We start from the raw sequence: 243,793 nt of genomic DNA, 5'->3' as shown, positions 1-243,793 counted from the left end.
ACGACATTATATATATATATATATATATATATATATATATATATATATATATATAGAGAGAGAGAGAGAGAGAGAGAGAGAGAGAGACGTAAATTAAAGGAAACCGAGTCTATATATGGGTCACTGTTTTATTCGCGACAATGTCGCAGCTTGTGAAAGAAGTTACTCAGTTCTCCTGATCGGCCAGTTCTGTCAACGACACAATACTGGCGGACTCCTTTTATACTGTCGTGCCTGCCTCTCGTGGCATCTAATGGTCAGGTCTGCATTACAGCTAGGGTACGTACTAGAAATCGTGTGAACGACGAGCGATGTCGGTGACCCTTTGGGTGTATGCTTGCCCAGTAAGCTGATTTACGAGTCCTGATGGCGCGTTGGCCACGGCCATAGGCGCCGCTGCCGCTGCCTACAGATGGTCCATCCCGTCCGCCCTTGGACAGCCACTTAGCGGCGCGGTCCGTGCGGAGGCTGGGCTACGCGCCAGTCTCATCCCGGCGCTCGTCACACACTCTGCTCTGTGCGTCTGGCCGCCATGAGGGCGCACGACGTCGCCTGCTCGCCGCAAAGGTACGCGCCGCGCCACTTGTCCTATCGTCATAAGCGTCTGTTCGGTTGAAACATTGCAATCTGGTTGTTCTGAACATGGCACCTTATACAGACTCAAAACGTTCACTTTTGTCCTAATTCACGTGAACCGATTAAAGTCGTTTTATATCCAATAGCGTTCAGTACTCTTGAAATGAAGTTCTCGAGGCTGCTGGGTGCTTTCGTCAGAATGGTGCGACGTTTCGTTATCAATCCCAGTATTTTATGGTGAAATGAAATCCGTGAATTTCATATTACTTCAACTCCTCGGAGAATACAAAATAATATAGTGAGACATGGGTTGTCCTGAAATATAATTGACGTCTCACTGAAATTATTTTGGCAAAATGCAATCGTTACAGCTTCCAATCCGAAATTTTAATCTTAAGATCACAGTGCACCTTTGACACAATTTCCTCCTCATTTTATTTTTGACAGAAGTGAGACGTGGTAATGGTTTTCTAGAGTGGTGGTGTCATAGAATAGGGAATAGTATCACTATTGCTTTGACAGTACTAATGACGAACCTTTTATTTTATATGTATTTCATTGTAAGCTCACACATATGGTATTAGTACCGATTTCAACTTACAACTTTAAACATAGCTGTGTGCAGCAACCATGTTTTTTTTTTGTTTTTATAGTAAAGACAGCCCTCTGGTTGCAATGGATTTTATAGTCGAATTGACCATGGTTTCTACTCCTAAACTAATGAAATCTTAGTTTAGGAGTCGAAACCATGGTCAATTCGACTATAAAATCCATTGCAAGCAGTAGGCTGTCTTTACTACAAAAACAAAAAAATAGATTTCGGCTTATTACCAAGTCATCATCAAATGATCTATTTATAAAGGAAGAAGACGGTTAAATACTATTAACTAAACTACAAATGAAATTAAGTTATGTACAGAACATACATACGTGCTTATAAATTAATTTGATTTAGAATTTAGTTTCCTGTATTCTAGTATCCTCCTGTTTTTTTATTTTTTTAACAGATCATCTGATAACGACTTGGTAATAAGTCCAATCGGTATGATTCCACTTGTGTAAACTGAGGCTGATATATATATATAACAAAAAATATTTCAAGACGGTCACTGTGTGTGTGTGTGTGTGTGTGTGTGTGTGTGTGTGTGACGTGTAAGGCAGTATGCCTCGTCTATGTAGTGATGAAATAAAACAACTGGTCGCGTTTCCTAGAGAAGAGATCATTTCTTGTAGCTCCTCCTGCGAGGTTACGAATACGAGTCTTTCACCAATATTACAGGATCATCCAGAGACCAAAAGGCCGCCAAACTGTAAATACATTCGTCTCCATTGTCAAGAATAGAATCTGCAGCACAAAGTATAGAAGTTGTGCTCTTCTTTAATTGTGAACCATGTAGATAACTGTTCCGTTTTATCAATAAAGGTTGCTTGAAATCACAATTTTAGTAGCAGTTTTGTCTTGTGCTATAAAATTGTACGTAGCTCTCTCGTCTAGTTCCATTTGAAAGAAGTATGGTTTCTATGTGTTTCAGGTAAGTGTCACGTCGGTTCCGACGAATACTCCGCTTGGTTTTCGAATTTTCAAACGCTTCCACCGACACACAGAGGTCATTCGCTTGTTTGCTCGTATAATCAACAGCATAGTGCGTATTTACAAGTGTTAGAAAATAAATATATATATATATATATATATGAAGCAATTGTAATACTTGTCTTCTTGTAACGTCGCATTTCTGACTGAAGTTTAGATGCCTAAAGCGTTCGTTGTGCAATGGATGGAGGCAGCAGCACTTAGCAGGAAGGTCCGCTAGTTTTAATAAGGTTAAAGGTTATTTTCTTATGATCTTGACGTAGAATGATGAATAGTGCTGCGTTTTTCTTTTATCTTTTCTCAGACGCTATGCTAGTTAGCAGGGTATGGCGCTTTCCCTGACTTCATGACACTATACTAAAGTAATGTGGGTAAATGTGTTACTTGTGTACTGTAAGCTTTCGATATTTTTGTGATAGCTTTTCTGAAGCAAACTTGAGGATTCAAAGATTCGTAATAAGCACAGTAGGTAGTGGACTAAAATCATTTCCACACTGGCTCAAAGACTGGAAATTCGGCTCAAGGACTTGATCCAGGTGTGGGTCACATCCATATCCCGCCAGCTTCGTCTACGCTCCATGGTGATTTCGATGTATGAGCATGCTATCCGGCAAATTCAAGTTTGAGCAGTCCAGCTTCCTAATCTGTGCTCCTCGACGATGTGCCCCTATAAGCGAAAATATGCAACAGAAACAAAACAATTACCAGTAGACACAAAGCACTACTTCTGGTGGAAGTTCTGTTTTGCGATACTATTACAGACATCACGCATTTCACGTTTGTCATCACATACTCAGGCATACCGATATTGCTTCTTACGTGAGGATTGCAAGCTGGCAGTGGAGCTTGGTTTCCCTTCCTTCAGCAAACACGAAGACTGTCAGAAAAATCATGGCTGGATGGCCAGTGATCTCACTGGAAGGCCTACACAAAAATGAATTTCAGAAACGGATTCCCTCTAGCGCCACTGCACTAAGGTTTAAGTTTCGTGAAGTCGTAGAGATGTTAAATCTCATTATTATCGAATAACGTGTTGTACTTCTGATGAAATTAACGTAACATGATGTCTGTTTTGTTGCAAATCATGTCGGTAATGACATACAAAGTTTTACTAGAGTGTAATACAGTTTCACTGAATTTGATGGTGATCATACCAACTGCACCATCTCCATACAGCTATACCATACTGTTTCGCTATGGGCAGTGCACATCGCATAGATAGAGCTCCAAAGAACATAATCATTTTTTATTACAGCCAAACATTCTACCAGGAACGGAGATTAACAAGAAAAAAGTAACGATGTTTAAACCGATTCAGTGTTCGCCTTATACGGTTAACTGAAAATGCAAAAAACTTCACCATATATCCGTACAGTGATTTCAAACGCACTCTTGCTGTTCACATACCGACTAGCAATGGAAATCTTTTCAAAGTTCTAGGTTTCCTTTTATCTGGTTATTCTCTCATGTTCTCTGAAAGTACGCAACGATTAGACGATACAATTATTGGCCGTTTAGAGTTTTTAAAAATAGTGAATAGTTCGTTCTCTACGGTCGATGAACTGAATATGTATTAAAACAAAATAATGGCTAATGTATCTGATTTAAAAGTAACAACAGTTAGAATATTTGATTATAAAAGTATAAAAACAACTACTCGATTCCGTTATGAACTGCTTATTGTCAAGTGACTCCACATGTAACATTCTTCCATCGACAACTACTATGAGTTTACTCCTTTCCTTGTTTGGTGATCCGCGCTTTTTCTCTTTTCCTTGTTTGGTGAGCCGTGCTGGTCATAAAATGTGCATTTATGCTCCAAGGATTCCAACTGGTCATTTACGGACATACAGTTTATGTGAGAACCAAACACTATTTATTGCGCTACATCAATTCTCACTCGTACAGAAAGTTAAAAATACATATTTCAAACAAACACTTTTTGCCGCAAAGTAACTCTGTAAAAATGCGAAACGGTCTAGCGTCCAAACTTGTCAGTGACTCTCCGATGTCTCTCGGGCCCTGCCCCTTGTTCACTGAGCCTGCTACTAAGTGCTGCTAGCGTCAGAGAGTGTGTTACAATCAAAACATCCAAGAGAACTCTGTCCTTACACGCTCAACCAACTGAACACTAACTGTAAAAGCCACTCAAACTACAACATCTGAACCTGAAATATTGAAAAGTACGACTATTACAAGTAATTATGAACCATATCAGCATTGCGTCATCTGCACTGGCTCTGAAATGTTCTGTATGAATACTTTCTCATACATTCGGTTCATGAGCGCGTATCAATGGTGCTAGAGTAGTTAAGATGCCATTTAATTGCATCAGCGCAGAATAATAAGCCAGTTCATAAGATACGCAGGTTTAAGGCGTGGATTGGCCTCCCTATTCGCCAGACATGAACCCCTGTGACTTCTTTCTGTGGGGACACTTAAAAGACCAGGTGTACCGCCAGAATCCAGAAACAATTGAACAGCTGAAGCAGTACATCTCATCTGCATGTGAAGCCATTCCGCCAGACACGTTGTCAAAGGTTTCGGGTAATTTAAATTCAGAGACTACGCCATATTATTGCTACGCATGGTGGATATGTGGAAAATATCATACTATAGTGTTTCCCAGACCGCAGCGCCATCTGTTGTAGACAATTGTAACTACTGTAATTTCGAAAGTTTGTCTGCCTGAAAATGTACTGTTGTCCCAAGCATATTGCAACAAACGGTGTAATTCTATCGCTGCTCGTTTAGTTTGTATTGCCGTTTCAAATATACCGGTCATTTTTGAAACACCCTGTATGAACGACAATGCTGGTAAACTTTTACGTTATTTTATTTTCAAACAACTGAGCGAACCTGAACGTACTCAGACAGTCCCCTTTTTAATTGTTCTGGTCGTCACTAAAGTGTCACATAATATTTTCAGCGCAACGCAGTCTGACTTACAACAATACCCACAAAAAATGGCCGTGACAAACAATAACCTATACCTTTCATGAATCACATCTCAACGATCTTCGTTACTCGAACTACTGTAATACAGCGAGTGCCAATACTGCCAGCTAAATAAAATATTCTAACTACTGAAGGCACTATTATATATATGACATCCATCTTTACAACTTTCCTTTTTCTGGCGGACACACGTCCAGATCGTCCGCTTGTAGTAACCACTCAAAACTCTGACATTTCCCTCTCCACATCCACCACTGCTGGCAGTTCACCTCCAATTGCACAACGCTACGCGCTGTTCCCCTCCAACTGCACAACACAACGCCAGCGAATATTCCAACAATGAGTCTAACCAGCCACAGACTGCACACAGCACAGTCAGTGATATTCATACAGAGCGCTACGTGGCGTTACCAACATAAAAATGTAAACATCCTATTTAGACACTGACGGTACCAGTCGAACTGCGCACGTCAATGGTGTGGTGTGAGTGGAAGATGGGCTAGAGGTGAGACTGCCCGTAGGCTCACCTCTAGTAACCGGTTCTCCCATTTTAACAGCCTGCATCAAACAGTAAAATAATTACAAAACGTAAATCGCATAAGGATTTATGTTTTAAAAACTGTCGTTTCGTATTTTCCCATTTCCTATTAGCAATATTTTATTCGTACATACTATTCCAGTTAAAACAATTGCTTCTCATCTGTACAATCAACACAAGCGTGTAATTACTATGAATCGTTATTTCAAAACACTACTCCACGGAATTCTTCTTACATATTGTACACTATTGGCCATTAAAATTCCTACACTACGAACATGACGTGCTACATACGCGAAATTCACCCGACAGGAAGAAGATGCTGTGATATGCAAATGATTAGCTTTTCAGAGCATTCACACATGGTTGGCGCCGGTGGCGACACCTACAACGTGCTGACATGAGGAAAGTTTCCAACCGCTTTCTCATACACAAACAGCAGTTGACCGGCGTTGTCTGGTGAAACGTTGTAGTGATGCCTCGTCTAAAGAGGAGAAATGCGTTTCATCACGTTTCCGACTTTGATAAAAGTCGGATTGTAGCCCATCGCGATTGCGGTTTATCGTATCACGACATTGCTGCTCTCGTTGGTCGAGATCCAATGACTGTTGGCAGAATATCAAATCGGTGGGTTCAAGAGGGTAATACGAAACGCCGTGCTGGATCAGAACGGCCTCGTATCACTAGCAGTAGAGATGACGGGCATCTTATCCACGTGGCACGCAGCCACGTCTCGATCCCTGAGTCAACAGATGGGGATGTTTGCAAGACAACAACCATCTGCACGAACAGTTTGACACGTTTGCAGCAGCATGGACTATCAGCTCGGAGACCATGGCTGCCATTACCCTTGACGCTGCACCACAGACAGAAGCGCCTGCGATGCCGTACTCAACGACGAAGCTGGGTGCACGAGTAGCAAAACATCATTTTTTCGGATCAATTCAGGTTCTGTTTACAGTATCATTATGGTTTCATCCGTGTTTGGCGACATCGCGGTGAACGCACATTGGAAAGCTTGTATTCGTCATCGCCATACTGGCGTATCACCCGGCGTGATGGTATGGGGTGCCACTGGTTACACGTCTCGGTCATCTCTTGTTCGCATTGGCTGCACTTGGAACAGTGGACGTTACATTTCAGATGTGTTAACGACCCGTGCCTCTACCCTTCATTCGATCCCTGCGAAACCCTACATTTCAGCAGGATAATGGACGACCGCATGTTGCAGGTTCTGTACGGGCCTTTCTGGATACAGAAAATGTTCGACTGCTGCCCTGTCCAGCACATTCTCCAGATCTGCCACCAATTGTAAACGTCTGGTCAATGGTGGCCGAGCAACGGGCTCGTCACAATACGCCAGTCACTACTCTTGATGAACTGTGGTATCGTGTTGAAGCTGCATGGGCAGCTGTACCTGTTCTCGCCATCCAAGCTCTGTTTGACTCAATGCCCAGGCGTATCTAGGCCGTTATTAAGGCCAGAGGTGGTATTTCTGGGTACTGATTTGTCAGGATGTATGCACCCAAACTGCGTGAAAATGTAATCACATGTCAGTTCTAGTATAATGTATTTGTCGAATGAATACCCGTTTATCATCTGCATTTCTTGTTGGTGCAGCAATTTAATGGCCAGTGGTGTAAATACAATCATTTCGCCTACTCCATATATGATGTGGCAACAATAAATATTGAATCAGCTGGAGACCATATAATGGTGTTCTAATTTTCCCGGTAGTATATTTTTGCTAGATGGGTGGTAAATTACTCTTAATTCGGGCTACCCTGTTCTACCCTAGGCCGACTACCTGGTTTTAGGCCACGCTGAAGTCATTTTTCTTCCCGTGCAGGTGGCTAATGATTTTTGCACGTTATTGTATTCGATTTAATACATTCAGAGTATCAATTTCAACATCTCCTACGTCGATATTTTGTATTAGTCTTCGCCGAGAACGTCAGATGTAGAATGGTACTGCTGGTGAAATGTTTTCTTCATTGAGAATTACTCTGTAAGATTTAATGTTTAGTTGTGTCTCTTTCTATTTCTTAACGTAAAGTACTACAACAACTAAGTCGCGGATATTGCATTTGACTGGCAACTGCGAAGTCAACCTGAAACGGTTGTTGAGTAACATTCCTCGCATTGAAGCCTTTCGCCTTCACCTCCGCCAATACTTATGGAGCCACTACCTAAGACATTCCTGGAAATGTGCAGCTGCCCCCTGATGACTTTTGATCGGCGAAAACGTTTATGATTTGGACATCTGACATTATCCTCTCCAGGAGAGCCAACTTACGACAGTCACAAATGGTCCAAACGGCTCTGAGCACTATGGGACTTAACATCTGAGGTCATCAGTCCCCTAGATCTTAGAACTACTTAAACCTAACTAACCTAAGGACATCACACACATCCATGCCCGTGGCAGGATTCGAGCCTGAGGCCGCAGCGGTCGCGCGGTTCCAGACTGAAGCGCCTAGGACCGCTCGGCCACTCCGGCCGGCTATGACAATGAAGTTAACACTCCATTTGGCACGTGTACTTCTAAATACTTTCAAAACACAGATTAAGAAGAGTCAGTAATAATGCTAAGGAATGTTAGCGATCAAAAATTGGCTGCAGTAGTCCTCGAAAATAAAGTGAGGTACAGCAGAATAGAGCATTCATCTCAAAATAGTTCCTGGAGGGTAGAAATGTACAATGGGTACTTTTTCGTCGATTTTCCGCAGAGACTTGTTACCTACCTAAACGTTTGGAGGTTTATATTATGAGTAAAGCCATATCATAATTGAGACCATTAGGTTTCCTATATCAGCAGTTACTGTAATAGTTAATACAGGATGTGCTTAATACTACGCCCAGGAAGTATTTCATACACCCTAACATAGGAAACCCAAACTACCTCATCTGCATAAGGTGCACATGATGCTAACTGGGTTGCCTCGCTTTCGTACAAACAGACCTGCGAAGGACAACGGTGGCGACCGACTGCCGCATCATCCTCAACCGAAACCATCACTGGATGCAGATATGGAGGGATAAGTGGTGGACACACCGTTCTCACGGTCTTGTCAGTTTTCGTGACAGGAGCCACTTCTCAACCAAGATGCTCCTTAATTGGCCTGAAAGCACTTCGCCTAAGAAAAGCGCTTTGCAGACACAGACTGTTAACTCTCTAAGTACTAGCCGAACCCAGCAGTGTTCAACTTCGGTGATCTGACTGAAACCGGTGTAACCACTGTGGTAAGGCTGTTGGCTTGCATCTCCCGAGATGCTTGAAATATTTTCTGGGCGTGTTATTTTTCCCACGCTGAGAAACTTCCATAGTTGTGAGGAAAACTAATGTAACGATGTTGCTGGATGATGATGGAATGATGAAAGAAGACGTTCTGTAATGAATCAATGAGGAAAAAATGCCTAACGCATGTGAATGATTCTAAGACACGGAATGGTTAGGCGCATAATATGGCATGCACTGTTCTTTAAACTTACGTGGAGGATAGGGGAAGGAATGAATCGCATAGTCAGGTTCAGACATGAATGAGTAAGGCAGCTAGACGATTATGTGGACTGTTGCAGAAGTACATTTGGTATTAAGATTTTTTGAAATTTTCGAAAGAATTAGCTGAGGAATGACGAGAAATATTGTAACTCGTTCTATGGTATACTTTTTGAACTGCGATAAAATGAGAGACACTTAGGTGACATAACTCATGGGATAGCGCTATGAACATACACTGCTAGCAATAGTATCGCATACACAAGGTACAGTATCAAAGAGAAGTGTGTTGGCTGAGCTTTTATCTGTACTCAATGATTCACGAGGAAAAGTTTCCAGCGTGATTGCGGTCGCACTACGGGAATTAATGGACTTTGAACGCGGAATGGTAGCTGGAGCTAGACGCATGGGACATTCCATTTCGGAGATCGTTAAGGAATTCAATATTCCGAGATCCGTAGTGTCAAGAGTGTGCCGAGAGTACATAACATTTGTGGCATTACCTCTCACCACGGGCAACGCAGTGGCAGACAACCTTCACTTAATGAACGACAGCAGGGGCGTTTGCCTAGAGTTATCAGTACTAACAGCAGGCTACAGTGTGTGACATGATTGCAGAAATCAATGTGAGACGTACGATAAACGTATCCGTTAGGACAGTACGGCGAAATACCGACGCGAGTGCCTTTACTGGCAGAAACAGCGGATCTCCTGGGGTCGTGACGGTATCAGCTGGACCCTAGACGACAGAAAAACGTTGGCCTGGCCTGGTGAGTCCCAAGTTTAGTTGGTGAGAGCTGATTACCATCATTCGAGTATGGCGCAGACCCCACGAAGTCATGGACCCAATTTGTCAGAGAGGTACTGTGAAAGCTGGTGGTCGCTTCATAGTGGTGTGGGCAGCGTTTACATGAAAGGGACTGCTCCTGTGGTCCATTGACAAGAAATGCTTTTGTTATGCTACTTGGAAATCATTTGCAGCCATTCATGGACTTCATGTTCCCAAACAATGTTACTATTGTTGTGAACGGCAATGCACTATGTCACCGGGCCACAATTCTTCCGAATTGGTTTGAAAAACATTCAGGACAATTGAAGCGAATGATTTGGCTACCAGATCGTCCAACATAAATCCCATCGAACGTTTGTGGGACACACTCGAAAGGTCAGACGTGCACAAAATACTGCGCCGACGATTTCTTGAGTCCATGTTTTGAGGACTTGCTGCACTGTGTTGGGAAAAAGGAGGTCTGACGCGATATTAGGAGATATCCCATGATTTTTCTCATGTTAGTGTTAATGGGTAAATATATCTTCGTTCTCGACACCTCGATCTTGAGTGCTAGCAAGTAATTTGTGTTGTGGAACCTATGGCTTGCTTGATAGTGAAATTATCCTCGAACAGGCTCAGAAATCAATTAGTCTGTTAGTGTGTCTAATGTGTCAGACAGCTCAGTCTCCAAGGAATTTACGTCAGAATTGTCTGTGTCTACCAGTTAAATGTATTAATGAAACTGTATCGCTTCGACATATGGAGCAAAGTTTGAATCAAGGGTTCTCTGCTCTCACGTGATCATAGATTTGACGGAATACAGTGGGTGAGCGACAGTAAACTGTGAAATGGAAAGTATTCTTTGAACATTGAGAGTGTCATCTCCGCTTGCATGTGAATAATCGGCTGCATCGTGTGTCTTCGCCGAGAGTGACTCAAACTAAAACACCCATATTTTCAAATGTGTTATTTATTGTCCGCACATGATACGACGTTATATGACTATCCTACATACAAACTCTCTCACTCTCAATATAAGCTTTACAGGCATAACAATGTAGAGAAAGCCTTTGATAATGTTAAATGGGATAAGATGTTTGAGGTACTCAAAAAAGTATGAATAGACCATAAAGATAGAAAAATGATATGGAACCTGTACAAAAACGAGACAGCCGTTATCCGTGGGTGGACAAAACAAGAAGAGGTGCAGATACGGAAAGGTGTCCGACAAGGTTGCGCACTATCCCCTGTTATCTATACATTGAAGAGGCTCTGAAAAAAGTAAGGGAAAACTCACAGGCAGGTGTAGTCATTCATGGCCAACGAATAGATATGATAAGATATGCCGATGATATAGCTGTCCTGGCTGAAAGTGAAGAAGATCTTGTAGTCCTACTGAATATAATGGATAAAGTTATGGGGGAAGAATATATTATGAGAATTAATAAAGCAAAAACAAAAGTAATGGCATGCTACAAAAAAGATCAAGTGAAAGTCCAAGTTCATGTAGGCACAGAACTGCTTGAACAAGTTGATAAAGTTACTTATCTGGGCAGTAATATTACCAGGGATGGAAGGAGCAAGGCAGGAGTGAGAAGTAGAATTGCTCAAGCAAAGGCTGCTTTTAACAAGAAGAAAAACATCTTAACATCTAAGAGCATCAGCCTTGAAATCAGGAAAAGATTTTTGAAATCATATGTGTGGAGTGTGGCATGGTATGGGTGTGAAACATGGACTCTCGGGACAGAGAAAGACTAGAAGCTAAATTCTTTTGAAATGTGGTGCTGTAGACGCATGCTCAAAATAAAATGTATCGACAAGGTCACAAACGAAGTGGTTCTGGCAATAGCAGGAGAGAAGAGAAGCTTCTGGAGTTTCATTGTTAAAAGAAGAGTGCAATTTACAGACCATCTATTAAGAAATAAAGGACTCCTGAAGACAATCATAGAGGGATGTGTCGAGGGAAAAAGACCCAGAGGAAGACCACGACTGAGGTACATGACTCAAATCGTGAAAGATGTGGGATGTGACAGCTATAAAGAAATGAAGAGAAAAACTGAAAGACACACAGAATGGAGACAAGCTGCCATTGTAGCTGTAGCAATCCTTGGACTGACCACTACAGAAGAAGAAGGCATAACAATGTGCCCGGATTCCCGTAGAAAAGAATCCTTTTGGGAGTCAGCGCCGCTCTTCGTGTATGGCGGGAGGTACCTCTTCATCAGAACTGACCTGCTAGCCGTTCTGTGTTTTGTGATAAAGACTGTGGGACCAAACTGCTGTGATCATCGGTCCATAGGCTTACGTACTACTTAATCTAACTTAAACTTACGTTAAGGATAACAGACACACCCATGCCCCAGTGAGGACTCGAACCTCCGACGGCGCGAACCGTGACAAGACACCTCAGACAGTACGGTTACCCCGTGCGGCTTCTATGTTTTATTGAGTGATCCAAATACGTCGTCCAGTCATATGAATGTGACCACCTTTTGCATTGCGTACCGCTGTGAAACGTGCAGGACGAGAATAAATGAGTTTATGGAAGATACTGACAGGAACGTGGTGCTACGCCGACTCCATTGCCGTGGTCAGCTGCACTACGTTTCTCGGCTAAGGATCCATGGCGCGAAGGGCGCGATCGAGATGGTCCCGCAGAGTCTCGATTACGCTGAAATCCGGAGCGTCTGGTGGCCAGGGGAGTACGGAAACTGGCCGCTGTGGCCGAGCGCTTCTAGGCACTACAGTCTGGAGCCGAGCGACCGCCACGGTCGCAGGTTCGAATCCTGCCTCGGGTATGGATGTGTGTGGTGTCTTTAGGTTAGTTAGGTTTAATTAGTTCTAAGTTCCAGGCGACTGATGACCTCAGAAGTTAAGTCGCATAGTGCTCAGAGCCATTTGAACCATTAGAACCAGTACGGAAACTGCTGTTCGAGCCACACATATACATCGCGATCTGTGTGACACGTTGAACTGCCCTACTAGTAGATGCAATGTGCCGAGGAAAAACAAACTACCTCTACGGTTCGACATGGTCCCCGACGATGGATGTATAATTGTGGTGATCCACTGCGATTTCCCGAATAACCAGCTTACCCACGGAATGCCTCGAAAGCTTATCTAGACCATAACGCTCCCTCCCGTTTGCAGGGTGTATGTTTTCAGACGTTTCACACCGTATACGCCAAATGGCAATTGCTCGATAAAGCATGAAACCTGATTTAGCTCAAATGTCGCCACTCAGTGGACATCTGGTTATGGTAATGACGTGAAAATTCCAGCGTTAGTAGCTTAAGAACAGCATTCAGTATGGGTTCATGAACCAGGCACCTGATGTGGGGGCCCATACACACCAACATTCGATGAATGGACTTCTAAGATTATTTGGAAATTTGTGGTAAGTTCCTATGGGACCAAAATGCTGAGGTCATCGGTCTCTAGGCTTACGCACTACTTAATCTAACTTAAACTTACGCTAAGGACAACACACACACTCATTCCCGAAGGAGGATCCGAACCTCCGACGGGGATAGCCGCGCAAACCTTAAAAATGCGCCCTAGGCGTCACCTAGGCGTTCGGAGGTTGTTTGATACTCATTTTTTGTAGTTTTTTTGGAGGGGGGGGGGGGGAAGAATTAATTAGAATTTAATCAAATTTTGACATCATTTCAATCATATGACGAACAATTTTTGTAATTTTTTGGAATAATTTCAACCAAAAATAACAAAGCTACTCTGTGATGTCTGCTGAAGGTTGCGAGCGTAGTCCTCCGATTGCGTGCAATTTAGCCATTCTGATTTTCATCTGAAATCAAAAAGATATTAATCCTACATTACTAAATTAGTTTCTAAGAATATGAACCTCAATGCACGTGAAAATAATGAAAATTAAGAATTTTGCACCCCTTGGAACAATTTACTTCCATTTTCATGAGTTTTTTCTCTAATTATGCAAAGAAAAATACACTTAAAATCATGATATCATCTCACAATTTGATTCATATAATTCGTAATTTTATAAAGAATCATACTGTCAGGTTTCATAATGATCGGTTCAATTCTTTTTGAGTTAGACTGCACGCAAACGTGAAGAAAGTCATTTCGAGATAAACGAGTTTCAAAAATAAATTCTCGGAAACTAGAAATTCAAAGACGTTAGCAATGATGTAACATGCTTACCGATTAATCTGCGATTCCAGGACGATGTAGTAATCCTTCTTCTTCCTCATAGGCTTCGTTTTGCGCTTGTAGCAGTGCTTTCCGAGCTTTCCGACCTTCCTTCGATTCCAATGAACTACTTAGATTCTGCTGGCTGGTTATCCATTTGTTCGGCTTCATTGAAGCTTTGCGTGCCTGCTACAATTCCTGCCACGTTCATGGCCATCAGAAAGGATGAATCTCCTTCATTGAATAAGCCCGCTGCTAAGTACGATGCCAGTTCAACAACTTTTAGTCCGGAGTGAAAGTGTTCAGTAGCTAATCACCAAATAGAAGAATTAAAACATTCATTCGCTTTTTGTGTGTGGCCACCTATACATCTCTCCAGTAACTCATCCCTTGATAAATCTTCATATATTGGAAGAATTTCGTTCTGTACGTCAGGGTGCAATGGAATAGTATGCGATTCATGTTCCATTCCAATGGCTGTTCGTTTCTGCTACTGGCACCAGGTTCCTTCCCCCTCTGGGCAATATCCGTATCGAGGATTTTCATTCGTTGAAATCATACGGTACCATGTTGTCATAGCCGGCCGGGGTGGCGTAGCGTTTGTAGGCGCTACAGTCTGGAACCGCGCGACCGCTACGGTCGCAGGTTCGAATCCTGCCTCGGGCATGGATGTGTGTGATGTCCTTAGGTTAGTTAGGTTTAAGTAGTTCTAAGTTCTAGGGGACTGATGACCTCAGATGTTATGTCCCATAGTGCTCAGAGCCATTTGAACCATTTGAACCAGATGTTGTCATAATGGCTTTTTTCATGTTTTGCACACTATCTATATGTCTTCAAATCGTTAGTCCATAGTAAGTGCTGAGCTTTTTCACTAATGACTCTGTGAGTTTGCCTTTTCCATCAAGCTTTTTAGTTCTTCGAATGTTTCGGACTCCAAGTTGAACCGGTCAAGCATACCTGAGATAGTGAGTTCTCTGCCCTATATGCACTTGAGCGTGTAACCTATGTGCACTCTGTTCTCTACTCATAAAACCTAAACGAACGCGAATTTCCCTTTCAAATTTTGACAGCGTAATATTGGAAAGTTACGCAAACGATTTATGCAATAAAATAATTGGATTTTTTGAACCTCCTAAGGTGGTATACCCTTAAGACAAAACGTTGGTAGCTCTTTTTCTCATCTGCGCTGTCAATTGCACAACAATTGCACGTCTATTCAGCTTACACTGTACACATCCCCGCACCCATGATGCGCCCCTGTCCTCTGTGGCCCATGGTGTACAACAGTTGCCTCCACGCCGTTTTTGGATAGCGCCATTCTGCCGTGCACGGTAATCCTTAAGCAATGCGGCACGCGAGCATTTACAGACTTAGCCGTTTCGGAAATGTTTCCACCCTGGTTCCGAAATCCAATGATTATGCCCTTTCGAACATCAGCTAAATCGCTCCGTTTCCGCAATACTATAACGGCTGCACTGTTTTCCGCGTCCCCCCGACACATTTTATTTAACTTCACTGTCAGTGCTGCCACCTACCGTCTGTGAGTGTTTACTCCACGTTGACGTTGGAAATAGTCTGTGGTCATTTTAATGTGACTGGAACGTCTATGTTGGTTTGTCTCAGAGAAGTATGGTAGACGCGAAACCAATTACGCAATCATTGCACGGGTCATATGAGACCCTCTGTTATCAGGTTGTAACAGAACACCTGCAGAAAATAGTCCAAGTCATCTAAATTTTATTATAGGTCAAGGACGACGTCTGTGTGCACTAGTCATAGCTATCTTTCGCGACGAATAGAGCTACAAGTTGGACCTGTTTCATCTAAAACGTATCTCAGTATAATTTCCCTTTCTGTCGCTGTATTCTGCGTTCTATTTTCGTCAAGGTAAGAAAATTGCTTCGTTTCGTTACTCACATTCTTCATTTATGGTTCATGATAGGTTAATTTATCAGCCACTTTTCTTGCAAGGAAGTCTTCACCATTTTGTTGACACACATCAACACATAGCTGTTTCAATACAGATATTAGCTACCCACTAGCAGGCATTTTGTGAAATTGGATCACATCTTGCACAGCTTACTATGCTGAACAGCGATTAATGTTTACAGTAGTTGTAACGCAACTTAGAGATTTTCGGTCTTTTCGGCTTCAAAGGCTGTAATAATTTCTGGAGACAATGCGATATGCATAACCCGGCGGAAAGAAGAGCATTGGCCAAGGACGTAAAATTGTCTGCAGAGACTGAATTTCGTTCCTAGACTCGCTTCTGGGACAGTCATGTTTAATCATAATGTGATGAAATTTCAGCAAGTGGTCACTGAGCGGAAACCGGAGAACAGAACGTTGTTTGTCCCTGAGGCATACGACTAGTTGGGAAGTCATCTTATTTATTGTTGTTGTACCGGTGTTTATGCCGCTGCCCGATATTACCTCCTCATGAACATCTGGCACACTGTTAGAAATATGCTAGCCAAGTTACAAGTTACTGGAGCCACTTTTCGATTTTTGTTACACATTTACGGTTGTCTATAAACTAACCCTTTAAGAGCTTTCTGAACTCAAAGCGTTCAGTGATTGCCAACAAGTGTAACAGTATTTTTAAGCGACGTATCAAGCATGAGGAATTTTATTTTTTCCTGACCTCCCTTTTCTTTCAGAGACCATCACATTTTACGACACATTCATAACCGGTTGACGGCCTACTACATTAGATGCTATTGGTCATGGGCGGCATTTGATGATCGAAACGTTCATGACATATGTTGGCATGAATCTAAGATGACCATTTGAACCTGATTCCTCTCCTTCCACAGGAAGGGCGCAACCAGTTGTGTCACTTAAAAAATTATTTGTCTTTATTTTATTTTATTTTATTTCTTTAATGGCCTCCATTCTCCCCTTTCAGCTCTCTCCTCTATCCAGATTTGCATCCCTCAGCTACATTTCCTTCACTATTTATTACTTACATCTTATTCCCTCTTTCTTTCTGTTCTCCTCAACAGCTTCTTGGCTCTGTCTCTGGGGTAATGAAACTCATTTAGGCCTCACCGATACTTCACAACAGGTTATCTGCTCTCACAAAGTACTGCATGAATAATTCAATAGTTAAATGAACCAAATTATAAAACAACATAACGAAAGATTTTCTGCTTCGCTGGGATCAGAAACCTGCTTTTCTCCACGTAGATATATTATAAACTAGCTATATACCCTTGCTTCGCAACGAAGGTTACAGAACGGTCTTTGCATACCGTCATTCAGTAAAAACGGAAACCGTATAAAATGGTTTTTCCTAGCCAAATGTCAAATGTAAAAGAAACTGGTAATAAGAACTAAGTACTTTCGTTAAATTTCTAATACAAAAAATTAAATCAGTAAATAGGTATCTCCTAGCTAAGTAAATTCAGTGTTAGTTTGTATTCGTGTATTCTGTCACTAACATAAACTTCTGGGAATACTTGTCACCGAGTAAAAAGACTTGCAGCACCATCTACTGATTCTTTGGTGAACTAACAAACCGAGAGCGGAGAGTACCTCGTACCACAACTAGCATCCTCTCCTCCTGTTCCAATCCCAAACAGAACGAGGGGAAAAATGATCTGCCTATATGCCTCTGTACGAGCCCTAATCTGTCTTATCTTATATTTGTGGTCTTTCCGCGAAATATAAGTTGGCGGCAGTAAAATTGTACTGCAGTCAGCCTCAAATGCTGGTTTCCCAAATTTCCTTAGTAGCGATTCACGAAAAGAACCCATCCTTTCCTCTAGAGACTCCCACCCGAGTTCCAGAATTATTTCCGTAACACTCTCGTGATGATCAAACCTACCAGTAACAAATCTAGCAGCCCGCCTCTGAACTGCTTCTATGTCCTCCCTCAATCCGACCTGATAGGGATCCCAAACCTTCGAGCAGTACTTAAGAATAGGTCGTATTAGTGTTTTATAAGCGGTCTCCTTAACAAATGAACCACATCTTCCCAAAATTCTACATGAACCGAAGACGACTATCCGCCTTCCCCATAACTGTCATTACATGCTTGTCCCACTTCATATCACTCTGAAATGTTACGCCCAAATATTTAATCGACGTGACTGTGTCAAGCGCTACACTACTAATGGAGTATTCAAACATTACGGGATTCTTTTTCCTATTCATCTGCATTAATTTACATTTATCTACAGTTAGAGTTAGCTGCCATTCTTTACACCAATCACAAATCCTGTCCAAGTCATCTTGTATCCTCCTACAGTCACCCAACGACTACACCTTCCCGTACACCACAGCATCATCAGCAAACAGCCGCACATTCCTATGCACCCTATCCAAAAGATCATTTATGTAGATAGAAAACAACAGCGGACCTACCACACTTCCATAGGGCACTCCAGATGATACCCTCACCTCCGATGAACACTCATCATAGAGGACAACGTACTGGGTTCTATTACTTAAGAAGTCTTCGAGTCACTCACATATTTGAGAAGCAATCCCATATGCTCGAACCTTAGTTAGGAGTCTGCAGTGGGGCACGGATTCAAACGCTTTTCGGATGTCAAGGAATATGGCATCCGTCTGATACCCTTCATTCATGGTTCGCAAGATATCATGTGAAAAAAGGACGAGTTGCGTTTCGCAGGAGCGATGCTTTCTAAAGCCGGCTGATGCATGGACAGTAACTTCTCTGTCTCAAGGAAATTCATTACATTCGAACTGAGAATATGTTCGAGAATCCTGCAACAAACCGATGTTAGGGATATTGGTCTGTAATTTTGAGGATCCGTCCTTCTACCCTTCTTATATACAGGCGTCTCCTGCGCTTTTTTCCAGTCGCTCGGGACTTTACGTTGGGCAAGAGATTCGCGATAAATGCAAGCTAAGTAAGGAGCCAATGCAGTAGAGTACTTAGAACTATTATTTGGTGTACTACGCCGTCACTAAGGTAAACATTCGTGCTACTAAACTCAGCAGACTCCTATAGCTTTAAATAACGACGTTTTTTTTCTATGATCTGATTTTGACGAATGAAGCCTATGTGTTGCCAATTACCCGTGAAAATCCCGTAAAAATTCATCTAGTGGTTTTGAAGATTAGTCTGTTCAAACAGACGAACAGACAGACATGACGTTTTTAGATAAAAGTCTAAACCACAATATCTTTTTCTCCGTGATCCGATTTTGATGGAGTAAAGCTTATACGCTGCCCCAACCAACGTTCAAGTTACCTCCGAAAATCGCCTGTAAATCTGTGTAGTAATTTTGGAGATCAACAGTTCGTGAGGTACTGCGAGCTTTTTCCGATGGTTCAATTCCTTTTCTCTACATTTTACTCTATTATCTCACTTTATTATTCAGCTTCTGTGTAGTATTTCAATATGTTTCTTTGTGGCTGGCGTATCTTTCAATTTTAGGATAGTTATTCGGTAACCATATAAATAAAATGGCTCTGAGCACTATGGTACTTAACACCCGAGATCATCAGTCCCCTAGAACTTAGAACTACTTAAACCTAACTAACCTAAGGACATCACACACATCCATGCCCGAGGCAGGATTCGAACCTGCGCCGTAGCGCCTAGAACCGCCCATATAGATAAGAAAATCGTTTCAGTCTTTGTTTATTAACAATACAGAGCACAAATTCCCTCTGACTACCTTGTAAGAAGGCTACTACATCGATTATTCAGTATTTCTATACATTTGGAATACGCTGATTAAAATTATATCGACATTCCAACGTATCTGCAGTATTTTATGTAAGCAAAAACAAACAAAAATCCTACATATGGAGACTGGTACGAAAACATGATGGATAGTACGTGTGTCAACTTTACAGGAACTTTTCATGTGAATATCGCAATAGTTTCCGCTTGGAAGACGTGCAGGAGCAGCTCATCGTCATTTTTCGGACTTTGAGAAAGTCGGATCATTGGCACGAGAGACAGGGGAGTGTCATACCGACAGCTCGCACAGGGAGTTGCTGTAGTACAATGACTTTAGAATGATTAGTGACGAGATGGAGTCAGGACAACAGTGTGGAAAGATCAGGCACAGGCAATTTCAAAAGACTGCATCACGAGACTCTTGACTCAATAGATAACATCTGCGTAGAGGTTACATATAACGTTCCACTGCGAAATGTCGGAGACAGCTAGCTGAAAGTTTGTGTTATACCTCGTTTACCACTGACACCATTTCGCACCGAACACAGACTCGCATAGCATAGAGTCAGGTGAGACACTGGGTGGAATTCCTTGGTGTTCAGCGACGAGTCTCCGCTTCTATTCGTGAGGTCAAATACTCGAATGTGTCCATCGACGACCTCGGGAAAGATGACAGGAAGCTTCGTTTCACGAGAGCCATACCTCTCCAACTCTGGAAACATGCAACGAGGAGCTATTGGATATGTCAACAGGGCTAATTCGGTAACAGCTGAAGGGTGGCTCATCCTCGAAATGTGTCAAAAACGACAAAACCTCTTGTCATCATCAGGCATGTTCCAACAAGATATCGCAATGACCTACGCACAAGTTCACACCACAAATTGATTGAGGAATGAATCGATGGACATTTGACTCACCTGCCCGGTCTCCTGGTTTGTCACCCGAGGGAACTTGTCTGGAATGCGATGGGAAGGCGTATTCTATCTTACAAGCATTCAGCCAGCAATTTTCATGAACTGGCGCTCCATAAGTTACTTGGAATGGCATTTTGATCATGTTTGCTTCGATACCAGAAGTGATATAAAGTGTATTTGTTGCTGCGCGCCACGTGTCACACTGCTGGTGATGATGGAAGTTCCATTATTTAACACTGGTTGTGTGAGAAACATCTCCTTAAAATTTGATAAATATCAGGATAATGATTCATGCTGAGCTGAGATACGATCAACTATAGAAGCAGTGTATGCTCTCATATGGCTGGAAAGTGACATTACGAATCAGCAGTATTTGCATCAACTGAACTGAAAATCTAATTGGAGGAAAGACATTCAGTTAATTGATTTTTTCAGAACCTGAACCCTATCAAGAGCGCGCCCCAATAAAGATGATATCACCGTAGGATGTAGATTCATCAGTTATCCGGGTCCCAGGCGGAGAGTTGGTGCGGTGGTGTGGGGCGAGGTGGCCGTCACGTAGGTAAGGGGGTCACCGTGGGCCGTCCATTAGGCAACGCGGGCCAATTGGGCGGCTAGGAAAGGCGCGCAGCGCGGCACAGGATAGAGACAATTGAACGGCGGCCAAGTAGCGAACCCACGCCGGCCGTGGGGCGCGGGGGCGCCGGTAAACACGGCCTCCCACCCGTCCTAATGGCCGAGCTGCGGGATCGCTCATTGCAGCTCTGTCACCGACCACGTGATTCAAGGCGTCTCTTCTTAAAAATTAGCAGCTGTGTCATTTTACTGCCGACATGAATCACAGCACTGAAGCGCTGTATACACGGTCTGATCAGACACCTCTACATAATGAGGAATTAATCATTATATATCACAACAGGTGGACTCGGCAGTATAAAAGGAGGCGGGGAGTGTTGTGTTGTCAGTGACGTGACCTTGCATTCGATGTCACATGAGTAACTTATCCATGAGGGACATTTCACCCTTTCTAAAGCTGCCCAAGACTACTGTTGGTGATGCAAGTTAGTTAGTTAGTTCCATTGATCAATCGCACGGTATCTAACATTCTGCGTGGTTTCTGATTGTTCTGAGTCGTGTCTCCATACCACTTTCGCGCAATGACGCTCTGAGCGTGTTTTTTAGGGAATTGACTAGTTTGAACCTGGAACCTGTTGCCAGTAAGGAGACGCCAGACCACACATGACATGTAGAGTTCAGAAGAGTTCAGTGAGACTAGCGATGATATAATCAAATAGTCAATGATTTCAGCGCCAGCTCCACTGCACTCCCTGTAAAAGAATCTTAATACTAACTAAATTTAGTGGACCGGATTCAAGGCTTTCCTATTTTTAGTTAGCTGGTAAAATAACGTCGAAAAAGTGGTTAATTTTACCACTGGAAATTTTATTATTCTCACAAAACATTGTTTATAAGTTGCAGTATTGATAAAAGGAAATATTTTAATACAGTATGATAAAAACCAACTACGTTCAACAAAAATGTGAACCAATATTCCCTGAATGGGTTTCCAAGTTCTCTAATGGATTGAAGGATGACCTATCCCATATTACATCTATAATCTAGGTTTAAAATAAGTTTCATAAAAGAGAAAACTATCAAAAATAGTCTGCAGTGACCATCAGTTATCTTTAATTACTTATTTAACTTGTCGTAAATTACAGTGGCTGATGTGGCTTCTCAATAATTAAATAACAGAAAAATCATCTTGTTTCAGATTTTAACTTCAAGTAGCAGATGTGAATACCATGGGCTTTAATTGACAATCGACACTAGTACTACGCAAAAAGGGGGTGTGACAGATGAGACTTCTGCAGTTCTGAGTGAAGCCTTATGCACTCTTATGCGGCATCACGTGCATTCATTACCTTGTCGATGGTTAGTCAGCGTCAGGGGGCGGCGGGCGGCGCAGCTCCACACACCTCGCCGTCTCCGAAGCAACTCTCTCTCTAGCTTCCCTTTACCTCAGTTTACCGAAGCTGGTTTAAGAAAAGCTATCTGGCTGTGTTTTCATCTGACCAATCAGGCTCTCAATGTTAACCTTAAGCTCCGCCTACAAAAATTCAGTCGATCCAATGAGAAACGTTATACTTTTGGTGGTGCAGCAATGTTTCTAATGTTTGTTGTGTAACAGAGACGTGTATAGTCTCACGCTAAAACTTGCAGCTGGTGTGGCCCTTTTAGTGTTATCGTAAGATCTGTACTGTTGGAGGGCTCTATCTTTCAGCATGGGCTGGCGGGTGGTCTTGGCGGTTGGTGGGCGATGTGAGTGTCAATTATCGTAGGGCCTTCTACCTTACACGACTCTGCTCTCTTCTTCTGTTCTCGTTTCTCCCCTCGGAATTGTGTCTGTTTCACGGTGGGAAGGTATGACATGTATTTAGGCGTTCTTGTGTTAGTCTGTGGTATTCCATTTGCTCACTCGTTGATCGTATTACTTTGATTAATATAATGACAGGATTTATTCGGAGCTATGTGACATACTGCCGGATTTGCTATCATGTCAGGGCTTTCATAGAAGGTGTTGTATTTGCCTAACACCTTAAGGTACGGTAGCCATTATGATGTGGAATGTGTCAAGTGCACAATAAATGCACATATGAAACAAGATTTTTAAATATATATATTACAATACAGAGTTAAAGATTAATATTTCTATTATTTATCCCATTCCCTCAAATGGCACAGAGTGCATGTACTATATTTATAGATTTATTTATTCCTATTCAAGAATTCATCTATGGTAGAGAAGGAGTTGTCAAGGAGATATGATTTCAATTTTATTTTGAAGGTATTGCTGCTGACTGTCAGACATTTTATTTCATCTGGTAATTTGACGAAAATTGTTATAGTAGCTTATTTTACCCCTTTATGTGACAAAGATAGGTTGAGTAAAGGATAGTGTAAGTCTTTCTTTTCTTTGGTATTATAATCATGTATGTCACTGTAGTTTTTCAACTGGTCTATGTTGTTGAGAACAAACTTCATTTGTGAGTAAATGTACTGCGAGGCTGTTGTAAGAATTCCCAATCTTTTAAAAAGATGTCTACAAGATGTGTGACTATGAACCCCACACATTATTCTAACCACTTTCTTTTGAGCAATGAATACCTTTTGTTTAAATGTTGAGTTACCCCAAAATTTTATTCCGTATGACATGAGAGAGTGAAAGTATGATAAGAATGTTAGCCTACTAATTTTTATATTCCAAAATTGGTAGTTAGTCTTATTGCCAAAGTTGCTGTTCCTAGTCGCTTTAGAAGATCCATAATATGAATTTTCCAATTAACGTTCTCATGTATATGTACACCCAAAAACATAGTATGCTCTACCCTGTCTACTGATTTCTGTTGATGTGTTACATTTATTGAAGGAACTGTACTTTTTGCAGCAGAAAGCCGGCCGGAGTGGCCGAGCGGTTCTAGGCGCTACTGTCTGGAACCGCGCAACTGCAACGGTCGCAGGTTCGAATCCTGCCTCGGGCATGGATGTATATGATGTTCTTAGGTTAGTTAGGTTTAAGTATTTCTAAGTTCTAGGGGAGTGATGACCTCAGAAGTTAAGTCCCATAGTGCTGAGAGCAATTTTTGGCAGCCGAAAATTGGATGTACTGTGTTTTTTAAAGTTTAGAGCAAGCTCATTTGTAGAAAACCGATTAATGTCTTTTCCAAAGACCTTATTTGTATCATTTTCAATTGAAGTTCCTTTTACTGGATTAATTAATGATGCTTGCATCATCAGCAGACAGTGTTAGTCAACTTCCCGTTTCAGAGCAAGCTCATTTGTAGATCATCAGCAGACAGTGTTAGTCAACTTCCCGTTTCAGAGCAAGCTCATTTGTAGAAAACCGATTAATGTCTTTTCCAAAGACCTTATTTGTATCATTTTCAATTGAAGTTCCTTTTACTGGATTAATTAATGATGCTTACATCATCAGCAGACAATGTTAGTCAACTTCCTGTTTCAGACAGGAAGGGAGGACGAACACGTATATCAAGAACGGAAGGGGACACATGATTGAACCCTGTGGAACACCTAATGCAAATTCATTCCAACGAGATGAAGTGTCACACTTATTTAAATCACTTGACCCGTATAAGGGAACTTTTTGCTTCCTGTTTTGTAGGTATGACTTAAACTACTCATATGCTATTCCATTTATACCATAGAACTGTAATTTCTGTTACATGATGTCATGGTTCAAACAATCAAATTCTTTGGACAAGCCGCAGAAAATTCCTATTGGTGACTTTTTACTATTTAAAGTCTCTATTATGTCGATAGTGAAACTGCATATTGTTGTCTCAGTGGAACAGCATTTTTGAAATCTGAACTGTTATTTACTAAGGATCCCATTACTGTTGAGATGGCTAGCCACTCATGAGTACGTTACGTTATCGAAGATCTTTGAAGATGCAGTAAGCAAGGATACTGGCCGATAATTATTGACACCTGTGGTGTCCCTCTTTTAGTAGAGACGCCTGGCAATGGCGCATTTTAACCTGTCTGGGAAAATACTTTGAGTTTATGATACATTACATATGTGACTCAGAACATCAGCTGTAATTGCTCCACATTGTTTTAATATCTTATTAGAGATGTCATCTACTCCAACAGAACATTTATTTTTCAAAGCCTTATTAATTTTACTTATTTGACAAGAGGTTATTAGGTGGAACGCAATCTGACTAAACTTTTTTTCAAAATAGACTTTTCCATGTACTGTCCAGCTTCTTCTTTTGAACTGTTCTCACCAATTGTTTCTCCTACACTTATGTAATGGTTATTAAACACATTAGCTACTTGTGTACTGTTGGTTAGGATGGTCTCGTTCTCTTTAATAGTAGTACTACCCACTTTAGTGGTTACTTTCCTTGTCTCCCTTCTAACAACATTCCGTATTGATTTGATTTTATTGCCAGAGTTGTTAATTTCTTCTCTAACATACATATTTCTTGATTTTCTTAAAACTTTTCTCAGTATGGTACACTCATTTTTATAGTATAAAACTACTTTTGGATTTTTACTAGTTCTTGCTGACACTATTAATGCCCACAGTTACATGGTGTGCAAACCCGAAGGACAATCACAGCTAAACTAAGAACAGGGGGACTCTATTTACTTACGTACAGGGACCGACGAACATTACGAAGGAGGTTGTGAAAAACGCTTGAAATCAACGGAAAGAATCAATCGCGAGTTCTAATGTGATCCTGGCATCCCAGACAGCCCGATGACTGTGTGCAGGAAATTTAAAAGTAAATGGGATACAGTGGTAAACCGCTCCTCATGAGCAACATGTTACCGCGGTCAGAGCTACGTTGCATTTGAGATGATGTAACGAGCGAATCCAATGGACAGTTGATGACCGGAAACGAATGATTTGGCCTTGCTGAACCACAAATTACCATACCTTGCGGTAATATCAGGGAACGGTTTGGGTTTCGTGAACACATGGAGAACGTATCAAGACATTATACAGCATTGTGTATTGCGTACAGTAGAGGAACAGTCTGGAATCGATGATTCTCTCAGGATGACAGTTCACTGTGTCATAAAGCAGTATCTTTACAGCAATTTGTGTGGAGAGCAACAGTCCTAAAATGTGCTAGCCTGCACAGAGTTCCCAACTCAACTTACTAGAACACGTTTTGGATTAGTCAGAACGTCAATTTCACTCCAGACCCGGGTGTTTAACGTCGCAACCTTCTTTGGTTTCGGTTCCTGAGGTGGAATAGGTTACCATTCAGCCACAGACATTGAGACATCTAATTGAAGGTGTCTACAGCAAAATTCAGTCAGTCTGATGGTGAGGAATAGTGTATGTAGCATTTGGCTTCATGGAATCAGTGCAGTAAGACAGCTCAACGTGAAGTTGTGATAGTATGGAAGGAAGGAAGTATCTTGTTTGTTTGTGCTCATTAAAATACCACGACAGACGTTACCTGACTTGTTAGTGTATCAACGGGAGCTGTTCAACGTATCTACAGTGAATGCTGTACAGCTTCCAGTCGTGTAATGTGCGGTAAGAACACTCCTCGTAAAAACATCCTAACCGACAGGAGCTGTAGACGAGGTGTCATGGCTTGTCAATGACAATTGGTTCCAAACCATTGAGAAACTGCTGCTGCGTTGAATGCAGGTCCGTCTCAAGCAGTTTTCGAGCAAACGATGTGAAGGGAACTGCACGCAATGGGGATTTCCAGTCAGATACGTTGTGTAAGGTTCTGTCTCACACAGGCATATAAAGCTTGAAAGGGTGTCACTTTCCCTTTTCACTTTCATTCCCTGAAGATAGAGCAGCAGATTGTGATTTGTGCTCATAATGTCATTGTATTCAGAGCAGTGGTACTAGATAGCTATAGAGAAGCGATAGACAGTGTTACTTTATTTTTCAATCCACATCCCTCGCTAATACTCAAGTATCCTCATTAACGCAATCATTATACTCCACTGACGATTGAAATTGCTACATGACGAAGATGATGTGCTACAGACGCGAAATTTAACCGACAGAAGAAGATGCTGTGACATGCAAATGATTAGCTTTTCAGAGCATTCACACAAGGTTGGCGCCGGTAGCGTCAACTACAACGTGCAGACATAAGGAATGTTTCCAACCAATTTCTCATACACAAACAGCAGTTGACCGCCGTTGCCTGGTGAAACGTTGTTCTGATGCCTCGTGTAAGGAGGAGAAATGCGTACCATCACGTTTCCGACTTCGATAAAGGTCGGATTGTAGCCTATCGCGATTGCGGTTTGTCATATCGCGACACTGGTGCTCGGTTAGTCGAGATCCAATAACTGTTAGCAGAATATGGAATTGGTTGGTTCAGAGGGGTAATACGGAACGCCGTGCCGGATCCCAACGGCCTCGTGTCACTAGGAGTCGAGATGACAGGTTATCGTATGCGCATGGCTGTAACGGATCGTGCAGCCACGTCTCGATCCCTGAGTCAACAGATGGGGATGTTTCAAAGACAACAACCATCTGCACGAACAACTCGACGACGTTTGCAGCAGCATGGACTATCAGCTCGGAGACCAAGGCTGCGGTTACCCTTGACGCTGCATCACAGACAGGAGCGCCTGCGATGGTGTACTCAATGACGAACCTGGTGCACGAATGGCAAAACGTTATTTTTTCGGATGAATCCAGGATCTGTTTACAGCATCATGGTGGTCGCATCCGTGTTTGGCGTCATCGCGGTTGGAAGCGTGTATTCCTCATTGCCATACTGGGGTATAACCCGGCGTAATGGTATGGGTTGCCATTGGTTACACGTCTCGGTTACCTCTTGTTCGCATTGACGGCACTTTGAACAGTGGACGTTACATTTTTTCGATCCCTGCGAAACCTTATATTTCAGTAACATAATGCACGACCGCATGTTGCATGTCCTATACGGGCCTTTCTAGATACACAAAATGTTCAACCGCGGCCGTGGCCAGCACTTTCTCCGATCTCTCACCAACTGAAAACGTCTGGTCAATGGTGACCGATCAGCTGGCTCGTCACGATGCGTAAGTCACTACTCTTGATGAACTGTGGTATCGTGTTGAAGCTGCATGGGCAGCTGTACCTGTACACGCCATCCAAGCTCTGTTTGACTCAATGCCCAGGCGTATGAAGGCCGTTATTATGGCCACAGGTGGTTGTTCCGGGTACTGATTTCTCAGGATCTATGCACCCAAATTGCGTGAAAATGTAATCACATGTCAGATCTAGTATAATATATTTGTCCAATGAATACCCGTTTATCATCTGTATTTCTTCCTGGTGTAGGAATTTTAATGGCCAATGGTGTATTTATTCATTTTTGTTTCCTTCTGGGGACTGGTTTGAGTGTTGAGTGGCATGAAATGCGTCGTCTGTTTAAATGTTAGAGGAAGCTTTCATAAATGCTGCCTGTGCAGCACTATTCTGTTGCTAACGTGGATTTTCTTCCAAGGATAGCGAAGCAGAAATGAGGGACCAAAGATGTGTACGGTTCTGCAGGGGTGGCAGACATAGTTGATGGAAAGGCCATCGATCCGTCACTTACTGGATGCGGGAATACTCTCTAGTGCCGCCGCGGTAGACACTCGCTCGCTGACGCTGGAGATGGACAGTTGACTTCAGATGTGCTCCGCTGATTTTGAAGCCGACAAAGATATTGCATGTGGAATATTTAGGTTGAATTGCACACTAATCCTTTCCTCTTTAGGAAATCAAGCTAATAAATAAAAGAGTGATTAGTTGCTTAGGAAAGTTGAGTAGCAACGACTTAAAACCCTCATACTTTGTCTCATACAAAGACTAAACACCTTTTTCCAAAGCTGTTTCACAGAGGAAGACCGCACCGCAGTTTCTTCTCTAAATCCTCAAACGAACGAAAAAATGGCTGACATCGAAATAAGTGTCCAAGAAACAGAAAAGCAACTGAAATCCCTGAACAGAGGTAAGTCCACTGGACCTGACGGGATACCAACTCCATTCTAAACAAAGTCCGCGAATGAACTTGCCCCCTTTCTAACAGCCGTGTACCGCAAGTCTCTAGAGGAACGGAAGGTTCCAAATGATTGGGAAAGAGTACAGGTAGTTGCAGTTTCCAAGAAGGGTCGTCGAGCAGATGCGCAAAACTATAGGTCCTATCTCTGACATCGATCTGTTGTAGAATTTTAGAACATGTTTTTTACTAGCGTATCATGTCATTTCGGGAAACCCAGAATCTATTCTGTAGGAATCAACATGGGTTCCGGAAACAGCGATCGTGTGAGACCCAATTCGCTTTATTTGTTCGTGAGACATAGAAAATATTAGATACAGGCTCCCAAGTAGATGCCATTTTTCTCGACTTCCGGAAGGCGTTCGATACAGTTCCGGACTGTCCCCTGACAAAGTGAGAGCCTACGGAATGTCAGACTAGCTGTGTGGCTGGATTAAAGAGTTTTTAGCAAACACAACACAGCATGTTGTTCTCAACGGAGAGACGTCTACAAACGTTAAAATAACGTCTGGCGTGCCACAGGGGTATGTTATGGGACCATTGCTTTTCACAATATATATAAATGACCAAGAACATAGTGTCGGAAGTTCCTTGCGGGTTTTCGCGGATGCTGCTATAGTATACAGAGAAGTTGCAGCATTAGAAAATTGTAGCGTAATGAAGGACGATCTGCAGCGGATAGGCACTTGATGCAAGGAGTGGCAACTGACCCTTAACATAGACAAACGTAATGTATTGCTAATACATAGAAAGAAGGATCCTTTATTGTATGATTATATGATAGTAGAACAAACACTGGTAGCAGTTACTTTTGTAAAATATCTGGGAGCATGCCTACGGAACGATTCGAAATGGAATGATCATATAAAATTAATTTTTGGTAAGGCGGGTGCCAGGTTGAGATTCATTGGGAGAGTCCCTAGAAAATGTAGTCCATCAACAAAGGAGGTGGCTTACAAAACACTCGTCCGACCTATACTCGGGTATTGCTCTTCAGTGTGGAATCCGTACCAGGTCGGGGTAAAAGAGGAGATAGAGAAGATCCAAAGAAGAGCGGCGCGTATCGTCACAGGATTATTTGGTAAGCGTGATAGCGTTACGGAGATGTTTAGCAAACTCAAGTGGCAGACCCTGCAAGAGAGGCGCTCTGCATCGCGGTGTAGCTTGCTCGCCAGGTATCGAGAGGGTGCGTTTCTGGATGAGGTATCGAATATATTGCTTCCCCCCACTTATACCTGCCGAGGAAATGACGAATATAAAATTAGAGAAATTCGAGCGCGCACGGAGGCTTTCCGGCAGTCGTTCTTCCCGCTAACCATACGCGACTGGAACAGGAGAGGGAGGTGATGACAGTGGCACGTAAAGTCCTCTTCGCTACACACCGTTGGGTGGTTTGCGGAGTGTAAACGTAGGTTTAGATGAACGTGCTTTCCAACGACCCCTGTTAATGATTTCTACGAGTGTTAGTTGGGATTACACGTGAGTAAAGCCTAGTATTAGGATTAATTGCGAGTGATTTGTTTTAAACGAACGAGCACGAATATATGGTGATCACTTTGTAATTCCTTATTTTCAGTACACCTCGTGGTTGCTGGCTGAACAGACAGTAAGGAGGGGGCGTGCCTGAGCCGAATTCACATGAGGGCGGAGTATTTAGGTTAAAGTTGAGATTATTTGCGTAAGATTTCTTTTGCATGGTCAAGCACAAAGTATTTGGTGAGTACTGAGAAACTCCATTGCCTCCGTTGGACCTTGTAGTCGCTGGCTGCTAGGCCAATGCGGACGGAGCGTGTTTCATCCAAATTTAGAGAAGGCTTGCGTGTGTAGCACTAAACGGAGTTTATTTGCGTGTGAAGTGTAGAACGAAGTTGAGACTACTCGCGTGTCAAATCTTTGGTACAGACAAGAACGCACACATGGTGAGCACAGTGAATTCTCATTGTCTCCGGTGGGCCTCGCGGCCGCTGGCTGCACAGACAGTAATTAAGGAGAGAGACTCCTTGATAGGAACTAAGTTGAGGTCTGCGCCTGTAATCATAACTAGTCTCCGTGTGACTGGATTACCTGGTCTGTAAATTATTACTTTGGGGGGGAAATATTTTACGGAACTGTTTACTTATTTTATTTAGAGTAGAGCTGGGTGTGCGCCTCGATAGCTGAGTGATCAGAGCGTCGGAATACCTTTCAAAGGGTCCTGTGTTCGATTCCCGGCTGGGCCGGAGATTTTCTCCGCTCAGGGACAGGGTGTTGTGTTGTCTTCATCATCTCATCCTACGGGGTGGCATCAGGAAGGGCACCCAAAAAATGGTTCAAATGGCTCTGAGCACTATGGGACTCAACTGCTGTGGTTATCAGTCCCCTAGAACTTAGAACTACTTAAACCTAACTAACCTAAGGACATCACACACACCCATGCCCGAGGCAGGATTCGAACCTGCGACCGTAGCAGCCGCACGGTTCCGGACTGCGCGCCTAGAACCGCGAGACCACCGCGGCCGGCGAAGGGCACCCAGCCACCCCTTTATTTATCCATACCAAATCCGACCATAACCACGCCGACCCAACGAAAATGATGGACAAAGGCGCAAGAAAAAGAAAAATGATTTAGACTAGAACTGGGTAAGTGCATATGAAATAAATTGCCCTTGTAGCGACAGTGTGAAAGTGATAGTATTTTTCACGAATATAGTTGTGACCTAAGTAAATTGCCGAATTTGGGAATATGCAGTGTCTCCACCTTCCAGCTCTACCAATCCTTTCTGCTTCAAACTCTTGGGGATTTAGAGGATATTATGAAGCTAGTATTTGTCTAGTGCGAACCTATAATTGCCCTTTGAAATGGTTCAAATGGCTCTGAGCACTATGGGACTTAACATCTGAGGTCATCAGTTCCCTAGAACTTAGAACTACTTAAACCTAACTAACTCAAGAACATCACACACATCGATGCCCGAGGCAGGATTCGAAAATGCCACCGTAGTGGTCGTACGGTTCCAGACTGAAGCCTAGAACCTCTCGGCCACCACCACCACTGGCAATTGCCCTTCCCTAGTGCAGGTAAACATAGCGTAAGAGATCTGTTGTTGGATGGAGAAAGTAAAGTAATCTTTTCCCTCCCGCCAAAAGCGGGAATTGGTAAAATAATTGCCAATAGTTTACGATATTTATGGTCCGTGAGACGAGTGATTGGTACTGACAGTTCCGGCAGGCAGACGGCGCTGTTGCTCACAGCACGCGGCGTCCTGCCTGCTACACGCATTCTCTAGCAGCAGAAATAAAAGCGAGACAAAATACAAGTCGTATTGGTACGTGTGAATTTATTTAAAGTTGATGCTTCAAATATATTAACTCGAAAACTGATAAGAGCTATTTAGTACAAGTATCTAAGATGCTGAAACATAATAAAGTTATTTGTTAAACTTCACAACTGAAATGAAAACTATTTTTGCAAATTGTTGAACATTAGCAGTTTTGGTTTCCATTGTTAAGTATTAGCATTATTAATTTGTTCTACTACAAGCTACAGAATAATTGGTCAGTGTATTAAGAGTTATAATCTGAAGAAAGTACTGACAATATGATGATCTGGTTGTAGATTGATAGCAAACTCCCTCCTTACATTCCTGAATACGTTGTAGTTACTGTAATGGAAAAACACCACTAACATCACTGTCAGAATCTGATTTGACATTGTCTTCCTCAGCACTACTCGAACTATCACTGCTCTCTCCTAGATGTATAATTAAATTTTCGATGCATTCTTCCACAACACTTTCGGTTTGGGCCGCCTCTCTGACGGCACTTGCAGTGCTGTTTACAATTTTAGCCCGCGTCTCGCTGTCACTTTATTGATAGCTGCTGGAAGGAGAGTTTCCACTTGGGAGATGGTGAATTTTTTATTGTTTGCAGCAATGTAATTTTTTATCTGCCCCCACACTCCTTCAATTGCATTGAAGTGACAGTGGTATGGAGGAAGCCGAACGATTTCATGCCCATACCTTTTAGCTATCTCGTCAATTACATATGTTGGAAATTGGGGGTTTCTTTTGTGCCACAATTTCGAGCAGTTCCGCCTTCCTTAAATCTTCTCTGAAATCTACTTTTCGCCGTTTCAACCACTGAATGATATCGTCTTTTTTTTTGTTGCCAAGGTTGGTGCCTTATTGTGAACAACGGAATGATAAGGCGCATTGTCCATAACAATCACTGATGGACTTGTCAGATTCGTCATAAGCGATGTCTCGAACCATTCTTGAAATATTACACTGTTCATTTCTTCACGGTAATCTCACGTCTTTTTTGACCGAAACATTATCAAGCAGTTTGGCACAAAACCTTTCGATGTTCCTGCATGTAAGACATTAATACGCCCTCCTTTGCCAACAGGTACTGCCATTGTCCCATTGGGCGTTCCATCATTCCAGCCTCTGCGTAAAGAATGGCTGGCATTGTCCCAAGTTTCATCTAACCACACTATACTTTCGAATTCCACACCCATGATCCTGCGCAGAAATCTGCACCGCCATGCAACTACATCTGTCCTTTCCATTAATATTTTGCGTCCGTTAAACAGTGAATAGCTGAAGCCTATGTCTTTCAACACTGTATGCAATGAAAATTTGCTCCCTTTAAAAAGATCGTCTTTCTGAAGCGACACCAGTAATTTAGATAGAGTGGGATGTTCCCTTCTCTTGTAAGAGCTATATATGACGACGAATAGCGTCTTTCTGAAAATCGTCCAAAGCTATCACCTGCTTATTTCTCAGTCGCTTCTTTCGTGGCGTGTGCAGCTTTGTTGTGGCACTCTCGTCACAATCTACACTATACTTTTCTTTCCCTATCTTTACAACAGAGTTCTTACTTATTTTCAATGCTGCTGCAGTTCTCTTCACAACCTGAACAACAGGAATTAATGGCCCACCTTTGTCCTTTTCTTTCTCAAAGTAATCCCTCACAGAGCACACGAATTCACGGGCCTGGGTGTGTAGCACACTTAACTTCTTCCGTTTCACTTCTTGTGTTGGGCTGGTACTACCAGCCGCACTAGACATTGTTTACAACGAAACATAAACAAAGAAACACTAAAAACAACAAAAACGAAATAAACTGCGAATTCAACTTCAGACAAATGACGAACGACCGCACCGCCTGCACGCGAGACATTGGTAAGTTTCATAAGCGCGCGCGACCGGGTTTCAGAGCGGCAACGTGGCCCTTGCTGCCCGTTCAACGTCAGGCCGTCATTGGCTGCCTGCCTGCGGTCGCTAGGCAACGGAAAGACGCTACCGAGCTGTCAATACCAAAGACTCGCCTCCCAGACTATATAGGATACCGGAAGTTTTAGTAGATGAAAATGAGAAAGTTATCTGTGCCACGCCAGCAGTGGACTCTATGAGAAAATAAATATTGATGTTGTACAAAGAACATGGAGGGGCGCCCATTTTAATTTGCAAACGGTACCTTGCATCCAGTCCCTCCGTTTTGTACTACAAGGTTTTCAAAAACTCTCCGCAGTGCTGTATGACTGTTAGCCACGCGTGCCGTATGCCGCAGTGAATATACCGAAATTAAACTCAGTGAAATACAAGTTATTAGTTCATTGAATATTCATTTTTATTTACAAATTTTCACATTAAATGTTGAAAGTGTCCTCCCTGTAGTTGAATACACAATTTAATTCGTCTAATCATGTTTCCAAACACAAGCTGTAACATTTCTTCTGTAACAGATGCAGTGACAGTGGTATTGCAGTTTTCAATTCATCGGGGGTTTTTGGACTGTTTTTGTAGACAGTTGCTTTCGCTGCACCACAGAAAAAAATTCATGTGGTGTTACGTCAGGCGATCGTGGAGGCCAAAGTCCCTGTGAAATTATGCGATCACCAAAAACATCAGCAGGCAGTGACATTGAAACGCAAGCTGTATGTGCGGTTGCACCATCTTGTGGAAAATAACGGTTCAGTATTTCACTTAACACAGGTTCTCCTATGAATGGCTACAGAATATCACTGCAGTATCGTTGTGCGTTTATTGTTTCGTTGAACAATATGGGACTCACAATCCGACGTCTAGAAAGTGCATCCCAAACTCCTATTTTCACAGAATGAAGTGGTTCCTCATCAATACACACAGGATATGCAGTGCTCCACATACAAGAATTTTGCGAGTTCACGTACCCGGCTAAATGAAACCACAGCTCATCCGTGAAGAACGTTTTATTAAGAATATCCTTTCCATTTTGTTTAACGAAATTAAACGAACAAAGTGACTAAACTTAATTGTTCACGTCAACAAGTAACGACACACACCAACGATAGTACTGACGCTGGCTGGGATAAACGATACAGTGGAATGTTTGGAGAGTCCACTTGAAGGGAAGGAACCCAGGCAGGCGAACAATCGTACGGCACTGCGGAGAGACTTTTGACCACCCCGTATAATGCCCGCCATTATCAACACGCCAAGCCCAGTACACACAATGAGTGTGGAATAAGAGAGACATGAAGAATCAAATAATACACTAACTGGTGCACTTTGCGAAATTTTCGTTGATGTAAATTCACTTACGCACTATCCGCTGTGGGTATGTGGTTAGAACCGGCATTCGGCAATCGACTGTGTTACAAAAAGGTACGGCCAAACTTTCAGGAAACATTTCTCACACATGAAGAAAGCAAATATGTTATGTGGACATGTGTCCGGAAACGCTTAATTTCTATGTCAGAGCTCATTTTAGTTTCGTCAGTATGTACTGTACTTCCACAATTCATCGCCAGTTAGCCCAATTGAAGGAACGTAATGTTTACTTCGGTGCTTGTGTTGACATGCGACTCAATGCTTTACACTACTAGCATCAAGCACATCAGTACGTTGCATCAACAGGTTAGTGTTCATCACGAACGTGGTTTTGCAGTCAGTGCAATGTTTACAAATGCGGAGTTGGCAGATGCCCATTTGATGTATGGATTAGCACGGGGCAATAGCCGTGGAGCGGTACGTTCGTATCGAGACAGATTTCCAGAGCGAAGGTGTCCCGATAGGACGACGTTAGAAGCAATTGATAGGCGTCTTAGGGAGCACGGAACATTCCAGCCTATGACTCGCGACTGGGGAAGACCTACAACGACGATGACACCTGGACGAGGCAATTCTTCGTGCACTTGACGATAACCCTAATGTCAGCGTCAGAGAAGTTGCTGCTGTACAAGGTAACGTAGACCACGTCACTGTATGGAGAGTGCTACGGGAGAACCAGTTGTTTCCGTACCATGTACAGCGTGTGCAGGCACTATCAGCAGCTGATTGGCCTCCTCGGGTACACTTCTGCGAATAGTTCATCCAACAATGTGTCAATCCTCATTTCAGTGCAAAAGTTCTCTTTACGGATGAGGCTTCATTCCAACGTGATCAAATTGTAAATTTTCACAATCAACATGTGTGGGCTGACGAGAATGCGCACGCAATTGTGCTGTCACGTCATCAACACAGATTTTCTGCGAACGTTTGGGCAGGCATTGTTGGTTATGTCTTGATTTGGCCCCATGTTCTTACCTAAGCTCAATGGAGCACGTTACCATGATTTCATACGGGATACTCTACCTGTGCTGCTAGAACATGTGCCTTTACAAGTACGACACAACATGTGGTTCATGCACGATGGAGCTCCTGCGCATTTCATTTGAAGTGTTCGTACGCTTCTCAACAACAGATTCGGTGACCGATGGATTGGTAGAGGCGGACCAATTCCATGGTCTCCACGCTCTCCTGCCCTCAACCCTCTTGATTTTCATTTATGGGGACATTTGAAAGCTCTTGTCCACGCAACCCTTGTACCAAATGTAAAGACTCTTCGTGCTCCTATTGGGGACGGCTGTGATACAATACGCCATTCTCCAGGGCTGCATCAGCGCATAGCGCATCAGGGATTCCATGCGACGGAGGGTGGATGCATGTATCCTTGCTAACGGAGGATATTTTGAACCTTTCCTGTAACAAAGTGTTTGAAGTCACGCTGGTACGTTCTGTTCCTGTGTGTTTCCATTCCATGATTAATGTGATTTGAAGAGAAGTAATAAAATGAGCTCTAACATGGAAAGTAAGCGTTTCCGTTACACATGTCCACATAACATATTTGCTTTCTTCATGTGTGAGAAATGTTTCCTGAAAGTTTGGGTGTACCTTTTTGTAACACCATATATATATATTTGGAGTCACTTAAAGTAGTAAAGGAGTTTTGCTATTTAGGAAGTAAAATAACTGATGATGGTCGAAGTAGAGAGGATATAAAATGTAGACTGGCAATGGCAAGGAAAACGTTTCTGAAGAAGAGAAATTTGTTAACATCGAATATAGATTTATGTACCAGGAAGTCGTTTCTGAAAGTATTTGTTTGGAGTGTAGCCATGTATGGAAGTGAAACATGGTCGATAACTAGTTTGGACAAGAAGAGAATAGAAGCTTTCGAAATGTGGTGCTACAGAAGAATACTGAAGATAAGGTGGATAGATCACGTAACTAATGAGGAGGTATTGAATAGGATTGGGGTAGCACAACTTGACTAGAAGAAGGGATTGGTTGGTAGGACATGTTTTGAGGCATCAAGGGATCACAAATTTAGCATTGGAGGGCAGCGTGGAGGGTAAAAATCGTAGAGGGAGACCGAGAGATGAGTACACTAAGCAGATTCAGAATGATGTAGGTTGCAGTAGGTACAGGGAGATGAAGCAGTTTGCACAGGATAGAGTAGAATGGAGAGCTGCATCAAACCAGTCTCAGGACTGAAGACAACAACAACATTATATATATATATATATATATATATATATATATATATAACAACAACATTATATATATATATATATATATATATATATATATATATATATATATATATATATATATATATATATATATATATGGTAGCAAATTTTCCCTGGCTAAAAAAGATCACATAAATAATATAAGACAACCTTTCTCTTCACTGAGTCAAATAACTTAGAATATGGGTAGGAACTGACTGGAAGCTTGAAGTGTGGTCCAAGAATTCGAAATTTTGCCTTTGTTCAAATGATCCAATGCGTCGAGAACACCGGCGGTCCAACGAGGCGTTTAACCAGGATTGTGTGTAGCGTGTAATTCAAGTGACAGTCAGTTCTGTGTGGTCGTTCTCGTACCACGATTTGGACCGACATGCTCAGGGTGCCGTGAAAATTAATCGGTATGTTTATTTCGACGTTTTCGGTGATCAGATGTTGCATCCTCCTTCACATCTTTATCGACACTCCTGTCCTCCAACACGACTCGGCTGTGTTCATAGCTTCCTGGTATGACGTAGAGCTGTTATGCGATTATGATGAGTCCACTAAATCAACCAATCCGAAGTCCGAAGTCCAAAGAATATGTTTGAGACTATTTGAAGTTGCGGGTGAAAAGTAGCAATCTACATTCCTTCAATTTGGTAGATCTAGGGGGTGACTTATTTTCTGTCCCCTGTCATTTTAATCAGTTATTCATTCAACTATATACACCGTCAATCCATCGTATATGTCAAGTAATCGCTACCTATCCTCTATTAATAGTCATTTGTCAAAAGCACAGATATCACATTTTTTTATGACGTTCACTTTTTCGCTGATTATGAAACCACAAAGGCAGGCCTATCATTCCTTGTTAAAGAGGTAGCAGTATTTTAATTGCAAGTAATCTTAAAATGCTGCTGTTCTCTTCGTATTTTGTTAAAATGTGAAATCTCCTGGATATCTGCCTTTTTAACAAAATACCTCATGCTATCTTAACTTGGAAGGAACACACAGAAAATGTTGTGGGGAAGGTTAACCAAAAATTGCGTTTTATTCGCAGGACACTTAGAAAATGTTACAGATCTGCTGAAGTGACTGCCAACACTGTGCTTGTCTGTCCTTTTCCAGAATACTGTTGCGCAGTGTGAAATCACTACCGGATAGGATTGACGGAGTACAACAAGAAAGTTGAAAGAAAAGCAACAGGTTTTGTATTATCTCGCAATTGGGGAGAAGGTGTCACTAAAATGGTACAGGATTTGGGGTGGACATAATTAAAACAAAGGCGGAATCTTCTCGCAAAAGTTCAATCACCAACTATCTTCTCTGAATGCGGAAATATTTTGTTGAGCCGACCTACTTAGGCACAAAAAATCACCATAGTAAAATAAGGGAAACCAGAGCTCGTACGCAGAGATATAGGTGTTTTTTTAGGCGCGCTATACGAGATTGGAATATCATAGAATTGTTAAGGTAGTTCAATGATCCCTCTGCTAGGCACGTAAATGTGATTTGCAGAGTATCCATGTAGATATAGACCTAGATGTAGATGTAGGTGTTATTGAAGGTATTGTGTTTTGGTGCCTGTTAGTGGAGCGCACAACAATGGATTATACCTCGTAGTTGACAATAGTTGCCCCCTTTGGTTCAGATCACTACAGTGCATTATAAAATCAGCATTGTTGTGCATAAATTTTACTGTTTGAAAGCACATTCAGCACTATCTAGACGAAAATGAATGTGTTCTCTGAGCGAAAAAGAAATCAAGCCCACAAAGCTATAAGAGGAATATAATAAAGCAAGCTACACTGAGAGGAGTATCCTATAACAAAAACTCTGGGAATAATATAGATACCAAAGTAATTGGCACAGAATTCAGGTAATTTCACTTAGTTAGTATTTTTGTCGCTCCATTTAAATCAGCTCGACAACAGGACAGCTGCGTCCCTAGAATAGTCATTCAGACAGAGGAATGAGAGAATTCATTTTAGCCTAAGTTCACTAGATCATTTCATTTATGATTCTAACAACACCGGCTACATTGTGCGATTGCGATGCATCAGTGATCTGATCAAACATGCCTTTACTGTTGGTCTAAGCTAGCATGTTAAACTACCTAGAAATGTATGCTATCCTATTGGTGAGATACCCAGTAAAGAGCAAAAGATGGGGAACCTTCTCAAAATCATTCGTGGTGTGGAAAAAGGCTGCATGTAAATTTTTGTGAACGCTTTGATGGATGAAAATACCGAATTAAAAGACTTATATGAACTTGTACCACGGTTTTCCTGTTTAATTTCATTTCCAAGTATAGTAAAAAGGGGGATCATGTACAAGTATTAAAAAGCCTATAAAATAGTTAATTTCTTTAATTTACCATATATGTTTGTAAGTTGTTCAAAATTTATTGAAAGAGCACAATTACAGCTTTTTTGAAGTGTAATAACATTATCATTCTTCTTAGTGTAAGAGATTTCAGATCATCCATCCTCATTAAGATGGTATAACTGTGCTCTAGAATGAAAAATTCGGAGAAACCTCATGGTATTTGATAATAAATACTGTAAGTCCCTTTCTCGTATCCGAAAATTTATTATAATGAACATCTTCCTTTTTAACGAATAAGTATTCACAAATGTTCCATACGTACAGTTCATTTCTAAAGGCTTGCCGTAATGTCCATCTACAGTAGGCATACCTTCTTCAGAGTACAAAAATATTTTACAGCCAGAAATTCCTTCAAGTGTTGATACAAATGGAAGTCATTGGATGCCAAATCTGGAGAACAGGGCGAATTCTACCCCGTACAAGCTTCATACGATTGTCATGAGTAGCAACGTTTCTTGAACCCAGCTATAGACAAAAGGTTCAAGATGGTCCTATTTGGTACTCTGGGAGCCGGACGGTGTGGCCGAGCGGTTCTAGGCTCTTCAGTCTGGAACCGCACGACCGCTACGGTCTCAAGGTTCGAATCCTGCCTCGGGCATGGATGTGTGTGATGTCCTTAGGTTAATTAGGTTTAAGTATTTCTATGTTCTAGGGGACTAATGACCTCAGATGTTAAGTCTTATAGTGCCCAGAGCCATTTGAACCATTAGCAACATTTGTCTTAATTTGTGCTGCACTCGCCGTGCTATTAGCAACGGACGCTCATGACGACGAACGTGTACGCCTTCCTGGGATCACCGGCACTACAGTAAGTACACAGATGATTTCACTTTCCGTCTCTTAAGATGTCTTCAGGAGGGCTTTACAGCTCTGTGTGGGTCCACAGTTCGACCCACTGTAGTTCAGATAATTCCACGAATTGTGGTAGTCGATGCCGTATCATCATGTTTACCATTTTTACTTCTCCCATTCAATACACGAAGCTAGATTGCTACTGGCTCAGCGATTTCATGTTCAGTACGTAATACCTATTCTTTTCACTGCACAGTGGTATGAATCTTTATCTTTCTGTCCTGTGCCCTTTTCACACGTCAGTAATGTGTTGTTACATCTCGTATTTGCATCATATGTCGTTTTCCATTCGTACATTTCAGTCGCCGGCCGCTGTGCACGAGTGGCTCTACACGCTTCAGTCCGGAACCGCGCTGCTGCTACGGTCGCATGTTCGAATCTCGCCTCGGTCATGGATGTGTGTGGTGTCTCCTTAGGTTAGTTAGGTTTAAGTAGTTTCTAAGTCTAGGGGACTAATGACCTCAGATGTTATGTCCCAAAGCTCTAAAGCCATTTTAACCATTATAGCATTTCAGTCCTCTAGGTGATCAGTTTAAACCGCTGCCCCCCCCCCCCCTCCCGATCTCCTGCCCTCTACCTTTGGAAATGCTTCTTGGTAACTGTAGAGCGGAGGCAAAGAAGTTAAGATTATTATGGCATTTATGTTACATTATTGCCGGCTGCGGTGGTCTCGCGGTTCTAGGCGCGCAGTCCGGAACCGTGCGACTGCTACGGTCGCAGGTTCGAATCCTGCCTCGGGCATGGATGTGTGTGATGTCCTTAGGTTAGCTAGGTTTAAGTAGTTCTAAGTTCTAGGGGACTGATGACCACAGCAGTTGAGTCCCATAGTGCTCAGAGCCATTTGAACCATTTTTGTCACATTATTGCAATGGCGATAATCTATTTCTCTACGTTTCTGCCGCGTTTACTGAATATTAAGTTTCGTGAAATTTGTTATATCCTCCTCTTCACGTCTGCTTCGTCGACACAGAATATATTAACTCCTCTCCCCACTTCGTGAAGTCGAGCTACTACGTCTACTACCGCATGCGTACACGTATTTAGCACTTTACGTCACTACGTACCTTGTCGCTAATTGACAGTCCCCCCCTCCCACTGCTCCATCCCAGAAGGACAATGACTGGTACATCGGTCGTCATGAACGGTAGCAGTATGTTCTAATACGTCGCACGCGGAAATAAAGCTTTCCAGGCCGTCATATCTATAGATCAAAGATAAGGGGTCAAGTGTTTTCGATAGCTATTGACCTAGCGACCATTCGCATACTTATCGGAAGAACGGGACTATTGTAGCTATCCCACAGCACAGGGTCAAAATTTAAACTTTACACGCTTCCTTCACCACAGGAAAATTGAGCAAATCGGTTGGTTCTCCTGCATTAGGCAGCTTATAAAAGCCCCATTTATTCCTCGAAGATTTCTGAGAAAACTTGAAAAACCACGATTTTTTAGATACCAAAAGTACCAGTTGTGGGAATGGCCTCTTCTATGATTTCTATTTGTAACAAATCGTTGAAATTTTGTCATATGTTGTAAAGATGATGTTATCGGAGAAACATCGGAACTTTGTCCGATACCATAGTCAGTTCCGAAGATCCAGGGGTTTAAAGTTACTGTAATTAAGCAGAGAACAGCAAAAAAGAGTTTTTAGTTGTTTTTGTGTCGTGGCCCATAATTACTTAAAAACTAACCACAGCATATGGCTCAAATTTTAACTGTACGTTCCTTACACATTTATCTATAAACGCCGTTTTTCCGATTTCCGAAAATCTTTATCCGCTATCGATCAAGATACATCTGAAAGACGATTATTTTTGGCTACCAAAACTACCAATTGTGGGAATGGCCACTTCTATAATTTCAGTTCAAGGCAAATAATCGATATTTTTACCATATGTTCTTAAGTTAATGTTCTCGGGGAAGCCTGAACTTTTTTTGACTGCCATCATCCGTTGCCGAAATCCAGAGATTCGAAGTTAGAGTTCGCATGTACTTAAAAAATGCACTTAATATTCGGTGTAAGGGGTAAATGTAGTTTTAGCTAACGCAGTGAACATATGACAAGGGTTCCAGGATGACAGCAAGGGGTATGAAACCACCAAACTATGTTTTAATCGAAATTTTTCACCAGTAAAATTTTATGACGAGCTGTCTCTGTATAAAGGGCATTTCATGCCTATACATGCTATCTTGACCTGTAAGTTATTCCATGATGCCACCTAGTGGCGTAAGGACCTTAGAAAAAATTATTTTGTAATACTAAATCTCTGGTCTTGCAAATCAAATACCTCATTTTTTGGTACGTTGCGGGAGTAGCCTAAAAATGTTGTGCATTTTTGTATGAAGCAGGGTAAAATGATTGCGTTGGATGGGAGACGATTTTGTGTTAACCTTATATTATGCGTACTTACTTGTTATCTATGTGTGTGTCAAGTGAGTAAATGTGTCGAGGTATATAAATAAACTACCAAAACTTCACTGACACTTCTTATAAGCTGTACAGCCTTTTGTAACGGTGAAAAGAAGAAGCATAACTAAAAAAGGCTCCTGTCGAGATACAGAAAAGGCGAATATGCTTCTCTTTAAAAGACGCTGACTGGCAAGCAGGGTACCAGCTGTCTCAATCATCATTCCTCGTTGCTCAGCAAAAATATTCATGTGAGAAAATACACGCGCTGTCTTGTACTGAAAGAGAGTCGCAGACAGATCACTACCAATGGAAGAGAGAGGAGACAGTGTGGGTGGGAGAAAAAGAGAGAGAGGTGATGGTGGGCAAGTGAAAGCGCCAGCAAACGAGAAAGAGGGATGGACAAAGAAAATAGCAGTTGGAGCCAAAAAGATTGACGCAGTGACGGTAAGTGAGAGATAGTGGCAGTAAAAGAGAAGGAAATTGGATGGAGGTAGTGCCAGTGAGTTCAAATGGTTCAAATGGCTCTGAGCATTATGGGACTTAACATCTGTGGTCATCAGTCCCCTAGAACTTAGAACTACTTAAACCTAACTAACCTAAGGGCATCACACACATCCATGCCCGATGCAGGATTCGAACCTGCGACCGCAGCAGTCGCGTGGTTCCGGGCTGAAGTGCCTAGAACCGCTCGACCACCGCGGCCGGCTAACAGTGGGAGCGAAAGAGAAACAGTGGAAATGAGAGATAAGTGAAGACCATATGTTGTCTGTAGAGGTATATCGATCACCACCCCAACTCCCCTACACACCAAATATTTGCATCTTCCCCAGTATAGGAGTCAAAACCCCAAGCGAACCACCACCGAGGTAATGTGTGGAGAGCAGACAGTGGTGGTTGAAAAGGAGAATAGTAGACGGGATAGACAGGAGAAATTGCCAGTAGGGCAAGAAGGAGACAGTGGGAGAGAGACATACAGTGATGAAAGAAAAAAAAATACCAACACCAACAAGGAGTTGCGCGACATTAAAGAAAGTTGGTAGGGGTGTTTCTACATCTGAAAGATGATGTCTCTTCAAATTTCGCGCTATGAGGATGTAAAACAGTTTTGCTTTAAATAGACTCTGTAACAGTCCCGAGCGTTTGTTACTTTTGAGATTGCAAGTATTGAGTTGATGTTACTCAAGAATGCCTTCAGGGCGAAAAAGGTGCCATTATCAACATCTCACTGAGTTTGAACGAGGAAGTGTAATAGAGGTACGAGAAGCTGGATGTTCATTCTGCGATATTTCAGAAAGACTTGAAAGGGCTGTAGCCAATGTACATGATGCTTGCAGCGGTGGTCACGAGAATGAACGGTCGCAAGAAATCCGCGATCTACACGGCCTGGTGGCTCTACCGAGAGGGATGACTGTCAGGTTCGGTGTATGGCTGTGGGGCATCGTGCTGCATCTACAGCGGGAATTTTAGCAGAAACTGACGCCACAGGTACACGACGAACTGTTGCAAATCGGTTACTGCAAGGGCAGTTCCGAGCCAGTCGCCCCGTAGCGCGTATTCCACTGACCCCAAACCATCTCCATTTGCGACTTCAATGGCGTCAAGGGAGAGCTCATGAGAGGGCATAGCGGAGGTCTGTTGTGTTTTCTGACGAAAGCTGCATCGATGTCAGTGATGATCTTGTGTTGGTTGGAAAGAGGTCAGTTGAGACCCTGCAATCAATCTGTCTACGTGCTAGACACACTGGACCTACTGCTGGAGCTGGAGCTATGGTCTGGAGTGACATCAGGAGCCCTCTAGTGGTCATCCCACGCACCCTGACTGCAAATCTGTACGTCAGTCTGGTGATCCGACGTGTTGTCTTGTCATTCGTGACTGCTTATCGTCAGATTTGGGTACAGTCGAGTACGTATGGGACACCACTCACAAACAGCGTTAACCGTCTCAGTATTGACCGACCAAATGCAGCAGGCGTGGAACTCCAGCCCTCGAACTGACATCCGGCATCTGTACAACAGGATGCATGCATATTTGTATTCTTGCATTCAGCATTCTGGCGGTTATGCCGGTTATTAATTTCTGGTATATCCCATTTGCAGTTCCTTATCTCGTGCTTACATTAACGTGTGATCCTGCAGTCTTAATGACTTAAATAAGTTACCTAGAGAAACGTATTTCCGTAAATTCATTGTTCTAAATTAATTACTTTTTGATGCTGCAATTTATTTCCATCAGTTTATATTGACAGTGGCAGAGAGTGGGGGATCCTCAGGACGAAGGCTCAAACTGGCTCTGAGCACAGTGAGACATAACATCTGGGGTCATCAGTTCCCTACAACTTAGAACTACATAAACCTAACTAATATGAGGACAACACATATATCCAAGCCCCGAGGCAGGATTTGTACCTGTGACCGAAGTAGTCGCGCGGCTCCGGACTTAAGCGCCTAGAACCGCTTCGCCACCGCGGCCTGCTGCAGTACGAAGGCTTCGCTACAATGGGTAAAACGATTTAAAGTGGTTCAAATGGCTCTGAGCACTATGGGACGTAACATCTGAGGTCATCAGTCCCTTAGAACTACTTAAACCTAACTAAACTAACTACAACACATATATCCAAGCCGAGGTAGGATTTGTACCTGCGACTGTAGCGGTAGCGCGGATCCAGACTGAATCGCCTAGAACTGCTCGGCCACCAGTGCCCGGCGATTTAGGATGATCTGTGTTGAAATAGCGTGAATGTGTTCGCATGACAAACTTTTCGGTGAGGAAGGCGAAAGAACTGAGGTAGAGGCTTCGCACTTTTCTATCATTCCTTTTTAAGAGGTGCCATTTCTGTGCTCCGACAGGAGACTTTTTTTCAGCTGGTATGAGGACATAAATGTAAAAGTAAACGATTCTAGTGAAGAACTCTGTTTGTATAAAAACTAAATAAATCTCCATGTTGATTTTATTTGTGGAAAAACTGTATCTACATCTGTAATGTGTACGTTACTATACACTCAATAGCACGAGCAACCTGCACCCCGTATATTTTGCGTTGTCTGCCCATTATATCCATGGTCAGATGTATGACGGCTTATTTTTCCTTTGTGTATGTTGTCATTACACTAATTTGATCTTCGTATTGTGAAGGAGACTGAACTTTAGTTATAAATTCTACCTTGAGAATTGTATCTCGATTCTAAGGGTTATGAGTACATAGTTACACACTGCCAGCTCACTATGCGCTTAAACGTGGTATTGAAGTATGTAATATCAATGACGTCACAATCCAATGCGACATCCAAATAACTGGTATACAAAACAATTCGCCTGCGAGAACGCAATCCGTTTTCAGTGAAATTTACAAATGTTATCTGACTGCAAGACAATTAACTCAGATTAAAATTTTCGCTCTGAATATCGCTGATCTTTATCTTTAGTCTTGCAAACAATTACTGTATCAGAACAGTTATTGTAATTATAAATCATGACAGCTTCCACCCTTTTCAAACCAAGTACGTACCCACACTGCGCATTACTGCCCCTCTGCCTCTCTGCCCAAAGTATATAATGTTACAGTGGTTGAATATCTATACCATATTCGCAACTTCAGTCACATTTATGCTCAGAGCTTCCTTAAAATCGTCATGGTAGATAGTACAGCCCCCATTCACAACCACTTTGCAGCTTAAACAATCTTAAACACGTGACATTACAAACCACGCCCCCTCTTATCAATGACTGCTTCATCCCTCTCATTGAATTCATAGTCGCCAACATCACGAACCACGTCCCTTTTTCTATGCGTCACGTTGGAGGGAAATTCAAAGAATACTGGCGAAACTGCAATCGGTACACGATGGAGGTTTGAAATGTCCTGGGAACGGAATAGAAAAAGTACTTATATCACTGAAACTTTTTTTTTAAGTTTTCAATGTAGTCTCCTTGTAGATTAATGCACTTGGTGCAACTATGTTCCAGTGTCTTGATCCCATCTCGAAAATGAGTTTCCTCGAGGCCTGCAAAATAGTTGTCAACTTGGGCTACCAATCTTTGTTTAAACTGAATCTTTATCCACCAAGAAAAATTTACAGCTCTGGGAAGAGATGGAAGTCTGACGGAGACATATTAGGTGAATAAGGCTGGTGTGACAACAATTCATACCATAGTTCGTGTAATTTTGCCGTGGCGAGCGCGCATTGTCTTGATGGAAGATGACTATCTTCCTTGCTAAATATGGTCTTTTTTCGCGTATCTTTTGTTGCAAATTGTCCAGGAGGTTAGCATAGTATTATCCAATAATTGTTTTCCCAGTGGAGAGATAATCTATAAACAGAATCCTCTCCGCATCCCAGAACACTGACGTCATGACCTTCCCCGCTTAAAAATTGTCTTTGCTTTCTTTGGTAGCCGAGAATCAGCATGTTTCCACTGCTCTGACTGTTGTTTTGTCTCTGGAGTATAGCGGTGCAGCCAATTTTCATCTGTGGTTACAAACCAGCGCAAAAAATCTTGTTCGTTTCTCCTAAAACGGACCAAACGTTGTTCCGATAACTCCATTCTCATGCCTTTTTGATCCAGCGTCAAGAGTTGCGGCACACATCTTGGAGATAATTTTTTTCATTTCTAATTCTTCAGTTGAAATGTGATATACCCTTTCATATGACAGTTGGGAAGCATGAGCAGTTTCACGTACTTTCAATTGGCGATCCTCGATGACCATTTGGTGCACTTTAGTAATGATTTCTGGCGTGGTGACACATCCTGGCCGACCACTGCGCGCATCGTCATCTAAGCTCTCTCGACCAAATTTAACTTCATTTGTCCACTTGGCAACAGTTGAATATAAAGGAGCAGAGTCCCCCAGTGTATTCTGGAAATCGGCATGAATGTCCTATGCTTTCATACCATTCCTTACGTTTTCCATCTTCGCAAACCAATAAGCGGGAACAACAACAGAGCCACGTCACCGGCCCGGCTCTCTTCCAAGAGCACGTATTTACAGGCAAAAGTCAATGAATATCACGAGAACAACTCGATGCGCTGGCGCTGACCGCTCGTGGTGATTCCGAGAACTTTTCAAACCACTCTCGTATATCTGCCGTATATCTGCCGAACAGTTAGCATTTGTTTCTATAAAATATGTAACCTTCACACGTGAATTATATAAAACCGTACCACGTTAAAAGAATGTTACGAATACTACAGTATTTCAATTTAAAAATATGCAAGCTTCACCTGAATTACTTAAATTCTAGCGCGAATTTGGGTATATATATATATATATATATATATATATATATATATATATATATATATATATATCAATTTTTTATCTTCGATACTGTGAAACAAATTTCTACTGCAAGCTCTCTGCTTTCCTTATTTTGGAAAGTATGGACCAAAACAAGAAAACAAATGTCCAGTGAACATGCGGTCTAAAATGCATACCCTAAAAGTTATGAGCACTTGTTCATTAGAAGAGTTGTGTTTCAAACCAGCAAAGATGAACAAGTGCTCATAACTCTTAAGGTATGCAATTTAGAGCTCATCTTTACTGGGAATTTTTTCTTGTTTCGGTTCATACTACCACTTTCTAAAATATGGAAAGCATAGAGCATGAAGTAGAAGAGATCAGTTTCACAATATAAGAGATCAAGAATTGCCGATAGCTCTTAAGGGATGCGTTTCAGAGACCATGTTTGCTTGTCTTTTTTGTTTCGAATCATAATTCCTGTCATACCCTTAATATTGACTATCACTTCTGAAACACCCACTGCAATACACTTAAATGCAGTTGAAATACTGGAAAGAGAGGGAGAAGTAGCTCTTGTGCAAGACTTTGGTTACTGTGAAAATCCTCTTCAACACGACGGTGGAGATTTTGGTTTCGTGGCCTAGCTGCTGGCTGCGCGTCATAAGTCGTATCTCTCACTGGAGAGATTTCTGCACCCTTGCAGAGAGAGAAATCAGCAAAATAGTGTTGAAAAATGCATTCTGCTGGCTTTTCTCCAGTTATTCGTGTCCACAAAGTAAAAATATCCATACAGCTAAAATTCTATGCTCTTGTAGTTCAGAGTTTTAAGAAATTCATTGTTATTTAAAACTAAATTGAGGTCCAACATACGATTAACGTTACGAACTCCATATTTTGTATGAATGTTAAATTATACTTTATATTCATGGAGTTAGTGTAACAATGTATACTTTTTGACTTTTTTGTGCTAATAATCTTTAACTTTGAATTACATCCTGTTGAGGTTTTAAATAATTTTGATACAGCTTGATTGTTAGTGTTGGACGTTTGAGTACCGCCACCACATTAAAATTTCAACCTTTCTTCACCATCTTCGTTTATAAATAAGCCGACCGGAGTGGCCGAGCGGTTCTAGGCGCTATAGTCTGGAACCGCGAGATCGCTACGGTTGCACGTTGGAATCCTGTCTCGGGCTGGATGAGTGTGATGTCCTTAGGTTTGTTAGGTTTAAGTAGTTCTAAGTTCTAGGGGACTGATGACCTCTGAGTTAAGTCCCATAGTGCTCAGAGCCATTTGAAGCATTTTTGTTTGGTTTATAAATACAAAAATGTATGCATTTTCACTCCATGTTCGCTTACGCGTTTTAGGAACACATTGAAAGTCATTTCAGGGTTAACATGGTCGCCGAATACATATCTCAGCCCACTTTCGTATAGTTTGAGAAAATAATTATATAGATAAAAGCTGCTTGTATCATAATTACTGCCGTCACTGCAGGAACAGATGAACATAGTGTATTGGTACCGTTCTCCCTCTTCATTCAGTGAACCCATGCACAAGATATATATCGATTATCTCTTCATTAGTAACCCTGTCCATGTTGCTTTGTATCACTGTTAACGTAAGTGTAACACGTCGGGAAGAAAACCAAACTTAAAGATGAAGAGTAAAGTATACATTACTGTTGTTAACAGAAAGACACAGCACATACCTTCGTCATTTGCAGATATTTTCACTGTAAGAAATCAAACGAAATGTAACAGGCTACCGGAATGCATCGTTTTCGTACAAAAACACATGAAATAACACAAAAAGTTGGTCCGTCTCTTAGATGTAGAGAAATTATAATGGCTACACGAAAAAATAGAAACTTTCAACTAGTTTTCCACATCAATAAAAACAGCATGGTCTTCAAGAGGCGAATTAGACGTTTTATTGTAGGTCCGTCTTTATTTTATTATTAAATGTTTCCTTGAAATGATGTACATCAACCAAACGAAACATTGTGCGATATTCCAGGGTGCGCACTGAAAATGACTTAAAAATATAAAGAGCGTCTGGATGCACAAATAAAATAAAATAAATTATGTGCAGCATGCAAAACGTCATTTTCTTTCAAGCTACTTCAATTTGCAAATGTTTTGTTCTGTTGACATTTTAATTTCAAACCAGTTCTCCTGAGAGCTTCGATTAATTGTGATATGATAGTTGTAATTTTTAGAACCACGTCATCGAAAGAGATCACCTTGGCAACTGACCATCGTTACCCCAAGACTAAAGGCTGTCACCCTGCAAACTGACCATCACTGCCACATCCCAGTGGTGTCCGGTGGTAATGGTTGGTCACCCTATGAGCTGACTATTATTGCCTCAAGGATTATGGTGGTCATCCTATTAACATTAACATTGCCCCACCATACAATATCTAGGATAATGGAATGGAACAGACAGTAGCGTCATAAAATTCCACGACGTTTTTCAAATAGTGGAATTCACAAGCAGATCATTAAAACGGAACGGAACAGAATTGATAGGAACGGTTTGTTGCACTCACACGTGCCGTAGTAAAGCATTTTGTGGTTCCTTTGTTATTTTTACACATTCCAAACCATCCGCGAGGACTAGCATGTGTCATCTCCTCACCTTTAGGGTGCATGGTTTTTTCTTCAACAAAAGAGCTCAAGTGTCCAAATGTGAAAAATGGATTAAGTCTTACAGTATCTGGACAAAGAAGAGGCTGCAAATAAGAAGATAAAACGATAGAAAATTTATTTCCATTGGACGAAAAAATACTGTTGTTTTTGACGTTATTTGGTACTTAGAATGAAAGTAACTCAATGGATAAGGGAAAACTGACAGTTCTGTTATTCTTTTCCTCTCGACCGGTATTTATGGTTTTACAGAAACAGAATACTTTATTCCTTGTCAAAATATCCACCTTTAAAAGTTTTTTGCGAGCATTAGCACAAGCTCTACAAACTTCTTTAACTTTTTATCTGAAGTCACAGCCATTTTCATAATATGAAACTGAGTGCACACAACGCCAGTCCACTGAAAGCAATGAGCGCTCTTCTGTTGGAAGCAGGTGACTGGACCAGTGGCCGACGAATGGCATGTGATACCAGTTTCTTGTCAGAGTTTGTAAGACCTGGTTATCACCTGTGTTGTCATACGCTACCAGGAGGCAATTTTCACTGCAACGTGTTGTTATACACCAATCAATGTAACCATGCACCCTAGAGGTGAGGAGATGACACATGCTTTTGATGTTGCATTACCACAGGGGTAAGAACTATTCGAAACTTTCTAAATCAACAGGAAAATAGGTTAGAAAAGCAAGGTTGCCATCTGAAGAAATAAAGCCAGGTACTGATTTTGTGCCACCATAACCGTCAATTTCTTCCAACAATTCTTTTCAGACATACGTGCAACAAAAAATGTAAGTATACATACCTTACTAGTAACAGTCTTACATCTTTCACATACCAAATACGTCCTGTTACTCAGGTATCCTTCTTTCTCATTCAGTGGTGCAGTATCTGCGAACAAGTGAAAAGGGAGAGAAACAGCTGTCGTCTCACGGAAAAATATCCCCATCGTAACGAAGATCGGTACAGTGGGACATGTGGGCACATAATAAAAAAAAAGTATGTTTGACACACATAGTTCAATGAACAGTCTTACATCTTTCGCTTACTCATTCCTCTTCCTCCGTCACCTCCTCCTCCATTTCGTCTTGTTCTTATACTCCCGGAAACGTCTCCGCTTAAGCAGGCCATTTACAAAGCCTTTTCCAAATCATTTTTTTCTCGCACAATTTATCATTCAGCATACGCTCTCATTGAAGTCCTGTTTGATTCACATAATTCCGTCACCCGGTCTCTCCATTTTGTTCATGGTGTTCCAATTGGTTTTCTTCCATATTTCGTCCATTCCAGAGCTGTTCTTGGTAGACTTCGTTTTCACATTCTCTTAATGAGTTTCAGTCCATTTCTCTCCATAATTTCTTTTAGCGGACTGATCTAAAGTGAATTTCATATTGTTTTATTTATTATCCTGTCCCATTCTGATTCTTTCTCATCTACTTTAAAACAGTTCAGGCATTTGTTAGACATGTTTCTCGCTCTAAGCTAGATCTTTTAGACAGTTCCAGTCTGTTCACACCTTGCCATTTCTCTCACATTCTTGCTGTATATTAAGCCACTTTTATACTCTTTGAATGCAATTGCTATATCTTTCCCAAATTAACCTACTGATTACTTGACGTAAACCAAGGATTGTTTTCATGTACCGTTGCAGAATCAGTAAGAAGCTAGGAGTGGTGAAAGAGACCAGCAGATGTCATCTAGTACCTAATTGGAGCAGCAGTTGAAGGACTGCAGCGGCTATCATCTAACATCCGCTTTGAGCAGCTGTCGAAGACAGAATACCAAGGAATAAGTCTCGGTAGGCTCAGCATCGTGGACATCGTCAACTTTCAGACTCATACAGCTATATTATCATAAGAGTGAACTGTCAAGTTCTCAATAATGGGAAAATTAAGAGGGCTTTTCGGAAAGTAAGATCCGATCGGTCGAGAAATGAAAATCACATTGAAAAGAAAAGTCTTTCATCCTCAACAGTAAGCCACACCTCTCAACAGTCGCCAGTGCGACTCAGACATTTGTCGTGGCGTACAAACTTTCGCAACAGAAAGCAGTCGCCTGTGTTTTCCGCCAATTCTCTATGATGGTTTGCCTTTCTTTGTTTGCGCCAAAATGTTGTCTTTGTAGCCAGCAGTTCATGAGAGCAGAGATGATCAACGGAGCGCACGAATTAAGGGCTGTGTTGTGGGTGATCAGGAGTGTCTTCATTGCCCTTGCATAGTGCGGCTGAAAATTGTCTCGAAGAAAGAAACACATTTATATTATGTGGGCTACATAGCTTCAGGCGAAATCTCTCACCCGATCCTCATACTTGGCGGGAGACACTCTTGTTTCAGATATTTCTACGTGATCACTTTGCGCTCTGAAGTGAAAAGAGAGACGCGCAGCGAACAGTAGGTACACTAAAGACACTGCCTAGCACATATGTGCAATGTTCCATGCGATTTCCACAGTGGTTTCTATTCCGCACTTAATCGGACTTACTTACTTACATCAAGCCAGTAATCCTGAAACAGTGGTTGCTGAATGTGCATTTATAGGTCGAAAATGTATGTGTGTGACAGCTCACTGGACTGGGAGTAAGCAGCCTCGACACTTCTCGTATGCCTATTTTTAAGTCTTTAAGAGAAATGTGTGTCAAGTTAACCAACAACTTAACCTCAGTTTTTCATTAGTTGCAACTTTTTCTTGCGCAAGTCAGGTGAAATAAACCAAATGAATGCAAACGCTAGGAATTTGACTTAACTACCATCCGAAATTAGTGATTAGTTTACTCACCTAATATTGTTAATCATGTTGTTGTTGTTGTTGTCTTCAGTCCTGAGACTGGTTTGATGCAGCTCTCCATGCTACTCTTTCCTGTGCAAGCTGCTTCATCTCCCAGTACCTACTGCAACCTACATCCTTCTGAATCTGCTTAGTGTACTCATCTCTCGGTCTCCCTCTACGATTTTTACCCTCCACGCTGTCCTCCAATGCTAAATTTGTGATCCCTTGATGCCTCAAAACATGTCCTACCTACCGATCCCTTCTTCTAGTCAAGTTGTGCCACAAACTTCTCTTCTCCCCAATCCTATTCAATACCTCCTCATTAGTTACGTGATCTATCCACCTTATCTTCAGTATTCTTCTGTAGCACCACAATTCGAAAGCTTCTATTCTCTTCTTGTCCAAACTAGTTATCGTCCATGTTTCACTTCCATACATGGCTACACTCCAAACAAATACTTTCAGAAACGACTTCCTGATACATAAATCTATATTCGATGTTAACAAATTTCTCTTCTTCAGAAACGCTTTCCTTGCCATTGCCAGTCTACATTTTATATCCTCTCTACTTCGACCATCATCAGTTATTTTACTTCCTAAATAGCAAAACTCCTTTACTACTTTAAGTGTCTCATTTCCTAATCTAATTCCCTCAGCATCACCCGATTTAATTTGACTACATTCCATTATCCTCGTTTTGCTTTTGTTGATGTTCATCTTATATCCTCCTTTCAAGACACTGTCCATTCCGTTCAACTGCTCTTCCAAGTCCTTTGCCGTCTCTGACAGAATTACAATGTCATCGGCGAACCTCAAAGTTTTTACTTCGTCTCCATGAATTTTAATACCTACTCCAAATTTTTCTTTTGTTTCCTTTACTGCTTGCTCAATATACAGATTGAATAACATCGGGGAGAGGCTACAACCCTGTCTCACTCCTTTCCCAACCACTGCTTCCCTTTCATGCCCCTCGACTCTTATGACTGCCATCTGGTTTCTGTACAAATTGTAAATAGCCTTTCGCTCCCTGTGTTTTACCCCTGCCACCTTTAGAATTTGAAAAAGAGTATTCCAGTCAACATTGTCAAAAGCTTTCTCTAAGTCTACAAATGCTAGAAACGTAGGTTTGTCCTTCCTTAATCTAGCTTCTAAGATAAGTCGTAGGGTCAGTATTGCCTCACGTGTTCCAACATTTCTACGGAACCCAAACTGATCTTCCCCGAGGTCGGCTTCTACTAGTTTTTCCATTCGTCTGTAAAGAACTCGCGTTAGTATTTTGCAGATGTGACTTATTAAACTTATAGTTCGGTAATTTTCACATCTGTCAACACCTGCTTTCTTTGGGATTGGAATTATTATATTCTTCTTGAAGTCTGAGGGTATTTCGCCTGTCTCATACATCTTGCTCACCAGCTGGTAGAGTTTTGCCATGACTGGCTCTCCCAAGGCCGTCAGTAGTTCTAATGGAATGTTGTCCACTCCGGGGGCCTTGTTTCGATTCAGGTCTTTCAGTGCTCTGTCAAACTCTTCACGCAGTATCGTATCTCCCATTTCGTCTTCATTTACATCCTCTTCCATTTCCATAATATTGTCCTCAAGTACATCGCCCTTGTATAAACCTTCTATATACTCCTTCCACCTTTCTGCCTTCCCTTCTTTGCTTAGAACTGGGTTGCCATCTGAGCTCTTGATATTCATACACGTGGTTCTCTTCTCTCCAAAGGTCTCTTTAATTTTCCTGTAGGCAGTATCTATCTTACCCCTAGTGAGATAAGCTTCTACATCCTTACATTTGTCCTCTAGCCATCCCTGTTTAGCCATTTTGCACTTCCTGTCGATCTCATTTTTGAGACGTTTGTATTCCATTTTGCTTGCTTCATTTACTGCATTTTTATATTTTCTCCTTTCATCAATTAAATTCAATATTTCTTCTGTTACCCAAGGATTTCTAGCAGCCATCGTCTTTTTACCTACTTTATCCTCTGCTGCCTTCACTACTTCATCCCTCAGAGCTACCCATTCTTCTTCTACTGTATTTCTTTCCCCTATTCCTGTCAATTGCTCCCTTATGCTCTCCCTGAAACTCTGTACAACCTCTGGTTCTTTCATTTTATCCAGGTCCCATCTCCTTAATTTCCCACATTTTTGCAGTTTCTTCAGTTTTAATCTACAGGTCATAACCAATAGATTGTGGTCCGAGTCCACATCTGTCCCTGGAAATGTCTTACAACTTAAAACGTGGTTCCTAAATCTTTGTCTTACCATTATATAACTTATCTGATACCTTTTAGTATCTCCAGGGTTCTTCCACATATACAACCTTCTTTCGTGATTCTTAAACCAAGTGTTAGCTATGATTAAGTTGTGCTCTGTGCAAAATTCTACTAGGCGGCTTCCTCTTTAATTTCTTAGCCCCAATCCATATTCACCTACTATGTTTCCTTCTCTCTCTTTTCCTACACTCGAATTCCAGTCACCCATTACTATTAAATTTTCGTCTCCCTTCACTATCTGAATAATTTCTTTTATTTCATCGTACATTTCTTCAATTTCTTCGTCATCGGCAGAGCTAGTTGGCATATAAACTTGTACTACTGTAGTAGGTGTGGGCTTCGTATCTATCTTGGCCACAATAATGCGTTCACTATGCTGTTTGTAGTAGCTTACCCGCATTCCTATTTTCCTATTCATTATTAGACCTACTCCTGCATTACCCCTATTTGATTTTGTGTTTATAACCGTGTAGTCACCTGACCAGAAGTCTTGTTCCTCCTGCCACCGAACTTCAGTAATTCCCACTATATCTAACTTTAACCTATCCATTTCTCTTTTTAAATTTTCTAACCTACCTGCCCGATTAAGGGATCTGACATTCCACGCTCCGATCCGTAGAACACCAGTTTTCTTTTTCCTGATAACGACATCCTCCTGAGCAGTCCCCGCCCGGAGATCCGAATGGGGGACTATTTTACCTCCGGAATATTTTACCCAAGAGGATGCCATCATCATTTAATCATACAGTAAAGCTGCATGTCCTCGGGAAAAATTACGGCTGTAGTTTCCCCTTGCTTTCAGCCGTTCGCAGTACCAGCACAGCAAGGCCGTTTTGGTTAATGTTGCAAGGCCAGATCAGTCAATCATCCAGACTGTTGCCCCTGCAGCTACTGAAAAGGCTGCTACCCCTCTTCAGGAACCACACGTTTGTCTGGCCTCTCAACAGATACCCCTCCGTTGTGGTTGCACCTACGGTACGGCCATCTGCATCGCTGAGGCACGCAAGCCTCCCCACCAACGGCAAGGTCCATGGTTCATGGAGGGGGATTGTTAATCATACGTTAAAGAAATGTGAGACTTTTAGAGAGACAGATTTCGGATGGGCTATGGAAGAAATAGTGGTACTACGTTAATGACACTGAAAATGAACGGTATTGTGCAGGCTCTGTTACGTACCATCAGGTGGCTTGTGGGGTATAGGCCCAGACACATGTAGATGTAAACTCACAAAACTGCTGAAAGTGATAGCAAATGAACATGCAGTTATAAAGGTTCACTTACAGGGTAATGCCCATTGTTAGTGGTCAATTCTGGGATGTAAATATCCTCAACAAAACGAGGGCTGTGTATCTAAACATAAACATCTACATCTATTTACACACTTTGCAGGCCACTATATGGTAAATGGCCGGAGGCTTCTTGTTTCACTAGTAGATATTTCTTTACCTCTTCCACACGGAGACAGAGCGAGTAAAAGCTATTGCCTATATAACTCCCTACGACCCCTTAATTCTATTACCTTCGTGGTAATAAGCTTCAAATGTCGGTTCTCTAAATTTTCGCAATAGTGTCTTCCCTCCAGGGATTCCCATTAGAGCTAACGAAGCGTTTCTGCAGTACCTGCGTGTTGGCCGAGCTACCGGTAACAAATCTACCACCCCGCCTCTGAACTGCTTCGGTATCTTCCTTTAATGGAACCTGATGGGGACTCCAAACACTTGATCAGTACTCAAGAATCAGTCGCACTAGTGATCAGCACATGGTCTCCTCTGTATATGAGCTACGCTTTTAGTCAAAGTCTCCCAGTAAACCAAAGACGCCCACTCACTTTCCCTACAACCATCCTCACGTGCTCTTTGTCTTTCATGTCCCTTTGAAACGTTACACCTAGACATTTAATCGATGTGACTGTTAGGCGGCACACTACTAATGCTGTATTTGAACATTACAGGTTTGTCTTTCATGCTCATCTGCCTTAAGTTTTCTTCGTTTAAAACATTTATCACACCAAGGAAAAATTTTGTCTAAATCCCCTTGTATCCTTCTACAATCACTCAACAATGGTACCTTCCCACACACCAGAGCATCAACAGTAAACAGCCTCAGATTTCTGCTCGCTCTAATTGTCAGGTTATTTCTTTATATATGGAATAAGAGCAGTCCTATCACACTACCATGATGCACTTCCGGCGATACCCTTGTCTCTGATGACATCGTGTCATCTAGGACACCGTACTTGATTCTAAAGACGTCTTCGAGCCACTCACATGTCTTGGAACCTATACCAATGCTCGTGCTAACGGAGCACTCTGCAGAGGGTCACCGGGCTAATCACTTTCTGGAAAGCTAGGAATGTAGATTCTGCCTGTTGTCCTTTATCCATGATTTTTAATATATCAGTTGACAAAAGTGCAAACTGAGCTCCGCAGTAGCAATGTTTTCTAAATCCGTGTCGATTTGTGAACAGAAGCTTTTCCGCCTCAGGACACGTATTATACTAGAACTGAAAATATGTTCATCAGTTCTGTAGCAAACTTATGTTATGAATACTGGTCTGCAATTTTGAAGCGTTTTATCCTTGCTGTATACAGGAGTCAGAGGCTTTCTTCAAGTCACTTGAGGCTTTCCGCTAGGCAAGAGAGTAAAGTGACAAAAAATCGAATTGTGATTCCTTTCAGGCCTGACGACTTGCTTGTTTTCAAATATTTCAGTTGCTTTCTGCACTACGGATACCTGTTTCTGTGTCCTCCGTATTAGAGTCTCGGGAATGGTCAAATGACGGTGTGTTTGTAATACCCTCCTCTGTGAATGATTTCTTAAACGCGAAATTTAAAACTTTAGCTTTCGTTTTGGTTCTTCCATCATCACAGTGGGTGAGTACACAGAAGCCTTCAAGTTGCTTCGCAATTTTACGTAGGACCATAACTTTCTTGGATTCTTGGCAAGATCGTTCGCTAAGGTATGACCGTGGAAGTTGTTGTGTGCTTTGCTCATCAGTATTATTACTGACGCACAAATTTCTATCAACTTTTACATGTCGCCAATGGTACCTTCTTCTTTGAGTCATGGGTGCAACAATCTCTTTTTCCTCAGCATTTTCCAAATTTCCCTAAATCACTTTCTCGGCACATTTTTCTTCAGAACATAATTTACTATGTTTAAAGTTCTCCTACAACTTCTCGACGCCCATCACGTTGGTACTAAATGATGTCCCTTCATCAGGTACTTATCTGCTCTTTCTAGTAAAAATAATCTCCTAGCCTCCTTGATGTATTTGTTATCTTTAGTAACGATACTCGCTGTGATGACATCATGATCACTAAAACGTGTCCCTAGACTGACAGTGTCGGTAAGATCATTCCTGTTTGCAACTACAAAGTCTAAAATATTTCCATTATCGAACTAACTGGTCAAGAAAAGTTTCGTAAAACGTGTCCAAAACTATTTCACAAGATTTTCTGTTCAACCAATTGCAATAGATCCATCGCAATCCCAGTGTATACCTGGTATGCCAAATTCGTCACCATCTAATATTGCATGAGTTGGGTATTTCTGCGCCTCTGAGCGTAGAGGTTAGGCGGGAATCGGATGGCTGATAAAAACATCCTGTAATTAATTTGACTGCACCTACACTTGTTACACGCGTCCATATAACTTCACAGTCAAACTCAATTTCGACCTTGATAGACACAATATCTCCAAGTATTCCATATGAAATCGAAATCTTTGAGAATATTCCATTTACGAGCTAGGAGAAGCATTTTCAAATGCTTCAAAAGCAGAACAAGCATCTCTGTTGACACCTACGGCAATCAGTATTCTGATTATGAGTGGATGACCGCAGAAGATAGGCAGATGATGAAAAATGTTGTACCATTATGTATTACGAAGCACCGGGGTAAGAAACATGTAAATCTGTTAACGCTGCAGGTTGCTAATGCACATACATGCCATTTCTGTTACATAAAAATCTTATGATACTGGTATATAATAGCACTAGCGAAAAATGTTTCCCATCGGATAGCAAAAATGTCGAATATACACCTCTTTAATAAAAGATCTGACTAGAAAGTGGGGTACCAGCTGTCTAATTCTACTTTCCTTCTCACCTTTTAAAAGTACTCCAAAAACTTTCACATATAAACTTCTTTACGCTGTTCTTATCGTGCAACTTACCTCTCACTCCTACAAGGTATCCTAAATGTAACTCGCTCACACCCACTAGTCCATCGCTGTAAGTCGCTCACACCTATCCACTCCCACTTACCCATTCTCAATTTCATTCAGCTATGCTCATTCCCACTATTTTCCTCGTTGTTACATACTGTCTTCTCTTGTTATTACTGGCTCTCGTCAACTTCCACTTTCTCCTTCTCTTTATTCCTCTCCCACTGGCACTCTTTTCCTAGCACTGTTGACTATGTTCTGCTGCCACAGTACCCCTCCGTTCCTCTCAAATTGCTATTGTCTCCTTGGCTCTTTCTATACCACAACCACTGTTTACTGTCTTCCAGTATTTATTACCTTTCCGTGTCTTCCCTGCAGCCACTGTCTCCTCTCTCAGCATAAAAAAGCGCCAATATATCCGCGTGCCAAAAGTTTTTAAAGGTGCTGAGGGAGAAACATATTCACCTTTTTTGTGCTCCGATAGGAGCATTTTTCTGCTGGTTCCCTTTTTTTCTCTCCACGGCAGGGTACGCCACTCATATGAAAAGGACTTTATGGTCAGTAAAATTTTGATGGTTTAGTTTTCTGAAACTGAAATAACGCAAAACTAATTTTAAACCTCAGACAGGATCTTAAGTGCACAAACACTTTGCTTGTGTACAGTACCTCGAAATGCAGTTCCCAGAACACTTCTGATGATAATGTAGACACTTTACAGCATATTTCTTTGTGCTACGTCACGTTACAAAATACATATTCGCCTTACACTCTGCTTTACCTGCTTATTTTACATTTACAAATATGGTCTCTTCGAACCACTGCATTTCAAAAACGGGTAAATATATCAAGAAAATTTTCAAAGTTTTTTGAGATGGTAAGCTTAGGCTCTGGCACTGAGCATTATGGGACTCAACTTCTGAGGTCATTGGTCCCCTAGAACGTAGAAATAGTTAAACCTAACGTACCTAAGGACATTACACACATCCATGCCTTTGGCAGGATTCGAACCTGCGACCGTTGCGGTCTCGCGGTTCCAGACTGCAGCGCCTAGAACCGCATGGCCACTTCGGGAAGCTTAGGAATATATGGTAAAATTTTCAGCCATTTTCTGTGCATGGCCGTTTCGGAATCTGCGACTCGGTTTTGGTACCCAGAAACCATATTTTTTTGTGTTTGTCGACAACGAACAAAACATTTTTAGAACCGGGAAGGTGGCACTTCTGGGTAAAGGCGTTGAGTGTACACCGTTAAAATGTGAGCAATTTTCTGCTATTGGTTACATTGGTATGCGCCGCTGACGGAGAAAAAAAAAAAAACAAGAAAAACGCTTTTTTTTCAGTTTTCTCAGGAACCGTCCATTATGTATATAGTGTCTCCCTACACCACTTAAGGCGCACCTTAGACCACATCTAATGAAAAGGGAACCAACCGATTTGCTCCATTTGACTAAGCTGACCTTTATTGTTGGTAGTTGCAGTAAAATGATTGTTCTGTTGGGTACACAAATGATTCGCACTGCATCCCAAGGGCCCTATCTTTCTGTCACCAATGGAACCAGAGGTACGACCCCTGAAAAAACTCGATTTTATATACTGTTTGGAACATACTGGACCCCTCCTTATTGTTATTTTATGGTATGTGAACGTTGTTTATGTACTTTTCATTCCAAATTAATATTAGATGCTCAGCTGGTTGACTGCACACAGTTTAAGCCAAACGGCAGTGCCATGCCTAATGGCAAGAATGAGCATGTGAAATTAACCATGTTTACATTAACTGCAAAACGAAATTTTCAAAGCAGTCTCAATCAGGTATCTCCTCAGCTGGCATCACAAGGCTGAATTCAGCCCAGTATAGTCATTGCACCAAGGAAACATCGAGGCAGTACTGCGAATCGAACACGGGTCCCCCAACTGTGTGTCTGCCATGTTGCCCACTAACCTACGTAGGCGGCCATTGATTTTAGCCAATGTGTTAAAACGCAAAAACATTAAATGTGATTTGTAATGTAGTGCTAGTGTTTGTTTTGAATACAGTCCAGAGACAGGTAGTGCTATTTTCCTTGTTTTCTGCAAGAAGTGGTTAGCAATCACAGTTTAGTCAATAATCAACCGCCTTTAGTGAATTAACAGTCTATTTAAAAGTTTATTAACACTCTATAGTAAATTGATTTCTTAGGATGGATAGGATGTGTGGCTGCTGTGTACGGACGCAGGAGGAGCTGGCCACTCTTCGCGAACAGCTGAGCGTGTTGATGGCCGCGGTCAGCCGTCTTCAGGCTGCTGCCTCGGAGTGTAGCGGCAGTGGGGAGTCTGGTGCGTCGCAAGGTACACCCCAGGTGTTACATGCTTCACCCACTGTCCCTGCTGGCGAGACATCTTCGCGTGTACCGGGCGCGGTTGGGCCACCCTCTCCCCAAGGGGAGTGGCGGGTTCAGAGGCGTTCGCGGCGCACGAGGCGGAGGGTCAATGTGGAGGCTGGCCGTGTGGCATCGCCCGCTCTGTCTGTGAGTGGACATGTGGCTGCTCCTTCAGCAAGGTCCGAGCAGGCACACGGGGGGAGGGGTTTATTAGTTATTGGGAGCTCCAACGTTAGGCGGGTGATGGAGCCCCTTAGGGAAACAGCGGAAAGGTCGGGGAAGAAGGCCAGTGTTCACTCTGTCTGCTTGCCGGGGGGTCTCATCCGAGATGTGGAGGAGGCCCTACCGGTGGCGATAGAGAGCACTGGGTGCACCCGACTGCAAATTGTTGCTCATGTCGGCACCAATGACTCCTGCCGTCTGGGTTCAGAGGTCATCCTCAGTTCGTACAGGCGGTTGGCGGAGTTGGTGAAGGCGGAAAGCCTCGCTCGCGGAGTGGAATCAGAGCTAACTATTTGTAGTATCGTTCCCAGAACCGATCGCGGTCCTCTGGTTTGGAGCCGAGTGGAAGGCTTAAACCAGAAGTTCAGACGATTCTGCGGAGAGCTGGGGTGCAAATTTCTCGACCTCCGCTATCGGGTGGAGAAATGTAGGGTCCCCCTGAATAGGTCAGGCGTGCACTACACGCCGGAAGCGGCTACGAGGGTAGCGGAGTACGTGTGGAGTGCACATGGGGTTTTTTTAGGTTAGAGAATTCCCTCCCTACGCCCGACAAGACGCCTCCTGAGACGCGGCAAGGCAGGAGTAGGCAAAATGCAACAAGGAATAACAATATTAATGTGCTTATAGTAAACTGCAGGAGCGTCTATAGAAAGGTCCCAGAACTGCTCTCATTAATAAACGGTCACAACGCCCATATAGTACTAGGAACAGAAAGTTGGCTGAAACCAGACGTAAACAGTAATGAAATCCTAAACTCGGGTTGGAATGTATACCGCAGAGATAGGCTGGACAGTGAAGGAGGAGGCGTGTTTATAGCGATAAGAAGTGCAATAGTATCGAAGGAAATTGACGGAGATTCGAATTGTGAAATGATTTAGGTGAAGGTCACGGTTAAAGCAGGCTCAGACATGGTAATTGGATGTCTCTATAGGCCTCCGGGCTCAGCGGCTGTTGTGGGTCAGCACCTGAAGAATAATTTGGAAAATATTTCGAGTAGATTTCCCCACCATGTTATAGTTCTGGGTGGAGATTTTAATTTGCCGGATATAGACTGGGAGACTCAAACGTTCATAACGGGTGGCAGGGACAAAGAATCCTGTGAAATATTTTTAAGTGCTTTATCTGAAAACTACCTTGAGCAGTTAAACAGAAAACCGACTCGTAGCGACAACACATTAGACCTTCTGGTGACAAACAGACCCGAACTATTTGAATCAGTTAATGAAGAACAGGGAATCAGCGATCATAAAGCGGTTACTGCATCGATGATTTCAGCCGTAAATAGAAATATTAAAAAAGGTAGGAAGATTTTTCTGTTTAGCAAAAGTGACAAAAAGCAGATTTCAGAGTACTTGGTGGCTCAACACAAAAGTTTTGTCTCAAGTACAGACAGTGTTGAGGATCAGTGGACAAAGTTCAAAACCATGGTACAATATGCGTTAGATGAGTATGTGCCAAGCAAGATCGTAAGAGATGGGAAAGAGCCACCGTGGTACAACAACCGAGTTAGAAAACTGCTGCGGAAGCAAAGGGAACTTCACAGCAAACATAAACATAGCCAAAGCCTTGCAGACAAACAAAAATTACGCGAAGCGAAATGCAGTGTGAGGAGGGCTATGCGAGAGGCTTTCAATGAATTCGAAAGTAAAGTTCTATATACTGACTTGGCAGAAAATCCTAAGAAATTTTGGTCCTATGTCAAAGCGGTAGGTGGATCAAAACAAAATGTCCACTCTGTGACCAAAATGGTACTGAAACAGAGGATGACAGACTAAAGGCCGAATTACTAAATGTCTTCTTCCAAAGCTGTTTCACAGAGGAAGACTGCACTGTGCTTCCTTCTCTAGATTGTCGCACAGTTGACAAAATGGTAGATATCGAAGTAGACGACAGAGGGATAGAGAAACAATCGCTCAAAAGAGGAAAGGCCGCTGGTCCTGATGGAATACCAGTTCGATTTTACACAGAGTACGTGAAGGAACTTGCCCCCCTTCTTGCAGCGGTGTACCGTAGGTCTCTAGAAGAGCGAAGCGTTCCAAAGGATTGGAAAAGGGCACAGGTCATCCCCGTTTTCAAGAAGGGACGTCGAACAGATGTGCAGAACTATAGACCTATATCTCTAACGTCGATCAGTTGTAGAATTTTGGAACACGTATTATGTTCGAGTATAATGTCTTTTCTGGAGACTAGAAATCTACTCTGTAGGAATCAGCATGGGTTTCGAAAAAGACGGTCGTGTGAAACCCAGCTCGCGCTATTCGTCCACGAGACTCAGAGGGCCTTAGACACGGGTTCACAGGTAGATGCCGTGTTTCTTGACTTCCGCAAGGCGTTTGACACAGTTCCCCACAGTCGTTTAATGAACAAAGTAAGAGCATACGGACTATCAGATCAATTGTGTGATTGGATTGAGGAGTTCCTAGATAACAGAACGCAGCATGTCATTCTCAATGGAGAGAAGTCTTCCGAAGTAAGAGTGATTTCAGGTGTGCCGCAGGGGAGTGTCATAGGACCGTTGCTATTCACAATATACATAAATGACCTGGTGGATGACATCGGAAGTTCACTGAGGCTTTTTGCAGATGATGCTGTGGTGTATCGAGAGGTTGCAACAATGGAAAATTGTACTGAAATGCAGGAGGATTTGCAGCGAATTGACGCATGGTGACGGAATGGCAATTGAATCTCAATGTAGACAAGTGTAATGTGATGCGAATACATAGAAAGATAGGTCCCTTATCATTTAGCTACAAAATAGCAGGTCAGCAACTGGAAGCAGTTAATTCCATAAATTATCTGGGAGTACTCATTAGGAGTGATTTAAAATGGAATGATCATATAAAGTTGATCGTCGGTAAAGCAGATGCCAGACTGAGATTGACTGGAAGAATCCTAAGGAAATGCAATCCGACAACAAAGGAAGTAGGTTACAGTACGCTTGTTCGCCCAATGCTTGAATACTGCTCAGCAGTGTGGGATCCGCACCAGGTAGGGTTGATAGAAGAGATAGAGAAGATCCAACGAAGAGCAGCGCGCTTCGTTACAGGGTCATTTAGTAATTGCGAAAGCGTTACGGAGATGATAGATAAACTCCAGTGGAAGACTCTGCAGGAGAGACGCTCAGTAGCTCGGTACGGGCTTTTGTTAAAGTTTCGAGAACATACCTTCACCGAAGAGTCAAGCAGTATATTGCTCCCTCCTACGTATATCTCGCGAAGAGACCATGAGGATAAAATCAGAGAGATTAGAGCCCACACAGAAGCATACCGACAATCCTTCTTTCCACGTACAATACGAGACTGGAATAGAAGGGAGAACCGACAGAGGTACTCAGGGTACCCTCCGCCACACACCGTCAGGTGGCTTGCGGAGTATGGATGTAGATGTAGATGTAGATGTAGATTGTAGTGCATGTGTAAACTACGATTTGTAACTGATGTTAGTAACTTAGCTAGGAAATCACTGCTGCCTGAAATTTTTAAAAACACTAAATGTGATTTGTACACTGATTTGAGTTGTAACTGATGTCACCACAACCAGAAAATATAAATCATTTAATGTAATTTACAATTGATATGAATACCCTGCCTTAAATTGCTAATGCCTGAAAATATGTAATTGGTTTTAATGTTAATGTGTAAAAGTGTAAAAACATTAAACTTAGTTTATAACTGATTTTAGCGTATGTGTGAAAATGTAACTGTTGTGAATTATAACTCATGTAAATAAGCTTGAGGTCACTACTGTCAGAAAATCGTGAAAATCTTTTATATGATTCGTAGCTGGCTTAACTGAGCTTGTGTGACCAATTGTACAGAATGTGGAACAGGATGGGTGAAAGTTGTAAAGAGATGGCGAAATAAAAGTGTTAAATAAAGAAAACCTGGTCTATGTTCTTTGTGCTCGTAATACAGAAAGGGCTCATCCTGGGGCCAGAGTTAACCGCTGACTGCCAGTCTGGGAGTCTGTACAGAGAGATGAATGGAATGTGTGTCAGCGGAGGTGGTGGTTCACATTCCCATGGGTGATGGCTCGTTCTGGTTAGCAAGCGCCAGGACACACGGGGCGTGCCATCCACTTCGACTGCAGTAGGGATCACAAAGAGAGAGACGCCGCTGTGCACAGCATCTCAAGATTTCCCAGCAACCACACACGTCACTCAATTCCCGCATTCCCTATTGCTTAACACGGCTGTGTGGGTAAACAATTTTTTTCAGCACAGGCTAAACGCATCTTCTCTCAGTAGGGTTTCTGGAATAAACTGCTTCTGTCCTGAAGGACAGGATTAACAGGCATGCAGGCACTGCAAGAACTCACACTGCGGGAAAAATTTCAAAATAAAATTTTGTTATGAGCTATGAGATAGTACTTAAATGGCTGGTCGTAGTGTACATCCTTCCCACTTCCGAAAAAAGTAGAGGCTCACAATGTGATTTCGTAGACTTTCCCGGCGTAATAACTTCTGATATTCTTCACGGGTTTGCAGCCGGATCATGTCGTCATCCTGACCAGCTGGCCGCCATCTTCGGATGAGTTAATGCTAGAGCACTGCCTCGCCGGAACTGAATTCCAGCCCTTGTTTTTCTTTATTGTTATTTTTATCACCGTACACAAGGAGGGCTGTCAGCAGCAGAGTACGCCGCTCTTCAGCATTGAGTTTGACAAAAAGTAGTACATATAGGAGGCACAGAGAAAAACAATCAAAACGGCGGGCAAAAAATAGTAGGCATTAAAAAACAAAAAACATGAAGCCGTTCACGCTGGACGAGAAATATCACTATCACTAGTTGACACGGCGCACATAACATGGACGTCGGCGACGGCACACGTGAACAGTGGTGGCGTCACGGCGAAGAACACAAAACACAAACGAAGGCACACACACGAGACACTGATGGCAATTATCTCCGGCACGAGAATGTTCACTAACCGTGTACGAGTCCGGGGACCTGCCAAGAGAGGAGGAGGGGGGGATGGGTGGAAGAGGGGGAGAAGGAGAGGGGAGGAACGATGCCATGGGCAGGGGAGAGGAGAAGGGGGGAAGCCCGGGGGAAGAGGGGTGGAGGAAGGGGACGGGGGAAAAGGAAAGAGAAGGGAGGGAGGGTGCCAAGAGGAGATGGACACAGGAAGTGGGGGCGGGAGGATCAAAGTGGATAGGAGGGGTAGATGGAGGGGAGGAGGACATCATCAGGGAGGGGGAGCTGGCGGAAGCCACCTTGGGAGAGGGTAAGGAGGGTGGAGAGATGGAGACCGGGCGGGACATGGGAATACAGGCGTGGCAGCGGGCAGGGGTGGGAGAGGATGGGCGAGAAGCAGGTGGGGAGGGTCGAGTTTGCAGGAGGTGTACAGGATCCGTATCCTTTCAAGGAAAAGGAGGAGGTGGGGGAAAGGAATGAGATCGTACAGGATCCACGTGGGGGAGGGAAGACGGATGCGATAGGCGAGGCGGAGAGCATCGCGTTCAAGGATTTGAAGGGATTTATAAAAGGTAGGGGGGTGGAGATCCAGGCCGGATGGGTATAGCAAAGGATAGGGGGGATGAGGGATTGATAGGTGTGGAGGATTGTAGAGGGGTCCAGACCCCACGTACAGCCCAAAAGGAGCTTGAGGAGACGGGAGTGTGCCTTGGCTTGGATTGTCCGGAAATGGGGGGGGGGGGTTCAGGAGAGACGACAGTCGAGGGTGACGCCAAGGTACTTGAGGGTGGAAGTGAGGGCGATAGGACGGCCATAGATGGTGAGATAGAAAATTCCAGCCCCAACGACAGAAACAGTTACACACCACGGACAGAGCACCGCGTGTGCGTGACATGATGGGCAGCGCCTTCTGGCGGCAAGTGACACGCAGTGCACCGGTGGGAGAAGACAGCAGAAACGATAAATCGCAGCAGCACTAGTTAGAAGAATCCAGTGACGGAAAAGAAGACCGTTGTTGTTTAGTGTCGGACAAAATCGAATTCCTTATCTTACATAGAGGAAAACCTTTAGCCCTGGTAATAATGTTACTGGATAATCTAATGTCAATGGATTATTTATGAACACATTCCCAATAGTGAGAAGCAGGAGAGATCAATTGTGTCTTGTCATACATCATCCTGTGTCCTTCGTTAAGGCAATTTTCCACTACTGCCGACTTGTCAGGCTGTAACAATCGAGTGTGCCGATGATGTTCCACGCACCGGTCCTGAATGGTTCGAATAGTTTGACCAACATACTTCTTTCCACAGCGACATGGAATTTCATAAACCTCGGTTCTCCTCAAGCCCAAATTATCTTTAACTGAGCCAAGAAGGGCTCTAGCTTGGCCACAGGCGTAGAAACACATTTAAAATTATATTTTCTTAAAATTCTTGAAATTTTGGATGATATACTTCCCGCAAACGGTAAATAAGCAACAGCTTCAAAAGTATATTGGCTCGCGTGACGGACCAACTTGAGGAGAACCAGGGTTTATGAAATTCCGTGTCAAACCATTCGAACCATTCAGGACCGGTGCATGGAACATCATTGGCACACTCGGTTGTTCCAGCCTGAGTAGTCGGCAGTGGTGGAAAATTGCCTTAGCGAAGGACAGAGGATGATGTATGACAAGACACAATTGATCTCTCCTGCTTCTCACTATTGGGAATGTGTTCATAAAGAATAATTGAAATTAGATTATCCAGTAATATTATTAACAGGGGTAAAAGTTTTCCTCTAAGTAAGATATGGAATCCGATTTTGTCCGACATTAAACAACAACGGTCTTCTTTTCGGTCACTGGATTCTTCCAACTAGTGCTGCTGCGATTTATCGTTTCTGCCGTCTTCTCCCACCGGTGCGTTGCGTGTCTACTTGCCGCCAGGAGGCGCTAGCCATCATGTCACGCACGCGCGGTCCTCTGTCCATGGTGTATAACGGTTTCCGTCGTTGGGGCTGGAATTCAGTTTCGGCGAGGCAGTGGACTAGCATTAACTCACCCGAAGACGGCGGCCAGCTGGTCCGCCAAAATTTTGTGTCTGGACGACAACATGATCCGGCTGCAAACCCGTGAAAAATACCAGTGGCTCACAATGTTAACGAAAGGGCGTCAGAGATACCCTCGGAAAGACGTGTCTCCCAGAAAGAAGCCTAGAGACCCATTTTCACATTTTTAATTGGTATCCTGATAGTACCCAGTCATAATAACGGCAAATTCTTTCACAGATATCACAATATTCTACCAACATTCATTGGTCTCTGAGGTAACAACAGAAAGAAATCATCTTTATAATATTCACTGTAAGAGCACTTAGCTCTAGTTATTAATCATGTTCATCATTAATCATTCTACCTCCCACTAAATCACTTAATAAATTGCAGCCATATACACCAGGACCTGTTTTCCTTACGGGTGTTAATCAGTTTTATACAGACAGCTACCTCTTGTGAAGAAAAGGCGTAGATACAAAACAAAGTACTCCAGACTAGAAATTGGAAGGGGAGAATGTCATCCTTTAATCCCCACACGGCATCCTAGAGGTTTCAGCGCCAGCGGAAGCTAATGGTATTTAACGACTGTATAGGGACTTGGTGGCGCAAAGTCACCTATTCCCGCTAGCAATCTGAGAAACACAACCCAGATTGGGATCCGTGGCCCATGTTACTTATCTGTGGAAGTAGAACGAGTGGCTTCTTCCAAAACAGGAGAATTTGGACATCAAGGACAAAGTCGTTTACCAACAGGATGGAGCGTCCGCTCATTTCACACTTGCTGTTCATGAACGCCTACATGAAATGTTCCCTCGCCGGTGGACACTACGTGAGTCTCCAAATTTACCAGACCTTTATTTTTGCCCATCTCGACTTGCGGACTTTACAACAATGTCTTGCGGAGAATAGTCGTGTCGTATCTGAGGAGAAAGCGCTATGTTTACAATGCCGTTCTGTGAGCAGGTGCTCATGAAGCCTTCCAGAATGTGTCGCTGCAGCTACCAAACTGGATGATTAAGAGGACGTGAAGATCTATCAAGCTCTACAGGGATAGCGGCGACGCTCATAAGGATGTTTTGGACGAAGAACTGTGTTATTTCAGTTGCGATGAAGTGTTTGCACATATAAAGGGACTTTCTGGCCGCCCTGTAACATACTGCATAGTGAGAAGGTTACTGGTCACCAATTTTCTATTGGTCTTGCGAGAGATTTGGGTAGAACAGCATTGCTGCGGGAGTGAGGAGGTAAAACCGTGGTAGCACAAGGTGCTGAAGCAGGAATTAGTCCAAACAACATGTAGATCGGTAGAACAACCAGAAACTAGAAACAAGACAAATACATCGTCGGTCGTGTCCGTAGTACCAAGAGACTATTCAGAATGCGTAGCCCAAGATAAACAGGCCAGGTCCTCGCACAACTTCAGTGGCTTCACGAACAGACGATAAGTGACGGTTTGCCGAGCTGCACAGTAGGATACTATACAAGGTGGTCCATTGATCGTGACCGGGCCAAATATCTCACGAAATAAGCGTCAAACGAAACAACTACAAAGAACGAAACTTGTCTAGCTATGGTTGGCATGCTAGATGGCGCTGCCATAGGTCAAACGGATATCTACTGCGTATTTTTAAATAGGAACCCGCATTTTTATTACATATTCGTGTAGTACGTAAATAAATATGAATGTTTGAGTTGGTCCACGTTTTTCGCTTTGTGATAGATGGCGCTGTAATAGTCACAAACATATGGCTCGCCATTTTAGATGAACAGTTAGTAACAGGTCGGTTTTTTAAATTAAAATGCAGAACGTAGGTACGTTTGAACATTTTATTTCGGTTCTCCCAATGTGATACATGTACCTTCGTGAACTTATCATTTCTGAGAACGCATGCTGTTACAGCCTGATTACCTGTAAATACCACATGAATGCAATAAATGCACAAAATGATGTCCGTCAACCTTCATGCATTTGGCAATACGTGTAACGACATTCCACTCAACAGCGAGTAGTTCTCCTTCCGTAATGTTCGCACATGCATTGACAACGCGCTGACATGTTGTCAGGCGTTGTCGGTGAATCACGATAGCAAATGTCCTTCAACTTTCCCCACAGAAAGAAATCCGGGGACGTCAGATCCGGTGAACGTGCGGGCCATGGTATGGTGCTTCGACGACCAATCCACCTCTCATGAAATATGCTACTCAATGCCGCTTCAACTGCACGAGAGTAATGTGCCGAACGTCCGCCATGTTGGAAGTACATTGCCATTCTGTCAAGCAATCAAACATCTTGTAGTAACATCGGTAGAACATTAGATAGGAAATCAGCATACATTGCACCATTTAGATTGCCATCGATAAAATGGGGGCCAATTACCCTTCCTCCCATAATGCCGCACCATACATTAACTCGCCAAGGTCGCTGATGTACCACTTGTCGCAGCCAACGTGGATTTTCCGTTGCCCAATAGTGCATTTTATACCGGTTTACGTTACCGCTGTTAGTGAATGACGCTTCGTCGCTAAATAGAACGCGTGCAAAAAATCTGTCATCGTCCCGTAATTTTTCTTGTGCCCAGTGGCACTGTCTGCAAAAGGAGCCCAGTGTGTAAGTTGCGAAAATTATTTACTAAGTGTAAGTTTCAAAAAAATGGTTCAAATGACTCTGAGCACTATTGGACTTAACTGCAGAAGTCATCAGTCCCCTAGATCTTAGAACTACTGGAACTTAACTAACCTTGGACATCACACACACCTTGCCCGGGGCAGCGTTCGAACCTGCGACCGTAGCGGTAGCGCGGTTCCAGACTGAAGCGCCTAGAACCGCTCGGCCACTCCGGCCGGCAGTGTAAGTTTCTTGTTAATGAACTACAGCTCGCTCCTGGTGGTGGATAGCGTCACTTGAAAGTTTCTTTTGTGGTAAATACATATGGTTTCCTCCTAAACAGTGTTGGATGTATAAGGTCACGTTCCGTAATTTTTTTTTCCTTGAGGTTATTCAATCATACTGCTAACAGCTTGGTATAATGAAACATATGCAAGAAAAATCACGGTATACAGAATTTGAAAAACTATTTGCGATTACTTGACAGTATCCACTAGGAACAGTACTTATAACCACAGAATCTTCAGATGACGGTAACTATAGACAAAACAGAACATAAAAATTCAGCAGTGAATGGGGAGCATACACCTGAAGATCAAAGTGTTTATGTAACAAAAAATTGTTTCATGAGCATCAGTGGTTAATATATGGATTCACCGGAATAAAAATAAATAAATAAAAGTCACAGATCCATCACAATATTACGAAGGGCTGTCTTTTAATTAATATAACTGTTTTTTCAACTGTTAATTAGGAAACGTATGTTGTCGTTACCGTATATATTTTCGAAGGGGTGGACCATTAAACAAACGACGTTTACGTCGCACGCTTCTAGAAAATTCGGAGCTTTCGTCATTTTTAAAGGCGTTTTTTGTTCCTTCAGGTGGCCCAGGCTAGAACACGACGGTTCCAGAACTTGAAAGACTGTGATAACCTTAGCGAGATAACCACTGCAATTAATCTTAACCATAGTTGTCCCACGAAGACCAAAATCTTCTGCTACAATTATTAGTACAATTTTCGACTCAATGAACGAGAATTCCTTTTAGGGCACTTGTGTGTCCTGTATTCGAGGATTAAATCAATTGATGGCTATCGGAACAAGTTTCTTGTGACGCGTTACCCTCTTTTTGCCGCAGTCCTTCAAAACATTGGGCATCAGATATTCTTCTAGGGGTTAATTTCATTATTCTGCTTACGTGACAATTGGAAACTAATTGTACTGTATGATAGGGATTTTCATACATAGTGTGCAGATCGGAAATCCATTTGCAGAAAATTATGGAGGTGGAGCAGTAATGATGATCAGTAACGTTTAATTGCCTTGTACCTGTGTTGACAATAGAAATTATGTTTTATAAGTGTGGAGAATTCACTCTTAACCCTTTCGTGGGCAAAATTATTGAGCAGTTCTTTTAATGAATGGAGGGCAGATAGTAGTTAACACATAGGTATATTTATCATACAGAATATCAAATTTGCTCCAACTTTGAAAGTGAGGTCACACGACAAGGTGGGAAGTATTCCTCTCACTGCCCTTCCTTGGAGTTAAATAACAAAAACAATTTTTTCAATATATGTCATATTTATTTGATAAATTTATTTCTCTTCTTACAATGATTGTTCACAATTACTTGCCATGAAATTTTCTGAATAATGGGTGTATGCAAAATGGTATCTGACAATATGTACAAACACAGCGAGTGCTCTTTACCGCAGCTTTGGTACTACAATGGCGGCAAGTCCAGTATGTTTCTCCAAAAATGGGTTGATCCTCCCCTACAGCCACATGACGAAAATCTTCATGTACTTTACCCATTTTTGCCAGAAAGACAGGTTTTTATCCACGCCTTTTTTGGGATGAGAAGCCAGCGGACAATTGTCTGGCTAGATGGATCCTGTATGTGAGCTGATCGTACTGTCCACTTTCTCTTTTACTTATTTTCCACAGGATAAAACTGTTCACTGCAGCAACGTCCACCAGGAAATAAAACATTCTGTGCCACCATTTTATAGAACGTCTGCCAATAGCATACCTTTCTCGTAATAGATCAAACTTATCGACACCACCCATTATTTTGTTGTATTCTGTCACAACTTCAGGACAAGAAATCTCTGTACTAGTACCATCCTTGTTTTTCCTTTCCACTGTGGCTGTTTCTCGTGGGTCATGAATTGAGGACTGGAAAGTGACTGGACAGGTACCATCCACTTTACTGCAGAAATTGCTCGTTTTGTTTCAAACTGGAATTCTCCTCGTTCCAATTTCACGTTTTCCTTCATAAATAATCAAAAGTATTTACCATATACTATAGCTTTGAGGAAAAAATCACAAAATGTTATTCAAACAGCACTGAAAGGCTCCTCTACAGAGCAATACTCTGCTATACAATGCCTCTGCGCGAAGGTACAGCAAAATCCGGGGGACCTTCCGATTGGAAGTAGTACCCTATACTGTTCACTAGGTGGCAGCACCGTACAGAGGTGGGAACTGTGAAACCCACGGGACTAGGAGCGAGTTCATTGTAGTGGGAAGCACGTTTCCCACGGCTCACGAAAGGGTTAAATCATAACTTAATCTTCCCCTAAAGTATGCTGTTTGACAATTTATACACCTGGCTGGTTGGTTAAGCGGATTATGTCACACTTTCCTCGCTATGTCTATGCTTTGGAAAGACCCCGTCCACCACGCAAATATCGTATTTTTCTGTTTCATAAAAATACATCAAATCATCTCAAAATAAAAAAGTGCAATATCTCAAAATGTCATATGCTGCAGTGCGTGACAAGTGAATTCTATTCACACCATTGAGTCCAGAGAACATATGAATGAGAGAAGATGAGTACAGTGGCGAAGACGTAGAAGACAGAGCAGAATAATATACTCCTGCAGACCTAATATTTTAAGACACTCACTGTCCAGAGAGACATATAACCACGATTTTTGGGGAAAAGTTCCATGGTATGAATGAAATACTGCCTAAGCACAATAATTAAGATTACTAACTGAAACACAAGATAAAGAAAGCAAGGGAGTGAGGTCATTTATATAAAATATGTTTTAGACTCATTTCAGGAACTGTAGTACATCTTAAAAGATTATGATAAATGTTTACGACTTTTTCAGAAATAGAAGTTGAGGGGTGCATAGTAGAATTTCAGAAAAATACTTGTACTAAAAGATATATGTTGACAACGCAGATATATGTAGATTTTTAACTATTTTATATTCACTCAAGCGCGGTCTGTGATTATTTTGCTTCAGTTTATCGTCTCGTTAATCATATTGAAATATATAGTATGAATTATCCAGAAAACAGCTAGCCATTACCTTACTACTCCTTAATTCCTATTCCATTACATAGTCACACGGTGAACTCATCCTTGGTTAACGACGTCAGCAAAAGAAACAAACTGTCATACAGGTTCATGTTTTTTAACGTTACTTTTCACTTTCATATTCGAAATTATCAACTCGTCGATGCTTGTTCTTTCTGGAAACTGCTGTTAATATACAGTGTGATATTAATTAAACTTTCGCCACTTGAGAGCGCGCCCTTGAAATAAACAACGGACAATGAAACTTTGTGCAAACATTGGTAAGGACATGCGGAAGAGAAATAACGAATAAACTACAGAAAGAAACATATCTTAATTTCCACAAGAGATTGTAACATTTCTTAACAACATTCCATGTTTACGTTTCAGATTACAAACGGTGCTCAATGTGACGACAGTCTCTATCCAGGACAACCTGGAATCGTATTAGAGATACAATTTCGTAGCACTCTCGTACCGTGAACCATGTAATGTTCAGCTATCGTGATACACATCGTGCACTGCTTGAAGATAGCGCATTGCATCCAGCGTTTCCAGCCCCGGCAACAGTAACTTCGTTAACAATTTGTGGCGCCATTGGCCGTCGGCCACTTTGAGGAGTATTTCCCAAATCGCCAGTGAATTCGAACTTCCGAAACATGTTCCTCAACCCTGGTGTGGAAGGAGGACCTATCCGTATTCCTTTAATACGTTGTTACGAAGAGCAGCAGCATCACTGCTGCGATTAAAGCCCTGCTCACCTTGTCCAGACCCACGCTCAGTACCTGCAGTTGTAATGCACACTGGTGCCTGTGTTTCGACCCTACGTCGCTGCTGGCCCCTGACGACAAGTTATGACACTAACGCTACTAAAAACACAAATACTGCAGCGCACAGTCTGAACATCATTCCTATGACGACTGGTACCCATACAGTAAATACTTTTGCGTTTACACTGATCCAAGTACCAAATGTTTAATTACAACTAATGTGTATCTCAGTTACGGCGGCGGTGGTGGCCGACCGGTTCTAGGCGCTTTAGTCCGGAACCCGATCGAATCGGTTCAAATGGTTCTAAGCACTATGGGACGCAACTTCTGAGGTCATCAGTCTCCTAGAACTTAGAACTACTTAAACCTAACTAACCTAACGACATCACACACATCCATGCCCGAGGCAGGATTCGAACCTGCGAGCGTAGCAGTCGCGCGGTTCCAGACTGTAGCGCCTAGAACCGCTCGGCCACCTCGGCCGGCCACAGAACGAATCCTCTCGGCGGATTAACGACGACGGCCAGAGTGCCGGCCACACTGGGGGTGGTTTTTATGCGCCTTTCCACATCCCACTAGGTGAATACCGGACTGGTCTCCACGTCCCGTCTCAGATTCACGACTAGCAGACATTTGAAACACGTTCGAACTATTTAATGGTTTACACTAGCTGCTTTACGGCTGCTGTACACTGATTCCGTCCCGGCGGGGTACAGGGTGGCGACAGGAAGGGCATCTGACAACTCCTTCAATTAACCACGCCAGATCCGACCGTAGCCATGCCGACCCTGCGAAACTGTGGGACAAAGACGCAAGCAAAAGAAGAAAATGAAGAAAAAGTCTGAGTCTGTAACCTCGAGCGGAGTGCGATGTGGTATATCTTTACTATTTAAAATTTGTTTAAACTATGATGTAAATATATGGCCTCACAAAAAAGTGAATCACCTAGAAGACGTGATCAGATATCGATGTAACTTCGTACTCGTACACACCATCGGCGGGCATGTAAATGGTGAGACCTGCAATTGTCTGTGATGGGTAGAATGGCCACTAGAGTGTGTTCGTGTTATTTGTGTTTAGTGTTGCTGCCAGGGATTGCAGGAAATCTATGGGGCGCGAACAGCGTCCGACGTTGAGTGACCACTGTGAGGGATACGAAAATGCCGCATACTCGTGTGAGACAGCGTTATTAGCACTTGACAGAACTTGGAAGGTGTCACATTGTGGGCTTCCATTGTGTCCTCTGGATGAATCGCGCAATATCCACTTTTGTGGAGCATTCGCATATGACTGTGGTCCGATGTTGGACTGCGTAGAAACGTGGTCGACCACGTGTGGCCAGATTAAGGGTGGATCGCCATACTGCGTACCACGCAACCCCATCACACCTGCGACTCCCATCCGAGAACTATCAATGCAGTCCCTGCACCAGTCTGTGTCATCCTGCCGCACTGCCGGGGACCAGCTGCGGTCTGACCAGAGCTTTAGCATCCCATGCGTATGTTGGCTTTGGCACCTCAACATTAACGGCTGCGTTTGGAGTTGATGCCGTGACTGAGAAACATGGACTGCTGGCGAATGGCTTTGTATTGTGCTGAAAAATGTTTTGGAGAGCCACAGCGGTGCTAGTACGGCTAGTGTCATGTTGTGCGGAGCCATTAAGTGTGATTTCAGATTAGAGCTGGTAGTGATTGAGAGAAGTCTGTTGTCCACAACGGTACGTCATAGTCATCCTGTGCCCTTGTGTGTTACCTCTCATGCGAAAGTATCGTTGTGCCATTTTCAACAGGACAATGCTCCTGCACAGATTTCACGTGTCTCAACGCACCGTCTGCGTTTGAGGTTCTCCTGTGGCCAGTCCAGTTGTGTCCCACGGTTCCCATGGGTCCAGCTCAGACATCAGCTCGGTTCCATTGGCCCTATCCAGGCTATCCACAACCACCTACAACAGTTGTGAACCAGGTTATCTCAGGAGAAATTACAACAGCCTTATGACCCCATTCTCAACGGAATCAGTGTATGCATCCAGGCCAGTGGAGTGTGACGTCATTGTGATACGTGGTTCTATACTGACAAGTTCTTGGTTAACGTGACTCAGTTTTGAGATCATCGCAGTGCCATCACATGCCCTCTCAACCTGTGAATTATGATTTCATTTGCTCCTCCCCTTGTGAGTGCCTCTCTTTTTTTGTCAGGCAGTGAAGATGCGATTTTGCTTTCAGCTTTTAGCAACTTTGATATGTTGGCGGTAGTTCTCACACAGAAATGTGTGACCAAAAGTACAGCAGGTGTGAATTAGCCACGACTACATTTTTCCATGCAACCTGTACGAATGAACTACGTACATTGGAAACATTGTATTAACTTTGAACAATAATTAAAAGACAGCTATTCCACTGTTAACTAGCGAAATGAGGCTCCAAGATGTGGAATTAACGTTTTTTTTCTAAACAGTCAGCTTCCTCAAAAGGCGGTATTGCGCAAAACGCGGACTACAGCAATTATGCGCAGCGCTGCAGGCAACAAACCACCGCCGCGCCATCGCCCGACGTACAACCGCGTCAGTGCGCCATGCCCCCTAAAGCCCTGTTACCCGATCGGCTCTCTTGTCACAAAGTAATACTTATGACAGGTGAGTCTACTGCACCCTCCTGCCGTTTTAATCCTGTATTGAATCTCGTCTGTCTTGCGTGGTCGTTTTCGTTTACATGTCAGTGTCACTATGCGTTGTGAGAGCTGTGTGCAAATGTAGAAACGCACTGTAGGAACAAGTAGTAATAATAGTGCATGTTAATGACAAAAGCAAAATTGCTGGTTGACGTCCTTGACGAAGGTCATATAGTAAATTCTTCACACATCTGAGTACTGAAGGGAGAGGAAAAGGGCTGTTTTTATTTTGTCCTTTATAATTTAAAAATGCAGCAAATGAAGCAGGCGACAGGGATTAGAAACGTTTAAAAGGTGAGATTAACCGGAAGTTCAGAACTGCTAAACAGGAATGTCTAGGGGTCAAATGTAAGGATTTAGAAGCATATTTCACTAGGGGAAAAAGAGATAGCGTCCTTTCGCGAAACGAAAAGCAGCTGTATGAATATGAAGAACCCAGATGACAAACCATTCCTAAGCAAAGAAGAGAAAACCTAAAGGTATAAGGTGTATGTAGAATCTTGAAAGCAATATTATAGAAGGGGAAGTGGACGTAGCTGAAGATTAGATGGGAGATATACTACTGCGTGAAGGATCTGACAGAGCACATGAAGATCTAACTCGAAATAAGGCCCCACGGGTACACGATATTCTGTCAGAACTACTGATAGCCTTGGGAGAGACAGCCATGACAAAAATCTTCCATCCGGCGTGCAAGATGTATGTGACAGCTAAAATACCCTCAGACTTCAAGAAGAATATAGTAATTCCAATCCCAGGGAAATCACTTGCTGACAGGTGCGAAAATTACACAACTATAAGGTCTAACGAGTAATGGTTGCAAAATACTAACACGAATTATTTACAGAAGAATGGAAAAACTGGTAGAAGCCGGCCTCGGGGAAGATCAGTTTGGATTCCGGAACAATGTAGGAACAAACGATGCAGTACTGATCCTAGGACTAATCATAGAAGATATGTTAAGGAAGGCCAACCTAAATATGTAGCACTTGTTAACTTAGAGAAAGTGTTTTCCAGTGTTGACTGGAATACACTCTGAAATTTTCAAGGCACCAGAGGTGAAATACAGGTGGCGAAGGGCTATTTACAACTTGTTCAGACACCAGATGGCAGTTATAATAGTCGAGGGGCATGAAAAGGAAGCTGTGGCAGAGAAGGTAGTAAGGCAGGGTTGTAGCCTATCTCCGATGTTATTCAATATGTACACTGAACAAACAGTAAAGGAAAACAAGGAAAACTTTGGAATAGGAATTAAAGTTCAGGGAGAAGAAATAAAAACGCCGAGGTTTGCCGATGGCATTGTAATCCTGTCAGAGACAGCAAAGGATTCAGAAGAGCAGTTTAACGGACTGGATACTGTCTTGAAAGGAGTATATAAGATGAACATGAAAAAACCAAAACAAGGATAATGGAATGTAGCAGAACTGAAGCCGTCAATGTTGAAGGAATCAGATTAGTAAACGAGGCACTTTAACTAGTGGATGAGTTTTGCTATTGATGATAGCCGAAGCAAAGAGGATATAAAATGTAAAGTTGCAATGACAAGAAAAGGGTTTACGAAGAAGAAAAACTGGTTAACATCAAATAGAGATTTAAGTATTAGGAAGTCTTTCCTGGAGGCATTTGTCTGGAATGTAGCAACGTATGGAAGTGAGACATGGACGACAAACGGTTTCGATAAAAAGAGAATAGAAGCATTCGAAATGTGGTGCTACGGAAGAATGCAAAAGATTAGGTGGGTCGATCACGTAAGTAGTGAGAAGGTTACTGAATAGAATTGGGAAGAAAAAAAAATTGTGACACAATTTCTCATTCTGGAAACATCCCCCAGGCTGTGGCTAAGCTATGTCTCCGCAACATCCTTTCTTTCAGGAGTGCTAGTTCTACAGGATTCGCAGGAGAGCTTCTGTAAAGTCTGGAATGTCGGAGACGAGGTACTGGCAGAAGTAAAGCTGTGAGGGGGCGTGAGTCGTGCTTGGGTAGCTCAGGTGGTAGAGCACTTGCCCGTGAAAGGTAAAGGTCCCAAGTTCGAGTCTCGGACCGGCACACAGTTTTAATTTGCCAGGAAGTTTCATATCAGAGCACACTCCGCTGCAGAGTGAAAATCTCGTTCTGGAAACATCCCCCAGGCTGTGGGTAAGCCATGTCTCCACAATATCCTTTCTTTCAGGAGTGCTAGTTCTGCAAGCTTCGCTAGGAAGCTTCTGTAAATTTTGGAAGGTAGGTGACGAGGTACAGGCAGAAGTAAAGCTTTGAGGACGGGTCTTGAGTGGTGCTGGGGTAGCTCAGATGGTAGAGCACTTGCCGGTGAAAGGCAAAGGTCCAGAGTTCGAGTTTCGGTCCGGCACACAGTTTTAATCTCCCAGGAAGTTTCATATCAGGGCACACTCCGCTGCAGAGTGAAAATCTCATTCTGGAAACATAGATAATGGTTTTTCTTGTTAAGTAGGTGTGAGTTTTCCTGTTGAAATTATTTTCTCTAAAGAAGATATATCCATTTACGTTCTCCTTTATTCGTTATGTAGACTATTTCTTTGTCCAGTTGTTATAAAACGTAAATAACTTTTTACTTGCAATTGTTTTGGCTCTAGTAGGAAAAATACCAGGCCCTCATGCAACCTTTTCAATATGCCATGCGAACAACAAAATGAAGATATGCATCACCATAATACGAGTGAGTTCCTGGAGAATTCGTTGTCTTTCGATGTTAGCAGACAACGCCACAGTCTGTAGCTTACTCAGGATTTTAGAACAACACACTCGTAACCACTGACGTCACTGTTCCACTCGCGACGTGGTCGCCGGATGATTTACTTGCAAGCAAATGTTACGCACCTATATCAAGTAGCCGATTTTCGCCACATACTTGTTCATGTAGAACAGGCTCAAGACTCCATGTGTCACAAGAATCAGGTCCCAATTTAAACGTGGCAACGCTGTTTCTGCCACGTCAGCGTCGGGAACGCCGAGTGCGAATGTTCCTTCCCGCTCCGACTATTTCCTTCGGCCCCCTGCCGAAGAAACCGTCGGTCGGTATTCTCGAAGAGTGCTGCTCGGTTAGCAGCGACCCAGCCGAAGGCTACGGCACTGCGAAGACGTGCTGCTGTTCGACTGTGGCGCCAATTGCCGTGTGTTAGCGGCCTCCGGCTAAGCGCTCTAATGAATGAGGCGGGCACGAGTGGCCACGCCATTGTCACCGCAAGCCCGTGCAAATAGCGTGCGCAAACTGCAGGGCGGGGGGCCTGCTCCTGGGTGGACGGATGAAGCGACTGACTGTGTGAGATACACTGAAGAGCCAAAGAAACTGGTACACTTGCCTAATGTTGTGTAGGGCCCCCACGAGCACACAGAAGTGCCGCAACAAGATGTGACATGGACTCCACTAACGTCTGAAGCATTGCTTGAGGGAACTGGCACCATGAATCCTGCAGGGCTGTCCATAAATCGGTAAACGTACGAGAGGGTGGCGATCCCTTCTGAAAAGTACGTTGCAAGGCATCCCAGATATGCTCAGTAATGCTCATGTGTGGAGTGTTTGATGGCCAGCGAACGTGTTTAAACTCAGAAGAGAGTTCCTGGAGTCACTCCGTAGCAATTCTGGAAGTGTGGGGTGTCGCATTGTCCTGCTGGAATTACCCAAGTCCGTCGGAATGCACAATGGGCAAGAATGGATGCAGGTGATCAGACAGGATGCTTACGTACGTGTCACGTATCAGAGTCGTATCTAGACGTATCAGGGGTCCCATATCATTCCAACTGCACACGGTTCACACTATTACAGAGCTTCCACCAGCTTGAACATTCCACTGCTGACATGCAGGTACCATGTATTCATGAGGTTGTCTCCATACCCGCACACGTCCAACCGCTCGATTCAATTTGAAATGAGACTCTCCCGACAACGTAACATATTTCCAATAGTCAACAGTCCAATGTCGGTGTTGACGGGCTCAGGTGAGGCGTGCTTTCGTACGATGATGGTCCGTTCCATAGTCCTTGAGCTGACACATGTTGATGGCCTAGCAGTGAAATCTGCAACAATTTGGGGAAAGTTTCCACTTTTGTCACGTTGAACGATTCTCCTCAGTCATCGTTGGTCCGTTCTTGCAGGATCTTTCTCCGGCCGCAGCGGAGACATGATGTTTTACCGGATTCACGGTACACTTGTGAAATGGTCATACGGAAAAATCCCCACTTCATCGCTGCCTCGGAGATGCTGTGTCCCACCGCCCGTGTGCCCACTATAACACCACGTTCAAACTCATATCTTGATAACATGCCATTATAGCAGCAGTACCCGATCTGACAACTGCGCCAGACATTTGTTGTATTATATAGGCGCTGCCGACCTCAGCACCATACTCTGAAGTGTTGTATATGTACGTACTTGAATACGCGCGCCTATACCAGTTTCTTTGGCGCTTCAGTGTAAGACGATCCAAGCCTTCAACTAAGACGCTGAAAGATTTATGTTTTTCAATAGAACTTGATGAAAACGTTGGTGAACACCCAAGAAATAATTTACACAACAGTAGATCTTTTGAGATACAAGTCCCGTGTACCGCAGGGCAGCGATACCGATATTACCAAAAGCGTAACCATGGCCTAACCCGGAAACGGTACATGTGGGCAGCAGCCCCACCGTCTCTCACATGACTCCATTGCCTCTTTCTACCCACCACAAAGCACCACCGCCTCATACATATAATGTGAATATTATATCAATGAAACCGGCAAACTGTAGGGACGGATTCCTGACTGGAAATGAACAGAAAGCGTCCTATGAACATGCATCCGCAAATGGATGGTGTGCATGCGACGACAATAAGTCCTCATGGTACACTAAAGAGGCGAGTTGCTGCTTGTTTCTGACAGCTTAATTTAATAATTATGCCCACCTTCTTAATCCACATTGTATGGTGAATGAAAAACACAAATTTACATTAAAACTAAATAATTCAAGAAAACTTTTTCCACCTTAGCAGCTCTCATCTGAACACTGTATCCCTTTTTAGATCAAACACGATATCGCTAACTCGCCACGCAGGTTTGCTAATAGAATGATGAGTGCGATAAGAGACAGCGCGAACATGTGACACTATGAATGAATAAGTAAGAGCATTCGTCATAGATTGAAGATGGCTGTTTGTAAAAATTATGCCAAACCTGTCGGGGAAAACGTGGAAGTTGAAAGACGTCGACTGTCTTTGGCGACGTCTCACAAGTGCGCAATTGCGTCGCTCCCCAACTCTTGGTTTTTGCAAAAATATAGCTTTTACAAAATTCTGCACTCCCCGTCTGCTGCCGCATTTATCTCGGTGTAGATGCGCACTGATACGTCTCGCAGAGCTCAAGGACTTGGACTTGCAAGAGCCAATCAGAGGCTTGGCGCGAATTTAATTTAGCGAGAGCACGGTGCGGTGGAACTGACATCACTCTGGGCTACGTTGTGATACGGTACAGTCGCCGACCTGCCGTTTCATCATGCTGCAGCACATCAACGGGTGAGATCACTTTATGCTCTTGGCTAAAGCACGTTTCCACACTTGTCTCGCTTACCGTTTCCAGCTACGCGTGTCATTTTAGATTCGTGTTTCTCGTGTTGTAATTTCTCTCACAGCATGTTTACTTAATATGTTATGTAACACAGTATTCCTTCGTGTTAGGTTCTGAAATATTGGTGCAAGTGGATAAACATATACAGTTACGCTTCTTTCATATGTGATCCCTCGTGCAGAGGACTCCCTCCCTCTCATTTGTCAGCAGGCAGATTCTGTAGATCATCTTATTTATTTAATTGTGTAGTTAAATTAGGAACTTAATGGCTTTTGTGTAGAATTCGAGATGGAGTGCAGTCATTCGTTTAGGGCTGCCTCATGCGTAACCAAATTATTTGAATATTATATGGTCGTTGCAAAAAGTATCAGCATTTGTCTACGCACTATGTTAGAATTTCTCCTTGCGTGAGCATGAAACCACGTGACTTCGATAATTCACGACTAGTCCCATTTAAGGGCTCTCATGCTACAAGTAATGTACTTCCTTAGTAGAGTTACGCAGTATGCTTCATCTTACGTAACGTTTCAGCTCAGCAGTATGAACTGTTGTTGCGGTTTCACACTGAATACAGTCCCGCCACCAACAACTCACATCTGTACTTTACATAATTTCGTCGATAATTTTTAGGGTTGAATATTTCATTTTCTTGTACATTTAGATACAGATAGTACACGCTGCAAAGACATTTGCACTGCACGAATTCATTACACGAAGGAGCCATTAGCCTTGTAGATTTCCATGCTATGTCTAATTAATCAGTTTCCTCCAGAAACACATCTATGAAACCTCTATTGTGCTTTAGGAAAATTTAACTTTCTGTGCCGGCTTGTGTGTCCGAGCGGTTCTAGGCGCTTCAGTCTGGAATCGAGCGACCGCACATTCGAATCCTGCCTCGGGCATGGATGTGTGTGTGCTCGTGCTACGACCTTCTGTGTTTGACCAGCCTCCAGTCGCCCTAGTATTTTACTCCTCATAACGTCATCAATATGTGTTCTTTGAGCCATTTTCAACACACAGTCACCATTAGCACGTCTGTAAACGTCTGCACACTTACTCTCTGCACCGTACTCTAACATGCACCAACACACCTCTGAATATGTGGACCGCTACCAGCGCCACCGTGCGACGACCGCAGGTCAAATGCACCGCATGGTCATACCCCGAGGTGATTTAAACCCGGAAACCGCCCACCAGAGCGTTGTTTCACTATGTATCAGCATTGTCCTTCATTTATGAGTATGAGTGTATATTACGATGCCATGCAGGAAGAATATAATTAATTATTTGATACAGAAAGAGCAAAATATTACTACAATCGACAGACGGGATTCCTTTTTCAGTAGATCAAGAATTTGTAGGCATGCAGAATATGGAGAAACTGGTGGTATGAATAGTTCTGAAGTCTCACAAATAATTCCACTGTCAGTTGTAATTGTTTTCGATGGAGTGGAACGAAGAGTATGGAGGCTTTATATATAACGGCAAAGTACTTTAGTTTAGTCAAGCAGCATGTCTGGAACGATTTTTCTATTTAATATTCGCTTATGTTGAAGTTGTGGAGGAAAATTAGAATATCGAGAATTGACTGCACACTACCCACATTGCAGGGTGAGAAAAAAAATTCTTTCTGATTTGATGTATTGTAGGAGGGACTCACTTTGAAAAACACAGTACATTTCCCAAGCTGACTGCCATTAAAGATAATGCGACATTTGAAGAATTCATTGTGGCCATAAAAGAATTATCAGGAGAGTTTTGAGGTCACTGTCAATCTTTCATCTGTTTTCGAGCATTTTTCGAGATCATTTTACATTTCAACTGAAGGAGCACCTGTGCATGTGCGGATGTAATTGACTGACCTACGAGCGATTTCCCGTTTTAATAACCAATCCCTCTACGTTAAAACTGTTTTCCTCAGATACACTTTTCATGGCTACATAATGAAATTGAAGAAGTGCTATAATATTTCGATCGACATTTTTGAGTCATCAGTCTTTTGTCTGGTTTGATGCGACCCACCACCAATTCCTTTCCTGTGCCAACCTCTTCATCTCAGAGTAGCACTTGCAACCTACGTCCTCAATTATTTGCTGGATGTATTCCAATCTCTGACCTCTTCTAAAAGTTTTTGCCCTCTGCAGCTCCCTCTAGTACCATGGAAGTCATTCTCTTACGTCTTAAAAGGTGTCCTGTCACCCTGTCTCTTCTCCTTATATTTTCCTTATATTCCTTTCCTCCCCGATTATGCACAGAACCTCATCATTCCTTACCTTATCAATCCTCCTAATTTTCAACATTTATGAAACCAAACAAGTCATGGTTACGTCGCAAATCTGTGAAACTGTCGGCATCTCTCTGTGTGCAGACAGTTTGTACCGATAATAGTTATACAGTGTGTATCAAAAAGAATCATCCGATTTAGAAAAATTGTAAGTTTATGTTATTTGAGATATGTGCCTGAAAAGACTACTGCTGGGAAGTGTTTTACATGGTCTCCGCTAGGTAGCAGGAGTGTGCACCCACTTCAGTTCTACTAAAAATGGTGTCGGGACATCAGAGAGCGTTTTGCGTTTTGCGCAGTTCGGGTCAGTAATAACTGTTCAACGTGACTTTCGTACTAGGTATCGTGTGTATCCTCCTAAAGCACAGAGCATTAGACGATGGCATGAAAAATTCCGAGAAACAGGTTGTTCGTGTAAAGACATAACGCCGGGCCGTCCGCAACTGTCCGACACAGACGTCGAACGCACCAGCCATAGTTTCAAAAGGAGTTCGCAGAAATCCGTTCGCCGTGCAGCTCGATAGCTCAACATGCCCCCGATGCCAAACTGGCGTGTGTTGCGTCGACATTTACACATAAAAGCATACAAAATTCAGCTACTGCAAGCTCTTCGTGAAGATGACAAACAACAACGTATGGAGTTCTGTAATTTCGTTCTTGGAAGGTGGAGAATTCCTGTTCTCTTCCCAGCTTAGTGTTTAGTGACGAGGCGAAATTCCATTTAAATGAAAAGGTGAATCATCATAATGTGAGAATATGGAGCACGGAACGACCACATTAAGTTGTACAACATGAGAGGGACTCATGAAAATTTAATTTTTTTCTTGCAATTTCACTTTTACAGGAAACACATATCTCGATATGCTTGAGAACTTTCTATTCCCACAGTGGGAGACTGCTTTGAACGACTTCATTTACCAACAGGACGGGGCACCGCCACACTGACATCTGGAAATGCGGGAGTTTTTAAATCGAAGGATTTCCGAACGATGGACCGGTCGCACTGGACCAAATGTTTCAGCCTTACATTACTGGCCTCCATGATAACCGGACCTGACTATGCGATTATTTAGTGTGGGAGTTTATAAAAGACTCTCTTTATATTCCTCCGTTACCATCAAAAATGAATGAACGGAGACATCACGTAGCAGCAACTGTGGAAGCTGTAACTCAAGAGCTGGACGCTGTGGTCTAGCCGTTCTACGCGATTCAGTCCAGAACCACGCGGCTGCTACTGTCGCAGGTTCGAATCCTGCCTCGGGCACGGATGTGTGTGATGTCCTTATGTTAGTTAGGTTTAAGTAGTTCTAAGTCTAGGGTACTGATGACCTCAGATGTTAAGTCCCATAGTGCTTAGAGCCATTTGAGCCATTTAAACACGGTACGTTTGCAACTTCCTCCTCTCCCACCCTCTCACGCTCATATAGCGTGGCGTGCCCGTAGCGGAAATGTATCTGTGAGGTTGAGCGCAATGGCACTCGTGCCAGCGAGCGGTCCCTGAGCTGAAATTATGGTCGCCCCTGCTCTAAATCATTCTTTTAGTGCCTGCAAGTCCCCTACGCTGTTGCAGCAAGTGCTGTACACATTCTGCTAGATGCGCCATGTCGTATGTTTATTTCCAGGGAATGTCTAATGGCCTTCCTCACATGACCTGTTTGCCGCGACCATTGGGCCTGCGACTGCCGAAAGCGAATCTAACAGTCCTACAAAAAAATATCTGCCAAAGTGGCATAAATCCAGAGAGTAATTTTGCTATTCTTTGTCACTATTGTAGTAGCTGCTAAGATGTAACATAAGCTGGTCTAGCTGACTACCTTATCTGGCATTTTTGAGAAATCAGGGTTCTAGATTTTAAGAATGTGTTGAATATCATGAGAGACCATCTGTCATTAACGAGAGGAATTAGTGTAACCATTTAAGATGGTACTTTAGAAGTTTGCACTTACTACAGCAGAATTATGTTTCTCTTTATTTCCTTTTTTTATCTTCCACCAAACGCTTGTATAGCTACAACGATTCATGTATCTAGGGAAAGAAGCAACAATCGTTGAGATACATTCGTGCTGAGGAAAAATGAGGTACAATAAGGTATCTTTATGAAATAAAGCTTTATTTATCAATAAATTCATGCACGTATCACAAGTTTGGAAATCTGTGGTATGTTCTTATGAGACCAAACTTCTGAGGTCGTCGGTTCCTTTGCTTACGCACTATTTAATCTAAGTTAAACTAAATTACGCTAAGGACAACACACACAACCCTGCCCAAGGGAGGAGTCGAACCTCCGACGGCGTATCACGGTAAAGACATCGGAGGACGTAACTGCTTCAAATAACATTCACTTATTTGTGATATACACAGTAGTCTGTCAATAAATAAATGCTCATTTGATAGCGATTCCTTGTTACATTTTGAGTATACTTCGGCACGAATGTACAACAATTATTATTGCTCCTTTCCCAAGAGACACAATTAGTTGTTGTAGGGGTAGAAGCACTTGGTGGAAGATTAGTGAACAAAGAAGAGGCATGATACAGGTGCATTATGTAAGCATGAATCGAGTGGGGAGTTTTAGTCTGCCAATTACAGCACGCGATCATCTTGTGTTTTGGAGTGGCTTCTGAGCATTCGTGTTGCTGAGTTTTTGGTACTAAGTTTGGCCTTTTTTCGTTATGAGTAAGACTTTGATGTTTTTAATGTGGTTTTCGATTTTATTTGTAATCTAATGGTAGGATCAGACTTTAGTTCCTCAACATTATTTTTATACTAGGTCGATTTATTTATGCATTCCTATGTATTCATGAGTACTACAGATTTACTTTTGTCTTATTTTGTAGCTATTACCCCTTTTCATGTGATTTTACTTACTTCTTAGTCCTTCTTTGTTATCTTCCTGTTTTATTTACAAAGGTTTCTTATGTCTGGGGAAGATTTAATTATTTTACTATCAATTCCATGATTAGTCCTGTATTAATATCAACATTTGGTTTCTCCCCTCTTCTACTACTAGATGTTTTTTGTTACAATATCCCTGGTGCCTGTACTTTCGAATTAGTTCTTGAGAATTTTATACCTAAGATATTTCTTTCTGTAACAATTATGTTGCACATCATCGAATTCATATGCGGGGGGTGGATAGTTGGGTGGATGATGGAGTGGTGTGTGTGTGTGTGTGTGTGTGTGTGTGTGTGTGTGTGTGTGTGTGAGCGCGCATGTGTGAATTCTGCTGCAGTTTTTTTTCTCATAAGCACATTTAGTTTTTCTTTTCTATTCTCTGCTGTTCTGTTGATATTTTCTTAGCCATCTGTTCTGGTTCATCTATCACGTGCAGTAAGATTGTAGGATTGTTCAGGGAAGTCGCTATCTGGATTTGCAAACTGTATCTTTTACTTGTTGGTTCAAGCTTTTTCCCATGCTGTTGCCTAATTTCATTTAACCAAGACCTCTGCGCTTCCAGTTTAGTGTTACCTGCTACTTGAGAATCACTGTTTTACATAAATAAATTTAAAGTCAGCCAATGATAATTACACTTTTTGTTGAATTTCAAATTGTTCCTTGATCTGTGCAGTTGGTTGAGGATCATATTTTATGCATCGTGAGTCTACGATGCAAATGCTTGACAGTAAGTTACAATATTGTTAATACCGGCAGCCATTCTTCCTTAATTGCCGCTCCATTACGTTCGTCAACTGCACTTCCTCGTCCCCTCCCACCGCCACAGCGCACCTTATCTCAACTAGACCTAAAATCAGAATCGAAAATAATAAAAAGTTACATTAGCCAGCCAATAACGTCAATTATATTCTCCTAGTAGAGAGCATTATGCGTATTATCTCCTGGTCTAAACTGGTGTTTGGTGAAGTGACCAAATTCCTAAAAACATTCTAAAAACCTTAGGTGATGATACTTCATTCTCTGTACCGTTCCTTGAACATTATTGACAATAACAGATGTTGCCCCAAATAGCAGAAAACACTATCGTCAAACTTTAATTCGTTTTACTTGAAATACTGCAAAACTACAGTGTACAGTAAGTAAACAAACGGTTTCACATTTTACTCACAAACACCAAGACTGTCTTTCAAATATAGTAAAACAAAAGAAAGTTAATGATTTCGCTGTGGAAATGGCAGTAACTTCAAACCTATTTGCGAAATATTAAAACACGAAATGAAGGCACCTAGGGGATTATGCTCTTGTCTGTTTGCGACACCCACTAGTTCAACAAACATATGGTGAGGTACATATTACTCACAATAGCTACATCTAAAACGCAAACTCTAGCAAAATCGAGTAATAATACGTTTTCAAATTGCTCATAGTATGATGTTGCACCATTTTAGATCCCTGAGTTACGGTAAACAAACTGACATTAGCAATGGCAAACAGCACTTGACGAGAGTGATTTTATGGCACCCTCTCCTTGGCGTATGAAAATTTCTAAGGGGCGGTCTTCAAGAAAGGGGCTTGGCTTAAGAATGAGTTGAGAAATCCGAGTGAACAGTACATTACAAAAGTTGGTAGAGAGCTAATTATGTGTATTCAGTTAGAAGTTCTTTGATAGGCCTGTTTCTAAAAAAGGAGCATGGCTTACAAAACGGGAGGGAGGAAGAGGGAGGGAGGAAGAGAAATATTAGGCTTAGAAAAGGGGTAGGAAGGGCATGAGGGAGTGTGGATCCTGGCTTTGGAAGGGGACATCGCTGGGAAAGGAGGAAGATGATGATATGTGATTTCCCCTGCACCTGCATCTAGACAACCCTACGTTCAAAGTTAAAATTTGTTCAAGAATGTCCATTTCAGTCTTACTACTAATATTAGATATTTCCTTCAGTAATTTCAATATATGCAACTCTGCTTTAAGAAACACTGTATGTGATAAAATGGCTCTGAGCACTATGGGACTTAACATCTGAGGTCATCAGTTCCCTAGAACTTAGAACTACTTAAACCTAAGGAACCTAAGGACATCACACACATTCTTGCCCGAAGCAGGATTCGCACTTGCGACTGTAGCGCTCGCGCGGTTCCAGACTGAAGCACCTAGAACCGCTCGGTCACACTGGCCGGCTCACTATATATGATATTGGACTTAAACATCTATTATAAGTTTTCTTCCTTTTCGTCATTTTTTGTTGCCATTCTATTTAAAATCATCTAGTTAACGAATAAAGTAACTCGTTAAAGATCACAGTAAGATTTTTTTTATATACAACAGTGTACCAAATGAGCTCAGGGTCTCTGTAACTATTTTCATTTTCGCAAAAGGAAAGCGTATTTTAATCTACATAACAAAACACACGTCGTGTGTGAAGATCATTATACTCAAGGAAGTTACGGATATTGAAAAGCGTTCGTTTTAGCATAAACTGAATTGAACAAGTATAAAGAAACTATGTCGTAGAAGGACTAACAGTTTTTACTGCCTTTCTCGTAAATCCTTTGGAAGGACCATGGTAGTGTACTGAGCCACATGGATTCTCAATTCAACTGAACGATGAATTCTCTGACATGTATTGTACATTATCTTGATAAGTATTTGAATTGCTGTTGGAGAATTTATAGGATAGTAGTAATGGGCCATGTTATTCAAAAGGAATATTTCTCGTATCAGGCTGCGGGTTAATAGTTTTCATTGACCTGCTTCTGCGCTTCAGCGTCATTTTTGTCTTCTGAGATAGAGAGATAAACTAGAGTAAGATGGAGTCCACGTGCTCGACTCTCCATCAGTGATCCCTCTGAACAACAAATTTGAATAGCTTACAATTGTACCACTTTGGTTCCTGTGACTTTCCTTTTAGAGCTGAGAGTACAATTCGGGGGGGGGGGGGGGACACCTGTTTTTCTCTCATTATTTCCACTCATATTACGTATTACAATGACTGATTTATTCTGATGGCCAATAATACAAGCAACTGGCAGTGCAAACCGGACATTCAAGCACGATTAGCCGCTGTCGTTTCCTCCATTATGAAGAAAAGGGACACAGTGCTCCTGTTGGGAACTCAGCAGAATAGTACGCAAGATCCATACTCCGTACAAGCATCAATATACGAGGGTTATTTGTTTATCAAGCTCCGACCGGTCGCGAAATGGAAAACAGAGTGAAAATCAATTTTATTTTTTGTTTGGAACACTTGGATACACCTTTAAACTACTTCTCTACATAGCCACAGCTCCGACTTACACATTTGTCACCGGCCGTGACGGCCGAGCGGTTCTAGGCGCTTCAGTCTGGAAACGCACGACCGCCACGGTCGCAGGTCCGAATCCTGCCTCGGGCGTGGATGTGTGTGATGTCCTTAGGTTCGTTAGGTTTAAGTAGTTCTAAGTTCTAGGGAACTGATGACCTCAGATGTTAAGTCCCATAGTTCTCAGAGCCATTTGAACCATTTTACACATTTGTCAAACCTACGTACCAGCTCGTCATAGAAGGCAGCGGCCAATTCTTACCGACAACTCACTACTGGAGGTTGTAGCTCGTTGACTGTGCCGGATTATTGTTTTCATGTGAGCGGAGATAAAACTCAGAGGGAGTCAATTCATGGCTGTACGGTGGGTGTACACTTTCCATCAGAAACGCTCCGGCAGTCTACATTGGCCCTGCAGTGTGCGGCCAAGAATTGTCATGAAGAAAGAAATGCATGATAATTACGCTGTGTGGGCTGCACGAATTCGCCATAAATCTATCACCAGGCACTCGTAGTTGGTGTGAGATATTACTTTGCAGTCATTTTTTACGTGTACGCTGTGCGTCAGGACTGACAAGAGCGACGTCACGCGACCGTTGGACATACTTGTGATACTGCTCAACACATTTGTGCAAAGCTTCATCGTATTTTCATTGTGGTTTCCACATCGCGAACAATCGAAACTTACTCTCCGAACAGCCCTCTCACAAACAGGCATGTCCAGCGACAAACATACCTCTAGATGCCTATACATGAGGTAAAGACAACTCAGGAAGGCAGTTTAGACTTGATATGATTTTCTGTGATTTTCCTATATTCACCAAACCGTATGGTATCTTCCTCCGCCGAAGAAAAGGAGTGAAACAAATAGTTACAATACGAAAACTCACTAAACAACGTTCAGACGACTCACAGCCGTAACTCACAAACTACGTTTTTCTCTGAATATAAGAACGTGAATCACGTAAGAAAACATAATTACAACCAAAAATAATTTTAAAAATCGTAGTTTGGCGATCGTAGGTGCTTAAATCACAATACGGCCGGGGAAAGTGCTGAATACACTATCGCAAAGATTTCTGTTGTTCACAGTGTGTTTCACGTAACAGTCCTTCATTGTGTTTCACTTATAGTGTTTTCTGAATTACTGTTTCAGTAACCTGAGTATTCTGTAATAAATAGAATCATCTCCAAGATGTACCTTCTTTGTTTGTCAACTTAAACTTAAGCACCTCTCAATATAAACATTATTAAACTGTCTTAACCTACTGGGCGACGTTTCTATGGCACTGAACTAGCATTCGAAAGCAACATATTCAATTCCCCATCTGTCTATCAAGATTTCCTTTCCGAACATTGTGCTGCATCTACAGGGTGTTTCAAAAATGACCGGTATATTTGAAACGGCAATATAAACTAAACGAGCAGCGATAGAAATACATCGTTTGTTGCAATATGCTTGGGACAACAGTACATTTTCAGGCAGACAAACTTTCGAAATTACAGTAGTTACAATTGTCAACAACAGATGGCGCTGCGGTCTGGGAAACTCTATAGTACGATATTTTCCACATATCCACCATGCGTAGCAATAATATGGCGTAGTCTCTGAATGAAATTACCCGAAACCTTTGACAACGTGTCCGGCGGAATGGCTTCACATGCAGATGAGATGTACTGCTTCAGCTGTCCAATTGTTTCTGGGTTCTGGCGGTACACCTGGTCTTTCAAGTGTCCCCACAGAAAGAAGTCACAGGGGTTCATGTCTGGCGAATAGGGAGGCCAATCCACGCCGCCTCCTGTATGTTTTGGATAGCAGAGACGATGGGACTGCAACATGGAGCTTTTCGGTTCCCCATGTGCGCCAGTTCTGTTTATTGACGAAGGCGTCCAGGTAAAAATAAGCTTCGTCAGTAAACCAAATGCTGCCCACATGCATATCGCCGTCATCAATCCTGTGCACTATATCGTTAGCGAATGTCTCTCGTGCTGCAATGGTAGCGGCGCTGAGGGGTTGCCGCGTTTGAATTTTGTATGGATAGGGGTGTAAACTCTGGCACATGAGACGATACGTGGACGTTGGCGTCATTTGGACCGCAGCTGGAACACGGCGAACGGAAACCCGAGGCCGCTGTTGGATCACCTGCTGCACTAGCTGCTCGTTGCCCTCTGTGGTTGCCGTACGCGGTCGCCCTACCTTTCCAGCACGTTCATCCGTCACGTTCCCAGTCCGTTGAAATTTTTCAAACAGATCCTTTATTGTATCGCTTTTCGGTCCTTTGGTTACATTAAACCTCCCTTGAAAACTTCGTCTTGTTGCAACAACACTGTGTTCTAGGCAGTGGAATTCCAACACCAGAAAAATCCTCTGTTCTAAGAAATAAACCATGTTGTCCACAGCACACTTGCACGTTGTGAACAGCACACGCTTACAGCAGGAAGACGACGTACAGAATGGCGCACCGACAGACTGCGTTGTCTTCTATATCTTTCACATCACTTGCAGCGCCATCTGTTGTTGAAAATTGTAACTACTGTAATTTCGAAAGTTTGTCCGCCTGAAAATGTACTATTTTCCCAAGCATATTGTAACAAACGGTGTATTTCTATCGCTGCTCGTTTGGTTTTTATTGCCGTTGCAAATATACCGGTCATTTTTGAAACACTCTGTAGTTACATACATTGACTTTATTTAAATCGGACTACACGTAACACAACCTGTCAAGTTTATCAGAAACGAGCTGTAAACAGAGAAAAATCTTTTTCCGCCTCCAAGTTGATGAAATCTCATCAGCGGGTGTAAAGGCTCAAAATAATTAATAGCGAGGTACTCAGGCAGTCAGCCCTTTTAAAAGGCCAAAGGTTATCTCCTTAGTAAATAGCTAGTAATTTATCCCACAGCAACAAATAACAAACCTTATTAACAACATTATATTTAAAATAATTAAAAAATTACTCTCAAAGTAATAATAATGCACTTAAGCAGTGGAGTTCAAACAATTGATAATTTTACCCGATAGAATAACGACGACGAAAGCTTAGGCAAATCAGCTTTTAAATAGCAAAAACAAAAAACAAGGGAAAAACAACAAAACTATCCCAGAACAATAATAATAACTAAGCTGAAATTAAGCAGCAGGGCTCAAATGAGAAATAATCTTACCCCGCACAATAATGACAAAAGATTATGCAAATGAGATCTTAAATAAATACTGAAACAGTAAACCAGGCGATCGTGGTATATTAGAACACGTGAATGTAAATACAGCCTACAGTGTCGCCGTCGCCTCGAGACGGGATGCAGTGCCACTAAACAAGATACTGACCGGAAATCCCAATAGAACCACATCAGCGGAACACGCTGGCCGCTGCCCAGGAAACACTCGGACAGGGCGCATCGGGCGTCCACGGAACGGCCCAAGCGACTCGACCGAGCTAGCCCCCCCCCCCCCCCCCCACTCTGGCTCTAGTTGTCCCCGCAGCCAACCCACGCTGTTCACGTCCGTTCCTCACCCATTGCGAACTGGATCCACTCCTCTCAGCTGCGTAAAACGGCCAACAGTCAGCGCTACAACCCTAGCCACATGCGCAGCAGAAAGATAGCGCAAAGTACCCACATCGAGATATCGCAAACGGTGCACACGGCTGATCCTCCTCCACAGAAAACAGAGAGGTCATCCATTCCCCCTTTTTTCTCCCAGCAAGAAGGAAACTTGTCTCCCCCCCTTGCTTGAAATGAAATACATGGGATCTACAGGTTTCTCTCAACTGCGCGGCCATCAGCGCCCGTACGAAGTCCTAATTTTTACACAGTCATATCTAGCCACTGTCACGTATGCTGATTAAACAATGAGGGCAACACAAATACCCAGAGTAGAGAAAATCTCCAACCCGGCCGGGAATCGAACCCGGGAGCCCGTGATCCAGAGGCAGCATCGCTAGCCACTAGACCAAGAGCTAGAGGTTTCTGATTCCATATATTCTGAACCAACGGAATGATCGGATGTGGGCACGTTTCCAATTTTTCTTTATGACCTGGAACGTTAGCTTATCAGGAAGAAATTAATACATGCAAATTATCCAGTTAAGGGGCTATCTCAACATCAAATAATAGTCTTACTGGCCTCACGGTGAGCGGAATTGAAAAGTTTAACTAAGGGAGTGAAGTGCCCCATTTTCTCTGAGAATACTAATGACACACAATGAGAGCGGACTTGAGGTTGCGAGTAACCTTTTCTGCAAATAATTATAGGGTATGGTGGTAGAAAAACATCTTCAAACAGAACCTACTAACTTGCCGCGACACGAACGCCTGAGTATTGGCAATACCACTACCCAGTTCCCTCGTAGGACCCAAGATGGCCGCGCCTCTAACCAGAGGCGCCAAGTTACGGGTTGCGCGGTGACTGCCAACGGAGGTTTGAGTCCTCCCTCGGTCAGGGGTGTGTGTTCTTCTTAGCATAAGTTAGTTTCCGTAGTTTTTTATATATACCGAAGATGGCATATATGTCAGTGTCCGCCCCGATAACTGAGTGGTCAGCGTGACGGATTGCCGTCCATAAGACCTGCACCATGGCTGCCGGACCTGCACCATAAGAGGCTTCCCGGCCAATGACGACAAACGCTCATTACCATTTCCATATACGTCATTTAGGCATCACATAGTTAAAACAACCGCGTGACCCTGCTACTTGGAACAAGCCACATGACACGCAAGAAGTCATCCACAATAACCAAGATGTAACGGTTTCCATACGGCATCCTAGCTGGCAGACCAATGTAAGTGATGAATTTGTCCATTCGACCATTTTCCGTTGTGGATTGAAACAACCCTTTTCAAGAGTAAGGATTAGGGTTGGCTGTCTTACAGCCGTGGCATTCATCCCCTGCCTTCCGAACGTCCTTGTAGAAGGTAGTCTGGATGAGGTTCTCTCTAAGCTGAGAAATAATTGTAGCGTCTCTCAAATGACCGCCTACTACAAAATTGTGAAAGTAATGCAAAATATCCGAAATTAGCTCATTTGGAGCGCGAGCGCTGAAGTTGTTAACGCTATTAGTTTCGTAGTACATGATGACAATTATTGAGCTATATGAAATAAAGGAAATTAGTTACAAACTACGGCGTGACACACTTTATTCAATATGTAAACGTCACTACATATATTCGGATTTATGTTCGATGTACCTGACAGCATCGACAATGATGTGGCGCAGACGAATAGCGAAATTCTGCGTGACTCGCTGAAGTGGCGGAACATCAGTGTTGTCGATGACCTCCTGAATTGCTGTTTTCAGCTCAGCAGTGGTTATGGGATTATTGCTGCACACCTTGTCTTTGATACAGCCCCACACAAAGGAGTCATGTGGGTTCAGATCCAGCCAATCGAGGCCCATACCAGTGGCTTCTGGGTATCCTAAAACCAGAATGTGGTGCCCAACGTGCTCCTCCAGAACATAAAACGCTCTCCTGAATCGATGGGGCCGAGCTCCGTCTTGCCGAAATCGGAGTCACTTTGGATAATGGGAATTAAATTATCATCCGAAACCTTCATGTAGCGTTCGGTACTCACCGATTGTTCCGTGACTGGACATTGCACAACCACAGTCACCTGTCGAGGCTGAAGAGACGTCTCGATCGCGAAATGCGGATTTTGTCCCACAAACGAGTCAATTTTGCTTATTGACGAACCCATCAAAATGAAAGTGGGTTTCGTCGCTAAACCAGACTATACTAATTCCCATCATTCCCCGTGCCAATCATGCAGGTTATACGTCCTAAAGCAAACCGAAGTTTTTTATTTCACACAGTTCAATACTTGTCACCCTGTAAATAATGCCTTTCTTCAGACAATCACCCAGCACCTGTTGATCGTCCAGAAGCTGCTGCTTAATCTCCTTCAAGGAGTGGTCCCGGTTCTGTCGTTCGCTCAAATTACTAAGCAGCTCAGGTATCTCCCAGAGAACCCTCATTACCCAGATTAAATTCTCTGTGTGGCAGCTGTCCTGACCATTCTGCTTACCCTCGTTAAGCATCTGACTTAAAGCATCAGCTACCCAAATACCGGTGCCCCATATGTGTTTCAAGGTGAAATGTGGACTGTCCTATGGGCAATATGTGTGGTCTCCCTGAGCCAGACCAGGACCCAACGGAAAACTTGGTTTTCGGTTTCCAGAGCAAAATGCTGGTGCTCAAGATAAGAAGTATCATGCTGCTGCTTCAAAACCAAAGTGATGTCTTCTTAAGAATTGGTTTATTGAATGTCGAATTAAACATGTTGCAAGGAAAATTGTTCCAATGGTTTCATGAAGTCCATGGAATCCCGTTGCAACAAAGAATTTTCATCCAGGAATCACTCCAGCACGAGCATCATGGCCAAGGCCTCCCAATCATACATGGAATGTTTTAATTCAACTGGAGAGAGTGTTCCAGACGCGTAAGCTATAGGACGCCGCTCACCTTCATCTTCTTGAAGCAACATGGCAGCCATGCCCGAACTAGAAGCATTTGTCTGCACAATAAAAGTTTTTGAAAATGAGGGACATCCAGAACCAGTGGGTTACCAAAGTCGTTTGAATGACACCAAAGGCCGACAGTTGAGATTTTTTCAATGTAGCCACCAGTTGCGCGAAATGGGGTACGAATTTCCAAAAAAATTGATCATAGCAATGAATTAAGTGACTCAGTTCTTGTTGCTATGTGGGGTAAACTTATGTAAATCTTTTGTGCTTTCTTTACCACATCTGCCGACACTAAATGGCCCAGAAAGGAAAATTCCTTGTCTGCCAGACTTTTGATTGGCTTAACAGTGAGTCCTGCACCACAAAAACGGAGAAACTCTTGATTAAGATTCTGAACGCGTTCTTCAAACAAGGCGCTATAAACTACCATACCGTCAAGGTGACTATAAATCGATTTATATTTCAGATCGCCCTATCCATTATCCAGCAATCACGAAACAACGGCTGCTTCCCTGGACAGGACAAATGGAACTCAGTTAAATTCATATAGATTCCTATCGATGCAGAAAGCATTCACTAGCTTGGAATCTTCAGTGAGGGGTGTTCGATAATGGACCTGGTTAAGATCGTGGACCGTGAAATTTTAGCCACCAACAAACCAGCTAAAACAACGATGTAATTCCTGAAATGGAACAGATTCCAAAATCATCTTCTGGTTTTACTGGCTGTAGTCCACGACCAGGCGAAATCTCAATTCCCCTTTAAGGATTATAATCATGGAAGGGGGCATAGTCTCCTGATGACTCCGTCCTTCAGCATATTGTCCACTATTCCTTATAACACTTCCATCTTGGGTGGTTAAAGCTAATAGGAGAGTGCTAGGCACCATCAGTAAACCATATTTTGTAATGAATTCTAATGATAGCACCTTATTTATTAGTCAAAACAGCTGGAAACCGATAAAGAACTCTCAACAGAGTCTCCGGCTCCTGACTGGATAAATTACTCTCACCAAGGCAGATATGTGGTTTGTGAGCTTACCAAAAGATTCTGCAATGAGGTGACTTACTACAGACCTCCCTTCCAAGAGGACTGAGTCATTCACCTGTTCTGGTGCTAAAATGCCTCCACCTACTACACCACTTTCCACTTGGCACCCTGCTACATTAAGACCTATTCGCAAATTCATCGCTTGCTGAAGCAACTTTCAATGGTCGTATTTTGGTCGGAAGAGTCCTATATATGCCATAAATAACGCAGTCTACAAACCCAGTGGTTATGGTGAGTTTGAGCTCAACGGATTTGGATATGGGAGGGATTACTATTGCGAATAAATTCAGGCGCCAGAAAGAGACACACCACACAAAGCTAGTGCAGCACCTACTGCATCCAGTGCATTTGCGGCAATGGGAAACAGTGGCCAGTGCAAGACACCCGGCAAGTGCTTACTAACCTCCATCACGTTATCAGCAGTTACCGCCCCTCTAACATTTAGTATTTAATTCTCCTAATGTAGTTCGAGCCAAGACACCCCCTGGGTTTGAAAACACTGGTTCTATCCTTTTGTATCATAAGTGAGCAAAGCGTGTCATTACAAAAAATTAATAAACCTTAAACTAGATAAACTAAACTGTTAATGTTGCTACAACTAACATTGGAAGCCAGAACAAAACCACGCTCTGCTACCAGAAAGAAGCGTCTCTTTGGGTTAAAACGACGCAAGGTTCAGCACAAACCGCTGTGAAGTGGAAGGCTGAACCTGAAAAACATGCAACGGCAGCAGCTTTCATAGTTCCATACACTGACTTTATTAAAATCATATTACAATTAGCAAACTACCTTTCCAGTTGATTAGAAGGGAGCTGTAAACAGTGAAGTGTCTTTTTCATCTCCAAGACAAATTTCGACTGCAGGTATACAACCTCAAAATAATTAATAACTAGGTATCTAGAATGAGATTTTCACTCTGCAGCGGAGTGTGCGCTGATATAAAACTTCCTGGCAGATTAAAACTGTGTAAATCTCATTTTGTTCGTTTTCGTTCGTTGCATCTGCTCTTGGTGGACGTCGCAAGATACCCGTTTCAGTTCATCGTTGATTCATTAACTCAGTTTTTTTTTATTTACAGAGAGCAAGCAGCCCTTAGACCGAACATGCTGAGCTACCGTGCCGGCATCATCTGAGCTACTCAAGCACGACTAACCCCCGTCCTCACAGCTTTACTTCTGCCAATATCTCGTCTCCTACCTTCCAAACTTTACAGAAGCTCTCCTGCGAACGTTGCAGAATAACTAGGTACTCAGGCAATCAGCCCTTTTAAACAGCCAAAGGTTATCTCCACACTAAGCAATTAGTAATTCTGTCCCACAACATAAATGACAGTCATTTTGCAGAACATTAAATTTTAAATTGATAAAAAAAGTTCATCTCAGAACAACAAAGCTGCATTTAAGCAGCAGGAGCTCAAATACTTAATAATTTTACACACAGTAATAATGACAAAAGCTTATACAGATCTGTTCTTAAATAGTTAAGAAATGAAACAGCAAACCAGTTAATCGCGGTATATTACAACTGGTGCATGTAAATACAAGCTGTGGCCCTGCCAAAAGGCACACCAAGGCCTGCACTTCTACACGACATACAGGTCACAGCGGAGGTAAGCAATCCACTGGCCGAAAATCCCAATGGAACGACATCAGCAGATCACACTAGCCACTGCCCAGGCAACACTCGGATGGTTCATGCTGCATGTCCATTGCACATCCCAAGCAACTCAGCTACGCAGCAGGCTCACTCCGGCTCTAGTGGTCCCCGTAGCCATCTCATGCAGAATAAACACCTGGCGGCGTCTGGAAGAAGGAAGCGTCCGATGCCCACCGGTGTCCGTTCCTCACTTCTTGCGACCCAGAGCCACTCCTCCCAGCTCAACAAAAGGAAGATGGTGCTGCAGCTCAAGCCAAGCGCGCAACGGAAAGATAACACGAAGTGCCTGCATCGAAATATCGCACGGAAGCGACACGTCTGAATTATTTGCTCCTTAGAAAAATTATGAATGACTGTACTAGTTAACTTTTACGTTATTTGATATAAAGACAGCATAGTAAAACTGAACGTACTCAGACAGTTCTCTCTTTATTTATTCTGATCATCACCAAACTGACACACAATATTCTTTCTGCGCAACGCAATCTGACTTTCAATAATCCCTACAAAAAATGGCCCTGACTAACAATAATCTATACCTTTCATGAATCACTTACCTCCCAAAAATCTTCGTTACTCGAACTACTGCAATATAGCGAGCGCCAATACTGCCAGCTAAATAAAAGATTCTAACTACTGAAGGCACTAACTACGGATAGGCATAGTTAGGAAATGAAACATTTTGATAGAGAACAAACAATATATTTACCTTAATAGTGTTCAAAAGTCATCATATATATATCTATCAAGTCATGACATCCATTTCTAAAAAAATTTCCTTTTTCTGTCGTCCGCCTATAGCAACCTCTCAAACTATGGCATCTCTCTCCCCAAATCCACCACTGCTGGCGGCTCACCTCCAACTGCGAACCGCTAAGCGCTGTTCCCATCCAACTGTCCAACACTACACAAGCGAATATTCCAACAATGAATCCAACCAGTCACAGACTGCACACAGCACAGTCAGTGATATTCATACAGAGCGCTACGTGGCGTTACCAACAAAAAACCTAAACAGCCTACTTACAGTGATACTGAAAAAAATAACTGTTACCGTCCAGATTTATATTTCATTCTAGGCAACTTTGTTTCCGTAGAAAGAATTCAATAAGAAATAGTAAATATAAATCCTCTTACGAGATATATTCTGTTGCTGAATTCCGTAACCAAACTAATTAGTACCATCACACTGTTTCCTGATTTGTCATGGCAAAGTAGTAGGCATTAGAAACATATACGGGAGACATGGTGTTCCAGTTCGGTTAAACCAACGAGAACTTTGTTATTCGTTATTTCCCTAAATCTCCCATTCCAAGCTTGAGCACCCTCTGTAGCGACGTAAGTGTCAAAAAAGTTCAAATGTGTGTGAAATCTTTTGGGACTGAACTGCTAAGGTCATCGGTCCCTCAGCTCACACACTACTTAAACTAAATCATCCTAAGGACAAACACACACACCCATGCCCGAGGGAGGACTCGAACCTCCACCAGGCCCGCGTCGATGTCGATGAGGCTACAAATTCTACAATTATGTAATTTCTAGTTAGTGTCGCTAAATATACATATGAATGCATACGTGTAACAGCTGAGAGGAACTGCGATTGTCTGTTCCATGACAATAGATGCAGTACATCAAACCTACAGACATTTTCGTATAGCCAGGATGTAGTAGCCTGTTTGAGAAACCATATCCGGTGCCTCAACGATTTCGACGAGTTTCAGCAGACTAGAATCGTAAGAATACTTGAAAATATTGAAAGTTTATTTACGTGTGGTGTCTGAAAGCTAATAATTTTGGAGGAATACAAGTATCACTGATTTAAAGCCTGTAATTAGTCACAATTGTTGCTCTTGTCATGGGTATGTGTAAACTATGTTCTCTTCTGCACTGTTTATGTCATATTCATTTCTACGAGGGTAATCGCAAAACAAGGTCTCCTATTTTTTATAAGTACATAGACTTGTTCACTTCTACAGTGGTTTACATCAGTTTACAGCTTGAACATTTAGCTAGTTTTCGACATAATCACCACTTCTGTCGATCCATTTTTGTAGACGCTGTGGCAGTTTTTGTATGCCCATGTCACACCAGCTCGCTGACATGCTGTTCAGAAAGCTATGAACCTCTTCTTCCACCTCGTTGTCGGAGCTGAATCGCTTTCCGGCCAAATGTTCTTTTAATCTAGGGAACAGGTGATAGTCACTGGGCGCTAACTCAGGACTATAGTGTGGGTGGGTGATTATGTTCCATTGAAACTGTTGATGGAGATCAACGGTTTGCCGAGCAATGTGTGGGCGAGCGTTGTCATGGAGAATGTGTACGCCCTTGCTCAACATTCCTCTTCTCCGGTTCTGAATTGCCCGTTTGAGTTTTTTCAGAATTTCACAGTACCTGTCAGCGCTAATTGTGCTCCCAGCGATTCAGCTTCGACGACGAGGTGAATGAAGAGGTTCATAACTTTCTGAGCAGCATGGAGGCGAGCTGGTATGACATGGGCATACAAAAACTGCCACAGCGTCTATAAAAATGCATCGCCAAAAATAGTGATTATCTCAAAAAATAGCTAAATGTTCAAGCTGTAAACTGATGTAAACCATTGTAGAAGTAAACAGGTCTATGTACTTATGAAAAGTAGGAGACCTTACTTTTGGTATCACCCTCGTAAATATTGGATTCTACATGAAGATGTAAGTTATATATAATGTACTTGAAATGAATTTTGAAATAGACTGATGTGCAGAACTTAGGACGAAAGTAACATTCGCATGATGTGTCATTGACAAGTAAATTAGCTAAATGAAACTTGGAGCCTACTGAGAAAGCTCTTTTCTACTACTGCACAGAAGGTAACTGAAAGAATACGCAATGACATGAAATGAAATGACACTTTTATTCTGAGACATAATTACATTGAAGTCAGAATGACTCACAGTGGGCCCCTGGACATTACAAACAGCGTGAAATGTTTCTTAATGGAGTGTGTTCACCACGTACGGTAATACATGCTGTGAAACTTTCTCCCGTGCTGCCCACAAGGTCGATATGTTCCTGTACTAGGGCATTTCATTCCTGCAGCTGTAGTTTGACAACTTCTGGATGACTTTTAGTACATAATGACATACTAAAACAACTTTCCCCACCGCATCCCATAGGTGTTCAATGGGATTTAATTTGGGGGAATGAGTAGGCCAGTCCATTTGCCGAATATACTCTCGTTCCAAGAGCTTGTCCATCTGCGTTCTCAATGCTGTCAACCATTGTCACCCATAAAAAAAGGTAAGGGTGAAGGCAACCCTGAAAAGACGATGTCACAATAACGTTGACGAATACTTGGACGTCAGTACGCGAATGCATCATTATGCCTCCCTAAATCATAATACCTGGACGTTCGAAACGATCATCCTTATATGGCGAGAGTGGGAACTCGTAATGCATCCAGGAACGTTGCCCAACACGATCGGTATGGTGGTTTAGGTGTTATGGTGTGAGAAAGCATAATATTGCACTAGGGTACTGACCTCCAAATCTTTGAGCGACGTTCTCAGCGGTCAAAGCTATTGCGACACGTACTCCTCCGAGTGTGCTTCTTTTCAGGGGTGCGTTCGACTGTTATTTTACCGTTTACCCGACTTAAATCTCACTGAGAACGTGTGGTATGCGTTTTGGAGATGTACAGGAGCACGTCCACATGTTCCAAAGGCCACCCGCGAGCTGTCACAGGCATTGGTGGAGGAATGGTTCGCCCTACCACGAGACATACGAATGGTGCGGTCTCCATGGGATCATGTTGCAGAGCGTGCGATGTCATCCGTGGTTATCACACTTACTATTAATAACCATTCCCGCCTTTGTTATCTTCATGGGACGTGCGGTGACTTCAATATAATTATTATGTTTCAATAAAAATGTAATTTCTATTCGTCTCATTGCGTATTTCTTTGAGTTACCTTCTAGACTGTATTGTAGCTGTCCTTTCTATGTAAGGACCAAGTTTCATCGACCTGTGATATATGGGAGTGACATATGAGGTGAAAGTTAGTTTTTTCGTTACATTTTGCACACCAGTGTAGAATGACTGGTGAGATGTAATACAGTCTTATGCCAGGTCATGTAAATCAATAAGTACAGGGTGATTATAATTTCACTTTCCCTATTTAGCAAGTTACAACAGGGAAACTAATCGCAGTACGAGTACCAAACGTGGTAGCATTAATGTCAAGAACACGGGAAAGAGAAATAATGCAGAATCAATTCCATTGAAACACTTTTAATGTGATAATGCGGTATATCATAACATTATTGCTAAAAAGGACCATCAGTGTCCAGAAGTATCTGAAAGCGCAGGATTACATTCTGCATAGCACAACGAAGCATGTCCGCAGGTATTCTGGAAACCTCTCTTGATATGCTGCACTTCAAATCAGCACATGCGTGGATGTTCCCATGTTAAATCCTATCCTTCAACTAGTCGTATCGGCCAAGCGTTTGGAAACGATCGACTGATCATTCGATCGTTTCCAAATGTATTTCGGAGAAGTAGGTGAACTTCAAGAGCGATGTGCGCCTAGAATCCATCTTGCATGAAAACTGTTGGGTTCAATACGTCTCTCTCACGTAGGGTTGGTATGACATATTGGCGAATGACATCGCAATAACACTGGCCAGTCACACTGCGCGTCTTTGGTCCTTGAGCACCAATCTGTTCAAGAAAGAATAGGCCAATGGTGAACGTAGCCGTGAAGTCAAGCCATACGGTGACACATTCACCATACAGAGGAACTTCATACACAATGACCGGAGGTGAAGATCCTCACACTCGGCAGTTCTGTGTGTTCAACAAACCCGACAGAGAAAAATGAGCTTCGTCTCTCCATAGGATGGTCCAGGGCCAGCCCTCGTCAATTTTTTGGAAAAAGTGTAGAGAGAAGTCAACACGCAGTGGTGTGTCCCGTGGTTCAAGCTGCTGTACAATACCATTCCAGAATGGTTCGAAAAAATTGGCCGAGAATGATGATCCTTCCGTAACCCTTTCAGCCAGCGATATCCTGGAAACGATCGACTGATAATTCGATCTTTTCCAAATGTATTTCGGAGAAATAGGTGACCTTCACGAGCGATGTGCGCCTAGAATCCATCTTGCATGAAAACTGTTGGGTTCAATGCGTCTCCCTCGCGTAGGTTTGGTATGACACGACTGAGACTATATGACACTTCCTGGTTGAGTAAAACTGTGTGCCGGACCGAGACTCGAACTCGGGACCTTTGCTTTTCGCGGGCAAGTGCTCTGACATCTCAGCTACCCAAGCACGACTGATGACCCGTTCTCACAGCTCTACTTCTGCCTGTACCTCCTCTCCTACCTTCCAAACTTCACAGAAGCTCTTCTGCGAACATTGCACAACTAGCACTCCTGAAAGAAAGGATATTGCGGAGACATGGCTTCGCCACAGCCTAGGGGAAGTTTCCAGAATGAGAGTTTCGCTCTGCAGCGGAGTGTGCGCTGATATGAAACGACGAGGTACTGGCAGAAGTAAAGCTGTGAGGAGGAGTCGTGCGTCGTGCTTGGGTAGCTTAGATGGTAGAGCATTTGCCCGCGAAAGGCAAAGGTCCCGAGTTCGAGTCTCGGTCCGGCACACAGTTTTAATCTGCCAGGAAGTTTCATATCAGCGCACACTGCGCTGCAGAGTGAAAATTTCATTCTGGAAGTGCACTGTGACTGGCCAGATGTGCGAGACTATGAATCACGATGGCTGATCACGGCACTTGTTGGCCGTAGTTGGAACTGTATGTTGGCGGTGTTCAAAAATATTGAAATGTGTGTGAAATCTTATGGGACTTAACTGCTAAGGTCATCAGTCCGTAAGCTTACACATTACTTAACCTAAATCATCCTAAGGACAAACACACACACCCATGCCCGAGGGAAGACTCGAACCTCCGCCGGAACGAGCCGTACAGTCAAGTGACTGCAACGCCTGAGACCGCTCGGCTAATCCCGCGCGGCTGTTGGCGCTGTGATGCATGGAAATCATACATCTCATACTCTGGACATTACTGCTACCAAGTTTGGTACTCTTAATTAGTTTCCGTGTTATAACATCTTATAAAGTCAAAGTTTAATTGGTAAATGATAAACTAAATGCTTCAACAGGATTTTACATAGCTCCAGTCCCTACTTTCACTAAAAATGGTGCTTCTCAGACTCAACTTTCTTAATGACAGAGATCTAAAACTGCGAAAGATGTTGGGCCCGAGATGCAACTTTCTACAAAAGAGCCTAAAGCCGTCTCCACATCCGAACGTTGAGCGTTGAGCGTGCCGAGTTTCTGACGTCATAGCGTGGAATAGCTCGTTCGGGAGTCTTCCCGAATGTGCTGAGCAATATCTGGCATGTCAGATACTCTGAGCGTGCGTTTGAACGTTGACCAATGAGATGGCACAAAGTCACATACGTCACACGCACCCCGCCTCTCTTCAGTACAGAGTTGCGAGGCGCCATATTGGCATTCATTTCAAGTCTATATGTATATATGGCGTTTCCGAGTACCAGCAAATTGAGAATCACTGGAAAACCCTGAAAATTCACACTGGAAAACACGTTGCTAACTATGTGATTCGTTCCAATACAATAATGAGAAACATCATATTGGTGCAAAAGAATTATTGTAACTTGCGCATTATGAGAGTAGGTTATTTGAAGGCAGTGACACACTGAAGATCCATCCAAAACGCATTGTTCTTGGTACAGTTTGTTATAATTATATTGCAATTAGTAACATATCTACGATTAAGGTTTTCAGCAAGGGCTAATATACTATGATTAGTTACAACGGATTTGTTGCTGGTTCGGTGTAATGCATAGCGTCACTGACCTGTCACCTCGAGTGAAAAGTTTACTTTTGCCGGCACGGTAGCTCAGCGTGTTCGGTCAGAGGGTTACGTGCCCTCTGCAATAAAAAAACTTGAGTCAATCGATCAACAACGAACATAAATGGATGTCTTACGACGTCGGCCCCGAGCAGATGCAACGAACAAACAAGAACAAAATGAGATTTTTAAAAAAAAGTGGAGTTATTTGTTGGGGCGGTGGTTCACATCATGACACTTCCGAGTTTTTTTCCCTAACATTCCCGTTTTTATTAGATTCTGATACTCTACTATTAGTTTAATATAAGTATATACTATAATATTTGATGTTATGTAAATATAAGTTCATCTTTTTTTGAGGGGTGACTGTGACTTAATCTACTGGACAGCTTGCGCTACATGTATAAAGATTTTTTTTCTCGTTTTTCTTTTACGTTTCGTAATTCAAATGTTGCAAAGATTCTACTACTGGGAAGGAACTGTGATCAAGTAAGACTGACCTTGGGGTTTTACTAAACGATATCTTATGCAGAGAAGTATTCTAAATTTGTACCGCTCTATTTGTAATGGCACTTTTATAAGCCCGTGTCCTTATTGATTGGACATAGTACTTTCCTTTTCGTGGACGATGGAGGAAATGTGCGTTTTAATAGAGCTAACGTGGGAATCTCCAAGCGCTGCAAAACATTTGCTATCCATGGATCACAGGAGCTACATGGTGAACAAGAAACGTCGACATCCGAACCGCACTGCACTATACAAGAGAAGGTCCATGACAAGGCTCTACGAGTTTTCGACAACATCGATGCCCTTAGGGACGAAGTTCGACAATTAGAATCGGTAGGAACGGTCAACCCTGCAACATGGCACAAGTATCGAGTACCGAAGTCAATAACGTTTCACCGCCCCCTTAGGCAATCTGTCATAACACGAGGAAGCAGTCACACATAACAGCCTTGACACATTTCACCCTCCACAGGAGATAGACCTCACGAAAGCCAGCAGGCTAAAGGACCCATTGAATGCCCAAGCCTAAGTGCATGTGTAATAAATAAAGTGTTTTCCTTTTATCCTTACACCCCATCCCCCATCCTAGAAGAATAAGTCATCAAGGATGATCTCTTCAGACCACACTACACACTAAAAAAAAAAAAAAAAAAAAAACTGCCGCTGGAGTGCGTTGCTTTCGCGTGTACCATGTTGGGGCCCACGTACAGTATGCACAAGTCGCATCGTTCCTGAGCGTTCAGCAGCACGTTGAACTTTGCACGCTCAACGTTAATGTTCGACAGCACGGACCGTGTGCCGACGGCTTAACGCTAAAAATGGCCACGACGCCTTAGCAGCGAAAGGACTGCCTGCTGGCGGTTGATTTATCGGGCGGCGCCGTTTGTTGCAGGCGGTGTCTGAGGCCCGGTTGCCCGATATGCGGCGACCAGCAGCACAGCTTCCGCGAGGAAGAGGAGGAGGAGGAGGAAGAGGAGGAGGAGGAAGAGGAGGAGGAAGGGCTGGAGGCGGCGGCGGCCGCGGAGGCGGCGTCCCGGCTGCGCAGCGCCAGCGGCTCGGCGGGCGGCAGCGGCGTGCGGCTGTCTGAGATGGCGCTCGTCCCGTCCGACAAGCGCCTCACCGCCTCACCGCGCAGCCCGAGTCGTCGCAGGGCACACTTTGCCATAGGACCGCAGTGAGTGGCAACGTGTCCACACTACAGAACACCTCGTCTCCCACTGGCAGCGTCGGATTTCAACCACGAGCAGCTTTCTTCTTCTTCTTCTACTTGCGTTTCACCCTCTTTGGGGTACGCTGGATCAATCATTTCTTTGTGCGTTGTTCTTTTCTTAGGGCCCAGTATCTCTTCATTTTTTTCTGATCTTCTGTTTCTCTCTTCTTCCGGGACGAAGGGTTTGGACTTTTGTGTAGGTTTATCTTGCAACCTTATGTGTTCATCTTTAGTAATTATCTAGCTGTTCGATCGATAGGTGAATTTTCTGAAATCTTTAATTCTACTAGGTCTTTCTCAGTTTCTTCAAACCAGTTACTTTTCGTTTTGAGGTTACGGAAAAAGTCAATTATTTGTTTGGTTAATCCGTTGGAATTCATTCTGAGAAGTTGACCGTAAAAATTTACCCCCCTTTTTCGCATAGTGTCTGAAAGTATATAATCTCATTGCTATATTGTAACAAATAGGCCCTCGGTCACGAATATTAAGTCAAAATTGACCTGGTTTCGACGCTACTATGAGCGTCGTCTTCAGAATTCTTCAAACCCTTGTTCACAGTACGAGCAGCCCTTAGCGGCTCGCCATCTCACAAGTATTCATGACGTCGCCTTTCCGGCTTAGATCTTTTTTTTAATATGTGACTTGTAAGTACTGCATCTTTTCGAGTCACTACAAACTTTAATTTTATTAATGTACTATATACCTAATGTTTTAGTACAGTTAGTCTAATTCTGAAGACGACGCTCATAGTAGCGTCGAAACCAGGTCAATTTTGACTTCATATTTGTGACCGAGGGCTTATTTGTTACAATATAATTCTGACACGGTCACTGAACCTTACCAGCTATGTTCAAAGATTTTTTTTTTTAATCTCATTGCCTTGAAATTAAGGTCGTATGACTTTTCTTAAAAGTTTTCTTCCCTTTAGCTCAATTTTCTCCATTTGGCTTTTGAAATTAATGTTTCGTGGTTCTGCTACATACAGTGCTTCTGGCTTAATCACTGTCTTGTAATGTGTAATTTTCAACCCCCATGAAAAGGACTTTTTGTTGTCTGTATATTTGTTAGTTGGAAGGCCAATTCAAGTTTATTTCTTCCGGATTCCATTGTTTTGCTTTCCCCAGCATTCCAACTAATCCATTCATCAAGATATTTGAATTCTTTTACTATTTCGATCTATTGATCTTGAACTTTGAGGTATTTACATGAGTGGTTGATGTTTCTCAATATCTTACTTTTTTCAAAGGAGATCTGAAAGACCTACTTCAGCTGCTTGTTTCTTTATTTCAAGGATTTGTTCATTTGCTTCACCCATTGTTTCAGCAAACAGGGCCATATCATCTGCAAAAGCAGTGCAATTTACTTTAAGGTTCTTCTTTTTGCAACCCAGTCTTATACCACTCTCAATATTTGTGTACCATTCTCTGACTACTCTCTCAAGAGCACAATTGAACAGCAACGGTGAGAGCCCACCTCCCTGTCACACTCCTGTTTTTATTTCAAAGGGTTCCGATAAATCGGCCATAAATTTAACTTTGGAACAGGTATTTGTAAGAGTAGCTTTTATAATATTAGTTGTTTTCTTATCCAGACCCATTTCTTCCAGGGCTGATAATAGAGATTCTCTATCAATCGAAATATATGCTTTTTTGAAAGGAGATTACGTATGTCTTTGCCCCTGATTTTTGATAGCGTTCAATAAATAATGTAACACAGATTTTCTCTCAGCCAATTTCTCTTGAAAAAATGCGGAAATTGTTGCGTGTCACCGTGGAATATTCGCCCCTCAGCGTCTAAAACCTCCGACTGGTGACGGCGCAATACGTATCCTTCAAAATAGTGTCCGTAAAGCAGCTGCATTCCAACCAAAGAGCTGTTACTGAGTGTCTTTTGGCGGAAAACCATAGCGTGGCAGACTTCCAAACGCGCTTGCCGAGCATCTACAGAGACCTGGATGCGAACAAAAGCACGCTGAACCATTGCGTGAGAAGTATGTCACCATCGCAACGAGGTCTCACAAACCGCGTGCTGGCTGATCTCATACATCTGTGACTCCTGCAATGTTGGAACGTGCGGACAGTCTCATCGAGGTGATCGAAGGATAACGATGGAACACCGCGCTACTCAACTGGAATTTCTCGCCAACATCGGGGAGAGACTAAAAATAATATTTCTTAACCCGTCGGATGATTCATACACGAGCTGTCTGACCATATCCCTTATGCTACGTATCTGTAAAAAATCATAAGACCGATGAATGATAGCTGCGCTTGCGGCATTGTAGGCACATCAGAACACATTGTGGGTCTGCACGCTCTACGAAGATTCAGTGGGTAATGGCTGTCATGCATTAAAGACGCTGGATCCCAAAAAGGAAGTAAGAACCGAATCGCCCTGTCGCATCTTGGACGATACTGAAGCTGCAGAATCCAAGAAGGCCGAAGAAGACTTCACTAGCCATTCAACTGCACATCAGAGTGCTGCCGTCCCGTCTAGACAACATGTTCTGCAGATGGAGAGAAGACAACTGAGATCGGCGACCACGGAATGACACACCTTCTCAAGAATGCGCATTGCGTTCATGCAAGTGATCATGAAAGAGTGGACTAAAAATTGTAACAGTGATTGGTGGAATTGCATCTTATAATGGAAACGTAGCTGACGTGCTGTTAGACGCCCAAGGAATACAGCAGACAATGGCTACTAACTAGCGTAGCATGAGGACGGATCCAGTAACGAGAACAAGCATCTACAGGTTAAAGACAATAAATGAAAAAAAAAAACAGATCAGATTCTACAGTGCTTACAGTAATATTGGTAGTTGGATACCTGGTTAAGGGTTTTATAGGTGCTTCGTAAGAGTGGTAGTAGTAGTAGTAGTAGTAGTAGTAGTAGTAGTAGTAGTTGTTGTTGTTGTTGTATTTAAAAATAAATATCAGGAATAAATAGCTAATGTACAAATTTATTATTATCCAACGAAATGTGGATTATTGAGTGCGGCTCGTACAGCAGGGTGAGGGTGGTCCCAAGTGTTACTGAACACCTAACAGGTAGCGGTGACAACGCAGGATCGGAGTCAAGGCAGCAGGTACGAAGAGCCAGATCCACAACCGCCGTTTGAACGCATTTTGCAGTTTGACCGCAATTTATCCGTTATAAAGTGTAGAGAAAAGCTGAAGAAATTGCAGAAAGATAGGAAATTAACAAATGGGCCCTGACTAAATTGAAAGAGAAAAAGCAGAGGTTGTTCAGAGTCTCATAGACAGCATTAAGCAACAATAGACTGGAACAGGGGAAAGGAATACGACAGAAGAGTAATAGGTATATTTGACATATAGCAGAAAAACAGGTAAAAAGAAAAGACCCTGTAAAAAACTGAGGTAACACACTGTGTATCTTATTTAACTGACGTAAGGAGAAAGTATAGACAAACAGCAAATGAAGCAGGTGAAATGTAATACAGACATATGAAGGATGGTATGGACAGAAAGTGAAAAATGGTTAAGCTTTTAGCCAAGAGGATCATTGAATAGGGCAAAAATCGATGCTCCTTATGGGAAAATCAAAGATATCTTTGCAGGAAAGTGAAGTTGCTGTATTAATATCTAGAAGTCAAATAGCCAGCCAACACAAATCACAGAAGGGAAAGCTGAAAGATGGAAGGAATACATAAGAGGGCTAAATAAGAGAAACCGAACATGAAGTAAATGAAAAATGAGGTGGGAGACATGGCATTCGACTTCGTGTGCATGATACATGTGGTAGATGCAATACCCTGGAACTTGAGGAACAATGTATGAATTTCAATTCCACAGGAGGCAAGTGCTCACAGCTGTAATGTATATTACGGAATCATGGCAAAATACTCACAAAAACTGTAAGACTGAAACCGCCGCGTCAGGCAGAGATTTTTTCGCAAGGTCGTACACGGCCCGTCCTCGAAGTTTGTCGTCTAGCTTTTCTTCTAGCAGAAAACGGTCTCTGAAGCGATGAAACTGTCAATTCAGCGGATTTTGGCGATATGTGGATGACAACTTTGTCATCTGGCCCCGTGGCACTGTGTCACTGGATTCATTTTCATAAAATATATATTCTCTTCGTTCAAGCATAAACGGCGAACTACCGTTCCCGGACGTGAGGGTGCGGGGGAAAGAGTATGGTAGCTTGCGGCACACTGCGTGCCGTAGACCTACACACACGGACTTATACTCGGAGGCCACCAACCGTCACCATCCTGCACAACGGAGTGCATAGGACGTTGGTCCACACAACACGAGCCATATCGGATTCTGACAACTTGTCGGAAGAACTACACCATCTCCGTACCGTATTTTTAGAGACTGAATATTCTATACTAGAGAAAGTGAGGAACTGGAAGAGAGTGAAAAACAAAGAGCAATGGTCGTTTTGCCTTACGTCGGCGGTTTTCTTCGAAAATAGGAAGATTATTGGAGAAACATGTAGTTAAATGCGTCTTTTGTACGCCATCGAAGCTCAGAGCTCTCTATGGTTCGGTGAAGGATGATCTTGGTTTGAGAAGGCCTGGTGTCTATAAGATCCCTACAGCTGTGGGATGTCATACGTTCGACAAACTTGTCACACTGTGGAGGACAGATGTATCGACCATCGACGACACCCAAGTCTGGACCAGCCAGAGAAATCTGCAGAGGCCGAGCATTGTCTCAGTGCTGGACGTTGTCTGGAATACGAGAACACCGTAATTTTGTCGTCGACGTCTTTGTACTGGGACAGCATTATCGACGAAGAAGCAGCGGAAATTCGCAGCTGACAGGATACCAACCCGGCATGGCATGGGCTCCAGCGCTGGCCATTTTAAAATCACAGTGAACACAAAAAACAACTGTTGGTCGTACGAGAGATGACGACATAGATGTTTGATTGACAACAGCGAGAACGGGCGAACGACAGCGAGGTCACGCATTTCGGCAGCCGGCTCCCGGCAGCGGGCGCTGGGGCCGCCGAAGGCAGCGCACTCTTTCAGCGTCCGACAGGAGGCGTAGCTGACTCTATCGCCACCGATGTGAGAAAATGCGCTATTGGTCACCGATATTTGGCGCCTTCACACGTGCGCAGTTTCTTCTCTGATTGTCATAAATAGGAGGCTTCGGTCACAGTGTAAACCTTCCTCTTGAACGAAACCTTTCTCCAGCCCCACCAGTCTATCGGCACCTCTCCCTATATCCGCTACCGCACTGACGCTCCTGGCCCTCGTGCGCAGGGTGGACTCGCGATTGGCCACCTTTAGCATATCCCCATCCAGCCACAACCTCTCCTCAATGACCCCACAGAACACCTTATCCACAGCGTTTTCTTCCCCTCCCTCACCACTACCTGTGCCACCACCTATGTCGACTCCACTGCTCCTCTTCCTTATGACTTCATCTCCCACATTGATCACACCTTCTCCACCTATGTGATTGCACCCGACCTCAACATCCATAGCCGCTCCCCTGCAGCCCTTGGCGGTGGCTTCACTTCCTCTCCATGATCCAAGGTGACCTTGTTCCCCTTCCCTACCAAGCCCGTCCCGAAAGTGGCACCACCCCTGATGTTGTCATTGCCTCTTCGAACCTTCTTGGGCGTATCGCCGTCGCCAACCTTGACCCAACAGGTAGTTATCACCTCCCCATCCTTCCCACTATAACGTCTCCTCACCATCCCCTCCGGCTCCCCACCATGCATCCCCTACCAAGGTCGTCCATGACTACCGCCGTACCAACTGGAATGCCTACCAGGAGTCCATCGCCACCCAGGTCGAAAGCCACCCTTTTACCTATCACCATCCTGACGACATCAACCATGCCTCGTCCTTCCTTCAGAAGTAATCACTGACGCCATGGAGGCCCATGTTCCTACTAAAACTATACACCCTCACCATCCCACTCCGTGGGCTGTCCCCCTCCTCCGCGAATCCCGTCGCCTCTATCGCCCCTTCCTGCGCACTCATGACAAGGATACACTCCAACGCCACCGGCAAATACAGCAACACATAAGCTCCGTCTTCAGTAAGGTTTTAGAATACATCCTTCCAGCACCTTAACACCACCTCCTTCCCCTTACCCAGTGTGGCTTCTGACCCTCCTTCTCCGCTGAAGATCAACTCCTTAACCTCCTTCTCTCCCTTCAGCTTAACTCCCATCGCTCTGACATTTTTGTTTCCCTTGTCCTCCAAAATGCCTATGACTGTGAATGGCATCCCGGTCTCCTCTTTGAACTCCAAACCTACGCCCTACCTACCAATTTTTTCCGTCTCATCACTTCCTCCTCTTGCGCCATCCTTCCTATGTCACCCTCCACAACATGAACTCTCGTATCTTTTATCCCACTGCTGACGGCCCCAGGGCTCTGCCCTCTCCTTTTATCTCTTGTATATGACTGATATGCCTAAGCCACCCCCTCCTGTCCACCTTCTCTAGTATGCTGATGACACTGCCTTCCTGGCTCTCTATCCTGCCCTTCATGGTTCCAACACACTCTCCAAACTCGCCTTGACCAGTTCACCGCTTGGTATAACCAGTGGTTCCTTCCTCTGAACCCCTCCGAAACCCAGGCAGTCACCATAGGCAGGACCACCTGCTCCTTCCGTCTCCACGATTTCTACCTCGCCCTTTATGGTTGACCCATCCAGCTCACCCCCACCCTGAGATACCTTAGCCTCACCCTCAACTGTCGCCTCACCTGGAACCCTCACCTCCTGACCATCCAGCGGAAACCTCATTCCCACCTCCACCTCCTGAAATTCCTCTCTGGCCGGACATGCATCCTTCCTCCATCCTCCACACCTACAAATCCCTCATCCGTCCTATCCTCTATTATGCCAGCGTTGCCTGGATCTCCACACTCACCCACTGTTACAAGGCCCTCCAAATCCTTGAATGCCATGCGCTCTGCCTTGCCTTCTGTATCTTCCTTCCTTCCCCCGGACAGCTCCTGTATGAACTCATCCCCCTCCCTCACATCCTTCTTTTCCTCCAACATCCCCACATCCTGTACACTGTCCGCAGGCTTGATGCCCTCCAACCCCTGGTTTTCTCCTTCTCCACCCCCCGCCCTTTGCTGGGCCTCTATCGCTGAATCCCTCCCTCTCTGCACCTCTACACCCTCCATCTCCTTCATCAGGGTAATTTCCAGCCACTCCCCCTCCCCGATGATGAACTTCGCCGTGACGTATACGCTTCCTTCCAAATATAACCTGGCCTTGTTCCCCCCTCTCCCCGAGGCCCCTTTTTCCCTCACCCCGCCTTCTCCCAGAGCAGATCTTCCTCCTTTCGAGCCCTACTTTGGCTCTACTTTGGCACGTCCCACACCTCATTTCCCTTTCTGTCCCCTTCTCCTCGCCTCCTTCCCTTTCTTCTCATTTCACTTGTCCCCCCCCCCTCCTACGCAGATCCTCCCAGTTTTTTATTCGGTATCAGTGTGCTTTGTTAGTGTTGTGTTTCGGTGGTGTTCTACAGTGTCATCTGGTGATGTGGGTTTTAATTCAGTGCTTGACCTGTTTATTGTCTGTGACAATTCCTTGCTATGCCGCCCGTGATGTGGCTGTTTTACTTGTTCTATGGACTTTTATGGTCCAGCCGTGCTTTGCCTGATGCCTCGTAATGTAGAGAGTAGTTCTTCTCTTTTTTTCTTTTTGTGTAACACACTTTTTTTATATTTTTACCTCCGGTTTAGAGTCGCCTCTTTGGATGTTTTATTTGCTTTCGTTCCGTCTTTTTTGTTTCTATATTCCGTTATGTTATCTCCTTTATAATATTTTTAAATGTCTTCCTGTCTATTTATGTCTCTTGGCTGAAGAGCAGCGCTTATTCTGCTGCCAGCCCACCCTGATTGGCAATGGAAATGACAATAAAGGAAAAAAATACACAGCCTAAGCCCTTCTCCTGAGTGGCTTTTCCTTCTTACGCCCCCTCCCTTACTTGTGCTCCCCTTCAGCGTCTCTTCACTCCATCCTGCCTTGTCTTCCCTTTTCATCTCCTGCTCCACCTGTCTCCTACTTCATGGTGCACACCCTGATGCCCCTACTCTTTTTATCATGCCCCCTTCCCTGCTGCACCTTGATCTCCCCTCCTATCCTCTCAGGCTTCTCCCTCTGCAGGCCCCTCCTGGCAGTTTTATTCTTCATCGTGTGTGCTTCATCCCTCCAAGTGGGTTTAAAGTGTCTTTTTCTGGTGTGTTTTTTAATACTGTGACCAACTTTTTAACCTGTGTGTGTGACTTCGGTGTCTCTTTTGTGCTCTATGAATCGCCAACTGCGTTTTTTTTTTTAAATTTATGTTGACTTTTTTAATTGTCCCCTCTTGAACGTCTTCCTGTCAGTCTATTTTTACCTCCTTTATCTCCCGTTACTGCGTTTTTATGCGCCCCATTTTTAATGCCTTTCTATGTATCATTTTCTTCTTGTATTAGCTGGCATGTCACTCGGCTGAAGACCAGTGGATTGTGCAGCTGAAAGCCCTCCCCTGCCCATATGGGACAGGGGAATGAAATCACAATACAGAAAAAACACAGCCTAAGCAGTGTGTTCGCCACACCGAGAACCATAATTACTGAGTTTAAATTTTGTCTACCTGGTATGGGAGTGGCCAACATAACTGGGCAGCTCACAGAGAACAGACTGTCATTCCGCTCTCCAGTCAAGCCTTTCACGACACCAGGGTTGCCATGCGGGGGTTTCAGTGTTAGCATACGTGATCTTAATCATTTTGCAAGCAGACGGTTCCCTACGGTCCCTGATGACAGAACAGGTGCCTGGACCTCGTCCTTGGATGATGTTCGGTCGGCCAGCTCTGCCAGCAGTTTGCGTCAATGTTGACGTGCGTCTATATTATGCATACGTCAAGAACTTCATCTACAAATCTGGGAATGCCCCACAGTTGAAAGGAGTGAGACACCACTGATACATTCAGCCAAAGATGTGCAGCAATCCCGTCGATACGTCAATCCAGCGTCCCTCAGGCCCACAGCGCGACCCCTTTCAAATGACTGAAGCTGTTCAACAATTGTGTGTATTTATCGGTGGGCAAGGTTGTACCCCAAACTGAATATTGCGAACACTGTTCACCTGAAACTCAGCACAGTTACAGCCTGCAGATCAAAAACAGAGGATGTGCAGACAAGCCTCGTGTGTGCCAATGACCATACCATATGAATCATTAACAGTGTAAACATTCAGTATGCACTGTACACCCTAGTTCCACCGAAGAAAAACCTGAAATTGATCAAATTTCTCTGTTGTAACCTCATTGACGTGGTTGAAATCGATTGAAAAATTTCACACAAACAAGACTAAGATGCAGAAAATGATTATTTAAATAGAAATGAATTTTAAATACCTCTCGTTTTTAATTGTGGTTAAAGAGTATAAAAGACGTTATCCTAGTCTCAAACAGATTTCTGAACTCCTAGTCATAAAAATCTGTGATTGTGAATTACAAATAGCTATGAAAATACTTGTAAGACTTAAAAACAAAGTCGTTGTGTGCATGCAGTACATAGTAGACGAATATATAGGTCACCTCCTAACTACCAGACTACTTAATAACTAATGCATTAGAAAGTTAAAAGTATTTTTTTTAAATCACAATTTATGACTATCGGTATGGAATTAGAAAGCTGAATAAGGCTAGGACAAATTGTTTAATGGTTTTTAGGCCGATTTAAAAACGGGGATTGTTAAAAATTTATTTTTACTTAAATAATTATTATTTCATTCATTGATTATTCGTTGTTTGCGACTAGTTGTGGCGTACAGCCTCAGTTTCAACAAATCATTCTAGCTCTATATACCTGGGATTCACAGTCATGTAGAACTTTATAAAAGACATCATATTTATGCCAGTCACTGTAACACTTTCTTTATTTCACGATAGCAATTTCGGCCTTAAGCCATTACCAAGTGAAGATGTTATGGCTATTAGACCACGTCAACCCAAAATGAGCTGACACATTTATATGTAGTTGTCGTTACTACAATGACATATAAATGTGTCAGCTCATTTTATTCTGACGTGGCTTAATAGCCATAACATCTTCGCTTGATAATGGTCTAATGTCGAAATTGCAATCATGAAATAAGGAAAGTGTTACAATCACTGGTGTAAATATGATATCTTTTAATCATTCTAACCATCGACCAGGCTATGAGGCTAGCATCACGCTGGTCACACTTAGAGTTTCGGAGTGACCAGCGCTAATGACGGAATCTAGCCTGATGACTTGGCCAATGGTGGGAATGATTGCTCGAGAATGGGGCTGCTACCCCAGAACTAGTCGTAAAGAATAAAAGATCAATAAATAAAGTAAAGAAGAGTGGATCTCTTTAACGTCTATTTCCAAAACAAAGAGCATCTGTTTTCGCTATAACTGTTACTAATTTCTTAGATATATTTCTAGTGTTACGTTCATTCTTGTGTGGTACACGAACTGTATGACGTTTAGGTACGCACTTTTGGGCGGCCGTGTTGCAGGCGCTCCGGGTCGACGTCGTCGCTGGTGAAGGCGGCCCTCTACCAGTCCATGCACGGACGGTCACAGTCTCTGCCCTTCATACAGAGGCCCGCCCAGCGCGCCGCCAACAAGGAGATCAACCGTCTGCGAGTGTGAGTACTGCGCCTAGCCTCTGCAAGCGTCACCGCCAGATAGAGATCAGAAACGGAGCGAGCGCGAGTCTAGTGTCGCGTGTTGCATACTTCACAAATCAAGGCGCGCCTTTACATCAGTGCTAACTGGATTCCTTCGTTCCCGATGTAGTTCCGCGAGTATTAAAAGTTTGATAACTGTGGCGCTGCGGTCGCGTAATACTCGTCGATTCTTTATCTCTCGCTGAAGCGTGCAGCAATTCAAAGCTAGTCGTGACTTAGTACGGAAAATCAGTACACGATCTTGCTGCTGTAAAGTAACACTTTACAAGGCGAAATGTCCGATTATCGGGATCAGGTAGTCTTAAGGCGATGCTGTGTTTTGTGGGACTCTGGAATGTGTGAGACATACAGTAATTGGGACCGGGTACAGAACTGCAAACGTTTTCCTTTAGACGAGGAGTGATATCTGGGTTAACTTCCGTGCTGTAGTCTGCTCTTCAGATGAATAACATATACATTTCATCCAATCCAAAGAAAAAACCGGTTGCGTTCTTATTTATTTCATCTCCACCATCAAAGAACATACGTGCTGCGTCAAACAAAACTGGGTACTGCGATGAAAAAGCTTTTTGGGCTAAGAGTGAGTTGCGTAGCTTATCATTAATTTCTGTAATTTATTTTACTAATCTCATTTAGAGATTACACTTCATCCTCATCTCATCTATTTTGGCACTGTCGTTACAGACTCGATAACCCCTCCTAAGTGTATAAATGTCAACGTAGTTGTTGGATATTCTCTGAATATGTATGAAGTATCAAAATAAATTTACAGCAGTCTTCGAAAAACTTTTTCTACTATAAATACATGTATAAACAGAACAATATCCACTGTTAACCAATCAGTCTCTGTATTGGTATACAATTTGCTTCTGTCATTTAGGCAGGTTGAACATTTTGTGACATTCAGATTACACATCAGAGCACCCATAAAGCGAAATCATGATTGCGTGAAATAAATGAGTAGGAATTTACAGCGTAATGGGGCAAATTTCTCTCAAAACGGGAATGCGCGAATCCCCATTTACGTTTGCGAAACCGTATACTCGCTCTCATTTCTGGCCGCAAACAGATTCAAGTGACGAGTGGGCTGCTCAGTTGACTCACGGGTCGGGTCTGCAGGCAGAGGGTGACGGCCAGCTCCCAGATGACGTCATAGGACTCTCTGGCGAGGCCCACAAGAAAGACAGGCCGCGGGGCGTACGTAACGAAGGTAAGCCTGAACTCGCCCGCTCGCTCAGCTCAGCAGTCAAACTACGTTTCCACGCCTGTTAACTCGCATCTCGTCGTGTGCGTACTAACGAGAATTGCATCGTACACTGGAATCTGCATATTAACAGTACAACAACAAAATATAAGGTCAATGCCCGATATAAATGATATGACCCCCTGTTTATAGCATTTACTCTGTTTTGCTTAACAGTCGTCATTTCGTACAAGAAGTTGTGCCTTATGCAACTGATTTTGTCATGATTTTAATTTTATTGTACCCCAGTGCAACCGTAACAAGTAAGCCCATGGACTTCCGATCATTGTAGGACAGATAGCAGTAGGAGTCCATTATAGCGGTTTCCAGTAGAAGATGCAATTCTCGTTTGTACGTACACACGTAGCTACAGGTTGACAAGTGAAGAAACGTAGTTTGCTGAGTTGAGCGAGCGAGGGAGCGAGCGCAGGCCTATCTTTGGGATGTACGATTCGCGGCCTGTCTTCCTAGTAAGTAAATTTCGACTCTTTGGCGTGTCTCGGTGGTCTCGCGGTTCTAGGCGCGCAGTCGGGAACCGTGCGACTGCTACGGTCGCAGGTTTGAATCCCGCCTCGGGCATGGATATGTGTGATGTCCTTAGGTTAGTTAGGTTTAAGTAGTTCTAGGGGACTGATGACCAGTGCAGTTGAGTCCCATAGTGCTCAAAGCCATTTGAAACATTTCAAGCAGTTTTTCCTTGGCGTGTCAAAAGCGAGAATACGGAGCTCAGTTCAGATATCCTCAATGTGGTCACAGACTGCTGCCTACATGGGCCCAAGCTATGGCGTACCCACGAATTGAGCTGTCTTCCTACACTGCTTTCCCTCAAAATTATGATCGTGCGGCCCCTCACGCCGGAGGTTCGAGTCCTCCCTCGGGCATCGGTGTGAGTGTTGTCTTTACAGTTAAGTTAGTTTAAGTAGTGTGTAAGTCTAGGGACCGATGACCTCAGCCGTTTGGGCCCTTAGGTATTCACACACATTTGAACATTTTTTCAAAATTGTTCTTCAAACCTAACTTCAGTCGATGAACAGTTTACGGTCCTGACGTGATATAGGGATTGCGGTACCATTAGAAATGAGTGAACATTAATAATAGAAAACGGCACACACATTTTTTTCCAAATTTTTATGACACATAGCAGGTACTGTTTCTTCCAGTCTTTATAGTCCCTTCACAGACGACGTTACAAAATAAATGGTCCTCTCTGCTCTTAAATGAAAAATAAAACACACACAGAACCTTTATACACATATAACTTACGTTGAACTTTACCAACTATGTAACATTAGCTACCACCAAGACAAACTTTAAGCTCAATGACATTAATACACTTGTTTTACAACTGCACAAAACGTAAGGACGGAGGTAGCTCTCGTAACATGTGTAACTGACAAGTAATATAAAAAAACAAACTCCTTCCGAATAGGGCTTGGAGGCCCAACGTTACCGAACGACCGCCGTGTCATCCTCAGCCCTTAGGCGTCGCCGGATGCAGATACGGAGTGGCATGTGATCAGCACACCGCTCTTCTGGCCGTTGTCAGTTTTAGTGACCGGTGCCGCTACTTCTCAGTCAAGTAGTTCCTCAACTGGTCTGACAGGGGCTGAGTGCACACCACTTGCCAGGAGCACCCGACAGACCTAGGCGGTGACCTACCCAAGTGTTAGCCAGTCACGGCAGATCTTAACTTCCATGAGCTGGAGGGCAACGGCTTTACCGTTGCGGCAAGGCCGTTGGCCTGCCAAGTAATATAGCTCGATGAAACTTGGACCATATACAGAAAAAACTGCTGTATCATACTACAAAAGATAAGTGAAAGAAATAGGAAATAATAAAAAAAAGAAAGGAAACTTTTATTCAAAGATAATAATTACATGGAAGAATCTGAGATTTATAATGGTCCCTGGACATAATAAATGACTGGACGATGTTCTTAATAGAGAGTGCGGGGACAACAGACGGCAACGCATGTCTGCAACGTGCGTCCAAGCTTCTCTCAATGTTGGTAAGGAGTTCTTGCGGTAGGGCGTTCCATTCTTCCACCATCTCAGGTGACAATTGCTGGATGGTAAGTAGTCCATGTGAACATGCTGCAATGCGTCAACTCATCACAACCCACATGTGCGCCACAGCATTTAAAGCGGAGCAAAGGGTAGGCTAGCCTTTTTTGTCCTTTCATTCCGATAGCTCCTCCACTTGCTCCACTTGTGCTGTGTGATGTTCTGACGCTTTGTCATCATATTTGAACCATTAAATCGATCATGCTCGATAGTGCTGTTCGTATCCTCATATGACGAGACGTCTGAACACGTAATGCACCCAGAGACAAACAAGATAGTGTTTGTGGTATAGATGTTATAGTCTGAGAGGCCATAATATAGTATGGACATACTTACCTCCGTTCCTTTGAATACATAATGCTCACAGGTCAACGTTGTTGTGACATTATATTCCTTCGCCGTGCACTGCTTCTCGGGGATACATTCGGTGCTAGCTTCATTTTTAGTAATGCTAATACGTGACCACATCGAAAAGCAGAGATGGAGAAGTTCTTGGAATGAGAGTAAATTCGGATTGGCCTGCCTATCCCCCTGACTTAACACATCGAGAACGAGTAAAATACAGCACGTTGATATTCACCAACGACCGTCCAACAGTTCTTAACTGCTCTGGGGGAGGAATGCAACGCCCCATCACAGGAACTCACTTGCCATCCGCGTGGCCACCATGGGAGCACGTTGCTGAGCGTGCACTGCTGTTGGTAGTGCTCACACAGTCTATTAAATTATATTGTTCTGCCTTTTGTAGCCTCCAGGTGAACATCATAACTCGCTACTACTACTACTACTACTACTACTACTACTACCTGATCAGGCCCTGTGCACCGCACGCTTTTACAAGTTTCCTCCGCCACTGTATTCTGTCCATGGTTGCTATCCGCCATCCGTCCACATCTATTGACACTAGGTTTAAATCTTCATGGAGGCCATCCCTTCCAACGCTTCTTGGATCTCCCTGGGGGGTCTCTTTCCTGTAGGTGTGAAATCCAGGAGCTTCCGAGGTCATCTGTAATCCTCCATCCGGCCACATGGCAGGCCCACTGCATTCGTTTGACATTTTCTGCTATGTTGGGCTGCTGGAATAGTTCCTCAAGCTGTTGGTTGTATCTGATCCTCCATTCCCCTGTATCTGCATCCAGAACCGGACCGAAGATTTTCCGAAACAATTTTCTCTCAAAAACGAGGAGCTTAGGGAAGTCCTGTTTCCGGATACTCCATGTCTCACAGCAATGTTGAACAACAGGCAGGATCAGGATTTTGTACAGTCGAATCTTGAACTGTCTGGACAGATATCTGGACCGAAGCAATTGTGCTAGGCTGTGGTAAGATAGGTTTTCTGCTTGTGTTCTGGCATTGATCTCTGCTTCACATGACGAGTTCTCAGTGAAAAGTGCCCCTAGGTATTTGAATTCAGGCACCCTCTTGTAGGACTGGTCCCCAACCCGCAGTGATTGTAGATGACCAGCAGTCTGACAATGACCACTCTCGGTGGATAAAATTGTCACTTCCGTTCGTTTCATTGTGCATTTCTTTCAGTTACCTTCTGGACTATGGAGTAGCAGTTCTTCCCACGTATGATCCAAGTCTCTTCAATCTATGTTACTTGGCAGTAAAACACCATCAGAAAGTTATTCACCCTTAATTTTTGTACACCAGTCTACTTAAGCAAAACTATACTTCATTTTAATTTTTATGACTATTAATGCCGTATCCCCTAAGGATAGAGCAGGATATTCGAGTAATGACCCCCTTAAAAATTCAGGTACTTTTCTGCAAACAATCAGGGGAGCTAGTATTGGGGCAGAGGGAATCGCAGTTGCGAACAGTTGGGACTGTGTTCCAGGTTTTTCTTGCATCCAAGGAAAGCCACCAGAAAACTTTCGTCAGTAGTAGAGGACAGAAACCATTTTTAATTTATTTCTGGGACGATATGTCACAGTTAATAACTACAAGGGCAAGCGTATGTGAAAGAATCTTTGTTCGTACCAATAGTAAGTAAAGTCCATGAACTATATGTAAAGTGTACCTGAGATGAGGGGAGGCGATAGTTTCAAGGAACAGTATGCACAGCGTGTCCCAGTTCCGTTAGGACTGCTGGTGTGAGTCCCAATTTGCAATGCTATCTCATGCCTGAATGCGGGGCTACGACCCTTCAAATTTCAACAACAGCCCCACAGAAGGTCAAAGTTCTAACATCGCTGCAGCAGGCGTCCTGGCCGCGAATGTAACAGAATGTGTCCGTCGCTCGTAGGGAAATGGCGGTGAAGCAGCGAGGCAACATCACGTTTTTTGAGTCCTCTATCGTTTGAAACGAGAATACGTCGAATTGGAGCCGCACACCAAAAAACAGTTTCCTACTCGCTCCTTCTCGACAACGCCCCAGTCCTCAGAGCAAAGATCACGCCCAAGCTTTGGGCCAGCAAACGGATCACAGTCCTGGACCAGCTGCCATATTCGCTGGAGTCTGCCGACTTCTGGTTGTTCCCCAAATTGACGTTGGCAATAAAAGAAGCAGTTACGACGAAATTAAGGACTTAGGAGACGACTGTACCGCAGTACTAAATAAAATTGTACAAAAGGACTACATAGAGTGTCTCAAATCACTTTGAAAACGATTTCACTCTGTATTGACTCTGTAGGTGTCTATTTTGAATAACTACAGTGATTTTGTGAAAGCCTAACACTATGCTGTCTGTGATAATGTTACACTCCTGGAAATTGAAATAAGAACACCGTGAATTCATTGTCCCAGGAAGGGGAAACTTTATTCACACATTCCTGGGGTCAGATAAATCACATGATCACACTGACAGAACCACAGGCACATAGACACAGGCAACAGAGCATGCACAATGTCGGCACTAGTACAGTGTATATCCACCTTTCGCAGCAATGCAGGCTGCTATTCTCCCATGGAGATGATCGTAGAGATGCTGGATGTAGTCCTGTGGAACGGCTTGCCATGCCATTTCCACCTGGCGCCTCAGTTGGACCAGCGTTCGTGCTGGACGTGCAGACCGCGTGAGACGACGCTTCATCCAGTCCCAAACGTGCTCAATGGGGGACAGATCCGGAGATCTTGCTGGCCAGGGTAGTTGACTTACACCTCCTAGAGCACGTTGGGTGGCACGGGATACATGCGGACGTGCATTGTCCTGTTGGAACAGCAAGTTCCCTTGCCGGTCTAGGAATGGTAGAACGATGGGTTCGATGACGGTTTGGATGTACCGTGCACTATTCAGTGTCCCCTCGACTATCACCAGAGGTGTACGGCCAGTGTAGGAGATCGCTCCCCACACCATGATGCCGGGTGTTGGCCCTGTGTGCCTCGGTCGTATGCAGTCCTGATTGTGGCGCTCACCTGCACGGCGCCAAACACGCATACGACCATCATTGGCACCAAGGCAGAAGCGACTCTCATCGCTGAAGACGACACGTCTCCATTCGTCCCTCCATTCACGCCTGTCGCGACACCATTGGAGGCGGGCTGCACGATGTTGCGGCGTGAGCGGAAGACGGCCTAAAGGTGTGGGGGACCGTAGCCCAGCTTCATGGAGACGGTTGCGAATGGTCCTCGCCGATACCCCAGGAGCAACAGTGTCCCTAATGTGCTGGGAAGTGGCGGTGCGGTCCCCTATGGCACTGCGTAGGATCCTACGGTCTTGGCGTGCATCCGTGCGTCGCTGCGGTCCGGTCCCAGGTCGACTGGCACGTGCACCTTCCGCCGACCACTGGCGACAACATCGATGTACTGTGGAGACCTCACGCCCCACGTGTTGAGCAATTCGGCGGTACGTCCACCCGGCCTCCCGCATGCCCACTATACGCCCTCGCTCAAAGTCCGTCAACTGCACATACGGTTCACGTCCACGCTGTCGCGGCATGCTACCAGTGTTAAAGACTGCGATGGAGCTCCGTATGCCACGGCAAACTGGCTGACACTGACGGCGGTGGTGCACAAATGCTGCGCAGCTAGCGCCATTCGACGGCCAACACCGCGGTTTCTGGTGTGTCCGCTGTGCCGTGCGTGTGATCATTGCTTGTACAGCCCTCTCGCAGTGTCCGGAGCAAGTATGGTGGGTCTGACACACCGGTGTCAATGTGTTCTTTTTTCCATTTCCAGGAGTGTATTTTATTTTGCTACGTTCAACAGATAAACAGAGTTTCACATTTTAAATATCTGGGGGAAGTTTTGGAACCCACTGGACTATAAAAAAAAATCTCAAGAAACTCGAGAAAAGAAATTAAAGGGAGCCAACTGTAGAACGCACCAACTTTACAACAAATAGTGCATGTCCATGCATGCAAACATCAGGCACCAGAGCACTGTCATTAAACCAGGGGTGCTATACGCAGCAGAAAACTTGATGCTACTACAAAATCTGCAGAAAGAAGAACGACAGATCATTAGGATAATCCTTGGACCACTAAAAGCTGAAGCTGGATATAGACTGCAAACGAACGAAACTACAGAGGAAATTTCAAATATTGCTGCTGATATTAGAAAAAAGGCGCCTTAAATTCTATGGACACATACACAGACTCCGTGAGTGTAGGCTCACACGCCAGATACAGCCACTGAAAACCTTAAAGGTATGACATGGGCCAAACAAGTACGAAGCGACATTACTGATGCTCAACTCACCAGTCAGGACACCGAGACCGTAACATCTACAGAAGCAAAAAGATAAGTGGGAATTCCAGCTAGAGGCAAATATTTTATATTCTTACGTTCGTCGATGTTGCTTATATGGTGCTTTATATTTTACTTTGTTGATATTTTTATGTAACCTTAGTCGAGTTTAGAACTATTAATACTTCAATTTTATAATCTGATTATCACATGATTTGACGGCATGTTCTTTGGATTCGGCCAAGACTGTGATCTTTGACTTTGAAGTCCCTTCACATGTATTGCTGTACATCACTTGCGATTCTTGTTTCAACGTGAGGCGCCAGAGAAACTGCTATTAAAATACAGGGATATGTAAACAAGCAGAATACGTCGCTGCGCCCAGCAACGCCTATATAAGACAACAAGTGTCTGGCGCAGTTGTCGGATCGGTTATTGCTGCTACAGTGGCAGGTTATCAAGATTTAAGTGAGTTTGAACGTGGTGTAATAGTCGGCGCACGAGCGATGAGACACAGCATCTCCGAGGTGGCAACGAAGTCGGGATTTTCCCGTACGACTACTTCACAAGTGCACCGTGAATATTAGGAATCCGGTAAAACATCAAATCTCCGACATCGCTGTGGCCGGGAAAACATCCTGCTAGAATGGAACCAACGACGACTGAAGAGAATGATTCAACGTGACAGAAGTGCAACCCTTCCTCAAATTGCTGCATATTTCGATGCTGCACCACCAACAATTGTCAGTGTGCGAACCATTCAACAAAACACCATCATCGATAAGGGCTTTCGGAGCCGAAGTCCCCGTCGTGTACCCTTGATGAGTGCACGACACAAAGCTTTACGCTTCGCCTGGGCTCGTCAACACCGACATTGAACTGTTGATGACTGGAAACATTTTGCCTGGTCGGCCGAGTCTCGTTTCAAATTATATGAATTATATTGAACGGAGGAACGTGAACGGGTATGCAGACATCCTCATGAATCTTTGGATCCTGCATGTCAGCAGTGGATTGTTCAAGCTGGTGGAGGCTCTGTAATGGTGTGGGGCGTGTGCAGTTGGAGTGATACGGCTAGATCCAACTGTGACAGGTAATATTTACGAGTACTTAAGTAACCTGTCTGATCACATGCATTCATTCATGTCCATTGTGCTTCCGACAGACTTGGACAATTCCAGCAGGACAATGCGACACCCCACACGCCACGAATTGCTAGAGAGTGTTTCCAGGAACACTCTACTGACTTTAAACACTTTAAACACTTTAAACACACCCCAGACATGAAAATTATCGAGCATATCTTGGATGCCTCGCAATTTGCTGTTCAGAAGAGATCTCTTCTGAACAGCACATTGCAAGGCATCCAAGATATGCTCGATAATTTTCATTTCTTGGGAATTTAGTGGCCAGCAGAAGTGTTTAAAGTCAGTATGGGTCATGGTGTCAGTTCACGGTGTTGGAGTACTTCTGCGCGCTTGCGGGGGCCCTATACGATATTAGGCACGTCGACCAGTTTCTTTGGCTATTCAGCATGGTCTTCACAGTCATAGTCCTAACGGAACTTGGACACATGTGTACTTTTCGTCCCGACCGTCATAGCTGACGTCGCTTATGGACGCCCTTGGGTGTTGGGCCGGCCGGAGTGGCCTTGCGGTTTTAGGCGCTACAGTCTGGAACCAAGCGACCGCTACGGTTGCAGGTTCGAATCCTGCCTTGGGCATGGATGTGTGTGATGTTCTTAGGTTAGTTAGGTTTAAGTAGTTCTAAGTTCTAGGCGACTGATAACCTCAGAAGTTAAGTCGGATAGTGCTCAGAGCCATTTGAACCATTTGGGTGGTGGTCGACTCTGAGGTAAGCCTGTTCGAATCTCGGTGGTGGTAATGTTTCACCACAATTAACTGGATGACAAGACTGGAAGAGGTTGTGGCATAAAGTTCCTAATCCCCAGTGTTTGCGCTAACGCTCTGGATTAAATTCCAAACTCCTTCATAGTGTCTTATCAAAGTTAGAGCGTGAAACAGCGTTGATGGTGATCCAACCGGGTGATGGGGACGTTACCTGTGGCAGCCCATAGTCGTTTTCGCGGTGCCGATCTCCACTCTCCTTCCCCTTCTTCTATAACAACAAAAAAATGGCTCTGAGCACTATGAGACTTAACAGCTGAGGTCATCAGTCCCCTAGAACTCAGAACTACTTAAACCTAACTAACCTAGAACATCACACACATCCATGCCCGAGGCAGGATTCGAACCTGCGACCGTAGCGGTCGCTCGGTTCCAGACTGAAGCGCCTAGAACCACTCGGTCTATAACAACAGAAACGTAAGACTACAGACTACACTGTATACACACATCACAGTCATCCACACGTAACACATAGACATTTGACAAATCGCTACAAACCGGAGGAAGATAGCAGAAAAGCATCTCCACTAGGCCATTGACTACAAAGCCGAGGTGGGATGATCGCCTGCGTTCGTTTTCTGAGTATGGAAATACTTTGATTGGAGAGGAGACACAATTCACGTACATGAGTGTAATAACAAATGCTAAGGAAGGAGAGAGAGAGAGAGAGAGAGAGAGAGAGAGAGAGAGAGAGAGAGAGAGATGTACAATGAGGTTAAAGAAGACAGGATACCCGGTAATACGTTTCGGATCGTACCTCATTTTGCCTGACGTAGTGCAGCAACTCGATGTGGATTGGACTCATTAAGTCGTTCAAAGTCTCCTTCAGAAATATCCAGCCATGCTGCCTCTATAGCTGCCAATAATTGCGAATGTGTTGCTCATGGAGGACTTTGTGAACGAACTGACCTTTCGAATATGTCCCATAGATCATCGTTGGGATTCGTGTCGGGTGATCTGCGTGGTAAAATACTTCATTGGAACTGTCCAGATATTCTTCAAACCAATCGCGAACAATAGTGTGGCGGTGACAATTCCCTCTTTGTTTTGGAACGTGAAGTCCAAGAATGGCTGAAAATGATCTCTAAGTAGCTGAACATAACCATCTACAGTCGATGGTCGATTCAGTTTGACCAGAAAACCCATCCCATTCCATGTAAACACAGCCAACGCAATTATGGAGCGACAACCTGCTTGCGCAGAGCCATATTGACAACTTGGGTTCAAGGCTTCGTGAGGTCGGCGCCACACGCGAACCCTACCATCAGCTTTTATCAACTAAAATCTGGACTCATCCACCAGGCTACGGTTTTACAGTAGTGTGGGATCCAACCGATACAGTCACGAGCCTAGCAGAGGCACTGCAGACTATGTCGTGCTGTTAGCAAAGGCAGTCTCGTCGCTCGTCTGCTGCCATAGCCTATTAATGCTAAATTGCGCAGCTCTGTCCTAACGAAGACGTTCATCGTACTCCCACATTGATTTCTGCCGTTACTTCACGCATTGTTACTTGTCTGTTAGCACTGACAACTCTACGCAAACGCTGCTGCTCTCTGTCGTTAAGTAAAAGCTGTCGGCACTGCGTTTTCCATTGTGAGATGTAATGTTTGAAATTTCGTATTCTCAGCACATTCTTAACACGTTGGATTTCGGAATTTTCAAACTTTTACGAAGTGGAAGCTCCCATGGGTCTTGTTCCAACCACCTCCATCTGTATGTATACATATCGCTATCCCATTAATTTTGACACCGCACTGCATTTTATCGGGCCTGTACATCAAATGTCATAGATTAACTTACTTCCTAACATAAAATCGCATTCTCCTGTTTGTCTAATGGATAAGAGAAACTGGTCCATCACACATGCAGAGTAACAGATGCTATCATTCCCATTATCACAAACTTGCTTCACCATTTGATTAAGCTTATAGCAATCAGGTGGCAAAGGTGCAGCGAAGCTTACACGGTAATAATAATGTGCAATTTCGTTATATTTGCATGGTACAGTATTTCAGTGCCTTGCGTGTGTAACTGTAACATGACTATGACAATAGGATGTTATTTTTCAGGGACGCGTTGACGACCATTCTGTCCGGACTGTACGCCAAGCTGCTCGTGGTGCTGGGCGTCGCATTTCCTATGGCCGAGACTATATCCGCACATGTTCCTGCTTCCTTCTACGAGGTAAGGTGCGGTTGCCATGGATAAACAATGTATGCCTCTGGTAATAGGAGTACTACTTAATTTTTTTTTCCATTTTCACTCATTTTTATTTAGACCGCAACTTAGATTCCAAAAGTAAGTACTACACTCATTGAACTTACAGTCACGGTTAATCTGAAGTAGCGCTTACCAGCTTGTCATTGTATATACCTAGAGCAGGGAAGTTGCTGACAGAATGTTCTGGAAATATGAAAGTGACCCTCGACTTTATTTGAAATGTTTTCATGTGTCTTGCCTTCTTCCCCACACACACACACACACTAACACACACACACACACACACACCCACACACACACACACAAATACCAACGTTTTTATTTACCGTTCGCAAAAATACTGTAAATAGTGCAAAGTAGATGTAGGCTAAATTTAATACAAGCCTTTTCATCTACCAATCTTAAAACATAATTTTGCCTGCTTACTGAACCTGATCTCCTTTAATATTGTTCCGTTTCCTATAATGAACGAAAGAGAAGAATGTGTTTTATTTACAGAATTACAAAAGACCCGAAGGGAATAAATCAGTAACAAAATTGTTAGTGACGACGTTCTTGTACGCGCTTGTGAGAATTTCAGTCTTGTATGAGGGTGTAAATGTTGTACTAAGGTAGTGATGACGACTACAGCCTGAAGAAATGACAGTTACAGTGAGTGAAAATTACATAAATCCTGATAGACAGTACAGGGGGCTAGAAAGGTACTGAATGGTTGCATACATTTATAATACTACATTAATAATTTTATGTGTTAGTGTAGAGTCCAGGAATAGACAACAAATCAATAAAATCTTACCTTCAGTTAAGGTTCAAATGGCTCTAAGCACTATGGGAGTTCCCTAGACCTGAAACTACTTAAACCTAACAGTTTAACACACAGCCATGCCCGAGGCAGAATTTGGCCCTGCGACCGTAGCAGCGGCACTGTTGCGGACTGAAGAGCCTAAAACCGCTCGGCCTTAGCGGCCGGCTTCAGTTACGTAAATCTAGTGACAGGTGATGGCCAGTGTGCCATAAAAAATGTTGACGAAAATCCGAACAAGTGTACATTGTCGCTGCAGTGTTTTATACGATGGCCTGTCGAACATACGTGTTGCTTCCCTTTGGTAGCGGCTACTCGTACCTGCCCTCAGGCGAAATACACTCCTGAAAATGGAAAAAAGAACACATTGACACCGGTGTGTCAGACCCACCATACTTGCTCCGGACACTGCGAGAGGGCTGTACAAGCACTGATCACACGCACGGCACAGCGGACACACCAGGAACCGCGGTGTTGGCCGTCGAATGGCGCTAGCTGCTCAGCATTTGTGCTCCGCCGCCGTCAGTGCCAGCCAGTTTGCCGTGGCATACGGAGCTCCATCGCAGTCTTTAAAACTGGTAGCATGCCGCGACAGCGTGGACGTGAACCGTATGTGCAGTTGACGGACTTTGAGCGAGGGCGTATAGTGGGCATGCGGGAGGCCGGGTGGACGTACCGCCGAACTGCTCAACACGTGGGGCGTGAGGTCTCCACAGTACATCGATGTTGTCGCCAGTGGTCGGCGGAAGGTGCACGTGCCCGTCGACCTGGGACCGGACCGCAGCGACGCACGGATGCACGCCAAGACCGTAGGATCCTACGCAGTGCCGTAGGGGACCGCACCGCCACTTCCCAGCAAATTAGGGACACTGTTGCTCCTGGGGTATCGGCGAGGACCTTTCGCAACCGTCTCCATGAAGCTGGGCTACGGTCCCGCACACCGTTAGGCCGTCTTCCGCTCACGCCGCAACATCGTGCAGCCCGCCTTCAGTGGTGTCGCGACAGGCGTGAATGGAGGGACGAATGGAGACGTGTCGTCTTCAGCGATAAGAGTCGCTTCTGCCTTGGTACCAATGATGGTCATATGCGTGTTTGGCGCCGTGCAGGTGAGCGCCACAATCAGGACTGCATACGACCGAGGCACACAGGGCCAACACCCGGCATCATGGTGTGGGGAGCGATCCCTACACGGGCCGTACACCTCTGGTGACCCTCGATGGGACACTGAATAGTGCACGGTACATCCAAACCGTCATCGAACCCATCGTTCTACCATTCCTAGACCGGCAAGGGAACTTGCTGTTCCAACAGGACAATGTACGTCCGCATGTATCCCGTGCCACCCAACGTGCTCTAGAAGGTGTAAGTCAACTACCCTGGCCAGCAAGATCTCCGGATCTGTCCCCCATTGAGGTTGTTTGGAACTGGATGAAGCGTCGTCTCACGCGGTCTGCACGTCCAGCACGAACGCTGGTCCAACTGAGGCGCCAGGTGGAAATGGCATGGCAAGCCGTTCCACAGGACTACATCCAGCATCTCTACGATCGTCTCCATGGGAGAATAGCAGCCTGCATTGCTGCGAAAGGTGGATATACACTGTACTAGTGCCGACATTGTGCAAGCTCTGTTGCCTGTGTCTATGTGCCTGTGGTTCTGTCAGTGTGAGCATGTGATGTATCTGACCCCAGGAATGAGTCAATAAAGTTTCCCCTTCCTGGGACAATGAATTCACGGTGTTCTTATTTCAATTTCCAGGAGTGTATTTACATGTTGATCGTCTCATCCAAACATTCACCCATAGTGGCCGTGGTAGCGCAAGAGTAAAACAGAGGCATATCTGAATCTTTATTTCTTATTTCAGTTTATGCACCAGCTCGCTGTTCCTGTTCACCTTTAATTCATTTTAGTTGATTGTTACAGTTGTGTAACTCACTTTTACGGACGTCAACTTGAATTTCAACATTTTCTGTGACAGCATTCCTCCTGCTGCTCTTTTTCGTTCACGTATACACTTAACGTAACACCCTAGTTGTGTCTCTTATTATACACACACCAAGAAAAGTCTTCATCACCTCGGTTCAGAGAGTTCTATAACCTATACAGAAAATTGTAATATAGATTAACATAAACATCATTTCCGCTCTTTTTATTGCTCATGAAAACCACACATTGCATGTTATACCACCATACAGCGAGAGCTTCAGAGGTGGTGGTCCAGACTGCTGTACGCACCGGAACCTCAAATACTCAGTAGCACGTCCTCTTGCATTGGTACATTCCTGTATTTGCCGTGGCATACTATCCACAAGTTCATGAAGCCACTGTCGGTACAGATTGTCCCACTCCTTAACTGCAATTCGGAGTAGATCCCTCAGAGTGGCTGGTGAGTCACGTCGCCCATAAACAGCCATTTCAATCTATCCCAGGTATGTCCGATAGGGTTCATGTCTGGAGAACATGCTGGCCACTCTAGCCGAGCGATGTCGTTATCCCGCAGGAAGTCATTCACAAGATGTGCACGATGGGGGCGCGAATTGTCGTCCGTGAAGACGAATGCCTCGCCAATATGCTGCCGATATGGTTGCATAATCGGTCGGTGAATGGCATTCACGTATCGTACAGCCGTTACGGCTGTGTATTTCGGCCCCACTTAATGCCACCCCAAAACAGCAGGGAACCTCCACCTTGATGCACTCGCTGGACAGTGTGTCTAGGGCGTTCAGCCTGACCCCGTTGCCTCCAAGCACGTCTTTGACGATTGTCTGGTTGAAGGCATATGCGATACTCATCGGTGAAGAGAACGTGATTGCAACCCTGAGCGGTCCATTCGGCATGTTGTTGGGCCCATCTGTACCGCAGTGCATGGTGCCGTGGTTGCAAAGATGGATCTCGCCATGGATGTCCGGAGGGAACTTGCGCATCATGCAGCCTACTGCGCACAGTTTGAGTGTAACACGACGTCCTGCGGCTGCAATTTAAACATAGTGGTGCTTCTGTCAGGGTTCCTCCGACTGAGTCTTTTTTTATGAAAGACAAAAATTGAAACTTCGGCAAATACTTCATGCAAATAAACATGTTTTTTCTTCATTATACTGTCTCTCAAACGTCATACAAATTAAACAATATGCCCAGTGTGAAAAAAAGGGTAAAAATTTAGTTTGCACAGTAGTTTTTTTTTTCGCACTCAAAACCGGATCTCCTGCTTATTTGGCAGACCCGGGACTGAACCATTTTTTAAGACAATAAATTAAAAATAATACAAAAGTAGTATCTCGACAAAAACAAAAGGGTTACATCAGAAAAACGGGTATGAAGGAATACGGCGTTAATTTTAACGTGCCCCTACCTTTCTTTCCTCCGTCACTTCTACATCGTGTAACATTTAAATCCATACAAGAGTGTCCACAAAAAACGGGGGGTGGGGAGATTTCAACTCATCCTACACCATCGATGAAAAACAAGATACCGCATATTAGAAAAAAGCTCTCGATAACGTGGCATCCTGAGCTACGTCGAATGGGCTGTGTCCATCTATTGGGAAAAGGCACTGGTATCTGCGTCATATCCACTCACCGTCACGTAGTGGACATAATTTTCAACAAGCAACATGATGCCATTGTTCTTCGATCGGGGAAAGAAGGCGAACTTAATCGCACGAAAATAGCGAGATAGCCGCCTCCGACGTCCTGAGAACAAAAGCCAGTTGTCGGCGAAGCCATCTCCAATGGCCATGACCACAGGAGATCAACCGATGATATAATGTATCAGTTTCGTGGCAACGATTGCAGTGGTCCGTCACACTGAGGGCAATACGAAAAAGTCACACGTTGTTAGGTACAATATCATGAACAACTTGGTACCACGAGGACGCTACTTCCATCAGGAAAATCGGGAGGCTGGCGTTAGACCAAACAATCCTCCAGTTCTTTTCTGGCGACAGGGCTTCAAAAGAGGGAATACTATGAGAAACTGACCAGCGACTTAACAGCATCCTTAGAGAGAGATTGGCTTGGCAAAGGATATTTACACCCAAATATCTGACTTCAAGAAAAAAAGTCCTTGGTGTGCCGTAGTTTATAACTAATACTACCAATATCTGAAGGAGTTGTTCAACTTGCCGATCAGATATAGTCTTGAAGGCGAGCTGTAAGTCACCGGGGGGCGCGTTGACATATTAAAACGGTGCAACAGATGAATAAGGCAGAAGCCTTAACCCGAATGTCAGGGAGGCCCAAACCTCCCAGCAGACGGGGGCGCGCAATGACCCCATAACGCACGCGAAATATAGAGTTAAACGAAATAAAGCTGCCAGTTAAACTTCGAAAATTGCGGTACATCGTCGCAGGACGTGTAAATATCTGTGCAATAAAATGAGCCTTACTGAAAACATACGTTTCCATCGTCCGGACCTTATGAAGAAGTGAGAGGGAGCGACGCTCGTCTTCAATGACTGCTCCCTGAGTCTTATCCGTGACAGACTTCCAGTTTTTTTTTTGTCATCAGTCTACTGACTGGTTTGATGCGGCCCGCCTCTACAGTTTTTGCCCTCTACAGCTCCCTCTAGTACCATGGAAGTCATTCCCTCATGTCTTAGCAGATGTCCTATCATCTTGTCCCTTCTCCTTATCAGTGTTTTCCACATATTCCTTTCCTCTCCGAGTCTGCGTAGAACCTCCTCATTCCTTACCTTATCAGTACACCTAATTTTCAACATTCGTCTATAGCACCACATCTCAAATGCTTCGATTCTCTTCTGTTCCGGTTTTCCCACAGTCCATGTTTCACTACCATACAATGCTGTACTCCAGACGTACATCCTCAGAAATTTCTTCCTCAAATTAAGGCCGGTATTTGATATTAGTAGACTTCTCTTGGCCAGAAATGCCTTTTTTGCCATAGCAAGTCTGCTTTTGATGTCCTCCTTGCTCCGTTCGTCATTGGTTATTTTACTGTCTAGGTAGCAGAATTCCTTAACTTCATTGACTTCGTGACCATCAATCCTGATGTTAAGTTTCTCGCTCTTCTCATTTCTACTACTTCTCATTACCTTCGTCTTTCTCCGATTTACTCTCAAACCATACTGTGTACTCATTAGACTGTTCATTCCGTTCAGCAGATCATTTAATTCTTCTTCACTTTCACTCAGGATAGCAATGTCATCAGCGAATCGTATCATTGATATCCTTTCACCTTGTTTTTTAATTCCACCCCTGAACCATTCTTTTATTTCCATCATTGCTTCCTCGATGTACAGATTGAAGAGTAGGGGCGAAAGGCTACAGCCTTGTCTTACTCCCTTCTTAATACGAGCACTTCGTTCTTGATTGTCCACTCTTATTATTCCCTCTTGGTTGTTGTACATATGATATATGACCCGTCTCACCCTATAGCTTACCCCTACTTTTTTCAGAATCTCGAACAGCTTGCACTATTTTATATTGTCGAACGCTTTTTCCAGGTCGACAAATCCTATGAACGTGTCTTGATTTTTCTTTAGCCTTGCTTCCATCATTAGCCGTAACGTCAGAATTGCCTGTCTCCTGCCTTTACTTTTCCTAAAGGCAAACTGATCTTCACCTAGCGCATTCTCAATTTTCTTTTCCATTCTTCTGTATATTATTCTTGAAAGCAGCTTCGATGCATGAGCTGTTAAGCTGATTGTGCGATAATTCTCGCACTTGTCAGCTCTTGCCGTCTTCGGAATTGTGTGGATGATGCTTTTCCGAAAGTCAGATGGTATGTCGCCAGACTCATATATTCTACACACCAACGTGAATAGTCGTTTTGTTGCCACTTCCCCTAATGATTTCAGAAATTCTGATGGAATGTTATCCATCCCTTGTGCCTTATTTGACCGTAAGTCCTCCAAGGCTCTTTTAAGTTCCGATTCTAATACTGGATCCCCTATCTCTTCTAAATCGACTCCTGTTTCTTCTTCTATCACATCAGACAAATCTTCACCCTCATAGAGGCTTTCAATGTATTCTCTCCTCTGCATTTAACAGTGGAATTCCCGTTGCACTCTTAATGTTACCACCGTTGCTTTTAATGTCACCAAAGGTTGTTTTGACTTTCCTGTATGCTGAGTCTGTCCTTCCGACAATCATATCTTTTTCGATGTCTTCACATTTTTCCTGCAGCCATTTCGTCTTAGCTTCCCTGCAGTTCCTATTTATTTCATTCCTCAGCGACTTGTATTTCTGTATTCCTGATTTTCCCGGAACATATTTGTACTTCCTCCTTTCATCCATCAACTGAAGTATTTCTTCTGTTACCTATGTTTTCTTCGCAGCTACCTTCTTTGTACCTATGTTTTTCTTCCCAACTTCTGTGATGGGCCTTTTTAGAGACGTCCATTCCTCTTCAACTGTGTTGCCTACTGCCCTATTCCTTATTGCTGCATCTATAGCGTTAGAGAACTTCAAACGAATCTTGTCATTCCTTAGAACTTCCGTATCCCACTTCTTAGCGTATTATTCTTCCTGACTAATGTCTTGAGCTTCAGCCTACTCTTCATCACTACTATGTTGTGATCTGAGTCTATATCTGCTCCTGGGTACGCCTTACAATCCAGTATCTGATTTCGGAATCTCTGTCTGACCATGATGTAATCCAATTGAAATCTTCCCGTATCTCCCGGCCTTTTCCAAGTATACCTCCTCCTCTTGTGATTCTTGAACAGGGTATTCGCTATTACTAGCTGAAACTTGTTACAGAACTCAATTTGTCTTTCTCCTCTTTCATTCCTTGTCCCAAGCCCATATTCTCCTGTAACCTTTTCTTCTACTCCTTCCCCTACAACTGCATTCCAGTCGCCCATGACTATTAGATTTTCGTCCCCCTTCACATACTGCATTACCCTTTCAATATCCTCATACACTTTATCTGTTCATCTTCAGCTTGCGACGTCGGGATGTATACCTCAACTATCGTTGTCGGTGTTGGTCTGCTGTCGATTCTGATTAGAACAACCCGGTCACTGAACTGTTCACAGTAACACACCCTCTGCCCTACCTTCCTATTCATAACGAATCCTACACCTGTTATAACATTTTCTGCTGCTGCTGTTATTATCCGATACTCATCAGACCAGAAATCCTTGTCTTCCTTCCACTTCACTGCACTGACCCCTACTATATCTAGACTGAGACTTTGCATTTCCCTTTTCAGATTTTCTAGTTTCCCTACCACGTTTAAGCTTCTGACATTCCACGCCCCGACTCCTAGAACATTATCCTTTCGTTCATTATTCAATCTTTTTCTCATGGTAACCTCCCCCTTGGCAGTCCCCTCCCGGAGATCTGAATGGGGGACTATTCCGGAATCTTTTGCCAATGGAGAGATCGTCATGACACATCCACATGTCCTGTGGATACACGTTACGTGTCTTTAATGCAGTGGTTTCCATTGCCTTCTGCATCCTCATGTCGTTGATCATTGCTGATTCTTCCGCCTTTAGGGGCAATTTCCCACCCCTAGGACAAGAGAGTGCCCGGAACCTCTATCCGCTCCTCCGCCCTCTTTGACAAGGCCGTTGGCAGAATGGGGCTGATTTCTTATGCCGGAAGTCTTCGGCCGCCAATGCTGATTATTTATCAAAATTTAGGCAGTGGCAGGGATCTAACCCGGGACCGAAGACGTTTTGATTATGAACCAAAGACGCTACCCCTAGACCACGGGTGCAGTTTAGCCAGGTGTAACGGACAACAGTCAATTATAACACCTAACGATCGATACCGGGTGACCTTCAGAGCCCACAGAATTTCAACAGCGTCAAACCCTCGCACACTGAGTAGGCGACATTTCTGGTAATTAACACGCGCTCCCGTGAGACGACAAAAGGCTTCCAAACCTTCTTTCAGCAGTGGTGTATCATCATGGGTACAGAGGAGAACAGTAACGTCATCAGCATATGCACGAACGGTATTCTCACAACAGTGACCAGACACCCAAACGAGCAACTATAGATCGCAATAAAGGTTCCAGAAACAGCACGTAGAGCGACATAGATAATAGATTCCCTTGAACAACACCGTGACACACCGCGATGGGGGAAGTAAGCCGTTGTGCAGCACCGTTAAAACCAACAATTGTCAATTCTCGCATAAGCAACCCATGATTAACGCGATCGAACGCTTGGTGAAAATCAATGAAAAGCAAAGCGCTTCGCACGGGAATGGTGGAAGCAATCGAAATTAATTAATTAGAAACGAGATTCAGGGAGAGTACGACCCGGAAGACAACTTTGATGGCTCGTGATGATGGTAGCCAACAATACCGATAGTCGGCTACTTACCAGCATGCGCCACTATTTTATAATCGTAGTTGAAGAGGGGTATCGGACGGACCTGAGACACACGCAAACGTCCCGGCTTTTTGGGAATCAGAGCTATTTTAGCAACCTTAAAGTTGGGTGGCAGAATGCCTCAATGGAATACTTCATTCACCATGGAAGTAATGTATCTCCTATCAGGGGTCAAAATCGAATATAAAATTCTTTGGGAAGGCCAATGGGGCCAGGCGATTTGTGGGAGGGAGAAGGGGCCGCAATATCAAGTACATCATCGAGATGCAATACAGAGAAAAACTTTTCTTGGAGAGCTGGCATAACAACACTGTCAAGGTGTGAGGTAAAATCAACATACGGTGGACCGTCTGACTCCACTTCAGTATAAAGTTTGGATAAGTACTGGTAACGTTCACGCATATCAGATTTGGAGGACCACTCACGCCCATCTAGAGAACGAATGGTACACTAATGGCCATTAAAATTGCTACACCACGAAGATGACGTACTACAGACGCGAAGTTTAACCGACAAGAAGAAGATGCTGTGATATGCAAATTATAAGCTTTTCAGAGCATTCACACAAGGTTGGCGCCGTTGGCGACACCTGCAACGTGCAGACATGAGGAAAGTTTCCAACCAATTTGTCATACACAAACAGCAGTTGACCGGCGTTGCCTGGTGAAACGTTGTTGTGATGCCTCCTGTAAGGAGGAGAAATGCGTACCATCACCTTTCTGACTTTGATAAAGGTCGGATTGTATCCTATCGCGATTGCAGTTTATCGTATCGTGACATTGTTGCTCGGGTTGGTCGAGATCGAATGACTGTTAGCAGAATATGGAATCGATGGGTTCAGAAGGTTAATACGGAACGCCGTGCTGGATCCCAACGGCCTCGTATCACTAGCAGTCGAAATGACAGGCATTTTATCCGCACGGCTGTAACGGATCGTGCAGCCACGTCTCGATCCCTGAGTCAGCAGATGGGGACGTTTGCAAGACAACAACCATCTACATGTACAGTTCGACGACGATTACAGCAGCATGGACTATCAGCTCAGAGACCATGTCTGCGGTTACCCTTGACGCTGCATAACAGACAGAAACGCATGCGATGGTGTACTCAACGACGAACATGGGTGCACGAATGGTAAAATGTCATTTTTTCGGATTAATCCAGGTTCTGTTTACAGCATCACGGAGGTCGCATCCGTGTTTGGCGACATCGCAGTGAACGCACATTGGAAGCGTGTATTCGTCATCGCCATATTGACGTACCACCCGGCGTCATGGTATGGGGTGCCATTGGTTATTCGTCTAGGTCACCTCTTGTTCGCATTGACGGCACTTTGAACAGTGGACGTTACATTTTAGATGTGTTACGAGCCGTGGCTCTACCCTTCATTCCATCCCTGTGAAACCCTACATTTCAGCGGATAATGCTCGACTGCATGTTGCAGGTCCTGTACGGGCCTTTCAGGATACAGAAAATGTTCGACTGCTGCCCTGGCCAGCACATTCTCCAGATCTCTCGCCAATTGAAAACTTATGGTCAATGGTGGCCGAGCAACTGGCTCGCCACAATACGACTGTCACTACTCTTGATGAACTGTGGTATCGTGTTGAAGCTGCATGGGCACCTGTACCTGTACACGCAATGCAAGCTCTGTTTGACTCAATGCCCAGGCGTATCAAGGCCGTTATTACGACCAGAGGTGGTTGTTCTGGGTACTGATTTGTCAGGGTCTATGCACCCAAACTGAGTGAAAATGCAATCACATTTCAGTTCTGGTATAATATATTTGTCCAATGAATACCCGTTTATCATCTGCATTTCTTCTTGGTGTAGCAATTTTAATGGCCAGTAGTGTAGAAAGATACGTTTTGAGATCACTTGTGAAGCCGAAGAAGATGATATAGAGAGGGCAACTCATCCTGTACGATTGAACTAGGCTGGGAACCCTATCGGTCACCATCCATTTCGCTTTCATACGGTGGACGTCTACGACTCTCAAGGAGGCATCACGAGCATTATCGAAAAGATCGCGTAGGGCAGCGTAGTAAAATTCCCTTATTCGCCTTACTTCAGCGCTAAATTGCTTGAGTGTAGTTCGAATCTCGTATTTAGCAAAATGCATCTCACCGTTCTAGAAGTGAGGAATAACGCGCCTGGGAATGCGTTGTCTGCCACCATACGTCTGTGATGATGCCTTGCAGAGAGGGGTTCGTGAGATGGAGAGTGTTTGACCTCCATAAAGGGCAAGAAAAAAGGACCCGCTGCGGGACATGGTTAAAAGTTATTGAAACAGCACAGTGATCAGTGAAACTGGCAGGAATTACATCAATCTATAGAAGCTGACTACATGTGGGGGCAGATAAATAAAAGCTGTCCAATCGGCTACTTTAAGTAGCTGTAAAAGATGTAAACCGCACCAATGTAGGATATCTGCAAACCCAAGCATCTTGGAGATGTAAGGACGTCACCATAACATTAAGTTCACGACAAAATGTATAATTTGGGGTCTGATCTACAGGACGTAAGACGTAGTTAAAATCGCCCCCCAAGAAAACCTTGCGCGGATTCCGTCGGAATGAATAAACAACTTCTTCCTCATAAAACCGCTCGATGAGATGAACGACCTGATCCAGACGGAGCGTAAAGAAAAATTAAGGTGAGGTCATAAAAGCTACAGCCTATACCGTGACCATCATCTAGCGTTTCGAAGTCTGCCAGCGGGATTCCATCTCGACAAAGCAAAGGCATACCGGTAGAATTTTCAGGCAAGACATTGAAAAACAGAGTATCCAGGAAGACAAAACACATCAAATAATACCTCTTGTAAACACTCGATATCAGCTTGGGAATCGTAAATAAACTGGCCTGCATCTGTTAGCAAAAGTAAGGTCAATAAAACTACACTAAGGAAAAAGCACTCATGACGTCCGTCTCTCCTCGACGACCGGAGGCGGGGGAAAGAAGGTATAATTCTAATACTCTCCTCCGGAAGCCGAGGAACACTCGTTTTTCTTTTGACGACGTGCCGCTGCACGTGGAGGTTGAAAACGCTGTTTCACACCACTCCGTGAAAACATACACTCTTGATGTGGAGCGAATAGGGGTACGTCAAGCTCCGATTTGATAGAGGAGCCATCGCCACTGCACTTATCGGGGAGCACAACTCAGAACGACGAACTGCAACATCAGGTACAGAAGAGACAGGTAATGTAGTGCCGGTGTCGCATGGCATCTCCTGATTATCATTAAGAGAACCCATAGAATCCTGTTGCTCCACCGTCTCAGCGTGGAGGTTTTCACCGGAACACTGTATAGACTGACCAGCAGGCAACGTCTCTGCAGGAATATCTGAACTCACGGGAACCCTCACGTCTACGGGTGTGAAGTGGGGGACGCAGATTCAACACATATTTCTACATCAACAGAAGCAGCTACATCATCTCGGGTAATACTAGAATCACAATTAACGTTAGTAGACAACTCATTACCGCCAGAATGTGCACCCTCTGTCAACGCCGTATCAGAAGAACGAGACTGGAATGGGGCGACCTAGATGTCTGTACCGTCCTCAGCCCGCCGGCCTTTGACTTTCGATGCAGGGCCGCCGTCCGTCATGGACAGAGGGCGCACTGAGAAAGCCGGTAACAGTGCTAAGGTCAAAGAAAGACGTTTTTGATAAGACGACGTCAGAACAGTAGTACGGCACGGACAATCAGATCTGAGATGACAGCTTTCGTTACAGAGAAAACATGTTCCTTCTTGCCCTGCGTACGTAATACGGATTCGGTAACCACAAACAGTTAAGTGGGAAGGAATATTTTTTTTAACGCACGTGTCCACAGTCTGGATACCATTATAACACTGGAAGCGATGTTGTGCTGACCAGCGTTCCCATCGGACTTGCCGTATTACTCCAAACGGAAGCAACGGTGTTTTAAGAAATGAATCGTCCACTTCAGGAGGAAGGTTACAAACTCCAATAGGAGTATACTCGAGTGCAGCATTTTCAAGGAGGACTTGACTAACGGATCCATCTAAATGTGTAAATAACACTTTACAACCAACCCGAGAAGGAAGCATACAAATCAGAATCTAAGTAAGCAGTATCTACCTGATCAGATGTAACACGGAAAACCTCAGCCAACCAATCGTGAATTTGTTAAGAGCCAGGTTGAACACGACGCGTAATCTCGTCAAAACTGAAACGAACAGTAGCTCGACAAGGAACACACTTAAGGGACTTTACAGACACCAGGGCGCGGAGAGAAAACACCGAGGCCAAGAGGAAAACGACAGCAAACTCCGCTGCTCCATTACGATGGACTCCGGCCGATACACCAACAAGACTGAGTAGCTTCTACACAAGCGGCGCTGCAGCATAGGCGGAAGTTAACTACGACCTGCGCGGTCGACGCGCAAGGTGACACTGAGATCCACCGAGGACACAGAGGATAGTGCGACTGCAGGCACTTACCTCTTGCCCACATTTCCTACTTACTGTCCACACAGTGCACTTATAGTACCCCTGCCCACTACACTTACTACTCGCGGCAGTCAATATAACAATTCCCGTGAGAGTTCGGGTAATGTAAGTGCATCAGCACTCAAGAAGATCATTGGGATGTGAGCCTTCTCTGTATCAAGATGGTAGGTATATGTTCTTTGATATTATCCTCTGTGTCCTTAGACGGAAAGAGCGTCTGCCATAGAAGCAAGAGAGTCCGAATTCAAATCTCGGTCGGGGCACACATTTTTAACTTTCCTCATTGATATGTATCAACATGTCTGAAAGAACAGATACCATCTTCATACACTATCTAGAATGTGCTGTGCTGGACGAAAAAACATTCTTTGGCATTGTGGTGGATTTTTATATTTTCGTCTAGAAGAGACCAAGTGGATGCTGCAACGAATAAAAATATGATATCACTTTAATTATGGCTTAAAGAAGATGAAATACTTAACTTTGAAACAAGCCATGTCAACAGCACTGTCTATGTATATTTGTTGCTGTCCGTGAACACTGACTTGAAACAGCACAGATTAGCAGTTTCTTCTTTCAATGTACAAATGACTATACTCTGAAGTGACAGAGATTATGGGATAACGTTATACAAGTATGCAGATAGCTGTAGTATCGCGTATAGGAGGTATAAAGGGACTACATTGGCGAAGCTATCATTTGTGCTCATATGATTCATGTGGAAATGTGAAAATGGTCGCACGACGAGAACTAAGAGACTTTGAATGGGGATTGGTAGTTGAAGCAAGACGCTAGGGCATTCCATTTCGGAAGTTGTTACGGAATTTCATATTCCGATATGCACAGTGTTAAGTGTGTGCCGATATAACCACAGTTCCCCACAGTTCCCCACAGTCGTTAAATGAACAAAGTAAGAGCATACGGACTATCAGATCAATTGTGTGATTGGATTGAGGAGTTCCTAGATAACAGAACGCAGCACGTCATTCTCAATGGAGAGAAGTCTTCCGAAGTAAGAGTGATTTCAGGTGTGCCGCAGGGGAGTGTCATAGGACCGTTGCTATTCACAATATACATAAATGACCTGGTGGATGACATCGAAAGTTCACTGAGGCTTTTTGCAGATGATGCTGTGGTGTATCGAGAGGTTGGAACAATGGAAAATTGTACTGAAATGCAGGAGGATCTGCAGCGAATTGACGCATGGTGCAGGGAATGGCAATTGAATCTCAATGTAGCGAAGTGTAATGTGATGCGAATACATAGAAAGATAGGTCCCTTATCATTTAGCTACAAAATAGCAGGTCAGCAACTGGAAGCAGTTAATTCCATAAATTATCTGGGAGTACGCATTAGGAGTGATTTAAAATGGAATGATCATATGAAGTTGATCGTCGTTAAAGCAGATGCCAGACTGAGATTCATTGGAAGAATCCTAAGGAAATGCAATCCGACAACAAGGGAAGTAGGTTACAGTACGCTTGTTCGCCCAATGCTTGAATACTGCTCAGCAGTGTGGGATCCGCACCAGGTAGGGTTGATAGAAGAGATAGAGAAGATCCAACGGAGAGCAGCGCGCTTCGTTACAGGATCATTTAGTAATTGCGAAAGCGTTACGGAGATGATAGATAAACTCCAGTGGAAGACTCTGCAGGAGAGACGCTCAGTAGCTCGGTACGGGCTTTTGTTAAAGTTTCGAGAACATACCTTAACCGAAGAGTCAAGCAGTATATTGCTCCCTCCTACGTATATCTCGCGAAGAGACCATGAGGATAAAATCAGAGAGATTAGAGCCCACACAGAAGCATACCGACAATCCTTCTTTCCACGTACAATACGAGACTGGAATAGAAGGGAGAACCGATAGAGGTACTCAGGGTACCCTCCGCCACACACCGTCAGGTGGCTTGCGGAGTACGGATGTAGATGTAGATGTAGATGTAGAAATTTCAGTTAATTTATACCTCAACACGGACAATGCAGTCGCCGACGGACTTCACTTAACCACCTCCAGCAGCGGCGTTTGCGTAGAGTAGTCGGTGCTAGCAGAAAAGCAACGATGCATGAAATAACCACAGAAATCAATTTGGGAACTCGACGAACGTATCCGCTAAGACAGTGAGGCGTAATTTGTCGTTAATGGGCTATGATTTTGATAACGGAACGACATCGCCTCTTCTGGGTTGGTAACTGCATCGGTTGGATCTTAGACGCCTGGAAAACCGTGGCCTGCTCCGATGACGTCCGATTTCAGTTGTTAAGAGCTGACGGTAGGGCTCGAGTGTGGCGCAGGCCCCACGAATCGATGACCAAGTTGTCAACAAGGCAGTGTGCAAGCTGGTGGTGTCTCCACAGTGGTGTGGTCTATGTCTGGTCCAACTGGACCGATCATTGGCACTTCAGCAATTATGTACGGCTATAGAGGGAGCCTTCCAAAGACTCGATGAGCCCATGGCACATAGAGTTGCTGCACTATTAGCGGCACGGGTAAAGGAGGCCCGACACTATATTAGGAGGTGTTCCACGACTTTTGTCACCTCGATGTTAGCTCTGTAGTGAGACGATGCTGTCGTCTTCTGCGATGATTACAGAGAGCTGAGTGGCACTCCGCTCTGACATAAGTTAAGTCTCCAGAAGCGGCGGCGTATCGAAACCCTCCAGGGTGTCTACTCCAACGTCTGTCGTTCATCACTACGTGTGGCAGCGACTTGTGGTTTCTCTCGTGAGGCATCAGCTTCGTCACCTTTGGTCGATATCAAACGATGTTGACCTGATTGCCTTAATTCCATCACATAGCATTTTCAAATGGTATGGGAATTAACATAGAACTACTTAAACCTAACTAGTCTAAGGACATCACACACATCCACACCCGAGGCAGGATTCGAACCTGCGACCGTAGCAGCCGCGTGGTTTCGGACTGAAGCGCCTAGAACCGCTCGAGCCTAGCAACCGACCCATAGCATTTTAATCCGTCCGCAACAATGGCTGCGAGAGACTGATAGGTAGGCAACTAGGAGTGTTAACTGTGATGCTCCACTGTTGCGCACCGCGGTTTATCGACATCTGTATGAAATCACGCGTCGCAGATCCACCTTGTACAACGATCAGCAGGGTCCCCACGTGGAGCAGCTCCTGTAGAGAGCGAACCGTGAAGCTGGAAATTTGAGGGTGACCCGATCTTCAACCTTATTTTACATCCAAACGGAACATCTCCGGACAGGGATTCCTTACCAAAACTCTACCCACTACCTTCTCAATAAACCCCACCGAAGCCTGTACATGATTTATGAAACAGTTCATAGCGTATTATTTATCGCTCAGCAGAAAAGCAATAGGACATTTTTGTGTGTAAAAGTAATATATATTAGCAGAAAAAGCTATTCTTCCCACAGGAAAACGAGTCACCTGGCCCATCTAGCTATTCCGTTACAACAGTGCCGACAGATGAAGTAGTTTGTCTCCATACGTGTCACACGAACAGGGGAGAAATTCATGCTGTTGGCGTGCCAGTCTTATCGCCGTATCAACCATCTGTCAGTTCCTTCACTTTTGACAAGTACTGGTTATCAACAACTGAGACGTGCAGCAACATCAGTATTTTAGATAGATGTACCTAACTAAATTCTTCACAGATAAGAATGCTCCACTTAGCCATTGCTGTACGTTATCTAACGCTGTCAGCATGAAAAGAGCTGCCACGTCAGCGCATGTTGCGTGATGTTCACTACTTAACCGCACACAAAATGCTGACATTCATGATTATCGTTAACACGAAGCACTTCACGAGTATGAATATCTAAAAGTTTATCTACCTGTCTGGTTAGGCTGCGGAAAAGCTGCATCATGAAGTATTGTTTCCGTTACTCTCTTGTAAGCAACTGTGGTGCAAAAAAATGTATACACAACTTACTAGAGAATGCCTACACAATGTGACTATTCGAAATATACCGAAAATCAAACGACAAGCAGATAACAGCGAATGGATTAGAAAAGTTATGTACCACTTTTCACAGAAATCAGTATTTACGGAGCTGCTACAGTTTTTCTGTAGCTCACACATGACAAGCCGGAAGAATATAAAAAGAACTAATTCATACACGAAACGATCATATTACGACATCAGACTGGTGTCAAATAGAAAAAGCACTCTGTCTTCAGGTCACAAGTGGCCCATCGGGACCATCCGACCGCCGTGTTATCCTCAGAGAAGGATGCGGATAGGAGGGGCGTGTGGTCAGCACACCGCTCTCCCGGTCGTTACGATGGTATTCTTGACCGAAGCCGCTACTATTTGGTCGAATAGCTCCTCAATTGGCATCACGAGGCTGAGTGCACCCCGAAAAAATGGCAACAGCAGATGGTGGCCTGGATGGTCACCCATCCAAGTGCCGACCATGCCCGACAGCGCTTAACTTCGATGATCTCACGGGAACCGGTGAAGCCACTGCGGCAAGGCCGTTACCGGTCAAATAGAAAGATTTATAGTAAGTGACGGAACAACCCGTGACTGGGTCTCCCGGCCGATAATGATATAAGGTCTCTTCATTTCATGGAGTACATGTGGCATATTTTGACTCATACGTATTGGCAGCGTATTACTAAATGAACCAGAACGTCTGTTGCATGGCTGTTTGTTTCAATATGCATTCGCTGCTGCCCGTTCCGGTGATAGGAGACTACCGAAAATCATTCCTATGAACGGTAATCTCTGACGTAAATTGTTTACTAAAGAAGCGAGAAAAGTGAAACAGGACAGCAGATTATGTGTACTTGCCGCAGCCGACGTTTCCATACGCATGGATAAGTCACCCTGGATAATGTATTTTAAACTGGAAACGCTCTGGAGTAGAATACTTCCAACCCTACAGTGCGGCACAGATACACGTTCGACATCTTTGGCGTGTGGAATCGTAGTAAGGCCTACCTCAAACACCTGAACAACCTTGATCTCAGCATTTAATCTGAAAGGAGAAGAGAGACACCAACAAATCCACGTCCTGGACATGTTATTCACTTTTTGTCTAATCCTCCGGCTTGTTTGATTAAGCCCAGCCCGCCACAAATCCTTTCCATCTTTGAGTAGCACTTACATCACCCTCTATAATTTTTGGATGCATTCCAGCCTATGTCTTCACCTAGCGTTTTCATCCTCCATAACTCTCTCTAGTAGCTAGCAAGTTATTCCCTAATGTCTTAACCCATGTTCTGTCATCTTGTCTGTTCCTCTTGTCACTGTTTACCATGTGTTTCTATTCTTCGCCGATTCTGAAGAGAACCTCTACATTCCCTCTCTCACTAGTGCACCTAATTTTCACCATCCATCTATAGAATCACATGTCAAAAGAACTAGGTCACTACTGAAATATGAGCCGAAACACGGAAAATCAGCCCACGAAGGAAAACTTGGGTAGCAAGAAATACATAAGGAGGAAACAAACAGAAGCGGTTTAATGCATGATGATAATGATGATGATGATGATAATGTCACCCGAGGTAGTGGGTCTGGAGAAATATCCACAGATATGCCAGGATGTTGGCACTGCACGGTGCTCTGCATTCTACAGCATGGTGTGACAGACAGGGCAGATTGCTATTCTTCATTAATGTAACATGTGTTGCTCTCATTTCCTCAGAAGCCAAAACCACTCAGTAACCTTGAGCAACCTGGGCGTAACACGTTTGCCCAACTTGGAATTTTGGCTGCTCCTAAACTTAGGATATTTGGGTGCCACCACCACTGAGTGGTTTGTCAGTGCAGTGCTCTTCAGTCTTATAACTGCCAGCTGATAGCTGGAGACACTCGTCTCAGGAGTGTTCATCCGTCCTTAGAAGGGTAATTTCTGCGAATTACAAGTCGTGCTGTCTGTGTTTGCAACCAGATATTGGATCGACGAGGCTTGCTGAGTACCTTTGGATAAACATGAGGATTATTATGGTGTGTTGGTTTGGACCCATGACATCTCTTTAGAGCCCATAGAGTTTTTATGACAAAAGTGTGGTTAAAAGTAGAGGAATGGTAAAGTCCAACAAGAGCTAAAATATAAGTTCCCTAAAAACTACACACACATACACATACACAAACACACTCTAAACTCACGTTTCCTGTATTAAAATTTTCTACAATAAAAGATCAATTCACTGTAATTGTGTAAAATAATACAGCAGGTAAATGTAGATGGCCAATCCCCAGACTGTAGAAGAATGAACCAGCCCCTATGAAATACACTATAATAAACAAAGAACTTAGTACAAAAGTGATCAGGCTTTCGTGGCCACATCTTAACGTGTTTCGTGTTGTTGCTCGTCTCACTGTTTTCGACTGACAGTCGCTCGTAGTGATTTTGCTAACTTTTCGACAGCGCGAGTGAAAATCATTGGTAATACCAGTCATGGAGGCTGAATACTATTAGTAGTAACCCCAGAAATGGCAGTAACTGACTGTCAATCAAAGATACCAAAAACAGTACTACCTTAAGTTGGAATCTAGACACTGTTCAAAATTGTAAAAGTTATATCTCACTCATTCCATGGTCAGCAAACATAGGTAACATCTACAAACCTAAATGTGGTTCGGACCTCTCACCAAAACATACGAGGCTGAGTCAAATGAAAACCTTAAATTTGTAATAACAAATCGAAATTTCGCGCCGTTATTCTGTAAGTTGGTAAGCGTGCAACAAACAGCGTGCCGAATGGCCTGTAGGTGGCAGCATAGTGCAGATGCACACATACCGACGCAGTATCAGTGTAAAGATGGCCGCTCCACTTGCGACTTGCACTGGGGAAGGACAGCTTTCTGTTACTCGGTTTTTGCGTAGTGAAGGTGTGAAACTTATTGAAATTCATCGATGAATGAAGGTTCAGTACGGTAATGCATGTTTGTCACAGCAGCAAGTCTACGAATGGAGTAGGAAGTTCGCAAATGGTGTGACTTCAGTGGAAGATGCTCCTCGTCCAGGTCAGGCACAACAAGTTGTGACTCCACAGAACACCGCAGCAGTTGAAGCCATAGTGAAGGAAAACCGCCGAGTGACACTGAATGACATTGCAGCATGTTTACAGATGAGTTATGGGTGAGCACACCACATTGTGCACGATGTGCTCCAGTTTCAAAAAAAGTGTCTGCAAGATGGGTGCTACGGCAGCTGATTCCTGAAATGAGAGAACGACATATTGATGCTTGTGAAGAACTTCTTCGGCGCTTTGAACGAGAAGGTGATGGCTTCCTTGCAAGAACCGTTACTGGGGACGAAACCTGGATTCACTTCCACCAACTGGAAACGAAGACAGCGAGCAAGGAATGGCGCCATTTCTCATCACCAAACCCAAAGAAGTTTCGAACAGAACCATCAGCAAGGAAGGTTATGCTGACTCTCTTTTGGGACGAAAAAGGCGTCATTTTGGAGCATTAGATGCCTATAGGGACCACTGTCACCAGTGCATCATACACAGATCGCCTAAAAATCATCTGCGGCGTGCAATGAAATCAAAGCGACGTGGATTGCTATCAGCAGGTGTCCTTTTGCAACATGACAATGCAAGGCCCCACACTGCCCGTACAACAGTTGTAGCAATCACAGACCTGCATTTTGAGTGTCTTCCTCATCCACCATACTGACCAGGACCAGACCTTGCCCCAAGTGATTTCCATATGTTTGGACCACTCAGAGACCCCATGGGAGGAAAGAAGTTCCGTTCTGATGAAGAGGTACGCCACGCGGTGCATGAGTGGTTGCGCGGACTACCAAAAGAATTCTTTTCCAAAGCAATTTACGCACTTTGTAAGTGCTGGAGGACTTGAATTGAACTTGGGGGAGATTATATTAAAAAGGGATACAGCTTTGTACCACTTCTGCACAATAAATAATATTTAAAAAAATATTTAAGGTTTTCATTTGACTTACCCTCGTAAAAATGTGGTGTACAACGATTTGTATGTCACAGGCATCTCATACTTGGATGGGTAGGGCAGCCTACGAAGCGATGCATTAGGTGCAGTGTACAATTTTGAGGCGTGTCAGGGTTACCTTCACCACGGTGAAGTGAACGGTAACTGGCTTCACCAGCAACAGGTTTTCGATCTTCACTGGCAGCCACTCATCTCACAGTTGCGTGCATCTCTAATTCAACAGCGAGATGCCAGAATTGAGAGGACTTTTGCATACAGTTGGTGGGGCAGCTGGTGGTCATATGACGCTCCACTGAAGTTTGGATCAGTATCAGGCGTTACTCCTAGTGACTGCTGGCTGCTGATGTAGCGTGTCGGTGTGTCGGCAGGGCTTCTACGTGTTCCTGTACGCGGGCAGCATGCTGTTCCTGCTGCTGCTGTACTGCTGCCTGCTCAAGGAGCGGGCCCTTGACTCTGTGGTCCAGAGCCACCAGGCCGAGAGCGGCGGCCGCCGCCGCAAGATCTCCGCCACGGCGTCGGCGCCGCGCTCCCGCTACGGCAGCTTCTACCTGCGCATGGGCGCCGTCGGTCAGTAACCTAACCTCTCTGCAGCTCTTACTACCTACCTGCACACTAGCACCGTCAATCAGTATACTAATCTCTCTACGGCTCTTACCGCCTAGCTGCACATGGGCACCATTGGTTAGTAGGCTGGCCTCTCTATGGCTCTTACTGTCTAGCTGCTCGCGGATACCGTGATCAGCAGCCTAACGTCTTACTGCTTAACAGTATAGGCAGCTATAGAGTGTAGAAAAATAGCCGCTACCACTCACAATAAAAGTTTATTTATTTGTCACACGACCGGTTTCGGGCTTGCGCCCGTCCTCAGGTGTTTATACAGTTATGTACATGTTTATACTGTTCGAAATCTCTGTATAAATACCAAAAAAATATTTTCTGGTGACTACACAGATACAAATGGGACAATTATATGTGGCAAGGCAGCATTTGACGAAAATAAGTCTGTACTTACATAAAGATGAAGGACCATTATTACAGTTAGACTGTGGTGACAGTTTCGCCATTCGACAGCATCCACTATGGATAAAAGTCATTTGGCAAAGTCTAAATGCGCTTTCAGAGGAGTTGTGAGAAATCTTGTGGGACTTATCTGCTAAGGTCATCAGTTCCTAAGCTTACACACTACTTAACCTAAATTATCCTAAGGACAAACACACACACCCATGCCCGAGGGAGGACTCGAACTTCCGCCGGGACCAGTCGCACAATCCATGACTGCAGCGCCTGAGACCGCTCGGCTAATCCCGAAAATGCGCTTTCAACCTTATTCGGCAAGGTCTGCGAAGTTGAGCAGAACAAAGAAATGAATTAGTCCTTCAAATCTTGTGTATGATTCTGCACCTTCTAAACATTCATGGTGGTGTCTGTTTGTTCTATATCGTGTCTCCCTACCACTTTCGCGCAATGACACTTTGAGCGTGTTTTTTTAGGGAATTGACTAGTTTGAAGCTGGGACCTGTTGCTGGTAAGGAGACGTCAGACCACACATGACATGTAGAATTCAGAAGAGTTCAGTGAGAATAGCGATGATATAACCAAATACTAAATGATCTCAGCGTCAGCTCCACTGCACTCCCTGTAAAAGAATCTTAATACTAACTAAATTTAGTGGAAGGGGTTCAAGGCTTTCCTATTTTTAGTTAGCTGGTAAAATAACGTCGAAAAAGCAGTTAAGTTTACCATTGGAAATTTTATTCTACTCATAAAACATCGTTTATAATTTGCACTATTGATAAAAGGAAATGTTTTAATACAGGATCGTAAAAACCAACTACGTTCAACAAAAATGTGAACGAATATTCCCTGAATGGGTTTCCAAGTCCTACAATGCATCGAAGGATGACCTATGCCATATCACATCTATAATCTAGGTTTAAATTAAGTTTCACAAAAACTATCAAAATGGTCTACAGTGACCCTCAATTATCTTTAATAACTTATCTAACTTGTCGTAAATTACAGTGGCTGATGTGGCTTCTCAATAACTATATAACAGAAAAATTATCGCGTTTCAGATTTTTACTTCAAGTGGCAAATGTGAACACTATGAGTTTTAATTAACGATCGACACTAGTATTACGCAAAAAGGGGGTGTAACAGATGAGACTTCTGCAGTTCTGAGTGAAGCCTTATGCGCTCAAAAATGCGGCATCGCGTGCGTTCATTACCTTGTCGCGTGTTTAGGCAGCGTCAGCGCTTCGGGCAGCACAGCTCCGCTTACCTCGCCATCTCGGAAGCAACTCTTTCTCCTTACTGCAATTTACCGAAGTTAGTTTGAAAAAAAAACTATCTGGCTGTGTTTTCATCTGACCAATCAGGGTCTCAATATTAACCGTAAGCTCCGCCTACAAAGATTCTGTCTATCCAATGAGAAACGTTATACTTTTCGTGGTGGGGCAATGTTTTTAAGGTTTTGCAACGTAACAGAGACGCGAAAAACTCTCACGCTAAGACCTGCAGCTGGTGTGGTTCTTTTAGCGTTTTTGTAAGATCTATACTGTTCTTCTGGAGGGATCTACCTTTTAACATGGGCTGGCAAGTGGTCCTAATGTAACAGACACGCGAAAAGGCTCACGCTAAAACTTGCGTGTGGTAGTGGCCCTTTTTGTGTTATCGTAAAATCTATACTGTTTTTCTGGAGGGCTCTAGCTTTTAACATGGGCTGGGGGGTGGTCCTTGACGTAACAGAGACACGAAAAAGTCTCACGCTAAAAACGTGCGGGTGGTAGTCTTAGCGGTAGGCTGCCGACGTGGGTGTCCAGTCCGTCCCTTATCGTAGGGCCTTCTAGCTTAACACGGTTCTGCTCTCGGCTTCTGTTCTCTTTTCTCCCCTCTGAACTGCGACGGTCTCTCGGTGGGAAGGTACGACATGCATTTAGATATTCTTGTGTTAGTATGTGGTATTCCATTTGCTCACTCCTTACTCATATTACTTTGGTTAATTTAATGTGACGATTTATTCGGAGCTATGTGACATACTACTAGATTTGTTTATCATGTCAGAGTTTTTGTGGAAGGTGTTGGATTTGCCGGACACCTTACAACCTAGTGCGCAAAAGTACATGTGAATTAAAACCTGTTTCATTGTGATAGCAGCAAATCTGAATGGGTAGCTAATGTTGAAACTGTTCAGTGCAAGTCTACAAGTAGCCTAGTATTTTAGATAACGAAATGTATGAAGAGTTTAGTTGGAAATTAAAATAAATATTGCTTATGTTTGACAAATGTATGTATTTCTTGCTATAGCTGAGAAAAATCTTCAATGGTACGATTAGTAATATAAGTAGTACAATTTAGAACACCTAATTATAAATTGTACCACTTTGTACCCCTCCAAGTATTGTGTTGTATCACTTAAACTGGAGAAAATTTGCCTTCAAAACTTTCGCCACAATTTTGCCAATCGACAACATCCACTATGGATAAAATTGAGATAGGCCTCTCTGTAGTTCTTAGTGCCTGTGCATGGGAGCTGTTGGTCTCTCAAAAGCTCTTAGTCACCACCTGTGCATGGACACCATCTGTCAGTAGTCTACATTCTCTACGGCTCTAGCTGCCTCCCTGTGCATGGTTGTCATTGGGCAGTAACCTAACCTCTCTAAAGGCTCCTGCTACCAACAGATTGGAAATAATTTTGAATAAACCTTCAGACATGTATAGGTGTAGTACAACTTTCGGATCTGAATTATGTAAATGGTAGATGAGCCAACACACAGTATTTTGTAGTGAAGGACTAATTCTTAAAGAGAAATATTTACTTTTTATATGCATGAACAACTTACACCCTTCCATTCTTTGGTTTGTTTTATGGTTCGACAGCAGCCAGGTCTGCATAACAAATTGTATCTTTGGTTCCGTGTGTTTCCGCAAAACAGGGATTCTTCTTAGATTACTTCCCCCACCCCCCACCCCCCGCAAAAAAGGAAAGAAAAACGTTTTCGCAGATTAGTGCCATCATACGTGAGCTATTATTTTGTAAGATGTTTTGTTATCATGCTTATAAATGAAAGTTAGGCTAAAATGTTTTTGACCTACTTTGATCTTACAGCTCCGTTAGTGGAAGATTACTGGTTTCAGAAACCTGAGTAGTTTTTCAGCTGCAAAAACATGATATTTCTTTCTAAAAGTGCTTGTTGAACTTAGGAAAATCATTCTTTCTCCTCTGTGATTTGATTATCCGTTAACATTTCACTACAACGTTTTGCGAGTATTCAGAGAAATTTTAGAACGATGCACTCATTACGTCTCAGATCACAACAAACGAACAGCACACATTTCCCATTTATTTATCGCTTAGCTCACCACTACATCACATTCAGACAAGTTTTGCACTGCTGTCAGAAAGTCAATCAATAATATTTTAAATTCTCTTGTTTACAATAGACGTTCAACCGTTGCGTAACCTCTTTCGGTATGTCATTGGTACATTACATCACTGTAGTAGTAGCAGAAGTAGTATGGTATTTTGCCTTACGGCAGGTCTTGTCGAGGGTTAAGCCTCTTTCACTTTTGTCTGTCCATAGCCAGTCTTTCCATTTCTGAATATTTGTTTCCTTTGGCATTTTCCAGCATTTGATATCTTCTTTTTCCTCTTCCCCTTTTTCCCTCCGCCATTCCTTCTATTCCTTCCTTCAACAAACAGTCCCTCCTCAAACAATGTCCAATCCAGTTCCGTTTTCTCTTTCTGATGACTTCTTCTCCAACTCTTCTTAGTACTTCTTCATTCCATCACTGTATCCCATAAAGTAAAAATGCATTATTAATATGGTGTAATGTATTTTTGGTCCATTTCATCAATTTATTTCTTTATTTTTGTAAATCGCCTCATTAGAATATTAAGATTTAGCTTCTATACAAGATACGTGAGGGAAGTAACAAAATAAAACGAATTAGAGGTGTTAAGTGGTTTGGTGATTTTTACTGAACAGGCCTGTGAACGCCCAACGGTACTGACCGGCCGCCATGTCACCCTCATTTTATAGGGGTAACAGCACGTGGATATGGAAGGATGTGTGGTCACCACACCACTCTCCTGGTCGTTGTCAGTTTTCGTGACCGGAGCCACTACTTCTCAGTCAAATAACTGCTGAATTGGCCTTATAAAAGCTTGCCAACCCGCTTGCGAACAGCTCTCGGCAGACCAGGACGGTCGCTCATCCAAGTGTTACCCACGCCCAGCAGCACTTATTTTCGAACAACTGACAGGAATCGATGCTGCCACTGCGGCAAGGCCGTTGGCGAAATCTAATATACGTTATATGAATGTATTCCTTGTAAGGACTACCTGTGATCTCAACAGCAGATGATATTGCTCTGCTACTTTTTATTTTCTGCAGAACTAGGACATGGCAGATATCTTTTTGCCCTACTGATACTCTCCTACTACAGGTTTGTTTTGTAGTGGTTGAAGGAGTCAGAGGAGGATAAGTTCAAATAGATCGTCGTGATATTCCTCTGATTCCTTACCGTGTAAGTACATCCATTTATTTTTCCTCATTTCCAGCTTCGGATTCTGGTTTGGATCTAGTCGCCACGAAATTCGAATCCTCAAAAATATATTGATCCAAAGGCCACATTCCGGTTTCAGAGAAGCATTTTGTACGACCGCAGCACTGCCTTATGACTCGTCTGACTAAAATTGATGTCAGGGTTTCGCAAAGCCATTTGTCAGCGGCTTAGCTATGATAAGGTGCAAGTGGCTTAAAAAATGCAGTGTCTTACGACTGTAACCTATGAGTGTTGTGTGGAGGAAGGCAATACAGGATTAAACCATTATAAAAATTGTAGCTTGAAGACTTTTGTATGTATTGCATGTACGCCTAACCTTATTAACACCTTTCCATTAGAACAGGAACTTATAATGATGAGGAAGTGCTGTATTTATTGAAAAAAACAATTCACTAGATATCCCACCACTATCTGAAATAGCAAATTTGGCGCCAGATGGTGCTCCATCATTTAATTAATCGGAAATCGTTTCCTACTAAACAACAAAGAAATGTGGTATTTGTCCCCATTTTCTGCACTGGCTATAGTCTCCACTCTTGACATAATGATCTTTTGATGTTTCTGTACTGCGGATAGGCTAGTGCTGTCCATATTGAATGTCTGCATAGTGTGAAAACCATGTCTGGAGACTAAACAGAAAAAAAAAGATCTTGAAAAAATTTCATGAAAGCCTCTCTGCTGAAGCCAAATGTTCTAGTAGCTTCTGACTGCCTCAGAGATGATTCAGGATACCGAAATATGAAGATATTATCCCATCCTTTAACTGCTATCACATTTTTAAATCAATGTGTGTTCCAGTTTCCTTCTACCAAATCAAAGACAAGCCTTTGTAAGCCGGCCCGACTACCTACCAACATGCGGGATTCAAGTTGCAGAATGTGATCCACGTGGGTCTCTAACAAGTAAAGGAGCATGTTTTTATTCCAACTAAAAACGCTATATGCGTTCTAACCAGTCTTTGTTTAGTTAATGGCTACCAGATAACATGCCTTAGGGTTACGTGTTTCAGTACAATGATGTAGCACACGAAGTGAAGTAATAGGATATGTGAAAGCTGTAACGTCACATTTAAGAACAAGTATTCAGAAAGTTGTACTAAACCACTCAGCCACTGTAATCAGTGGAAATTCTTCTGACTATGGAGAGATCAAATGTGGAATTCCCCATGGCTCAACCTAAGGTCCACCATTGTTCCTCATATACACCACTGGCCATTAAAATTGCTACACCTAGAAGAAATGCAGATGACAAACGGGTATTCATTGGACAAATATATTATACTAGAACTGACATGTGATTACATTTTCACGCAATTTGGCTGCATAGATCCTGAGAAATCAGTACCCAGGACGGCCTTGATACGCTGGGCATTGAGTCAAACAAAGCTTGGATGGCGTGTACAGGTACAGATGCCCATGCAGCTTTAACATGATACCACAGTTCATCAAGAGTCGTGACTGGCATATTGCGACGAGCCAGTTGCTAGGCCACCATTGACCAGACGTTTCCAATTGGTGAGAGATCTAGAGAACGTGCTGGCCAGGGAAGCTGTCTAACATTTTCTGTATCCAGAAAGACCTGTAAAGGACCTGCAACATGCGGTCGTGCACTATCCTGCTGAAAAGTATGGTTTCGCAGGAGTCGAATGAAGGATAGAGGCACGGGTCGTAACACAACTCAAATGTAACGTCCACTGTTCAAAGTGCCGTCAATGCGAACAAGAGGTGACCGAGACGTGTAATCAATGGTACCCCATACCATCACGCCGGGTGAGACGCCAGTATGACGATGATGAATACACGCTTCCAATGTGCGTTCACCGAGGTGTCACCGAACTCGGATGTGCCATCATGATGCTGTAAACAGAACGTGGATTCATCCGAAAAAAATTACGTTTTGCCATTCGTGCACCCAGGTTCGTCGTTGAGTACACCATCGCAGGCGCTCCTGTCTGTGATGCAGCGTCAAGGGTAACCGCAGACATGGTGTCCGAGCTGATAGTCCATGCTGCTGCAAACGTCGTCGAATTGTTCGTGCAAATGCTTATTGTCTTGCAAACGTCCCCATCTGTTGACTCAGGTTTAGAGACGTGGCTGCACGATCCGTTACAGCCATGCGGATAAGATGTCTGGCATCTCGACAGCTAGTGATTCGAGGCCGTTTGAATCCAGCACGGCGTTCCGTATAACCTACTGAACCCACCGATTCGATATTCTGCTAACAGTCATTGGATGTCGACTAACACGACAGCAATGTCGCGATATGATAAACCGCAATCGCGATTGGCTACAATTCGACCTTTATCAAAGTCGGAAACGTGATGGTACGCATCCTTACAGGAGGCATCACAACGTTACACCAGGCAAGGCCGGTCAACTGCTGTTTGTGTATGGAAATCGATTGAAAACTTTCCTCATGTCAGCATGTTGTAGGTGTCGCCACCGGCGCCAACCTTGTGTGAATGCTCTGAAAAGCTAATCATTTGCATATCACAGCATCTTCTTCCTGTAGGTTAAACTTCGCGTCTGTAGCACGTCGTCTTCGTGGTGTAGCAATTTTAATGGCCAGTAGTGTATGTAAGTGACGTTATGTATAATATGCAAGAAGTATAATTAGTTCCTCTTGGATGATTCTAGTATTGTAATCAATCCAAGTACACATACAGCAACAGAATAAAGGGTAAGTATATTCTCATGGGTACATTGACTGGTTTTCTGAAAATGGTCTCGTGCTCAATTTTAAAACTGTAGACCATACTCATTTCTGCACATCTACCCTAGTATACCAATGATAAGTGCAACACACGGAGAGGAAATAATAAATAGGGTGGAAACTTCAATTTTTGGTTTCCATATTGCTGAGAATTTAAACTAGGAAAACGCACTTCTTAGTTGCTTGGTCTTAGAATAACTGCAAATCTTGGGGACAGATAAATCAGCATGTTGACATGTTTTGCATGTTTTTATTCAATGAAGTCATACAGAATAATCTTCTTTAAGAAAGAAATGTGCTGTAAGAATAATATGTGGTGCTCACCACAGGTCATCTTGTAGATATCTGTTATAGGGTTGGGCTTTCTAACTACTGGTTCATGGTATATTTATTCTTTCATGAAGTTTGTTGTAAATAGTCCACTACAATGTACTTAATTACAATATTGGAGGGAAAAATGACATTCATTATTTCATATTAAGGCTCCCTTAGAAGCAGAAAGTGGTACATTACGTAACTACAATTTTTCATCATTTACCCAGTGATATAAAATGTCTGCCAGATACCAAAGTAAAATTTGGAAATCAATAGAAAACCTTTTCCATTGTCATGTTAAAAAGTGGTGGGTCTGTATACTTAATAATAATAAAAAGTTAAAATACTTATCATATTTACAAATTAATTTTCTGTTTGAATGTAAAATTACTCGAAATGAGATTTTCACTCTGCAACGGAGTGTGCGCTGATATGAAACTTCCTGGCAGATTAAAACTGTGTGCCCGACCGAGACTCGAACTCGGGACCTTTGCCTTTCGCGGGCAAGTGCTCTACCATCTGAGCACGACTCACGCCCGGTACTCACAGCTTTACTTCTGCCAGTATCTCGTCTCCTACCTTCCAAACTTTACAGAAGCTCTCCTGCGAACCTTGCAGAAGCAAGGTTGCCCGCGAAAGGCAAAGGTCCCGAGTTCGAGTCTCGGTCGGGCACACAGTTTTAATCTGCCAGGAAGTTTTAAAATTACTCGTTTTACATCATTATAATTCATCATAAAAATGATCCGCGTAACCTGGAACTACCTAACTTACAGCTAAAACAATTAAATACCCAAAAAATAGTCTCCCAGACATTACCCATAAATAAGCCACCTGTGTTCACCTTTTTACAACTTTAAATACATACACCAATGTAATTATTAGATCAAATCAATTGTTGAAACATATAAATAGAAAATGATTTTAAAATTTACTGGTATAATTGATGAGAACAGTGGTGGTATAGTTAATAAGAGGACGCTATACTTTTTAAAATTATATTTTATTGCATAGAGCGCTAGAAGAGTTTTAAATGTTTGGTATAGTATAGTAAATAAGACGACGCCATACTCTTTAAAATCATTTTTTACTGCATTGATGGTTCCTACGCTATATTTCCACTGAATAAGTATAGTTGTATACTACATAAATTGTAACTTGACTGAACGTACTTCAAAATAGGTAGATGCTTAGCTTGACAAGCAAATACACGCTTCTTCAGACCACAAAATAAACTTGAACCGTTTCACGCCATAATTCTTAACGGTCTGTCGAAGTGATTACGTTACAACAGCTAGATACAACCTAATGCACGTTCTGTCGAACAGGCAGCATAACCATGGATATAGTTAGCTGATATGTTGGTGGTACAATTTCAAAGGCGGTACAATTTATAAGACTTTACTCTACAATTGTGTGGATTAAAATATATTAAATATATTCAATACAATATATTGTAACGTATTTCATATTTTTTTAACAATATTTCACGATAATGCAATCTAATATCATCATGTTGATATAAGAATAAATGTGTGCACCATATTAGGTTTTCAGATATCGACACATTTGATCTACATAATTTCCGATTTTGTAGAAAGTGCGAGTTCCTCATTATCCTCCTTTTTCCAACATCTTAGGCTTCTTCGTCAATAATTTGTGTACGAGAATGTATGTAATTCTTTCCAGTAGCTCAATCATCAAGGAAAGTTTTTTGTCAGGAATGAAATTCTTGAATGAAATATGCCTTAGACCAATCCTACGATTATTTGTTTCTGCACATATGCATTTAAGTGTATTTGTAATAAACGATTTAAATTTACATAGAAAAGCTGCACGAGGATATATAGTAGTTAACTGAATAACCTCTAAACTAGGCATGAGTGCCTCATATTCATATCCCATAAGGTTTTTATTTTGGCAAATACTAACGTCACTAGAATGAATTTTTGCTGTTTAATTATTTCTCTAATATGGTAAAAAATATTCTTGCTATCTTCTGTGTTCTTACCGCAGCTTTCGGCATCGGTAGCATGATATATTCTGGGCTGGAGTTTGGACAGTTCTTCGAGTTGGAGAAGAACCCCAAATGCTACAATGTGATGCTGTCTGTAACGCCCATCGCCCGGATGATCTTCATCATCATGCAGATGCAGTTCATATTCCTCAGCAACAAGGTACACCACCAGACATTAGCTACTCTAGTCAGTTTCATCCATTGTTTAAATTGTCTCCGTTTCGTGTAGAAGTAGATCAAACTCAATACTGTCGCTTAATTTCGAACCACATTCAGGTAAAATAAAAAAAAAAGATTTTATGTTGTATCTAACAAAAATTGGGAACAGACCATCTTCTGTCATTAATTTCGTTATTCATTATCAATTAAGTGTACTTGCATTTATATTAAAAAACTGTATTTCAAACTGTGTTGTGATATATTCAGCTGTAGTTATATTTTTCGCTGTTTTTGTTTTCTGCCGTAGTTGCGTTCACGCTCAGATTTATTAGTAACTAGTTCTGAACACAGTGTCCACTTGCGGATCAATACCTTTAGACAAGAACTATGTCATTAGGCTCAAAATATAAAATAAAAACAATAAAAAACGAGATAACCTGTTAGCAATCTATACGTTCAAATTTACAATTCTGTTCACTGTGGAAATTACGTAATTGTTCGTATGAACTGTCTGAATCGTCCTACAGCCATTTTTATCATTTACATAGAACAATTGTGAGAAACTATCATTTATAGATTTCATAAACAGGATGTAACGGTTATGAATGCAAATATTTGTACATGCGGTAGCTTAATATGTACACACATAAATGTGTTGGTAGCTTTCTCTGTGTCTGTTTTCCCACAAACACGTCACAATTTTTACTACCTGATGTTTTCTTGCTCTGTCGTAACGACACCACTAACTGTCAGTATAGACTAACCGTTTTGTGACCATGCGTTCACACTCAAGAACTTTCAACCAAGGGCAAAATAAGCATTAATAGCTTGCTGTTGCTACATGTACTTGGAGGTACTCACCAAACTAAAAACATACTACTGGTAAAGCTATAATTATTAGTCTGCAAATGAAGTAAATAGTGATGTAATGTTATTCAAGACATTGTCCTCAGTCATAAACATAAATACCTTCTCTTCTTCCCATTACCGCCTCTGTTTGGCTTTATGATCTGCTCTGTACTAAACCATCTGCCAACAGCTCGCAGATCGGTGCATCTAACAGGCGCAGGATGTTTTCGCTATGTGTTCATACAAACTCTTCCCACAGAAAAACACTAGTGTGTTTTCTCATGTGTTTCATGTAGAACTCATGTGTACAGGGGAGCTTTCAATAAGTAATACAATATATTTCTTTTCTACGCCAATTTTGGTTGAAAAAATGCGGAATTTGCTCCGGGACATCGTGGAATATTCCCCCTTTAGTTCTTATAGTTTCAGTTTCGTTAGGTGGTGGCGCTGTACGTTGCCTTCAAAATGGCCTCCGTAACGGAGGTGTGTCCCAAGCAGGGAGCTGTAACTACTTATCCTAAATTATCCTAAGGACAAACACACACACCCATGCCCTAGGGAGGACTCGAACCTCCGCCGGGATCAGCCGCACAGTCCATGACTGCAGCGCCTGACACCGCTCGGCTAATGTTAGAGAGTCCTGGAAGTGAACAAATGCATGGTGAGTCATTGGGCGAGTTAGAATGTAGTTCACGGGTAAACAGCCGGAGGTCAGTGTCCAATGTGTATAATATTTCGGCAAGAGATCACGTTGCCATAATCAAATACGATGGTGAACTGGCTGCACAGAAGCTGGAACGGTGTTTTTATCTCTTTTCCCTCCCTCCAAATGGTTCAAATGACTCTGAGCACTATGGGACTCAACTGCTGTGGTCATCAGTCCCCTAGAACTTAGGAGTATTTAAACCTAACTAACCTAAGGACATCACACACATCCACGCCCGAGGCAGGATTCGAACCTTCGACCGTAGCAGTCGCACGGTTCCGGACTGCGCGCCTAGAACCGCGAGACCACTGCGGCCGGCTCCCTCCCTCCATCCTGAAGCTTTTCGTCACTTCGTGCCCAGGTGTGGGAACATGGCAAGTATCTCCTTCTCCACTTCCGCCAACTTGTCGCTCTGTGTGATGTCCGTGCCAACGAACACATATTGGCAGCGTCTCTGTGCTGCTCTGCCAGACCCCAAAGTCAGTTTGCTGTAGGATATCTCGCTCCTATTCTAAATCAGGCTGCGAGTATCTCCCCAGGTCTTGCAAACTATGTTGTTATTGTCTCGATTGATCAGATGTTTCCTTACTCGAATCTCAATGGGTTATTTAACGACGCAGTCGCAGAAGTTAACCATTTGTGTCAGAGTCGGAGTATGGTCTAAATCCAGCGCACGTAATTCTGAAGATGCAGATTAAACGACTGCCGACCTGTTAGGTTTCTGTATCTTGGTGTGCTGTTGGTGGTCACAGCAACCATCTTCGACAGTACGCACTGTCTTTGGAAGGCGATTTGATAGACTTCTGCCATCAGCAATCAGAAGCCGTCCTTGACCTTAGTAGGGTGTGCCCGCTTTTTAGTTGGTGGCCAGAAATTAGTCTCCACTTCGTATTTTTGAGAATTGGTCCCAACTTTGCAGGTAATGCACCACGAAACGGAATAAATGCTGTGGCCGTATCTGGCTCAGTAACTTCTTCTGTTTTGTTAGTTTTGTTTCCAAAGGGTAACAGTTATACTCAATGACTGTATTAATTTCAAGTAGTAAAGGGTACAGCAATCAGTCGCAAATGCTGTTTGTTCCACACTTATATTTCGGTCATTGTGTGGTCATCTTCAGTACAGTAAATAAAAGTTAAATCATTAAAACAACATGCATAGCACATAGTCCCAACTGCATTATTCACATCAGAGGTCAGGTGTAAGAACTTGACGAGCCCCTGCGCCCGCATCCCAGCACGTCAATAGCAGATGGGGAGTCTGGTCGGTGAAAAGTGGAGGGGGTGGAGGAGGTGAACGCAGCGCTACATGTCCTAGGCAATCATTTTCTAAATGCAGCTAATAATGACAAGGTGGTTATATATTGAAATATTGTGTCTGTTGATGCTGAGAGTCTGTTGATCACCCGGGATGATATTTGTGGAATAATCTGCTTTCATAAAGAGGAGATAGGGGTTCCTCTAAGTAGCTTTCCTGCCATCTGCTACATTACCCTTTAATTTCTGGCGTACACTTGCGAACATATTATTTCCTACAAATGTTTAGTATATTTTATCAACCCAATACGCTGTTGGTTTGTCTACGTTTCAGCAACTTAAAGTTCGCACCTACCACGTGCCCATGAGGTTCGGCCTCATGCACATGATTGCATGCAACGTCTGCGTCTGGCTCAATGTCCTCATTCAGGAGACCAAGCACGAAATCATCGCACTCTACTCGACGAGTTCAGGTACTTTCTTCTACTCCCAGCTTTAGTAGATAAAAGCCATGATTATGTCTGCCATCAATTTTGAAACAAATTATTTTAATACCAAAACTTCAAACTGCAAATATCAGCAATATTTAGTTCACAAATTTAAATGCGTAAAAATTAATTCATATATAGCATGTGAAATTAAAAACCTTTCAGCCGGCAAATTTCAACGCTGACACTGGTTGCCAGGTAAGTAAGGTTGAAATTTTATCTTTAATTGATGTCTATCGAACAGCAGAGTCCCGAACCGCCTCTAAAAAGATGGACATATAGCGAACTCATATATACACTCCTGGAAATTGAAATAAGAACACCGTGAATTCATTGTCCCAGGAAGGGGAAACTTTATTGACACATTCCTGGGGTCAGATACATCACATGATCACACTGACAGAACCACAGGCACACAGACACAGGCAACAGAGCATGCACAATGTCGGCACTAGTACAGTGTATATCCACCTTTCGCAGCAATGCAGGCTACTATTCTCCCATGGAGACGATCGTAGAGATGCTGGACGTAGTCCTGTGGAACGGCTTGCCATGCCATTTCCACCTGGCGTCTCAGTTGGACCAGCGTTCGTGCTGGAAGTGCAGATCGCGTGAGACGACACTTCATCCAGTCCCAAACATGCTCAATGGGGGACAGATCCGGAGATCTTGCTGGCCAGGGTAGTTGACTTACACCTTCTAGAGCACGTTGGGTGCCACGGGATACATGCGGACGTGCATTGTCCTGTTGGAACAGCAAGTTCCCTTGCCGGTCTAGGAATGGTAGAACGATGGGTTCGATGACGGTTTGGATGTACCGTGCACTATTCAGTCTCCCCTCGACGATCACCAGAGGTGTACGGCCAGTGTAGGAGATCGCTCCCCACACCATGATGCCGGGTGTTAGCCCTGTGTGCCTCGGTCGTATGCAGTCCTGATTGTGGCGCTCACCTGCACGGCGCCAAACACGCATACGACCATCATTGGCACCAAGGCAGAAGCGACTCTCATCGCTGAAGACGACACGTCTCCATTCGTTCCTCCATTCACGCCTGTCGCGACACCACTGGAGGCGGGCTGCACGATGTTGAGGCGTGAGCGGAAGACGGCCTAACGGTGTGCGGGACCGTAGCCCAGCTTCATGGAGACGGTTGCGAATGGTCCTCGCCGATACCCCAGGAGCAACAGTGTCCCTAACTTGCTGGGAAGTGGCGGTGCGGTCCCCTACGGCACTGCGTAGGATCCTACGGTCTTGGCGTGCATCCGTGCGTCGCTGCGGTCCGGTCCCAGGTCGACGGGCACGTGCACCCTCCGCCGACCACTGGCGACAACATCGATGTACTGTGGAGACCTCACGCCCCACGTGTTGAGCAATTCGGCGGTACGTCCACCCGGCCTCCCGCATGCCCACTATACGCCCTCGCTCAAAGTCCGTCAACTGCACATACGGTTCACGTCCACGCTGTCGCGGCATGCTACCAGTGTTAAAGACTGCGATGGAGCTCCGTATGCCACGGCAAACTGGCTGACACTGACGGCGGCGGTGCACAAATGCTGCGCAGCTAGCGCCATTCGACGGCCAACACCGCGGTTCCTGGTGTGTCCGCTGTGCCGTGCGTGTGATCATTGCTTGTACAGCCCTCTCGCAGTGTCCGGAGCAAGTATGGTGGGTCTGACACACCGGTGTCAATGTGTTCTTTTTTCCATTTCCAGGAGTGTAGATCGACCTCCAGAAAACTGCGTGTATTTGATTTGATTAGTATTCTGGAGGATTTAAAACAATGTAATGGGCGCTTTGATTGACTTGTGTGACTTAAACAGATCGTTCAAAGGTCGCGAGCTGATTGTTGCGTCCAAGAATTACCACTGGTGCGCTGTTACTTTATGCATTCCATGGAAATTTAAAACAGTCTTCACAATATGAAATACAGTGAAGAGCCAAAGAATCTGTTGCATCTACGTAATATCGTGTAGGGCCCCACGAGCACGCAGGAGTGCCGCAACACGACGTGGTAAGGACTCGACTAATGGCTGAAGTAATGCTGGAGGGAACTGACACCATGAATTATGTAGGGCTGTCCATAAATCAGAAACGAGAAGGTAGAGATTTCTTCTGAACAGCACGTTGCAAGGCATCCCATATATGCCCAATAATGTTCATGTGGGGGGTTTGGTGGCCAGCGGAAATGTTTAAACTCAGAAGAGTGTTCCTGGAGCCACTCTGTAGCAATTCGGCACTGTGGGATGCCGCATTGTCCTGCTGGAATTACCCAAGTCCGTTGAAATGTACAATGATCATGAATGGATACAGGTGACCAGACAGAATTCTTACGTACGTCTCACCTGTCAGAGTTGTATCAGGGGTCCCACATCACTCCAAGTGCACACGCCCCATACCATCAAAGAGCTTCCAGCAGTGTGAACAGTCTCCTGCTGACATGCGGGGTCCATGGATTCTTGAGGTTGTCTCCATATTCGTACACGTCCATCCGCTCGATACTATTTGCAACGGGACTCGGCGGACCAGGCTACATGTTTTCAATCATCAATAGTCCAATGTTGGTGTTGACGGGCCTGGCGAGGCATAAAGCTTTGTGTCAGACATCAAGGTTACACGAGTGGGCGTTTGGCTTCGAAAGCCCATACCGATGATGTTTCGTGGAATGGTTCACGCGCTGGCCCTTGTCGATGGCCCAGCACTGAAATCTGCAGCAGTAACTGTTGTCGACCGCTGTCTGGAAGGACAGACCAATTGAAATGATACTTGAAAATAAAAGCACCTGAAATTATTCCGAAGTTGCTGAAGTGGTGTCACATCGAAAGGTTTACACTATTGTAGAGGGCCAGGTGGTTGGTCTCTGTAGTGGTAAGTTTGAGTTGAGATGGTGTCTTGTCCTCGGGATGTTTACTTGCTGTGGCTTAAGATGGTTGGTTCAGATGGTTCTGAGCACTATGGGACTTAACATCTGAGATCATCAGACCTCTAGAACTTAGAACTAATTAAACCTAACTAACCTAAGGACATCACACACATCCATGCCCGAGGAAGGATTCGAACCTGCGACCGTAGCAGTCGCGCGGTTCCGGACTACAGCGCCGGACTGCATGGCCAGCTGTGGCTTAAGAAAGCATCAGGAACAGTCACACATGTTACTTTAAAACAAGCTACATTAATGGAGAACGTCGCTCTTGACGGTACATGATTTACAACATCAATAGTACGGATACTGGCACCTTGCTAGGTCGTAGCAAATAACGTAGCTGAAGGCTATGCTAACTATCGTCTCAGCAAATGAGAGCTTAGAAGTCAGTGAACCATCGCTAGCAAAGTCGGCTGTACAACTGGGGCGAATGCTAGTAAGTCTCTCTAGACCTGCCGTGTGGCGGCGCTCGGTCTGCAATCATCGATAGTGGCGACACGCGGGTCCGACGTATACTACCGGACCGCGGCCGATTTAAAGGCTACCACCTAGCAAGTGTGGTGTCTGGTGGTGACACCACAATGTTTCTATTAAAATTTGACAAAACGTTTTTGGTAAGTAACTACACTCATTTTCAAGAAAAACAGAATGCCGTGAACGACTAGAAGTAAGACGTTGATATTCAAAGGACGTATAAAACAGTATGTTCTGCAGAAATGATTAGCATTTGAACCACGTGAACCGGTGAGTTCAAGGTCAACATCGATATCGCAGCGCAACACCACCTATCGGCAAAATTTGCCTTGAGCAGACGTGCAGATTGCCTCGCAGACGTATCATTTAGAGAATGTGATGCATCTATCCGAGAAATTACTGCCCTTGTGGGACGAAGGTGTTTCGCCAATGCAACGGGTGTATTCACAATGATTCACGGAAGGACGTAGAACACGACCAGACGGACGAGGTCGCACCACCCAGACCATCCTCCGGGAAGATCGACACCTCATCCGGATGGCATTGCAGGACAGATCTTCTTCCTCCTCAGCTCCTGCGCAACAGTGAAGCAGAGTAACACATCGTGCTCTGACAGGGGTGACAGTCCGACGCCTTTTATTGCGTGCGCGTCTTCCACTTCTCCGCGCCTACCTTTGGCGAATGTGCAAAAACATGCTACACGACAATGGTGTATGAATCGACGTCGCTGGGGACAGGAATGTCATCACATAGTGTTTCCGGACGAATCTAGCTTCTGTTTGTTTGAAAATGAAGGCCGCATTTTGGTTCGCCACAGACAGGGGGAGCGACATGACCAGGGCCGGCCAAACGCTGCATAGTGTGCAGACGTCCGGAAGTGCTCCACATGTGCGCGCGTCTGCGACAGCCAGCGACATCTGTTATTAGACATGTGTCCTAAATGTACGGCGGCGGCTCCACTTCCCTGTTTATGTGGTACAAGCAAGAGCGCAACATACCCAGTAATGTTTACCCCTGGTGACCGTAACCTTAACAGAGAAGTACTGAGAAATGGCAGGTACTGTGAAAAAGCAAAGGACAGGAGATCTATGTTCTCAGTCGTTTAAAAATGACTGGGAACTGCAATTCTGTTTTGTAGCCGTTGGCGAAAACTCACAGTGTTTGCTGTGCCACCGAATAATAGGCGGCCAGCGTAAGTTTTCAATTGAAAGACACTGCAATATATATCACAAAGGCGAGTGTAGTATACTCAACAGTAAAGAACGGCAAGCATAATGAAATGTCCTTAAGAAAATGGATGAGACACATCAACTCGATTTTACTGTAGTCAAAGTAACTGATACTTATTGAACTCTTAGTCTGAGGGTGTAACTGAGGGCACCGAGAATTAGTTATGGGAAACCTTGCATTAGTTTAATATTATTTGAAATCATGAATAAGGTTCGTTGGAAGTCGCTAAGTGCTCTCTTTCTTAAATACTAGATCAAAAACATTACGCGTATTTACGTGCCGTCAGTCAAGTTGCTAAACCCACGGTTGTTAACTGTATTACTTGTCTTACTGGGTTAAACTGTTAACATAAAAGTGGACGCGTCAATGAGTAGACTGTGACAGTATTTTAAATGTTCCATACGCGAAATACCTTCCCTTGGTTGGCTTGCAAGCTGTGGAAAGAGCACTAGAATGCGCCGGTACAGAGTATCCCAGCAAGTGGATAAAGCGACATCTGTGCGAAGAAACATACAGGGTGTTTCAAAAATAACCGGTATATTTGAAACGGCAATAAAAACTAAAGGAGCAGCGATAGAAATACACCGTTCGTTGCAATATGCTTGTGACAACAGTACATTTTCAGGCGGACAAACTATCGATTTTACAGTAATTACAATTTTCAACAACAGATGGCGCTGCAAGTGATGTGAAAGATATAGAAGACAACGCAGTCTGTGGGTGCGCCATTCTGTACGTCGTCTTTCTGCTGTAAGCGTGTGCTATTCACAACGTGCAAGTGTGCTGTGGACAACATGGTTTATTCCTTAGAACAGAGGATTTTTCTGGTGTTGGAATTCCACCGCCTAGAACACAGTGTTGTTGCAACAAGACGAAGTTTTCAACTGAGGTTTAACGTAGCCAAAGGACCGAAAAGCGATACAATAAAGGATCTGTTTGAAAAATTTCAACGGACTGGGAACGTGACGGATGAACGTGCTGGAAAGGTAGGGCGACCGCTTACGGCAACCACAGAGGGCAACGCGCAGCTAGTGCAGCAGGTGATCCAACAGCGGCTTCGGGTTTCCGTTCGCCGTGTTGCAGCTGCAGTCCAAATGACGCCAACGTCCACGTATCGTCTCATGCGCCAGAGTTTACACCTCTATCCATACAAAATTCAAATGCGGCAACCCCTCAGCTCCGCTACCATTGCTGCACGAGAGACATTCGCTAAAGATATAGTGCACAGGATTGATGACGGCGATATGCATGTGGGCAGCATTTGGTTTACTGACGAAGCTTATTTTTACCTGGACGGCTTCGTCAATAAACAGAACTGGCGCATATGGGGAACCGAAAAGCCCCACGTTGCAGTCCCATCGTCCTTGCATCCTCAAAAAGTACTGGTCTGGGCCGCCATTTCTTCCAAAGGAATCATTGGCCCATTTTTCAGATCCGAAACGATTACTGCATCACGCTATCTGGACATTCTTCGTGAATTTGTGGCTGTACAAACTGCCTTAGACGACACTGCGAACACCTCGTGGTTTATGCAAGATGGTGCCCGGCCACATCGCACGGCCGACGTCTTTAATTTCCTGAATGCATATTTCGATGATCGTGTGATTGCTTTGGGCTATCCGAAACATACAGGAGGCGGCGTGGATTGGCCTCCCTATTCGCCAGACATGAACCCCTGTGACTTCTTTCTGTGGGGACACTTGAAAGACCAGGTGTACCGCCATAATCCAGAAACAATTGAACAGCTGAAGCAGTACATCTCATCTGCATGTGAAACCATTCCGCCAGACGCGTTGTCAAAGGTTTCGGGTAATTTCATTCAGAGACTACGCCATATTATTGCTACGCATGGTGGATATGTGGAAAATATCGTACTATAGAGTTTCCCAGACCGCAGCGCCATCTGTTGTTGAAAATTGTAACTACTGTATTTCGAAAGTTTGTCCGCCTGAAAATGTACTGTTGTCCCAAGCATATTGCAACAAAGGGTGTATTTCTATCGCTGCTCGTTTAGTTTGTATTGCCGTTCCAAATATACCGGTCATTTTTGAAACACCCTGTACCATACATGAACGCTGATGGCTGCGGCGTGCACGCTATGACCCGGAGCACAGCACGCGTGCAGAATTTCTGGCCGGCCCTGGGCATGACTGAGACTGCATTCGCATAAGACGCAGCACCACCTCAAGGCGTAAGGTGTGGTGTGCTATTACGTACCGCCACAAATCACAGCTGACGCGAGTCCAGGGCACTGTGACCAGTGTGACCTACGTGAATTCCTGCGACCCACAGCCATACCCTTCCTGCACAACACCTCGGACACCAAGTTTCAGCAAGAAAATGCAGGACTTCATGTTGCTGCCCGCACATATGCCATTTTGCAGTAAAAGAATGTCAGCCGATCGAAAAGGGGGGAAATGGTGAAACGACAGCTGCAGCGCTGTGACACAATGCCAACCACCACAGATGAACTTTCGAACAAGGTGAATGCAACATGGATTGCTATTCCACAGAACGTCATTCACGTCTTATACGCGTCGGTGTTGTCACGCATGGAGCAAGTTATTAAGGCCCACGATGGACCCTGTGTCTAATAGGCAATGGGACACATGTTGATCCCTGGTGACTGAAATGCTAATTATTTCTGCAGAACGTACTAATGCACATGTCCTGTGAATATGGACGTCCTATCTCTAGTCGTACAAGGTGTTCTTTTTTTCTGAACATGTGTGTATTATGATATGCTTTAACGTTCCCACTTTACAAATAACCGTTAATGTGAAACAGGTGGCCACTTAGAAAATTTTACGACTAACACAGATACAAAAGTGGGCCACAGGGAAAAGGGGTTGACTACCGGCGCTGTTGTAGACGAAGTCTCCAACAATGATGCCCTCCCTTGCGAGGAGAGTCATATACCGTTAGTTTCTCTGCACAAGCGCAAACGGTGGAATGCCTACACAGCCCCAGTCACGAATGGCTGCCCTCCAACGTAAAAGGCTAAATCCAGTTGGAGTGAGCCCGAAGGTGGTCCACCGGCTGGATGTCACCATGTCCACGGCACTGGACTTAGAATCATCAGTAGGCTCATTAGTGGTGGAGCCTGGAGCCACAGTCTTGTAGTGACCGCTTACAGAGCCGTGTCGCCCCATCGCTTGGTGTAGTGCTCCACTCATAGATGGTGCTGCAATACTGAGACGCTCTTGACTAAACTTGATCGGTATTTATACATTTACGGTGACTACATTCGGTGTCGAGGTACCACTTCCTACAGCGTGCACAAAAACTAAGCGGTGACCGGAAGTATAGCATTTGGCCTGCCATTGCTGTGGGGGTCCTGATTTCCTGCTGTGTCGTCGGTGTTGCGGGCACTTGCTCCCGGACGGCAGTGTGGAAAGAGGCTGGTGGTGTGTTGCGGCATATGACGTGAGCGACCACTTCCACAGCCCTTTCGTAACAGCCGTGCCAGCGCTGCTATCTCACTCCGTAGCACTGAAAAGTAGTGGCAGCGTTACACTATGCTCGATGACATACAACGTTTATTTTGTCGTAGCAAAATCGTAGGTAGCTATTTCTTCAAGTTAGAGAGCGAGATGCCTGACGTATTACAATTGTAGATCTTATTGTTTGCAACATTCGACACCACGTCTATTGGATTTAAGTCTAGGTGATATGACAAGAGTAGGAGGGGAATTATTTTCTTGCATAATGTTGTCACTAACAATAATAATGGCGTGTGACGAGGGCCTCCCGTCGGGTAGGCCGCTCGCCTGGTGCAAGTAGGTTTGAGGCCACTTCGGCGACTTGCGCGTCGATGTGGATGAAATGATGATGATCAGGACAACGCAAAACCCAGTCCCTGAGCGGAGAAAATCTCCGACCCAGACGGGAATCGAACCCGGGGTCTTAGGATTGACACTCCGTCGCGCTGACCACTCAGATACCAGTGAATAGACAAGATATGGTTGGTGACCCTTAATTAATACAAAAATCTGTGCTTTCCTTGTCCCCAGGTATTTTTTTATCTATTCTATCCACTTCTGTACGATAGTTCAAAATTTCTTTTGTTATAGTCACATGCAATAATTTCACGCTTAACGAAATACGACTCATTGTCTGCATGCACAACAATGAACACTGTCACTGTCACTGTTGTTTGATACTACTCTTCGAACACTGCCACTTATTGACACTAATCATTCACAAAGCAATATGTGAAAACCACGGTTAGTATAAATAAACCACTTTCTGTTATCTTTGCGATTGGTCATTTTTTCGTAAAAATATGTAATGCAGTATGCTCTTTTCTTAGACATGTTGCACATAATGACTCGTTTATTGTGGCGTCTCTTAAAATCGAATCCCATATATGGAATAGGTTCTATCAGAGTATTTCTGTTAGCATGGAAGTGTTGAGCGCCAAAACCTGTGAAATATTTGTTACGAAGGTGATTTTCTTTCTGTTGTTCACAATCATGCAGAAATAGCTTTACAGCTACGTATTTATCTGCATGATAAATGAAATATTTTTGCGTGCTTTGAGGGTGATATATGAATCTTGCTCCACCCGTCACCGTGTCCGTAATTTGCACACCACTGAATGCTAAGCTTCTGCATGTCTACCTTACTGCAGGTGGTCAAGTGAGGAAGGTTGTCCCCCCTGTGTCGACTCCACAATTCGCCTTGCTGGGTAATACACGTTGTGGTTTCAGCATACTAGTCTAATCTTAACAGAAGTACACCAAGCACACCACACAGACATCGTGAAACGATTGTGCCAGTATGGACAAAGGCAGGTCTCCTTCCTACTTCATCAGCTGAACGAGCTTAAATCGTTTCATTATATGTTACAGTATGATTATACACGGCTACAACACAGAATTAAAGCCGAAAATGTAATTGTTTACAAATATGGGAAGTATATGTCTATTACTTTAGTATTTTTATGATAGTAGCGGAATATCTAGAAAAAATGTCAGAGTTACCTTAATATTTGAAGAATACTGAGCACTCGTAATTAAGCAATCAATCACGAGATGCTGTATACTCTGAAAACCATTAGTATTGAGCGCAAAAAGAATAAATGTAAACTTTATTGTGGCAAAAAAATTAAATAAAATAATTTGATAAAGTTCTCAAGTTACAAATATAAGGATGTAAGTAGTATACAAATGGGTGTTTAGGCGCACTTGTTAAGCCGTACATAGGCACCTAAGCTTAGCACCGTCCCGTATATACGTAACTATGTCGTCACACTCCAGTCTGGCAGCCTTCCAGCTGCTTGGCAGCATCCCGGCGCGGCTATGCACAAACACACACACACACACACACACACACACACACACACACATACACACTCATACACGTACACCTAAATCAGCATATGTAAGATGTAACTCAATGTGTGTTGCGCATATTTTTGCAAATTAATACAGCTGAATCCAAGACACTTTACCAGAACTTTACTTCCTTTCTTACGTAAGATTTTCTCAAGAATATATGTTGACGGAAATTTAGTTTTTATAGCTCATCAGCATAGAAAGCTCCCGCTATAGGCTGAGAATTGTACTCTTCTAAGAGATATGTTCTCGGATTGTTTTCTTGCTCTTCGCATATTTTGAAAATTTCGTGGGCTATTTAGCAATGTATTCTTTGTCAAAGACTGTAGTCTGTTTACTAATTCTGACGTTATCACCAGTTTTGAATTTCGACCGACGTGGATCAACCATTTTGATTTTGTTATACACGGTAGATACAGTGTGGCAATTATTGAACTCTGTGTTTAAAACGTAAATTAGTTACAAACTACGGCGTGCACACACTTTATTCAACATGTAAACGTCACTACATGTATTCGGATTTAGGTTATGACATGTTCAATACTCCCGCCATTATTGCCGATGATATGAGGCACATGAATAGCGAAATTCTGCACGACCCGCTGAAGTGTCGGAAAATCGATGTTGTCGATGACCTCCTAAATGGCTGTTTTCAGCTCAGAAATGTTTTTAGGGTTATTGCTGTACATCTTGTCTTTAATATAGACCCGCAAAGAGGAGTGGCATGTGTTCAGATTCGGAGAATATGGCGACCAACCGAGGCCCCTGCCAGTGGCCTCTGGGTACCCCAGAGCCAGAATGCGGTCCTCCAAGTGCTCCTCTAGGACATCAAACACTCTCCTAATTCGATAGGATCGACCTCCGTCTTCCATGAACAACATCTCGTGGAAATCGATGTCACTTTGGATAATGGGAATAAAATCTTCAAGTATCATCCTGTATCAAGTATCACATTGCACACGTGTCACCCGTTGTGGGTGAAAAGATTTCTCGATCGCGAAATGCGGATTCTCAGTCCCCCAAATGCGCCAGTGTTGCTTATTGACTAGCCCATCCAAATGAAAGATGGCTTCATTGCTAAACCAAACAACAATGCACGTACTAATTCCCATCATTCCCTGCGTTCAACTGTGTAGTTTCAACGTCCTAAGGCAAACCGTTCAGAAATTATCACGGTTTTATTTCATATAGTTCAATATCATGTGTTACGTCCACCGGCCACATTTTAATCGTTCTGTGTTTCATGTGATTATCCTGTGTGTCCATATCTTGTATAGTGATAATCCATTTGTAGGAGCCCTGAGCGGTAGATTTCTTGAACATAACACTTTTGAGAGTTCTGTTAAAGCGTTCGACTACGTAAGCTGTCAAATTTCTAAAATTGGAGTAATGATTAATTCGGAGGTTCTGCAGTAACTTTAAAAAAGTTCAGAATTCTTTCGCTGGATCAATTTGTAAATGCACTGGGATCGGCTTGCATTTTGTGTATATATTTTTAAGTGCGTCTGCAATTGTGACACCAGTTTTAGTCTTCAGAGCGGCAACCCATGCGTATTCGTAATAAAAGTCAATTACTGTTAATAAATATTTATCTCCAGAATTCCATTCTGAATATGCAGTCATGTCAACTAAGTATGTATGATGAAGATCATCAAGTCCTTTTGTGAAAAATTTCCTCCTAGGACACATTCGGGGAGAAGGACGATGAACCTCTTGAGCAATGGCACCTTGCATCACTCTCTCTTCTTAATCCGTTCATCATGGAAGACAACATACCTTTGAAATCACAGAATTTTTATAAAATGATTGCTTTCATGGAGTGGTGTGCAGATAATATGTTAATGTACTTGATAATTTTTCTTGCTGGTAGAGCTATCACTGTCAACCTTCAAGTCGTATGCATCAATTTCTCATAATAACGTTGAAAAAATTTCATGCAGTTCATATGTTCCATGTTTCATGATGACTTTATCCAATATTTCTAGATCACCTATATAGCTGCAGAGGTAGAAATTATATTTATCGATGTAATATTTGGGATGTAATTAAATGTGAAAAGGTTCAGCAGAGCAATTTCTTTAACACGTGAGGATAAATTTAACACAGTATTGAAGACAGCAGTTGGAAGTGAATTTTTACACATCAGACTTAACATTACGCCGTGCTCGATATTCATTTTTTGTTTACAACACCGTCCAACAAGACTGGCTGCTCTATTTAGAATTCAGAAACTTTAAACATAAATGACCACCTTTCTGGCTGTTAAGTGACTGAAACGTGTTGTAGTTATATTTTATCACACAGTTTTTCAGACATTTTACTATTTGTGGAGGAGATGGTAAAGTTTGAATGCTATCGAAATTGTAGACAATATTATCCTTTTTTTGTAAGTTACCAAGTGTGATCCTGGTTCTTCATTGCTGTTGAGATTAATACCTGTACTCTCACAGATTTTAGGCCTTTAAGGTGAAGTATCTCTCACAAAGACACCTCGAAAGCTTTTTAGCGTAGTGGTGTAAGTTGATGTTGGTAAGTGGTCTTGTAGGAAGCTTGTTTATAGAGAATTTCTTTTCTCGTTCCATTTCTACCTGTTAAGTGCAGACCGAAACCATTTTTCCTGTATGGATCTAAGTGCAGACCTTTCCTTTCACGCAAAGCAAATGCTTCAAGTACACTTTAAAGCCTCAACACTTCAGCTAACTGCTTTCCACCACTTTTGACATTATTAACAGCTTTAGCAATTTCAACAACACCTCCCGTTAGTCCTCTGAGTGCCGATAAATCGGCAAATATTGGAATAGAGGTATTATTCCACCTTTTTTGGGACTGGGTATTATTCGCTCCCTATCTAGTAATTTCTCGATGGCTTTCGTCGGTGCAATTTGTGAAACAGTTTCACGATCGGCTTTCAAAACTGTCCATCACATTACTGCCTGGCTTCACATACTGAAGACCACTGTCTGATGTCTGTCAGGCACACTGCCTGGGTGAGCCGCGTACGCTATGTCACATTCTCTAAACGCTTCATTTGATGGATTGATACCAATGTCACCTCTTTTGAGCCGTTCCTCTAACTTTGTCCCTGGACCACTGTACGAGTAACCAGGCAGCAGCAACAGCAACAGCAACAGCAACACTCTGTTGCTGGTGCTAGATCCTCATTACAGCAATGACATTGCTGATAAAAAGTATGTGGAATCAAAATTACACTCATACTACGACGTTATTACAGGTTTCATCGATAAAGTACATCGGTTATGTCAGAAATAATGGACGCGAATGGTGAAGACCTGCCGCCTAGAGGAAAAGTATATCAGAATTCTGAAACAAAATCTTATACTGATACTCTCTGGGCAAAATTATTGCCGCAGATGGCTTCTTTCTTTTGAACCACATATGCCACTGATACAGAAGTATATTTCAATAATAAACGTTTAAGTGTTTTTCATGATCCTACTGAGAATCATGACACTTGCACAAAAGCTTATGTAGACAAAGCGGTGTAAAAGGAAACACATTAGATGTAACTGAAGGTTCACTTAAGGTCAAGAAACGAAAAATATTGGTAAATTAGCAGGTCACGATGCAGCTTCGAAAAAATATGTGGATGACACTCGAAGAAGAATTGAAAATTCTGTGCAGCGTGTGAGAGAAAAAGTCGATTCTGAGTTGGCAAAGCCGCAAAGGAGGGACACAGTAATAAAAAATTATGTTAATCTTTGTTCCAAAAACTGCAAAATCAATTTAGCAGCTTCAGTGAGCTAAAAAGCAATATACGTGTCTCTATGGCTGTAAAGGTAAAAGAGTTTTTTGACCTGCTTCATGTAACAGAACGAGTTTTAGACGCTCAGAGCAAACCTATCACAAATGTACGTGAGCCGATTTTAGACTCAGATGTGAAAACGAAGGGATATTTTGAAAAGCAGGTAAACTTGAGGTTTTCTTTCATTCTTAGAACTGGCAGCATTCCTCCCGGAAATCCCAAGAAACTGGCTTACGTTTTACACAATGGTCAATACATGTATATATTACCCTACGTTCGTGAAGTCATTTTGCGCTCTATTAGCCCAGATATTGAAACAATTGTCTTTCAACTGAATGGGAGCATCCACTAACTTTCGATGAACACAGAAATTGTTGTGAGCAAAGGGAGACAGATTCAAGTTCAGCTGAATCGATCGCGTAACTGGAAGTAGTTCACTTCAGAATTCGACTACCGGGTTATACAGGATGTTACGAAAAGGTACGTCCAAACTTTCAGGAAACATTCCTCACACACAAAGAAAGAAAAGATGTTATGTGGACATGTGTCCGCAAAAGCTTAATTTCCATTTTAGAGCTCATTTTGGTTTCGTCATTCCAACGTGATCAAATAGTACATTTTCACAATCAACACGTATGGGCTGACGAGAATCCGCACGCAATTGTGCAATCACGTCATCAACACAGATTTTCTGTGAACGTTTAACCAGGGATTGTTGGTGATGTCTTGACTGGGCCCCATGTTCTTCCACCTACGCTCAGTGGAGCACGTTACCACGATTTCATACGGGATACTCTGCCTGTGCTGCTAGAACATGTGCGACACAACATGTGGTTCATGCACGATGGAGCTCCTGCACGTTTCAGTCCAAGTGTTCGTACGCTTCTCAACAACAGATTCGGTGACCGATGGATTGGTAGAGGCGGACCAGTTCCATGGCCTCCACGCTCTCCTGACCTCAACCCTCTTGACTTTCATTTATGGGGGCATTTGAAAGCTCTTGTCTACGCAACCCCGGTACCAAATGTAGAGACTATTCGTGATCGTATTGTGGACGGCTCTGATTCAATACGCCACTCTCCAGGGCTGCGTCAGCGCATCAGCGATTCCATGCGACGGAGGGTGGATGCATGTATCCTCGCTAACGGACGACATTTTAAACATTTTCTGTAACAAAATGTTTGAAGTCACCCTGCTACGTTCTGTTGCTGTGTGTTTCCATTCTATGATTAATGTGATTTGAAGAGAAGTCATCACATGAGCTCTAACATGGAAAGTAAGCGTTTCCGGACACATGTCCACATAACACATTTTCTTTCTTTGTGTGTGAGGAATGTTTCCTGTAAGATTGGCAGTACCTTTTTGTAACACCCTGTATAAACTGAGGCAGTTACGTAATTTCAATTCAGGCGGTGACTGACCAGTTGACAATGACAACATGCTTCGGAATTATCCTGTGGAAAGAAACATTAGTCTTAAAAAATAGGTCATCATAACTCGACAGAACATTAGAAGAAAACTATTAGATTTTCATAAAAGAGAAGCTCAAATCAAGTCTTTTCTAGGGAAGACATTTAGACCCGTTTCACAGCCACAAAGAGAACTGATTTCTCTTAATAAAGGACGAGTTCCGAAAAAAGAAAACATTTACACTACCGCTCCTGCTGCTGCTGTTGATGCTGCTGCATGGGACGGCAACATCAATATGTGTGACGTTAAAGGATAAAAAAGTGAAAAGACACGAAACACACCCGTTGCAGAGGTTGCAGCAGGTCGACTGCTAGTTTCATATTTTAATAAACCAATAGGTAGAACCCCTTACACTGTGTGTGGCATCAGATTCGATCCGTCAGAAGGTGGATGGGTGACTGAAAGTTCACCAGTGGAAGGCGGTGGAAATGATTTAAATGAATTTAAAGATATCCGGGAACTAGGGAATTAAGCAGTTGACTATTCAAAATCAGGCCTATGTATTACACCGCCCGTGATCTCCAAAAATTAAGCCACAATTCTCAAAGCAATCAATGAGGCAGCATTACCTGCCCTTCAAAACTGTAAGTGCAGACAGTGGGTACGATACACGCATCATATAGCCGTTGATTGCCATACTTCAGTCTCCAAAACATGACGCCTCCCTCGCATCTTCTGCAGCAAACGACGACGACAACTACGACGGTGACGACGACGAAGAAGAAGAAGAAGACACTAGAGACAATGACGAAGATGACAAATACAAAGTGACAAAGCAGCGAAAATCGAAAGCGAAATAGGTGCGGGAAAAGGAATGTGCTATGTACCTGGAAAAGAGGAAGATACAGAAGAAGGAGAAAAAGATTGGCGTTAAGGACGGAAGAGCTACTCCAATAAATAACGTGTTGACTATATTCACCGGAGTAATCCAAACGAAATTGTCTAACGTTTAATTTTCCAGCTTGCTTCAAAAACAGCCGGCAACAACTCTCATGATAATGAAATTATTTCAATAGAGGAAGAACTCCGAGAAGCCGCTATTATTGCTTAACATATGAAAATAAGTAGTCTACAAGCACTTCATTTCATATATGTTTGTAGAAATTTATTTGTATTCTACTTCTTCAATAAACATTTTCTCGCTTTAAAATCCCTTGCTTTTATTTTACTTTATTTTATGTTTTTCATTGTTTTCCTTTTCCCTGCGTTTAAAGAGACGAATCGAAGGATGTCCTTCATAAAATACTACTGCAACATCTGGCGCACGCTAATATACATGTGTGTGTGTGTGTGTGTGTGTGTGTGCATGCGCCTCATGTGCGTAGTTGCGTTGGGCTGCTACCAAGCTACTCGAAGGCTGCCAGACTGGGATGAGACGTCACAGGTACGTATATATGGGGTGGTGCTAAGCTTAGGTGCGCAAATACTGCTCGAAAACTGTGCAAAACACCCATTACTATAATATTGATGTAATGTACAATTTATTCTCTCATACCTGGTTCATGATTGAGACAATTTAAAATTTTTCTTTATTCTTCCTGGCATTACTAGACAGGACACGAGGGCCTCTGTGGTCACAGAACCTCGCTGTGCTAATTAATATTTTTGGTCCGCTCTTCTCGTGGTGAACACCGTTTCACTTCGTCATGCCGAACCATTTCGTGCACAGCAGATTGTAGGCCTACGTGTCATGTCTTTCGCGTCACGATGTAAAAGAGCTTGTGCGGCAATCTGAATAGGTTTTCCTGCTTAATCAGTCCCCCTCAGAGCAAATAATTACAAGCTCGAAGAAATCTGCGAAACAGCAGAAGTACAAAATTTGAAGAGCATATTCCTGTTTTCAAGTGCACGCAGTGAATATGATAAGTGTCTTTTGTGTGTACGCCTGTACTTCCTTATAAGACATTATGTACATGTTCTGAATCGAGGATGTTTTCCTTCCAGAGTTGAACTCAGTTAGAGGAGAGTTCAACGCCACAATCACAACCACTGAGGCGACTCCAGCTGCGCTGAACACCACGACACAAAATACAACCCTACTGAACGCGACACACTCGAATCTCGGGAGGTTAGTACACGGAGAAGGTAACAGCGCCTATTATTATCTTACTCTCTCGTCTTAGCACATTTCCTGTTTGCAAGTACAGCGATGCCTTTGCCTATGTTCACGTGTCTTCAGTGTTTTCCATTGCTGCCATAAATGCTATGTTCGCCCCTATTGCCATACCAGTTTCCTTTCTTACATTATTAGAACGTAAGAGTTCACGGTCCTGCAGAACACCTAATTCTCCAACTGTCTGATATTTAGAGCTAAAAGCACGGACTTATTATGCGTATCTGTTATGTCAAACACATTTTGACGCTTGAAGATAGACGCTAAATGTCCAGCATAAAAAACATTTAAAAAGTTTCAAAAACTGTCATTAATCCATTAATGTATGAATTCAATAAGAACCCCTACGTATAGTTGCCGTAGGGACCGCGAAGCCAAGATTACATCAATTAAGAAGCGTTTTTACAAGATATAGAAGTATGAAACTGGAATTTCCCTATACATCGTGTTAGCCATTGGGAGCACGTCAGCAGCGCCATCTGCTTCCTGTAACGGCCGACGACTAATGTCAACACACAGTAACGGAAGTTCCATTCATCGGAATCAGTTTCAAGTGCAATGTGGTGTGCAAGTATTTCACTCACCACAGAAAAACATAGGCTAGAAAATTTTAGAGGAGAAACAATCTTTTAGGCATTTCTTAAACAAAGTTTCATAAAGAGAGCTACTCATAAATAAGGAAAAATTTATTTGTATAGCTAAGTAACAAATTAGTTAACAATAAAACATTCTTCAGCATGAATAATCCTAGTTACATTGTTCACTATTACATGTTCTAAAATCCTCAGTGATGTTCATTGTAATCTACATAAGAAACTTTGAATATATTCAAATACTGAGGAAAATAAAACATTTAGAATCCACATTAAGAATAATGGATACATTAACTATAATTATAACATTTATATGTGTATATTATTCTTTTACTGACAATTATATTAAAGGCTGCAAATGGAATTTTGTCAATGATATTATACCTTCGTCATGAAAGATTGAGGAACAAAAAGAAACGGCAGAAGATAAAAGAAGGGATTTTAATAAAAGAATATTACTTCATAATTAGAAAAGTGGGGCCAAGGATGTTAATCGGATAGATAAGTATATTTTGATTAACGTATTTCATATCACATCATCTAGGGGAGATGTGAGCAAAACGCGACACTTAAATTTTTTTACGTTAATTTCCATATTTAAGTACAGCTTAAGCCAGGACTCAGCTACAGTTTTCATCAAACTAAGTTTCAGTAAGTGATGTAGTAATGAACCAATCTCATGTAAAATAGTTAAGTATACCGTTTGGTCAGACTAGTTGGTAAGACAGGACAGTTGGAACTTTCCTTGTGATCCATCTTTCGAAGATATGTATTTCAGCAAAAATAACAGAAAATCGATTTATTGTGGCATAGATATGTTATGCAGCACTGAAATTATGATATATTCAACAATACAAGGGAAGTGGAGCACGGTACTATCCGCCGCGCACCATAGGATGGCTTGCAGAGTGTGTATGTGGACTTAGATGTAGATGCAGAATATAAAATTTAATAACTGAAAGCTATTTACAAAAATCACATTCACATTCTTCAGTCATCTGGTTCAACAGTACTGCCAGTTTCATGAGCCCAGCCTTCACATTTAGAGCACTTAATCTAACCTCCCAGAGATTTTCAGTTGGAGGACAAATCATTGCAGCAGATATATTAGGCATCTCGATCGTTCTCGTCCTCCTCGGAATTGCTGTCCACTCGACCAGAATTTCTTGATGTGGATGACATTGCATTTTTGTCATTTTCCCAAGGAATTTTTAGTGTTTCCTATTTCTAATGACCTTGGAAAATTTCTTTCCATAGCTGCTACTGAATCAGTCAGTTGTTAGTAAAGAGAAGAAGTCAGCATTGCTATTTAGTCCCGTCTTTGTCATTTGTGTTTCAGTTCCTCTGCTTTTAGGGAAGCTTTCAAACTTTCCTCAAAGATGCAATGAATGTTAACTTTGAGGTACTCGGTCTACCCAACTGACGTCTGTGATCACGCTCATAGAGTTTTATTCTGTTAGTACTAAATTGGTTGTATCAAGTGTGGCAAGGGTGTTGGTTGCTGTTCAAGTGATTAACTGGCCTGTCGGTAGTACAAGCTGGAGCATACATCCACATACATCCAAGGGACAACATTTGAGTTGAAAGGGAAAATTCCTATGCCACAGAATCCATTTATGGTTGTTTGAAAAGTGGCGGCCGTGATTAATGCTGCGCCATACAATTCCCCATCTTAGCTGATAATGACAGCATGACCTGGATGATTCCGAATCCAATTGCTTCAACAAAATAGGATATGCTTACAGGGGCCATGCAACTAGTTGCTATCGATGTGCTGTATGCGGCGGAAACCTCGGCATTATGACGTTACTCTTCCGAGTGAAATCAGTTACTTCCAGCCTCTTTCTGTGTCTTGCATGACCGTCCAACAAGAGAAGAACAGGCTTTTCTCTTGATGGTCGGGAAAAATAAATAAATGACTCGAACCATCTAACGAAATTTACCTTCCGCATCCACCCAGATGAACTTTATCCTGCAATACTTTCAGGTGGTGCCTTGTCCCAGAGTTCTGGCAGTGCCATTTCTCTAAGGAAAACAAACGTTACTGGCAATAAAGAAGCACCAACAGCACTCATGCAATTTTCTGCAGTGGCCAGAACCCCTCGTTCAGACGAGGAGAGACATCCAACTTGTCCTTCTCCTCTAAGTGCCAAATATTTGAATGTTTTCTTGGGCTTATTTATAATTCCTGTTTCATTTACACTGTAGATTCTGTCCGGAGTTAGGTCGTTCTTATCATAAATCTGCTTTACAAGTGAAAATACTTGAGCACAGCAGGCCGAATGGAACGATCTATAGACGTGGGTTCTCGAGTACGCAAACTCAAACGTGGCGTTTTAGATATGTTTTAAGCCTTACTTTACCAGCCATGTGTTTCTGTTTGCTGAAAGTGCGAAGAGGGTTATTTCTCTCGGCTGATTCATAGGCTAGCCCGCTCAGTTCATTAAGGCTTAGGCCAAACAATTTGTTTTCGATAGTAATGACATGATCAATTAGTTCTCCTTCTTGTGGAAGAGAGCGTGTTGCCTGATATCGACCCAAACCACATCGCACAGATATTCTTGCTTGTAGAGTACTAAGTGGAACTCCATATTCCTAGGATGGCTTCAGGTAATCCATCTTGCCCTATAAAACATCCTTAAGGCCATGATTAATACTTTCCAATCTCCATGATTGTCATTCTGTAGTTCTCGTATACTTTTCGTTTACCAATTAATCTGAAAATATTAATAAAGTCGCGCGGGATAAGCCGAGCGGTCTTGGGCGCTGCAGTCATGGACTGTGCGGCTGGTCCCAGCGGAGGTTCGAGTCCTGTGTGTGTTTGTATTTAGGATAATTTAGGTCAAGTAGTGTGAAAGCTTAGGGACTAATGACCTTAGCAGTTAAGTCACTTAAGATTTCATATACATTTGAACATTTTTTTGAAATTAATAAAAATACATTGTTTCGTTGTGTTTTTGTTGACTAACTAAAGTAACATGAATACAAAAGACATTAGTTGTAGTTACATGCATGACCACCTACTGCATTTCCTTATTTCTTTACAGATCAATAGAAAATAAGAGATTCCATTCATGGCTTATAAAGTAATAGTAATATGCTCTTTCACGTTTTTCCCTTGAATTTAAATTTTTAATACACGAAATTAATTTATGGTATATTTAAATAATGATACGCTTCTTAATTTCCTTACGAACTAATACAACATAAGAAAACAATAATTTTCTTGACATATGGACTTATGAACTTTTGCTTTTTCGTTACCTCCCATTCGAAATAAAAACAAATAAAATCACATCTACCATTTGTATAAATAATAGTTATATTGTATTTTTTTCATCTTCATACTCCAAACATACTAAAAAAGTAAAAAAAATGCTTTGTTTGTAAGTTATGCAAATTATTGAGTTTAGTCGGTTAAAATTGTGCACTATCCAGTTTTTCTCAACCACATGTATCCCACTTTGGCAAACTCTGCATTGTAAAGCAAATATTCGCGCCAAAAGCGACTATTCCAAAGTTATGCTACATTTATTTAGTATTACTAAGCATTATTAACTAACATCAGCTTACCATTTCCCTTTCATTATTATAAGTAGGTAAAAATAACAATTAAACTGGAGCAAAATAGTTTAGTAGAGCTTGGTATGTATTAATTATGAAGCAAACAAGCCTTTAAACTAAGCACAACAAACATCTGCTCCCTGGGTACTGACGTTGTCGAAAAAGGAAGTGGTAGCGTACAAAAACCGATGGATGGCAGCTCCTAATGAAAAGACAGGGAGGACGTCTCACTTTATCTGACTAGCCCTTTCTGGCAAACTCTCTCCTATCTGTCACTGAGCATATGTGAAGTATGTGAATTTAGAACAGATCTGTATCTGTTTCGATTAAATTGGCCATTGACATATGTGAGGGCACATGGAATGACCTAAGACTCACTGCAGTTATTAATTTCGTGTTCTGTTCTAAATTCTCGTTACATAGTTGGAACATGTTACATTACGAGAAGGGACTAACACTGAATTTATACTAGATATTAAGAAAAGATAGAGGGTCAATGATCACAAACGATTCTCATTTATTTGTTTTTAAGACATATGAGTACCATCGCTCTTCACAAAAAGTCATATAAGAACTGGTGATACAAATGAAATACAGATAGCGATAATAACGATATAGTCTTAAGAGAAATTCGTGAACATTGGAGGTGGTTCTACAGATGTATTTTGCCTTATGTGCACGGTGAGTAGGAAGGGCAGTAAGTGACAAAAGCAACGAAAATAATGCGCTCAAACTCTTTAAAATTAACATGTGGTAGCTGTACTAGGATTCTGTGCATGTTGATCTATTGTAATCAGACCAATTGGAGTAAAAGAAGGGGGAGAAAAACATGTTAAATAGTGTATTGGTGAAAAACACCTTGAATTCTATGAGAAATTTATTGCACATGTCAGTACTCACTCAGCCCATAGTTTTATGCACACAGAATGAAGCATATTTTGGCTCACTGGATGCAAGATACAGTACACGGGACAGTTTCTGCCTATTAGGACTACGTTCACCACTATTTTAACTCAGACAATATATTCCCAAAGAAACGGATGCAAGGTAACTAAATGTGACAGTTGAAAGTGATGGTATTTTCATTTATACAACTCAGGGAGAGCTTCGACGACGAAAGCATGGCTACCGACAAAGAATCAAAACTAAAACGTAAATGAACACGTTACATCACACAAATACAGAAAGAAAGCTCTTTCAAATTTTCAAGAAAAAACACGAATTTATTTCAGAGATAGGCCAATACAAGAAACACTAAACTGGTGGATTAATATAACAAACGGGGTGGCGGACAGGTTGACACACTGGACCCGCTTTAGGATGGGCTACAGTTCAATTTTCCGTCCCTTCATTCAGATTTGTGTTTCCCATAATTTCCCTACATCTCATCTCTCCACGCAAATGCCGGAATGGTTCCTTTAGAAATAGGCATGACCGATTTTCTTGCCCATCCTTTCGTAAGATGTCGGACTGAGAGCCACTGGAAAATTCCTCAGGAAATGTAGACCACCAATAAAGGAAGTAGGTTCGACCGATACTTTAACGTTGCTAGTCAGTACGAGATCCGTGCCAGATAGAATTGATAGAGAAAATAGACGAAAGTAGGGTGTTTCGTTAGAAGTTTGTTTTGTAAACCCGAAAGCGTCACAGAGACGATCAAAAAATTCCAGTGGCACACGCTGCAAGTGAGGCGTTCTGCATGACGGTCTGGTTTGTGGTTGAAATTACGAAATCATACGTTTTTGAAAGGGTCAACTATTATATTCCTTCCTCCTACATACATCTCGCGAAAAAGTCTTGAAGCTAAAACTGGAGCGTCTAGCTCATACAGAGGCTTACTTGCATTGTTCTTGTCACTAACTATTCACGGATGGTACAGGAAAGGTGTGAGAGGATAGTGCTATACAAAGTATCTTGAACCAAACGGTGCAATGTGGCTTGCGAGTGTAGATGTAGAACTTGTGATTAATATAAAATGTTCGCGTCTGAATAGGATCTATATGCACACGTGGATGCATCTTCTCACACACAATGGCGGCCCCTGGCCCCAACCTTGTTCTACACGTAAACGTTGTTTAAAAACAACTGTAAATGTGGCTGCAGAGCGCTTAACTGAATTTTAGTTCTCTATGGACATCTATCGAAAGCTGTTACACGATGAAACAATAGCTCAGTGTCTAACTCCAATCCCTTCCAGCAAGCTTAAGGAAGATACCGAGTTGTACTTAACAGATACCAACCAGAAATAAGGTGGCTACCCATTGGCATAATTCCGTGGGCCTATCCTCGCCAAGGATGGGACAGTTCCGGCGGGAGGTGAGAGGAGGAAAGGGGCAACCAACACCAACGGCATGTGTGACTGTGCTATGCAGTACGAGTGTTAAATATGAAACGCCAGTTTTCGAGCATCAGGGTTTCCTGTTCTCTTGTTGCCTGGTTCTTCACAGAGAGATAGTCTGCTACTTTCTTCTTTGTATTATAAAACTAAAAACCCGCCTCGATTGCCAAAAAAGCACCTAGTGTTAAGTGTTAACCCAGGTTTCGGTGTAGATAACTACACCTTCTTCAGAACAACAACAAGAAGGTGTAGTCATCTACGCCGAAACCTGGGTTAACACTTAACGCTAGGTGCTTTTTTCGCAATCGAGGCTGGTTTTTAGTTTTTTAAAGTATTAACCAACGATTGCTGACGCGCTGCGATGTTGAAGGTTCTTTCTTCTTTGTCGTTCAGACATGTTTGATCACACTGGAAGAGTCCGTCACCTAAACACTAGGTAATACGGTGTTGGAAGTGATCGCCAACAGTGCACCACTTCATCTTCAGTTGTAGCAGCAAATACAGAAATTGATTTTTCGAACGATACTCCACGTTATTAGAGGGCTGAGCTATTTTGTTTTTCTGCTTCTAATGGAGTACTATGGAATGGGCATTTCATTGTGTTTCAGGTCTCCAGACATGTACCTCTACAAAAATTAAAAATTATTTAGGAAGTTTGTTTTATCGACTTCATAATTGAAACTTTGTATGTAGCCTCTTATAACCACGCCATTGACTTCTCTTTCTTGTAATAGCTGTATTTTCTAGCAGCGTCAGACAATTAATTATATACCGTGAAGTCTCATGTGCGGTGGTCACACTGCGTTGCAGCGAATTCGGTCGACTGAAGGGTCTCCAAGACCTGCGCGAGTGCCGTCGCTCCAACATCATGGGCTCGCTGGTGCAGAACGCGTCGCCCTTCCTGTTCCCCTGCACCATCGAGTACTCGCTCATCTGCGCCGTCATCCTCTACGCCATGTGGAAGGACGTCAACGCCTACTCCAGGGGCCGACAGAGCTACTCTGGCGCCTACGGCAACAAGATCAGCACTACCAAGGTATACTGACGCCCCATCCACATACTATATACACTTCATAATGATGACATATTTCTTGCTAGTCTCCTGTGCCGTCTTTTAAACTGATTTCTGATATATAAAGTGCAGTATCTATGTCGGATGTTAACTCATCCTATTCGCCACTGTTGGCGGGGGTAGGCTGCTAGGGATACATAATTCCGCTCTTCAGCTAAAAGCTTTTAAAAAATATAACAAAGACGAAAACAAATATTATTAACAGATGAAAAATTTACAGATGCTTTTAAACTTCAAAATTATTAATAAGAAACATTATGACTGTTGCTTTTATTTTAAAATTAAAATGAAAGAACTAAGAGCCAGAAAGCAAAAACACATACGTTTTAAAAAATACATCGCCGAAAGTTGACATTCTTTTAAAAAACTGAAGAAATTGCTCTGGGAGAAATGATCTGGGGAGGAGGGAATGACTTCTATAGAATTGAGTGGTGTGGGTAGAAAAATACAGCGGTCTGTTATGTAGGAAAAATGTGGAGATGAAGGTAGGTGTTGGGGTGGATCGTAGATTAGAGGTTAGATTAGATTAGATTAATACTAGTTCCGTGGATCATGAATACGATATTTCGTAATGATGTGGAACGAGTCAAATTTTCCAATACATGACATAATTAAGTTAATTTAACAACATAATTAAGTTAATATAACAACTTTTTTATTTTTTTTTTTTTTTTTTTTATTTTTTTAATTTTTTCTTAATTTAAATCTAAAAGTTCCTCTATGGAGTAGAAGGAGTTGTCACTCAGAAATTCTTTCACTTTCTTCTTAAATACTTGTTGGTTATCTGTCAGACTTTTGATACTATTTGGTAAGTGACCAAAGACTTTAGTAGCAGTATAATTCACCCCTTTCTGTGCCAAAGTTATGCACACTGCTATTACTTTTGAATTGGGTTTGGTTGTTAATAACAAATTTCATATGAGACTACATATACTGAGAAGCTACTGTGAATATCTCTGGATCCTTAAATAAATATCTGCAGGATGATCTTGGGTGGACTCCAGCTATTATTCTGATTACACGCTTTTGTGCAATAAATACTTTATTCCTCAGTGATGAATTACCCCAAAATATGTTGCCATATGCAAGCAATGAGTGAAAATAGGAGTAGTAAGCTAATTTACTAAGATGTTTATCAGCAAAATTTGCAATGACCCTTATTGCATAAGTAGCTGAACTCAAACGTTTCAGCAGATCATCAGTGTGTTTTTCCAATTTAATCTCTCATCAATGGACACACCTAAAAATTTTTAATGTTCTACCTTAACTATATGCTTCTCATTAAGGTCTATATTTATTAATGGCGTCATACCATTTACTGTACGGAACTGTATGTACTGTGTCTTATCAAAATTCAGTGAGAGTCCGTTTACAAGGAACCACTTAGTAATTTTCTGAAATACATTATTGACAATTTCATCAGTTAATTCTTGGTTGTCAGGTGTGATTACTATACTTGTATCATCAGCAAAGAGAACTAACTTTGCCTCTTTCTGAATATAGAATGGCAAGTCATTAATATATATTAAGAACAACAAAGGATCCAAGACCGACCCTTGTGGAACCCCATTGTTGATAGTTCCCCAGTTTGAGGAATGTGCTGATCTTTGCATATTATGAGAACTGCTTATTTCAACTTTCTGCGCTCTTCCAGTTAGGTGCAAATTAAACCATTTGTGCACTGTCCCACTCATGCCACAGTACTTGAGCTTGTCTAGCAGAATTTCATAATTTACACAATCAAAAGCCTTTGAGAGGTCACAAAAAATCCCAATGGTTGGTGTTCGGTTATTCAGATCATTCAAAATTTGATTGGTGAAAGCATATATGGCATTTTCTGTTGAAAATCCTTTCTGGAAACCAAACTGACATTTCATTAGTACTTCATTTTTACAGATATGTGAAGCTACTCTTGAATACATTACTTTCTCAAAAATTTTGGATAAAGCTGCTAGAAGGGATATTGGATGGTAATTGTTGACATCAGATCTATCCCCTTTTTATGCAAAGGTATAACAATAGCATATTTCAGTCCATCAGAGAAAATGCCCTGTTCCAGAGAGCTATTACACAGGTGGCTTACGAGAACAAGCTTTTAGTATTTTGCTGGAAATGCTATTTCCATGTGAGTTTTTGCTTTTGAGCAAGTTTATTATTTTCCTAATTTTAGAGGGAGAAGTGGGTAAGATTGCAATTGTATCAAATTGCAAAGGTATGACCTCTTTCATTAACAGTCTAGCATCTTCTAATGAACACCTGGATCCTACTATATCCACAATATTTAGAAAATGATTATTAAAAATATTTTCAACTTCTGACTTTTTGTTCATAAAGTTTTCATTCAATTTGATGGTAATACTGTCTTCCTGTGCTCTTGGTTGATCTGTTTCTCTTTTAATAATATTCCAAATAGTTTTAATTTTATTATCAGAGTTGCTGATTTCAGACATGATACACATACTTCTGGACTCTTTAATAATTTTTCTTAATATGGCACAGTAGTTTTTATAATGTTTGATAGTTTATGGGTCACTACTCTTTCTTGCTGACAGATACATTTCCCTTTTCCCGTTACAAGATATTTTTATACCTTAGTAAGCCATGGTTTGTTAGATGGTTTCTTACAAGTATATTTAACTATTTTCTTGGGGAAGCAGTTTTCAAATACAAAAGTGTCATGAAATAAATTATATTTTAAACTGGCATCAGGTACACAGTGCACCTCATCCCAGTCTAACTGCTGTAGGCTTTCCATGAAATTCGCAATTGTTAAATCGTTGACTGAACGTACTGCTTTGGAGGACTGTTTAGTATTGCTGAATGGAGCTATGTCATATATTGTAACTAGCTGTGCACCATGATCAGAAAGACCATTCTCAACAGGCTGAGCATTTATCTGGTTAAACTTCTCTTGGTCTATAAAGAAGTTATCTATCAGTGAGCTGCTATCCTTTACCACCCGAGTAGGAAAAATTAAATAATGGGGGTCAAATTGAAAGAACCGAGTAATACTTCAAGGTCATTTTTCCTATTACCCTCTTTGAGAGACTCTACATTGAAGTCCTCACAAATAATAATTTGCTTCCCCCTGCCTGACAGATAGCACAACAAGTAGTCTAAATTGTTTTCAGAAATAGATGAAAATTTCCCGATGGGGACCTATGTACAGTTACAATTATAAATTTGCCTTTATTTAATTTAAGCTCACAGGCACATGCTTCTTTATGTTTCTCTACACAAAACTTTTTTGTTTCTATACTTTTTGCACAATGATAACTTCTGACATATACGACAAGACAGAAAATGAGGAGCTTGGTGTTTGGACCGGTTAGTGGCATCAAGAGCAAATGGATGGGAAGAAAAAGGAGAGAGGAACGATTATGTGGATAAGGGTAGATAGGGAAGAGTTATAGTTCGTAGGCCGGATAAATATCAGGGTGAGTCTCATTGTATGGTAGTCCGTTGAAGGTGCAGTGCATTGGCTGTGTCGTAAGTGTTGGTATAGGGACGATAGGCTGTGCTTGTAAAGGCGCCCAAGTATACCGGGATTGGTGATCAAAGAGGAAACAGTACAGTTATTGGAACGCAGTGTAGAATAGGCGAGGGTGTTCGGTGTGGGTAAGGAGGGGTGGGATTTGTTGAAATGGTAGAGGATCCATGTAGGGTAAGATGAAAACAGATGTGGCGAGCTAGGCGAAATACAGGATGTTCAAGGAGTTGTTGAGAGTTACATAACTGATGGGGCGGATACCAAAGCAACATACGCATAGGAGAGGATGAGTCAGATCAAGGGTTTATAGTTGTTGAGTGTAGTGAAGGGTTTTAATCTCTAAGCTCGACCAGTTAGTAATTCCAGTAGTTTTGGTCTGTTGTGGGCTTTCTGTTGGATGTTTAATAGGTGAGATTTCCACATCAGTTGCTGGTCGAGGGCTACACAGGGTATATTAATGTATATTTTAGGGTATTAGTTAACTGTATATGACGGTCGTAAGTGGTAAAGTAAAAGTAATTGAGACGTAAGGACTCCGCAAGGTATTTTAGAGAATTAGTCAGCTGGATATGACGGTCAGAAATGATAAGATAAAGACATGGAGACGGAAGGTGCGGCTGGTCAGTCCTATAATTACTGCTTATGTTTCGAAGAAGTTGATCTTGAGAAGCCATTGATTGCACCTGGAGGTAAACTGGTTGAGATGCATTTTGAGCGATCGTCAGGTTTTCTGAAATATGGGATAGAAGGCGTGAAAAGCGGTGTCATTAACATAGTGATGTTTGTATATTAACGGAGGTGGTTTGTGCATATCGGCAGCGTAGACGAGATAAAGGAGCGGAGAGAGGACAGAGCCTTGGTGCACGCCTGCAGTGGGATGGAAAGCTTGGGAATTGGTGTTGTTAATAGTGACAAAGGATGGGCTATTAGATGCGAAGGCTTGAAATTTGAATAGGAGACCCTAATGCCATGTGTGGTCATAGGTTTTGTCTAGGGCTCAAGGGAGACAAAAATATTAGATTTACAATTTTCGAACTGGTGGAATATGAGATGAATGAGGTACAGGAGCTGGTCACCAGACAAGATGTTGGGATGGTGTTGATTAAAGTGTTCATGGATTCGTCAGAGAGGATGGATTCGAATACCTTGATAAACACTAAGGTGAGGCTGTTGGGACGGTAAAAGGAAATACAATAGGCGACTTGTGCAGCTTGAGAAAAAGTGGGATTTTTTGAAGATTTCCACTGTTCAGAATAGCAACCTGTATAAAGGAAAGTGTTCTAAAGGGTTGCAAGGGATGGAGCATTCATTGAGGTGCCGATAGGTAATGCATTCGTGGTCAAGGGAACTGTCGACAATAGCACCATGAACTTTATCACTAAACACATTTTTTGTTACTGAAAAATTGTGAATACAAATGTGGTACTTTCCGTTATAATTACGCGAGTCCAAAAAATAAAAAACTGTGCCCTATCAACTAAAACTTAATCAAACAAACACTAAATCCACTGGCGGAAAAAAAATCGCAACACCAGGAAGGAGTTTTGTGACGTAAACGAAATTTGGTAGGCGAGTTTCTGCATCTTAAGGATGATGTCTGTTGAAATTTCGTGCCAGTCGTGAGTGACAATAGCAGCGCCACTGTGAGGATGCAAATCAGTTTTTTTTTTTTTTTTAATACACGATGTAGCGGTCGTGACCGTTAGTTATCTTTGAGAGTTTATGTTAGACAGAAGTACCTTTGAGGCGACAAAGACGTTATTATTAGTACCTCACTGAGTTTAAAGGAGTTCGTGTAATACGACTATGAGAAGCTGGATGTTCGTTCTGGAATAATGCAGAAATACTTGGAAACAATGCAGCCAACGTAAATGACTGATGGCAGCGGTGGTCACGAGCATGTACGGTCACAAGATGACCGCACTCCGGACGGCCACATGGCACTACGAGGAGGGAAGACCATTGTACTCGGTGTATGGCTCTGGAGCGTCTTACTACATCTGCAGCCGCAATTTGACTAGCTGCTGGCACCACAGTGACACAAAGAGCTGTTATAAGTCGTTTACTTCAAAGAGAGCTCCGAGCCAAACGCTCTGTAGAACGCACTCTACTGACCCCAAACCACATGTTATGACTTCTGCACCACTTGTTAGCAGCAGACGCACTGGCTGCCCGAAAGACTGAGATGGCGCGGAATTTTACAATGATTTATTCAACTTCCTTCACAATTTCTCCCTTATCGTCGCTGTCCAGCCCTGTGGATCCTTGCGCCTGGCTGCTGCTGTGTAGATTCTCCGACAATGCGCGCAACGCGCACCGCTGATCGCACTCGGGAGCCTCAGGCCACCAGTGCTCCGCTGAAGCCAGGATGCCCTGTGATTGAGATGAACTCGTCGCCGTGAGGTCAGCTGCCAACGCCTGCTGCACCGGCGGCAGTCGCGATGTCTGGGAGGTCCAGTCATGGACAGACCGCGCGCCGTGAGGCCGGGTTGCCGTGTGAAGTCCAGGCGTCAGTCTCCAGTGGCCCCTGTGACCAAGACCGCGCTGCGGCCGGTCCTGCTGGAAGTTCTCGCTCTAGTTAGTCAGCCACGGTGCCGACCGAACTCGAGCCGGCCTCCAGATCTGAAGTTGACATCTGGCGGCGAACGGAAGACTCCTGTGAGCTGGAACAGACTTCCTGAAATGTCACCTACGAAGATTGAACATTCAGACACACACCACGTCCGGCCTCAGATCCGAACTGCTTCCTAATGGCTTCTGTCTGTTGCTGCCTACGCTCCACTATTTATATCCGGCAGGAGGACGTTTTTTACCCTCGGAAATAGCTTTTTGTTATTACTCCCGCAATACATTGCAGCGTAACTTTGCGTGCGGGCCTCACTTCCCTTTACTCAGCATTCTCCAGGCTTCGCTCAGCGCTCAGTCTGTGTGTGTCCTTGCGTCATTCTGTTGGTAGACTGCTGCTGTCAGCAACGCTATCTGTGCCTACCTACTTCGCAACGTCTGGGTCGCCGGCGTGCCTCTGTTTTGCCATTCTCCACTGTGTGAAGCAACGCTTACTACATGTGGCCGCAACACATGGTAATCAGTCTGTCTGCATGCTAGACGCTCTGGACCTATATCTGGGCTTACGGTCTGACGTGCTATTTCGTATGACAGCAGGGGCGCTCTCGTTGTTATCCGACGCACCCTGGCTGCCAATTTGTACGTCAATCTGGCGATTCGACCTGTTAAGCTGCCATTCATGAACATCATTCTAGGGGATGTTTTCCAAAAAGGTAACACTCGCCCACATACTGCTGTTGTAACCCAACATGCTCTCCAGAGTGTCGACATGTTGCCTTGGCCCTTGGAATACCAGGTCTGTCTCCAGCCAAGCAGATATGAGACATTATCTGAGGTCAACTCCAACGTCATCCACAAACAGCATTAAAAACTGTCCCCACACTGACCGACGAACTGAGGAGGCGTAGAACTCCATTCCACAAACTGACATCTGACAACTGACAACTGTATAACACAATTCGTGCACATTTGCATCCTTGCATTCAAGATTGTGGCGGCTATTCCCGTTACTAATGTACCAGCATTTCGCATTTGCAATGGCTCTTTTCGCGCTTACATTAACCTGTGATCTTACAGTGTCAATCACTTAAATAGGTTATCTAAACAAATGTACTCCCAAAATTTCGTTATTCTACATAAATTATTTTTTGGTGTTGTCATTTTTTTCGTCAGTGTATGTGAACTTGTAATGCAGATTATAAAAAAGTTAAACAATTTGATTATTAAATTCAAATATTTTGGAAGGCAGGTGCATCTTGCGAAAGAACCAATTCGCTTCCTGAGGCAAGTCGTTTGCCGCAAAACCAGCAGGATCTCCGCTGGCCCAATAGACGAAGCAGCATAATACAGAGGGAAATTTTTTTGCGACCAGGATGGTTTTATGCACAATGATCTCGGAGTCATACAGGAAATTTATGTCTTTAATAATGTCTTGAGGACGAATAGTAAAATGAAAATTCCCTTTAGCTTTTCATCATGTTTTTAATTTAAAAACGATAAACAGTCCAGATTTTTTTCTGATCTTTCTTATATTTTTAAGAATGCTCTTGTCTGAAGAACAGATTATTGTACCTGATAGTCCTCAACCCCCCCCCCCCCCCCCCCCCCGCTCGCTCCAGACTGGAACGAAATAAGAATTTTAAAAAATCCGTATAACCGATGTAGGAAAACTACGACTATTCTATACATTCTATATCTGTTTAGCCGCATGACGATTTGAAATCTAATGCTATCGATACAAAATCAGTGAAATGTACCGTCTCGTTCGAAGAGGTCGTTTTAACTGGAGTTACACAGAGGCTGTTAGGAGGATTTAAACAACAACACCAGCAGTGCTTTTATTTTCGAGCAGCACGTGCAGTTCGGCTCCCAAGGTCGTTTTCAAGCGGTTGACTTCACGAAATGAGAGGCAACCATTTGACTGAAAGAGCTGCGAATAATGGAAGGCAAACGATTGGAGGAAACATTGATGGTGGTAGATGTAAGTTTCTAAAAAGATTCAAGGAGTTGATTCGTGTTATTTTGGAGTGGGATACTGAGTGAAGTAGAGACAAGCCGTATGTTCTGGCATAGTGATGACAGAAACATGTACATTACTGCATTTTAGGTGCATTTAAGTAAGGAATTTTCAGAGATCCAGGTATCTGAGAAAATAATTGTTAAGGAGGATAGGAGAATCTATAAAACGACAGGTAGAGAAGTACGTTCAGAAATATCAAAAGGTTGAGCAGATATCATTGCTAGTCACAACATGAAGCTACATGTATCGAGTTACAAACCTTATTTTCAAACTACAGTCACAATTTAGAAACCATCTTACAAAAGTACACATCTATATAAAAATTCTTTCAGTTTGGCGTGTGACGTGGTGCGGTGTTTCCAGCTATCTCTATTGCTATAGGTCCTTGTACCTTGTTAACCACTGTGCACAGCATTGCATAGGGCAGTTAAAACACGCCATCATAGTCAACTCTACTGTGCACAGCGGTCAAAACAAAGTATATTCCGATTTAAGTATCGATTTTAATTCTTAATTCACCAAAATAACTTTTATAATATCGTTTTTATCATGAAATGGTCACAGTCACTGTTGTTATAATATACTTCGTAGACCATCTTCAGAAATGCTACAATAAGATGTGCAGAAGTCATTGCAAGTGATAAATAACACCATAGTCGACACATCAGTAGTTAAATCGAAACAAGCTTTGTTTTAAACACCATCTTGTTTTCAAGGCTCAGTAGTAACTGTCCTCTGCAAGTTCATGTACAGTCGTTAACAGGAACTAAGGAGCTACAGCAACAGAGGTAACTGAACACACCAGAAGGAGACAGCCATTTCGCATGACGAAGGACGACCAGAGCGCATGCTAGTGTATAAAGTATTTTAATATCTGTGTGTACTTTTCTAAAAAAATTTCTTGCAATGCCATGCAGCTGATACATCCAAGTTGCTGACAAGAATAATATACAGAAGAATGGAAAAGAAAATTGAGGATCTGTTACATGACGATCAGTTTGTTTTAAGGAATGGTAAACGAGCCAAAGAGGTACTTCTGACGTTCCGACTGATAATAGAAGCAAGATTGAAGAAAGTACATGTTCATAGGATATTTGGATCCTTAAAAAGCGTTCGACCGTGTAAAATGGCGAAAGATGTTCGAAATCCTGTGACTAATAAAGGTGAACTATAGGGAAAGACGGGTAATATGCAACATGTATGAACCAAGAGGGCACAGTAAGACTGGAAGACCAAGAACGAAGTTCTTGAGTTTTCTCATCTGTTTATCTGTACGTTCTTGTGTTGCAGCATTATTTCAGTGTACCTCTGCAGCTTCCTGTGTAGTCGGCACAAGAAGTGAATCCGTGCTTGTGTGGCAGGCGCCGTCGGCGCTGCAGCCCGCGCTGCACCCCGGCGGGCAGTCGGGCCAGCAGATCTCGGTGGACTGCGCGAGCGCGCACAAGGGGCTGTTCGCCGGCGTTCTGGTGCTCGTGCTCACCATCCTGTCGCTCATCCTGTTCTGCGTGCTCAGCCGCGACCGCGCGCTGCTCCAGGTCAACGCCTGCGAGCTCACGCTCTACTCGGCCGCCGTCGTAGCCACGCTGCTCAGCATGTGGCGCATGCGCCACCTAGAGTTAGTAGCATTTGTTATACCTAATTTAGCACTTGTTATACCTAATTTAACGATAATGCTGATACACGGTAAAACAACGCTCTGGTGGGCGGTTTGTGGGTTTAAATCACCTCGGGGTAGGACCGTGTGGCGCATTTGACCTGCGGTCGTGGCACGGTGGCGCTGGCAGCAGTCCACATAAGCAGAGGTGTGTTGGTGCATGTCAGAGTACGATGCAGCGAGTAAGTGTCCAGATGTTTTCAGAATTTCTAATGGTGACTGTGGGTTGAAAATTGATGACGTTATGAGGGGTAGAATACTAGGGCGACTGGAGACTGGTCAGACACAGCAGGTCGTAGCACGGGCCCTCCGTATGCCACAAAGTGTGATCTCAAGGTTATAGCAACTATTCCAGCAGACAGGAAACGTGTCCAGGCGCTACAGTACTGGACGTCCACAGTGTACAACACCACAAGAAGACCGATATCACACTATCAGTGCCCGCAGACGGCCACGGAGTACTGCAGGTAGCCTTGCTCCGGACCTTACCGCAGCCACTGGAACAGTTGTCTCCAGACACACAGTCTAAAGACGACTGAACAGACATGGTTTGTTCGCCCGGAGACCTGCAAGGAGCATTCCACTGACCTCTGGTCACAGGAGAGCCCGTAAAACCTGGTGTCAAGAACACAGTAAATGGTCATTGGAACAGCGGCCCCATGTTATGTTCACGGACGAGTCCAGTTATAGTGTGAACTCTGAGTCTCGCCGGAGTTTCGTTTGGCGTGAACCAGGAACCAGATACCAACTGCTTAATGTCCTTCAAAGTGACCTATATGGAGGTTTTGGTTTGATGGTGTGAGGTAGGATTATGAATGGTGCACGTACACACTTGCATGTCTGATAGAGGAACTATAACAGGTCAGGTGTGTTGGGACGTCATTTTGCACCAGTATGTCCGTATTTTCAGGGGTGGAGTGGGTCCCACATTCATCCTGATGGATGATAACTCACGGCCCCACAGAGCTGCCATCGTGGAGGATGGGATGCTCTCGGTCGACGTCTTCAAACCCCTACGACACTTCAGGAGCTTCGACAGGCACTGGTGCAAGAATGCGGCTATACCCCAGCAGCTTTATGCCAACCCGTTGTGCGGCCTGTGTACGTGTGAATGGTGATCATATCCCATAATGATATTGGCGTACATGCGCAGGAAACAGTGGCGTTTTGTAGCACATGTCTCTCGTGACGGTTTTCTCAACTTGTCACCAATACCGTGGACGTATATAACTGTGTCGTGTGTGTTCCCTATGCGCCAGTTTTTCGTAGTACCACGTTCTGTGGCACCACATTCTGCAGTTATCCTTAATTTATGAGAATGAGTGCATGCTCCACTAGCCACACTATACTACGAGCCCCAGAGCTCTTTGTGTACCACTCTCAATTTCCCGCTTTTCTACCCCAGCCACGAATTTCGAACGAGAAAAACGCTAATTAAAGGAAGATTTTGAATCACTAATATTGGCTCCATGCCTATATCGTGAGATAAGGTGACTGACAAAAAAGGTAAGCACCCAGAAGACATGATCAGATGTTAATGTACAAGGGACGTAATGCAACACTTTTTCTCGACTAATTTCAGTTGAAAAAATGCGGAATTAGTCATGCGATATCTTGGAACATTCCAGCTTCAGCCCTAACTGTTTTATGATGTTCCGATACTTGGCGGCGCTGTGCTTAACCTTCAAAGTGTCGTCTGCAACGGAGGTGCGCTCCAGCCAGAGGACTGTCATTGAGTTTCTCCTGGCGGAAAACCAGAGCATCGATGATATTTATATGAGCTTGCAGAATGTCTACAGAGACCTGGCTGTGAACAAAAGCACGATGAATTGTAGTTTGAGGCGTCTGTCAGCATTGCAAGATTGGGCAGAATCCCCGCGTGACGTCTGGCCGCACATAGCTGTGATTCCTGGAGTGTTGGAACGTGCGGACACTGTCCTTCGGATCACAATCAAAACTTCGCTGCACAACTGGAGGTCTATGTTGGTAGAGCTAACACACTCTCCCACCAGCCTGGGTACTCATAGCTGTGCTACCGGTGGGTTCCTCACCGCTTAACAGAAGACCATAAAGAAATATTAAGTGCCATCTATGCGGAATGATTTGCACGTTACAAGGATGACTGTGACAAATTTTTGTGCGACGTCCTCACAAGCGATGAAACACTTCATCACTTCAAACTGGAAACAAAACGGCAATCCATGGAGTGGTGCCACACAACCTCTCCTCCGAAAAAAATGTCCAAAGCCGCACCCTTAGCCGGTAAAGTAATGGCGACGGTCTTCTGGAACTCTGGAGGGGTCCTTCTGTTTGACGTTCTCCATCACAGTGCAACGACCAACTCCGAAGTGTATTGTACTGCCATCAAGAAAGTGAAGAATCGACTTCAGCATGTTTGTCGCCATGAAAATGGAAATGAACTTCTTCTTCATGACAACGCAAGGCCTCACACGAGCCTACTCAGCCCCGAGAGGAGCTGTTAAAATTTCACTGTGCTCTTCTTCCTCATCCACCCTACAGTCCGAATTTCGCACTTTCTGACCTCCATCTGCTTGGCCCAATTAAAGATGCACTCCGCAGGATACTGTGCGTGGATGAGTGTTGGAACGTGCGGAGACTGTCCTTCCGAACACAATCAAAACTTCGCTGCACAACTGGACGTCTATGTTGGTAGGGCTACCACACTCTCCCACCAGCCTGGGTACTCAAAGCTGTGCTCCCGCTGGGTTCCCCACCGCTTAACAGAAGACCATAAAGAAAAATTAAGTGCCATCTATGCGGAATGATTTGCACGTTACAAGGATGACTGTGACAAATTTTTGTGCGACATCCTCACAAGCGATGAAACACTTCATCACTTCAAACTGGAAACAAAACGGCAATCCATGGAGTGGTGCCACACAATCTCTCCTCCGAAAAAAATGTCCAAAGCCGCACCCTTAGCCGGTAAAGTAATGGCGACGGTCTTCTGGAACTCTGGAGGGGTCCTTCTGTTTGACGTTCTCCATCACAGTGCAACGACCAACTCTGAAGTGTATTGTACTGCCATCAAGAAAGTGAAGAATCGACTTCAGCATGTTTGTCGCCATGAAAATGGAAATGAACTTCTTCTTCATGACAACGCAAGGCCTCACACGAGCCTACGCAGCCCCGAGAGGAGCTGTTCAAATTTCACTGTACTCTTCTTCCTCATCCACCGTACAGTCCGAATTTTGCACTTTCTGACCTCCATCTGCTTGGCCCAATGAAAGATGCAGTCCGCAGGATACTGTGCGTGGATGATGGGGACGTTATTGACACAGCAAGATGCTGGCTCCGAACAGCAGCCAATCGGGTGGTACCATGAGGGTATACATGCCCTGTCAGTAAGGTGGCGTAAGGCTGCAGCATTAAACGGTCATTACATTCAAAATAGGGTTCTGTAGCCAAATGAGTGGCAAATACGAGGCCTGTTTTTTAAGTACACAAGGAAAGGATATTTCAAACAAGTACATTTATTTTCAGAAAGTACATACTTCACGCTATTTTTCGACATAGTTGCCAAGTTTATTGAAACACGTATATACCTCTCAACCAATTTTAAAATACCCTCTTCACAAAAACTTGCTGCCTGCTCCGATAACCAAGAGTTTACTGCCGTTTTCACGTCGTCGTCGTCATTGTAACGGTTGCCACTGAGGTGTTGTTTGAGGAGGAGGAACAGATGGTCATCGCTCGGCGCAAGATCTGGGCTGTAGGGTGGGTGGTCTAAAACTTCCCAGCCATAACTGTCCAATAAATCACGGGTCTGACCTGCAGCATTGTCATGGAAAAGGACAACTGCTTTTGTCATAACGCCGCGTCTTTTGTTTTGAATCGCTCTGCGTAGCTCTCTCAGAGTTTGGCAGTATGCTTCTGCATTGATGGTGGTTCCTCGTTGCACGAAGTGGACCAACAAAACACCATGCCTATCCGAAAACATCATTTTGCGCTGGGACAGTCTGTTTGGCCTTCACCTTTACAGGCGAGTGTGTGTGCCTCCATTCCATGCTCTGTTGCTTCGATTCGGGCGTGATATGCGAAATCCATGTTTCGTCTCCAGTTACGATCTGACTCAAGAAGCCGCCACCTTCTTCGTGATAATGAGTCAAGAACTTCATCGCACTCAAATCTTCGGTTTTTCTGGTCCTCTGTTAGGAGTTTCGGGACCCAGTGGGAGCACAGTTTCCAAAACTTTAGGTGTTCAGAAACAAAGCTGTAAAACACAGTTCTCGGCACGTAAGGAAATTCGTTTGAGAGACCTGTTATTGTGAAGCGCCTTTTCTCACGAGTCCTCGCATCAAGAGAAGCCACTAAACCTTCTGTAATCAAAGAAGGGCGACTAGAGCGGCCCTCATCATGGACAATGTCACGGCCATCTTTGAATTCTCTTACCCAATTACGCACTTTGCTTTCACCCATAACAGCATCACCGTACACTCCGCAAATCTGCCGATGAATTTCTACAGCAGACAGGGTCCTTGCTGACGAAAACCTTATAACTAATCGAACCTGACACGCTGCGGGTGAGTTGATTGTCTTAAACATTTTGCAAGCACGGACCAGGACCGTACAGGTCAGCTACAGAGCTGAAAATGAGCACTGTTCTTCCTGAGGCATGCCGGTACACGACGCACGCCCTCCTTGTGGTATGCGCGAGAACTACTAGTGTCTACAACAAAACGGACCTTACTTAAAAAACAAGCATCTTAAAATGGAATATTATAATCCTGAAGAAAACCTACCTGCTTTCAGAAAAAAAAAGTTGCATTACTTATTGAAAGCCCCTCGTAACTTCGTACATGTGCACACTGTCGGTGGATATGTCAACTGTTAAACTTACATACCAGACCATGTTACGTTTTTCGTGTTTAGTGTAGTTATCGGTCCTGGTAGGGTAGGTAAGAGGTGTGAATGACGCCAGGTGTTGAGTGACATTGTGAAGAACACGATTATGCGGGCTATTCGTGCGAGACCATGTTATCAGCACCTTAAGCAATTAAGAGACGAGCCTTGTCGCTCCCTCCTTTTGGCCGGCTGGTCGAATAGTGCAATATCCATATTTTTAGAGCTTTCGCATGTGACAGTGGTCCGATGTTGGTCTCCACGGGGATGTGAGGACAGGCATACTCTTTAAGGTTCCAGTCGACCACGCTTCATCACCTCGAGAAAAGGATCGCACAATTGTGCAGCGCTCTCATCATAATCCCTTCAAACCTGCAGCTGGCATCCGAGAACAAGTAATGAACTCCCTATTAGAATCTAAGCCCCCACACACCATGGTCGGAAACTAGGAGTAGCTGGACTACACAGTTACCATCGTTGCATAGACTGTCGTTAACATCACAACAAAATCGACTGCGTTTATCGTGATTCCGCGAGCAGTAGACATGACGATCGATGGCGTTCCGTTGTGTTCAGCGGTGAATCGCATTTCTGCTCTACACTAATAACAATAGTCAGTGAGTATGCCAGCGATCTCGGGAGAGGTCCCATTATTCCACTGTTTTGGATAAGCTCAGTTGTTTCCTGTGGCGCCATGCTGTAGGGAACCATACGATATCACTTCCGGCTGGTGTACTGACTTAGGAAACTCTGACAGCACAACGGTACGTCTCAGTCATCCTGCATCACTATGTGTTATCTCTCATGAGACACAATCTCAGTGTCATTTTTCAACAGGGTAATATTTGTCGACACATGCTACTTTATGCACTGTCTGCATGATGTTGAAGTATTCCTGTGGCCAGAAAGGTCCCCAGATCTGAATCCGATACAGCATCTGTGATACAAGTTGCAATGTAAGCTCCGTCCTAATGCCACTATCCAGATATTAAAAATCGGTTACAACAGCTGTTGGCCAACTTACCTCAGGTGAGAGCACAACCCAACCGAATCAGTACATGCACCCAGAGCCACAGGACGTGCACCGTCACAACGATTAGTGGGCTCTTACTGCCAAGGCCTTTGTACATTTTATTCTAGTTTTAACCACTGAAGTAACTTCACACCCCCTCAGCACCTGAAGAGTCATTTGGTTTCCGCATCCCCTTCTGAATCCTTCACGGTTTTTCTCGCGTAACGTACTTCCTACTGGAAGCAAGATGCAGGGTGGACATTAATAAAACTGCTGGGAAGAAAGGTCCTCTGAACTCTGTCCGGAAATGCGTCGTTTCTACGTAGACGGCACTGACGAATGAAAGTTCCTCCGACCACGAGCTGTATGTTCCTTGCGTGTTACAGGCTGTGTCATTGACGCAGCTACTATAAACAGCAGAATGGTCCGGTATTCATGTCGAGATGATGTTTGTATACGGCCAAGCAGATGGAAACACTCAAGAGGCAGCAGAGCTACACAAAAACAAGTACCCTCATAGACACCAACAACATCTCACAACATTTCAAGCCCTATTTGAGAGCTTGTGTGATTGACAAAAAAAAAATGGCTCTGAGCACTATGGGACTTAACATCTGAGAACATCAGTCCCCTAGAACTTAGAACTACTTAAACCTAACTAACCTAAAGATATCACACACACCCATGCTCAAGGCAGGATTCAAACCTGCGACCGTAGAGGCCTCGCAGTTCCAGACTGTAGCGCCTGGAACCGCCCGGCCACTCCGGCCGGCAAAGGTATTAATTATCCACCGTGAAGCGTTATATTTCCGTAGAAATACACTATGTGATCAAAGTTATCCGGACAGCCCCAAAAACATACGATTTTCATATTAAGTGCTTTTTGCTGTTAGCTACTGCCAGGTACTCCATATCAGCGACCGCAGAAGTCGTTAGAGATCGTGAGAGATCCGAACGGGGCGCTCCGCGGAACTCACTTTGAACGTGGTCAGGTGGTTGGGTGTCATTCAGTCATACGTCTCTACGCAAGGTTTCCACACTTACAAACATCCCTAGGTACATTGTTTCAGATGTGATAGTGAAGTGGAAACGTGAAGGGACACGTACAGCACAAAATCGTACAGGCTGACCTCGTCTGTTGACTGACAGAAACCGCCGACAGTTGAAGACGGTCGAAATGTGTAACAGGCAGACGTCTATGCAGACCACCACACAGGAATTCCAACCTGCATCAGGATCTACTGTAAGTACTATGACAGTTAGGTGGAAGGTGAGCGGCTGCTCGTAAGCCACCCATCACGCCGGCAAATGTCAAACGACGCCTCGCTTGGTGTAAGGAGATTAAATATTAGACGATTTGACAGTGGAAAAACGTTGTGTGGAGTGACGAACCACGGTACACAATGTGGCAGGGTGTGGGTATGGCGAATGCCCGGTGAACGTCATCTGTCAGCATGTGTAGTGTCAACAGTACAATTCGGAGGTGGTGGTGTTATGATGTGGGAGTGTTTTTCATGGAGGTGGTGGCTTGCACCCTTTGTTGTTTTGCCTGGCACTATCACAGCACAGGCCTACATTGATGTTTTAACCAACTTCTTGCTTCCCACTGTTGAAGAGCAATTCGGAGATGGCGATTGCATCTTTCAACACGATCGAGCAACTTTTAATAATGCACAGTCTGTGGCGGAGTGGTTCACAATAACATGCCTGTGATGGACTGGCCTACACAGAGTCCTGACTTGAATCCTGTAGAACACCTTAGGGATGTTTTGGTACGCCGACGTAGTGCCAGGCCTCACCGAGCGACATCGATACCTCTCCACATTCAGCAGTCCGTGAAGAAAAGGCTGCCATTCCCCAAGAAACCTTCCAGCACCTGATTGAATGTAGGGTTGCTAGAATGGAAGCTGTCATCAAGGCGAAGATTGGACCAATGCCATATTGAGTTCCAGCATTACCGATGGAGGGCGCCACGAACTTGTTAGTCATTTTCAGCCAGGTGCCCGGATACTTTTGATCACATTGTGTATTAGCCTCAGTAGAACAGACTTGTTGATAACAGTCTCTCGTATCGAGCTTTGTTCCGACTCGTCCTCACCTTTTCTCGTCCCCTTCGATTCCTCGCCGTGAGCTTGCCGATTGCTCACTGCAGAGGCGTGTCCGCAAACCAGCTCGCACGAGCAGATGGGTGTACAGGTCTGTTTTAAAGCACCACCTTCGTCGAAATCATTAAACAAGGAATGTCAGATTAGTCGGAGAAGTATAGGTTAACTTCCTCTTTACGAAAATTACAAGAGGCATAAATAATTTGGAAGGCTGAGGACTATAACTCCGCTCTAACGGATTATGCGCTAGTCATTACGCCCCCACGTCCGGCGAACTGGAGAAATATTTCTTTCTAAGTGAAACAATCGTTTTGTTCTTTTTCTCAGGAAGACCACAGTTCACCTGTATGATATGCGTAAAACTGTTCACTTGCTTTACCTGCTTCATCAAATATTGAACAAGCAAATAAGAAAGGAAAGGTATAGGTAATTACTGCATGGTGAGAGAGCTAATTAAATATTTGACCAGATTTAAACGTTCATGCCCTGAAGAAATAAAGATATTGGCGTAGAAGGAAATGGTTTGACTGTGCAGCCAAAAGATTGTCAATGCAATAACAGTGAGACAACTTCAATCTAATTTTTCTTCTCCTACCAACAGTAGTAACATCTTGGACTCAGTAAACTACTGTACTATGTATCTGTGTCAATAACAAGTTTTTTATTTAGCAGTCTCGGATCGCAAATAATACAGAAACTTTGTGATAAAAACTTGCTAGAAACTAAATGTTTTTATCACGGTGACACAGTTGCGTAATGTCTACTATTACGTCTGAATATAGGACAGAGACATTGAGTGCTCCGAATACGTGACTCGAGATAGCACTAACAGGCTGTAATGTTGTTAACCGCATACTTCGAGTTCATAGCAACGCGTAGTTTTGCCAAATCCCAATATTGTCCGATCGTAATTAACGCCAACGGCGGCAAGATTGGAAATGAAGCAAACACCGCCAGTACAAACACCTCGGCAATAACTCGGCAGCCATTCCCACTTGGCGTCGCTACAGAATTCCGTTCATGCATGGAATTTACTCGCACGCTTTCCCGGCAAGTGTTCGCGTTCCCGCAATGCAGTAATTACAATCAACGCCGATTCTCCGAACTGAACTACAATTTGGTAAACTTCTCTTGCTTCCACACCTACTGTACAGTGGTAAAACAAATTCATTTTCACACCTTTCTGTTCTGTAAATTGATTCTTCCCATATTTAGTACTTTATGTGAAAATAGCGCTATGAAGCTGTTTAACGGCGGTCCAATATGTTTTCCGTAATTCGTCTACGATGTTACTAGTTAAGTGAAACGAAGTTAAAGTGAAGAAAACAGTTTTTTCCGATTGGCCGTTTACGGCCGAGACCATCAAATAGCCAAATTAAAAGAAATTCTTGAGCAACAAAAAATTTCTTTATTGGCATGTTTGGCCACATGCGAAGTGTGTTAACGAAGTAACGAGATTAATTTTTTATTCATGAAGGTTTTTTATTTTTTTCGGACAACAATATTGTCTTCCTCAAAGTCGTCCCCTTCAGCAGTTATGCACGGATGGACTCGTCGGTACCTGTCTTGGTAGCAGCGCTGAAAGGTGTCATCTGGTAGGGCCTTTAACATGTCTGTCACATACTTTTGAACGTTCTGTAGAGTCCCAAAATGACATCCTTTTAAGACATTTTTCAATTTAGGGAAAAGAAAACAGCCACAACGACTCAGATAAGGTGAATAGCGGGGCTGTGAAACAAGAGGAATACCTTTAGAGGCCAAAAATTCAGTGATGGAAGTGGCCGTGTAACATCGAGAGTCGTCATGATGCAGCATCCACATAGGTCGCCCATTATCCTTATATTTAAACGTGGGCCTGATCTCACAAAAGTACGCACGCGTTCGATTACTTCGACGGTTTTTCAAGTTGAAGCACCCCCTCAGCGAAGTTCACCTCCAAAGTATTCTCGACCTTCCAAAAATGATTTGTGCCAGCGGAAAGCCTGTGCCCCTCATGAGAAATGACCCCGACAGGTCTGTTTGAACTAGGTCACACTCGTGGACTCGTCAAGCTTAACACAAAAGTTGGTGGCATAACGTTGCTCTAAATTCCACTGTTATATTTTCTTAACACATAACAAAAACACAACTTCACTGATGGCGCTCTCAAAAATCACTTGATGGGTGTACGTAGTTGAAACTCGTACTGAGCATGTAGAAGGGATGGACACACCGGTCTATATAAACAGAGCCACCCAGCGATGGCAGACAGCTCGCTGCGTAGTCAGTCTCGTTAGTTACCTCGTACACCATGGTGCCTTTACTATGTTATTAAATCGAAAAGGGAAGATTATAGTGACGATGATAGTATTGAGAGCACTCGGCATCATTGTTCTCATGCTCATGGTAAAACACACTGACGGAAATGGAACGTGTTACACCATGAAGCATCAGTCAGATGTTTACAGACTTCTAGAAGATGTTCATCACATAACGGGTATTCAATGATTAAAACGGATAAACTCTTCTTTTCTTTGTGACAAGAAAGCAAATGCCCTCAAAATGTCATCCTGAGTATTTCCTTACAATGCCTGAAACGCATACTGTGTAAGTTCACAAATTGATGGCTGGAGCCTGGTATGAAGATAAACATCTTCCCATCGTATCCTAGACATACTGACAAATCAGGGGACTGGGAGGGCCAGTCAAGAATCCGTACAAGTAACAAACAAGCACTCTTTCCCCAGCCATTGTAGACACAGAAGGACGTCCAGGATTCTGGATGACTTCACTGTTGCTTACAAGCGTAGCATCGGTTGGAGGTCACTCAGGGAGTCGGATCACACGAAGAGTTTTTCTGCTGGAGTACATCTCATGTTTCCATGACTCAAGAAACTGTAGTGGTATGGGTTTCGAGAATCGCTGCTTGTTGTGACCTTTTACCAGGTTGTCTACAGCCACTTTGATGGCGACCTGACGGCCACAAACCGAAAAGAGAGTCACCGCTCAACAGCACAGATTATTACCCAATGTTCCTGTGGTCTCGCTCTACACCATGTAAGTCTGTGCTGTCTGACACGATTACATATGTTTCTGTTTCATAACGCTGATAAAATGTAGCCCCCAGCTACTATAACAAATTGTAATCGTCTGCTTGCAATGCTATCAAGCTTTAACCGAGAGAACTAGGTAATGTTTACTTAAAATTCTTTTCCTTTAGCATTTCGTATTTCAGTACTAAAACTGAAAAGCAGTGTTGCTTGTTTTTATCCAATCCTGGGTATTCATCCCACAAGCATTGTCCATACCTGGCAATCATATCACCGTCTGGCGCTTCTAGAGGTGACCGTTGGGCAACAGGCAACACCATATACGTCAGCAATAAATAAATAAATGAAAAATTAGACTTTATGTCACTTATTCGATTGTAATTTTAAGGCAGGGATCCACTGTGGTGCTTTTGAAAGTTAAACTATGTTTTGGTACATTATTTCACCCTCTCATTCCCTTAGTTATGTTACTGTCTAACATAGCGGAATAACATGCTCTATCCGTTCTCTAGGAACAGTTATTACGCATTTACTCGCCACTGTCATCTCATGGAGAATCCAAACGATAGAATTTGGATGCAAAATGGTACCTGGTCGTATTTAGTGATTTCGCAGACTAGAATGTGTGTGTGTGTGTGTGTGTGTGTGTGTGTGTGTGTGTGTATGTGTATGGGCGAGTGTGCTCAACTGTGGAGTTATTAGCCCTCTTTCTAATATAGAGACAAAAAAGGTTAAAACGCCTACTACTTGAAAGAAAATTAAATGCCATGCCGTGATGCCATTCTCGCTCAAATCAACCCTCAGATTCACACTATTACTCAAACTGTGAAAGTCGGTAGTTTTATTATTGTACGATTTAAAACTGTTGGAAAACGAGACGATAAGAAAATAAGGACGTAGTAATATGTGGCTGATTGACCACTAGAAAAAAAGCTGGATGAGTCAGCTCCCCTGTCAACACGTTATAAACTCCTTCGCGATATTACAGATACCAAATCGAACATTTCACAGAACCCTGAATCCCTTGATATCTGATGAAATAGAGGATAGTTCAGCATGTGTTTTAGCCTTTACTTTCTTGTCTAAATATAACATAAAGTCAATCATCAGACTGTGTTCTATACAGCGTCTGATCAAAAGTGACCAAACACCTTCATGTAATACAGAATTGACCATTAGATGTCACGAGCGGTGCATACCTGTCTATAAAAGGTGGCGCTGAGTATTCTGTTGTCAACAGAGAAGTAATAACAGGAGACTAGGTGCGTCAGTAGAGCATAGTGACTTCCTACGTGGGCTAGTCACTGGATGTCAACTGAGTAAAGGACACAACAGGGAGATTTCAACCTTTCTAAAGCTGCCAAAGTCGGCCACTGGTGATGACATTGTGAATTGGAAACGCGAACAAACAAACATAGCTAAACCAAGACCACTCAGACACCATGTATGGACAGACAAGTCAGCACAATGACTGTGCATGGGCAGTTAAAGAGGATGGGAAACAATGACCAGACAGCTCCTCATAAGCCACAAATCTTTGTAGCCGGTGAGAAGTGGCACTTGAGGTGGTGTACAGATCAGAGCCACAGAACAGTGGATGACTGGCAACGAGTGGTTTCCAAAGATGAATCAGTCTATAGCCTGTGATAATCCGATGGAAGGATTTGCGTGCATGGAGAAAGTTATATGCCATTACGTGTAGTGCCAACAGTAGTGTATGGAAGAACTGGTGTTGTGGTATTGGAGTGTTTTTCGTTGTTAGGACTTGGTTTGCTAATTGCGCTTAACAAAGCGCTAAATGCGGAAAAGTTTGAACATATTTTAACAGAACTGTGTACTGTGTACAGTAGAGGAGCAGCTCAAAGGCTATAATTGTTTGTATCAGCATATCAATGCAACTTGTCATAAAGCATCATCTGCGAGGCGATATTTTGTGGACAATAACACTCCTGAAATGGAATTACCTACCCAGTCTGACGTGAACCCAATGGAGTGCCTCTGGGACGAGTGAGGATGTCGATTCTGAACCTTTCCCAACGTCCAATGACTTTACCTTCAATCATTCCTGCTCTTGAGGAATAATGGGCTGCCATTCATCCACATATATTCAGATGTATCATTGAAAGTGCCCACAGCAGACTTCACGCCGTCATAAATGCGAGGAGTCGACAAATCTCCTATAATGTCCACTAATAGCTGTCCAAATACATTTAATCGGACAGTGTATGTAGTCGAGTGAAGATTATTGCATCTCGCCTGTCTGACCAGAAGAAGGTACGCCACAGATGATTTGTTCGTTTTATTATCTACATTTTAACATCAATTACTTTCAGAAACTCTTGTTTGCTTCTACACATGACTTTGTACCTCGCCAAAGAGGTGATAGCATATAAGGGGGCCACAAATTGAACCACTAGATCCTCAGTACATGCCTCCTTAGCTGCTACATCTGCTAATTAGATTCTCTGAATTCCCAAGTATTCTAGCATCCAGCAGAGTGCCCACATCTTTCCCAGCCATTGAAGGCGTAGGAGTACACCCTAGATTTTCTTAATCTGGGCACAATTGTATATGTTGAAGAGTATTCAAGGAATTGAAGCATACGCAGAGTTTTGTGGCCTGAATACATCTCATGTTCTTCCGCACCTCAGGTTGTGCTCTATCAATTGATCGCTTCTGTTAGTCACGTTGCACCATAAATTAAGACAAAATAACCCTCAAGGACTAAGTCAGCTAGGGGAACATCTTAATTACAGACTTTGCAAAGGAAATGCCAGAGAAGGCATGAACAAGATTCTATCAATACGATATTAAATACACATAACCGCCACAGAAGTAACCCAATAACTTTCTATTGCTGCATCACTGACACATAGAAGTCCGCATCATGAAGTCAGTCAGTGCCCTGCACACAATGCAGTGACAGTTGGTGGAGCCTGCCAGCATACTGGTTGTTGTCCTGTAGAATTCCAGTAGAAGAATCATCACCATCCACCTGAGCCGAGACAAGGAACAGTGCCCTCTACATCATCCAGTTGGTGGAGTCTACCATCTTGCCGGTTGTTGTCCTGTAGAAGATTCATCGCCATCCATCTGAGCCGAGACGAGGACAACAGTGCCCTCTACATCACCCAGTTGGCTTGACAGGCAGCGGCACCATAAAATTTAAACCAAATGGTGCCCGGCCTATCACAGCACAAAGCCACTGTGTCATGATGGCGTAGTAATTAATACCTCCACATGGTGAGCTGGAGATTCAGTTTCGAATCCCAGCCTTGCTACAAATTTTCATTCGTCTGTATACATACTGTACATGCAGTTTGCAACAGCATTTGTGAATAGATGAGTGTCCCATTAGGATGTGACGGGACTGTTTGCTTGTCACCAGATACGACACGTGCCGGCGCTTCGAGCTAGACAACATGCTGCTGGTGACGGCGCAGACGGGCCTGTACGTGTACACGCTCTTCTCCATCATCGCGGGCTACTTCTCGGCCGGCACTGGCGCTGACGCGGCTCCCGGCGTGGTGGTGATGTCGGTGAGCGCGCTTCTGCAGACCACGCTCCAGACGGTGTTCATCCTGGACGCGTGGTGGCGGCGGTGCGGCAACCCCGCACAGGCGCGCGCCAAGCCCGGCCGCCAGCTCGTCACCTTCCTGCTGGTGACCAACATGGCGCTCTGGGCCGTGTCGCGCCTCCAGAACTCGCGCGCGGACTTCCACCCCGTCGAGCTGCGCTTCTACGGCTTCTGGGTGTGGACCATCATCACGCACGTCGCCATGCCACTGGCCGTCTTCTACCGCTTCCATTCTACCGTCTGCCTCTGCGAGATCTGGAAGAGCGCCTACAAGATGAGGCTGCCGGTCAGAAAGTAATGGCAGCGCCGGGCTCGGCTCGGTTCTCGTCATCGTTTGCTCCGCCTCGGGAATTTGGTCCTGGAGGTGGTACACCATGGTGCAACGAAGAGGAAACCGGATCTAATGGTCCTAAAAGAACGAAGCCTTGAATTACGTTTTTGATTGTTCGTATCAGCCATTATTGTTTTGTGATCCTGAGTCTGAAGACTGCTGGGGTGCAGTTTCCACGCTAGTCTACCCTGTGATAACCTCTTCATCTCTACATAACTATTATAACCTACATCGATTTGCACCTGCTTACTGTATTCAACTCTTGGTCTAACTCTACAATTTTTACCGTCCATACTTTCTTCCAGTGCCAGATTATCATGTCCTTAATATCTCAGACTGTGCCTTCTTTTAATAAACTTCTTATACCCTAAATTTCCTTGCAGCACATCTCAGTTCTGTGCCTGCTCAGACATATCACCTCAGTTTATAAGTGAGATGTATTCCGAATTCAGTATTAATGGTTCCGAACGATCAAAAAGTTTCGAAATTTGATGTGCAGTGTAGGTTGCTCATATTGTAGGCGTTTAGTCTAAATTTAAAGTCGTTTACGTATCCATTTACGATAATAAATTAACGATGAAATATTAGTTAGAACATAATCTCAAATTCGCAGTATGAGATCCACAAAATGTCCAATAAAACCTGACCTCAGGAGTAGAAGACCACGACGAACAAACATGTCAAATCACTAACATTACTTAAGAAATGTAACCACTTCTTGATGCGGCTCATTCTGTTAATAATGATCATATCTGACTCCGCATACAATATCTGTATATATCTAATATGGTTTCGGGACAAAAATGCTCTTCTTCAGATACCCCACCTCGAAAAAAAACCTTGAAAACTAGGAAAACTCAGTGTAATCTCTAAACAAACATATATAAAAATGCGATGTACCACATTCATACACTATCCTTCAAAGGTGAAAGGAAAATACGTCATTCAGCTATCTAGCAAGTTCCTACACAGCTAAACAGAAAAGGAACTACTAGGTGAATTTGGGAACACATTAGTCTCTAGAACACTGAAAGGATTATCAGAACGGTCAGGTCATTTATAAAGGAGCACCCAGTCCAGCTTCGTATACGGATTTGATGTTTGGCATCATCGTATAAACTGACTTAGACTAGTGAAACCTTTTATGGAAGACATGGACAATCAAGGAAGTTGGCGCGGACGAAACGTAGCCAGATACACAACAGATTTCAGTCGCCTTATGCCAGGTGCTATAAGAAACGTTTTGTAACGTTAACGGCTAATTTCAAAACTCCGTACATTTTTATTGGTGGATGATTGTATCATCTTACTAACTCTTACACACTACTGTACAAGGAAGACATCGCCTTTAATTAAGAAATCGTAAATATTGGCTCGAGTTAAAAACAGATTCGTAGTCCTGCGACGTCCATGGATGGATTCACACGTGTAACAGTTAGCTTCCATTGTACACTAAACAAAACTCGCATGATACAAATGAGGATTCGCACATATGAACTGTCTCGCTTTCCGTTTGCTACAAGCCGACGTTTGCCATGCAAAAATCGTTGTAACTTCTTCGAAATAATGTTTACGAAGTATTCTAATGGTACTTATTGCTGTTCTTTCGCAATGGTGGAATTTGAATTACTAATCCAGCGTGGTGCCGTTATTAAACAAGTTGCAAAGTTGAGTTAAAATTTTGGTCCCATGCTTCGAATGTATTTGTATGATGAAGCAGAATATGCAAAAAGCATCCACTTGTTTGTAAAAAAAGGTTGTGTGGTATTCCATGAGAGATAATACAAAGATGCGACGTACAACGATAAGAATGTTCTAAGAGAGGAGTATATTCTAATTTCACGGAAAGAATAGTTACGTAAAATTATTTTTAATTGGCACATTTCTACTTTAGTTTCAGTACGAATGTTTCACAGTTTAACTACAGTTCTTATGGAGTGCGGTACGAAATAGCGTTTGTAGATGCTGGATTTTACGTTAACAAGACAAATCTGTTTGCATGACATGCATGCATACAACTCATATGCATACTAATTAATTATAACAAAATTATCAGCACACTTATTAGTTGTTAGGCGACATTTTCTCGTACTGTCATATCATGCAAATAGTTTTAAGGGATTTTCCGGATAGTTCTAAGGATGATACCTCCTTGTCAAATGGAATACTTCCTTTCAGAAAAACGTAAAAACAGTTTTGATACTTTGGATTCATTTAGTTGTAAGTATTTACAATCATTTAATCGTCAATGGAAGCTAAAGACATAGATCAATGGTAAGTGCTAAATGAAACTGTCATTGCGGCTCTATATTATCACAGATTCTATACTACTATAGGTTTTGACACTTTCTCAGTACATATGACATAGTACGTATTTACTTGTCATATCAGACATCATCCTTAATTCTCTTATGTTTCAAATGTGATACTAATTTACGTTACATTTGTTTCAAATCTGTGCACGCGGATATTTTGCTGTTGACTATAACAAATACGACTGCTTTCAGAAGAAAAAGTACAACATTCCCACCCACGTAACTGCAAACTAATTCCATTATGTAGTTGATAATCTCTCCTCCTTTTGTACATAAATAAACCTATAGCCTATAAAGCGATACTGTCAAAGGAGGTAGTTTTACTACATTTCTTTACGTCCAGCGGCGATTACCGTTAGTTTTCGACCTTTCTTTTGTTGTACAGATTAACAGACAATAAAGTCCACCATAATTCCAAAATGAACGCACCAATTTTGTGGCACGTGTCCAAGTTTCGAGTGATAACAGTAAGCAGAATGAATTTCCTACTGTTGCTCTCGGTTGTGCCGTGACAATGTTGGAAAGGACAAGACACTTGTTTGATTTTAACGTCTCTGTTATTAGAGACGAAGTAGTAAGTCAATTGGTAAGGATTGGGATAACGAATCGGCAGTGAAGTATCTCTTACACTATTCATGAGAAATAGTTCAGGACATCTACGAGTAAATCAAATCAGACCAGCTGATCAAGGATGAAAGGTCATTTGCACGACCACTGTTATCACACCAATGGCGACGCTAAATGTAATATATGACGGGCACAGTTAATTCAATGAGCTGTTAAGGATACAGCATATTTTCTTTAATGTGTGGGTTAGTAAGTCTATTTCGGCACATAACTGCAAAATGCAATAATTGTAGAAGATTAGTATAATAATAATAATTGTTAATAATAAAATAAATAATTGATTAAAGGGAAATCTACTAAATGAAACGTAAAATGATCTTAAATATTTCACACGCGCACACATTCCATTTCTTAGTCTCAACAATAAAAATTATTTTTTGTCAGAAAATGCGCAGTACGTAAAAAAAATCACTTCACACCTTAGTTAATTCTAATCTTTTTTACCTTTTTTATTGTTTGAAGTGTAGGTCGGTAGACACGTGGCATGCTGAAAAACGTTTAGTTTGGGTTTATATAATCTCAGGGAAATTACCGTCTTCTCGCCTCGAGAGAAAATTCAGAATAGTTTAATTTAATTCTGTGGGTATCGCGTTGCCATCGTGAGAAAAAAATCTCTAACATTTATAAATTGGGGATTGATAATCGTTACTATGAAATGAAATCAGAAATGCCAAACTAAACAATTATTATTTGACGAAAGCAGCTTTTTATACAGAAGTCTGACATCTCCTGGATTAATCTCTCAGTTTTGCACATAACAAAGAATTTTTGCGTATTTCGGCGAAATACGTAAAAATTATAATAATCTTAGCCCGACTCTGGAGCGAAAGAAAAAAGTTTTCGTAGTTAAGTCATATCAGTAATCGCAATTGACGATAATAATGGCACAATCCCAAGAATTCCTAACAGGGATACAATTTCAGTTCATTTGAACAAAATGGAAGGAAATAAGAGTCTAATAGAGTAAGATTCTGTCGGAAAGGCACGCGACTAAAGAAGAGAAAGAAAAGACGAGCGCGCATACTTATATAGAACAAAATACAGGTGATAATGCTACGCCGCTCTCATTACCCTAGGCGTACATATTCGCTGACTTGCAGAGCAGTTCACTGACTCAGTGGTTAAATTATATCTTTAACTCTTGATATTTCGATAGGAAAGGAAAGTAGTATTCTATTACGTCGCGAGCAGGGCACAGTATTATACCAGCCATTGCATTATAATCCACATGATGTGCTGAATCTGTGAACTCTCAGTTTACTCTGACTCTTTGAGACATCGCGGTAATTTATTTTTTGTACTTGTTTTCACTCGGCTAGTAATATAGACACAAATTCCTGAACACTTGAAGCAATCAGTTTTCTGTTTTATTTCGGCAGTATATTTCCATAACAGCAAACGAGTTCATGGTATTGGTTGTTTTAGTGTCGATGGAACAGTTGTGTGTATTTAACTACCTGACGTTGTTCCAGATCTTCTCTACACTGTCGTGTCAAATCATCAATCATGAATATGTATAAAATGTCTAATTTGTAAATATTTCTTATTCAGCTCAGTGAATAAATTATTGTGTACAGAAACATTCTGTGTGTATACAGATGTTTTTGTAAATGGATGTAAGCCTGATTTGTTATACGACGTGCCTGTCATTCTCCATGGTTTATTACTACTTAGCATTGACGTAAGTACAACAAATGGGACATTTATCTATGGATACCGTAAACTCCGTATTGTTTGTTTTCAAATTTACAATGCAAGCATATTACACACCCGAAACGGAAATATAAATCCAACCAGTTACCTCCTGAAGCTAAGAAAACTGGAAAGAGGTAATAGATCATTTCTCTGCTGTATTTAAGGATGTTAAACCATGGATGTGCAGCGTTTAAACAGTATGGAGTTGGTAAATTTTAATGTGATACCTAGCACAAGTTTCCACGTTTTTGGGGTATTCTCTGCAGAGAATGTCCTCAGAGAGTCTAATAAATTAACTATATTTAACTATTGAAGAATGGATGTTAATGTACGTACCACAGCTAGTAAAGTTTGTTATATCAAGTAAAACTGTGTGCCACTAATCCGACTGCCACGTAAGATCCGTACATGTCGCTCAAGCCCAATCTTCGCTCTTATTGATTACATATAGTTTTACTGTTCACGTCGTTTGAAATTGTACACCTGTGAAATTCAGGCAATCTATGTAAGGTCACTACGTGGAGAGATAATGTAAGTCATTAAGAGCTGTTGGGTATAAGATACGAAGTAATAATTTTGTCCAAGAACTTTCACAGGATACGAAAAAGGTTGGTGAGATCTAAGCATCGAGGAACAAAATCTACGGCCACTATGGAATCAAGATGAGATATAAGCTGCATGACATACAGATTACCGTAGCGTTGTGAGTAGTTGCTACGTAGAAAAGAGCAGAAGACTGAGCTGAAGAGAAAAGTGGATTGTAACAAACTAATCGAAAAATTCTTGAGAACAGAAACAAATTAGAATATTTTCCTAGTACACACTTTTAAGTAAGTTCAGTCTGGTGATCGTCAATGAGCTACGGTGCATTAGCAGATGCATGAAGCGCGACAAACAAAACACGCCCTGTCTGAATACTATTATCTATCTATCTACTGTTAGCTGCTACGTTAATTACATACTTTTTGTTATTCGTGTTCAGAAACATTCGCCTTGCAATGGTTTGCACAGGATGAAGAAAATTGCCGGCTCCTTCTTCTTCTTCGTACTGTTTACAGGTCTAGTATTCCACTGAAGAGGTATGTCGTTACAAGCAGTTTGCGTTCTCTATGTGCTCTCTCTCCAGTTTTGACTTTTGTGCTATTTGTGTAAGGACCGAAGATCAAAGTCTGCACTACTTCGGGAACGCCGTCAAACGAACGTTGCATAGCGTTCCTAGTACATGTACAGTCAACAAAAACCAAGGAATCTTCCACATCGCTGGCTGCTCTGACATCTGCGAGGAATTGCCGGTTCCATCTCTAGCTGGTTTCAGAAGGTTGTTCCTAGAAACGAAAAAGTTAGACTTTAATTGTTAAAAAAACCATGGCCAAACGAATTTTCGTATCCAAAGTCTCTGTACTTTTCTGTAAACTACGTATAAATTATAACTGCTGATTACTTTATCAGTTAAAATGTTTTATTAATACTCGCATAAATATATATATAAATAATTATAAATAAGCTTCTGCATATTCACTGTTTGAAATACAAACTACGTTTCATCAAATATTACATTAGTGCACATGCGAAACGAATACATCAATGCATGACGATTTCATTAACGAAGGAGAGATGGGCAGATGTGTTGAAGGGAGGTTACGAACTTTTAACAGACTTACATCTTCAGTCGACGTGTCTTGACAAACTTCTTTATGACAATACATATGTCTGTAAGACTGATTTCCTCTAGAACAAAACAGAATCGTGGGTGTAATTGCTTATGAGCCAACACTAAATCGAATATTTGGCGATCTAAAAATTATGTGGTCCGTAAGATGAAGCACTTTTTCAAGACTTGGTTTTGAAAGTTTCGACATGTTAGTCGTTCAGGTTACCACTGTCTTTCATGTTTGGCACTCATATCAGTGAACGGTTAAGGAAAGGCAAAATACGTTTATAGCATTTGTAGACTTGGAGAAGCTTTTTGTCAGTGTTGATAGGAATACTCTTTTTCAAATTCTGAAGCTGGGAGGTGTAAAATACAGGGAGCGAAAGGTTGATAACAATTTGTACAGAAACCAGACGGAAGGCATAACATCCGATGGGCACGAAAGGGACACAGTGATTGAGAAGAGAGTGGGACAGGGTTGTAACCTGTCCCCGATGTTATTCAATCCGTGTAAAAAGCAAGCAGTATAGGAAACAAAAGAAAAATTTGGAGTAGGGATTGAAGTGCATGGAGAAGAAATAAAAACTCTGAATTTCGCCGATGAGATTGCAATTCTGTCAGAGACAGCAAAGGACGTGGAAGAGCAGTTGAACGGAATTGACAGTGTACTGAAAGGAGGATATAAGATGAACATCAACAAATGCGAAGAGAGGATAATTGATTGTAGTCTAATTAAATCAGGGAATGCCGAGGGAATTAGATTAGGAAATGAGACACTTAAAGTAGTAGATGACGTCTGCTATCTGGGCAGAAAAAAAAACCAATAATGGTCGAAGTAGGGAGGATATAAAATGCAGACTGCTAATGGCAAGAAAATCATTTCTGAAGAAGGGAAATTTGTTAACATCGAATACAGATCTGAATGTCAGGAATTCCTTTCCAAAGTATTTGTAAGGAGTGTAGCCACGTATGGAAGTGAAATATGGACGATAAAGAGTTTAGCCAAGAAGAGAACAGAAGCATTTGAAATGTGGTGCTACAGAAGAATGCGGAAGATTTGATGGGTAGATCACGTAACTAAAGAGGAGGTACTGAATATAATGGGGGATAAGAGAAATTTGTGGTACAGTTTCCTTATTTATTTATTTGCGCTTCAAGCTCCGTAGGACCAAATAGAATAGCAAATATCCAAGGTTACGGAACTTGTCAGTAGATGAAATTACAACGTAAAAGTAGTAACAGATCTAAGTAAAATATTTAGGAACCCAAAAAAAGTCAAACCATATGTTTAAGTAAACGCAGTCAACAATACAACATAAGAATCAGCTTAATTTTTCAAGGAACTCCTCGACAGAATAGAAGGAGTAACCCATGAGAAAACTCTTCAGTTTGGATTTGAAAGCGCATGGATCACTACTAAAATTTTTAAATTCTTGTGGTAGATTATTGAAAATGGATGCAGCAGTATACTGCACACCTTTCAGCACGAGAGTTAAGGAAGTGCGATCCAAATGCAGTATTAACTGAAAGAAAGCTGCTTACTCATGGGAATAAGCTGACATTGTTAACAAGTAACGACACTAAAGAATATGTATATTGAGAGGCCAATGTTATAATACCCAGACTGGAGCACAGGGGTCGACAAGAGGTTCGCTAACTTACGCCACTTATTGTCCGAACCGCCTGTTTCTGAACCAAAAATACTCTTTTAGAATGGGAAGAGTTACCCCAGAATATAATACCATACGACATAAGTGAATGAAAACAAGCAAAGTGGACTAATTTTGGTGTCGAACGATCACTTACTTCAGATACCGTTCAAATAGTAAAAATGGCAAAATTAAATCTTTGAATGTGGGCTTTCCACAACAGTTCACTATCTACCTGAATACCTGGAAATTTGAACTGTTCAGTTTCCCTAGTCATATGCCCTTCTGTGAAATTAAAACGTCGGATTTGGTCGAATTGTGTGTTAGGAACTGTAAAAATTAACTATTACTGTGATTTAGCGCTACTTTATTTGCTACAAGTCGTGAAATTATGTCTTGAACTGCACTACCTGAAACCGAGTGAATGTTGCACACAACGTCCTTTACTACCAAGAAAACAGAAATATTTTAGAGTTACCCGAAACACTCGAGGGCGTATCATTTATACAAAGTCCGCAACTCGTGGTCATGCGGTAGCGTTCTCGCTTCCCGTTCCCGGGTTCGATTCCCGGCGGGGAATTCTGTAATGGTCCAACTTCTGGAGCAATATTTTGTGATCAACACAGTCAAACGCCTTAGTTAAATCAAAAATTATGCCTAGCGTTCGAAACCTTTTATTTAACCCACCCAATACCTCACAGAGAAAAGAGAATATAACTTTTTCATTTGTTAAGCGAGTTTTAAAGCCGAACCGTACATTTGATAGCAAATTGTGTGACACAAAATTATCAATTATCCATTCACACACAGCCTCTTCAATAACTTTCGCAAACAGTGATATCATAGAAATAGGTCTAAAATTATCTACATTATCCCTTTCTTCATTTTTATAAAGCGGCTTTACCACTGAGTACTGTAATCGCTCAGGAAACTGATCATTCCTGAAGGAAAAATTACAAATGTGGGTAAGTACAGGGCTAACACGTGCATCACAGTACTTTAATATTCTGCTCCGCACTCCATCATATCCATGAGGGCACTTAGTTTTCAGTGATTTAATTACTGACTCCAATTTCCTCCTTGTCTGTTTCACAAGGGAGTATTTCAGTCATCAATCTCACAAAGGTATTTGCCAAGATATTTATATGATTCCCTGTAGGAACTAAATTTTCATTTAATCCACCAGAAATGTTCAGAAAACGATTATTAAATACTGTACATATATCTAATTTATCAGTAAAAGAAATATTTTTATTACGAACTAACTTTATATCGTCGACCTTGTGCTGCTGATCAGACACTTCCTTCACAACAGACCATGTGGTTTTAATTTTATCCTGTGAATCAGATGTTCTATTTGCACACCACATACTCTTTGCCTTCCTAATAACATTTTTAAACAGCTTACAGTATTGTCTGTAATGGGATGCTGTAGCTTTATTGTGACTACTTGTCATATTTTTATGTAATTCTCGCTTTGTTCCACATGATAAGCTTATCCCACTAGTCAGCCAACCAGGCTACTTATTACTTCTAGTACCCCGTTTAGAACGTTCTAATGGAAAGCATCTCTCAAAGAGCATCAGAAATGTGTTAACGAAAGCATTATATTTATCATTTATGTTATCTCTACTATAAACATGCTGCCACTCTTGTTCCTTGACAAGGTTTAAAAAACTCTCTATTACCGTTGAATTAACTTTCCTACATAGTTTGTAATTATATGTGACATTTGTTTGAGTACAAAAGCGTTTTACTGTTAAAGTTTGTGCATCATTGTCTGAAAGCCCATTCACCCATTTACTAACAGAATGCGCATTTAGTAACAAAGAATGAATAAAAATATTGTCTGTGGCCGTACTACTGTTCCCTGCAACCTAGTTGGAAAAAAACACAGTCTGCATCAGATCATACGAATTTAGGAGATCTACCAACATCCTTTTTCTTGCACAATCATATATAAAATTCGTATTGATGTCACCACATACAACTAATTTCTGGTACTTCCTATAAAGTGAATCAAGAACCCTCTGACAAGAGGAAGGGATCGGTTGGTAGCACACATTCTGAAGCATCAAGGGACCACCAATTTGGTACTGGAGGGAAGCGTGATAGCTAAAAATTGTAGTGGGGGACCTAGAGATGAATATGATAAGCAGATTCAGAAGGATGTAGGTTGCAGTAGTTACTAGGAGATGAAGAGGCTTACACAGGGTGGAGTAGCATGGGGAGCTGCATCAAACCAGTCTCTGGACTGAATACACAACAAGAACAACACCAGTGAATGACGTCTGGCATCAATACAAGCAAATACAAGAACATGGCGCCATCTGTTTCCCAAATGCCGCAGCGTAAACCGATCGCAAGACTATGCAATTGGGCCACGTGCGCCCCTACAGAGCGTGGTGCTCAGGATTCGAGTCTTGCAATTGTCAGGCAGCATTTTCTTTATTGCGTTAAACAATTGTATGTTTACATTGATGTAAAACTTATTATTCTTTTTACGCGTCTCGTCGTCTCTTCTGGTTTTACTGCAAAGTACAGTACAGCATAAACCTACCATATCGCGTCTCAAGTAAATGAGTATAAGATTTCACATTGGGTCGCTACCAGCTATTGATCTACATTTTCTTTACTAAATAACGTCCGTAAACTAAAAAGAAGGGACAAATGGAAAGAAACACAAAGTAATAACAACTATTGCTCGGTTACATCGAGGACTATAATTTTGTAATTTCCACGTTTAGAACAGATCACGTTTACAAAAGGTATTCAAAACTTTCACCGTTCGCTTGAATGCAAGTAAGTAATGTGTAGCACTGCCCCTGTCAACGAGGATAGGCTCGACAAGCCCAACCGCTGCACGTGAGACAAGGTACGTCATCTAATGACGTCACATCTTCAACATTTGTCATCCAATTTTAGGGTATTTCTGGACATTTGCGGCCTCATGTTTCCGACATTAAATTATTTGTCTGAGTATTATCTACGTCACTTCGGCGGTTTTGAAACGTTATATGTGACGGCGGATGTCTCGATGAATTGATGACAAAACCGTGATAGGAAAACCTTTTAAATTCTATTGATATTTCCTACCGACAATGTATGTACACAAATTAACAGAACTTGAGTAAGTCAGTAGTAGGAGACGCTTTGACTCGTTACCCCAGATTAATACAATTAAATCGTTCTACATACATAAAGGTATACATAATAATGGTTGTAACAACATATACAAGGTAATTTTGCTACGTGGAAAAAATTTGTAGGAAATGGTTCCTGAGAGAATAAGGAGCAAAAAAGGTCATACGCACATGTTTCCAGAAATGTGTTTCGAGGAAGGTACACTCAATTGAAGGCGGAAGAAACAACCCTTTGACAGTGCAGTTTTCAATGATGGGAAGTCACTTCAGAACACACTAGGCAAGAGGGAATGTTCTGCCCTTACTGGTGTTTTAGCTTCACAATCAAGAAGGCGGTAATGTTGTCTACGACCAAAGTGAGTCAGCAACAACAGTGAAGCGGATGTCCGCTAGCGAGCGCGCCTCCGTCATGGGCAACGTTACTGCCCTCTTAAATGTGGAGCTAAAACACTGGTACACGCAGAACATCCTCACTTGCCTGGTGTGGTCTTAAATGTGCTTAGTGCCACGAAGTTATGTGGAGCGAGATTCGGGTAAATAACGTGCAGAATGATAACTTCAGAAATTTGTTGGTTAAAAACAGACATTTGACAAAATGAAATAAATTTTAAAAATGAAGTTTACCTAGCCAAAGCTCAGCCCTAAAATTTTATAGTTAAGGAAATACATCTCGTTAATAAATGATTTCAAGTATGAAATGACGAACTGATTTTAAGAGCGAATAGAGATTTTAAGAAACAACCACAATTTGACAATTACAGAAAGTGCAAACAATTAATAAAATAATCTTAAGTAACCGGATTCAGTGATGTATCAATTATTATTTTATAACAAATGACTTTGAAATTTACTCAGACGGAGTGAGTCCACAGGACGCAAGGTTCAATGCATAAATCCCGCATGGCGAATGCGTCATATTACATAAGAAAAAAACGCAGATAATCTGGAAAATAACAATTACTGACTTTCATTAAATAACGATTACAATCATCACCGAATCAATTGGGACCTGTTGAAATCACCCCTTTGAATGTAAAGAAAGACTGTGCTGGTAAACTTCTACGTTGATACTGAAACAGCTGAGTAAAATTGAACGTACTTAGTTTTCCCTTTACTTATTGTGATCATTTCTAAACTGACACACAATATTTTAGAGCAACGCAATCTGACCTTTAATAATAACTACAAAAAATAGTCCTGACGTACAATAACCTATCCTTCCTTCCTTCCTGAATCACTTACCTCACCAAAATCTTCGTTACTCGAACTACTGGAATACAGCGAACGCCCATATATATATATATATATATATATATATATATATATATATATATATATATATATATATATATATATATATCTCGTGACATCCAGTTTGACAAATTTCCTTTTTCTGACGGACACACGTCCAGATCGTCCGCTCATATTAACATCTCAAAACTCTGGCATCTCTCTCCCCCACATCTACCACTGCTGGCGGCTCATCTCCAACTGCCGAACGCTACGCGCTGTTCATATCCAACTGCCCAACACTACACTAACAAATAATCCAACAATGAGTCCAACCAGCCACAGACTGCGCACAACACAGTCAGCGGTTTTAATACAGAGCGCTACGTGGCGTTACCAATATAAAAAGCTAAACAGCCTAATTATAGTGTGTCTGCTAGGAACACGCAGTGACACTAGTTATAATAACCCAGTGCTACTCGAAACTACTTTTAATTTCAGAGCAAGAAAATTTCCAACATGTTTCTCAGAATTATCATATTGTACAACAAACTGTGCCAACTCGCACTGGGCAAGTTAAAATTCTAATAACCAAGAGAACTAAATAATTTAAAATTATACCCCATGAAGTTATTGACCAGCAAAATTCCACTTATCTGTAAAATACCTCGGGAACCCAATAAAAGAAATCACAGTATTCAAAACAGTAACAACTACAAAATGCTTTTCAAAATACACTCCTGGAAATTGAAATAAGAACACCGTGAATTCATTGTCCCAGGAAGGGGAAACTTTATTGACACATTCCTGGGGTCAGATACATCACATGATCACACTGACAGAACCACAGGCACATAGACACAGGCAACAGAGCATGCACAATGTCGGCACTAGTACAGTGTATATCCACCTTTCGCAGCAATGCAGGCTGCTATTCTCCCATGGAGACGATCGTAGAGATGCTGGATGTAGTCCTGTGGAACGGCTTGCCATGCCATTTGCACCTGGCGCCTCAGTTGGACCAGCGTTCGTGCTGGACGTGCAGACCGCGTGAGACGACGCTTCATCCAGTCCCAAACATGCTCAATGGAGGACAGATCCGGAGATCTTGCTGGCCAGGGTAGTTGACTTACACCTTCTAGAGCACGTTGGGTGGCACGGGATACATGCGGACGTGCATTGTCCTGTTGGAACAGCAAGTTCCCTTGCCGGTCTAGGAATGGTCGAACGATGGGTTCGATGACGGTTTGGATGTACCGTGCACTATTCAGTGTCCCCTCGACGATCACCAGAGGTGTACGGCCAGTGTAGGAGATCGCTCCCCACACCATGATGCCGGGTGTTGGCCCTGTGTGCCTCGGTCGTATGCAGTCCTGATTGTGGCGCTCACCTGCACGGCGCCAAACACGCATACGACCATCATTGGCACCACGGCAGAAGCGACTCTCATCGCTGAAGACGACACGTCTCCATTCGTCCCTCCATTCACGCCTGTCGCGACACCTCTGGAGGCGGGCTGCACGATGTTGGGGCGTGAGCGGAAGACGGCCTAACGGTGTGCGGGACCGTAGCCCAGCTTCATGGAGACGGTTGCGAATGGTCCTCGCCGATACCCCAGAAGCAACAGTGTCCCTAATTTGCTGGGAAGTGGCGGTGCGGTCCCATACGGCACTGCGTAGGATCCTACGGTCTTGGCGTGCATCCGTGCGTCGCTGCGGTCCGGTCCCAGGTCGACGGGCACGTGCACCTTCCGCCGACCACTGGCGACAACATCGATGTACTGTGGAGACCTCACGCCCCACGTGTTGAGCAATTCGGCGTACGTCCACCCGGCCTCCCGCATGCCCACTATACGCCCTCGCTCAAAGTCCGTCAACTGCACATACGGTTCATGTCCACGCTGTCGCGGAATGCTACCAGTGTTAAAGACTGCGATGGAGCTCCGTATGCCACGGCAAACTGGCTGACACTGACGGCGGCGGTGCACAAATGCTGCGCAGCTAGCGCCATTCGACGGCCAACACCGCGGTTCCTGGTGTGTCCGCTGTGCCGTGCGTGTGATCATTGCTTGTACAGCCCTCTCGCAGTGTCCGGAGCAAGTATGGTGGGTCTGACACACCGGTGTCAATGTGTTTTTTTTCCATTTCCAGGAGTGTACAATCATGAGTGAGCACACTAAACATCAGAATTAAAGTTATGTAGGTTTATGACAAATTAGATTTTTTGTCGTATACATTAATGGCAGCTACAGACGGTGACGAAGTGTTCATAAATACAAGACTCAATGTGTAACTAGACTACTGGCCGTTAAAATTGCTACACCACGAAGATGACGTGCTACAGACGCGAAATTTAACCGACAGGAAGAAGATGCTCTGATATGCAAATGATTAGCTTTTCAGAGCATTCGCACAAGGCCGGCGCCGGTGCTGACACCTACAACGTGCTGACATGAGGAAAGTTTCCAACCGATTTCTCATACACAAACAGCAGCTGACCGGCATTGCCTGGTGAAACGTTGTTGCCATGCCTCGTGTAAGGAGGAGAAATGCGTACCACCATGTTTCCGGCTTTGATAAAGGTGGGATTGTAGCCTATCGCGATTGCGGTTTATCTTATCGCGACATTGCTGCTCGCGTTGGTCGAGATCCACTGACTGTTAGCAGAATATGGAATCGGTGGGTTCAGGAGGGTAATACGGAATGCCGTGCTCGATCCCAACGACATCGTATCACTAGCAGTCGAGATGACACACATCTTATCCCCATGGCTGTAACGGATCGTGCAGCCACGTCTCGATCCCTGAGTCAACAGATAGGGACGTTTGGCTGCAGTTACCCTTGACGCTGCATCACAGACAGGAGCGCCTGCGATGGCGTACTCAGCGAGGAACCTGGGTGCACGAATGGCAAAACTTCATTTTTTCGGATGAATCCAGGTTCTGTTTACAGCATAATGATGGTCGCATCCGTGGTTGGCGACATCGTGGTGAACGCACATTGGGAGCGTGCATTCGTCATCGCCAAACTGGCGTATCACCTGTGGTGATGGTGTGGGGTGCCGTTGGTTACACGTGTCGGTCACCTCTTGTTCCCATTGACGGCACTTTCAACAGTGGACGTTACATTTCAGATGTGTTACGACCTGTGGCTCCACCCTTTATTCGATCCCTGCGAAACCCTACAATTCAGCAAGATAATGCACGACCACGTGATGCTGGGCCTTTCTGGATACAGAAAATGTAGGACTGGTGCCCTGGACAGCACATTCTCCAAATTCTCACCAACTGAAAACGTGTGGTCAATGGTGGCCGAGCAACTGGCTCGTCACAACAAGCCAGTCAGTATTCTTGATGAACTGTGGTATCGTGTTGAAGCTGCATGGGCAGCTGTATCTGTACACCGCATCCAAGCTGTTTGACTTAATGCCCAGGCGTATCAATGCCATTATTACGGCCAGAGGTGGTTGTTCTGGGTACTGATTTCTCAGGATCTATGCACCCAAATTGTGTGAAAATGTAATCACATATCAATTCTAGTATAATATATTTTTCCAATGAATACCCGTTTATCATCTGCATTTCTTCTTGGTGTAGCAATTTTTATGGCCAGTAGAGTAATTACATGAGTAACTACCACTGTTAAAACTGAGGCACCGGCTGTGATTTCTGTAACCATAACTTTTTTTAACCGAAAGTAGAATTGGCCATGTTAGTTCAGATACAGTTCATGAAGTCCCAGACTACGTAAGACAGCACCCGATAACAATTTAGCCTCGTCAAGCAAGTGTCAAGGAGAGCCCACCGATAAATTTAAAGTTTATGGTATTGCCATGACTCCATTAACGCACAATTCGAATCCTAGAAGTTTAGCTATGGCAAACTAATCCAATGCGCTAGCCTAGTTAATTCCATTTCAGTCAGACTGGTTGACACTTACGAATCCGATACCAGTGTTGCAAAACTGTCCACTCCCAGGACCGGGTATAACCATAACACACTTCTCATAGCTGCCTCGGCTAATCCAGGCCCACCTTAATAGCCCTTGCAGAAGCGCCGGCTCAGTGCATTGCCACCTACACAGGAGACTCTTGGCAGCGCTTCCTCAACAGCCTATGGGTCGCGACGCCGTCACGAGGCAAAGACCCTGACCGCACATCGAATGCATCGATAATCGACACAGCTTCCAATCAGTGAAACCTCCACTGTCAAAGATCGTTTACCTCCACCATCAAGTGGGCGCACCTCCTTTGGAACCCATTTTCGGCCGTATGTCCGTATGATATTTTCCATTCATTCCTTTCTGGGATCGTTTCCTGCAGTTTCCTCCCATTTCTCAAAACCACGAATAGATGCAAGAATTTGAAAGACATTGGCAAATAAACAGAAGAGCCGTTTGTTACCTCAATAACTGTTATTCCAGTGACCTCAAACGCACTAATAAATTTAACTGGAAAGTCAGTACCAGAAAGATAAGAAATTAAATAGTTGCAATTAAGGATACGCCAATTTTTTTTTTTTAAATCTCAAAGATGTCACGTATTAATGGCGTATTCACCTGCACATTGTTATGCTGAAGGCTGTTGGAAGCCAGAGAGGGTTTTCCAAGACAGCAAATCGGAAAATCAATGTAGAGAGGAGACAAATGCGTTAGCGTTTAAGTTACGACGGGCAAACGGTAATGGGAGACGCTTACGAATGTCAAACGCTCTGGGCAGTCCCAGAGTAAAGTTTCACTTCAGTGAATTACAACTCCATTCATGACCTAGACACTGTTGTAAGGCGTCACAGTAGATGGGCGCAAACAGGCACGTCTTAGCATAGGCAGCAAACTTCCTAATTGCTTCTGAGAATCGCAACGTCAGTGGGTTTACACAGGTTGGAGTGAGATGAGAAATGGGCAAAACTATTGCTACAGCGGTCCTCTTTCTCGAGAGCCCTAAGGGTGGGGTCGTGTGACGTAGAACACTAGAACACCGTTGACGCTATCCATAATAGGAAGGGCAGTGGTGTTTAGCTTTCAGCTCGGCACCGTTGCTACCAAAGTTGGCACACGAGGTCTACTCAAAAAATTTTGAAACTGTGTCCCCAAAGTTTTTCTACGTTTACCTCTTACTTCTCGTGCATGGTCTCCTTCAAAATGCTCTCTTCCACAACTAACACACCGCTCCTAACGACGTTTCCACGTCCGAAGCAATCTTGGTACACCTCTGTCTGTGTCGCGCTAAGTAGCGTGAGCAAACTTTCTTTTATCTCGTCTGTCGTTGCAAATCATCGTCGTCTCTTCGGCGCTTACAATTCTGCAATAAAAAATAAAAAAATCGGAAGGAGCAAGATCTGGAGAGTACAGAGGATGAGGCAGCACGGTGATTCGTATTTTGTGCAATATTCACGCAGCAACAGGGAGGAATGTATTGGTGCGTTATCTTGATGCAAGAGCCATGAATTTTCTCGCCACTTTTCAGGTGGTTTCTTTCTCACATTTTCTCGCCGGCGCCACAATACGTCCCGATAGTACCATAAAGAAATGGCTGTAAACACTATGGGACTTAACATCTGAGGTCATCAGTCTCCTACACATAGAACTACTTAAACCTAAGGACATCACACACATCCATGCCCGAGGTAGGATTCGAACCAGACTGAAGTGCCTAGAACCGCTCTACCACAGCGGCCGGCGATATTACCATCGATTAATAGCTTGTCCCTGTGGCACGAATTAATAAGGAAGTAATCCTTCAGTGTCAGCATGGCTTTGACATTTGATCTGGTGTGACGAGCTGTCAATGGTCTTGGAAAACCTTCCTCGACCCGTCGTGAAGATTCAATCTAGGTCGCAACAACATAAACGTAGACCTACGTCGCATCACGCGTTACCATTCTCTTAAAGCCCTTCGCAGATTACAAGTCGAAGGTCTTTCTGGTCTTGACTCATGAGCTGTGAGGCGACCTAGGCAGCTATACGATGTATTCCAAGCTGCTGTGTCTGGATTTCCTGACATGACCCAACTCAAATTTTACACTCTTTCGCAGTATCTCGCACAATTTCGCTGACGTTCCTGACATGAGCGTCGTAGGTAGACGTTGAAGAGTGTCACGAACTAGAGTTATCTTCCGTCCGGCCATTTTTAAACTGTGTGAACCATTCGTAACACAGGGTTCGGCTTAAGCACTCATCACCGTAGGCTTTCTGCATCATTTTGTGTATCTCTGTAAAGGCCTTTTTGAGTTTCACGGAAAATTTAATGCAGACGCGTTGCTCTTTTAACTTGTCCATCTCAAAATTCACCGACTGTGTGACACAACTTTCTACTCAATACAGCACTGTATAATAACTAAGAGAAGTACAACAATGAAACTCCAGGTAGTTACACATTACACACAGGCATGTGCACGGATGCCAACCGCATTTCGATTCGACACATCATAGCCGGCTCAAATGGTTCAAATGGCTCTGAGCACAATGGGACATAACAGCTGGTATCATCAGTTTCTTAGAACTTAGAACTACTTAAAAGCGAACTAACCTAAGGAGATCACACACATCCATGCCCGAGGCGGAATTCGAACCTGCGACCGCAGCGGTCGCGCGGTCCCAGCCTGTAGCGGCCACTCAGGCCGGCCATCACAGCCGGGAAATTAAGAATGTTCAGAATTTTTTTTGAAGAGATTTGTATGTTAATGTAAGGGCCAGAAACTTTCCCACCCAGAGAGTAGGAGGAGGGAAAGAACCCAAAGGTAGTTTGCCAGAGGCATCATGGAGGTGCAGAGCTCCACGTCAGATTGGCCGATTCCTGTAAAGTGCCGGTAGATTGGAGGGCCAATTGCAAGTAGGGAGAAATAGTACGCTGCTATAAAAAACATATTTTTAAGATTCAGAAGAGCTCGCAGTCAGCTCGCTGGGAGGCCAACTCAGTGTCACTTGTCGCCATCCTTCTGTAAGCTCCGACGAGTTTTTTCTCTCTCTTGGAATGCTGCTCTCGAAGTTTGCATTTTTCAGTCTTGCTACTGATTGCTACTTCCGTTACCTCTCACCCCAGAGAATCCCTAGAGGGTAAGGTAGCAAAAGGCAAACGATGTTTTCGGCTTTAAAAGCCCCACATATTTTCGACCATGCAGCTACAATATTGATTGCTAATGGCAATAGGGGGCGGTACTGGAAATCTCCAATGGCGAGCACAACATGAGGCTACGGAGTGTACATAAAGTGCTTACTCGACGAGTAGCTGTCAACAGTGCTACTGTGCCAGTGGTGTTGTTGCAAAGCGGAGCAATGGCAACAATAAACAATTCAAACATTGAATTATATCTACAACAGCCGGCCAGGGTGGCCGAGCGGTTCTGGGCGCTACAGTCTGGAACCGCACGATCGCTACGGTCGCAGGTTCGAATCCTACCTTGGGCATGGATGTGTGAGATGTCCTTAGGTTCGTTAGGTTTAAATCGTTCTAAGATCACCACAGAAGTTCAGTCCCATAGTGCTCAGAGACATTTGAACCATTTATATCTACACTCCTGGAAATTGAAATAAGAACACCGTGAATTCATTGTCCCAGGAAGTGGAAACTTTATTGACACATTCCTGTGGTCAGATACATCACATGATCACACTGACAGAACCACAGGCACATAGACACAGGCAACAGAGCATGCACAATGTCGGCACTAGTACAGTGTATATCCACCTTTCGCAGCAATGCAGGCTGCTATTCTCCCATGGAGACGATCGTAGAGATGCTGGATGTAGTCCTGTGGAACAGCTTGCCATGCCATTTCCACCTGGCGCCTCAGTTGGACCAGCGTTCGTGCTGGACGTGCAGACCGCGTGAGACGACGCTTCATCCAGTCCCAAACATGCTCAATGGAGGACAGATCCGGAGATCTTGCTGGCCAGGGTAGTTGACTTACACCTTCTAGAGCACGTTGGGTGGCACGGGATACATGCGGACGTGCATTGTCCTGTTGGAACAGCAAGTTCCCTTGCCGGTCTAGGAATGGTAGAACGATGGGTTCGATGACGGTTTGGATGTACCGTGCACTAATCAGTGTCCCCTCGACGATCACCAGAGGTGTACGGACAGTGTAGGAGATTGCTCCCCACACCATGATGCCGGGTGTTGGCCCTGTGGGCCCTGTGTGCCTCGGTCGTATGCAGTCCTGATTGTGGCGCTCACCTGCACGGCGCCAAACACGCATACGACCATCATTGGCACCAAGACAGAAGCGACTCTCATCGCTGAAGACGACACGTCTCCATTCGTCCCCCCATTCACGCCTGTCGCGACACCACTGGAGGCGGGCTGCACGATGTTGGGGCGTGAGCGGAAGACGGCCTAACGGTGTGCGGGACCGTAGCCCAGCTTCATGGAGACGGTTGCGAATGGTCCTCGCCGATACCCCAGGAGCAACAGTGTCCCTAATTTGCTGGGAAGTGGCGGTGCGGTCCCCTACGGCACTGCGTAGGATCCTACGGTCTTGGCGTGCATCCGTGCGTTGCTGCGGTCCGGTCCCAGGTCGACGGGCACGTGCACCTTCCGCCGACCACTGGCGACAACATCGATGTACTGTGGAGACCTCACGCCCCACGTGTTGAGCAATTCGGCGGTACGTCCACCCGGCCTCCCGCATGCCCACTATACGCCCTCGCTCAAAGTCCGTCAACTGCACATACGGTTCATGTCCACGCTGTCGCGGAATGCTACCAGTGTTAAAGACTGCGATGGAGCTCCGTATGCCACGGCAAACTGGCTGACACTGACGGCGGCGGTGCACAAATGCTGCGCAGCTAGCGCCATTCGACGGCCAACACCGCGGTTCCTGGTGTGTCCGCTGTGCCATGCGTGTGATCATTGCTTGTACAGCCCTCTCGCAGTGTCCGGAGCAAGTATGGTGGGTCTGACACACCGGTGTCAATGTGTTCTTTTTTCCATTTCCAGGAGTGTACAACAACAGTTGCCGAAGTTGACATTTCGTTAGAAACGAACCCAAGGAATTTCGCAAAGTGAGACAGAAGTGGTAAATGAAACATTAGCGTTCCTGCAAGATGAGTCAGTGGAATTTGTGGAGTCGTATATGCTCTTCAGAGCAGACAATGAACATGACGAGCACAATAATGACGATACGTGTTTAACAAGTGAAAGTGATAATGAAACAAGCATCGAAAGATGTAGCTCATCATCCTTTTCGCACATAGAGCCGCAAATCCGGTCTCCAGTGAAACCTATTAAAGGACAATCCCTGTCTAAAGAGCCGGTACTAAATATAATTACTTTCATGGAAGAACCACCTCACATTGGTAAAAAATCGATTATGAAGAGATTTCGATTAAGTCCGCAGCAATATGATCTTGTAGTGCGCAAGAAAACTACAGATATATAGTGCATAAGAAAACTAGGTATTCAAGAGAGGACCAGGCGCAATTTTTACAAAATCTGTTGTTTGCTCGTTTCAATGATGCTTGACAGAACTCACAGGTTGTGCATGATAGTGACCTACTCCGTCATCCACATCAAATTGCGCACGACATCGATTAGAGTGATTTTAAGGGAAGCAGTGGTTGGTTGCCTAACTTCAAACAATGCTATAGAATTCGAAGATGAAAGACAACGAGACTTTAAAGAAAGCATCACCTTTACAAGGCATAAAACACTGCTGCATCAGCCCGAAAACTCGTAGATGACATAAACACACTTATCGCGTGGTTCAGTAAGCAATTTGTTTTCAACTCCGACCAACAGGGATTTGAAGAGGAAACGCTGAATTCAGTGAAGATGGTGTACACAGCAATGAAACAAAACAGTAGGCTCTGCCAGAAATATCGACTCTTAAACAGTGTGTCTAATAGTGTATTTTAATACGACAGTATGCCATCAAGATGGCGTTATAAATTAACGCCATCTTGACTGAATTCAGTCAAGATGCTGTACACATTAACGAAACAAAGCAGTAAGCTCTCTCAGAAATATTGTCTCTTAGACAAAGTGTCTAATAGTGTATTGTAATACGACAGTATGCTATCGCAGGCGATTTATAACACCATCTCGACTGTATTCAGTCAAGATGGTGTACACAGTAATGAAACAAAGCAGTAGGCTCTGCCAGAAATATCGACTCTTAGACAATGTTACTAGTAGGGTATTTTAATACCACAGTATGCCTCACAGGCACTTTGTAACACTTGATACCCTTGATAATGGCATTTTGAAGCCGAGATCATGATTGTGTAAGTGTAAATGTAACACTGCAAATAAACAACAGTCTAACGGCGGTACTGACTTTAAAGAAATATATTATGACTGCGGCCCCGCATTATGAAAAAAATATTCCTCTCTGAGTCTCCCATTATCTACGTTTTATGTAATACTTCAGATGATGAATGTGCTTCGTATTCAGTGAAACCTGTAACTGCTTAGTAATGTAAACAGACGGTGAGAAACACTGTCAATACAATTTTGTGCTGAGTGCTGTCAAAAGCACAGATATTTTCTAACCTTTATCTACATATGACTGTACTGTAAATAACTTACTCCATACTTTGTACATACCTGTATATCGCATCATAAGTAACTGAGGACATCTTAACTACCTTCACTCATGATTGTATCTAAGGAAATATTTATTCTCCATAAACATATATTTGTTATTAGACTAATTCCTTTTTCAGTGCCTCAGTCTTTTAATATTTCTAAGCATCTTTTCACTAATTACTATTCGAATTTTACACCTACTTCTTTGCCATCTGTCAAACATTTCGTACAAAACACTGGTTGCGAAATGGGTAGGTAACGACAGGTGTGCATGTTATTTTTGTCAGTCTGCTCCTTAAATAAATATCGATAGGCACAGCTCACACAGAGTATGACAGAGAACACTAGCAAAGTCACTCGCAGTCTAATCTGAGCGTTTTTGAATAGCAGAAATATTTTGAATAACGGGCAGGAAATTTCTTTAAAAGTGCCTTGTGAGACTAATGGAACTGGAGTATGAATATTTTTGATGCAGTTATGGAGAGATAAGCTAAGGAGTTTATTTGTGAGTTTTTATGCAATGCTGAGACATTTCGGAAAGCACGCAAGTGCGCAACGTTGTTTTCTGTTATTGAGATTTTAGTAATGAAGCTAAGATAATATCATTTTTATACGGATTGCTTCCATAGGAAGATGAGATTCCCTTCGCTGAACATTATGTCTTATAGATGTGTTGCGTAATTGCTATTGCGAAGTCTGCCCCGGTATCTGAGTGCTCAGCGTAACAGAATGTCAATCTTAAAGACCCGGGTTCGACTCCCGGCTGGGTCAGAGATTTTCTCCGCTCAGGGACTGGGTGTTGTGTTGTCCTATTCATCATCATTTAATCCCCATCGACGCGCAAGTCGCCGAAGTGGAGTCAAATCGAAAGACATGCACACGGCGAGTGGTCTACCCGACGTGAGGCCCTAGTCACACGACATTTATTTACATACTGAACATTCAGTTTGTTTTTACAGCATTACTTTTGAAAATAGAGCTTCATTTGAATTTTGTCAGAACTCATTTCTTACCAGTTAAAATGCCCATCCTTCATTACGCTTTTTTATGTATGCACGCTCATGGCAGTCTGTGCTATGGAATTTTCAGTCACAGTTTTTTAATTTTGCTCTGCTATTGCATACTTTGCGCTACTTTTGATAAACCTACAAAATGTTTGTCAAGACACGCGGCAAGTGAAAATACAGTTTAGGGCCAGGAATTTCTTTGCAAGTTCCGTTGCGCACATATTTCAGACATCAAGTTACATTCCAGGTACCACTGCATTTTCATAGTAACAGGTATCATTGGAAGTCTTTGTACAGGGTGATTATAATTAGAGTTAAACTTTCAAACCGCTGTAGAAATAACACCACAGGTAAGAATGACGTAAAATTACTACGGAATATTATCAGAGAAGAGGTTACAAAATGAAGCAATAGATGGCGCCATAAGCATCCTACTTCAATTGTGGTCGAATATTCTTGTGTGACAAATGAATCATACAATGCCTAAGGTGTACGTTTGATGTTAAACAAACTGTACTACTCGGTGAGCATGGGTGTACATGTGTGATCTGTTATGTAGTTATGTAAGCCCATCCATGAAGAGGGGCAGCAGCCTTTTCAGTAGTTGCAGGGGCAACAGTCTGGATGATTGACTGATCTGGCCTTGCAACATTAACCAAAACGGCCTTGCTGTGCTGGTACTGCGAACGGCTGAAAGTAAGG

At 43.2% G+C, this 243,793-nt stretch overlaps 1 protein-coding gene across 2 annotated transcripts; it reads left to right on the top strand.

Moving 5' to 3' along the window:
* Positions 1 to 441: 441 nt before the first annotated feature.
* Positions 442 to 223,774, top strand: LOC126354785 (proton channel OtopLc-like). Of its 2 annotated transcripts, none has more exons than XM_050004692.1 (11): positions 442 to 567; positions 111,117 to 111,398; positions 121,922 to 122,053; positions 134,011 to 134,125; positions 156,032 to 156,230; positions 166,272 to 166,432; positions 169,574 to 169,712; positions 186,869 to 186,992; positions 194,343 to 194,568; positions 204,041 to 204,294; positions 218,731 to 223,774. In XM_050004692.1, the coding sequence occupies exons 1-11, from the start codon at positions 533 to 535 to the stop codon at positions 219,215 to 219,217; spliced, it is 2,154 nt and encodes a 717-aa protein (XP_049860649.1). In that variant the 5' UTR covers positions 442 to 532; the 3' UTR covers positions 219,218 to 223,774. The 2 variants fall into 2 exon arrangements, with proteins under 2 accessions (XP_049860649.1, XP_049860650.1); XM_050004693.1 differs by lacking the exon at positions 442 to 567 and adding an exon at positions 85,056 to 85,161.
* The last annotated feature ends 20,019 nt before the right edge of the window (positions 223,775 to 243,793 follow it).

Source organism: Schistocerca gregaria, chromosome 3 (genome assembly GCF_023897955.1).
Source record: "Schistocerca gregaria isolate iqSchGreg1 chromosome 3, iqSchGreg1.2, whole genome shotgun sequence".
NCBI lineage: Eukaryota > Metazoa > Arthropoda > Insecta > Orthoptera > Acrididae > Schistocerca > Schistocerca gregaria.
Note: the sequence above shows the minus strand (reverse complement) of the source record. Positions and strands in the feature narration are given on the sequence as shown.

Coding starts and splice junctions, on each gene's coding strand:
- LOC126354785 (XM_050004692.1), top strand. CDS start 533: ATGAGGGCGCACGACGTCGCCTGCTCGCCGCAAAG. Junction 111,399..121,921: donor CACTTTGCCATAGGACCGCA/GTGAGTGGCAAC, acceptor GCCGTGTTGCAG/GCGCTCCGGGTCGACGTCGT. Junction 134,126..156,031: donor TTCCTGCTTCCTTCTACGAG/GTAAGGTGCGGT, acceptor GTGTGTCGGCAG/GGCTTCTACGTGTTCCTGTA.